Raw genomic sequence first — 258,819 nt, forward strand, 5'->3', positions numbered from 1 at the left:
TTTCCTGCTTCCCCTGTCCAGCAGTAGCCCTTATCCCTTCCTTTTCCCTCCCCACTCTTCAACAGCAGCATTTCTCTTCCCCCTCCCCCATTCCCTCTGTCTCCTCCCAAAAGGGTGCTGCAGCAGCATTCTTCCCCCTCCCCCCCCCTGGTCTCACACAATCATCAGCAGCGCACTATTCAGAACTCGCTGCTCCTGCTTGCTTCGGTGCTTCAGGGGGAAGCTTGAGAATGCTGCAAATTACCGCAGCCTACAGAAAGTATCGACGGTGCTGTAGCGTTACTTGCAGGCTGCCATTGGACTCTGCAGCACGTTCCCTCTGCTGAGGTCCTGCCCCTCCTCTGGATCGCTACAGCACCGGCGATCCTCTCTGCAGGCTGCGGTAATTAGCTGAAACTAAGACCGGGAGGCCAGGGGGGGGGGAAAGCTGGAGGATGCTGCAAAGAGTGGGCAGCACTAGTACAGACCACGGGCCGCAAAATAGTAAGTATGTTTATATAAATCGCTTTGATTGTAACCCAGCAAGGTGATGTATCAAATCACTCCCTTTGGCTTTTTTCTGTTTTTAGAAAGGAAAACTGATATGTTTAGGCCTTTCATTCCAAGGATGCTAATTACTGGGCCACTGTTTGGAGGTACCAGAGAGGTTGGGGGTCTCAGCTCTGTAGCAAAAACGGTCTCTTGGTTTATTTTTTTACAGAAGCTGTACTGCTTCTTTTTCCTAATCTTGCACAGGGTCTGTAATGGACCACCATAAGCCTGCTCGATGGCGAACCCATATACAGGCTATCAAAATCAAGAAACGCACCTGCTGCTAAGTTCCAACTGATTGCCATGGCAGTCCAGTCTGCTCTAGGGGGCAGTTGTTTGCCTGCTAGCAGAGTTAGGCCAACTCCCTGCTTCTTCTTGAGCTTCTCACCGCTGCCTTTTTTGAAACAAACTGTTCAGGATATCTGCCTTATTTCTGGATCAAGTTGCATAATTGTTTTTGGCTATGTGATGTGACTTTTAGACCAATGCTGACTTTCTTGCACTCAGCTCTCCCCTACCCGTTCCCTCTCTTGCCTCTGAAGTTGTGTGTATTTGTTTGGAATTTGCAAAGTTGTCATTTCTTTAATAAGACATTAACTATTTTTTCCTGCGGTCCTCCAAATACCTACAAATCCAAAATGTGGCCCTGCAAAGGGTATGAGTTTGAGACCGCTGCGCTAAGGCCAGTACTGAGCAGACTTGGCGTAGATTGCAATTCAGTTTAGAATGGGCGTGGGGGAGGGGGGTCCTAGGTCAATGCAGCACAACAGTGTCAGTGCGATGAATCCCATTCAGCGTTTGTGGGGGGTGATGCCTCTCCTACCCTCCCTTGTGTTGCCCCCTGGAGCAGCAGGATGAGGCCAGGAAGCGGGTGGTTGGCAGGGAGCTCAGGCCTGGGGGGAGGGAGGAGCTGCCACCAGAGCTTTTAGCTGCTAATCGAAAGTATTGCTGCCAGAAGCCCAGCCTCCCTGCAATAAAACAGCCATGATGAATCGTCCCATTCCAGTGCTTGGGACGGCTTCAGGAGCCCTAGCAATTTAGAACATGAGGTCGGTGCTGGGCACAATTTCACAGTCTGAATCCCACAAAACTTTGAGATGGTTTGGATAAGTGAAGTGAGTTTATTTATCTAAAATATTTATTATCTGTCTAAATCCTAGACGGCTTGCTTCAGAAACTTTTCAAATTCAACCTTACCCTCCTTACTGGGGTGCATAACCAGCCACAAGTTATTTGCAAACTTATGACGTTTCTTGTATCTAAATGTCATCCTACAACCTTCACTGCCATACTCAAGATGTACCACATGTTCAATCCATACCAATAGAAAATGATTTCTAGGACCAAAAAGCGGGAGACAGACTGAATTCTTGCATGTGATCTATTTCTCTTTCCTCTTGCCACTTTCATGTGAGAACAGAGAGTCATCCTATGAGACGGGAGGGAATTCTACAGATTACAAGAGCCAAAAAAGGACTCAGCAGAAGAGGACAACAGTGCCCGGTACAAACAGGGGATGGGTGGATTAGGTGCCACTCCCCCCTCACCCATTGTACAAGACAGAAACCAGTTCATTCTACTGGTTTTTCAAAAAGGAAAAAAAAAAATACCTGACAGATATGTGGAAGTACTCTCAAATTGAAATGTATTACCACCCCCCATCTGTATAGCACATTCCTTGGTTCCTCCTCTGTGGTCCACTTACACATCCTATGATGTATATTAGAAAACACAATTGTCATTTATTCACTACATTCAAGTCTCTGTAAGAGGTGTATTTTAGAAGGATTTGGCAACAGAAACGCATCATAGATAAATATACAGTATATATATGTATTTTTATATATATATATATATATTAAAATATACAATTATAAATACCAACAGGTCTCTTAATATAGGTTCACAGTAACATTGGAATTCAAGGAAAATAAGGTAACATTAGAGTCCTTGCCCTGGGGCTGAGATAGGATAGAGGTAGAGTGCCCTTGAACATTAGATACTGTTGCATATCACCACCTTTCTCTCTGCAACCCCTGTGGGGGTGAGAAGGGGGATAGTAAACAAAGCGGAAGAAAAAGGAACAAAGAATAGTCAGGAGCTCAGTTTGCTTGCCTAACGCCTGCACTTCAGTTGCCTCCCTTAAGTTTCTTTTGATGCGTCTACCATGCGGCCTGCAAAGAATCAGGTGACTAGTCCTCCAAGAATTTGGTCACCAGTACTGGCGCAACTGGATGCCAGTTGTCATTTGCAGCAGACATGGAAGTTTGTCACTAGTGGATGGCGCTCGGCTAGCGGCTAAACTGTTGAAAAGCCCAAAGGCGTCTAAATTTCTCACTTGGTTGATGTGTTAATTGCTCAAAAAAAGTGTTTCTCAACTTAGTCCCGCTGGACTCCTAGAACACCAAGTACATATTTTTCCTGTATCAACCCCACCCAAAGTACACAAACATATTTTGAGCACATTGATCATAGATACAGGACCCCCAAGACCAGACTTGGCACACATTGGAACAATGGAACTTCATAAAGCTAAACTACATAAAGTCCCTGGTTTATCTTCTCTGGCTTTTAACAGAGCTTACCAATTAATTCTCATGCCCTGAGAGAATTCCTGCTCTTCTCCTGTTTCCAGTGACCACAGCACAAAACACATATTTTCCCAGATCAAAATGTTATCCTGCGTTTGTAGTCTGTGGCATATCCAATTGTGAATTTATATAGCCACTCATAAACCTTCTCCTCATTCTTGGATTAAGTCCTTATCAATAAATCCCTAACCAGTAAAATCTTGAGCCATGGTAAGAAAGTGTAGTGGGTAGCTTTTTTTGTTGTTAAAATTTCATGCTTGCCCATTCCACCAGATACCTGTCCATTTTTTTAATAGGCTGCCCCTTCCTCCCCACGGTTCATTTAGGCCAAGAACCACATCAGTCCCCCCCTTTGGATCCTGGTTTGACTACTCAAAGCAGGGTTCACACCTAGGCCTTCAGTGATCTTACCTTGCTCCACTCTGGGGTTGTGTTGGGCATCACCTATCCTATGGATCAGTATAAGGTTGGGAAACACTTTCTGCAAACATGTTCTTCAAATGCCAATTAGACAGGACAAACTACAACACACAACCAGAAAGACAAATGCCAGGCGTAGTAAAATACCCACTGGTCCTTTTTCCCATGATAGATTAGGCATCCATGCAGTTAGCCAATTAAACCAGTCTTTATCCTCTACCTTAAATTGTTCCCAGTTCTGCAACGCTTTGGTCAAAGATGTTATATGTGCTTGTTGGTCAGAGAAGGCATTAGGAATATAAGTACAACACTCCTGCCCAATGATGGCACACGTACCCGCCTTAGGCCGTAAGAAGATAGTCAAGTGCCATCCGATTTTGGACGGCTACAATACGTGTTACTCAATCTCTGATGAAAGCAATAGAGTAACTGCTGTTGTTTCATTACCCATAGTTTCAATAAGGGTGGATAACTGTCTTATAATTTGGATTAATCTACCTACTCCATAAGGATCATACCGAACCATTCCCCTTCAGAAAGGGTAGAAGGTAATTCAGAAAGGATTCGCACAGGGGGTAATAGAAACACGATGTAACAGGTCCCTGACTTTAACTTAACCATTTCAAGATGTTGCCTCTGGAATTTAAAAACCTAAAGTTTTTATAATAATTTTATATGCACATTTCCTATGTAAAGACACATAATCAAACACACAGTCTGGGGCCCCAAACACACCACACTCATATCTATCACATATACAATAAGTACGATTAAGGTACATATATTAAAAAATGTGAAACCCTATATCTCCCCAAGCCAAACTGTGAGGTCTGGCATGAATTAGCTTGCACTAGTCTACGCAGCGAACAGATGTAAAATGTATACATAAGGTAAATATATGATCTATTTAGTTTCCCTAAGTCCAGTTTAACCGGCAAATTGCATAAAGAGTACCCATGGTACGCTTGCTTTCTCAGCTGAGAAATCCTATCCACTGTCCTAGGTAAAGCCTTCTCCAAGTAATTTATGTGAATTTGCTGGCCAAGTAAACCTATACAGGAAATTTCCCCAATTCCTGCCTAAGGTGCCTGGTGTACCAACAGTGTCTGTTCTACCTTCAAGACACAATAGCCAAAGGTCAAGTACCAGAAGAGCAGAACAGAGACTAAATTTGCAGTTTGGGTTTTATTTTGTTTGTTTTTTTTTTTTTAATCGATAGACATACTCTGGACACACTGGCACTCTTGGGGTATAAAGGTCAGGAAAATGCAAAGAAAGACAGTATCACTAATAGAAAAGATTAAAACTCAGATATGTAAGGCGCATCAAAAGCCCTAGATATCCTCAATATTACTAAACTTAGAATAGTTCCCTATAACCAGAAGTATCGGGCATAGTAACCTAGAATTGAATGTACTAAGGTGTAGCATAAATGCAAAGTGTAAACCCTAAGAAACCCAAATATATGCATAAAGGTGATGCGAGCAATGAATGCACACAAGACATATTTTTTTCTTCTCTGAGTGCGATACAAGAACCAAGTTCTCAAAATAAAAGTAAATCGTTAAAACAACTCATGTGTCAGAAAATAATAAAAATGTAAAGCACTGCCACATGTACGACAGGCCTATAACCTACTATATAGCTGTCACAGTACATAAAAATACAGGATAAACAAATAGTTATTTTCAGAGAACAATGCATGAGACAATGATAAAGAAAATACATCAGCTAACAAGATATCATAATAGGCCTATTGGATTATGCCAGAAAGCATAATTTAAGTTCAGAAGTATAATTCAAAGAGGGTAAATGAAGGTATAATGGCAATATATAGAGGATCCTTTGAAGATCTGCAGTGCTACTATAAATAGCTTGCATGGTGTAGGTGTATTTTTTGGGAGAAAAGCAATCATAAATCAAGTGTTTCTAAACCATAATACAGGTTTGTTAAATTATGTAAAAAAAAAAAGGAAAAGCACAACAGTTGCACAATTATGAGAAAAATGTGAAAATCCAGATAACGTTAACACCTAAAGAAAGTAAAATCTCTTAACAATAATGCATCATAAAACATATGACAACCATTGACAATATGAAACCAATGAAAATGTAAAGGAAGGTGTGGACTGGCTGGTAACTTGTGCAAACTCTTCTGACGGTAGATTCGCAAAAGTTTCTCTGCTTCTCAAATTCTCAACCGTAGGAGTGAGCATGATCAAAATTAGGAGTAAACCAAAGTTATCATCTTGACGTCTTGTGAAGCTTTAAAGGTATGTATGTGTCCTTTTGATTGGAGTCATAAAAGGTCAGAGAAATATGACTGTCCATAGATTTCATGTATGCAGTCTGGATCGGTCCCCTGTCTGATTGCCTGATGCAATCTGCAGTCCTCAGCTTCTACCATCTACAACATAATCAGAAGCAAAACCACATTAATACAATTTCCAAGTGACCAAAAGGCAAGGGGCTTCCATCTTCCAGGGGTAATTTAAAATGGAGTCATAGTAATTCTAGGTAATACAGCTGGCACATATTGGTGTCTGATGTTCAGACTCCAATGGTATAAGGTTTATACTAAGCCAGCATTTTTCTTTATTAATCAGTAGTTTGCTCTTCTATCAAATTATCAAAATAAAATTAATATTTTGTGCCCAATCAATGAGGAATCTATTAATTCCTGTAGTAGCATAATTCAGAAATAGCTTACCTTATCTGTAGTTATCTCTGAAGGCATTCCATATCTGGGGACAGTTCATTCAGTGGCATTGTAATCACTTACCCACGTGTTTCTGTAATAATTGTAAATTCACAAATAAAAAACGTGAAATACCACAACTATTAAATTGCAAATTCATTAATATCTAAAGGAGAAAATTAAACTTTCCATTTGAATGAACTACTGTCACTGTAGAAGGTTCCTATCCTAAAGAGCTTACCTGTCAAAAGATAAGTTTAACCTAACACTCTGCTCAGTGTCAGCCCTGCCGTACAGTTGATAATTGTCAAGAAAAGCCTATGGAAGATTACATCCATCTTGGACATACCTAGATTACATCTAAGTTATCAGTATTTAAGAGTAACAAACAAAGGACCTCGGCAGAAGCCTAAGGGTCAGCAGACATGATAAGATGTGCTAAGGTCGGGTGGTTAGAGAAGAAAATGACCCCAGCTACATTGTCAGAGTGAATCTAGAAATTTAACAGTAACTCCAATTTATGAGGGACAATTCACATACCACATCTTATTTACCAGTATTTCAACCAATTTACAGAAAGATATGGGTACATAACATCTATTGTTTATTTTCTAAATCAAGTCTCAAATTTATAAATATAAGAGATTATAAAGATAAGAGGTTAAAATCCTTAGTCTCTCTCTAGAGCAGGGGTGTCAAACTCAATCACATAAGGGGCCAAAATCTAAAACTCAGGCTAAATCGCGGGCCAAATTTTTAAAATTAAGATACTTAGTCATAGTAGAAATATTGATCCTTCCTCACCCTTAGACACCAGTGGCACTGTCAGGCACTTGTGTAGAGCGCCCTGCTCCAACCTAGCTTTTACACTGGGACTGGGTCCTTCTGCCTGTAAACAGGTACTGAGGCAGCATGGTGAGGAGCTTGGAGCGCTGCTGGAAGTAGGGCACTGCGTCCAGGCGTTTGGAGCGCCACTGGGACCAGGGCTGCACAGTCAGGCACTTAGATGCGGCACAGTCACCACAGGCCAAATAAAACGGCCAGGAAGGCCTGATTCAGCCCCCGGATCTTGCGTTTGACACGTGTACTCTAGAGCTTTTGACCATCTCCTCCTTCGCTAAATTCTCTTCAGACCCATCCATCGGTCACACCCAAGAAAAACTCACATTCATGCAGGTAGACAGTCCTTGCTCTCTCACACACAGAAGCAGTCTCTAAATCCACTCTGTATTCATAAAACTCTGCATATTTCTGATGCATTTTTTCTTATAAGCATGGTATCTCTGTTGGAATAAATCTTTTTCTGCAAAAAATATTCTTTCACTGTTAGCTACCATTGACACTGTTTTCACTTCCAAACAAAGACACACCAAGTACCTTCAACAAATCTTTCATATGAACCTTCTCCTCATCTTCTGCCCGATTCCCACTAAAATATCCCTTACAATCAGGTCATAATTCATACGCACATACCTTCGTGACACATGTCTCACAAAACTTTCTGTTTTTTAAACGACTCCTGCTTTCCCATACGTGTACATTCTTTATAAGCGTCCTTACCTGAAAAGCAGGCATTTTCCCACGTCCTGCTCTGAACGGCCAGAAGAACATCATCTCATATCTTTCCTTCATCTTATGCTTCTGCACAATCACCATCGAACAATTTCTAACTCCTGTAGGGTGAACACATCTAGCAGTTCATATCTTTCTTTAACTTTACAGGTATAATCCCTCATTCTCTTACTGTAAAAAATCAACCTCATGTAACATTAAACTCTGTTTCCTATAAAGTCATACAAATTTTGTTCTTATATTTCACCTATCATATTAGGATCTTAATTTCCCAGTATTCAATCTATTGCCTCTTTCTCTCTCCTTAAACTACACGGTCTATTCTTTTCTACAACTTGCCTGCATTCTCTCATTAAAAAATTCACATCATGCACAAATCAACTTCCCTTTCCTTTCTGTGCTATTTTTTATATAATTCTCCATTCTGTTCCCCTCTTCCACCTCTGCTAATCCACAGAAGTAAAATAAAACTTAATCATATAACGCTTATTTAATTCTTTTTCCAAATGCCCTCTATTATTTATCAATATATCAATTTTTTTTTTCTATATTAGGGGTTTGTTTTTTCCTTCTCACTGAAAGAAAGATAAAGGTACTTCTCATTAAATAAATGCAAAAATCAGAAACAAATTTAAAATTAGTAATGGCAACTCCTTTTCTAAAAAAACTACGATGCTGAATCAATCTTAAAATCTACCTGTGTTATCTAATTAGGGTAACTATTTGCATATAACAAACAAAAGTTCTGTTTAACATTACATAGTAACTATGACATTTATCCATCTGGGAGGGAGGGGAGGGACATTTCAAAACAGAAAATCTTTATGTACAGTGGTGGATTGGAAAAGTTTGCTAAGGGGAAGGAAAGAAACAGATCTACTAGTGCCCTGCCCAGCTGGTCCGTGTCATTAAGGAAACCAAAGCGGCCAGTCAACATTGCAAAACCTTCCAGAGGCGATACAGCAATGGTAAAATTAAAAATCATCGGTTATCGGTAGCTGCTGTTGGCTTTTGTTCTTTGCTCTATATTGTACTTCTCACATCGCTCTTCCTCGCAAGCCAGTGGACATCGTCTCCATAATCTTCTGAAAGGAATGGGAGAAGTCCTCCTTCCCCTATTTCTTTGCTCATCATTCTGTAACAGGTTTTCCAAGGGGTTCACACCCATGCCAGTCTTCGAATTAAGGTGTAATTCCGAGGGTTGGCCACAAGGCACAGGCCTTGGACAAGTCAATACTCAAGTTTTTACAGCAAATAGTAGTAGCGGGGGATCAGTCCAGTCAGACTGTCCTACATCTAAATGTAGGTTAATCACTTCCACAGAGCTATTGCTCCCAGTGGGAGGAGTCAGGCTTCCTCCAGGAACCAGGTTCAGAGGGTACACTCCGAGTTGTTATTTTCACCAATGAAGTGAACAAACTTTCATTAAAGTGCAGTGTAAGGCCTAGCTTTTAACACCCAAGGGGGAAGGGGAACTTCAGATCCCTTTGCCTCCGCATGTCTCTGGCTCCCGCCTGCTGGATTGATGTGCTGCAGTCCCAAAGCTGTGCGTTTCAAATCATCATGCAAGAAATGACAGCACAGCTCTCGTCAATTTGATACACACAAAATTTGGCAGGAAGTGTGTGTGTGTAAAAAAAACCCAAACCCATACGATTCAGAGAATGCAGGTTGAGGGGAAGGTATTGCCTAGTCTTTGGTCAATAGATAGGATCTCTTAAAAGGACTTCCCTCCATGTTGTACGTTGGCACTTTTAAAAGAGAAAAGGAGCTAAGTTAAAAACACCCTGGTGCCGCTTCCATCCAAGCAGTACTACTAAATCTACATGCTGTTCTCGAGAAGTTAAAACTTGATTTAAAAAAAGTGACATTAAAGAAAATTATAATCCAAAATGTGTGTTCTAAAAAGAACACAATAAAGAGGTATTCCACTGAGTAGGAGGTTGAAATATGAATGGTCAGAACCGTAGCTAGCAGGCTTTGGCCTGGATGTTCTTAAGTGGACAGACACATTTTTCTTCTCACTGTTGATCTTCAGAAAGCATCCACTCCATCTTAGCCTTCCACGCCACGTTTCCTGCAGAGCTCTGAACATCCCACACTGGGGAGAGTCTATTTCCTCACACGTGAAAAAAAGAACGCAGCTCAGTCTTCCTTAGCTAGGTTGACCCTGCAATATCTGAAAATGTGACCAGTGCAAATTTAGATAGAACAGAAGAAATGGATTTTTCCACTGGGGAGGGGGGCCGAGAGAAGCGCTCACTTTTCCAGTAATGTCCTGGTTGGGCGGATTTGGGTTAGGGGGAATAAGGGAAGCAGGAGCCTGGCCAGGAATCCACAGAAGCAATTTTTCTCAGCCCATTCTGGATTCGGTTCTCCAGTCTCCTAATTATCAGGTCTGCTTCAAAGCTTGTGTGCCAAAATAAAAAAACAGTAGCGATAAATAACATTTGAAATAAAACACAACATGAAAAAACAAATTTCCATTTGGATTTCTAATGATGGCACAGGATGGGGTTTTGGGTAACGAGGGCAGGAAGTAACTGACAGACTTGGAGACTATGGCCAGGATTCACTAAGCAAACCGATCGTGTACCGATCGGTTTGCGAGCCCTTAGCGAGCAGATTTCCCTCCGGCCCGATTGACTAAAGTGTTTAGTGATCCCCTCCCGATCCATGCATGCGAATTTGGGAGGGCAGCGAATCACTAAACACTTTAGCTAACACCGATTGGGCTTGCCCATCAGGAAAGAAGCGACTGCTGAAGTCAAGTCGCTTCTAACCTGGCCGACTCTCCTGCCCTTTAAAACCACGGGCTCGCAATGCTTTTTAGCAGAGCAAGCCCGCGGTTTTAAGTCCACCGCCGCCATCGGGTCCAACATTGCCCACCCGGTCCCTGCATATAAGGCCGGCCGGGCCCACCCCTCCCTGTACTCTTTAAAATTATGGCAAGAGGGTTCCCGCATATCTACAACTACTAACCCCCCCTCCTAACAAATACCCCTAACCCCTCCTCCCTCCCCCAACCCCCAAAAAAATTTGCCCCGCAGCCAGGTCGAAAATAATTATAGCAGGAGGGTTCCCACTCCCTCCTGCCATCGGTCCCACCCAAAAACTACGGTAACGGCAGGAGGGATGCCAATTCCCTGATGCCATCCCCCTCAGATACCCCCTCCCCATCCCCGGTCCCCTCCCCACACCACCCCTCCCCATACCTTTAACGGAGCAGGAGGGGTGCTCAATCCCTCCTACTCCAATGCCTCCCGCGATGAATCTGAGGCCTTAGGCCACGCCCCGGTGCATTATGTGATGCATGGGGTGGAGCCTAAGGCCCTGATTGGTTGAGGCGCCTCGGGCAGGAGAGCAACTCATCATCCGAAGAGTGTAGGGAGTTCTCGTTCTCCTCCCCCATCATGTGGTTCACAATGTGAATGTTGACAAATACCCTAGGACCTTCGTATGGATTCTGCCCTTTCAGGAGCCTGATCTAAGGGAAGAAAAGACAGGGAGACATGAGTTAATGTGAATCAATGTTTTATGTAAACCGTGTGAAATGCATGCACTAAGTGAAAAGGTTTCCGAGCCTGCTTAAAGATGGAAACTTATTACCAAAAAGCACAGTTACTTACCATCGACAGATGTTATCCAGGGACAGCAGGCAGATATTCTTACGTATGGGTGACTTCACCGACGGAGTCCCAGTATGGACCACTTTAAAAGTGCATCGCCACTTTAAGTCTTTAGAAAGTTCACGATAGCCCGAACTGCGCATGCGCGAGTGCCTTCCCGCCCGACGTAGGGCGCGCGGTCCCTCAGTTTCTTAGTTTCCGCGGAGCTAAGATGCGTTTTTTGAACGGCCGTTGAAATCTTTTTTCCACTGTCTTCCCGCTCACGCGGATCTCTTACTTTTTAGTCAGTTTTTGTTTAATTTCATTTGTTTATTCTTTTTTCTAAAAAAGAATAGTAGTAAAAAATTTTAATTTTTTCTCTTTCGTGGGTTCGGCCCTGTTCCACCTCCACAGCCTCGGATTTTGATTTCGCCGAGGCCACGTTCCCTTCAATGTCCCATCCGCAAACAAGTTTTAAAAAGTGCGGACGCTGTGGTCGCCCCATTTCTATCACTGATCCGCACCGCTGGAGTCTCCAGTGCTTGGGGCCTGAGCACCGCTCAGAGACTTGTTCCCGCTGTGCGTCGCTTCAGAAGAGGACACTTAAGAATCGCCTCATCCAGCAGTGACTCCTTTTCGGCGCCGGCATGGAAGAAGAATTGACATTAGTCTCAGTGCCAACGGCGCCGTCTAAGTCGACACCGCAACTATCGACATCGGGAGAGCCATCATTGGTGTTGCATGCAATGGGTAAGCAGCGAAGAAGTCTCAGATTCTAGATTGTAGCACAAACAAAAATGTTTTTGATACAAATTCCACACTTCAAAATAGCAAATTATGTCCAAAGTGGAATGCAAAATTAAGACTATATATTCAGTTCTTGAAGAAAGATAATTTCTTCTAAATTGGTTGCCTTATACTTTAAGTCACCAGTTCTTTTCAAAGAGGAAGGAGAAAAGACCTCAGACAGGTTTTTTATTCCATAGAAATCAACTGAATAAAACCATATTGTAATCATTGGTCTTCCTCCTCCTCCTATACTTTTCTAATGTGCAAAATACAGCAATCCCTAAAATTACTTTATTAAATATATTTGATATATGTGATCCTTGAAAGATGTGGTGACTTAATATTAAAAGTATAAGGCAACCAATTTAGAAACAATTATCTTTCTTCAAGAACTGAATATATAGTCTTAATTTTGCATTCCACTTTGAACATAATTTACTCAGATTATGAGATTTGGAGATGAAGCTGGGAGAAGTATGTTTGGCTGCAGTCTGGACGCCAAGTAACCACCTTCTAGCTCGAAACAAACCAAATGGCTGTTGGGCCCAAATGAATCAAAAAGCCATTTATTTGTTTGGAAACTCTTTACGGTCTACTTTTTTCCCTTTGTCAACATGAGACCTTTGGGAGTAGAGGCTAAAGATGGAGGTGTCCACTGGACCATTATTTGGTCCTTAATCAAGGGACACATACTATGTGGGTCTAATGAGCTCCTCTGGGTCTAATGAGCTCCTCTGGGGTTATATCTCTCACCTTCTGTTGTCTAGAGCAGTGGTATTCAACCCAGTCCTCAGGGACCATCCGGCTAATCGGGTTTTCAGGATATTCACAATGAATATGGATGACAGAGACTTTGAAAACCCGACTGGCCAGGTGGTCCCTGAAAACTGGGTTGAATATCACTGTTCTAGAGGACAATTATTCAATAGCTTGGAGTTTGCTTGGATAGCTCCCATAGCTTCAACTGTAAATCTCCAGCCTCTGCTCAGTAGGGTCACAGATTCATCCCCAGTGAGCCTGACAGCTGGACAGAGCGGAGTCGACTTGGAAGAATCGAGGCCGAAGGTGGTTACTTGGCCTACCAGACTGCAGCCAAATACACTTCTTCCAGCCACACCTCCAAATCTCATAATCGATGTCATCAAGAATCTTAGACCAGCCCTTTTTCTTTGCCCTCTTGGATTTCACAGCGAGAAGCTTGTGTTAGGAAGGTATATGCTTTTGAGATGTAACGGTTCGTGAATCTTTAATATGGCGGAAATGGTGTTCCAAACCTCTTCCCTTTTAAAGTTTTTTTAATCTCGATGTATTTTTGCCACCTCTTGCACCTTCTGTCCCTATGTTGTCAGTCTTATGTCTTGTTACTTCCCCCCCTCACTGAATTATATGATGGGGTTTTCTTTTTCTAGATTCCCTTTTTAATATCTGTTTTTAAATGCATTTTATTGACTGTAAACCATCAAGATACATTTTAATGGATGATATATCAAGAAATTAATAAACTTGGAAACAAGAAATTCATAATAATAAACTTGGACATAACATAACATAAAAATGCATTTCAATACTGCAGTATCATTAAGTTCTATGCAGTTTACAAAACAGAATGAAAATCTGCCCATATACAGTTGAATATAATACATTAATTTCCTAAAAATCTTGCAAACAAATACCTTTTCAATTGTCTCCTAAAATGCTGATAAGAACAAGAAGTCGCTATTAGAGAGTTCAAATCTTTATCCCGTAAATTGCAGCGATCCTTTCTCTGGTTGTTGCTCCCGGGGCCAATTTGGTACTTTTTACATTTCTTTCTTACCTTGATTTCTTGTACTTCTCTCATTCCCTTCATGGAGTCCATCCCAGTTATCTGGGATCAGCATTTTTCTCATACCTTTCACAGGTATTGATCCCTTGTCTCCTTACTAATAGGGTCTCAGTCCACAAGCCCCCCCCCCCTCACCTCTCTCTCCCTCTTAATTCTGATCTTTCTGCTCGGACATTGTCTTCTGCTATTTCCTCTCCACTACCCTCTCCCTTTTTCCTTCTTACTGTTTCATCTCAAATCTCTTCAATTTAAAGTCTCCTCTAGTCTTGGACATTCTTCACTGGAAACCTCACTTACTTCTCTTTCTCATCGAAACCTGGTTCCGGGAAGGGGAAGAACCTTTTCTAACACAATGTTTCTCTCAGAATTATCAAGCATTCTCTTCTCCTACGTCTTATAATTCCAAGGGAGGGGGAGGAGAGGAGGGGAAGAGGATTAGCCATGTTGGCATCTTCTGATATCTCCATCGTCCAAATAAATATCACCTTATCACCTACCCACCTTTTACTGAAGCCATGCTATTTGTATTCCTCTCTGCCTTGTTGCATATCCTCTTGATTTACTTACCCCCTAATCCTTCCACTTCAGCCCACGATTCCTCGCTGCCACACTCTCCTTTCCTTGAATAGTTATTTGTTAGAGATAGATAATAATAATAATAACTTTATTTTTGTATACCGCCATACCCAGAAGAGTTCTAGGCGGTTCACATCAATTAAACAGAGTTACAAGTGGTTTACATCAATTGAGCATGGTTACAAGCGGTTCAATATCAAATTGATCAAAGTTGCCGGGGGGGGGGGGGGCGGTGAGGGAGAAGAGGTAGAGGGGAGAGGGGCTATTTAGTTAGGAAGGGGCTATTTAGTTAGGAAGGGGCATTAGGATCCTGGTCTTGGAAGAGGCGGGTTTTGAGTAGTTTTCTAAAGCCGAGGTAGTTGGGGGCCTTGAGGGCCATTTGGGATAACCATGGGTTTAGCTTGGTAGCTTGGAAGGCAAAGGTTTTGTCGAGGAATTTTTTAGAGTGGCAGAGTTTTAGGGAGGGGTAGGCGAAGAGTTGGATTCTCTGGGAGTCCTTGGTGCTGTGATTCAGGGTGAAGTGAGGGATGATGTAGCTTGGGGATAAACCAAATATTGTTTTATAGATGAGAAACGTGCATGGATAAAGAAACAAATAAAATTAATTCCTCGGAGCTAGAAGCTGACTAATTATTCTTGGTGGGTGTGGCACAGCCTCCATATGATGTCAACATATAATGCTCGTTGAAAATCCTATTATAAGCTCACATATATACCCTCCAATGATAATCTGTGTACTGACCCTACTATATGGCCAAAACCCAAGGTGTAGCAATATTCCATGCTACCAATACAGCGCAAGCAGTGGCTTTGCCCATGTCTTTCTCAATAACAGACTATGGACTTTTCCTCCAGGAACTTGTCCAAACCTTTCATAAAACCAGCTACGCTATCCGCTCTTAACACATCTTCTGGCAATGCGTTCCAGAGCTTAACTATTCTCTGAGATAAAAAAATTTCCTCCTATTGGTTTTAAAAAGTACTTCCGTGTAACTTCATCGAGTGTCCCCTAGCCTTTTGTCATTTTTGATGGAGCGAAAAATCGATTCACTTTGTACCCATTCTACACCACTCCAGGAGTTAGATAGAAATAAAGGTGGTTAAGAAAAATTTGCCCATGTGTCACATTGCATAACTGTGTGTTTAGGGGGTTCCTAAGGAGGTCTTCAGCTACTCTAGCTCATATATTTTATGATAGACAAGAACCATCTGCAGCTATTTGGCAGACTACACAGAACACTTGTAGGGAGGGAGAAGCACGACACCATTCTGCTGACTCAGTTCTAAAAAACATGGTTGCGATTTAAGGATCCGATTTACAAAAAAAAACAAACCATTGTAGCACTTGAATTCCAGTGAGTAATAGCATGTCATAGGCTTGGAAAACTGTGTTTATCAGCTCCCTACTAGCATGACAAAGCTATGCAAATCACAGAGTCTAGACGAGATATTTTTATCATTAAGCACAGGGTAATTATTTCAGTTTATTCATTAGAACAGAATAATATCCAAGAAAAGCAATTAAACTAATCAAGTGGTTCTGTCTAGGTTCTGTACGATATCTTTAGCCTCAAATCACATAAGAATAGCCTTACTGGGTCAGACCAATGGTTCATCAAGCCCAGTTGCTCGTTCTCACGGTGGCCAATCCAGGTCACTAGCATCTGTCCAAAACCCAAGGAGTACCAATATTCCATGCCACCGATTCAGGGCAAACAGTGGCTTGACTATGGTCAAACCTCTCTTAAAACCAGCTATGCTATCTGCTCTTACTTTTCAAGGACAAACACATGCATTCGGTAGCACATGTGATAAGAATATGCTATTTACAGGCATTCCATGAACTGGCTGCCCGCATCGGTGTTGGCTTTCTCTGACATCACTTCTGGGAAGTGACATCAGAGGGAGAGCCAACATGACGCGGGCAGCAAGTTCTTGATGCTGCACGCAGCAGGAAAATTGAAGAGGTACGGGAGAAGGGAAGAGGCGCGCATATGCTATATCTTTTTTGAGATATGGCACACAGTATTCGAGGTGCGGCTGTACCATGGAGCAATCCAAGGGCATTATAACATTTTCCATTCCTTTCCTGATCATTCCTAACCTTCTATTTGCTTTCTGAGCCGCCACCGCCACACACTGAGCTGAGGGTTTCAACATCTCCTCAACAATGACACCTAGATCCTTTTTCCTGGGCAGTGACTCCTAGCACAGAACCCAGCATCACATAGCTAAAGTTCGGGTTCCTCTTTCCCACATGCATCGTTTCAGTAAGGCAAATGCATCCATTGTGACATCACCGATGAGGTTGGCTCTTAGGCACCGGAGGAATGAGGCATTATGACATCACAATACGAGGGGCCGCTGAAAAGTTCTCAGCCCAACCAAGAGAACGATGTGAAGCCATGAAACTTACAGATTATTTAACAGTTTTCTCAACATTTTTTTTATCATTGAAACAAAAAGTGTCCAGAAAAGTGTGGAATAACTTGTAGGTTTCATGGCTTCACATTGTTCTCTTCTTGGTTGGGCCGAGAACTTTTCAGCAGCCCCTCATACTGTGCTGCTACCCTATCACACTGAAAGATTCCCAATCGCCAAGTCAGCTTCTCAAATTGCTGATGCAGCATCTCTTGCATCATTTCCCTGAGTAACCCCGGAAACTGTATACACGCAGAATGAAGTAATAAGCAGAAATTAATACTTGCCCATTTTCAAAGTCTGCTGTTCTGTAACTTGGGAGGGCTGCTGCCTCCTCTTGGCTTTATTTACATTCTCCGACAACCATTAGCAGGATGTCATATGGATCCCATCAACTATTTGTAGGCTGTTGTTTTTAAGACTGAGCGTGCTACTTATGAAATGACTTGTAAAAAGTAGATCCATCCAGTCAATTTAAATGGCTATAAACTGAGCATTTGCGTTTCTCTCCTTCCGAGAGAGAACATTCTAATTTAATCTGACCCTCGTTAGGCCCAGGGAGATGCAGATTCTGGCATTTCATACGCTGCACGCTGTCACTTTTAATTATTAATTATATTTTGTTTCTGCCAGAGTGAATGAGCTATTAGATACATACATTATGAGAAGAATGCCTTATTCTATTGCATTATTCCTTCAATCATTGTTAAAGAAATGAAGCATTCACTGTGCAGTTTCATTGAGAGAGTGCTCACTTTAATAGGGCTGGCTACACTGCTAATTACTACAAACACATCTGGCCTCAGTTCAGAGCCTGTTGGTCCTGCGCCTCACGCTGGGACAGTGAAGAAATGTGGCATACTCCTTCTAATGAGATTAATACAGTCCTACAAAACAGCTGGATGTGAGTCAAGCTAAGTAGTTATGAAGGGCTGAATGTTCATTAAAATAAATCTTATTTCTTTTGCAATGCTTTTTTTTTACTAATACTTTAGTTAAACTAAAAGTATCCCAAAATAAAACACATTAGAACATGGATCAAGGTGCGATTATAAATCCATCTCTATTTTGCATATAATATAGATGGTCTTTACCTTTGTAATCCTGGGTTGGTGTGGTTCTTTAAACTCTGGAATTCATTGTCAGAGAATGTGGTGAATGCAGTTAGCTTAGCAGGGTTTAAAAAAACAGTTCAGCTAATTTCCTAAAAGAAAAGTCTATAAACTATTATTAAGATGGACTTGGGAAAATCCACTGCTTTATTCCTAGGATAAGCAGCATAAAGTAAAATTATGTCCTTACCTGATAATTTTCTTTCCTTTGGTCACAGCAGATGAATCCAGAGACTAGTGGGATTACGCCCATCAACCAGCAGGGGGTAAATAGACAGCACTAAATTGGCCTCAGGTATATCTTGGATACACATCCTCCTGGCCAGTCAGTATAGGTCTTCTCAAAGCAGCTGAAATAAACCATATAAAAGTAAATCACATCACACATATAAGACATAGGACACCTATGGAACTTCTTCCGTCACATGCGCTACCCGAATCATGATATATCAAATCCGAGACTGCAACTTCAGTCTAAAGGCAAGCCCAAACTGCTCCCGAGAGTGACAAACCCCGCATCTGCTGTGACTAAAGTAAAGAAAATTATCAGGTAAGGACATAATTTTACCTTCCTTGTCATCAACAGCAGATGAATCCAGAGATTAGTGGGATGTACAAAATCAATCCAAATGTAGTGAGGGAAATAAAATGAACTGAAAATCCTGCCCTGCAGCACATGTCTTAGGAGATACGATACCCAGAAAGTACGTAGCCTATGAACATACAGAGGGTAACCCAAGTCACAGGAGCATTTCCCATCTGAGGCCTAAACCCCAGGAAATTTTCTTCACTGAGCCCTGAGCCAGATGAAACTCACTCATCTGTGGTCTAAGCCACAGGAAAATCTCACCTCTGAGGTCTAAGGCACAGGAATATTACTCATCAGTGGCCTCAGCCACAAACAGACGTCACCTCTGAGGCCTAGGCCACAGGAATAATTCTCAACTGAGGCCTCAACTGAGCCACAGGAATCTTCCTCTACTGAGGCCCAAGCCAAAGGAACACTTCTCATCTGAGGCCTTAAGCCACAGGAATATTTTTCTTGCTGAGGCCTAAGCTACAGGAATATCTCACCACTGAGGCCTAAGCCACAGGAATATCTCACCACTGAGGTCTAAGCCACAGGAATATCTCACCACTGAGGCCAAAGACATAGGAATATCATACACCTGAGGCCTAAGCCACAAGAATATCCTACCTCTGAGGCCCTAAGCTACCAGATCTCACCACTGAGGCCTAAAACCACAGGAAGATCTCACCTCTGAGGTCTAAAACCACAGGAAGATCTTAACCTCTGAGGCCACAGGAAGGGCTCTCAACTGAGGCCAGCTCCAGAAATTGATTTCCACTAAAGTCTACGCCATAGGGCCATGTCCCTTTGCCACTCACGAGCCCCCTTCCCCACTTCGAGTTCTTCACCACCACTGACATCACTTCTGGGTGCCTCCCATAGGAAGTGATGTCAGAGGGAGAGCCACCAGGGCTCACAAGGAGCAAGTTGAAGTCGTTACTCGCAAAGGTGAACAATTAGAAGTACCGGGGGGGAGGGGGGGGGAGGAGATCAGGGAAGGAGCAGGGTGGAGACAAAGTCGAGGGAGAGACATCTCTCACCCTCGCTACGCTACTGATGCTGAATTCTTTTCAATCTAATGCACCTTGGAGAAAGCGCCCACAGACTGTCTACGGCAGGGGTGGCAAAGTCGTTCCTCGAGGGCCGCGATCCTGCTGGGTTTTCAGGATTTCCCCAATGAATATGTATGAGATCTATTTGCATGCACTGCTTTCATTGTATGCCAATAGATCTCATGCATATTCACTGGGGAAATCCTGAAAAACCGACTGGATTGCGGCCCTCGAGGACTGACTTTGACGCCTGTGGCCTATGGGAATCGGCAACTTTTCCGTAGTTGTACAATACAATCATTTTGTCCATTTTAACTCTCATCTGGAAAAAACTAGCATGTCGTTTCTCCTGAGTGATGAGAGCGATTACTAGTAAAAGGATAAGTACCAGACAGCAGTAAATGTTAAGCAATGGTTAATGGAAAGTGGAACTGTTACTTTTAATACAGTACAGAAAGCAGAGTTCCAGCATCTGGACTCCAAATGCACTTTCCAAATTAAGCCATCACGGTACAGGATGACTTAATTAAAGGGAGTAGCCAGCCTCGGGCTTCTCAAATGCAGGCTTGGTATTTCCATTACAGGAACACTTCCATTAGATGATGCCAACAAAATCTTTATAATCTTTCGACCATCAGAAATTACAAGCACTTTGCACAAGACGTGAGCTGTGAAATGGGACAGTCAGAAGTACTAGGCTCTTGGTAACGCGCCAGATGGGTTCCAGGCTGCTGCCTGCAATTTCCTTCATTATAAAATGCATTGCTTGAATCGGCATTAATCCTTCAATATCCTCCAGCTGAATATGAATAGATAAATGCAGTGTCCTTACACATCTGGAAACCCAACGCAAATGGAAAGAAAATGGGAAACTGTATACCTCTCTCTCACTGCGATTAACTATACACACGCTCATGTGGGTCTATTTGATTTCATTCCCTTTCCTATATCTAAGGATGAGGCCATTTTTAAAGCCGTTGATGTGGGTAACTAGTTCTTACAGGTAAATTAGTTGACTGATCATCGCCTTCTTTAAGGAAGGCATTTGGGGGGGGAAATAGTTTGGAACTTTATACCACCTTCTTGTAGGTATACAACCACACTCAACGAGGTTTACGTATAGGTACGTCAAGCATTTTTCTTATCTGTCCCAGAAACTTACACGCCGGGACTTAGACCAAAGTAAAACAGGTGAGCCGGTTTCAGGGATTCCTGCTGGCTCGGCTGATGAGGATTCCCTCTGCCAGGATCAGCTGAGCCGCAGAGCACTACACCCTTCCCCCTGACATCCCTGGATTTCCCCCCCCAACATCCCTGGACTCTCGCCTTCATCCCCCAACATCCCTCCCACATCCCCAGACCTCCTCTCCTTGTACCTGCTGATGACAGAACGGCAGGAGGGAAGCCCACTCCCTCCTGCCTACAGGGCCGTGTGCTGCGAATAACAGGCCTTCCCTCTCCCAATGCATCTTGGGATGCAGTGGGGGGGGCCTAAGGCCCCGATAGGCTCAAAATCTCAAAATGGTCAAAAAGGATACACATCCTAAGGACCAAAACTTATACATAGGTCATTTTCAAAAATAAAAGATAGACGTCTGGCAATTTTGAAAACTGACTTTTTTTCTGCTGGGTTTGTGGACATCTTGGCCAAAGCATCCAACCTCAGACTTAGACATACTATCAAAAATGCCTCTCCAAGTATGTTAACCCTTATTATGTATGTAAACTTGTAGCCCGTTCTGGGCTCCTTCAGGAGGATGGGCTAAAACATGGAGCAAACAATAAATTATTTCTTATTAATATGTTCTGTAATATTTGTTCTTCTTTACTCTTGATGACGGAGCTCTGTTTGAAGGCATTTTTCCTTGCTTTGTTTTTGGAAAATTTAATGTGGTTACTTTTGTTTCCCTTCTCATAATGGGAAATTTAAATTTGAAAGATGCAAATAAAAATTATACACGTGGATTGCATTTTCAAATCTATGCTCACTATTTCCCTTGCAAAAATCTGGGTATTTGTCCTTATAACAAGCTTCAAAGTGCCTGTTTTGAACTTGGCGCAATGATGGTGGAGAAAAAGTATCCATGAATTTTTCTCCAAAGTAGGCAGCTTGCTATTTCCCAATACTGCAGCCATATTGGTTATAGAACATAAGCAGTGCCTCTGCTGGGTCAGACCAGAGGTCCATCATGCCCAGCAGTCCGCTCACGCGGCAGCCCATCAGGTCCAGGAGCTGTATAGTAATCCTCTATCTATACCCTTCTATCCCTTTTTTCTTCAGGAATTCATCCAATCCCTTCTTGAACCCCAATACCGTACTCTGTTCTATCATGTCCTCTGGGATCACATTCTAGGTGTCCACCATCCTTTGGGTGAAGAAGAACTTCCTAGCACTGGTTCGGAATCTGTCCCCTCTTAATTTTTCCGAATGGCCTCTCGTTCTTGAAGTTTTTGAAAGTTTGAAGAATCTGTCCCTCTCCACTTTCCGGGACATCCCATTACCTTTTACTAGACCAACATAAGAACGGCCATACTGGGTCAGAGCAATGGTCCATCTAGTGGTCAATGCAGGTCACAAGGACCTGGCAGAAACCCCAAAGAGTAGCAACATTCCATTCAGAATCCTAAAGAATAGTAAGATTCCAGAATCCCAAAGAGTAACAAGATTCTAGAACCTCAAGGAGTAGCAACATTCCATGCTACCGATCCAGGACAAGCAGTGGCTTCCCCCATGTCTCTCTCAATAGCATACTATGGACTTTTCCTCCAGGAACCTGTCCAAAACTATACATGCTTTGGTGAGGAACTTAGCGTTAAGGTCTAATTCTAGCTGATGAGTACATTAGCTATAACACAATGGCTTTAATTAAGGAAGAGAAATATGCTTTCAAACATTGGCTTCAATCACCTCAGAATCTATTTCGAGCTGTCTTTCTGGTATCTACATCCAGAATTCTTCTCATCATGAGAGTAGCGTGCTCGTAAGAAGACAGCCACACACTCTTAACCATGTCATTTGCAGTGCACAGTGCTTTCTGCCTGTCCCATCATTATAACTACCGTGTGCCAAAAGCCATGGAAATGTCACTCAGTGGTTATTAGTCGGGGAGCAGACTGTGAGGAATGTCTATCATACTAAGATCGAAAGCAGCAGCTGGAGAACTGAAAGAACTCCTATGGCAGTTTCCGGCAGCCACCCAGCCCTGGCAAGCGCATTCTCACGGATTTTTGCAGCCCTTCAGAGGTCACCACTTCAAGTGCCACAGTGCTTATATGCTGGTCTTTTACTTACAAAGAAAGGTAGTGTGATCTTTTGTCTTTTTTTTTTTTTTTTTTGCAACAGTACATAAGATTAGCAAATTACATGCTCACTTATCAAGGAAAAAACACTAATACATCGGAAAAGAAGTGCTGACAATGATAATATGAGACACTACGGTAATGCATTTTCCTATGTGGCATTTACATTACTCGGTTAGAAGGCTGATATGCACGGACGGAGAGAGAGACCTTGGGGTGATCGTGTCTGAAGATCTAAAGGCGAAAAAAACAGTGTGACAAGGCGGTGGCTGCTGCCAGAAGGATGCTGGGCTGTAGAAAGAGAGGCGTAGCCAATAGAAGGAAGAAGGTGTTGATGCCCCTGTACAGGTCGTTGGCAAGGCCCCACTTGGGAGTATTGTGTTCAGTTTTGGAGACCGTATCTGGCGAAGGACGTAAGAAGACTTGAAGCGGTTCAGGAGGGCGACAAAAACGATAGGAGGTTTGCGCCAGAAGACGTATGAGGAGAGACTGGAAGCCCTGAATATGTAGACCCTAGAGTGTATACCTTTTTACACTCGTGGACCGGCAGAAATAAAAGTATTATTTTGTGGACCGGCAAACTACTAGGACTAAAATTTAAAAACCCTGTTTTCCCCTCATCTCCGCAAGCTCAGTCATCTCAGTAACTATAGAAAAATAGACAAATATAGTGCAAAATATAGACAGCAGATATAAATTCTCAAAACTGACACATTTTGATCGCTAAATTGAAAATAAAATCACTTTTCCTACCTTTGCTGTCTGGTGATTTCATAAGTCTCTGGTTGCTTTTCCTTCTGTGTATCCTTTCTTTCTTTCTGCACTCAGGCCCAAGAATTGTCCCTTTCTATTCCCTCCCTCTTTCCTTCCTATGTCCTTAGTGCCCCCAGTGCCTCCTTCCCATGTCCTTAGTGCCCCCAGTGCCTCCTTCCTATGTCCTTAGTGCCCCCGGTGCCTTCTTCCCATGTCCTTAGTGCCCCTTCCTGTCTTTAGTGCCCCCAGTGCCTCCTTCCCATGTCCTTAGTGCCCCCAGTGCCTCCTTCCCATGTCTTTAGTACCCCCAGTGCCTCCTTCCCATGTCCTTAGTGCCCCTTCCTGTCTTTAGTGCCCCAGTGCCTCCTTCCCATGTCCTTAGTGCCCCTTCCTGTCTTTAGTGCCCCCAGTGCATCCTTCCCATGTTTTTAGTGCCTTTTCCTATGTCCCTCTCACTGTCTTCCACATTTTGTCCCACCCCCACCCCCGAAGCCAGCCTGCCTGCCTGTCTTACTCTCTCCCTCCCTCTCTGGCCAAAGCCAGCCTGCTTGCCTGCCTGCCTACCTCCTTCCCTCCCTGCCGCCCAAAAAAAAAAATAAAAAAGCCTCCCTCCTTCCTTTCCCCGAGTCGGCTGCTATCTTACCGCCCTGCTGCTGCTGCTGCTGCTGCTAAAGCCGACAGGAAGTCTTCTTTCCAATGTCAATTCTAACGTCGGAGAGGATGTTCTGGGCCAGCCAGACAGCGATTGGCTGGCCCAGAACGTCCTCTCCGATGTCAGAATTGAATTCGGAAAGAAGAATTCCTGTCAGCTTTAGCAGCAGCAGCAGGGCGGTAAGATAGCAGCTGACTTGGGGAATCCGGAAGGAGGGAGGCTTTTTTTTTTTTTTTGCGCGACAGGTAGAGACAGGAAATGATTGCCTGTCCTGTTTTTCCCGAGCACAGCAGACTGGCGGTTGAAGAACAGTGCCCTAGAGGAAAGGGGGGACAGGGGAGATATGATTCAGATGTTCAAATACTTGAAGGGTATTAACGTAGAACAAAATCTTTTCCAGGGAAAGGAAAATGGTAAAACCAGAGGACATAATTTGAGATTGAGGGGTGGTAGATTCAAGAGCAATGTTAGGAAATTCTATTTTACGGAGAGGGTGATGGATGCCTGGAATGCGCTTCAGAGAGAGGTGGTGGAGAGGAAAACGGAGTTCAAAGGACGCGTGGGATGAACACAGAGGATCTAAAATCAGAAAATAATAGTAAATAAGGCCAGTACTGGGCAGACTTGCACGGTAGGTGTCTGTATATGCTGTTTGGGGAAGGATGGGCTGGGGAGGGCTTCAATGGCGGGGAAGGTATAGATGGGCTGGAGTAGGTTTTCATGGAGATTTCGGCAGTTGGAACCCAAGCACAGTACGGGTAGAGCTTTGGATTCTTGCCCAGAAATAGCTAAGAAGAAAAAAAAATTTAAATTGAATCAGGTTTGGCAGACTGGATGGACCATTCGGGTCTTTATCTGCTGTCATCTACTATGTTATGTTATGTTACTATATATTCAATGATATTATTTATGTATTGTATACATATCCTAGAAATCTTAGCTAGATAATAATCAATATAGATAATAAAACAAGGCAATAGAAATAACGTTTTAATTAAAAAATCTGCAATTATATCCTTCCTAATAACATAGACCAGGGAACTTATTTTCAAATCATACGGTCATCTCAAAATGGACATCTATATGCTTGAAACGCGCAAATCCTAATCTCACGAAGGCCAAAAAGGGACATCCAGCGCTGCAGTATATCCACATAGCAAAAGGCATCAGCCTGCAGCTGACCCAAAAGGCTTCCCTAGCTTATCTCATTAAATCCTTCCAGTTGTTACAAAATGGAACTGTTAGATTGGTGTCTGGATCCTGACCCTTTACTCACATTGTCTCAAATCTGTTAGGATTTTCTGTTTGAAAAATATGTGAGATAGGTGCTGAGGAGAGGATGTTCAGCATGGACAACCATTTTACAAACTAGAACATCCAATATGAGGCATTATGACATCACCATCTCAGCCCATCGCAATTCATTCTTTGGGTTTCTGCCAAGTTGGGTTAGCCACTGTTGGAAATAGGATACTGGGCTTGATGAATCTTCAATCTTTTCCAGTATAGCAATTCTTATGTTCTTATGTATATGCTGACATTTATAAACGACCTAGAAATTGGCATGACGAGTGAGGTGATTCAATTTGCGGATGATACAAAGTTAATCAGAGTAGTGAGGACACAGAAGGATTGCAAAGACCTACGAAGAGACAAATACGCTCAAGGAATGGGCCACGAAATGGCAAATGAGGTTCAACGTGGATAAGTGCAAGGTGATGCATGTCGGTAACAAAAATCACATGCACGAATACAGGATGTCCGGTGCTATACTCGGAGAGAGCCCCCAGGAAAGAGACTTGGGAGTATTTGTAGACAAGTCAATGAAACCGTCCGCGCAATGCGCGGTGGCAGCGAAAAGGGCAAACAGAATGCTAGGAATGATTAAGAAGGGGATCACAAATAGATCTGAAAAAATTATCATGCCGTTTTACCAGGCCATGGTACGCCCCCCACCTGGAATACTGTGTCCAACACTGGTCGCCGTACATGGAAAAGGACATAGTACTACTCGAAAGGGTCCAGAGAAGAGTGACAAAAATGGTTAAGGGACTGGGAGAGTTGCCATACAACGAGAGGCTAGAGAAACTGGGCCTCTTCTCCCTTGAAAAGAGGAGACTGAGAGGGGACATGATCGAAACATTCAAGATATTGAAGGGAACTGACTTAGTAGAGAAAGAGAGATTGTTCACCCTCTCCAAGGTGAAGAGAATGAGAGGGCCCTCGCTAAAGTTTAAAGGGAATAGATTCCATACAAACGTGAGGAAGTTCTTCTTCACCCAGAGAGTGGTAGAAATCTGGAACGCTCTTCCGGAGGCACCCTACAGGGATTCAAGAAAAGGTTAGATAAGTTCCTACTGGAACAGAACATACAAAAGTAAGGCTGGACTCTAATAGGGCACTGGTCTTTGACCTAAGGGCCGCCGTGTGAGCGGACTGCTGGGCACGATGGACCACTGGTCTGACCCAGCAGCGGCAAATCTTATGTTCTTAAGCCTTTTTCCAATCCTGAATGTGTGAATGCTGCTAATTAAATACAGAGTCCACAATCTTTATTTTCAGTTTGGAGAGGGAAATACTTGAGGGATTCAGGATGATGCCACTTTTAATCTCTCCTGTAAAAGACTGGCCGCACTGAGCATCGATAATAATAATATCCTTAGCCGCACATGAGCGATTGAAACTCCGTGCCTGCGTGCCTCCGCATGCGCAGTAAAATAATCTCACTTTCTGCCCCGATCGCCGACACCGGCTGACTTCCTGCCTTCTGTCGAGTATACGTTGCCAGGACTCCTCTTCTTCTCACCCTCGGACCAGCAGCGGCAGCTCAGTGTGATTTTAATTTAGTCACACAGCTGCCGCTAGCTTTAGTCTCGGGGCCTTTGCTAGGCTGGCCCACTTCGATAATGAGCTGGCCTAGCAAAAGCCCTGACGCTGCCTGATGAAATCGTGGCTAAAGCTAGCGGATGCTGGACAGGGGGAGCAGGGAAGGGGTACTTCTAGACAGGGGGGAGGTAAAAGGAAGGGAGAAGGGCTACTGCTTGACAGGGGGACCATAGAAGGGGCACTGCTGGACAGGAAGGAGATAAAAGGAAGGGAGAAGAGGTACTGCTGGACAGGGGGAGCAGGGAAGGGGTACTGCTGGACAGGGGGAGCAGGGAAGGGGTACTGCTGGACAGAGGGGGAGGTAAAAGGAAGGAGAAGAGGTGCTGCTGGATCTGGCAGAAAGGGAGGGAAAGGAAAGGTGCTAAACAATGGAGGTGAGGGTGAGATGGTGCATGGGGAGAGAGCATGTTAGATTGGGGGGGTGGTAAAGAGGAATACCACTGAGGGAAGAGGCAATGATAGAGAGAGAAAGTGTGTAGGAGGCAGAAAGTGTTGGACGTGGAGAGGGTGAGATGGAATGGGAGGGCAGAAAGGAGGGAAAGAGAAATGTTACACTGGGAAAGGGGGAGAGGGCAGAGAGTGAAAAGTTGGATTCATGGAGGGAGGGAGAGAGAGATGTTGGTTGAGGGAGGGAAGGAGGACCAGAGGAGAAACATGCAGGAGGCCCTGGAAACATAGTTAAAAGCACAGAAAAATAAAGTTACCAGACAACAAAGGAATTGAAAATGATTTTATTTTTCATATAGTGATTGAAATGTGTCAGTTTTGAGAAAGGAAAGATGTTAAACTTTAACTGTGAGGGCCGGAGAAAAAAATAGTTAATGTCTTATTAAAGAAATGACAATTTTGCTAGAGGTTTATAAATCTTTTCTTTAACAATTAAAGGAAAGATTTATAAACTATAAAGAGTTTCACCTCATGCAAAATTGACATCAATAATAATAAAACCTAAGTGATGGTTGATGGAGAAAGGAGAAATGGAGGTGAAGGACAGAGAAAAGGGACAGATTTTTAAGTTGGTGGAAATAGGGAAGGTAACAGGGGAAATGGGAGCCTGAATATGGGGGTAAGACATCAGCTCCCAAGTGGAGCTTCTCTATCCTGGTCCTGTTGGATTGAGGGCCAAGCTACAGCTCTATTCCTTCACGTAATAGTAGGCACAGGGTTGGATAAAACACTTACTTCACACATAGTAACATAGTAGATGACGGCAGGTAAAGACCCGAATGGTCCATCCAGTCTGCCGAACCTGATTCAATTTAAATTTTTTAAAAAATTTTTTCTTCTTAGCTATTTCTGGGCAAGAATCCAAAGCTCTACCCGGTACTGTGCTTGGGTTCCAACTGCTGAAGTCTCCGTCAAGGCTCACTCCAGCCCATCCACACCCTCCCAGCCATTGAAGCCCTCCCTAGGCCATCCTCAACCAAAAGGCCATAGACAGTGATATCAAGAAGATCTTCTTTAATTTCTTGACAATCCTGGAAAGCTACATTTATCATCTGTTGTGTGGAATCTACTTCAGTCTCTAGTCTCTGATGAAGCTTAGGGAAGGTAGGTGGGTATGTGAGGACTTATATCCTGCTATCCATGGCTACAGATTGCTGACAAGAGGGATAAGTTTAACTGCTTCTTTCTTCCTATCAGGCAAGAAAGAAATCAGGGGCCTGGTATATGTAAATGATTCAGTCCACCCCCCCTTTAACATCCAGAAAGGAGAAAATAATGACGAGAATAATTGGGAGGGACAGCTAAACACTTTAACTACTATTCTGAAATCAAAAAAGATCAGCACCAGAAAGCAGATAGTGATGGAAAGGCATATAAGGACGAGTTCTGGGCTAACCAAACTGTGAATCCTCTAAAAAGGAAATGCAAGTTGGAGATGAGGATTGGCCATTGCTGGTTGTTTCTCCTGATGTCCTCTAGATGGAACCATCAGTCTACTAATGAAAACCTGCCGTTGTATGCGGCAGTTGATCCAGTTGTATAAGCCGGTGCAGTCTTTGAGATCTGAAGCAGATAGATGGGTGGTTATGCTAGATTTCTGTAAAGCACAGTTACTTACCGTAACAGTGCTATCCAGGGACAGCAGGCAGATATTCTTAACTGATGGGTGACGGCACCGACGGAGCTCCAGTACGGACAATTTTAGAGTGATTGCACTCTAAGAACTTAGAAAGTTCTAGCTAGGCCGCACCGCGCCTGTGCGAGTGCCTTCCCGTCCGACGGAGGTGCGCGGTCCCCAGTTAGGATAAGCCAGCTAAGAAGCCAACCCGGGGAGGAGGGAGGGACGTAAGAATATCTGCCTGCTGTCCCTGGATAACACCTGTTACGGTAAGTAACTGTGCTTTATCCCAGGACAAGCAGGCAGCATATTCTTAACTGATGGGTGACCTCCAAGCTAACAAAAAGAGGGATGGAGGGAAGGTTGGCCATTAGGAAAATAAATTTTGTAAAACAGATTGGCCGAAGTGTCCATCCCGTCTGGAGAATGCATCCAGACAATAATGAGATGTGAAAGTATGAACTGAGGACCAAGTAGCAGCCTTGCAGATTTCCTCAATAAGAGTTGATCTGAGGAAAGCTACAGACGCTGCCATAGCTCTAACCTTATGGGCCGTGACGGAACCTTCCAGTGGCAGTCCAGTCTGAGCATAACAGAACGAGATACAAGCAGCAAGCCAATTGGATAACGTACGTTTAGAAACAGGATGTCCCAACTTATTTGGATGAAAGGACAGAAAAAGTTGGGGAGACGATCTGTGAGGCTTAGTGCGCTCTAGATAGTAAGCCAAAGCACGCTTACAGTCCAAAGTATGCAAAACCTGTTCTCCAGGATGAGAATGAGGTTTCGGAAAGAATACAGGCAGGACAATGGATTGGTTAAGATAAACGTCAGATACAACCTTAGGGAGAAACTTTGGATGTGTACGGAGAACCATCTTGTCATGGTGAAAGACTGTGAAAGGTGGATCTGCAACTAGTGCATGCAACTCACTGACCCTCCTGGCAGAGGTGAGAGCAATAAGGAAGACCATTTTCCAAGTGAGAAATTTGAAATGAGCTGTGGCCAAAGGTTCAAAAGGAGGCTTCATTAAGGCGGAGAGAACCACATTAAGATCCCAGATCACAGGAAGGGGTTTGAGAGGTGGTTTCAGATTGAAAAGTCCCCGCATGAATCTGGAAACCAAAGGATGAGCAGTAAGAGGTTTTCCATGAATTGGCTCATGAAAAGCAGTAATGACACTGAGGTGGACTCTGATGGAAGGACTTGAAAGGACAGCCGCAATGCGGTCATCCAAAGAAGGCACCGGTATCGCTTTCTTTTTCTGCGGTACCTGCGGTGCTGCTCGACACCCAGAGGATGAGGATGCCGAGGAGGATGCACTCACCTCTATAAGGGCGAAGCGTTTACGGGGGCGCCTCGAGGTTGGCAGGACTGGACTCTCTGCCACAGCGACCGGAGGACGCTCTAGGGAGGAAGGCTTCTTAGCCGGTTTATCTGTAGGGTGCAACGCCGGAGCGGTGTCACACGGTGTCGATGAAGTGGGCACCGGCTGAGAAGGTGTCGATGCCGGTGCCGATGCCGATGGATCAGTCATCGCGGCACCGAAAAGGATTTTTTGTTGAAGCTGCCTGTTTTTTAAAGTGCGCTTCTTTAGAGTAGCACAACGGGTGCAGGTGGAAGCCTTGTGATCCGGACCCAAGCACTGCAAACACCAATTGTGTGGGTCGGTCAAGGAGATGGGCCGCGCACACCGCTGGCACTTCTTGAACCCGGGCTGAGGTCCCCCCAGGACAGGTTTGGGAACCACTGCCATAAGGCATGATGACTTGGGATACAGAAAAATCTGCACACGATGGGATCCCAAACAGCTTACTGATCTTTACAAGCAACAGCATGACCCAATTCCCGAAATGGTATATAGAAGATGCTGCAATACCATTTTTTCCATTCATTTTTCGTATATACACATAATATAATGCGGATAACAGTAGCTTTTGGTAGATATTAAGATGTACTGTTTTAAAATAATTTTGTATGTTGATTGTAAACTGCTTAGTTTTGAAAGCAGTACAGCCAGTCCCCGAGTTAGGGACGCCCAATTTAAGTACAACTCATACTTAAGAACACAGTCATGGCTTCATTTGATTTCACTGAGCAGTATCTCCAGTGGCATAGACTCCTATACTCCCCCTGTAGTAGATTTAGGAATGATGCATGGCCACATTAAGAATAGTGTGGGCATAAATGGGAAGTTCTCAGAATGGGAAAAAGTGACTAGCGTTGTACCCCAGGGCTCGGTACTTGGACCTGGAAGAAGGAACATCCAGTGAAATCATCAAGTTTGCAAACGACACAAAGCTATGCCAGGCAATCAGATCGCAGAAGGACAGCGAAGAACTCCAGAGCGATTTGAATCAATTGGAGAAGTGGGCAGATAAATGGCAGATGAATTTTAATGTGGAAAAATGCAAAGTGATGCATTTAGGCAGAAAAAATAAAGATCACAAGTATAGTATGTCAGGTGTAACTCTGGGAAAGACCGAACAGGAAAAGGACCTGGGTGTACTGATAGATAGGACCCTGAAACCGTTGGCGCAATGTGCGGCAGCAGCAAAGAAAACAAATAGAATGCTAGGCATGATAAAGAAGGGAATTACGAGTAGATCAGAGAAAGTTTTAATACTGCTATACAGAGCCATGGTCAGACCGCACCTGGATTACTGTCTCCATACCTAAAGAAGGATATAAAACTGCTAGAGAGGGTGCAGAGACGAGCAACGAAGCTAGTGAAAGGTATGGAGAACCTGGACTACGAGGAACGACTTAAGAGACTGGGGTTGTTCTCCCTTGAGAAGAGGAGACTGCGAGGGCATCTGATCGAGACTTTCAAAACACTGAAAGGATTCGACAAAATGGAGCAGGGAACGCAGTTATTTACAATGTCCAATGTGACACGGACAAGAGGACATAGACTGAAGCTGAGGGGGGACAGTTCTGTTTCACGCAGCGAGTGGTGGACACCTGGAATGCTCTCCCAGAGGAAGTAATTGCAGAATCCACTGGTTCTAGGATTTAATGGTAAATTAGATGCACATCTCAAGAGTGGCATAGAGTGGGTAAGGGTAAATTAGATGCATGCACATCTCCCTTGAGAAGCATACAGTGATATGGGGACTAAAACTATGCCAGGGTACACCTGACGGGGCCTCCGTGTATGCGGATCACCGGACTTGATGGACCCAGGGTCTGATCCGGAGATGGCAATTCTTATGTTCTTATGTTCTATACCTTAGAGGGAACACTGGTAGGGACAGTTGGCCCTTTTGTCAGCTGGGAGCAGAGGTAAGCAGCAAGAATCTGAAAATCTACAAGTTCTGAGTTACATACAAATGCAACTTAAGAACAGTTTTAAAAACGTAACCCGGAGGACTGCCTGTATATAATTAAAAAAAAATTAAAAAAAATAATCTTATTAACAAAACATAATGGTTAGCCACAAAATTAAACTACACAAAGCACACTGTATGCTTCTCAACCACAACTCCTGGCCTTGATCACGCAGAACACACATAACCCCTATGCAAATACGGGACCACAAACTAAAAGTAATCATATATACAAATGAAACCCTAAGGTTCAAGATTCTGCACGCAGTACCACCCCAGAGAAATAGAAACAAATGCATTTCTTCCTGAAAAGTGCAAAATATAGACACAAATGTAAATTCTCAAATCACATATTTCAATCGCTAAATTGAAAATAAAACCATTTCCCCTACCTTTCTTGTCTGGTGATTTTATTTTTCTAACCATCTTTTCCCAGTCTCGGGCTGCATTTCCTTCTCTCTGTGCTCTTAACTGTGTATCCAGGGCCTTCGTATCCATTTGCTGGGTTTTTTTCCTTCTTCATTTTCTGCCCTACATCCATATCTCACAAATACCTAGGAAAGTTAAGAGAGGCTGATTGAGTAGTCAGGAAAGCAAAGATACAAATGGAAGAAAAAAGAGCTGACACAGTAAAACTGGGAGACAAGACATTTTATAGATATATCAGTGATAGGAAAAAGTGCAAAAGTGGCATTGTGAGATTCAAAAGTGAAGGGGAAGAATATGTAGAAGTTGATAAAGGTTGACTTGCTTAACAAATATTTCTCTTCTGTGTTCAGGCTGAAGATCCAGGAGCGTGACCACAGAAGACAAATGCAAATAGGAATGGTGGAGTAATAGTCCCTGATCGATTTTCTGAGGGTTGTGTTCATGAGGAGCTAGCTAAATTAAAGATAGACAAAGCGATGGTGCCGGATGGTATACATCCGAGGGTTCTGAAGGAACTTAGGGAAGTTCTTTTCAATGCTTGTCTAGAGTCAGGAGTGGTACCGGAGGACTGGAGAAGGGCAGATGTGGTCTCTCTACACAAAAGTGGAAGTAAGGAAGAAGTAGGGAATTACAAGCCGGTAAGTCTTGACTTCTGTGGTAAGCAAATTAATGGAAACACTTTTAAAACAGAGAATGGTGACGTTTCTGGAAACCGGTGGATTACAAGACCAGAGACAACATGGATTCTTTAGAGGTAGGTCTTGTCAGACAAATCTGATTCATTTCTTTGACTGGGTGACCAGAGAATTGTATAGAGGGAATGCGCTAAATGTGGTATATTTAGATTTTAGCAAAGCCCTTGACAGTGTTCCACACAGATGTCTAATAAATCAACTGAGTGCTCTTGGGAAGGGCCCCAAAGTGATGGGTTGGGTCAAGAACTGGTTAAGTTGAAGACGACAGAGGGTAGTGGTCACTGGAGATCGCTCTGAGGAAAGAGATGTTACCAGTGCCACAAGGTTCTTTTCTTGGGCCTGTTCTTTTTAACATTTTTATATGCAATAATGCTGAAGGGCTGTCAGGTAAGATTTACTTCTTTGCAGATACCACCAAAATCTGCAGTAGAGTAGACATCCCAGATAGTGTGAATAACATGAAGAAAGACCTAGTGAAGCTTGAATAATGGTCTGAAATTTGGCAGCTAAAATTTAATGCTAAGAAATGCAAAGTCATGCATTTGAGCTACAAAAACCTGAAGGAATGTTAGAGTTTAAGGGGTGAAGAACTTATGTGCACAACAGAAGAGCAGGACTTGGATGTGATTTTATGTGATGATCTTAAGGTGGCCAAACAGGTTGAAAAGGTGACGGTGAAAGCTAGAAGGATGCTCGGTTGCATAGGGAGAGGTATGGCCAGTAGGAAAAAGGAGGTATTGATGCCCCTGTATAAGACTCTGGTGAGTCCTCATTTAAAATATTGTGTACAATTCTGGAGACCTCACCTTCAAAAAGATATAAAAGGGATGGAGTCGGTCTAGAGGAAGGCTACTAAAATGGTGCATGGTCTTCATCATTAGGCATATGGGGACAAACTTAAAGATCTCAATATGTATACTTTGGAGGAAAGGCAGGAGAGGGGAGATATGATAGAGACGTTTAAATATCTACATGGTGTAAATGCGCATTAAACAAGTCTCTTTCATTTGAAAGGATGCTCCTGAATGAGGGGGCAAAGGATGAAATTAAGAATAATCTAAGGAAATACTTTTTTTTACAGAAAGTGTTGTAGATGTGTGTAACAGTCTCCCGGAAAAGGTGGTGGAAGCAGAGATTATATCTGAATTCAAGAAAACCTGGGATAGGCACGTGGGATCTCTTAGAGTGAAGAAGAGATAATGGTTACTACGGATGGGCAGACTGGATGGGCCATTTGGCTTTATCTGCCATCATGTTTCTATGTTTAGCATTAACCTTTTACATTCAACTTTCTTCCATTTTTCTGCTTTCTTCTCAAAATCTACTTTTCCATGTCTTCCCTTCCCATCTATCCATGTGTACCATCTCCTTCCTCTTTCTTCTCTCCTATTCTCATCTATCTATAATAAACATTTCTTTTTATTTCTTCCCTGTCACACCCATTGCTGTTCACCATCTCCTCCCTCTGTTTCCCCTCCATTCCTGTGCACCATCTCATCCCTCTCTCTCTCATGGTCAGACATCTCTGTCTTCCCACCTTCCCCCTCCTATGGTCTGGCAGCTTTCTCCTCTCCTTCCCACTGCCTGTAATCTCTCTCCTCTCCCAGTGTCTGGCATCTCTCTCTCTTTCCCTCCCTCTTCCTGTGGTCTATCCTCTCTCTCCTCTCCTCCCTGCAGTGTGGCATCTCTCTCCTTCTCACAGTCTGGCATCTCTCTCCACTTCCCATTCCAGAAGTCTGACATCTCTCTCGTCCCTCCTTCCGTCACCCTTCTCCAGAATCTGATATCTCTCCCTTCTTTGAGTCATCTTTCCTCCCTCCCAGTGTAACATTTCTCCCTCCATCCTCCCACCACTATCATGTCCAACAATATTCCCTCTTTTTTCCTTTTCCCATGTATACCATCTCTCTTTCTCTCCCACTGCACACCTATATCCAACAATTCTCTTTTCTTCTTCCCTCACCCACCAGCAGCATCTCTTTTTCCCTCCCTTCCTTACCCCCAGCCCGTGCAGCATCTGTCCTTCCCATCCCCTTCCCAGCCCATGCAGTATCTGTCCTTCCCTGCCTCCCCAAACCCCTTCCAGTCTGTGCAATATCTGTCCTTCTTGCTTCCCACCCCCATCCCCGCAACCCATGCAGTATCTGTCCTTCCCTCAGTCTCAACCCCAGCCACCCCCTCTCAGCTGGATCCTGTGTTATGACTTTTCCCCAGTTCCCGACTCCTCCCACTTACCACCTTCCTGCCGCTGTAATTTAAAATCTTTGGACAACCGGAAACACAATGAAGCGAGCCTCCTGCTGTTGGCCTGTAACAGAAGTGTTCTTTCTGCTGCACTTCCTCTTCCTGCATATGCAGGACACTGCAGAAAGAACACTTCCGGGACAGGCCGACAGCATGAGGCTCGCTTCGTTGTGCTGCTGGCTGCCTGAAGATTTTAAATTACAGCGGTGGGGAGGTGGGGGAGTCAGAAGAGCCATTCTTCCAATTGACAATTTATGGAGAAGCCATGGACCCTGTGGCCTACCCCTTTGCGATGCCTATGGCATCACTGCAACCCAGAGAGCAAAAGACAAAACATGATGAAGAAAAGGAACTGGTGCTCACCTGGCTTCGGGAGCAGTCGAAAAACTTCTTCCCTGCAGGAATGCAAAAGCAAGTTGAACGATACAACAAATGCATCATCTTGAATGGGAACTATGTGGAAAACTGATATATTCAATTGCTTATAGTTACATCTTTTAAAGTCGTTAAATGTATTTTGCCTTTACTTTTTGATTTACCCTTGTACAAATATATCTTAAGCCTGACTATGGCAGCAACAGATTGTGAAGGAGCATAGTCTGAATCCTGAGCCAGTGCCTGTCCTGCTTTCAAACTGCACTCTCTGTATAGAAGTAAGGAAGGAGCAGGGCCTCCATGAGGCTTGGGACAGGAGAATGGGCTGAGGTCAACACTTTCAAAACCTGATTCTATTGTTGTTGTCAGAGTCAGGCCTTGGATGTAATTAATAAACACTAGCATGTGCACACACAGATACACATACACGCAGCCCAGCCATGCAATTCGAATGTAGGTGTTTTTACTACCATTATGCTGTTAACAGAACTGTAAGGTTTATGTTGAACTCTACTTACCACCTTGGGTGAATCTCTTCCTAAAAGTGGTTAATAAATCCAAATAAGCAAATAAAAAATGTCAGTCAGAAGTCAGAGTGGAACCATTCAGTATGTCCCTAGGATACTCTTACCTGACAGACTGATGAGTCTGGGCCTTTGGGATTGATAATTGGCTCGGTACTCCGGAATACTGCTGGGTTCCCTCTGGTTCTGCTTCCTGGTTCTGCTTTCTTGACTTCCGGAAGTCACAGTCCCTCACACAGCTCTCCAACTATCGTCACTCCTGCTGAACAGCTTTCAGTCCACTGGCTCAACAGATGAAAGTCCAAACCCCCCCCCCCCAAAAAAAAAAAAAAAAAAACCAAGAAACACACTACTTCAAACAAAACTCCAATTCCTGGTTTAGTGTTCCTTCTCACAGTCTCCAATAGAAGGCAGTAAAAATTAATCCCAAGAATGACACCAACTTTGTCACTGACAGCCTCAGGGCAATGGGTCCTAGGGCACCAGTGACAAGAGAAACCTCTTGTGAGCCACTGCAGGCTGCACAAGGAAAAAATAGGCAACTAAACGGAAACACCACAGCACCAGGTAAGTATGTTTCTTACAGCCAGGACCTAGTTTATTCACCAAAAAACACATACCAGCCTTTTTGCATAAGAATTTAAACAGTTCAAAAGGCAAAAAACCCCAATAGTGTCAGAATGCTCCAAACTACTCAAAATATGGTCCTTCTACTAGTGTTCAAAAAGAAATGAATTTTCAAACAGTCCCTAGGTTTCTGCTGTCCAATAAAGTTCTTTAAAACCCTTTAGCTTGAGTCTCTCAATACTGGAAACACAAAATAAACCCAAAACCCACAGGTCTGGCTTCTCCAAGCCATCACAGCTTCTCCAGCTTATCTTTAAAGAAGGTACTTGAATTTTTCAAAACAATTTCTTGGGCTGATGTCAGCTAATTCAGCCTGCACTAGTGCTACGGCACTAGGCCCCAGCATATGACTTGCTGGCCAGGTAGTGTGCTCTGTGTAGTCTCAATATTGCAAAAGTTATGCCCTCAAACCTACCTAGAAAAACACAGAGCAGTCCCCATTTCCTGGGCCTACTAACTGCCCTTCCCCCCCCCCCCACTCAGAGGGAAAGAGAGAAAAAAACCCAAAAAATAAAAATAGTTATTTTAAAGTTCTTTCAGGTGTCACCAAGCACCACACCTTTCTCAGGATTACTCAGCCATAAGCATTCAATAAGCTTACCCAAAAATATCCATTTCAAACAATTAGGCAGTTTTGTTCACTTGCCTTTAATGCAGCAGACTTCCATTGGCAGGGCCCCATTAGGCAGTTCAGGATACGGCTCCAACTCCATGACTTGAAAATCCTGGTGCACTGGATTCGGTTGCTCTGAACCAGCCTCCACCAGCTCCATACATTCTGGCTGCTCACTGCCATCCAGAACTCCTGAGCATTCCTGCCTTTCTTGCTGCTTCTTCTTTTCCCTCTGCCTCTTTAGTTGTTCTGCTCTCTGGAGTAAAAGCCTGCAGCCATGCTCCAAACCCTCAGATGCAAAGGCTTTCCAGCTGGTTCTAGTTTCAGCCTGCACGTGACTGTTGGGAACCAAGCTAGAGCTGTGTATGTGATGTGGTGGAACAGGCAAATCTGCTCTCCTGCTCCCTCTAGAGACCAAAGAAGAAAAGTCTTCAAAATGGTCAGTTTGAGGTTTAAAGCGAGCTATTTCTAGTGCATCTGCTTCTGGTTTGTGCACTGCTCTGGGGACAGACTAGCAGGCATAGGCTGTATACCACAAGCAGCTTAATGTCATTGTAGTTTGCACAAACCACCACCAGGTAGAGCTAGTTCACTGTTCTAATGCTCTGTCATAGTGGATCATGTTCTCTATTGATTTTGAGCTAGATTTACTAGATACGAATGTTATCACATCAGTTCTGAGCCCTAAGCTTTGGAACAGTGTTGTAGGGGTGCCGGAACACTATGTTGGTGGGGGTGCCGGAACCTCTATTCCTCTCCGCCCCCTCCCACTCCTCCCCCTTGCCACACGAGCGCGCCCCCCTTCCCTTTACCTCTAGTTAAAACTGTTGATGGCGGCGGTCAACAACATGCTCGCAACCTCGGTGGCTCTCCCGCTAACGTCACTTCTAGGTGCCACGCATAGGAAGTGACATCAGAGGGAGAGCTGATAGAGTCACAAGGAGCACATGGTTGACTGCCGCGAGCAGCAACTTTGACTAGAGGTACGGGGGTTGGGGGAAGGGAAAGTGGGGGGCATGCATGGCAGGGGGGATTGGGAGAGAAGCATGGAGGTGGAGAATAGGACTGGGAGGGGTGCCTCTCACCTTTGCTACACCACTGCTTTGGAATGTATTTAATTTTTTTTTTATTGCATTTATTATTTAACTTATTTCTTTTAGTATTTATTACCTAAATGATTTACATTAAGGTACTCAAGCATTTTTTCCTCTCTGTCTCAGTGGGCTCATACTCTATGTAATTCTCCCCCGGTTAGAGGATGCAAGCTAAAAAAACACCATGAGCATCTTCTCTCACATCAGGCTGCTCTATGGGGTAAAGACCTAGAACAACTCCTATTGCCCACCACTTATGAGGTATTCAGGAAACGCCTCAAAACTCACCTATTCCTGAAATACCTAGACAGCTGACCCACTTCCCTCCTTCCCCTCTCTTGCCCTTTCTCCCCATTGTTCCCACATCCCTTAAGTTAACTCAACTTGTACGTCAACTCAACTTGTACGTCAACTCAACTTGTACGTCAACTCAACTTGTACGTCAACTCAACTTGTACGTCAACTCAACTTGTACGTCAACTCAACTTGTACTCCACTAATCTTCTGTAAACCGCATAGAACTTAACGGTATTGCGGTATATAAACTGTTATTATTATTATTAAGAGACTTGCCCAGGGTCAGAAGGAGCAACATGGGATTTGAGCCCACAACCTCAGGGTGCCGAGGCTGTAGCTCTAACCACTGCACCACATACTCCCATGCCTTTCTAGTGCTAGCTCAAGGTGAGTTACATTCAGGTACAGGAAGTGTGCAAGTGCAAAAGTGTTTTAGCGTGTACTTGCAAAGGGGCAGTACATATGAACATGCCTAACTTCTGGAGCACCAATACAGGTTTACACTAGTATTCTATACCAAATCAGACTTGCCCGACTGTTCTTACAGAATTGACACTAAGGCCCTGATTCTCTATGCGGTGCCGGTATCAACGGTCACCTTATAAGTGGCTCCGATTGCGCCGTATATAGAATCACGCCTCTGGGAACGATAGGCACCGAAAATGTAGGCCAAGGTTTTCCAGATCTATATTTCCGGTGCCTATCTTTGTCATGAATCGCACCTACGGCTTTACGGCATTAGCCATGCCCATCTGGAAGCTCGAGTCCGATGCCTTTTCTTTAGGCATCAGTAGGCGCTTTAAAGTTATGAGTATTTGCCATTTTAAACGGCATTCCCCTATTAACTGAGGTGCCTAAAGGGTGTCTATCTGCCCTTAAGTTATGGCGCCGTTTGTAGAATTTTCCCCCTAAACATACTCCGTTCTGGCACTAGGTTTGTATCTGAGGCAGTGGACGGTTATGTGACTTGTCTGAGGTCACAATGAGGGTCAGTGGGACTCCCACCTGGTCTATTTGGCTGATAGCTCAAAGAAAACAAGCCAATTATTGCTGAAACCAGCCTAAACAAAAGAATCATTTCCTCCTGTGTAAAAATATCATTACAAGGAAAGTCTGATGCACTCATCAATAAGAGCAAAAATGGATTATGAAACATCTGATCTAACCTCTGTGGAAATGTTTTCTTTGGGTAACCCAATTTGAAACCGTGCAATGTGATTTCTTGATGCATTTGCAGTCCACACGGTGATGTTTTAATGCAGAGAAAGAAAGTCCCATTCCTACAATAATTGTGTTTGAGCAATGCTGTTTACACTGATCATTCAATATGATCATAACTGGCTGACTTTAGGGAGGTGGGAAGTCACATGCTTTCATAATGATATCATTTAGATGTAGGTGGTTTGGTGATAGCTCTCTCTGGGGTCCTTGCATTCCAGACAACATTTCTTTGAAAACTAGCCTTCCCTGGCGTTTGCTATTCATCTGCCTCAGGACTGCTGGACACTGTAATTACATTTTGCTTCATTTCCTATATAATTTATGTGAAACTCTTTCAGAGACAGAAAAGTACAAAGCATGGGCTATGAGAACATATAAGATTTAAGGTGATTGTTTAGAGAGAATGACTCAGGCATTTTGAAGGTCACCCACAATGGCTAATGTTGGAAGACACAGCAACTTCAAATCATGACAGCTAGGAAATATTTCACCATATTAATAAACATTGATCTGATGTCATCCTATTGAGAAATAGATTGTATTCCCCAGGCAGAACAAATAGAGTTTATTAGTTTTAGTAAATAATTTTCAGGACTCTTAAGTACTATATAGAATACAGTATAGTTGACTGATGACCAAATATAAGAACATACTGTTCTTTACAACCTCTTTTAATTATAAACTATAAACAGAAACAGCCCAACCTACCTGAACAACCGCCTCATCTAATCTACCTCAACCAGACATAGAAAAACACACACCCCATTCACTCACCCTCCAATCAAAGAAATTAAACGGAAAATAACTATACGATGGCCTCCTGGCCAGTCAAGCAGCAAAACTAGATACCCAAATCTCCAATCTACTGATAACAATCCCAGACTACAAGATGTTCAGAAAAGAAATAAAGACTATACTCTTCAAAGAAATCCCTGAAAAAGTCTTAACACCACAAATACCTTCCTCTTCCGAACTCACCGATACAACCTGATCTACTCTTTACCTTCACTAGAAACGACCAATGATCTTCTTTTGTAACCCATCTTTATAACTCTTTTGTAATCCGCCTTGAACTGCAAGGTAATAGCGGAATAGAAATGTCTAATGTAATGTAATATTGATTTATAATTTGCTTTAAAATCTTGTCATGAACCCCTGACAGAATCAAGATTGAAATGTTTCTAGCTTGCTGAAAACAAATATTGTCAACTCTCAGTAACTTTGACAATGGTTCACCATTGACTCGTTATAGAAATCTGAATTTTATTGCCCAACTGTTTTTGAAATGGGATGTTTCAGCATGGCTGAGATGAAACGGCTGTGATGAATTGTCCCATTGAAGGGAGGCTGGGCATCAGTCAGTACAGACAGAGATGCCCCAGCCCCTTCCCTGGCACCTGCCACGAGCAGCTGAAAGCTCCGGCCGGGCCTCCCTGCCAGCCACCGCCACCCAGTTGTATATGTGATACGTAGCTGAAGGACACAATGCAGCAGCTCTGGTGGCAGCTTTTACCCCCAGAGTCCTGGGCTTCCCACCAGCCACCACCGCCCGCTTCTTGGCTTTGACCTGCAACCTGCTGCTCTGGGGCCGACTCTCACGCAGGCCACTGGAGGACTTGATTGGAGGTCTAATTCTTGGGGAGTTGTGGGAGGCAGTGCAGTATAATTTGGGGGGGGGGTATCATCACAGCCAGTTCACTGCACTGAAATGGCCACAATGAACTGGCCGCAAAGAATCGTCCTAGACCCAATTGTTTTAACTTGATCATGTTAATTTCTATTTATCTTAATGGGTGTTTCTTATTCTGCATTCCTCACAGGCCACCCCAGAAAGAAGCCACAGTCATGAATACAATTTCAGATGCCTGGAACTGATGCTGGGATTTCATCAAGAAATCTACCCGTCTTCTCATTTCTCAAGATCGATATTGTCCTCTCTTTTAAGAATGAGGTTAATGACCCAAATGTCCAATTTGACCCAGTTTCAATGCAGCTTCTATGTTTGTGATTCAAGTCCTAAGTACCTTCCAGAGTTTTCCAGCACATAACAGTCTGGAAGAGCACAGTTGGGGAATTCGATAAATGGCACCCCAAGTTAGACACTTGGGATACAAGATACAAGATGGTGTCCAATTAAGACGTAGGCTATGCTGCCTCCTTCGTTCTGTCTTGTTTTTTGGTTTAATTTGCATCATCTGGCTTTTTGTCTGGTTCTTTTTTTTTTTTTTTTTTATGCTCATTTAATTTGTTTTATGCTTTACTTTGTTTATTTCTAATTTTTACTTGGTTAAGGCAGTAGATTCTGTCTCTTATTAAATTTTCCATTTCCCTGTGATTGACCGTTATAGATCGTTTAACAGCTTAAAGGCCTTTCTATCTGCCTTTGTTTCACTATACCTTGCTGATTCTCCTCTCTTCCCACTGGACGGCTGTCGCTGAGGGGAGTCCATTGCTGGAAAGGACATGTGGAGGACCAGCCGTGGCCAATTCAGCACTTCACCTGGTGTAGTTTGCGACGAGGAGGCTCCGTCTCCATGGCTGTGGCAAACCCAGTCTTCTCTCATCAGGGCGGACCTGGAGGTGTTTCTGGCTCCGTCGGCGGAAGCTGCATCTCATTGTCAGCATCTTGCTGGCACACGGTGGTGCTGTCTTGGCGGCATGGGGTGCCTTTTCCACCAGCTTCCTGCTTATGCCGGAGCCTATGTGTGGAAAAAGAAGACTCGCAACCAAAAACATTGAAGCCTACACACACACACTGCTTTGGTATACAGGGGGCATAACAAGTGGGGGGAGGGGTCAGAGTCAGGAGTGTTATGGGAATTGAGAAATGGACAGTACTGTAGGTGGTATAGCTGAGAAAGCAGTTAAGTAGGAACAGGTAAGACATGTGTCACAGAGGTAGTGATAGAAGTGCACACTGGGGCACTGACAACCGAGAGAAACATGCTTGGGGAATAATGTTAGAGTGCACATCAATATGACAGTTCTTACCAGAATCACAAGAAATGCCTCTGTATGAGATTGTCTCGGGCCTCCTGGCCTCTTCGGTGCTCTTGGACAGGTAGCTCCTCCTGGTGTGGTTCTACATCATCCATATCTTCTGCTGGCTCAGGGGGTTCGGGCATCCTCTGTCTTCTTGCTAAGTTATGCAACATACAACATACTGCAAAGATTTTGCAGACCTTTTCCGGGCTGTAGAGCAACTGACCCTGACTGTTGCAGACATCTGAACTTTGATTTTAGGAGTCCAATTGTCCATTCAATGATATTGCAGCTGGTGTTATGTGCCCTATAGTAATGGAGCTGCTCTGGACTCTGGGCATGCATGATGGGGGTCATCAGCCATTCTCTAAGTGGATAAGCCCCAACACCTGCATTCAGGACAAGAGAGAACAAAACATGTTAGAAAAGGAACATGCATCTTGCAAGTTGTGAGGTTCCAAAGGTGTGTGTTGCATCATCACCAGACATCAAGCTAATGCTGCTCACAGGCCTGTACTAAAAGGAGAGAAATGTGGTTAATGATCAAAAACTTTCTTTGGAGTAGTAATAAGGTACTTACCAAGCAGCCATCCCCCTTGAATCTCTCTCCTCTGGAATCGGTGATAGATTCCAGAGTATGCCAGAACATAGGCATCATGGCATGACCCTGGGAAGTTAGCACACACATCCGTGATCTCCATAGCAGCGTTGCAGACCACCTGCATATTCATGGAATGATAACTTATAATGTGCCATCAGCGACTCCAATAACCGAGGGGAATTGGGCTAGATCATAAAAGCCTAGCATTGACTGCTGCTGCTCTGCCGCATGAACTGGAAAATGTATATATGCTGAGATCTTTCTGAGAAACACATCCAGAAAGCTGGCAATAATACAGCAGGCAGATGGTTGGCTAATGCCAGCTGAAGCGCCCAGAGGTCTCTGGAACGTTCCTGTGGCCAAGAATGCTAGGGCTGTGGCGACATGAACAGGAATGGCCTGTCCCCTGAAAGTCATGGGTTCTAGCTCTTCCTGCACCTCTTCACACAGATGGTCTCCTTATTAAAGCGATAGAGACTCCCCCGATATTCACGGGATTGCGCTCCAGGAACCCCCGCGAATGTCGAAAAACCACAAATACATTTTTTTGCCAGGGAAGACAGGAGAGGGCAGCCGGAGCGCCGGTGAGTGAAGGAAATCACTCGCTGTATGCTCCGACCGCCTCTTCCTGTACTAAAGTCGGGCCTCACCAGTCAGGAGCTGCGTGCCATCTTCTGCCACTCTTAAGGCTGCCTAGAACAGGATAAGACATGAGAGGTTTGTTTCCCAGACTTTACTCAGATGAGTCTTCTGCATTTGTGTTTCATAAGTAACAAATCACCAAGACCAGATGATATTTACCCAAGATTTCTAAAAGCACTCAATTCTGAAAACTACAGACCTTCTTCTACAAAATAAGCAGAACACAACACAAATCGGGAATGCGTTAGCACATTTTCCTTAAATATGAGCAACAGAACCATGTCAAGGTCCATTCCCATGTCTTATGGCATTCACACACATTCATACCTGGAGGCACCTATTCTCCTTCCCTTGCCTTACTTGGCTAGAAGAAAACAGTGGCACCGAAAGTGCCATCTTTACTGAGACACCACTGTGGAAGAAGCAGGTGCTTTCACACTTTTACACACACTTGCACACTCACATGCACACACATTCATACTCAGTCATACAAACAGGCACTCACAAATGCATACTCTAGAGGTGTATTGAGGCCAGCAGGGCCGAAATACAGCTCCGGGTTTATAAAATATGAGAACAATAATACGATTTTTCAAAGTAAAGCACTATGAACATCGATGCTAAAACTCAAGCTGTATTCTCCCTGCTCAAGAGATCATGAAGCAATAGGCCAGAAATTGCCTGAAGATGTCACAAGCAGGGAAGACACAACCTGAACTTTCCAATCCATCTTTCCAATAAGCAACTATTAGAAGAGCAAAAATAAGAATTTCTTCCCAATTAGGTCAGCACAGTGAAGATTGATTCCAATGGTGAGGCTGCATTTTTCTTGCTCAGGAGATCATGAAGCAATGGGCCAGAAGTTGCCTGATGATGTCACAAGCAAGACAACTATAACCTGAACATTTTCATCCATCTTCAATATGCAACCATTGAGAAGGGTAAAGATAAAAATATTTTCTCCCTTAGCTCATGCATTGTGATCATGGATGATGAAGCTAAGGCTGAATTTTCCTGGTTAGGAGAACGTCAGACAATGGTCCAAAAATTGCCTGATGATGTCACAAGGAAAACCACAACCTGAGCTTTCTCATCCTTCTTCAATATGCTGCCACCGAGAATGCAATAATCAAAATATTTGTTCCCGTAGTTTCTGCATCATGAACATGGATGCTGAAGGTCAAGCTGATTTCAAATGGAACAAGCTGCTCCAAAACGGTCTTTTTCCTGTTAAGTTTTAGCTGTAGGATTAATAGATGCAGAGTCCTCCCATAGAACTGTGTAGGGGAACATTTCAGCACAGCAAGACCCCTAAGGGAGAGTGTGGCACAGTGGTTCAAGCTACAGCCTCAGCAACCTGAGGTTATGGGTTCAAACCCACACTGCTCCTTGTGACCCTGGGAAGTCACTTAATCCCTCCGTTGCCCCAGGTACATTAGATAGATTGTGAGCCCACCAGGACAGACAGGGAAAAATGCTCGAGTACTTGAATAAATTCATGTAAACCGTTCGGAGCTCCCTTGGGAGAACGGTATAGAAAATTGAATGAAAAAAATAAATGAATAAATTTAGTTATAGACCTATCCATGAAATGGTATTTATGTACTGTAAACTGTACCCTTTTCCCTCTATAGAGGGAGACACCAATACTTAGCAGATACGCAACTATGTTTATATATAGAAAGGATTTGTGTTTTATCTAAGGTTAATGTCAATGGTTTTTCAACACTTAATTGGATCTTCTTAGCAGCTATCGGTGCAAAACTTACAGTTACTTTATTTCATATACCACAATTACCACAAAAAAGTTAAGCCAAACCAGTTTACAACAATAAAAGCAAAGGTGACATTTCAAAAATCAATATGCACAAACAAGGTAAAGCCATAAAAAATCAAAACAAAACACACAACAGACACAGATTGGCAAGAGGGGAAGGGTCAATTTATAATATACTATAGGGGGAAAAACGTGGAGTAAAACAACAAAAGGTAAGGGGGGCTATAAGAGAGTTAAACCAAATGTCAATTTACAATAATAAGCCTTTAGTTGTGACTTAAAATTTTTGAATGATTTTTCAGCCCTTAAATATAATGGAAGAGAATTCCACAAAGTAGAGGCCATTACCGAAAAGCTAAAGTCCCTATTAACATCCAAAAACAGCTGCCTGAAAGCGGGGACAGGCAACACATTTTGATGAGAAGCGGGAAGATTCCTTTGAGGTGAGAGAGGAATCAATTGACTAGCCAAAAAAGGAAGAACCAAAGTCTGAACTTGAATTGTACTTAAAAGGAATTCTATAAGCAACAGGAAGCAAATGTTCAGAATTAATTAAAGGAGTAATATGATCATATTTCAATCGACAATAAAGCAAACAGATTTTGCAAGTTGAAAACGACGAAGTAGAAGAAATCCTTAATTTTAGAGAACAAAGGTGAATCTACCAATTGAATACGGCAGCTCCCCACAGATTAAATGAAGAATTCGAATGGGGCTCTTTGATCTAACCGTAAATAACTAACAAATGATTTTGTGGGACGGATAGTTGATTAATATTTACCGCACCTTTTAAAGTATATGGGGTTTTTCGTTCAGTATAGTAAGACCTAAATGTCATAGAGAGTAATGGCACTCCGCGCGGTTTGAGTGAGGACGTCATTACTTATTGAATCTGTCCCACTCAGCTGTTCCTCATTGTGAGGTAATATAAAAGGGGAGAAAACAAAACCGCCGCCATCTTGATTCATGGAGAAGTGTGCTCTAGATGGATGGTGTATAACTATTAGGTAACTATGACTAGCTAAGCTTAATGGATAAAGCCTTTAGGTTACATGGATTTGGTTTCACATACCATTGTCTTTACACGGCCTTGAAAAAGCTCTCTTCAGCGAAACATGTTGGCCAAAGGAAGTCCCTAAGAAAGAGAGACCACGAACTAAAAGAGAAGTTAAAATTTAAAAATTAAGTTCATATAATTATATATTTATAAAGATAAACATAGAGTAATAAATGTATTTATAAAATTGGATCCGGTGAAGACAATGCACATTAAGCTTAACGTTATGAAATTGAATTGAACGTGGAGTGGTGCATCTGAGGATCTAGCTGGCAATCTTTATGACCTGTCTCGTAAAGGGAACAAGTTTGATGTATGAATATTGACCAATAATTGTTGAGCAAAATTTATGAAAAAGGTGCAGTTGTATTACAAAAATTATATACATACAATAGCGTAACTAAGAAGGATGGCGCCCAGGGCAGTGCAAGATTCTACTTGAACGCCTGTCCCCGCGTACGTCTTGAAAGATTCACCTAGATAAGCAGCATCATCCCCCTGCTGCTGGAGCCGGCCTCAGCTCCCTTCTGATCTCATCTCCTAGTTCCGTGCCCAGGAAATGATGCCAGAAGGGGGCCGAGGCTGGAGCAAGCAGCAAGTAGAAGATGCTACTTGAACGGCTGTCCACGCGTACCTCCTGAAAGATTCGCCTACATAAGCAGCAGCATCCCCCTGCTGCTGAAGCCGGCCTCAGCTCCCTTCTGACCTCACCTCCTAGTTCCGTGCCCAGGAAATGATGTCAGAATGGGGCCGAGGCTGGCGCAAACAGCGAGTAGAAGATGCTACTTGAACCCATGTCCCCGCGTACGTCTTGAAAGATTTGCCTGCGTAAGGAGCATCATCCCCCTGTTGCTGGAGCCAGCCTCAGCTCCCTTCTGATCTCACCTCCTAGTTCCGTGCCCAGGAAATGATGCCAGAAGGGGGCCGAGATTGGAGCAAGCAGCGAGTAGAAGATGCTACTTGAACGCCTATCCCCGCGTACTTCCTGAAAGATTCGCCTACGTAAGCAGCAGCATCCCCCTGCTGCTGGAGCTGGCCTCAGCTCACCTCTGATCTCACCTCCTAGTTCCGTGCCCAGGAAATGATGCCAGAAAGGGGCCGAGGCTGGCGCAAGCAGCGAGTGGAAGATGCTAATTGAACGCATGTCCCCGCGTACCTCTTGAGAGATTCGCCTTTATAAGCAGCATCATCCCCCTGTTGCTGGAGCTGGCCTCAGCTCTCTTCTGACCTTACCTCCTAGTTCCGTGCCCAGGAAATGATGCCAGAAAGGGGCCGAGACCGGCACAGGCAGCGAGTGGAAGATGCTACTTGAACGCCTGTCCCCGCGTATGTCTTGAAAGATTCGCCTGCGTAAGCAGCATCATCCCCCTTTTGCTGGATCTGGCCTCAGCTCCCTTCTGACCACACCTCCTAGTTCCGTGCCCAGGAAATGATGTCAGAAGGGGGCCGAGGCTGGGGCAAACAGCGAGTAGAAGATGCTACTTGAACGCCTGTCTCCGCGTACCTCTTGAAAGATTTGCCTGCGTAAGCAGTATCATCCCCCTGCTGCTGGAGCCGGCCTCAGCTCACCTCTGATCTCACCTCCTAGTTCCGTGCCCAGGAAATGATGTCAGAAGGGGGCCAAGGCTGGAACAAGCAGCGAGAAGAAGATGCTACTTGAACGCCTGTCTCTGCGTACCTCCTGAAAGATTCGCCTACGAAAGCAGCATCATCCCCCTGCTGCTGAAGCCGGCCTCAGCTCCCTTCTGACCTCACCTCCTAGTTCCGTGCCCAGGAAATAATGTCAGAAGGGGGCCGAGGCTGGCGCAAACAGCGAGTGGAAGATACTACTTGAACGCCTGTCCCCGCGTTCATCTTGAAAGATTTGCCTGCGTAAGCAGCAACATCCCCCTGCTGCTGGAGCTGGCCTCAGCTCCCTTCTGACCTCACCTCCTAGTTCCGTGCCCAGGAAATGATGTCAGAAGGGGGCCGAGGCTGGCGCAAACAGCGAGTAGAAGATGCTACTTGAACCCATGTCCCCGCGTACGTCTTGAAAGATTTGCCTGCGTAAGCAGCATCATCCCCCTGTTGCTGGAGCCAGCCTCAGCTCCCTTCTGATCTCACCTCCTAGTTCCGTGCCCAGGAAATGATGCCAGAAGGGGGCCGAGATTGGAGCAAGCAGCGAGTAGAAGATGCTACTTGAACGCCTATCCCCGCGTACCTCCTGAAAGATTCGCCTACGTAAGCAGCATCATCCCCCTGCTGCTGGAGCTGGCCTCAGCTCCCTTCTGACCTCACCTCCTAGTTCCGTGCCCAGGAAATAATGTCAGAAGGGGGCCGAGGCTGGCGCAACCAGCGAGTGGAAGATGCTACTTGAACGCCTGTCCCCGCGTTCATCTTGAAAGATTCGCCTGCGTAAGGAGCATCATCCCCCTGTTGCTGGAGCCAGCCTCAGCTCCCTTCTGATCTCACCTCCTAGTTCCGTGCCCAGGAAATGATGCCAGAAGGGGGCCGAGACTGGAGCAAGCAGCGAGTAGAAGATGCTACTTGAACGCCTGTCTCTGCGTACCTCCTGAAAGATTCGCCTACGAAAGCAGCATCATCCCCCTGCTGCTGAAGCCGGCCTCAGCTCCCTTCTGACCTCACCTCCTAGTTCCGTGCCCAGGAAATAATGTCAGAAGGGGGCCGAGGCTGGCGCAACCAGCGAGTGGAAGATGCTACTTGAACGCCTGTCCCCGCGTTCATCTTGAAAGATTCGCCTGCGTAAGCAGCATCATCCCCCTGTTGCTGGAGCCAGCCTCAGCTCCCTTCTGATCTCACCTCCTAGTTCCGTGCCCAGGAAATGATGCCAGAAGGGGGCCGAGACTGGAGCAAGCAGCGAGTAGAAGATGCTACTTGAACGGCTGTCCACGCGTACCTCCTGAAAGATTCGCCTACGTAAGCAGCATCATCCCCCTGCTGCTGGAGCCGGCCTCAGCTCCCTTCTGACATCACCTCCTAGTTCCGTGCCCAGGAAATGATGCCAGAAAGGGGCCGAGGCTGGCGCAAGCAGCGAGTGGAAGATGCTACTTGAACGCCTGTCCCCGCGTACCTCTTGAAAGATTCGCCTGCGTAAGCAGTATCATCCCTCTGCTGCTGGAGCCGGCCTCAGCTCACCTCTGATCTCACCTCCTAGTTCCGTGCCCAGGAAATGATGCCAGAAAGGGGCCAAGGCTGGCGCAAGCAGCGAGTGGAAGATGCTAATTGAACGCATGTCCCCGCATAACTCTTGAGAGATTCGCCTTTATAAGCAGCATCATCCCCCTGTTGCTGGAGCTGGCCTCAGCTCTCTTCTGACCTCACCTCCTAGTTCCGTGCCCAGGAAATGATGTCAGAAGGGGGACGAGGCTGGCGCCAACAGCGAGTAGAAGATGCTACTTGAACGCCTGTCCCCACATTCGTCTTGAAAGATTCGCCTGTGTAAGCAGCATCATCCCCCTGCTGCTGGAGCCAGCCTCAGCTCTCTTCTAATCTCACCTCCTAGTTCCGTGCCCAGGAAATGATGTCAGAAGGGGGCCAAGGCTGGAGCAAGCAGCGAGTAGAAGATGCTACTTGAACGCCTGTCTCCGCGTACCTCCTGAAAGATTCGCCTACGAAAGCAGCATCATCCCCCTGCTGCTGAAGCCGGCCTCAGCTCCCTTCTGACCTCACCTCCTAGTTCCGTGCCCAGGAAATGATGTCAGAAGGGGGCCGAGGCTGGCACAAACAGCGAGTAGAAGATACTACTTGAACGCCTGTCCCCGCGTTCGTCTTGAAAGATTCGCCTGCGTAAGCAGCAACATCCCCCTGCTGCTGGAGCTGGCCTCAGCTCCCTTCTGACCTCACCTCCTAGTTCCGTGCCCAGGAAATGATGTCAGAAGGGGGCCAAGGCTGGAGCAAGCAGCGAGTAGAAGATGCTACTTGAACGCCTGTCTCCACGTACCTCCTGAAAGATTCGCCTACGAAAGCAGCATCATCCCCCTGCTGCTGAAGCCGGCCTCAGCTCCCTTCTGACCTCACCTCCTAGTTCCGTGCCCAGGAAATGATGTCAGAAGGGGGCTGAGGCTGGCGCAAACAGTGAGTAGAAGATACTACTTGAACGCCTGTCCCCGCGTTCGTCTTGAAAGATTCGCCTGCGTAAGCAGCAACATCCCCCTGCTGCTGGAGCTGGCCTCAGCTCCCTTCTGACCTCACCTCCTAGTTCCTTGCCCAGGAAATGATGTCAGAAGGGGGCCGAGGCTGGCGCAAACAGCGAGTAGAAGATGCTACTTGAACGGCTGTCCACGCGTACCTCCTGAAAGATTCGCCTACATAAGCAGCATCATCCCCCTGCTGCTGGAGCCGGCCTCAGCTCCCTTCTGACCTCACCTCCTAGTTCCGTGCCCAGGAAATGATGTCAGAAGGGGGCCGAGGCTGGAGCAAGCAGCGAGTAGAAGATGCTACTTGAACGCCTGTCCCCGCGTTCGTCTTGAAAGATTCGCCTGCGTAAGCAGCATCATCCCCCTGCTGCTGGAGCCGGCTTCAGCTCACCTCTGATCTCACCTCCTAGTTCCGTGTCTAGGAAATGATGCCAGAAAGGGGCCGAGGCTGGTGCAAGCAGCGAGTGGAAGATGCTACTTGAATGTTTGGATTTTTCATATTTGAGTTGGTTTTTTTCAGTTATTTCACTCGTTCATTTGTAGTGTTTTTATGTACTTTTTAATGAATGCAAATTGATTGTTTATGCAATAATTGATAGATTTGTATGTTAGTCATTTATTGAATCCCTAAAAAGTGTTAAGATTCCTAAATGAACTGAATGTAGTCCAACAAATGCATATCCCCAGACGCTGCATGTAGAAGAAAAAGTATGAGGATGAATCAAAAATTAAAGGCAATTGTTAAAAGTTATTGGATAACCAGAATAGAGTAGGAAAAATGCAACATATGAACTCGTATATTGCGTTTTGGTTAGGTTGTCCACACATAGTGCAGCACTCAGCCTTTAATCATGTGGCAGCCATGAAGTCAGAAACATGGACAATCCATTGTAAGATTGTACCAACGAAGAACAACATGCAGTAGTGCGCTTTCTTTGGGTAGAGGGAGTGAAACCTTTGGAAATTCACAGTCAGATATTGACCCAGTATGGACATAGCATCCTGAATAAGTGAAAGGTTTAAAGTGGGAAGAACAGGTGTAACTGACAAAGGTCATTGTGGTCACCCATCAACATTGCACACACGAGAGCACACTGATAGGGTCGATGCCTTGATTAGAGAAGACCGACGGGTAACGGTGTCTCAAGTGGCTATAAATTTGGATATTAGCTACGGATCTACATTTGCCATAATGCTTGATGACTTGGAATAGAGGAAAGTCTGCAAATGATGGGTTCCCAAACAGCTTACCGATCAGCATAACCACAAAGTCTTTCCAAATCACCATCAACACATTAGGAATCTTCAGGCTATTGCCTCTTGCACTTTCATAACCCCAAACTCTCCTCTGCTTGAGATATTCTCTATCCTATCAGGTGTATAAAACGCCATCCTTTGCTGACCTGAATCTGCTACATATATTCTTGTGATTAAAATCCCATGCCCCTGCTGTCTTCATACATTCAAAATTCTTGCTGACCTCCTTCCAGTCTTGCTATTGCACTTGCCAAACACCCATTTAACAAACTGCTTGCCCCCAACTCTCACCATTTCTGCCTCCACATACAAGGCCCTATCTCTTTACTTTCTGCCCAGACTATGACTTGAGTACTTCCATAAAATTAACAAATTGATCTTGAGTTCCCTATTAAGTCACTTCAATCTCCCCTTTCCACACATCATTTTTATGCCCTTATCCTTTATCTGTTGCATCTGACTCTTTTGATCATCATCTACTCCTTGTCACATTTGGGTTCTGTCTTGGCTTTCTTCTTATCTTTCCCATCACATGTTTAATTCATGCTCTGATAGATCCTTCTCCACTGCTATCCACCTATCAGTCAGCGTGCATTAGGGCTCTGTTTTGGAATCTCTTCTGTTCTTTCTATACAGTTACAAGATCCTTTATCCAAAATCCTTGGGACCAGTTTTTAGAATTATTTCAATATTAGGCAAACATTAAATACTTCAAGCACTTCAGACACAAACTTGTTCTAAGCTATTGCTAACTTTTACTAAACTGCGTTAAGAGATTTCTTCCAATCACCACCCAAACCACATCCTTTTGCACTGTACATGTAGTAAATATTTACACATGTGGGAAATCCTATTTCATCTGGTCCAGTTTCAAGGAAAGACTCAAAAGGTGAGGGCTCTTCAGCTTGGAAAAGAGAAGGCTGAGGGGAGACAGGATTGAAGTCTACAAAATCCTGAGTGGAGTGGATCGATTTTTCACTCCATCAAAAATTACCAAGACTAGGGGGACACTCGATGAAATTGTAGGGAAATACTTCTAAAATCAATAGGAGGAAATACTTTTTCACTCAGAGAATAGTTACATTCTGGAACGCATTGCCAGAGGTTGTAATAAAGACAGATAACGTAGCTGGTTTTAAGAAAGGTTTGGACAAATTCCTGGAGGAAAAGTCCATAGTCTGATATTAAGACACAGGGGAAGCCTCTGCTTAAAGGGGTCCCCAGACTCTGTATATCTTCATTAGAGGTCCCTGAAAAAATTTCATCAATTTCTGAGATGGTCAAGTGGGGAGCTCTGGACCACTTGACTTGGAATGACCATATGTGACCTATTGAGAGAAAAGGTGGGATATGTTGCTTATTTATACCACAAGATAGAGGGATATCAACTGCATAATTCTGCAAAATTTTGGCCTCAGATACGGACAAATTATGTCTTTTAACACATTTATCGATAAAAAAAGTAATTAAGTACCTTTTAGGCACTTGTGGGGTTTTTAGGCTGGAGAACATGAAAAACATCACAGTTGTGGAAAAAAATTGTATAGTCCCTTTCTACTGATCCTACAATACACAAAACTTTCAAAATGAAAGCCACCCAAATTTACCCCTCCAAACTTTTATAGTCGTTGTCTCTGTTATTTGTTACCCCACTTTGCTAAAATCAGGTTTTACTTGGATATGTAATATACACCTGCAAATTATGAATAGGACTTCTAAAACATGGGCCCAGGAGTGGTTCAAACCTTACTGTTTGTGACATGTTAAGTGCTATTAAACCTTACCTTTAAACTGCACTTTGGTTTGTGTTCATCTGTAGCTCCTTACGTCCCAGTCAGGGTTCCCTGGCGTGCTAGCACTATTCCCACGCCTTTTGTCTGCAATGTTTTGGGGTGCAACCACGAGTGTTGGGGCTGCTTTATCCCTCTCCTGGTGTTTTTCCATGACCGGCACCTCTTTGTATCTCTCGTAGTGGCTTGGAGTCTTCATGTCGGCATTGAGACCCTTTGACCCTCTTTTGCTGCTGTGAGGTCATCATGGCACCCTTGAGTCTTGGAATTCTATTGCCTCTGTGGCAGATGCCTGCCTGCTAACAAGTTAAAAACAATTCAATAAAAATGGACGGAAAGTCCTACCGTTAGGGTGAGCAATTGCTTCCCTCATTGATTTTAATGGACCTGAAGTAAATGAAGGAAGCAAAGTTTCCCAAATCTAAAATCAAATCACAAGGCTGATTGACACATACAGAAACTAAAGTCGGGCCTTACCAATCAGGAGCTGCGTTTCACAGCAGCTCCTGATTGGTGAAGCCGACTTTAGTACAGGAAGAGGATTTCCTTCACTCGCCAGCACTCCGGCTACCCTCTTCTGTCTTTCCAGCTGTCCTCTCCTGGTTGGCGGTTCGCGATCGGAAAATACTGTGAATGACCAGGACCTCCGACCGCAAATTTGCAAAGCAGCACTGTACAAAAAGGGCCTGAATTGACATCAATTAAAAACTTCTCAGCAACAGAGTCAATTGGAAATATTTAGACCATAGTTAATCTCTATTTTGCACATCTTTCACATCCATCCATAATTCAATTACCATTAAAAAAATACATGAAGTAGACTAAGCAGCTCATTGTCAAAAAAGAAACCATCCAAAAAAGAGGCAGATACAGGTGTTTTTCTCACAAACCCCTTCCAAGTGTTTATTTTTGAAACTCATTCTCTAGACAGATTCTATGCTGTTCAGCTGCAGTGTATCTAAATCTCAAGGCATGGTTTGGCTGGGACTAGGACGGGCTTATGATCTGGAGATCTTTCTGCAATAATTGAACATTTTAGAATACGTCCAGGGCACAATTTGGAGCTAGATCTGTTTGAACAACGAATAAGTGCCAGAAAGGTACCCAAACTGGTCAATGACCTTCTCCCACCCACCCCCAAAGCTGTGAATGTGTTCTGCCCTGATATTATGTGAGCATCTGCTCAGTTTCTTGTATAAGAACAAGTGTTTGTAATAGATGTATAAGTTATGTGTGCTCTATCGACTTCAATTCCCTGAGAGCTAGGCTGCTTCCACAGAGCAGTCTGGGAGCAAGCAGTGGCCATATTGCAGAGCACACGGTTAGATGAGAACCTGAGTGTTGTATTCTCCCACCAGGGGAACCCAAGATCAGCCCCTTTTGTAAAAAAAATGCAGTTGGGAAGAGGTAAGATAAGGACACTAGCACTATTTCTCAAGCTGAAAAGGAAACATTTCATGTGTCTCTGCCTTCTGCCTGTGAAATGAAACAAATCACTGTTTATTGATCAAGCGGTTTGTACCTGGGGACAGTCGATGTCTGCATTTCTTCATCGTTTCTGTGCCAACACATCTTGCAATAAGCTGAATGAACTCTTTCTCAGCTGTCTATTTCAATTATCTTTATCCAGCTGCTCCAAAACATACGGCCCAAGCAGAAATCAAAAATTAAAAACCTATTTCCTCTCTGGTTCATTTCTTGTTTATTCCACATGAAAAGAAGCTGCACTGAAGGCTGAGAAGCACCACTTGCTTTAAAGTCACATGGTATTTCATCTTCAGATACAATCTCATTTGTTCATGATCATGTTATTTGATTTCTTCATGGTTAGAATCAGAGAACATTAGGGCTGGAGGTGAATTCATACAAACATCTAGGACCATGAGTCAGCCGGAATGTTCTACTGCAGCATGAAGGAACTATGAAGGACTGAATTGCTCTAGACATGGGAATAAAGGAGGCCCAAAATCAGTGGCGTACTTAGGGTAGGACACCCAGGACCCATCATTTTTTGACACACACATCGCCATGTAAAAAAATATTTTTAGTAATAACCCTTGCCAATTCGATGCGTTACCTTCCATCAAGCTGGAAAAACTTCCGGTCTCAGCAGTGATTCTGCTCCATTGCCCGCAACTCCCCTTCCTACTTTCCCTCTGCCTCTGCCACGATCCACCTGGGAAGAAACAGGAAGCTGCATCATTGGCAGACACGGAAAGCAAGAAGGGGAGCCACAGGCGACGTAGCTGAATCACTGCCGAAGCCGGAAGATTTATCAGCTTGACGGAAGGTAAAGGGACATCGGACCAGACGAGAAGGCTGGGAACATGTTGGGCTATGGGGGCTACCCAGAGCCTTGGGGCTGGGGCATGACTCCAAGGCCAGGAACACCCCACCCCCTCCTCATAGCTGGCACCTGGGTTGGTCCAACTGACCTCCCCCTCCACCCCCCTTGGTACACCACTGCCCAAAATTATATAGGAAGGAAAAGCAGAAAATAATCCAATAAATCACCAAAATACTAATCTCTTCTGATATTCAGGTGGTAATTCCAGATCAGAAGCCCACTCAAACATTTAAGTGGAGAAAAAATACCTCATTAAAGCCCATACAGGCTACGACCATACTGCTAGCACGAACGTACAAGCAAACGCAGTGGTCATATACCAGTCATAGGTCAAAAAAACCCTCCACTTACCAGTACTCATTACATCAGGCAGTGATCCAATCCACTCCAAATAGCAGGAATTGCAGAGTCTAAGGTTTAATTCATAGGGACAAGCAAACACAGTCACAAATAGCAAGAGGCAGGAAGCCTAACTTTACCAAGGGAGCTCTTCTCTCTCAATGAGAGGCTGCTCTTTCCCTGAAAAGGGTGAAAGAGAGGTATCGAGGCAATGGACTGGGCCTGGAGCGTGCCTTGACTCCGCGATCAATAAGTAGCATGGTTTGTTATACACCAGCTAGCTGCGGGTGTTGCATGCAGGGTTTTCATGTGCAAAAATATGAAATTTTGCCGCAGTTTGGTTTGTGGCGTATTATCTTTACATGTTTTTTTATTTGTATGTCATGCCTGATGTCTGCTATATGCTAGGTCGAGGATTTGAAAAACAAAACCAGAGGCCTGCGCCTCCATCATCCGCGCTGGGTTTGTTCCGTAAGGAGAAATCTGGCCAACACCCCAGGTATGCCCTACAGACTTGGGGTGATGTGAATAGCATAAATAGAATTTTTTGCCTTGTTAACTGTTCCTGCATCACTATTTTAAAAAGTTGATTGATTGTTGGCCAATTTTTAGCAGGTCCTTTCTTCATTTAACATATTTGGGTATTCTGGGGTGTTCAGGCGGTGTCTCAGTATCCACAGCACTGTTTTTAAAGAAATGTTCTGGCATGTTATTTTTTTCTCCCATATTCTTTCTGTTCAGATGCAAGCTTGGAGGATCAGAAGGAGGATGAAGAGGAAGAGGAGGAGAAGGATGAAGAGGAAGAGGAGGAGGGTGCAGCGGCTGCTGCTCCTGCCCCACACCACCCCTTTCTGATCCCATGCAGGCGCACCCTTCCACCTTCCCTGCTGGGCCCTCCGTCCCCAACCCCCCCTCTCAGGCTGGTCCATCTAACCTCCCCCACCACGTGAACATCCTTCTGCCACCCAGCCACACCCATCCCCCTCAAGGATCCCACTAAGGAAGCGGCCCCGCCCCAGCCCTGCACCTTCCTTCCCCATGCCATACTTTCGTCCAATGAGAATAAACACCCCCTGGTTCCTCCAAGGGCCCTCCTTCCACCACTGGCCCAATCCTCGAGCGCTTCGAGGGCCTCAATGTTTCAAGTGGTAAGTGTTCCCCAGGCATAAATGTTTATCCAGTTGTTTTACATTGAAAGAGTTGCTAAACAAGGCTCGTTACTCTTCAAACACTGCCGATAGTGCTGAAGGGGGCAGAAAAATGTGTGAGGGAGGCTTAGAAACAACAAAGAAACAAATAAAGGAAGGGAGGCCAAGGACCGCTACATACCTTGATGGACAGCTTCTCTAGGCCCAGTTGCGACCCTGGTTGTTTGACCATATGTGGCAGGAGCATGTCCTAGATGAAGGAAAAAAAAACACAAAAAAAACTAGGTTCCCAAAATCCCCTAAGTCAAAAACCTTTAACAATGCACTAAAGTATCGTAGCCCAAGCTCAAGGATCTCTGGGCATGTGCAAACACATAAAAACAAGAGGTACACAAGATATGAAGTTGGGGAAAATTATTTGGGTAGTCCACACAGAACAACAGTGGTATCCTTATTAGCTGTGTCCCACGCTGAAACTCATTGGAATGGGTGCAACTCTGTGTCCTCAGTGTAGATAGCTGAGAGCGCTGAAGGCAAGAGGAAAAAATAGGCAATAAGGATTGCAAAAACCTATATGAAACTGAAAGCAAGGGAAGCAAATGAGCGCCACTTACCTCGATACACAGCTTCAGCGGGGCAACTAGGCAGGCCTAGTTGGTTGCACAGGTGTCGACATTGTGGTTCCTAGTATATATAATAGACCACATTGAATTAGTGACAGACACTGGGTGGCACCTTCAATATACAAGATAGGACAAATGCAGAAGAAACCCATTAAACTAAAAACTTACCCGCGTATGATGGAGATGACTATCCATGAAATGTGTGCGCTGCCCACCAAGAAGCACTGTTATCTTGGACACCTGCAAAGGAGAAATCACAATTAGAAATGGGGTACACATAAGGTAGGGGGTTGAAGATCTTGCACTTGGAGGTTATTTACTGCGTATGATGGGGCTAGAAGATACCGGATGTGCCATAGTGGAGGACGCAGCTGGGGCCAAACTATATACATGGTTTGAACCTGTGGAGAAAAAGAGGTGTACAGATTAGTATCTCGCACCACAGGAATGGAGAACTAACAATGAAGGAGTGTAGGGGTTTGAACATCTTGCACATGGAGGTTACTTACCACATAGGATAGGACTTGAACATAAGGGATGTGCCATAGTGGTGGACGCATGAGGAGCCATAGGGTTCAAACCTGTGGCTAGAAATCAATGGACAAATTAGTATGTTTCAGACCTTGAAAGGAGAAATTACAATGCAGAATGGTGTACACATATGCTGAAGGGGGGGGGGGTAGGGGGATGCTTAACATCAAACAGGGAGGATACTCACCATGCATGATAGGGCTAGAATAGACTGTAGGTGCCATACAGGGTGCAGCAGGGGGAGCCATAGGGTGTTCCGCTGGATGGGGCCACAGTATACACAAGATGGTTCGAACCTGTGGAGATAAAGCATTGCCCATATTGTTATCGTAGCCTGACCCCTTGACCTAAATATGAAAAATATAAAAAAGTATACCAATTGAATAACATACCTATTGAAGCTTGTGGAGTACAAGTGGGGATCACAATGCGGGACTCCATTAAGGTCTGCAAAGCCTCATTGTGTCTAACGACCTCCTTCATCAGCGCAAGGTTCTGTCTCCGCAGATCATTATTCTCAATGGTGGTTTCATGTTTCTGCCTCTGGAGATCCTTAACAGTTTTATGGAGCAAATGGTTCTGCCTATGGAGATCAAGCATGGCATTAGTGTGTGTCTGCATCGCAGAGGTAAGGCTAGCAATATTCTGAGACATTGCATATGCACCATCACCAATGTTTCTCAACACATTATGCACATCATTGTTCCACCTCTGTTGATCAGCCAAAGCAGACTGCAGGATATGAATAAGTGCGTCCCGAGCTTGCCTGTCCCCATGGGCCTTCACACGCCCTCTCCCTAGGACCTAACTTGCCTTCGAGGGGACACCCGGCAGGGCAGGTCGAGGAGACAAAGGGCATGATTGCTTTGTGAACACTGTTTGTTCCACTGTCTCATCTTCAACATCTTGAATGGTGGGCGGAATTTGACCCACAGGGTAGGTCAATTGAGAACATTCTAAAGGTAAAAAAAATAGGTTAAAAACAAAAAGAAATATTCACCCGACACTCACACCTTGCAAACAAGCATGCAAATTACTCAACCTTCATCTGCATAAAGGTCCGGTGACACACAAGATGATGGTCCCCCGGCCTGACCCTGTAAAGCCACACACGACGTCCCCTCCTGTGTATGCTCTGAAGGAAGAAATAAAGCAGTTATTTTAGATAATAGACTTAAACATGTACTGTACAATAATATATCCCACCCTCCTGAAATCACAACTCACCATCTTCAAGAATCAGATTTGGCGTGGCAGAAACTTGGTCAACCGCTGTACATCTCCTTTTCTGTCCCCTCCTGAGATAGAGAAAGATATTTGAGATGACAGACATATATATGTAATGTACAATAAAACATACCATCCTCCCTAGATCCCAGCTCACCTTCCTCTGCATTCCTAGACATTGAAGGGGCAACAGGCTCAACAGTACACAATTTTCATTTCTGTCCTCTTTTCGTATGGTTCTACAAAAATGCCGTCTTTTCATATGGTTCTGGGTACATATGAAAGTTAAGGCCACGCCCACTAGAAGCGTATGGAAAAGTTGGTGAATAAAAATCTGAATATGGATGTAGCCAAGGCCAGAAAAACACACTACAGATTAATATTAAGGAAAAGCATAATAATATTCTCTGTATGTACATAGGGTTTCATATTTTTGAATACAGATAGTTATATGTATCGTATGAATGCAATATGTGTGTTGGTATGTGTGTGTGGGATCCCACAAATGATTATGTGTGTGATATGTGGTATGAATGATATGTGAGAGAATGATTTGTACTTAATTTCAAATATTTTATATATTTTAAACCTGTAGAAACTTTAAGGAGAAATCCTAAGAGGCAACATCTGGAAATAGTTAGAGCCAGAAACACTGTACCAGTCTTTGAGAGCAGAGCAGGAAGGTCAGCTAATTTGACTTCCAGCATAAGAGGGAGGGGGAGTAGGTCTCCTCCTTCTTCTGTGCTGACAGGGACACAAATTAATCAGCAGATGCTGAAGAGAAATGCAGGCTGACTTTAACACAGACAAACTGTTTGATTTCACCTTTTTAGAGAATGGACATGTAATAATGGGTTTATGCATATTTAGAAAGTAATGTAAACAAAAATATGATTTGTGAAACTTTATTTCGATGTCAAAAGGAAGTTCTTTGTTTAAACCTAAGTACAGCCTCTGTTAGCCGATTGGCTGACAAGTAATGATGTCAGACTGGACAGAAAATATATATTGGTGAGCAACGAATTATCGGGTGGGGATTCTTTGTCAGAAATGCCAGCATTTGGCACCTGTAAAGACTCCAACCGATGACGCAAATAATATTTTGATAAATGTTATGGAAATAAATAAAATTAATACATTTTTTAATACATTTTGCATCATGTGCCATTCTTCATGTACACTTTACACACCTATGAGCAAACCTGGCTGCTCAATGGCTCTTTCCCACATATTAAGGCCATTTTTACTGAAGCAATAAAATAGGTCATTTCCTATTTTGAGAATTAAAGGCTTCTGGTTGCGTCAGAGGAGAAGCTTCCGCCCACACATGCACGCTATGCACGTAGGCTCTGGCGGCTTTAACAAGTACTCTGAAACCTTACAACATGCCGAGAAGGTAAGGGGGAGGGAGGGAGATACACAGACTGTGTGAGGGGTGCCAAAGAGCAGTGAGGTGGTGAGAGGGAAGGGTGGATGCTGCAGGGACGGGGTGGTGAAGGGGACGGCGGGGACGGGGCGGTGAAGGGGACGGAGAAGGGGACGGAGATCCAGTGACGGGGACAGATTTTTTTCCCCCGTGTCATTCTCTAATTGGCGCCTAAAAATGCTAGGTGCCTATTACATGCCAATCACACTTAGACACCCATTACAGAATTGCTCCTAACTTAAAACTTAGGCGCCTATAATATAGAAACTCTCGGTTCCAGAACACAATACCAATATCAGATTTTCTCACAAGGACTAGGGGGCGGTCAATGAAGCTACAAAGTTGTAAATTTAAAACAAATAAGATAAATTTTTCTTCAGTCCATGTTTAAACTCTGAAATTTATTTTCAAAGAATGTTGTAAAAGTGGTTAGCTTGGCAAAGTTTAAAAAAATATATATATATGTATGGACACATTTCTAAAAGAAAAGTCCAATAAACCATTATTAAAATGGACTTGGGGAAATCCTCTGCTTATTCCTGCCTAAATTCTGTTATACTCTTTTGAGATTTTGCCAGGTACTTAGGACCTGGATTAGCCAATGTTGGATATAGGATATCGTGCTTGATGGGCCTTTGGACTGTTCAAAACAGTACAAAATCCTCACTCAGCAGGATAAACCATTCAAAAAAGAAGAACAAACCAACTTGGATCATTCTTCATTTCATCTTTCTTTATTCAAAAATTTTTCTTGCTCCAATGCTCAAATGCCCGATGGGAGGTATTTATTGACTATGTAGCATTTATTGAGAAATGTAATTATGTAATTAATATTAATAATGAAAGTATGTATTGATTTATTAGGAATAAATGAACTTGAATGATTATTATAAGTGATAAACAAATATTTATATAGGATTTTCATTTTTGCACATTCAATATAGATTTATAATTAGTATTTTGGATTATTAATTAAGTTTTACAAGTTAAAATGCAGTTGCTTCAGGATGTTAAATATTAATTCATGATAATATGTGTATTAATTCTTTAATTTATATTATATTGTATAGTGCTCCTTGCTGGAACCCTTGAAAAAGCCAGTTTGGCGAAACGGGTCCCGTCGGGCATTTGAGCAAGAAAAATTTTTGAATAAAGAAAGATGACATGAAGAATGATCCGAGTTGGTTTGTTCTTCTTTTTTGAATGGTTTATCCTGCTGTTCAACTTACCTCACTTCCTATCTTCAAGAACCTCTTTTTAGGGCCTTTGGACTGTCCCAGTTAGGCCATGTTGGTTTTTGGTTTGTTTCCCTGAAATTTTATTTGAATTTTAAAGGAAAAACACAACAGAGAAAGAATCATTCACCTGACCTTTGTCCTAACTTTCAGGTTTGTTCATTTCTTGTTATTTATTTATTCAATTTTCTATACGTTTCTCCCAGGGGAGCTCAGAACGGTTTACATGAATTTATTCAGGTACTCAAGCATTTTCCCTGTCTGTCCTGGTGGGTCTGTTTAATGTACCTGGGGCAATGTGGGGATTAAGTGACTTGCCCAGGGTCACAAGGAGCAGTGTAGGTTTGAACCCACAACCCCAGGGTATTGAGGCTGTAGCTTTAACCACTGCCCCACTCTAAAAATCATAATGTAGTAAAAGTGAGCCAAGTATAGGACAATCAAGCCATTGTGACATCACTGATGAGGTTGGCTCTTAGGCATTGGTGGAATGAGGCATTATGAGGTCACAATACCAGCTCTGGTTATCAGAGGCTGAGAATTTATTCAGGTACCCAAGCATTTTCCCTGTCTGTCCTGGTGGGTCTGTTTAATGTACCTGGGACAATGGGAGATTAAGTGACTTGCCCAGGGTCACAAGGAGCAGTGTAGGCTCCTCTTTTGTTTTCTTCTTCTCGCATTTCCCTCTTCCGCCCCCCCCCCATCCACACACACCCATCCATTTGTTTTTACCTTATTTGTTCTTACCTCTCGATATTGTAAACTTTTCCTGCCCTTGATTGTCATTTTGTGTCTAGTATTTAATTGTACAGTATACATTTCCCTGTTGTATGTTTTTTTTAAAATTATTTCCCTCTGATTTTTATCTATTGTTAACCGCTTTGATTTGACTTTTTTTTTTTTTGTTAATATTGGCGATATATCAAAGAAAATAACTAACTGTAACCCATTAAGAACATAAGAACATAAGCTTCGCCTCTGCCGAGTCAGACCATAGGTCCATCGTGCCCAGCAGTCCGCACCCGCGGTGGCCCCCCAGGTCCATGACCTGTAGTGTTCTTTCACTTAAGACATTTTATCCTTTATAGTACCCCTCTAGCTATACCCCTCAATCCCCTTTTCCTTTAGGAACATGTCCAACCCCTTTTTGAAACTCTGCTCTACCACCTCCCCCGGAAGCGCATGACCTCAGGATGCGGAGGCTGTAGCTTTAACCACTGCGCCACACTCTCCCCTCCTACTCAATGGACAAACCTTTCGAGCCACTTACAAAGAAAAGCTAAGAAAGCATTAACAAAGTAGAAAAAAGGCAAAGTTATAATATAAATTAGAGCGAGAAAACTAAGTATAGCAGAGCCTTACAGAAAACTGCCTCCAGTATGATCCATAAACTGGCCCGATATGTCAACATAAAAGGTTACGCAACTCAAATCATTCCTGGCATCGACTGTCACGCTCGGTGCTGTGTGATTGAAGGCGTAGAAGTTTCCACGCAGGGCGGTGCGTCTTGCTTAGAACAAGTGCGCAAAGCTCGGTACTCAAACAGCCACGTTTACTCTTTCTAGACTGGATGTTGATGGTTTCCACTCCCGCTTCATACTTATTATTTTGGCATGCGGAAATTGTCAGCAGAAGTGTTTAGGCAATGGTATCAATCAAACGGGAGAGAAGCTTCGTGTCACTTTCTTTTCTTCAATACCTGCTAAATGAGCCTTGCACAGAGAGTAGAGCCATCCCTTAACACAGCCGCACACTTCATAACTTAACGGAGACAGACCAGCACAGTGGGTTCACAGTCCAAAGACACTGCAGCACAGGCAAAAGGAAAAACATCCCTGGAGCAAGACACTGCATCTGTCCTACTTTGCAGCAAAATGATGGCAGAGGGGAAAGGAGGACAGGGAGAGGTGGCAGAGGGGGGCAGGAGAGGGACAATAAGATGGATTTGGAGAAGGACAGAGGGAAGAAGTGAGGGAGAGATGGACATGGGCCTTGTCTATCCCGTTCACAAAACAATCATGTGCTTTCTACATATGCAGCACAATTATTTTATTTAAGGATTATTTTATAACTGTATGGATGCATAAAAAATATGGGGCTTCCCGGGGCCAGGACAGCTGACGTCACTAGATCCCACACCTGAAGTAGGCTGGGGCCGAAGCAAACTGGAGACAAAGAGTGACCAGGGGGGGGGGGGATTTTTTTATATTTGCTCCTAAAATGCAGTGATATTTCCACCCACTTTTGGGGGGGGAAGTGTGTCTTATGACGGGAAAAATATGGTAATTCCCTCACGCCTCCTGCCTGTGTCACTTTTCACTAAGGAGGAGTTAAGGTTAAGGCTGATTCAGACATTGTGAGGCAATTATGTAGCAGGGGTAGCATACCTAGCGTACACTTTTTTCCAAATAAGTCCTGGGGTACCCCCATGCCAGTCATGGCATGGCAGTCTGTATCCACAGAAGGGAGGCAGTGTGCGTGGCAGTGGGGGTAGGGTTACCAGACGTCTGCATGGTCTGTCCAGCATTTTCACTGGGATAGAGTGGGCCAGACCCCTTCCATCGCCAGTAAACTGGTCCCACCGCTGGCCCAGCATCTTCACTCCACTGCCACTAGCCATTGTGGAAACAGGAAATTGTCAGAGAGGGCAGGCTGCAGTGGACAGAAGACACCGGGTCAGCGGAAGGGCAGCGCTTCTCTAAGATGTTAAAGGTAGACACCTCACAGGTGGTAGGGAGGAGGGGGGGGGCGCGTTAGAGTGCCCACCAGCAGGCACACAGGCCGGTAGCTAGGTGTTTTCTAGAGAGGGAGGGAACATATGGGACTGGGGGAAGGGAGAGAATTGCACTCAGATGAGGGAAGGAGGGGGGAGATGTGAGAAATGGAGGGAGGGAATGATGTCACATGTGTGGGGACAGAGGTAAATTGGATTTGGTGATGGCAGAGGGGAAAGGAGGACAGGGAGAGGTGGCAGAGGGGAGCGGGAGAGGGACAATAAGATGGATTTGGAGAAGGACATAGGGAAAAAGTGAGGGAGAGATGGACATGAGGGGAAAGCAGAGAAGGAAGAGAAGACATGGCTAGGGAAGGGCTGAGGGATATGGAGTGGGGGCCAGGATAGGTGAGAAATGTTATACTTGGGAACATACCAGGACCTCTTGTCATACTCTGCTGCTGCTGCATGTGGCTTTGCGAAGAAAGAAGTGCAGCTGGAAAGAATGAGGTGGAGACCTACTTGGATGTTTTAGAGCCAGCCAGAACACAGGTACACACTCTTGGGAGGAGGCATGAAATTGGGACATAGGATGGGGGAAATAGATGCTGAGGAGGGGGGAGGGAATAGAAGAGGAGAATTGTTAAGCATGGGTGGAAGTGAGAGGGAAAGAGATGGTGTACATAGGGAAAGGAAGAAAGAGGAGAATTATTGGACATGGCGATGGGAGAGAAATGAGAGATAGGGAGATAATGGTGGAAAGGTCCGGAAAAAGACTGGTGAACTCACAACTTCTTTATTTCTTTCATACTCCATATGTTGACTCGACATGCGCATGTTTCGGCCAAAGAGGGCTGCATCAGGAGTCTCATAAATCTGTATAAGGTACGAAAGACCACATCCAATGTTCATTACACAGTAACGTATATCGTGCTGTAAAGTAACGCTACCATAAGCCAGCTACACACGCCGAAAGTTTTGACACGCAGCTCCTGATTGGTGAGGCCCGACTTTAGTACAGGAAGAGGCGGTCGGAGCATACAGCGAGTGATTTCCTTCACTCGCCGGCTGCCCTCTCCTGTCTCCCCTGCCTAAAAACCGTATTTGTGGGGGTTCCTGGAACAGAACCTCTGCGAATATCGGGGGAGTACTGTACATTGGAGTCTGGAGCTGAGCGAAGGGTGTACTCTGTATGTACTCTGCAATTTATGGAGTGATTAGAATACACTTGGGTTTTTATTATTTTTGTAAGTCTTTGTTATGTTTTGAACGTACAGGTATTTTTGGAAATATGTCAATAAACCTTTATTTCCATTGAGAAAAAGCGTGTGTGTGCATCACTGCTGTAATCGCATGTAGTCATCTTTGGGGTCAGGGAAGGCCTCATGGACTTTGCAGGTTTACATCATCAAACCTGTGCCATCTTAACTGCTGCAAACCTAGTGGTCTTTAGTACTTCTATATTGGTGCACAGTGGGCAGCAGTAAGCAGCCATGTCATCAGTGTAGCCTCTTGCTGTTTCAACATACTGCAAATATTACTTGAGTTTGGTTCCTAGCTTGCATCTACAGAATCCCTCCCCTTCCTGCAAGGGTCGATGCAGCGCACAGGCTGTCCTAGGGGTTGGTCTCCTTTTCTTCCCTCAACTTCCTTCTCAATTTATTTTCTACATCCGTCTGTCTAGATCAGGGTTCTTCAACCTTTTGACACCTATGGACCGGCAGAAATAAAATAATTATTTTGTGGACCAGCATCGGTCTGCGGACCGGCAATTGAAGAACACTGGGCTAAGTCATGGGCCAGACCCCGCCCATCTCCACCCCAGACCCCGCCCCCATAATAGTACTAATTGTAGCACTATTTTTTCCATTCATTTTTCATATATACACACACAATATAATCTTATTAACAACACATAATGGTTAACCACAAAATTAAACTACACAAAGCGCATTGTATGCTTCTCAACATTTATTCCTACCAGAACAAAGATAACCCCTATGCAAATACGGGACCAAAAACTAAAAGTACTAATATATACAAAGGAAACCCTAAGATTCAAGACTCTGCATGCAGTACAACCCCAGAGAAAAAGAAACAAATACATTTCTTCCTGAACAATGCAAAATACAGACAGCAGATGTAAATCAATCACTAAATTCAAAAATAAAATCATTCCCCCTATCTTTGTTGTCTCCCTCCCTCCTTGCTGTGCTTCAATTAGGTGCCTGCTCCCGCCTGGCCATTTTATGCCATCCCCTGGTGTTATCTTCGGGCCGGCTCCCTCTTCCTCACTGCCTCAGTGCACAAAGCCGAGGGCAGCGGCTCCTCATGCGTCCCGCGCCTCATCCGGAAGCATTCCATTTGACGTTGCAACGTCAGAGAGAAGGCTTCTGGTTCAGGCGCAGGAGGTGCGTAGGAGCCACTGCCCGCGGCAGTGAGGAAGAGGGATCCGGCCAAAGATAACGCTGCATCCATCACACTGTGGACCAGTGGTTGAAGATCATTGTCTTGGGCCCAATGCACCTGCCGACCGGCAATAAATTTCTGCGGACCAGCACCGGTCCATGGACCGGTGGTTGAAGAACTCTGCTCTAGATGACGTTTTCTTCATATCCATTCCTCAATGAATCTCTTTTCACTGAGTCTACCCACAGCTTACCATCTCTTTCCCTCACCCCTTCTATTATCTCACTAACTGTAGCCTCTTCCCCCATTCAGAACGTGGACTTTTTTGCTTCTCCCATCCTTCCATCATATATCATCTCCACCCCTTCCAGCCAGCATCTTCTCCTCTGTCCATCCAGCATTTGCCCCATCTTTCTTCCTTCTCCCCATTACCCTGCCTACTCGCCTCCCCAGCACTTCTGTATACTTCTCAAGCAGCAGCAGCAGCAGCAGCAGCAGCTGTAAACTTAAATGCAGCCATCGTGGGATCTTTCTGCACTTCCCTGCTGTTACCGACTCTGCTGTGGTGGAACAAGAAAATTACGCCGGGGGGGGAGGGAGGTGGATCTGCAGACATAGGGACATGCAGGAGGGTACATAATGGATGGCTAAATGGAAAGTTTACTGCTGCTAGTTTGGGAAAGCAGCAGGGTAGGTTGTTTCTGGACGCAGTGGGCCAGCTGTCCAGCCCCCTAGAATCATAGAAACACGATGACAGATAAAGGCCAAATGGCCCATCTGCAGTAACTATTATCTTTTCGTCTCCCTAAGAGATCCCAGGTTTTCTTGAATTCAGACAGTCTCTGTCTCCACTACCTCTTCTGGGAAAGTGTTCCATGCATCTACCACTCCTTCTATATAAAAAAAAAAGTATTTACTTAGATAACTCCTGAGCTGGTTTTAAGAAAGGTTTGGACAAATTCCCGGAGGAAAAGTCCATAGTCTGTTATTAAGACATGGGGAAGTCTCTACTGGATGGGTAGCATGGAATGTTGCTACTCTTTGGGTTTTGGCCAGCTACTAGTGACCTGCATTGGCTATTGTGAGAACGTGCTACTGGCCTTGCTGGACCATTGGTCTGACCCAGTAAGGCAATTCTTATGTCCTCATTTCAGAGCTTCCTTTCAAATGAAAGACTCACCTCGTGCACATCTCCCCTCTCCCACCTTTTCTCCCAAGTATACATATTGTCACCCTCCAGCCGCAGCTGGTCTGAGTGGCACGTGACAGGGGTTAGCATGCGCCTCTAGGGGACGCACAGGTTTTAGGAGACTACCAAGTACTGGTGTTTAACCATTAAGAAACCACGCACCATCTGTAACTGAAATATGAACTATGCTTTATTATAACTCAGTTCAAAAAGGTTTCTGACTTTTCCCAGCTTCAAAAACAATCCAAAAGACAAAAATCAGAATACAGTTCACAGTGTCAGAACGCTCCCAATGTAAAGAAAATTCCAGTATCCGTTCATACTTACAACAACCAAAAGAAAAACGTTTGGAAACAGTTCCTGGGTTTCTCTGTGCCTCTCAGAGTCTTCCCTCCAGGTCCTTATTCAGCTGTTCTTTAAGCCACATGTAGGGCAGGAAGGAAATGCACATAGGTAGAACCTTTGCAAAAGAGTTCTGTTCTCACCCTGAGTTCAAACATATAAATCTCAGTGAGTTAGAGCAGGAAAGAAAAAAAAAAAAACCCCCCCAAAAAAAAACTTCTTTTCAGAGCTGTGCTGGGCTAATCAGCACAGCTCCTGGGCTTCTGCACTAGCCAGTCTCTTACACAATCCCAAAGAAAAAAAAAAACCACAAGAGAAATAAAACTTTCAATGGTTCCTCCTAGAACTTGGGTATCACACAATACTGTATAGCAAAGAGTTCCTTATTGCAAAAATCAAACAAACACTCAAAGTCTCTAGCAAGAGGCAAAACCACTCTACTTTTAAACACGCTCAGCATTTCATAATCATCTCACTTGCCTTAGTTCAAACAGCCCTCTATTGCTTGTTGGTCTGCATTTGCTTCTCTTAGGTCCATGGCTTATGGCAAATCTCCTGTTGCCTGACCCTCAACCTTGGCTTCTCCCTGGCCATGTGGCTTGGCTACTTCCTCAGTCAGGACCGCTCCCTTTTCCTATCCTAGCCACTGGTCTCAAACTCAAACCCTTTGCAGGGCCACATTTTGGATTTGTAGGTACTTGGAGGGCCTCAGAAAAAATACTTAATGTCTTATTAAAGAAATGACAATTTTGCATGAGGTAAAACTCTTTATAGTTTATAAATCTTTCTTTTTGGCTAAGTCTTAATAATAATAGTATAATTTATAGCTAAAGAGACATATGATCAAGAAACTGTTTTATTTTACTTTTGTGACTGTGATAAACATACTGAGGTCCTCCAAATAGTACCTAGCAGGCCAAGAGTTTGAAACCACTGCTCCTAGCAGTGCAGCTAGCATTTAATAGGCAAATGCCCCACCCCCCCCAACCACCAGGTGAAAGAGTTCAGCTTCCTAATTAAAACTGCTTTCAGTTCAATGTGAATTGCACTTCAGACCCTTCTGCTCTCTTGCTCCCTCTGGTGCTTCTGGAGAAAACAACACCAGTTTCAGGATTTTCTGTTTTTCTCAAAGCTGGAATGTATCTAACAACCTCAACCAGCTCTGCTACCTTAAGGACACTCCTAGCAGGCATACCACAATATATTGAGACCTTTTTGAGCCTGTCCCCATAAACCTTAATTTTATAGCATCCTTCTAGCTTTTGCTGTCACCCCACCCTTCAGTACACAGTGCAGTAGTTGAGCTAGTTAGAAGCTGTGCAGGGTATTCCCCAAACTCAGTGGATATTCAGCCACAGTTATAAAGACTGTCCAAATCTTTGCTAATCCACAATGTTGGCACACATTCCAAAACACAGCCTTCAGTTAGCTTTGTAGCTCATATAGATTTTAAAAAGCCCCACTGTCTGTGACACTCAGAAGAACATTGCTACCTACAAACCATAGCCATATGGAAACCCCGCAAAAGGCAGTCATTGCATGTAGTACAACACTATATATGTGGAAAGAGATGCACTTTTCTTCCTCCACTGTGCAAAGTCAAGAGAGGACGTAGTGTTAGGGGTTCCAACTTGCACTATTAACTCTTTTACCCCTGGCCAGAGACATGGTGAAGCCTGGTAGTCAACTTTTGGGGACACTTCTAAAGTGTATTGACCAGCCATGTCTCAAACCAGCTCAAGCAGAATACATGTTCACTATAATGCTATAGTCTATTCCACCTCCTCCCCTCAAAATATCTTGTTTAAGGTCATACATTCTGTGCCTCTAAATTAATTCAGCATTTTCCAACTCTCAGGAAAAAAATCAAAGAGAACACTCACGTTTGCTGTTGGTTCAGCAGAGAAAATGGCCATTTTGGGTCACACTACTCTGACATCATCACGACATCATCAATACGCACCCAGGTGGGACAGGCACAGCAAAAATGGTTTGAGGTGGTTTTGAACACCCTACCTACTGGATGCAAAGCATCAGCTGAACATAGCAATGCCTTAAAGCTGTTGAGCCACACAAATTTGTTGATAGATGCTGTTCAATGATATGTGGTAAGGAAGTAGGAGTGAGCCTACATGAAGCATTAGATATTCAAAAAAGAAACAAAATAGAGCTCAAATTCTGATGTGAATACACAAGGCTCTTAGCTGCTTTATTTGTTCCCCAGGTGGGGAGTTCAATTCCACTTTTTTGTCAACAAGTATCTAACAGTTACAACCTGATAGAAGCAAGTTATAGTGGCTCAACAGCTTAAGGCATTGCTGTGTTGAGTTGATGCCTTGTGCCCAGCAGGAAGGGTGTTCAAAACCACCTCAAACAATGGGTGCATTTTGATGATGTAGTGATGATGTCAGAGTAGTGTGACCCAAAATGGCCATTTTCTCAGCTGAACCAACAGCAAAAGTGAGTGTTCTCTTTGGTTTTATTTGCTAAGAGTTGGAAAATGCTGAATTAATTGAGAGTCACAGAGTTTATGACCTTAAACAAAATATTTTGAGCTTAAGCTGGTGTGAGACATGGCTGGTCAATACATTTCAATGCATATTCATTGGGGAAATCCTGAAAACCTGACTGGATATTTTTCCTGAGAGTTGGAAATGGGGTGTATCATTATTGACACTTCGTTTGCTGTATTCATAACCTTACGCCAAAGCTGAAGTCTCCATCTACAATGCAACATGTGCTCTAGGGGACAGAGCAGTAGAAAAACCTGCAGGTATGTAAAACTCCTTATAAAGAATTGTAAAAGAAAAAATTATGGGAAAAATGTAGCTATAAATCTAGAAATATTGAATTCATAGAAAAATAGAATTTGTAAGCTTAAAAATGAGTTTTTAAAGGGAGAAAATCAAATATTTCATTATCATGGAACACGGCTCGGCGCCTATGCCGGAGACGCTCAACATTTAGGCCAACTTCACCCACGGCTAAATATTACCGCTGAACGGCGGCGATTCTGTAACACGGCACCCAACTCCAAACCACGCCCCCGCCTAGCGTGCATAGCGCTTAAAGTTTTAGATGGCGCCTATATATGTTTTTCAATTTAAACTGGCACCTAGCTGGTTAGGCACCTCCAAACTAGGCACCGTTTATAGAATTCTGCCTTAACGTGACTTGCCCAGGATCACAATGTGGGGCTTGAATCTACAACCCCAGGATGCTAAGGCTGTAGCACTAACCGCTGCACCACACGGTCCTGCAGTATATAAACTGTTATATTATATTATTATAATAATTTATAACACAAATTCAACACAGTGCACTAAAAATTCAAGGCCATCAAAATGATCCCATGATAATCTAATCTGGTCTGATATTTGTGCGTTGCGCAATCCCTATGAAGGCTCCAGGCGACTTACAGTGGGGATAAAAGGGTACCTTGGGGCATAGAGGGGTTTTAAGGGGGGAAGGAAGAGAATTAATAGGAGAAAAGAAGAGAGACCTAGTCATAGTAGACAGAATATTTTTGAAGGTCCATGTAGTGTTCAGTTTTCGAAGAGAAGGGTTTTCTGCAGGTAGAGTAGTGGCTGTTCTGTTAATTGACTTTCAAGATAATAAATAGAGATATCACGAGATTCCTTATTTTATTGGACTAAGAATATATTTGTTAAAAAGCTTTAAAAGGCAGACCCTTAATTTCCCTTTTTTTCTTTCATCTTTATTTATTAATACGCAACTCTACAGAATCACATTTATACAGGATAATGTGATAGATTTGCAACAGATGCTAAATGGCAGGAAGGATTTACAGAAACATACTTTCTGAATAATATTTCAAATAGCTGAAAATGTGTGCCCATTATGGCCCAATCATTTATACCACCTTGTGGCTGGTGTAAATACTTGGCACAGCACCTGGCATACCATTTTTCTGTGCTAATTTCATGCAGTCTACTAGCTAGTAGAAGGCTGAATATTGCTGCCAACTTCTCCATTCAGATTCCGCCCCCAGCCCACTTCTAACCTCTCTGGTCAGGGGTTGGTCATTACGAGGCAGTATTCATATGTGCCTCCGAATCTTGCCCCTTAGTCTGGGAAAAGCCACCTAAATGGCCAGAAGCCTCTCCTTTCCACATCTCCACTGCCTACCACATCTCACACTGGCTCCCAATGTGAGCATGAATATTATTCAAATTGTACTGTCTACTATTCAAAGCCCTAAATGGCGCTGCCCTCACCTACCTGAACGATCGCCTCATCCGGAACAACTCAACCAGGCGAAGAAGAACTCGGACCCCTTTCACTCACACCCCCCCCCCCTCCCCAATCAAAGGATCTCGGTGCAAGAAGATGAACAATGGCCTACTAGCAACTCAGGCAACGAAACTTGACCACTACCTCTCCAATGCCTGACTACAAAACCCTCCTGAAGGGAAATAAAATCCTTGATATTCAGAAAATGTGTCAGGACAAATTACGCAGTACCATAATTTATATCTATTCTTGTAATTATTACCTTACCCTGGAAATGTCCAGCTTACCTCTTTTGCCAACCGCCTAGAACCGCAAGGTTCAGGCAGAATATGTCACTTTGAGTATCTTCTCCTGTGTGTTTGTGTGCTGCATTCATACTCTGCCAAAACTCCACCCCATGCATGTCCTCGGGAAAAGAATACACCATCATGCCATGTGCCACTTTTGAAGGCAATTGTGGCAAAACATGGCCCGTGTCGGGTCAGATAATAAAGTGAAATTCAGATGTCTCGTATTGCAAGGTCCATGGGGGCTGATTCTGTAAAACGGTGCCTAAACCGGCAGGCACCTAAAATCTAGGGGCCAGCCACATGCCAGTCATACTAAGGCACTAGTTACAGAATCGTGGCTACTGATGGCTAATGTCAAAATGTAGGCGCCTGAAATGTAGGCGAGAGTTTTAAAGGCCTACATTTCAGGTGCCTAAGTTTTTGGAGAATTGTGCTTAGTGGCGACTAAGTCATGCTCTGCCCATAAAAATGCCCACTTAAGCGCCATGTCATAGGTGCCTATTGCACTATTACTTTTTTTTCCAATTATTGAGCCTGTTAAGGGTATTTTGGCAATTAACCCCCCACCCTTTTACAAAACTGCAGAAGCAGAACTTAGGTGCCCTTTATAGAATTTCCCTGTTGATGTTTTTCTTCTACTAATGTAAAAAGTTTGTGACACTGTGCAAATAATTTATGATTGATCTTAATGAGGCTTCTGGCATTAAAGCTCATCCCCATTTCTTCCTGACCTGCACATTCACCTTCTTTTTTTCCCCATTAATTTTTGCATTGCTGGACTCTTTTTGCCCCAAACCTAGAAGCAGTAACAAAAGTGAAATAATAGGGAAAATAAGGTCTAGGCTTTGTGAACATCATGCATCATTAGCGAGTGTTTTGTAAGTTTATTTTAATAGAAAGCATTGCCTAAGGGCCTCTTCTATGAAACTGCGCTAGCAGTTTGTAGCGGGGGAGCAGCGCTGAATGGCCCACGCTGCTCCCGACGCTCATAGAGCTCCTATGAGCGTCGGGAGCAGCGCGGGCCATTCAGCGCGGCTCTCTGTGCTAGCGTAGTTTAATGGAAGAAGGGGTAAGGGGCCAGTACTGTAGCATGTTAAAACTATCACAAATATAAAGGCATAGTCTCAGCATTGTTAATGGGTGTTAATTACTTTGGAAATTTTAATACACAACCTAAGCTGGTAAGGCAATGGAGTGCAGAACTAGGCAGAATTATCTATTAACCCAGTATAAAAATGTGCAACGGATTCCTTAATGCAAAAAAAGCTTAAATCCGAATCTGTGAGGTGTAGTTATGTCTTTGCTTTGCTGTCTCTCTATATATATGTGCTGTCTATATACTGTATATATGTTGCTATTTGCAATAAGGAATACCTCATTTGCATCTCATTAACATCACTCATTAATACGCATGATAAACATGCATTAATGGTTGATCTTGGCACATTTTTGTGCATAGCCCCCTACGAGTGAGCTTTCTCAGGGTAGAAATAGGCCCCCTCATGGTATTACGAGGCTCTGTTTTTGGAGGTACTGTCGACACAATAGAACGTGAGTCTTTTGTAGGGATATTAACTGCAACAGTCAGGTTTGATCCCAGTCTGGATGCATAATTTACTCTTCCTATCTTTTCTGCTTGGAAATGCAACTAATCTGCTTTCCGAGAGGAACAAAGAGATCATTACTTGAAAAATTATTCATAAAGTATGTTTCTGTAACCATTTCTATCCTCTAAGGGAGCGGCTTCATGCCATTGAGCATCTGTTGCAAATTTATCGCATTATCCTGTTACAGGATTGCTACGCAGTACAGTATAAATGTGATTCTGTAGAGTTGCGTATTAATAAATAGAAATGAAACAGAAAAAAGGGAAATGAAGGTTCTGCCTTTTAAAGCTTCTCAACAAAAAATATTCTTCGTCCAATATAAAAAAGGAATCGCCTTATTTCTCTTTTGTGATATCACTCCCTGTTGGCGCTGTGCGGCAGCTACCCGAAGACTTAAAATTACAGCGACCAGGAGGAGGTGGGTGGGCAAGTCAGGAGCTAGAGAGAGACGTGCCGCAGGATCTTGCTGGGCGGAGCTCTTGGGGGTCCCCCTGAAACAAAAAGGCATTCCTGCTGCCTATGCAGTAGGAGCTTATTCTTTCTTGGGAACATATGTGCTACTTTTCTTCATAGAATACTATCCTCAGCGGATATATGTGTTTTTAACATGTAGACATAAGCCACACCGCTGATGGAAGTATGAGTGCTTAAGTGCAGTAGAAATCCTGTGTAAGTCGCAGTCTTCTGTAAATTACATGTTACATGTGTACATGGGAACTCCACCCATGCTCTGCCCCTAGCCAATATTTGCTGTGTAAATTAAACATGTATTTGCAAAAAAAAAAAAGCTTAGGTGGCATGCTGACATATAAGCGTGTTATCATATATTATAAATATTTATGTGCATAAAGGCTCTGATTCTATAAACAGTGCCTAAATCTGCCGGCAGCTAGAAAAATGGCACCGGCCATGTGCCGAACACACTTTACAGAATTGTAGCTAGAGGTGCCTATGAAAAACTTAGTTCTAGATTCACAAAGCAAACCGATCGTGTACCGATCGGTTTGTGAGCCCATTGTGACCCGATTCACTAACCTGTGTAGCGATCCCATCCTGATCTGTGCATGCAAATGAGGGGAATCGGCATGCAAAACAGGAAGGAAGCGATTTACTAAAATAAAAAAAAAGCAACACCGACTGGGATGGCCGATCCAAAGTAAGCGACCGCTGAGGACCAGTCGCTGAGGTCCTTTCCGACTGCCCTGCCTTCTGCCACCTTGCTTCTCTGCCCCGATCTGCTCTCTGCCCCGACTCGGCCCTGATCTCCTGCCCTTCCCCGCACTGCGAGCCCATGATTTTAACCCGTGGGTTTAAAGTGGGTTAAAACCACGGGCTCGTTGGGCTGTTTAAAAAAGTAAAAGTTTTAAAAAAGTCACGGCTCTTAGACGCATGCGCAGACCATCTACAGATAGTCTGCACATGCGTCGGGATCGCTCTCTAGCGATCCGTGCGGTGGATGGGGGGGGCGTGTCAATGATCGTCTCCATTTGCATGCAGGCCTTTTGTGAATTCGTCAGCCTGCATGCAATCGGGCACGGATCGGACATGGAATCGGGGGTTAATGAATCTAGCCCTTAGTCATCTGAAATGTAGGCCAGGGTTTTGAAGGCTGAAATTTCAGGCACCTAAGGTTTGGGAGAAATGCACTTAGTGGCATCTAGAAATGTTCACTTAGGCATGACGCAATAGGTGCCTATTTTTTTTATAGAATTGGATAGGCGTCTATAACCCAATTAATTCATTTTTTAAACCAACTATTGAGGCACCCTTTATAGAATCCGTCCCAAATTGTAATGCCTAATTTATAAAATTGTTCTCATTCTGTGCTCCACTTGCATGGGAAGATGCCGGGAATGACCTGACAGTTTACCGGGAAAGTTGTACAGTCATTGTGCATTGATTTTGACAGTTTGGGCCTGTTTTACAAAGCCACGCTACCGGCTGCTGCACGGTAACGGCCCCGAAGCCAATAGAGATTTAGGGCTCCTATTACTAAGCTGCGAAAGCGTTTTTAGCACGCGCAGAATTGCCGTTCGCACTAAACCCGTGCTATGCGGCTAGAACTAACGCCAGCTCAATGCTCACTATCGCAGCTTAGTAAAAGGAGCCCTTAGAGGGCTTTGGGGCTGTTGCCGCACGGCAGTCGCTAACGCAGCTTTGTAAAACAGGCTGTTTATGTGAAGTAACTACAAAACCTTGTCATATTTTAATAATTTATCTCTTATTCTGCATAACATAGGTGGGTTTTTTTTTCTCGTTTCCTCAAAGTAACAAGCTTCAGACCATTAGAAAATCAAAAATGCCAAAGAAGTTCTTTCTAAATTAATAATTACTGGTATTAGGCTTTTATACTTGAGTGGATTTTGTCTCATTCTCAGGTTGATCGCTTCCATCATGTCTGAAAGAACAGCCTGCATAAAACCACATCATACAGGGGTTTGATCAGTTTTGTGCCTGTATGAAGCCACTCTAAGAATCAAGCCTTTTTAGTCTTCACTAAATAATAAGATGTGTCCCATAGTTATTTTCTTGCAATCTCTTTATAAGTTCAGTGCATTGCAGAGGTATAGTGCATGCATGCTGGCCCCTTAAGGCTTTGGCTGCTCCTTCCCTCCCCTCCACCCCCTGCCACCCCACTAACAAGCTGTTCTGCTCTTCTGCTTTCTGAGCACAGAGTTACAATCTGTCCAGTCTCGCAACTGCACAGGAACCCCCTGCATCCAGGAAATTTCTAATAATATCAAATTAGCTGGGAAAGAACCTGAGATTCTGCTAATGACAACAATAAGTAGGTCTAGCACTCTTAGACCTCCCAAATCTAAAAGGTACAAAAGTGTGAAGAGGCATGCCAGTCGAATATATACATCGTACCAAGAGCCACCTCAGAGGTAAGAAATGTTCTCATTTCATTTTTCTACAATTCAAAACACATCTGGGAAACGAGTTTCATTCACAGCTGCTCCAATTGATATTTGAAAGATGTTCGGAAAAGAATGGAAGCCTGTTGTATCTTTCTTTAAAGTTAGATTCATTCTAGACTCATCTGAATGCAGAATGAACGTGATTTCTACCGGAATGTTTTGGTTTTCTGGAAGAGTTCATAGCAAAGAGGTTGCATGTTTCTGGGACAGTTCTGAGTATGTATTTTTATAGATGGTGCTGCTACACTGCTGTCAAAGGGGCATTTGGTATTAGCAAAGAGTAGTACTGTAAATCATGAAATTCAGGACCATGGACAGTAACTTCTATTTCTTGGACTAAGGCAAGGCAGCCTATGAAAACAGATTACTGAACTGAAAGCTACTGAATTTTATTTTTGGAAGACCTGAAGTGCAACAGTTTATCCAGAAAAAAAAAATCCAAGCAGCCTGAAAGGATCCTTGAAATTTCAAGGTGGGATTTTCCTAGGAACTCTCTGCCTGTGTTAGATTCATCACTTTGCCTTGCTGTGAGATCTGGACATGAATACCGCACACTGTTGTTGCAAGCTGATTTATGGGCTATAATGGAATTAAACAGATTAATATAATAATAATACCTGGCTTCAAAATATGCTGTGCAAACACTGTGAAAATCATTTATTAAAGTATATCTTGTTTATTCTAACTCTTCCATCTTCCTGAATTTCAGTAATTCAGATGACGACGACAATGGAGAAGGAAAAGAGGATAATAATGACCCAGAGACAATTTTCCAGAATATCCAGTTTCAAAAGGAGATTGTGGCAGATATTCGCTGTCGACCTTGGCCAATGAGACAGAAGTTAAAGGCACTCAGGTAGGCTACTAATCTGTGCAAGTGAAAATATTTCTTCGTGGACATTTTTGTACAAAGAAAACAGGAATTTCAAAGACCTCTGAAGGAAAAAAAACCCCAAACCAAACCATGAAAATAACAATTGAAAATTACTATAAAGCAGTTTGGATGTCAATCTTAAGACAATGAAGAGCTATGCAACATTATATCCTGCACTTTTTATGGATACAAGTAAGGTGTTGGGCTTTACTTTGTTTGTTTTTATTTCGCTATTGCTCCCTCATACCGTCGGATCACTCGGTTTGGTGGCCGCTTAGAGCAGTGCAGTTTCAGTAATGCAATGGAGCATCCATAAGAGGAACTCATTCTGCAAGCCAGGATCATGCTGTCAATCCTGTACAATTAGCAGTACATGAAATCAGTGCCTGCTGTTGAACAGAGACATTCCACAGTATTGGACAGGGGCCTTTTCACCATCACGCTGCAAATTACAGTTAGCCAATATTGTGTTTCACGTTATAAATATGTCTTTCTTTGCAGACAAGCTAAAGAGATTGTGCTGAAGTATGAAGGAAGGCTGACAAGAACAAGAGGTTATCAAGCAGCTGGTGCAGAGGTACATAAAAAAATGGTTTATTCTTTATTAGATTCTGGATATATTGCTTTTCAGAAGCCAGCAAAGTAGTTTACAATACAATAAAAAAAAAGAAAACTCAATAAAGTACAATGAAAATAGATAACCATAAATAAGCAAACAAACAAAAAAAAAGCTTCATGGCTTCCGGCTCTACGTAGAATAGACACTGCAGGGAATTCTAATCCATAGACGGCTGTATTTCTGTCTAATACTTTAATATAGAAGAACCCAGAACAATCTATATCCGTCTGATATTTGGGCTGTTGATGGAGGCACGAGTAATATTTAAGTTCTCTTGTATTTGCTTCAAGTTAGTTTGGGGATTAGCCCCTACCTATCTTTTGTCTCATTTCGTGCTATAATTTATTTGCCTATCCAAAGATCACTGGTTGTAAATACAGGTCCTTTTTGGATAAGACTTTTATGTTTCAAGCAGGTAAACAGCAGTCCTGGTTAGGTAATTACATCAATGGAGCCAGGCTGACCTATGGCGCATTTCGGGAAAAAATCAAGACTGCATTGTTTGATAGATTAATTTCCTAAAGAGAAGTTATACTAATTACAATCATTTTACTCCGACTATTCTTAAGAACTATGTTGTACTTTTGCTATTTGTATTTTGTATTTCGCTAGTTGTCCAGCTCTGTTCGGTGTAAACCGCCTAGAAACCGTCTGATTGTGGCGGTATAGAAGACTAAAGTTATGTTATATGTTATGAAAAATAAAAATGCACCGTAGCGCCAGTTCCAGAGTGCTGGATTTTGCCACAGGGGATCCAAGTTTAGATTCCCCTTCCACTGGTTCTGATTGGATCTGGGCATGCTGCAAAGGTGCACTCGGATACATGGAGGAAAGGCAGATTACTAGTGTTGGTTCTTGTTGACAATAAGCGTTATGGAAAGTATTAATTAGCAGAGATGCCCCTCCAGACATCAGGGTGGCAAGGGTCTCACAGCCATCTGGGCATGCTGACTGGGTAAAGAGGAACAAAGATGGGGGGCAGAAGGGCAGAAGGGGAGACATTGGGTTTCTTTTTCTTTTTTGCTGTGTGCTACATTTTAATGTCTTTGCACGAATGACTTGAGAATGAAATTGTTTGTAGGCTAATTAGTTATATGAAAAAAAAAAGACCTTGGTATTACAGTGCACTAATTACATTACCAAGACAAAACCATTTATTTTGCATAAGACTTCCCATTTCAAACAGTAGCTCCGGATGAACTCCAGTTACAGATAACATATTTGGAATAATATAGATTATTCTGATTCTTCTTGTGCACAGAGACCAGGGCATTCAGGTATGAGAAAAATCAAAATGCCACAAATCAGAATTTGTCAAATCCCCCTCTTCTACGAAACCGCGCTAGCGTTTTTTTGTAGTGCAGAGAGAGCACAGAGAGCCCCGCTGAATGGCCGCGCTGCTCCCAATGCTCATTGAGTTCCTATGAGCATCGGGAGCAGTGCGGGACATTCAGCGTGGCTAGCGCAGTTTCATAGAAGAGGCGGATTGTGTACATCATACAGCAAGCGACCTCTTATAAAATACCTACCAGCATGATGTAGCATATTTTACTGATAGGCATGTGCCGGGGTGGAGTTTGGCTATGCAGGCACTGGCACTGAATATCTTCCATGCCCACGTAACTTCTGGAACCAGTCTGACTCCACCTCTGCACCACCACAGCTCTGCCCACACTGTTTTGTATCCAGGGAGGTCTGTGTTTTGCCCGTGTGACTGAGGCATGGCATTCTGCTGGTGTTGCTTCTCTAGGGCAGGGTTGTCTAACATCAGTGCTCAAGGGCTACAACCTAGTCAGGTTTTCAGGATATCTATTTGCGCGCACTGCTTCCATTGTATGCAAATCGATCGCATGCACGCAGGTGTCAAAGCCTGAAGTCTTTTAAGAAATCTTTGAAAACTTATCTGTTTGTTAGAGCATTTCTATAGATTTGGCAGGCTTTTCTTTTTTCCCTGTCACTTAACGATCGCATAATTGTAAGAATTGTATGTTTGTGATATAATGATGCTGTGATACTTGGAATTATGTATGCAAATGTTGTAATCCGCTTAGGTTATTAGCGGAATACAAATTTCGAAATAAATAAAATATTCATTTGGTAAATCCTGGCGAGGGATGCCTCTGCTCTAGATTCTGGCTTCTTGGGGGTTTCTGGTCATTGATTTTCTGGTCAGTTGTTTTTATATGTGGTCTTTTTATATGTGTTCTGTGTACTGTACATGTGAGCGGCAGTTTGCTGCAGAAATGTAGTTTCTGCGTAGAGAATCCTGCTTATTCTGTTTCCCCTACTATGAGGTGTGTTGGTGTTCTAGAGGCTGGTGTAATATTTGCAATGCTGCCTTTTTCTATACTCTTTGGGTGGTAACAAGGGTTGCCTCCTAAGGTTGGCACTGTGTGAGTAACTGCGGGAAACCATCCCATGTCATTGGAGGGTCTATCTCAGCCTCACTCCTTCTACATTTTTTAATGCAAGGCTTGAGAGTCACTTGCTAGGCCCATTCATACTGATTCTTCCCTCTCTCCTTAAAGAAGGACACAGGGATGGTTTCCCATGGTTAACCATGGGGACGTGTCATTCTCTAGACCAGTGGTTCCAAACGATGTCCTGGAGGACCACCAGGCCAGTCGGGTTTTTGGGAAAGCCCTAATGAATTTGCATGCCTTTCACCTCCATTATATGCAAATCTCTCTCATGCATATTCATTAGGGCTATCCCAAAAACCCAGCTGGTTTGGTGGTCCTCCAGAACAGGGTTGGGAACCACTGCTCTAGACCAGTGGTTCCCAACCCTGTCCTGGAGGACCACCAGCCACTCAGGTTTTCGGGATAGCCCTAATGAATATGCATTGAGAGTTTGCATGTAATGAAGATGATAGGCATGCAGATCTGCCCCATGCATATTCATTAGGGCTGTCCCGAAAACCTGACTGGCTGGTGGACAGGGTTGGGGGACCACGGCTCTAGACTACCAGCATCTTTTATCATAGAGGAAAAAAAGCACCCAGAATACCCAGTGTATAAGGACAGGGAGACCAGTGTATAAAGGGATTCCCTACGTTGTTTGCCAATCCTGTGTCTATGATGGAAAAGCTCAATACAGGACATCTGGCTCTAAAACCTTATAAGAAAGGTGCACTGGAGACCGTCTTAATGTTCCATTATTCTTTCCTGTGAAGAAAGATCAATTTGGCTGTAATATCCTAATTGTTTTCTGTGCCCAACATTAAAAATGGAAATTTCAAGTCTTTAGTACTCGTATACAGCATCCACAGACTTTCTCATGCCCAGGTGCAAATCGAAATGTCCCTCCGTCCCATTTATCAAGGTGCAACTGTGCCAGGAGGTTCTTATCAGCTCTAGCCCAGGCTTCTTCACCGCGACATCCCTTGGTTATTTATATTCGTACAGCGCAGCCCATGTTGCTTTATGACTCCCTTCCTCAGCATCATCGGCAAGGCTTTTAAATTAAAGAAACAACTTTTTTTTTTTTGTTTTTTGAAAGGCTCTGGTGCAATTTATAGCTTCTGTTAATTCTTTGTTTAATTAAAGCACTACAGTCAGGCACTAAAATCTTAAATGACTCTATAAAAATTAATTAACTTTTACCATGTAGATTGATGAGGCATTTATTAAAATCTCAGCCTGCTGTTGCTTTGGCTTTCAGAAATTTAAGATATTTTCTTTGCCGCTTTGATATCCGATGGTTCAGACCTGACATTCAAATCCCTGTTGAAAACAAAGTACAAAAAGCCTTATCTTAACGTCAACGCAAAGTCGCTCTAATTCACGAGGGTTCTTCGAAAAGTTTCTGCACTGTTATATTTTTGCGGGAAATGGTTGGGGTGGGAGAAGCAGTATGTCGTGGAGTATCAGCCTGTTTTACAAATCCACGCGGCAACAGCCCCGAAGCCCTTTAAATCTCTATGGGCTTCGGGGCCGTTACCGCGCGGCTTTGTAAAACAGGCCCCTTGTGAAAAAGTGATGTCATTTGCTTTTGAGATAGAGTACTCCCCCGAAATTCATGAGGGTTCCGTTCCAGGAACCTCCCGCGAATTTGGAAAAACCGTGAATATGGTTTTTATAGGCAGGAGAGAGGAGCTGGGGCGCCAGCAGGTGCATAATCGCTCGTGATCTGCTTCGACCGCCTCTTCCTGTTGCTAAAGTCAGGCTACACCAATTAGGAGCTGCTTTGACACGCAGTTCCTGATTGGTGTAGCCTGAATTGAGTACAGGAAGAGGCGGTCGCAGAATACCGCACATTAGTGAGTCCGCAATTCGCAAACTGTGAATTCGTGAGGGAACACTGCATTTAATAGTGTTTAAAAAAAATAAAACTGCAGACGCATTTCGAAGATCCCTCATATGTAATTGGTTAGCAAGCACATCGGGGATGATAATCGCCACATAGCAAGCAAATATTGGCAGAATATTCGTGCATAAGAACATAAGCAGTGCCTCCGCTGGATCAGACCAGGGGTCCTTCATGCCCAGCAGTCCGGTCACGAGGCGGCCCATCAGGTCCAGAACCTGTGTAGTAATCCTCTATCCATACCCTTCTATCCCCTTTTCCTTCAGAAAATTGTCCAATCCCTTCTTGAACAACTTGCTAAACATATTCTATAATCGGGATGCAAGTTTTTTTTAATAAAAAAGCTCTGGAGGCAGGCCACCTACATTGGAGGCGCCTCCGGGAGCCTAGGGAGGCCTGCATGCCCACCTAAGGCTAGCCGTGGGCGTGGTTTTCCCAAGAAGTAGCCTTAGGCGAACCTAGGCAGCCGTACGTGTCTTCCTAGTCCAACATTGTAAGTAGACACGGCCGCTAAGCTTATCGCATCAAGGGATCTCCCTGCCACGATAAGCTAAGCAGCCGCGTCTACAATAACCAGATTCTCTAACCGGTGTCTGTAACATGGATGTCAGTTACAGAATCGGGTTTATTTTAGGCGGCCTTAGGCCCGATTCTATATAGGACGCCCGTAGGCTTCTGAGACCAGACGTCCTATACAGAATCTGGCCTTTAAAGTCCTCCAGTGTTCAAGCATCCTATTGTTTCAGTTATAGCATACTTATAAAATGAGGTCATGCCCAAAAGTACACATGACGCCTGCTGGCATATGAAGTGAGTGTGCTCAGGAGTCACGATTTGTTTGTGTACATTATAACCAAAAAACGAAATCCCACAACCCAGAAAGAATCATATTATATTGCAAGTGATAAAACTAAATTCAAAAAATCTCTTATACTTGTGCTTATAGATCAACTGTTTGCAAGAAATAACCATGAAGTTTTTGTTTTTTTTGGTAATACCATAGTTGCATATTTCCTTTCAGACATTTTGTGCTAGTTTATAAATTATTTGCCCTTTTTGTGTTCCAACCCAAAAGATCTTATTACAGTACGTAATGATAGTCTTCTAAAGGTATGCGAAACGAAAAAGAGAGGTTTTCAAAAGGCCTCTACATTTAGTGTAAGAAAGTTCAGTACATAGATCTATAGGAAGAATTCCATAAATATGGCGCAGAAGCAAAAAAGGCAGAATTCCATGTTGAAGTTAGGCTTGAGAAAGACATGGGGTCAGTAGCATGGAATCTTGCTACTCTCTGGGATTCTAGAATCTTACTACTCTTCGAGATTCTGCATGGAATCTTGATACTCTTTGGGGTTCTGGAATGATGCTACTCCTTGAGTTTCGGCCAGGTATTAGGGACTTGGATTGGCCACCGTTCGGCCTCTAAATTTAGTGTAAGAAAGTTCAGTACGCAGATCTATAGGAAGAGAGTTCCATAAATATGACGCAGAAGCAAAAAAACGCAGAATTCCATGTTGAAGTTAGCCTTGAGAAAGATATGGGGTCAGTAGCATGGAATCTTGCTACTCTCTGGGATTCTAGAATCTTACTACTCTTCGAGATTCTGCATGGAATATTGATACTCTTTGGTTATCAATTTGTCTATGCTGCTAGTTCTTTCTATCATTCTTAAATTATCTCTAGTTTATAATCTTTTGTAAACTGCGTAGAACTTATGGTTGCACGGTTAAGAAGCACGATGTTATGTTATGTTTGGGGGTCTGGAATGTTGCTACTCCTTGGGTTTTGGCCAGGTACTAGGGACTTGGATTGGCCACCATGAGAACGGACTGACCCAGTAAGGTGATTCTTATGTTGCTAAGTGTAGTGATAATAGGGACAAATGCTGAGAGCAGGAAGACCGTAGGGTTCTATTGTGCCTTCCCTAATACCCAGTGCCTTTTCTTTCAGCTCTGGAAGAAACTTCTACGACTAGTGTATAACTTTGTGGTTATCTTCATCCCTTGGGAGATGAGAATAAAGAAAATAGAAAGTAAGTACCTGCTCACAAGAGACTGGGCAGTAATGATGAAAAGAATGACAACAACACATGTTTAAACTGAGTAGAACTGATTGTTCCACCATTAGAATGTCATACAAACTGGGACGTTAGGGGTTAACATTCAAAAGACTTTAACCAGTTAAACCCTGCTAAACTGGTCATCTGGAAATATTTGGCAGCACTCAAGCAGACACTGCCCAGTTAGGGCCAGATTCTAATAACGACACCTTGCGTTAGGTGACTTACTAGCTCTGTATGTGGCTTGGTGACATGCCCATAGCCTGACCGTGCTCTTCACATGTCAAAGACCCCCATTGTAGATACACACTAGAACCAGTGGCATAGTAAAGGAGGCTCAGGTGGTGTGGGGGGGTGCGGATGTACGGACCGCCCAAGGTGCCAAGTCGGTGGGGGCACTGGCACCTTTCCGCCCGGCCCTGCCCCCACCATGCCACCCCCGCGCCATCCCTCCTCACACCATGTACCTCCATATTATCTTCACTAGCACGAGCAACTTCTGCCTGTTGTTCGTGCCAACTTGGTTCCCCTCGGAATCACTTCCGGGTCACGGGGCCAGGAAGTGACATCAGAGGGGAGTCCAACACTGGCACGAGGAGTATGCTCTCAGAAGCCACTCGCGTTGGCAAAGATTGCAAGGTACGGGGGGAGAGAGGGAGAGTGCAAGTGTAGAATGGGAGGTGGGCAGGGGGCAGGAAGAATGGGGATGCAGGTGGGGGGCACCATTGCCCAGGGTGCCTCTTACCCGTTCTATGCCAGTGACTAGAACACATATGTGCCAAGTTACAGAAGAGCACCTACCTGCCATTTCAGCCCCATTATGGTGTATAACTGCCACTCTAGTGTGGAAGTTATTTCTCAGATTGGCACCTAACCTTTCGCACACTGTAAGGAACAAAGGAGATAGTGTCTATGGTGCTTTAGATTTGTTGAACTTGAACTAGCTGTGCATCTGCTTTTGACAAAAGTACAAATTTGTTCAGCTAGTCCAACAGTCCCTCAGAAAGCATGTGTTCCCTTTCTACGCCTCTTAATAGCAGTAGCACGTCCAGATTCACAAACACCAACTCCAAACAGATAGGATGGTTTCTGGTTGCTATAGAGCAGTAGGGAAGGACCAGTGATGGGCTATTTAGCTCACGGTATTATGAGGCTGAGTGATCCACCCAACCATTGCCTCGCATTACTGTCCATTTTGTAGCAAGTCAGTCCCATTAAAACTAAAGGGCATGATATTCAAAATGATTTAAGTGGCCAGGAGAGGCTTCTGGCCATTTAAATCACCTGTCTGGGGCTGACCGGGCATTTTCAGTGGAACTTAACTGGATATTGCCGTTGAAAATGTCCACCATCATAATAACTTCTCTGTTTCGAGGTCTGTCCCCTTTAAAAACATGTCATTGCCATCCTCTGACCTTTGACTGAAAGATGATTGAGGTCAGAGAATGGTGACAACATGTTTAGAAGGGGACCGACCTTGAAACAGCTGCTTGGTGAAACATGATTCATGTCGGCAGAGTAGTCCCCTGACCGACCTGGATTTTGATCAGCTAAGTTGAATTTCTAAATATTAGTAACTGAAGACTGAAATGGAAAAATGCTTATGTACAACCCAAACAAACGAAACCAACCAGATCTTGTGCCTCTTTGGCAGCTTTCATTTTGGCTTGTCAAGCCATTCATGTTACTCCACATTTGTTTAAAGTTGCCTATCATTATCTCGGGTCCCTGAGGAAGGCGTGTTTTGCCAAAACACGGCCCGTGTTGGGTCCTTCAGCGACAAATGTGGACATTGTATTTTAAAGGATTTACCGAATAAAAGTAGCATCAAGAACATTGCAGTTTCGTTCGTTTGGATTGTCCTTTTTCTTCTGTGGAGATTTTGGGTCTTCTTTGTTTGTTGTGATAATGCTTATGTACAACTTAAAAAGCATATTTAAAAAAAAATGTTTTGACGATTTGATGAGTAAATCCCAGAAGGTGATGAAAGCTTAAGCTGTCTTTGGTGGCTTCACTGTGATCCGGTGAGTGGATTGATGTATTTGTTCTGAACTGAACTATGACATAGAGCTTCAAATGTAACATTCCACATCGTATGAAGTGCAAAAGTGAGCAGTCATTCAGAGCTTCTCAAACGTGTTAGGGCATGTGGCAGAGTACTACAAGATAACTGACTGTTACCGCTGGCTTCAGGTCACTTTGGGTCAGGTGTGGCGTCCTACTTCATCTTCTTGAGATGGTTATTTGGAATCAACATCGTCCTCACCATCATGACAGGAGCTTTTGTTGTATTGCCAGAGGTAAGATAGCATTTTCTCTACACAGTCAACAGAAAAACACTCTCATCGTGATCTTGAATGATTTTTCTAATCGGCAGCATAGCAAGGGTGTGAGGCGCCAGGGGGAAGTGGCACCCCACTCCCACCCTCGTCTCTGCCCCCTCCCCTGTACCTCTAGTTGTTCTCTCCCGCTGATGTCACTTCCTGGAAATGAAGTCGCGGTCACAAGGAGCACGTTAAAGGTGATGAACAACTAGAGGTTTGAGGGAAGAGGCGGGGCGAAGAGGACGGGTGCCAGTGCCTCCACCAACATGGCGTCCGGGGCAGACCGCCCCTTCCCCTCCCCCCTTTCTACGCCACTGTTTCTAATACAAGAAAAGAGGGACATAGAACTATATAAAAAATGGGAGCAACTTGCAATTTTCTTTCTCATTTAATAAAACTGTTCAGTGTCTTGACTTCTACTGCGGAGCATAACTCCATCAGCAGCATTGCATCCTTCTGCTAAGTTCATTCTGCCTGCAAATCTTGCATAATATACTTCTATGAAACTCAATACGAGTCTACACTTCTCCCTCCATATTCGCGGTTTCAGCAATCATGGTTTCGATTATTTGCGGTTTTTAACTTGCTGGCTCCTCCCCCCCCCCAAAAAAAAAATTACATCAGCTTGCAAAGAGAAATCGCCGATTCCAAGTGTTTACAGAGAAAATCGCCGATTCCCAGCACTTTCATCACTGTGTTTTGCCACTCCTTCAGGAAACGGCCAGGTCTCCCACCATGTTGTTCAAGGTTTCACCATATTCACGATGGTTTTTAATAGAAAACAGCGAATAACATATGGAAAAGTTATTCGCGGGTCTGTTAAACTCCTATCACAGTGAATACGGAGGGAGAAGTGTAAAAGTATACAATTCCAATAACTAGCATAACTTAGAGATTTTATGAAAACCACATTATTCCCTAATTCTATATATAGGCAATCCCTGGGTTAAGAACGAGTTATGTTTTTAAAGCTGTTCTTAAGTTGGCTTTTTAGATTTTAAGATTCTTGTTGCTTACCTCCGCTCCCAGCTGACCAAAGGGCCAACTGTCCCTACTCAGTGTTCCCTCTAAGGTACAGTATCACAACCACACACTGTTCTTAATGTGGCCATGCGTCATTCCTGAATCTGCAGGAGGTGTAGGAGTCTATGCCACTGGAAATACTGCTCAGTGAAATCAAACGAAGCTCCAACCACGTTCTTAAGTATGAGTCATACTTAAGTTGGATGTCTGCACCTCACAGACTGCTTGTATAGTGTTCAAAATGGTGCGTTTAATTTCATTATTTAATGAGCCGAGCATTACCTAAATTTGAGTGCTAACGATCAATTATTGGCACTAAGGCCCAGATTCTCTATATGGCGCCGATATTGGAGGCTGCCTACACAGCGGCCACCGGATCGCGTGTTAGCTACACAATGGCGCCCTATGGAAAATCGTGTCTCCTTGAAAGACAGGTGCTGGAAACTTAGTCCAGGGTTTTCTGGGCCTACATTCTTCTGGTTATTCTTTGGCATGAATCATGCCTATGTAGGTGTTTTAAACCGTCATAGCGCTGCTTCCGGTGTTAGCCTAAAGCACCTATGTAGACACAATTCCACTGTATATTATTTAGACGCCAGTAGGTGCTTTAATGTGACCTTTTATTTTTGACAGACAATATAATAAATACAAGTGGAATACAAAAATACTTTACTTCACCACACAAATATATTCCAACAAAAACTCACTGCCTTCGAGGTATATAGAGATAATTTCCTACCACCAATGGAGAAAAGACCTCAGTTGCTTCCAGGGATCATTTTCACCTGAAAAAACCTCTATGCTAGCTGTGCTAGAAAAACATCCTTGGTCCACAAAAACTCTGTATATTATTGTTATTCAAGTCTCATATAATAAATCAATCTTTTAAAGAAATCAAAGAGGTAGGAAAAAAAACTTATCTTCAACAGTGCTCTGTCCTCTAGGTGTGATCTAAATCTGAGCAGTCCACGCTCTTCTCCCAGTGCCAATGTCACTTTAAATGCACGGGAGGAAAAAAAATCATAGAACTCCTGTTTTGCGATTAATTGCTGCATCAGGGGAAATTATTATATACTCGAGCTGCCGCTTCAATGATTCTCTTCTACCTGAGTACGTTCCGTTGGTGGTAGGAAATTATCTCTATATACCTCTAAAGCAGTGAGTTTTTGTTGGAATATATTTGTCGGGTGAAGTAAACCTTTTTTTTTTTTTTTTTTGCCATTTTAAAAGGCGCTTGTTAATTAACTTGGGCATCGGTAGGGCGCTTACCGGCGCCTACGTTTAAGCGCCATTACAGATTTCCCCCTAATTGTCAATAATTGGAATTTACATGTGCGTCGTTATCTTTCACGCATTATTTCAGTGCCCATCTTTAAGCAACATATACAGAATTGAGTTCTATTTGACATATTACATAAGCATAGCAGTTTAGGCTCCAGTGACATAGTACAAATAGAATTGCTTTGAAGGATTCTGTACTCTTACAAAACTAAGGAGCATTGCCAAATATCATCTATGCCGCTTCTAGGTTCATAGGCGTCAGAACAGGGGTGGCTACAGGGGCTCTGCCCCTGCCCAAACAATTGTCAGTCAGAGGTCGGAAGAGTTATGACTCTTCCAACTCCCCTACCCACCTCCTCCCCAGCCACTGTCAAATTAAATTTTCGAGCAGTCGGCAGCGGGATTGAGTGAGCCTGCTGCTACCATTTGGGTTTTTGCCAGGTACTTGTGACTTGGATTGGCCTCTGCGAAGACAGGATACTGAGCTAGATGGACCATAGGTCTGACCCAGTAAGGCTATTCTTATGCCATTGGCCTGCCCCGGAAGTCTTCATTCTGCAACGTCCCGCCTTCACGGGAACAGGAAGTTGCTGCAGAATGAAGACTTCTGAGGCAGGCCGACGGCAGCAGGCTCACTCGTTGGCGCTGACGGCTGCCCAAAGGTTTAAAATGACAGCAGCCGGGGAGGAGGTAGGTGGGGGAGGCGGGAGACGGAGAGAGAGGTCTAGGGCGGAGCTTATGGGCCCCCCTCAACAAAAAAGCGTTCCGCTGTCTATGTCATGTGTGGATAAGAGTCCGTTTATAATCACAGTAATAATAAACAGTATAAAAAGCACTTATTTATTTAAAGGATCGTTGTTTACTGCATTTTTCAAAATGTCAGAGTGCTTATTCCATGGCTCTCTCATCTCCTGATTCACGAGAACAGCCATGGATAGACTCAGGACGCTCCTGCTTACACAGTTCTCCACGATATCCTAATATACCGTAGAAACTGTCTAAATAACAGTGTTATGGAAACGCAGTCGAAGCAGTGTCACAAAAAAGTATCGTTGCCTCTCTCTTTTTCATTGTATCAGCTTCTTGCCGGAGCGCCATTTGGAAGCACCGTCAGCAAGACCATTCCTGAGAAGGACTTTCCATCAGCACAGGACCTCGACACCATCTGGTCACTTGGGGCAAGAACATCCAACGCTTTTTCTTTTCCAGCACGGACTTTTGCTATTGCCGGAAACCATTTTTCATGACCCAGATTTTATTTCTTTGCAGGGTTACCTCCAGTACTCTGTCCTGTTTTATGGATACTATGGCAGGGACAGGAAGATTGGCAGAGCGGGATATCGACTACCCCTGGCATATTTCCTCGTTGGCATGGCAGTGTTTGCTTACAGCTTCATCATTCTTTTGAGAAAGTAATGTTCTATCTTTTCAATTTACAGTACTTATATAGTAAATATTTATTTATTTCAATTTCAATCCCGTTGTCCTCAAAGAGCTCAGAATGGGTTAAGAACATAAGAACTGCCGCTGCTGGGTCAGACCAGTGGTCCATCGCGCCCAGCAGTCCGCTCACATGGCGGCCCTCTCGTCAAAGATCAGCGCCCTGAGTACCTGAATAAATGCATGTAAACCGTTCTGAGCTTCCCTGGGAGAACGGTATAGAAAATTGAATAAATAAAATAAAAAAAATAGCCCTACCTGAGTACGTTCTGGTTCAGCAGGAACTTGTCTAACTTTGTCTTGAATCCCTGGAGGGTGTTTTGTCTTGATTTCCTGGAGGGTGTTTTGTCTTGAATCCCTGGAGGGTGTTTTGTCTTGAATCCCTGGAGGGTGTTTCCCCCTATGACAGACTCTGGAAGAGCGTTCCAGTTTTCCACCACTCTCTGGGTGAAGAAGAACTTCCTTACGTTCATACAGTTAAAGGTTAAAAATACATATTACATAGGGCTATATTCACTAAGCAAACCAATCGTGTACTGATCGGTTTGCGACCCAATTTTCCTTCGACCCGATTCACTAACCTCTGTCCCAATCATCCTCCGATCTGCGCATGAAATTATAGCAGGCAGCGATTCACATACAAAAACCCTGCAACTCCGATTGGGCTGGCCGATCACAAACAAGCGACTGCCGGGGACCAGTCGTTCACTGCTTTCCGACTGCCATCTCCTGCTCTGCCTGCTGTCTACCCCGACTTTCCAGCTTTCTGCCCCCGATTCTCCTGCTCTCTGTGCCCCGATTTTCTCCTGCCACCCTGCTCTGCCCTGAATCTGCTCTCCTGCTCCTTGCCCCGACTCTCTGCCTTTTTCTCTGCCTTGCCCCGAATCTCCTCTCCTGCTCCTTAAGCCCCGACTCTCTGCCTTTTTCTCTGCCTTGCCCCGAATCTCCTCTCCTGTCGCCCTGCTCTGCCCCGAATCTCCAGCGCAGCTCTCTGTCCCAAGCGCTGCCCAGGCCTTCCCCCATAGTGCGAGTCCGTGGTTTTCACCCGCGGGTTTAAAGCAGGTTAAAACCACAGGCTCGCTGGGCTAGCAAAAGTTTTTTTAAAAAAGTGGCGGGTCTGCGCATGGGTCGAGATCGCTACAGAGTGATCCCGGCGGGCAGTTGGGGGTGTGATTCTGATCGCCCTCATTTGCATGAGGGCGGTTCGTGAATCAGCCCCCCGGACACGGATCAGCTCCCTCACGGATCGGATCCGATCCACGCCCTTTGTGAATCTAGCCCATAACAGATTGGAATTTACACTGGATTTGCCATAATTTCAGTATAAGTTTCCGATACAAGTTTTTTCCTAGCAAGACACATATTAAGGGTCTAATACTAATATGCATAATATACAGTTTAGCGGTTTTAATTTATTCTGGTTATTCTTAGAATGTAAGTTTTATCCTAACTGACACGTGGACAGTTTATAGGTTGAATTTGCCATAGTTATAATACAAAATTTTACCTTATAACAGGGGTAGGGAACTCCGGTCCTCGAGAGCCGTATTCCAGTCAGGTTTTCAGGATTTCCCCAATGAATATGCATTGAAAGCGGTGGATGCAAATAGATCTCATGCAGATTCATTGGGGGAAATCCTGAAAACCCAACTGGAATACGGCTCTCGAGGACCGGAGTTCCCTACCCCTGAGTTAGAGCAGTGGTTCCCAACTCTGTCCTGGAGGACCCCCAGGCCAATCGGGTTTTCAAGATAGCCCTAATGCAGGGGTAGGGAACTCCGGTCCTCGAGAGCCGTATTCCAGTCGGGTTTTCAGGATTTCCCCAATGAATATTTATTGGAAGCAGTGCATGCAAATAGATCTCATGCAAACCAAACTGGATTCCGGCCCTCGAGGACCGGAGCTGCCCATGGCACTCTTTCACTAAGCCACAGTAGAGGTTTTTACCGCGGCCCAGGGCGCTAAATGCTCTGACGCTGTTCTGAGGCTCATAGGGATTCTTGCATTTAGAGCTCCGGGCCGCAGTAGAATCTTCCACCGCCTAAAATCTAATTAAATGTACATTTCATATTCTTTTGGACTTCATTCTTCTTCGAAAACTTTCACCTTGACTTTTCTCAGAATGGCAAAGAACTCAAGACTGAGCCTTGCGAGTGCATCGGACGAGAATTACACATTCTGCTGGAGGGTGTTCTGTGCTTGGGACTATCTGATAGGAAATCCCGAGGCCGCGGAAAGCAAATCTGCTGCTATAGTTAATAGCATCAGGGTGAGCAGCCAGTCACTTGATCTTATGTTATTCCTGGTTTATTGCCTCTTAGCAATAAGAGATCTGCTTATAATAAACAGCTTCAGGTATTATGGGCATTCTGATCAGAATAACCTGCAGATCTGAACAACAGCCTACTGGGTTAATGCAGTAGGCTGTAACCTAGGGGTCTCAAAGTCCCTCCGTGAGGGATGAATCCGGTTGGGTTTTCAGGATTTCCCCAATGAATATGCATGAGATCTATATGCATGCACTGCTTTCAATGCATATTCATTGGGGAAATCCTGAAAACCCGACTGTATTCCGTCCCTTGAGGACTAGAGTTGTCCACCCTTGATCTAGAGCAGGGGTCTCCAAAGTCCCTCCTTGAGGGCCGAATCCAGTCGGGTTTTCAGGATTTCCCCAATGAATATGCATTGAAAGCAGTGCATGCACGTAGATCTCATGCATATTCATTGGGGAAATCCTGTAAACCCGACTGGATTGCGGCCCTCAAGGAGGGACTTTGAGATCCCTGCTCTAGGGCATGGGTAGACAATTCCAGTCCTCGAGAGCCGGAGCCAGGTCAGGTTTTCAGGATTTCCCCAATGAATATGCATGAGATCTACGTGCATGCACTGCTTTCAATGCATATTCATTGGGGAAATCCTGAAAACCCGACTGGATTGCGGCCCTCAAGGAGGGACTTTGAGATCCTTGCTGTAACCCAAGGACCCCCAGTACACATCCCACTTCCACACTTTTTTTTTAATGTGTGCCTTTTAAGAATAGAAAAATATCTATTGTATCTAAATACATAAACCACCTGTAAGCCTGAAGGCTTTTGAAGTGGTCTACATTCAGGTACAGTAACTTTTTTTCTGTTTCTGGAGGGCTCAAAAATACCTGCGAGATGGATGTCCACTTGGGATATTCTGATATGGATGACTCTTTTCTAACATCCTTTTGAAAACACCTGTCTATGTTATCAAAGATACTCTACTAAATTCTTGACTTTTTTTTTTTTTTTCAAGGAAGCAATTTTGGAGGAACAAGAAAAGAAGAAACACACAAATCTGTATGTATTGAAATTTTAACGCTAAGTTCACTAAATTGTATCCTTCCTGTACAAGCCTCCATATATTTCACAGGGACCTTGATTATAGTACTACACTGAATTCACATTATAGCCAGTCCATTCAGCATGTAATTCCTCTCAACCTATGTAATCATCCTTATGGAATGATATCTAGTATTAGCAATATAAAAACATAAATATGGAGTATAATGTATTTGCAGAGTGATTTTCAGTTATCCAACTTACCGGTACCTTGCAGCAGTGGCATACCAAGGGGAAAGGTGGGGGTGGAGAGCAGTACAGCCCATCAATGACTCCTCCAAAGCCGGCGCTGACATCAAGAACTTTTTCCCGACCTCTGCAGCATTCACAATTCGTCGCTCTTTTTGGTGATGGGCCTTTTTCTCTGCCAGGTCCCGCCTACTTCCTGTTTCTGTGAAGGCAGGATCCGACAGAGAGGAAGGTCTGATGCTAGCAAGAGCAGCAAATTGTGAACGTTGCGCTGCTGACTGCAGGGTGACAAAGTGAAGGAGGGGAGGGGGAGAGAAATGCCGCACTCAATTGGAGAGAGGGAGGGAGGGAGAAGGAAGACCAGGGAAGGGAGAGGAGATGAAAGAGAGATGCCAGACCTTGGGGAAAGAAAGGAGGAAGGGAAAGGGAGGAAGGAAGGAAAGAAGATACCAGGCCATGGAGGAAGAAGAAAAGATGGGAAGGGAAGATGACAGAGATGCCAGACCAGGGAGAAAGGAGGGAGGAAAAGGAAAGAGAGAAGATACCAGAGCATGGAGGGGGAGGGAGAAATGGAAGGGAAAGAGAGGAGAGATGCAAGGGCATAGGGGAAGGAGACTGAGATGCCAGACCATCGGGAAGGAAGGGAGGGAGGGAGGAAAAGGAAAGAAAGGAGATGCCTGAGTATGAAGGGAGATATGGGAGGAGAGAGATCCCAGGGCATGGGGGAAGGGAAGCAGATGCTAGACCATGGGGTGAGTTGGAGTGGGAAGGAGGGAAGGAAAGGAGAAGGGAGAGATGCCAGAGCATAGGGGAGGGAGTACAAACAGAATGAGAAAAATGGAAGGGACAGAGAAAGAGGACTGATGCTGGATGGACTGGAAAGTGAAGAGACAATGAGGAAAGCAGAAACCAGAGATGACTAAAGGTAGAAAAATTTTGTTGTTGTTGTTGTTGCTTTAGAATAAAGTATTGTAGCTGTATTGATAAATATTTATAATTAGAAATTGGAAATAAGGTAATCTTTTTATTGGACTAATTTTAATATACTTTTTACTAACTTTTAGAGACCAAAATCCCCTTCCTCAGGCAGTGGTGTGCCAAAGGGGGTGGAGGGAGAAAGCAGAGAGGGGTGTGGGAGAGCGATCTGCCCTGGCTGTAGCTCCTAGGGGATGCTCCTCTAATCCCTTTTTATATTGGGGTGGGGGTGGGGGGGGGGTTAAAAATTATCAGCCCTGGGTATCACCTACCCTAGGTACGCTATTGCCTTACAGCCTACAGGGCTGGTAAGCTCCCAACTGGGTTTAACTTCAAAAATCACCTGGCCACCAGTATAGGGAACTGCAGGCACTAAGATAAGAAGACAGAAGCAGGCACAGAGATTTCAAAATGAAATTATCATGCACACTATAACTACCCTCCTGTTCCCCCCCCCTCCCCGACCTGGATCCCAGCTCCACCTATTTTCCCCACAGAAGGAGTGGGATGATTTTTAAAATGTTTTTCCCCCACAGGTAAACCCATTTACCGGCTGAAATCTCTCTGAAAATGACTCCCTTAATGACTAGCAGAAGTCATACTGATAAGCAATGGGTGGGATTGTCTCAGTGTTAGAAAACGGTGAGAGTGGGAGGTGTGCAAAGAAGTATTTTTAAGTCCATGGGTCTTCCTCAAAATTATTATTCGTGCAAATCTGAACAAAAGGAATAAGGAACCACTGAAATATGTCACTTCTCTCTCACTGTTGTTTTGAGTTTAGGACTATAAACAGCTTTGACTTCTGCTAGATTTGCAGTATAGCAAGATTGGCAATATGCATTAACATAATTGGTTCAACAAAATTCTGTATTTTTTAGGGCAGTGACAATAAGCTTAAGGATTATCGCAAACATTCTTGTTCTCCTTTCACTGGCTGGAAGTATTTACATTATCTATTTTGTGGTGGATCGCTCCCAAAAGTTGGAGCGTACTAAAGTGGAACTGACACTCTGGGAAAAAAACGAGGTAAGTCTGTCGGACTCTGCTGTCACGTACAGGAGTGAATCTCATCTCGTGTATGGAGGGTGTTGAAAGCTACAAAAAGGATCTGCCAACCCAATACATTCCTAAGCTATCAAAGTGCTGTCTGGTCTGCAGCTGAGACACGTGAAAGCAGCAGAGTCAGAAGAAGCGGAGCCTTGATAGAATATGAGACAAATAGCCCTGACGGTAGAGAGCTCAGGTCATTGAGAAAATAAGCTCAGTTTTGGAACCTGTTGTTCCAAGCAATACAACATAGACATGGTGCAATGGAGATAGTTTTATAACAGGGAATCTAGATCTGCAAATGTAGAAAGGACTGATTCGCATGGGCCCTTGTTTTACAAATGTCCCCATGCATAAATAGCAGATTTGGCATGTACAGATGGTCACACGTGTAAAGGTGATTTTAGAAAGCTGCCATTTGTAATAAATCTCTAGGGTGCTGTTAGGGGGCAGTGTTGGGTTTTATTACTGATATATTCTCATGCATTGAGGTGTTGGTTTCTCTCCGTGTTGTGGGCTAGGATATCAGAGTTCATTTTCTTTATTTCTATAATTTTTTTCTCTTTTTCTTTGCTTCAGTGTTGATATTTGCTTATTCCTTTTCATGGATGATATTGAAAAAATTAAATTAAATTAAATAGAAAGCTGGTTTGGGAAGCCACACCATATCTAGATGGCAAGAGAACATGGCTAGGGCATGGAGAGGGTGTGGGCACTATATTTTATAAGGGGAATACAATTCATGTCACTATTTAAATCAGGGGTCCCCAAATCCCTTCTTGAGGGCCGAATCCAGTTGGGTTTTCAGGATTTCCCCAATGAATATGCATGAGATATATGTGCATGCACTGCTTTCAATGCATATTCTTTGGGGAAATCCTGAAAACCCAACTGGATTGCGGCCCTCAAGGAGGGACTTTGGGGACCCCTGATTTAAATAGTATAGATGTTGGGCTTTATACCTGTCCTGAGGCATGAATTAAGGGCTTGCTGGAAAGGCAGGCTTAAAGATCAAAGCCAGTTGCACCAACCAGTTTTCCCCCCTAACTTCAAGAAGCCCCCCTCCCCAACATCTATTTCTATCCAGCATAAAGAATCCTACCCCCAATACCCTTCGGGCAGACCCCACACTACCCTGACTCATGTCAGTATCCCCTGGTCCCTGGTGTCTAGAAGCAGAAGAGATGCCCAGTCACTCCTGCTTTTCCATGTCTTTGGTTTAAAATGGTGCCTGTGATTCCTACCACTAAGGGGTCAAGTTGCCCTCACAGACACCTTTCCTGCGCTTTGATGACTGCCACTTTGTCTGCCGGTTTTCGCTGTCCCCCATTCACGGCAGTGTTCATTCATCCCATGATGAAGACATCTATGGATGCCGAAACTGGGATCCTAGTTGGGACAATCTAGGAGTGCCATAGATTTAGTTACACTTATCTCAAGATGGACATTATACTATAGACTTTGTCTATTTTTATAACAATTTTCATTATTGACTTAATAAAGTATCTCCTTGGTTGATATTTTGACATCTCTTTTGCCTCTTGTTTTTGGTTTTCTGCGCTATTTTTGTGGCAAAATTCTTCTTTCCCTTCCTGTATACATAGAGACCCAACACATCTAGAGAGGCTACAAGCAGCTCATAATTAAAACTTAACCAAATTGAACCAAATACATGTTTAAGATGGTATAGTAAAGGAGGTGGGGTCACTGGCACCACTTCACCCCCCATACCACACTCACACCCTCGCTTCCCTGCTCCCCACCCCACCCCCGTACCTCTAAAATCTTTTCCAGTGCAAGCAACTACTCTAGTCTGCTGTTCACGCAGGCCTGGCTCCCTCTGAAATCACTTCCAGGTTGCGGGGCTAGGAAGTGACATCAGAAGGAAAGCCAATGCCAGCACAAGCGGCAATTGGAAGCTGCTTGCGCTGGTGAAGATTTAAAGAGGCACATGGGTGGAAAGGGAGTGCATGAGTGTGGCATGGGGGCATAGAAGGACCGGGAGCGGTGGAGAGGAAAGCTTGCGGGGTAGCATATGAGGAATGGAAGGGGAAGAGAGGAGGGCATGGGGGGGCCCACTGTCCCGGACACCTCCTACCCTCACAACGCCACTGTTTAAGATACCTTGGCTTTAACCACTAATTTGAATATTCAAATAAGAAAGTGATTGTGTAATGCCCCATTTTGCAGGTGAGTGTTGTCGTTTCACTCATCACGATGCTTGCACCCTCAGCCTTTGAGCTTGTAGCCGCCCTGGAGATGTATCACCCCAGAACAACTCTTCGGTTTCAGCTCGCAAGGTACAGTGCACGGAATATTCAATATGAACAAAGTTCTGCTATAGATACCAGTCTTTAATGGCCAATTTGCTTCCATAATGGGGGTAATCTGCCCACTTGGAGCACTGGTCTCAAACTCAAACCCTTTGCAGGGCCACATTTTGGATTTGAAGGTACTTGGAGGGCCGCAGAAAAAATAGTTAATGTCTTATTAAAGAAATGGCAATTTTGCATGAGGTAAAACTCTTTATAGTTTATAAATCTTTCCTTTTGGCTAAGTCTTAATAATAATATTGTCATTTATAGCTAAAGAGACATATGATCAAGGAACTGTTTTATTTTACTTTTGTGATTATGATAAACATACCGAAGGCCTCAAAATAGTACCTGGCGGGCCACGAATTTGAGACCACTGACTTGGAGTGTCCAAAAAAGCTTCTATATCCTTAACATAACATAGGTACCTACGTGCCTTTATAAAATAGGCTCCTACAATGATTCTCAGCAGCACACAAATTCTCATTTATAAATTATTACTCCTGCTCCATAGAAAGTGAAATGTATACATGTGAACAAACCGGAGAAAAGCACCAAGGGCCTCCAACAATGGATAAACCTTAATGAAGGACCCGACACTGTTGCAGCGTTACGCCTGCATCAGGGGTCAGCCTTTACGCTACATCTTTAGTGCCCTAATTAGGGTAATCACAACACAAGCTTGTAGCCACTTCTCTTGAGTCATAATTGCCCTCATCAAGGCACTGTACAGTATTCGCACAAGGTGTTATGCTGAAACATGGCCTGTGTCAGCAGTGGCCTGGTAAGGTGGGGGCAGGGGGGCGGATTGCCTCAGATGCCATCTTCACGGGGGCGCCAAAACCTCTCCTCCTCTGTGCCCCCCTCCGCACACCTCTTTAAATGTTTGCCAGCATAACCAGCATCTTCCACTTGCTGCTCACGCCGGTGTAGGTTCCCTTCCGACATCACTTCCTGGTCACGGGACCAGGATGTGACATCAGAAGGGAGCCGATGCCATCGCAAGCAGCCAGTGGAAGGTGTTGCTCATGACGGTGAACATTTCTGGACGTACATGGGGGTGGGAGGGTGCTCAAGTGGCGAGAGAGTGGAGGCGGGAGCTAGGCACCAACCTTCCTCACTACTCCACTGTGTGTCAGGTCCTTCATTAAAGGTTTGATGTTCATCCATTCTTGGAAGCTTTTGGTGCATTTATCTGGTTTGTTGATTCTTCTGTGCTGTGGACTCTCTCTTTTCAGATTAAATACACATATCCATCTTAACTCCTCCTCAGACCCACTAAAACTATGCTCCTGGGAATATCTATGTGAACTTTCAGTGTGTCTAGGGTTATCATATTTTACATTAGTAAAATCTGGATCCCTAGACCTGCCCCCAGGCTCACCCAGTTCCACCCATCCCTGCCCCGTTATGCCCCAGCCACGCCCCCAAACCCACCCTAGCCCCGCCCCCCACTGCCTGCCCAATGCGATTTGAAGGGAGCTTTTCAAAACCCAGACATAACCTCGAAAAGGAGGACTTGTCTGGGGACATCTGGTATCCCTAAGTGTGTCCGCACAACTTTTAATAGAACTATATTTCTGCACGCAAGTTCATTTTATAGAGCTTTTTCCACATGTGAAAGAAGGTGTCAGTTTATACGGTGCCCTCACATTTGATGATTGTAATGTGTTCTGTTCTCAGGGTTCTTGTTTTATACCTGGGAAACCTCTACAGCTTAATTATCGCCCTTCTAGACAAAGTAAACAGCATGAGTGTAAGTACCATAAGGCTTCTACAATAAGAGAAATGCTGGCTTTTGTAATCCAGAAATACGCTATAAAGGGCAATCTGTTCTTTCAGAGTCTCAATAATGCAAGTACTGAAGAGTCTGCCCCATTTTTGGCCACAAAAGCATTTACCGTCTTGTCTACAACAATGCCTGATGCCAGAATGCAAAGGAACACCACATTTACTCCGGAACCAGAAGAGAACAATACTAAACCCATTGTGACACTGAATAAGACATCAACTTCATTCAATTACAACATGCAAAGCCAGAAGAATGAGTGCTGGGAAACATATGTTGGCCAGGTAAATAGAATCACATTCCATAATATTCTCTGTTGCTTCTTCAATACTACGGAGATCGCTCTGAGGAAAGGGATTTTACCAGTGGTGTGCCTCAAGGTTCTGTTCTTGGGCCATTTTTATAAATGATTTTTATAAACGACATTTTTATAAACGATATTGCTGAAGGGTTGTTGGGTAAGATTTGCCTCTTTGTGGATGATACCAAAATCTGCAATAGAGTAGACACGCTGGATGGTGTGAATAACATGAAGAAAGACCTGGCGAAGCTTGAAGGATGGTCTGAAATTTGGCAGCTAAAATTTAATGCTAAGAAATGCAAGGTCATGCATTTGGGCTGCAAAAAACAGAGGGAACGGTACAGTTTAGGGGGTGAAGAACGTATGTGCACGACGGAAGAGCGGGACTTGGGTGTGATTGTATGTGATGATCTTAAGGTGGCCAAACAGGTTGAAAAGGTGACGGTGAAAGCTTGAAGGATGCTTGGTTGCATAGGGAGAGGTATGGCTAGTAGGAAAAAGGAGGTATTGATGCCTCTGTATAAGACTCTGGTGAGAACTCATTTAGAATACTGTGTACAATTCTGGAGGCCGCACCTTCAAAAAGATATAAAAAGGATGGAGTCGGTCCAGAGGAAGGCTACTAAAATAGTGTGTGGTCTTCGTGATAAGGCGTATGGGGACAGACTTAAAGATCTCAATCTGTATACAGTGGTACCTTGGATTACGAGCATAATCCGTTCCAGGAGCATGCTCGTAATCCAAAATGTTCGTTTATCAAAGCAAAGTTCCCCATAGAAAATAGTGGCAACAGCAACGATTCATTCCAGAACCCGGGGTCTGTACCTGTCAAGTGCCGGGTGCTGCAGCACCGTCTCCTCCATCCGCCTCCTCCGTCCATCATCCGAAAAAGAACCCCACAGTGCCGCTTCAGAGGGATGCCTCCTCCATCCGCCAGCCAGCCCTCCATGTCGGATGCCCCTCACATGCTGGAGAGCCCCCACCCAAGCCTACGCAGCTGAGCACCACCCCACCCGTACACTGCGCATGACACGCACAACGCCGATGATTGACACTGTGCGCGTCACATGCAATGTGCAGGCAGGGCGGCACTCGGCAGCAGAGGCCCAGACAGAGGTCTTCCAACCTGCGGAAGGCACCCAACGTGGAAGGCTGGCCAGAAGACGGAAGAGAAATCCCCCGAAGCAGCGCTTCCTGGTCTGTAAGTGCCCGTTTATCGGGGCAGTGCTCAGTTTGCGAGTCAAAAGTTTGCTGAGTGTTTTGCTCGTCTTGCAAAACACTCGCAAACCGGGTTACTCGCAAACCGAGGTTCCACTGTACTTTGGAGGAAAGGTGAAAGAGGGGAGATATGATGGAGACGTTTAAATACCTACGTAACATAAATGTGCATGAGCTGAGTCTCTTTCATTTGAAAGGAAACTCTGCAATGAGAGGGGATAGTTAAGAGGTGATAGGCTCCAGAGTAATCTGAGGAAATACTTTTTTATGGAAAGGGTGGTAGATGCGTGGAACAGTCTCCTGGAAGAGATGGTGGAAACGGAGACTGTGTCTGAATTCAAAAGAGCTTGGGATAGGCACGTGGAGCGGACTGCTGGGCACGATGGACCACTGGTCTGACCCAGCAGCGGCTATTCTAAAAAAAAAAAAATAAATAATTTCTTAAGCTGTGAACCACATAGAACTAAATACGGTTATTCGGTATACAAATAATAATGTAATGTAGTAACTGGCATCACCACAGACCTAGTGAAGCGTGAGGCCCTGCTGCAAGGAGATGATAAATAACCTGAATGCCCTCAGGATGGGTTCCAAAATGACGGGCTGGGTGAAGAACTGGTTGAGTGGAAGGCGACAGAGGGTAGTGATCAATGGAGATCGCTCTGAGGAAAGGGATGTTACCAGTGGTGTGTCTCAAGTTCGGTTCTTGGACCTGTTCTTTTTAACATTTTTGTAAGCGACATTGATGTAGGGCTCTCAAGTAAGATTTGCCTCTTTGTGGATGATACCAAAATCTGCAATCTGCAGGCTCTATCCTGACTATCTCATGAAGACATTGAATGTTTGATTATTTGGAACGCCAATGGGAGATTACCACACCAAAGTGTACGTGTTTAGCTATTAACGAAGTACGTTAAATATCTGCTATTTTCCAAAATGTGCAGATATTGAAGGTTCAGTTGACACAATGCCGCTAGAATTTTTGCCTAAAATATCTTTTATCAACGTATCATTGCTGAGTGTGAAAACGTAAAAGCGATGGCTGTAATGCCAAGAAATTTGCTCCATTAAGCACAACTAATAGCTAATTTGAAGCATAAGGGAGCGTTATGTAATCAGTGGCTTTGAGGGGCCCCACTGCGGGTGTGGGTGTGTACGCTGGTGTGTGCGAGAGATGTTGATTATACGTCTCCTTTTCTATGTTTCAGGAAATGCTCAAGCTCTCCATCATCGATATGATTTTCACAGTCGCAAGCATTCTTCTGATTGATTTTTTCCGGGGACTCTTTGTGCGATACTTAAGTGATTGCTGGTGTTGGGATCTGGAAAGCAAGTTTGTAAGTATATTTCATTTAAAGTTATAAGTACAGTGGTGACCAGTGGTATCAACCAAATTGATGTTTACATGACTCTACTACTAATTTCTATAACCCTACTAGATGTACACAGCACTGTATACTTTCTATTCAGGTACTTTTCTCTAGCCCTGATGGGCTCACAATGTTCCGTGCCATTATGTGGACGACTATTTAGGCAAGTTAAGACAGCCTTTCGTTTGGCCCAACTTGCCGGATAGAATATCAGTAGTGCCTGGATAACTCCGGCGTGGGATGAATACAGAGGATGTAGAATCAGAAAATAATAGTAAATATTGAAGAACTAAGGCCAGTACTGGGCAGACTTGCACGGTCTGTGTCTGTATATGGCCTTGTGGTTGAAGATGGGCTGGGGAGGGCTTCAATGGCTGGGAGGGTGTAGATGGACTGGAGTGAGCTTTGACGGAAACTTCAGTAGTTGGAACCTAAGAACAGTACCGGGCAGAGCTTTGGATTCTTGCCCAGAAATAGCTAAGAAGAAGAAGAAAAAAAACCAACAAATTTTTGGATTGAATCAGGTTGGGCAGACTAGACCCATTCGGGTCTTTATCTGCCGTCATCTACTATGTTATTATGTCACTACCTGACCCACGCAGCGCTGTACAACAAACATGCAAGAGATGGTCCTTGCTCAATGAGCTTACAATCTAAATACGACAGACATACAGGACAAAGGTAGTTTATACATCCAACTCAGGTGGGAAAACCCAAAGGAGTTAGAGGTAGGGGAGTAAAGAAAGAATGACCACAGATATGGGTGCTTTTACAAATTGGTAGGGTTGGATATAAATGCAGTTTCAAAAAAGTGGGTTTTAAGTCTGAATTTGACCACCACCAGAGACGGGGCACGATGCACAGAGTCAGGTAGGATGTTCCAGGCATATGGCGAGGCAGAAGGGACAGACTCATGAGTTGGCAGTGGAGGAGAAGAGCATCGACAAGAGAGACTCGCCCGATGAATGGAGTTCCTGGGGCAGAGGGAGAGGCAAAAGAGGAGAGAGGGAGAGGCAAGCGAGGAGAGATACTGCAGAATGAATACACTTGTAGGCGTTTGAACTGGATGCGGAAACAGACAGAGAGCCAGTGAAGCGATTGGAGGAGAGGGGTCATGTGAGCGGAATATGAGGCGGGCAGCAGAATTCTGAACAGGCTATAGTGGAAAACCTGCGAGAAGCACGTTGCAGGAATCCAGCTCTGCCTTAACTCTTTCCCAGAGTACCATGGCGGTCAGTGCTGATATGCAACAGCTCTCTCCAATTAAAGCATTGCTGAATAACAGCACTGGATCCAGTTAGCCTGACACTACCGGATCAGGTCTTGTGGATATTTTCTATACGTATAGAACAGAAAAACAGAAAAATTCAGTGAGCAGAATTATAATTAGCAGAGCAGCGCCCTACATTGACAAAACAGGTCGAGAAGCATAGCATAATCCACTATTTGACCGTATTATATTTTTCATCAAGACATTAATATAAATGGGCACACCGACAATCACACCCCGTCAAATGTGCGGACCGACAAGTGCATGCAGGACAATGGCACCCGGTCAATCGCACTAGTGTAGTGGGTGTACTTTGTAACCCTCAAAAAGACAAAATAGTATCCACTCTATGGGGCGCGATTGATGGGACGCCATTGTCGTGCGCGCATTTGACGGGTCCTGAAATAAATGTATTATTTGACAAACTGCGCGAAGGACTACATTCAATAATGGCACCTGTCTACTATATCCAAAGTGGAACGAAAGGCAACAAACAAACCATATCAAGAAAATCAAGAGTGTCCATGTTTCGCCTACAAGGGCTTTGTCAGGGGCATACGTTCAGCTGGTGTCGAAAACAGCTTCCACCAACAGACCGTACAAGTTTACACGCTCTTTGCAGACCTCTAGGTGTGACCTAATTTTATAAGAATGTTTAATACACAATGCCCCCTTCCCCCCCCCTTTTACAAAACCGCCGTTTTTTGCGCAGGCTGGCACGCTGAATGCTCTGCGCTGCTCCAAACCCTCATAGGACCTCTATGAGTGTCGGAAGCTGCGCAGAGCATTCAGTGCACCAGCCTATGCAAAAAACCCGCTATCGCAGATTTGTAAAAAAAAAAAGGGGGGGGAGGGGAATGGTTCAGGAAATTACCCTTCGCATGTTTTGCCCAATACAACACTCGCATGATTTAAAACATTTGTTACAACAAGAATTAAAATCTCATGAATTGACGGTAATTATCAGCCTCTTTTCGCCATGGTTTCTGTACATTAATTGGACTTGTGTCTTTGTGGAGCTGGGCAGTGTTAACCTGCAATGTTCCCCATCTTGTAGCCTGAATATGGGGAATTCAAAATTGCCGAGAATGTGCTTCATTTGGTCTACAATCAAGGAATGATCTGGTAAGCAGCCCTTAAGCTCACATCATCTCACTCGTTGTATTGCTTCTGTATTAGCCTATCCGTACATGGTACGGATTATCTGTAAACTCATTTGCGCAAAATAAAGCACATAACTTAGGCACGCGTAACGCATCCAACTCTTTCATTACCATATGTCACAGTTAAAATATTGAACTCACAAAATATAAGCTGGCAGAATACTGGCCGAACTTGAATTGAAAACCCAGTTTCATAGCAAATGGTAAACTCTAAAAAATACCCCAAAATTCACAACTTAAAACATCAAACTAATAACTCTAGTTTCTCATCCAGCTAGATGGTATTGAACTAGTTGTTTAAAGTTGCCAAGACCCCAAAACTCATCTCCCTTGAGGCAGTAACGCCCTCAAGGATCCAAAATTCAATTTCATAACATAGCCACCCAGTGCTTTCTTATCCCTTCCATTTCTGCTAAGCTACGAACTGTCCTCAACATCTTTCCCACTGTTCACGCTAAATCCCAAAGCCCTATATACCCTTCCCTCCTAAAACAAAATCCCCCAAACCCCAAGCTCAACATAAACAAATAGAATCCCTCTCCCCCATCTGACAAATCTGCCAATCCCAAGCTCCAAGCTTCTCTCAAACCCAGCCAGCTGATACCACCCTGTATTCCCTTCCACTTTCTTCTCCCAGCAACAGACTAATAGCAAGCAAATTAATCTGTAAGGTGGCTGCGTCCTCGGCCAAGTTAAACCCCTCGTGGTCCACACCATGAGCATCTCTTATAGCAAGAGGGATGCCACAGATATGGAGAACCAGTATCATTTCTTTTGCAAGCGATGCATAGACACGATCTGTAACCGAATTGCTTCCTTTACAGGATGGGAGCCTTTTTTTCACCTTGCCTCCCGGCGTTCAATGTCTTTAAATTAATTGGACTCATGTATTTGAGGAGCTGGGCAGTGTTAACATGCAATGTTCCGCATCAGCAAGTCTTCCGAGCTTCAAGGTCAGTAAAAACAATAAACACAGACTTGCACGGTCTGTGTCTGTATATGGCTGTTTGGTGGAGGATGGGCTGGGGAGGGCTTCAATGGCTGGGAGGGTGTAGATGGGCTGGAGTAAGTCTTAACAGAGATTTTGGCAGTTGGAACTCAAGCACAGTACCGGGTAAAGCTTTGGATTCTCGCCCAGAAATAGCTAAGAAGAAAAAAAAAAAAAAAAAAAAATTTAAATTGAATCAGGTTGGGCAGACTGGATGGACCATTCGGGTCTTTATCTGCCGTCATCTACTATGTTACTATGTTACTATGTCACAGTAACAAATGCAAAGCTGTGATGAAATATTATAGGAACACAATGACAGATTCAGATACGGTTGATTTATACAGTACAGTGGTATCTCGGTTTACGAGTGCACCGGTTTGCGAGTGTTTTGCAAGACGAGCAAAACATCTGCAAAATCGGTGCCTCGGAAACCGAGCATGGCTCGATTTACGAGCGCCCCCCTCGCAATCTGGCACCCTTCCCCCTCGCGATCCGGCCCCCTCCCGACGCGATCCGCCCCCCCCGACGCGATTGGGTACCCCCCGCCACGATCCGGCAACCCCCCCCCCCCGCACTTCTTACCCTCATCTGGGCACCGGCACCGGCATGTCCTGTGCTTGGTGCCGGTGCCCGAAGATCGGCCTCCTCTTCTGCTAGGCCTTGAGCATCTGAGCATGCTCAAGGCCTGCGTATTACTATATCTGCAGCCTACCAGACAAACCCAGTTTCTCATTTATTAGGGTTACCTGATTTTACTTTATTAAAATCCGGACCCCTAGGCCCACCCAGTTCCTGTAAAAGCCTCCCATAGGTTCCTGACATCTATCACACAACCCTGCCCCATTATGCTCCAGTCCCGACCCCAATCCCCCTAGCCCCCCCCCCCCCACCCCACACTGCCTACTCGGGCAGGAGGTCATCTGCGCATGCGTGGATGCGACCCAATAACATCGCACGCACGCGTGAATAGACGTGGCCTCCGCACTTACGCAGATACCCTCCTGCCTGACGCAATTTTGAGGAAGATTTGCAAAAGCCGGAGAAAGAGTCGGGTTTTGAAAAGCTGTCCGGACCCCCAGAGGACATGCTGGTAACCCTAAGTCAATTCTATCATGCTTGGTTGATCAGGTGCTGCAGGGTGCTAGATCCCCGAGTGGCTTCCTTTCCATTCCCTAATCAAGAAACTAGGCACTGGTAATCTATATGAGAGATTATTCCTTATATGTGCATGGTTCATAGCCGCAGCATAACTTACATACAGTTCGGTGTCATCAACTCATGCTCAAGTCCTAGCAACTTCTGAGATTGGTTTTGTGCTAGTCAGGTAGGGTCCTCCGGCGGCGTCCCCATGGTTGTTTTCAACATGTCCAGCCGTCTGATTACGGATCTTACATATACAAGGAATTCAAAAAAGAAAAATTCAAATCCACAAAAAATTAATCATAATTCCTCTCACTCAGTTATTGAGGAACTGCCCGGTTCATTGCTGGGCACCCAGCTCATGCAATCAGTACTTAAGAGTTATCTCTCACAAATGTAACATCTGGCTCTAAGAAGTAAGCCATAAAAGCCACTTCCTATTACTGCTCCCAAGCAATGGGACAACCTCAATACTTATTTTATTTATTCAATTTTCGATACCGTTCTCTCAAGAGAGCTCAGAATGGTTTACATTTGTCCCAGTGGGCTCAAAATCTATCTAATGTACCTGGGACAATGTGTGTGTGTGGGGGGGGGGGGGGGATTAAGTGACTTGCCCAGGGTCACAGGATGCAGTGAGGGTTTGAACCCACAACCTCAGAGTGCTGAGGCTGTAGCTTTAACCACTGCACCACACTCTACCATGGTTTTTCTCTCACATATTCAATATCTTGCTCTGGCTGCAACGGACTACGCGTGGGAATCCTGTCTCTGGACTGGGAACCAGTTTAGGCCCAGTGGCGTAGCAAGGGTGACCGGCGCCCCTCTCCCGCCCCCCCTGCAGCGCATTCCTTTCCCGTACCTTTTTGACTTCAGCGTGGGCAGCGATACACTTGCCTGCGTCAGCTTCGGTGCTCTCTCTGATGTCACTACCTCTCGAAGGGTCGTGGACGGGCGAGGGCAGCAGGGGGAGGAGTGGGAACGGGGGGCAGAGAGGAGGAGGGGGTGCCTAACCCCCCTCGCACCCTCTTTACGATGCCACTGTTTGGGGCCTTCACCCGATCCCTGTTCATCCCGCCACTTAGAAAGCCAATATGGTTGGGGAGGCAGGGAGACTGGCTGAAGCTGATGTCTGCCAGGCTGTGATCTTCTCTCCTCATATAAGCTTCAAACGACTTCTATATTTGAAACAAAATTCAGCTAAAACATCAAGGCAGACAGCGTTTACATCCAACGCAGGCCCGCTTCTCAAGTTTCAAGTTTATTTCAAATTTTTTATACCGCCTAATCAGACTTCTAAGCGGTGTACAAAATCATCAAAAAAAAATACAAACTTAAAATGACAAGGTATCTCTAGGGATGACGTCTACTTTCAAAGACATTAAAACCTTGACAAATTTGAACGGAAGGTAAGAAGGTGAGAGCTACAATATTCAAAGTAAAAGGGAATGCAAAAGGAAAAAACAGTAGGAAGGCTTGAATATATCAGCATGCCGGCGTGATAGTCCACAAACTGCAGAGTGTTTAGACCAGGGCTGCCCAAGTCCGGTCCTCGAGAGCTCCTGGCAGGCCAGGTTTTCAGGATATCCCCAATGAATATGCATGAGAGAGATTTGCCTGCACTGCCTTCTTGGTGTGCAAATCTCTTTCTCATGCATATTCATTGTGGATATCCTGAAAACCTGGCCTGCCAGTAGACCTCGCGGACCGGACTTGGACAGCCCTGGTGTGGACAATGTTATACCTGTCACATTAGCATGCTGTGGATTTACTGTATATCCGTGGCGATGCCTGTGATTCACAGTGAGTAATGTGTGAAATGTCATGCTTTCTTACAGATCAAATAACTTTTACCTGGCTATGCTCTTATTCATGCTGTTTCTGTGCATGCTGCCAACGGTTTTTGCCATTGCGAGATATAAGCCATCCATAAACTGTGGTCCTTTTAGGTAGGTTGCTATATAATTCATTCGACGCTGATTTGATCAGGATTACTGTGGGCGTTTGATACAGACTGGCCAAAATTCCTAGGTGAGCAATATTGCTATGCATTCGGCATCGCTCTCGTGAACTGGAAAACTAGACATTACAATTTCAGCCAATACCTTGGGCTCGCTGCAGAACAGGCCTATGCCTAGGGTTCAAAGTTTATGGGCTGGGCCTTCTCAGATGTGCTCCCGATTAACGATGATCTCCCCCTCCCCCCGTTTACAAAAGTGTAGCGCGGTTTTTAGCGCTGGCTGCGGCAGTAACAGCTATGACATGGTGCCCCATGAACGATTACTCCGGAAACTGAAGAACCATGGGGTGGACGGAGACGAACATAGATGGATCAGAAACTGGTTGGCAGGTAGGAAACAAAGGGTAGGGTTGAAGGGACACTACTTTGACTGGAGGAGGGTCACGAGTGGTGTTCCGCAGGGCTCGGTGCTTGGGCCGCTGTTATTTAATATATTCATAAATGATCTAGAAACAGGGACGAAGTGTGAGATAATAAAATTTGCAGATGACACCAAATTATTTAGGGAAGCTCGGACTAAAGAGGACTGTGAGGAATTGCAAAGGGACTTGAACAAACTAGGAGAATGGGCGACAAAATGGCAAATGAAGTTCAACGTTGAGAAATGTAAAGTATTGCATGTGGGAAGCAGAAACCCGAGGTACAACTATACGATGGGAGGGATGTCATTGAATGAGAGTACCCAAGAGAGGGACTTGGGGGTAATGGTGGACAGGTCAATGAAGCCGACTGCACAGTGCGCAGCGGCCGCTAAGAGAGCGAATAGAATGCTAGGTATAATCAAGAAGGGTATTACAGCCAGGACGAAAGAAGTTATCCTGCCGCTGTATCGGGCGATGGTGCGCCCACACCTGGAATACTGTGTCCAGTTTTGGTCGCCATACCTTAAGAAGGATATGGCGTTACTCGAGAGAGTTCAGAGAGGAGCGACACGTCTGATAAAAGGGATGGAAAACCTTTCATACGCTGAGAGATTGGAGAAACTGGGTCTCTTTTCCCTGGAGAAGAGGAGACTTAGAGGGGATATGATAGAGACTTATAAGATCATGAGGGGCACAGAGAGAGTAGAGAGGGACAGATTCTTCAAACTTTCAAAAAATAAAAGAACAAGAGGCCATTCGGAAAAGTTGAAAGGGGACAGATTCAATACAAATGCCAGGAAGTTCTTTTTTACCCAACGTGTGGTGGACACTTGGAATGCGCTTCCAGAGGACGTTATAGGGCAGAATACAGTACTGGGATTTAAGAGAGGATTGGACATTTTTCTGCTGGAAAAGGGAATAGAAGGGTATAAATAGAGGATTACTGCTCAGGTCCTGGACCTGTTGGGCCGCCGCGTGAGCGGACTGCTGGGCAAGATGGACCTCAGGTCTGACCCAGCAGAGGCATTGCTTATGTTCTTATGACACTCATCGAATTCCTATCAGCATAGGAGCTGTTACCACGGAGGCCGGCGCTAAAAACCGCGTTATGCTTTTGTAAACGGGGAGGGTTTGTTCTTTTCACGTTTGCATTATTCCTCTAATAGACTAAATAATACATTTTTATTTCAGTTACCCCCTTTTAAACTTCAATTTAATTCTTCTTTCACATATGCTGCCATTGTTATTCGGAATGATTTACCTATACAAATAAAGACAGAAGTTAGTTATTGGAAATTTCATAGAATGTTGAAAACATTTTTATATGATAGATTGTAAAGTTAGTACTTTTTAGTTCAAGAATTATCCTAGGAATTATTTTTTCCCATAGAATTATTAAGGCTTCTTTTTGATGTGAATTGCCTTGAACTAAATGGTATTAGAGCAACTCAGAAATTTTGTATTAAATTAGATTAATGTACATACAATATTTTAGGCACCATATACACAGTTTTGGGGAGAGCGTTTACATTTGGAATAAAAGCCCCCCCCAAGACTGTGACAAGCTTTCTAGGGTCCCTTCAAGGTTGTGTCCAGCCCCACCCCCAGCCAAGGAGCAAATCCAGGTTTTTCCTTCTCCGTCAGTCCTGCTTTTCAAAATGACACCAACTGGCCAGAGGTTGACATCATTTTGAATAACTGTTGCACAGTTGCACTCAACTGTCCCTCACTATCTCCCCCTATGATCCCCTCAAGAGCTTCACTCAGCTGGTAAGTCCCTCCTGTACCCTTCTCTTCAACTTCCAGCTCCAGACTTCATCCCTTTTGCCTTGCTGCACCGTATGCTTGGAACAAGCTGCCTGAATCCCTACGGTGGGCTCCGTCTCTGCCAGTGTTCAAAGCCCAGTTAAAAGCCCACCTCTTCGAGAGTGCTTTTGACTCCTAACTCCTCTCATCTTGGGTTCTGCATCCCCAACCCTATATGCCACGTCTGCCTGTCCAAGTTAGATTGTAAGCTCTTCTGAGCAGGGACCGTCTCTAAATGTCAAAATGTACAGTGCTACACACGCCTTTCAGCACTCCATAAGTGATAAGTAGTAGTTGTAGTTATTTGAAATTGCACCAAAACGGTGCCGTCAGCTACAAGTAGATATGGAGAAAATGTTTATTGTAAACCAGAGTCCGGCGTGGTTTATGGTATAGGAAAGTGGCAGAAAGAACCGGATGCATAGAAACCAGCAGGTGCTAAGCACCCCAGCTTTTAAAAAAGCTCCAGGGAAGGAGCTCTGATGCAGGTAATTGGCCAAAGCGCGAGTCACACTGGGTTATGGATTTTAAATAAAATTGCCTCTCTACCTATGGTCAACTGCACTTTTTGGGCATATTGCAACATTGATTCAGGTGTTCTCCTCCGCTGTGTCACTCATTATTATTAGGTCTACTGACATCATTTTGAAAATCAGGACCAGTGAGACAAGAGTTCCTACCCCTGAAGTCTTCATAGAATGGAAGGCAGCTTTTTTTTTTTTTTGGGGGGGGGAGTGGTTATTAAAGAGGACTGGCCACAAGCTTATGACGGGTAATAGGGGGTAAAAACAAAGTGGAATTGTCCAATCAGAATGGTGCACCATTCTGATTGGACAATTCCACTTTGTTTTTGCTCCTTTGAGTTTTGTGGTTTTGTTTCCCCTGTTTATGTGTGGGGTAATAGGGAGTATCCACAAGCCTTGGATGGGGCTTTGCAAAATTTAAAGTAACGGTCTCCAGATGTATAGTTCTTAATTATACTTTTGTTTCTTCATGTATTACTCCATTTTTATTAATTTTTTTTTTTCATTTCTGAATAAACAAAATAAAGTGAAAAACATACAAACACAACATTAAAAAAAAAAAATAAGAAAATGAAAAAAATATTCATGGCATATGTCTACTTAATAACAAAAAATACATGGTATACGTAACAAGTTTGCTATTAAAATGTTTCTAGAAATTAAAATCATCATCAAAGATTATCGATAACCGAACATGTCTGTGGAGAATAATAGTACCGTATGTTCTTATTACTATGATCAAAACCAGTGGTTCTGTCCAACCCATATTGCTTTCTTTCTAAACTGCAGCGGGCAAGAGAAAATCTACGACATTATTTCTGAAACGATTCAGACAGATTTCCCCTTGTGGTTTAACTCGGTAATGACTTACATCAGCAGTCCCGTGGTGGTCCTTCCTGCTTTACTTCTTCTCTTGTAAGTTCTCGTGTTGTGCTATGGGGGTCCAATTTCATACATGCCCAGGAGTTATTGGCTGGATTTCCATGACCGAAAAGAAAAAACCCCCACTGGATATAATGCATACACGTAGAAGACAATACTTTCTTAAGTTTAATCCAATGACTTTGCAATCCAGTCTTCAAAACCAAAAATGAATCCATTGTGGAGGAGAGGAAGAAATGTCAATCGTAGGCTTAATTACATTCGAATGTCTCGTTGCTTTTCAAGAGAAGGAATATGTTTATTGGGATTCGTTGCAGTTAGATGAGGTCATTACAGGTCATGAGATAAAGAACGAACCCCCTTCCTTTACAAAGCCGTGCTAGAATTCCTAGGAGCGTCCGAGCTGTTACCGCCACGGCTGGCGCTAAAAACCCTAGCGCGGCTTTGTAAAGGCGGGGGTAAGCTTATTTGGAGTGTGAAAAATGAATGATCACATGAAAATAAGCATGATTATGTCTGGGTTCCTTCTTGATTTTCTGTAAGTGAGGCAAGATTTCTCTTCCAAGATGTGGGCTTGAAGGCATTTTTATTTGTTGATAGCTGAATGTTTATATATTAGTCCTTTATTTATTTATTCAATTTTCTATACCGTTCTCCCAGGGGAGCTTAGAACGGTTTACATGCATTTATTCAGGTACTCAAGCATTTTTACCTATCTGTCCTGGCAGGCTCGCACTATCAAATGGGCAATGGGGGGATTAAGTGACTTGCCCAAGGTCACAGGGAGCAGTGTGGGTTTGAACCCACAACCTCAGAGTGCTGAGGCTGTAGCGTTAACCACTGCCCCACTCTAGAGATCAAAATGTAGCAAAAGTGAGCCAAGTAGAGGACAGTCAATCCATTGTGACATCACTGATGAGGTTGGCTCTTAGGCATTGGTGGAATGAGGCATTATGATGTCACAATGCCAGCTCTGGTTATCAGGAGGCTAAAACTTTTCATACTATTTATTTATTCCATTTTCTGTACCGTTCTCCCAGGGGAGCACAGAATGCTTTACATGAATTTATTCAGGTACTGAAGCATTTTTCCCTATCTGTCCTGGCAGGCAATGGGGGGATTAAGTGACTTGCCCAGGGTCACAAGGAGCAGTGTGGGTTTGAACCCACAACCTCAGAGTGCTGAGGCTGTAGCTTTAACCACTGCGCCACACTCTCTCTTTAAATTGCTAACTTGTTTCTATGTGCATGTGGAAATATTACAAATGTCTTAAAAATAACATTTTTAAAAAAAGGTTTAATTCTATTCTAATTATTTAAGAAGTGAGCACAAAGTTGTTTCTGATTCTTTTCCTTTCTTTTGGCCTCAGTGCTTTGTTCTCTCTCCTCCTTATCCTGAAAGACCTGTAATCCCGTCCTCCAATATTAGCATATGATTAAATGTACATGTAAAGCAATAATCTGCTAATTTATTCATTCCAACGCATCTCACTTCATTCCCTTGTGCTTAATTACAAAGACTAATGTCTAAAATAAATTCCAGTTCCAGTTTATATTTATGGCCTCGGATACTTCTGAATTACAACGACTAGAGATAGTTTTCCAGATTTATGCCCCGTCTTGCCTTTCTTTTTCAGCATGCTAATTTACTATCTGCAAAGTATTGCGAGATCATTAAAATTCACCAACAATCAACTGAGGATGCAGATCCAAACCGTAAGCACCCGGTGGCAGAGTTTATTCCTTGCTTTTTGCGACTGTGCACCGAGTTGGAGGCTTAAATCTCGGCCTTGTTCATATATGCTTGCTTTGCTGAACGAAGCGATGCCCGAGAACTCGCGCCTTACGTTTCTGATTGTGTTACATTTTAGGAAAGAACAGAAGACAAGAAAAAGGTCTTCCAGATGGCAGTCGGTAGGTCCAGAATGTGGGAAGCTCTCGGGTATTTGCCCGAATTAAGGCTATTTTATAAAGACTGGCCTCCTTTTTAGGACATTAACGCGCAGAATAGGGCACGCTACATTGCCCCGCGCGCTAGACGATAACGCCAGCATTGAGCTGGCATTAGTTATAGCTGCGTAGCGCCGCGGTGTAGCACGTGGTAATATCCTGCGTGTGCTAAAAACGCTAGCGCACCTTAGTCAAAGGAACTCATAGTAGATAACACTGAAGAGGCATTCAAGACGCTCATGGAATGACTACAAAGTTCAAATTGGGGGGAGTATGATAGACAGACCACATATTGTTTGAAATCTGACTTTGGACTTCTTGCGGGAAACATCCAAAGTTGGACTTAGACGTCCTATCAGAAATGCCCCTCTTTGTGTGTTTAAGTGCTTTGAAAATGAGCCCCGTCATCAAACATCATTAGTCAAGAGTCCCAAGCCAGGTCTTCCTGCATTCTGCTGGACTCACTCTTCATGCTTTTTTTTTTTTTTTTAATTAGGAAAATGTATTTTTATCATCTTTAATTGACATAATAATTCAATTACATATTTCTTTTAGGATGTTATAAATCTCTAAACTATTTTGTAGTTGTTCTGTTTCTTGAGAAAGAGGAGACTTAGAGGGGACATGATAGAAACCTTCAAAATCCTTAAGGGCATAGAGAGAGTAAATAAGGACAGATTCTTCAAACTGTGGGGAGCCACAAGCACTAGGGGTCACTCGGAGAAATTGAAAGGGGACAGGTTTAGAACAAATGCTAGAAAATTCTTTTTTACGCAGAGGGTGGTGGACACATGGAACGCGCTTCCGGAGGAAGTGATAGGCCAGAACTCTGTACAGGGGTTCAAGAAGGGTTTGGATAGGTTCCTGGAGGATAAAGGGATAGAGGGGTACAGATAGAACTTGAGGTAGGTTATAGAAGTGGTCAGAAACCACTTCACAGGTCGCAGACCTGATGGGCCGCCGCGGGAGCGGACCGCTGGGCGAGATGGACCTCGGTCTGACCCAGTGGAGGCAACTTCTTATGTTCTTATGTTCTTAGGTGATTTTCTTGTATACTACCAATCTTTTCTTGAACTTCTAGCCAGATTCAAAAACCTCGAAGGCAATGATAAAAGACCCGAGCAGGAGAGTGACATTGCAAGCCAGGAGTCTTCTGCTCGTTCCTCGACACCCAGAAAGAACGGCAGCGTGATAAACTTTGAATCACCAGTCAGCAAAAGCGGCAGGATACAAACCATCTCGCAATCAGCACCTCGGGCCGAAATTGCCAAACCAGTGACTATAACCCCAAGCCCTTCAATTCCTGGTATACAAAAGCACAGACCTGAGCACATTCCAAATAGGTAGGAATGTATTTGATTTAATTAAGCCATAAATTATGCCACTGCTATGTTGAGAGGTTATAGAAATAGCCGACATGGTGGTAGATAAGACCATAAAGGCCACCTAATCTAGCCACGTTATGATATATGCTGTAGATTTCCAGTACTCAAGATCCACAAAACAGATTAGTTTTCAGTATGGCACTTGGGTTTCAATTTGGAGTGAAGTAATTTTCCAAGTATCTTGGGGTCATCTTGGTTTAACATGCAGAATGTTTCAATGGGATTGGCAGTAATATGTGTCTTCTGATGTGTAGCATGGAGCAAGGGCAGGATCTGGAGTCTTGATAAACACAGCCACACAGAGGTTTAAATGTGAAATAAACAATTTATTTATGTGCAGGGAAATGTGTGACCTATTCTCTTCATAAGTCAGAGGGAAATAAACACAAAAATCAGTCCTTGTCCTACAGAGCCACAGCCTGTGCTAGTCTGTTTCTCAAAAGGCAGCACGAACAACTTGTCTGTGGCCTGGAGTCCTAAGAGTTAAAGTTCTGTCTTTCACAGTTCAGCACAACTGGGCCAGGCTTGACTCTGAGATCCCACGTGACAGTTTCAGTAGGGTTCCAAAATAAATTTGGCCTACTTGAGTGGAGTTTCTGTAGCTTGCATGTTGATATGAGGGGCTGCTAAAAAGTTCTCAGTCCAAACAAAGTAAGTTGGAGCAGTCTCCATCGAGGCCTGTACACCTAGTCCAGTGATTTTTTTGCACTTTCTTCATTCAAATACAGAACGAAAAAAGTAGAAAAGTAGCCCTTGATGAAGATTGCCCCAACTTTGTTTGTTGAGCTGAGAAATTTTCAACGGCCCCTCATAGAGGGCTTCTCTTTTCTCCTGTGCTGTGCTGAGGGGTTTTATCCTGCTTCGATTATACCCTCCCTGTTCTGCTCCTACTGAGTCATCATCTCCCTGCTCAGTAGCCCGCCTTTTAAGGCGATTCTGTTACTGCCAGGGAGCGCTGTTAAAAGGGAGCAGTAGCTTCCTAAAGACGTCCTCACATGACGATATCATTTCTGTACATGGAGTTAGAGTTCTGAAATGTTCTATTTCATTTCTTTTGCCATCATGATGCTGTATTCCCACTGCTCTTTTCTGCAGGCATCCAGGTGTCGTACTGGGAAGCACAAACGATACTTGTAGAGCCAAAACCCATACCCCGGTGACTATCAAGAGAAGGGTGGAAGATGTTCACTCTGATCCTCTGTTCAGAAAAGGCATTAAGCAGGTAATTCCTGATGGCCCAGTAGGAGCTCAGAGCTTTGTAGGTCGACGACCACACACAAGGTACTTTCTCATTAATGAGCATGAATCCCGTAAGAAGCTGCTTCGCTCAACCTCCCGTCTACCGCGACATTTTAGGGTGGACGATTCAGCTGATATAGTTGAGCTATATCCAAGGAATGTCCGAAGGTATATAGTGCGAACTCCCCATCGCTCATATTCGCCTCATTATAGCGATGAAGAAGAGGAAGAGGAGGAACTAAGGAGAGATCTTATAAATCGATCCCATCGCCCTCGCTCCCTTTCGGACCTGCGGCCACCACGTTTCTACATTGGCGATCGAGTGGACAGTCACATTTTAACTAGTAGAGATCTAGCAAAAATGCAGTACAAATCATGGGACGACGGCTTTGAGCTGGAATTAGACAGACCACAGGCTCACAAAAGGTCAAACATGAAAAAAGTTGAGCTGGATGATTACTATGCGGAGAAGCATATAAAGCCCAAATCAAAGCACAAGCAGGAGCCATCATTAACCGAGTCAGACTCGGTCTCAGTTGGCTCCAGCAGTGATCAACAAAACAGCAGTACAGATCAGTACATCCAAGTCATTCATTCCAAAGACAAATACGTGAAATCCAATGCGAAGCTCACCAGAAAAAAATCAAAGACCAGTGTGGACCTAAATGTCTCTAATTCCAATGAACTGATCTGCTCAAATGTGTAGGGAAAGTGCTCCATTTTGGGTTGCTAGAAAAGCAATATCCATGTCCGGGTCCAATCCATCTGTTGCAGTGGTTCTCAAACCTATCCTAGGGGGACCCCCCAGCCAGTTGGGTTTTCAAGATATCCCTAATGAATATGCATGAGAGAGATTTGCATATAATGGAGGAGACAGGCATGCAAATATGTCTTATGCATATTCATTAGGGATATTGTGAAAACCCAACTGGCTGGGGGTCCCCTAGGACAGGGTTGTGAACCACTGCTCTGTTGTATCCATCCCGCTTGTTACAACACTTGCCAGCTGATTTGTTTTACTGGATCCAGGTCATCGATTTCCGATACCATTGTGTACATCAAGGTGGAATTGCTCATGCACAGAGGACCAATTGATTTTCATACAGACTGGTACATTTGGGGACTTTGTTACCATTTCCAGCTCTTTATGTTTCTATGAACTCAGTTTTATGATTTTTTTAATGTTATTAATAAACCCGTATGTGTCCAGTTCATCTCCACTGTGTCAGTGTTTTCCTTCCGGTATTTGTTTGCGGTTTGTCTTTTGGGTAGTGGCGTCCTGAGGTTTTCTCGCTAGAAAAGCAATAACCATGTGATTGTAGACACGCAGTTCATCTTGCTCTCCTTTTTGCAAAACCGTACCGCAGTTTTTTGTGACGCTCGTGGGATTCTGTTACTGCTGGGGCTGGCGCTAAAAAACCGCGCTACGGTTTTATAAAATGGGGGTTCGTGAACAAAAAATATCCTGTTGTAATTTTGAATATCTTTTACAGCTTCCTGAAACAACATGTGTGACATTGTCATGGAACAACACAGAGGTCTGGATTCTGCATAGCGCCCGGTCTCAGAAGCCGATGGGCGTCCTATACAGAATTGCGCCTAAGCCCCCCTAAAAAGAACCCTATTCTCTAACCGACGTCCATGCTACAAATGTAAGCTAGAGAATCTAGTTGCCGCTGAGCTTATCGCGGCAAGAGATCTCCCTGCCGCAATAAGGTTAGCGGCAACCAGTCCCCACCCCCTGCGAAGACTACCGGCATGAGGGATTCCCCCTCCCTGAATGACCGCAGTAGGAGGAATGCCCAGTTCCTCCTACCCGGCAACCCCCCTCCCTAACAAACGCGATCGTTCGGTGGGGGGGGGGGGCCGCTAAACTTATCACGGCAGAGAGATCCCTTGCCGTGATAAGCTCAGCGGCTGCATCTACTTACAATGTAGCCAAGCATTTTGCTGGCCTACATTGTACGGGTCTCCCGCTGGCCTAGGGAGATGCTTATGGCCGCCTCAGGATACTTCCGGGCCAAACCACGCCCACGCCTAGATCTTATGCGGGCTTGCGCACCTCCCTAGATTCCTGGAGGCGCCTCCAAAGTAGGCGGCCTGCCTTGGGAGTTGTTGTTGTTTTTTAAACGTGCTTCCCAGTTGGCTGGTTAGACAGCGGTAGGATGCCGTTTATAAAATCCGGGCCACACTGGGTATAATGGGTCCAATTTCATGTAAATGTGTTTATTTTCTAGCTAATTAGGGGTTTGTTGAGGGTACAGAATATTGATGGTTATGTTGTTTTCAAGCTGCAGGTGCTATTTCTGGGTTCCTTTCCTGGCGAAATCAAATGATGTACATTTGTGTCACTCAGGAGGAGTCAGGACAGACAAGGCACAAAAACCGAACAAAGAATACAAGATAAGCCATGAGATGGGTGAGAGTGTATTAGAGGAAGTAGTGTGGGTTTTTTTTAAATCCAATAAACACCTATGTTTTTAAGGGGCCCTTTTACTGCGCTGAGCTGACAAGCAGCCTACGCTGAGGCTCTAAAATGGCCACAGTTTGGCTTTGCCCTAATTTTGAAATGAGCATGTGGCCATTAGCACATGATCGCTTATCGTCACCTATTTTGTAGGCAGTAAGAGCTCTCGCGCTAATCCGAGCCGGTTGGTCAGTAGGCGCCAATACCCATGCGCTCACCGATTAACACAGGGCTTGCCTACTCTCTGCCCCCAAACGTGCCCCTGGCACTAAAGAATAAAATGTATTTTTTTAGCATGTGGGTGAGGCAGGCTGAGCCCACAATTATTGCGTGGCTCCTAAGCGCAGCTTGCTAGCGCCATTTATAGGCGTTGGCAAGCATGTGGTAGTGCTTATAGCGATTAGTAAAAGGGTCCCTTAAATTGGCATTTGTTGGTCAAAACTGAAAATCAGACGCTCGCCACTGGATTATGGCGCCCAAAACTAGACACGATCCAAAATGCGCGCCCATCTAAATTGGCTAATAAGCCGATTAGACCCAATAATTGGATGCTAATCAGTGGTAACTGACACCAATTTGAATTTGGTGCACATCTCGGGTTGACCCAAATCGCATAATGCGCAACCCAAAAGGGGGTGTGGCCTTGGGATGTGCCTACAATTTGTGCATACTGGTATAGAATTATGGGGATGTGGGCCCAAATTGGGCGCCAGAAATTACACCTGATTACGGCAGGAGCAAGTCGTGTCCAAACTTGCAATTCTCTCTATAAGGGTATATTACAGAAAGCGATTTGGCGTCTTCAACTCATTCAAAATACCGCTATTAAGGTTATCACAGGATCTAAGAAATACGACCAAGTCCCTCCATTTTGTTGAATAAGGCACATTGACTCCCTATCTCCCATAGAATAACATATAAACTCACCTTGAAAACATTTAAAACACCTAAAACCAATGAACCAGCATTTATAGATAAATTGATTATCCCACATGAACCGTCTAGAACAATGCAACGTCAGAGGGAAGGCTTCCAGTTGAGGCACGGGACGCGCGCGAAGAGCCGCTTCCCACAGCTTTGTGCAATGCAGCACTCGGGGAGCCGGCCCGAAGACCCTGCATTGATCGCACCATGGACCGGCCTGAAGCTAACACCGGGGGGCAGGCCAGAAGGCAAGGTACATGGAGGGACAGAGACAACAATGGTAGGAGAAATGCTTTTATTTTTTTTGTGTGTGTGATTTTACATCTGCCCTAACTGTCTGTTCAGGGAGAAATGCATTTGATTCTTTTCCTCTGGGGTTGTACTGCTTGCAGAGTCTTGCATCTTAGGGTTTGTTAGTAAATATTAGTACTTTTAGTTTTTGGTCCTGCATTTGCATGGGGGTTATCTGTTTTCTGGTAGGAATGAATGTTGCAAAGCATACAGTGTGTTTTGTGTATTTTTATTTTGTGGTTAACCATTATGTGTTGTTAATACAATTATATTGTGTATAGATGAAAAATGAATGGAAAAAAATGGTGTTACAATTAGTACTATTATGGGGGTGGGGTCTGGGGTGGAGATGGGCACAACTTAGCGCAGTGTTCTTCAACTGCCGGTCCGCGGACCGGTGCCGATCCACAAAATAATTTTTTATTTCCGCCGGTCCATAGGTGTCAAAAGGTTGAAGAACACTGGTCTAGAACACTAAGATCCTCAAACCAACATCTTTTTTTTGTACCCTCATTGAAAATAATCGGCACTCGCCGTCCAACAGTGTTTTCTGTGACTGCTCCCACAATTTGGAATCCTTGACCTTTACATATTAGATCTAAAACTAAACTAAACTAAACCTTAGGTTTGTACACCGCACCATCTCCACAAGCATAGAGCTCGACACGGTTTACAGGGTTAGATTGAAAAGGAGCTACAATGAAGGGTTATAGGAAAGGAGCTAGGAAGATAAAGAGGGACAGGGTACCAAAGAGCGGGAGGTGTTAGATTTTTGAAAAGATCAGAAACTAAGAGAAATTCAAAGGCGCTTTAGAATGTTTTTTTGTTCAAAGATGCCCACGAACACTAGGTACCCGTTTGTGTTTAAAGATGCCTAGGAACACCGGGTACCCTTTCTGAATGTGGTGCTCGCCTTTTAGTTTCTCTTCTTTTAAAAGAAAATACAGCAGCATAATATGTGTCTTCCCATTTCTTGTGTTTGTTCCTTTTATGTTTTCTTTCTTGACTTTCTTGTAGCTCCTCCCCCCCCCCTTCCCACGTATAATCAGTATGGTTTGTCCTTAGTCTGTAGATGTCTTTGTTTTAAATTATGGTAGCCCTTATTTTTTTTATTAATATTTTGAGAGGCGTGGAATTAAATTTTAAATAAACTTTGAAACTATGAATTGCAATGGAATGGGCCTCCTCAAAGGGAGGGAGACTCTTTGGCCAGTCCCTGTTTCTGCCTATTGATACTGGTGCTGCTAATGCATCCAGGGAGGATGGAGAGAAAATGCAAATTGCTCTCCTGGAACTCAGTTACTTGACAGCAAAGCAGCAGGAAAGAAAGGAGGAGAAAAAAGAAGAATGATGGATTATAGAGGGCAGGGGAAGAAGGGGATTGGCCTCCATAGAGGGGGGGGGGAGAGAAGGCTGAGGATGAAGAAAGAAATGGGGGGAAGCATCGTAGGATGGACTGTGACAGAAGGCAAGATCTGCCAGGGCGTGGAGAGAGATGAGGAAGACGGTGGCTTGGACCGGGAAAGTCTGGAAGGCGGGGCTTAGGCTGGTCTATGGGTGAGAAGAAACGCGAGAAGGAGGAGGGCTATAGGGCGGGCTGCAGATGAGGAGAGAGGAGGCGGGGCTTAGCCCGGTCTGTGGGCGCTGAGGGAGCCGGAATGCGGAAGAGGCGAAGACGGAGAGTAGGAGGAGCCGGGGCGGGGCGTGGATGAGACGAAGACGGAAGTAGGAGGAGCCGGGGTGGGGCGTGGATAAGACGAAGATGGGGAGTAGGAGGAGCCTGGGGGGCGTGGATGAGGCGAAGATGGAGAGTAGGAGGAGCCGGGGCGGGGCGTGGATGAGGAAAGAGGCAGAGTAGGAGGAGCCAGGGCGGGGCGCGGATAAGGCGAAGCCGGAGAGTAGGAGGAGCCGGGGCGGGGCGTGGATGAGGAAAGATGCAGAGTAGGAGGAGCCGGGGCGGGGCGTGGATGAGGCGAGGGGCGGAGCGGCTCGGCGCGGCGGGAAGGCTGGTAGCAAAGCATCGGTCCCTGCTCCGCGGGTCATGGATTACTCCGAGCTGGCCCGGGCCGCAGCCGTTAAGGTGCTGAACTACAGCCGGGAGCCGGGCGGCTGGAGGCTGTGCAAGAGCACCGTGAGTAAGGAGGCGGCCGGGCCTCGGCCCCTGCACCAAATGCAATTCCGGGCAGGGGTAAAACACGGATCTCATGGATCCCCGTGCCACTTTCAGGCTCTGGCTCAGACAGATCTCGATGCCACTTGAGCTCTGACGGATCCTAATGCTTTTCCCTCCCTATGTTGAGACTAGCGGCAAAACTTGTGCCCAGAGGTCTGTGCCACTTTTAGTCTCAGCATAGGGAGGGAAAAGCATTAGGATCCGTCAGAGCTCAAGTGGCATCGAGATCTGTCTGAGCCAGAGACTAAAAGTGGCACGGACCTCAGCTTTTTAAGGATGTGCACTTCAGATCGGTGAGGTCAGATGCACTGCAGACCTTTGCACACATCCCCCCCCCCAAAAAAAAAAAAAACACCAAACAACACCCCCAAAACAAAAACCCCAGCTCTTCCAGACATAGGGGAAAACACCCTCCAGGGATTCAAGACAAAGTTAGACAAGTTCCTGCTGAACCGGAACGTACGCAGGTAGGGCTAGTCTCAGGGCGCTGGTCTTTGACCAGAGGGCCGCCATGTGAGCGGACTGCTGGGCGCGATGGACCACTGGTCTGACCCAGCAGCGGCAATTCTTATGTCATATCACGGGGGCTCACAGAATCAGCACGGAGGGACGATTGGGCTAATTGGCAAAAGCCATGGTGCACCTCTTCCCTCCTTAGCCATTAGGGAAGGCACAGCCGGGGGCCGGAGCTGAGCGTGTGGGGAAAGCAGTGGAAGAAGCTAAAAGGCGACTTGTCAAGGCACAGTCCTCAGATGGCAGCACTATAAAACACGCTGCTTCGCGCCCTTCTACTGCCGATGTCCTCTCCCGCGTCTGTCTCCGATGATGTCATCAGAGATGTGGCAGAGGAAATCGGCAGTAGAAGGGCGCGAAGCAGCGTGTTTATAGTGTTGCCTACGCCGCTGGAGCCGGGAGGTTTGTGGAGGGTCAACGGGCGGAGCGGGGCTGCTCTCCACCACTCGGTTGCTGCCACTGCCCCAGAGGGCCGTGAGTGTGTTGTAGTCACACATGCGCACTTCTTCAGGCCACGGACATACGGAACACGCAAGTGGAAGTGCGCATGCGCGGCTTAGGGTTTTTATTTATATATATATATATTAGTATAACAGCAACGTGTGTGTGCGTGTGTATATATATATATACAGTGGTGCCTCGCATAACGGACGCCTCGCACAGCGAACGCTGCGCATAACGAACTTTTTGTCTTGCTCCCTATAACGAACTTTGTTTCACACAACGAAGTCGCCCGAGGGGCCCGGGGGGGGGGGCGGAACTACTCTCGCCGCTTCCTAATGTGAGCCGGGAACAGCAGCACCCTCCTGTCTGAATGCAGTGTTCCATCATCTCCCTCCACCTTACCTTAGATGCCGAGTTTTCCGGCTTTCTTTTTCGGCCAGCCACACACTTTCAAAGAGCAGCACATGCGCGCATGCTCTGTTGTTCAATCTTCTCCTCTGACGCAACCGGAAACCGGAAGTTGCAGGAGAGGAGAACATTGATCAACTCCAGCAGCTGCGCGTGCACAGCTTTTTGAAAGCGTGCGGCTGGGTGAAAAAGAAAGCTGGCAAACTCTGCATATAAGGTGAGGTGGAGGGAGGGAAATGTAGGGCTGCAGAACGAATTATTTTGTTTTACATGTATTCTTATGGGAAAACGCGTTTCACACAACGAACGTTTCACATAACAAACTTGCTCCTGGAACGGATTAAGTTCGTTGTGTGAGGCACCACTGTATATATATATATATATATATATATATATATATATATATATATATATACATACATACACACACACACACACATTGCTGTTATATGCGTTTTTTCCGTGTTCACGGGAATCTCCATGAATAAGGAGGGAGAAGTGTAGGTTTCGGAGACCATTCCTCTTCACTATATCTCAGTAAGAGGATTTTCTAGTGGGATTTGTTTCGTATTTGCGGTCTGTCTCCACCCCCACCCCTAACCCCATCCCTGCAAGCTCTGTTGGGGATGGGACGGGAACAGAGACAGAGCTTGCGGGGATAGCTGGGGATGGGGACAAATTTGTCCTCGTGTCATTTTGCATGCTTATCCCAGCTTAAAATGGCTTACCGCAGGACGCGCTCAGGTGTCCTAGGGTAATTTCCTGATCTACAGGCGCAAAAAATACACGCTACAATGACTTTTTATTTTAACACGGAAGAGGCAAGTCTGGAGACGGAAAGTGGACGTTTACATGCTAATCATAGTTGCATTAACTGATTAGTACATGAACCCTTACTGCCTGCAAAACAGGTTTTGGTAAGTACTCATGCGCTGATTATTTTTTTAAGGGGTATGTGTGGCCACTTTATAATGCAGCTTTAAAAGGACCCCTAACTGAATTCCAGAATAAAATCTCAGTTAGACGCTCTGCAGAATTTCACTGGATAATATGGGAAGAATCAGTGAAGATATATGTTAATTTCATTACTACCACTAGTAATTTTTTGTATAGCGCTACCAGATGCATGCAACGCTGTACAGAGTCGCAACGAAGAAGAAGACAGTCCCTGCTCGAAAGAGCTTACAATCTAAACAGGCAAGATAGGCAAACAGGATGTCATGGATACAGTTAAGGGGAACGGTTAATCTGCTGGCTGGGTTGGAGGGCAGAGGGGAGTACAGGACAATCAAGCTATTGTGACATCACTGATGAGGTTGGCTCTTATTGGTGGAATGAGGCATTATGACATCATAAGCTCAGCTCTGCTTCCCAAAGACAAACGGGATGTCACGGATACAGTTAAGGGGGAACGATTAATCAGTGGGCTGGGTTGGAGGGCAAAGGAGTAGGGTTAAGGATTGAAAGCTGTATCAAAAAGGTGGGTTTTCAGTCTGCTTTTAAACAAGGGAAGGGGCTTGGCGGACAAACGTGGGCAATTTATTCCAGGCATAGAGGGGCAGCTAGATGAAATTGCAATGTTATTTAAATTTAAAAGTAGCTTTATTTTCTCTTTAATAGGATGAAGTGTCTATCTACTGGAGACCATCAACTGAATTTCCTGGAAATGTGTGAGTACCCTATACAGCTTGCCAATGAGCATCTCTAACTTGCGAATGCATTAAACTAAGATTTCTGTAAAAAGCACAGTGCATTGTTGCCGACTTTCTTTAGCCAAACTAATTTTTCACCAAGTTTCATGTGAGCTTTACTTCTTTGTAATACTTGTTCAGCATGCTCCTTGAAGAAATGCGGCCTACCATGCGGTTCTCAATTCGGTTTCAACTTTCAGAAGCAAATTTAGCCGAGTGAAATTTAACCTGATCCTGGTTTGACCAAATTTCCTGCTGTCATCGCCATCCACTGAGAACATGAGGTGAAACGTCAATTTTGGGGTTCATTATAGATTTAACTTCTGATAAGGTTATCATGCCGCTGTATCGGGCCATGGTGCGCCATCACCTGGAGTACTGCATCCAGCACTGGTCGCCGTACATGAAGGAGGACACAGTACTACTCGAAAGGGTCCAGAGAAGAGCGACTAAGATGGTTAAGGGATTGGAGGAGCTGCCGTACAGTGAGAGATTAGAAAAACTGGGCCTCTTCTCCCTTGAAAAGAGGAGACTGAGAGGGGACATGATCGAAACATTCAAGATACTGAAGGGAATAGACTTGGTAGATAAGGACAGGTTGTTCACCCTCTCCAAGGTGGAGAGAACGAGAGGGCACTCTCTAAAAGTTAAAAGGGGATAAAATCCGTACAAACGTAAGGAAGTTCTTCTTTACCCAGAGAGTGGTGGAAAACTGGAACGCTCTTATGGAGGCTGTTATAGGTGAAAACTCCCTCCAGGGATTCAAGACAAAGTTAGACAAGTTCCTGCTGAACCGGAATGTACGCAGGTAGAGCTAGTCTTAGTTAGGGCACTGGTCTTTGACCTAAGGGCCACCGCGGGAGCAGACTGCTGGCACGATGGACCACTGGTCTGACCCAGCAGCGGCAATTCTTATGTTCTTATGGTGAGGATAGAGACTGAACCGCTTTCGGAGTGATCATTATGCAGTCAGTTGGAATATAATGTTGGGTAATCAAGTTGATAAGAATAGTGATCTATGATCATGTAACTCCTTTATATTTGAAATTCCATTGGTTACAAATGGAATTCAGAATGAAATTTAAAATCCTGATGCTGGCACATAGGGCATTGTTTGAGTTACAACCAATCTAGGGTTGTTTTACGCACCTGGTCACTCGTTGAGATCTTTAAATGACAATCGAGGAGCTGTTCCCCATATCTCAAAGGCTCACCTTGCCTCAACCCGAAATGGTGCATTTTTCTACTTGGTTCCAATATTGTGGAACAATTTACCAGTAGAGTTAAGGAAGGAACAATCATTTCAAAATTTTAATTGACATCTAAAAGCCCATTTTTTTTTTTTTTTTTTTTCAAATGGCTCTTCCGAATTGGATAATGGAATGGGAACCGCAGTCTGCCTTCATTTGTACTGATTCGTGTTGATTTGGATTTATTTATTTCATATAACAGTTTTAGTGGATATGTTTTAGAAATGTTCATTTCTATGATGCTCTCAAGCTCTACCAGTGATGGATCTGTGAAGTGTGCTAGGCTGGGAGTTGTATTTGCTATCAAGCCGCTTCAGAGACTTTTCTATCTCTTAAATTTGTTTTATTTTTAATTTCTTTGATTTTTGATCTTGGAAATGTATTCCATATTTTTATTTTAATCAGGTACTTTAGCTAGATTGTGAGTCTTTGGGACAGATAGGGTCGTTTTTCTCAAGTACCTAATTTCATTTTAGTTTGATACTTTGTAAATCGCTTAGGTCCGTAAAATGCAGGAGCGGTAGATCAAATCTTAAATAAACATAAACAAATCGGGGAAAGGGGGGGGGGCGTGCGCATGGCAGGGGGGCAGGGGAGGAGCCTTTCACCCTCGCTACGCCACTGCTTGCGCGCCCGTTTGTAGAGCAGCGCCTAAGTGTTTCCACGTGGCTCTGTAAAGAGGGCTTACAATGGGAAGGACACTGGCAGGTCAGGTGCGTTCCCTTAAGATGCACACATTGTTATAGGATAGTGCGAGCCTACGCTCAAGTTGTGCGTCGGTTGGTGTAAGGCCTTGTGCCCGAGGTCGAGCTATGCCTTCCCCAGAACACCCTTTATAATGGCATTTATCAGAGTCTGTGACGTTGAAAACACCCCACAGCGCTCATCGAGATCTGAAAAAAACAATGCGGGTGTCAATAAATGCCGATAAACTGGAGTGAATCTTTTGGAATAACAAGATTGGACCGTTGAGATCACCGGATCACATTCAACATTTTAAGAAACGCCTGAAAGCATCCCTATTTGGGTAAGCTTTTTTTTAGTTGATGGAAGAGTTTTGATTTTATGTTTGATTGCTTTTATGTTGATTTTATTTGATTTTTATGGACTGATTTTATGTAAATATTATTGTAACCTGCATGTAAAGACTGGTAAATAAGTAAATACCTTTCAGTGCTGTATTTTGAGCACTGGGTACTAGGTGCAGCCCTTTCTGCCAATCTCTTAACCCCTATTGCCAGGCCATACTAAAGTACTTGCGCTTCAGGGTGGCAGCCAGCGGGAAATTGAGATGAAGGACGAACGCCGCACTCCTGTGATGTGTGTCACGTAGCTATACATTTCAAAGCAGCCAGACTTGGGATACAGTACTCCCCCGATATTTGCAGGGGGGGGTTCCATTCCAGGAAACCCCCGAATACACACCTCCTGATTGGTGTAGCCCGACTTTAGTACAGGAAGAGGCGGTCGGAGAATACCGCAAATTTGCGGGGGGAACGCTGTATATTGAAATGCATCTTTATCTTCCTTGAATAATGTAGAGCAGTGGTTCCCATCCCTGTCCTGGAGGACCCCCATGCCAGTTGTGTTTTAAGGTTAGCCCTAATGAATATGCATGGAGCAGATTTGCATTCCTGGCAACCTCCATTCTATGCAGATCTCTCTTATGCATATTCATTAGGGCTAGCCTGAAAACCCGACTGGCCTGGTGGTCCTCCAGGACAGGGTTGGGAACCACTGATGTCGAACATGTGAATCTCTCGCACCCGCTCAAGACGGAGTTGAGTGGTTTTTTGACTGACACACACATGTTTAAAGTGAAGTGTGTGTGGAAAGGCCAAAACCATTTCCTTCTTGTGAAGTTTATGGCCTGTAGGTTTTTCAGCTGGAAAGCTACATTTGGGTTAAGTACATTTATTCTTTAGGGGAGTGGATTGAAGAGTTGGAAGCCTGTAATGCCTGCACTTAGTAGATGCAAAGAACTTGGAGCTGCTTAAATGACTTGGAAAGGTTGCAGAGTTTCTCAGGGACCTGGCTGCGAGCTGCTCAGTGCCGCATATTATAGCTGTTTATCCTAATTTTATTTTCCAGTATAGACACTCAGCTGTGTCATATTAGCCCTCAGGGCTGGGTTCTCTGCAAATTTCCACCATGGCTACAGTAGCCATAAAGTAAATATTTAGCATTGCTGCCAGCAAAGACAATCTCATTTGATTAAATTGGTGCCCAGACCCTTTAGCTAAGTTGTACCTTAATCTTAACGGCCCGAGAACATGCGTTAGCTCTGAAGCATTGCACTCAGTTTGCGAGCAAAATTATGAACCTATAGGGACAAAAAAGCTTTATTCTAAGCTGCCATTAAGGGAGTTGTCATTTTATTCTTGCTCTGTGTTTTCCTGCAGGTATAAAGGGGAAGGGATAGTGAATGAAGCCCCCAAACACCTCTGGGAATATTTAAAGCCAGAACCCGGAGGACTTCGGGTGACATGGGACAAAACGGTCAAAGAATTTGAAGTTATTGAAGCTGTCACCGATGTAAGTTCAGGAAGGTTTTATTGTCCAATGCAAAGTAAGGGATAATGAAATGAGAAATAATTTCAAGGCGCAGCTAGTAAGAGTTTTTTGTTTGTTTTTTTTTAACTACGGGCCCCTAATAGACTGTGTCTTCTCCGTCACAAAGGGCTGAACGCCTCACATTTTCTCGACTCTTTGAGAATGATTACAGCTTCAGAGCGGTGTTTAATGCTTTTGATGCTGATCTTTAAAACAAACCGGGTTGTGTGTTCTGTGAACTTTTAACTGTGGAGCATTAACCGAGAAAGTCGATAAACGAGGGTGGTATTGTAAATTATTTGACATAGCGAAGGTATTAATAATAGATGTTGAGTGTTTGATTGGAGAGATCTTGAGGGGGCATACGGGATCAGAAAAAATATTGTAAAAAAACTAGTGAAAATAAAAAAATAAGACTAACAGGGTGGTTAAACCATAACAGGGAAACAAACTTGACACAAATAGGTCAACATGGGAGGGGAAGGTTACAGTGCAATAATGGAAGGAACATAAGGGGCAGAGGAGGGTTCATTGACTTGCCCAGTGGGAATCAAACCCAGTTCCCCAGGATCACAGGCTATTCCTCCAAGCAAGTTATAACCGACTTTCTAAAAGAGGATTCCTCTCATTAGGTAAGAGATGTTGTGTTGTATTAAGCCAAGAGTCCATTAGGCCCAACATCCTGCCTCCAGACAGCAGCCATTCTGTGAATTTCTGGCAGGTTCCAATAGGAAAGTATGTTCCTAATTGCTTTCTCCCAGAAGTAAAGATGTGGAGACATCCAGTCTGGCTGGCTACTATTTATGGACCAGTCCTCCAGAAATTGTCGAAGCTTTGTTTTAAACTTGGTTATTCTGCTTGCCTAACCCTGTTCTCTTGCAACAAATTCCATAACTGTGTATTCTCTAAAACCCTACTTCGTCACAAACACTCCCCTGAGTGGAGTTGCAAAGTGACAAAAAAATATAATCTGGCTTGTCCCCCTACAACCAGGGGTATTTTTAGGCCTTCTACTTGGCCCTAGGTAACTGCCTAGGCCTGGGAGCAAAGGTTAGTACTGGCTTCAACCAACCAAATACAAAACTCAGGCAGAATCTCTCACAGTCTTTATTCTGACCTCAATGGTCAAAAAGGTATAACAAAGAAAACACATTCAGCTTTTCACAAAAATCAGTTTTCAAAATAAAGTCAAAAGAAAAACATGCTCCTGGCACACAATACCAAGAATGCGAGGAGCATCAAACTCAGCTCTAGTCCACTAGGTCCTTCGTATACAAGCAGGCACCACATACCCTATATCTTCCCAAGTCACTCTTCCGTTCAAATCCATTTTAATTTGAATCATACCCCGGGTAGGTCATTGATGGTAACTCATTGTCAAGTAATAGTTTCCAGCGGGTGATCTATGGACATCTTCAGTGGCCCTGATGCAGAAAGGTTCACGGTAGAACCAAGTGTAGATGTCTGAGCACAAGGTATCTACTTGCAGGCGTAATACTGTGGCATGCAAGACGCTAATTGCGTGCAAATTTTATGTATAGAAAACCTACATCAAACGTGGGGGGAGTATGCCAGACACATGCGCACAAGGTTTCACGGTAAGCATGAGATCTTGCACATCCGAACAAAAAAATGAAAGTGTCGACACATATGAGCATTCATTCTTCTGCACCTAAATATGAGCCTTGCAAAAACTGCTTACACATTACATTTGTATAAGGCTCATATTTTAGGCACAAAAGAACAAGCGCTGATGTGTGCTTTCACTTTTGGTTTGGCGCAGAGGTGAGGGAGGGTTAAAAGCTGCAGCCTCAGCCCCCTTAGGTTGTGGATTCCAACCCACACAGTTCCTTATGACCCTGGGCAAGTCACTTAATCCCCTCATTGCGCAGGTACATTAGATAGATTGTGAGCCCACCGGGACAGACAGGAAAAAATGATCAAGTACCTGAATAAATTCATGTAACTATTCTTAGCTCCCTTGAGAGAATGGTATAGAAAATTGAATGAATAAATAAAGTTTGTTACTTTCCATCTGCTTTTAAAACTTGTAGTGGCTTCCTTCTGCTTGCAAAACAAGACAAAAGCGGCAGTTAAAGCTGAAAGGTTGACCAGAAATCGTCTTCACAAAACCTTCTATGCCATCCTTGACCCTAGTGAAAAGATTATTGTATTGCGCTTAATGGCATAGAAGGGGGGAGGGGGGAACCGCGCTGGGCACCCTCTTCATGAGAGCACTGGTGCCTCTCTTCCTCTCCAACCCACGTACCTCTTTAAATGTTTTCCAGCGTAGGCTGCATCTTCCACCTGCTGCTTGTGCCGGCCTCGGTGCCCTTCTGACATCACTTCCTCAAGGGGTTTGTGCATGGCGCAGCATACATGTTGTTATGACTTGCAGCTGTGTCTTCCAGGTCGGGTACAACCCGGGTAACTAAGCCCACGAATGCTTTCTACTGTGTCTAAGTAGGAAAATGAAGTTGTTCAGTGATTTGTCTCTAGTCACGCCAAATCCTGAAATGAGGAAAAAGTTTGAAAGTTCCCCTTATTAACAAAGCAGAAAAACTTTTGGGTGTAATTGCTCCATCACCTAATATAGATAGAGATGTCTTTTCAAATGTGGAGACATACAAAAGATTTTGAAATGGAGTAATGCTCTTTGGGAGACCCAACTATTGCCTGCCCCGAAATTGGCTTGAGACGTTGGTAGAGCAAAGACTGAAATGTCGTTATTTGTTTTTGGTTTTTTTTAGACCATCTCTGTATGTAGAACAGTGACTCCAGCTGCTGCGATGAAGATCATTTCTCCGAGAGATTTCGTAGACGTGGTACTCGTTAATCAGTATGAGGATGGAACTATAGCATCCAGCGGTAAATCACTTCAATGGCACACATGTTAAGATTTTCTACCAAGAGTCCCTGCTTACATTCAAACCTCTTAATCTCTTCTTAATGGATACCCAAATGTGGGTTGCCACAAGGTTCTCTTTTGTCACCTATTTTATTTAATATCTATATGACGTCTTTAAAAAATTTCTGTCTTTTGCCTGTAGAATCTATTTTTACCTTTGCGGATGTCATTTTTATTTTATTGGAAGTCAACCATGATTTCAGTGACCTGGTTACAGGCATAGATAGCTGTATCTTTAAACTCCAGAGTTAGGCGAATTCCATTCAAATGGAACTGAATGTTTCAAAAACTAAGCTGCTTTGGATTGGACTTAGATTAGTTAATCTCCCTACTAATATTGTAATGAAATCAATTATATTATATTACAACGTGACTTCATTTCTAGAGTTTTGGGTATTATTCTGGATTCCTCTCTCACTTTTAATGACCAGATAAATTCCTTAGTTCGCGCATGCTGAGGAAAGTCAGGGCACTATTTTATCAAGAACATTATTTATTACTGGTACAATCCACTGTGTTGGCCCAGTTGGACTACTGTAATTCTATTTATTTGGGTATTAAACAGGGCAGCTTAGATCGTCTCCAGTTAATACAGAATACAGCGGCCAAACTTATATTTGGAAAGAGAAAGTACGACCATGTTTCCCCATTGCTTAGAAAACTCCATTGGCTTCCGGTCCATCATAGGATCCAGTTCAAGTGTGCTTGTGTGGTTTTCAAACTCCTTTAGGGAATATTTGACTCTTTGATTCCCCTTAGTGGGAATTCCTTTAGATCCTGCTATTCAAGAATTCCAACAATTCACAAATTAGCATTTCCTTCTCTGAAAGGTATTAAAAGCACTGGGAAGCTTAGTAAATCTTTTACTTTTAAATTGGTGAGAATTTGGAATGGACTTCCAGATTCTCTACGACCGATAGATCAATTATTTCAATTTAGAAAAATTTTAAAACCCAGATGTTTTCACAATAGTTAATTTGATTTTAGCTGTCGTATAGTAATTTTAAGCAATTCAACATACTTTTTTCTAACTTTTTCCATCCATCTAATCTAACCAATTTCTGTTTTTATCCCACAGTTTTTACTTGTTACGTTTCATTTTTTAACGAACTGTAAACCGAGTCGAGCTCCTTAGGGAGTAGATTCAGTATATAAAATGAAGATTAGATTAAATTAATAGTTCCAAAATGCTTTATTAGCTTTGCTCATGATACTATGTAAAAAAAAAACAAATCATATGCAAAAAGGAACAACCTGACACAACATCCCAGTTGCAAAACACTTGTATATAGTGTTGGAGGGCCTTCGAGTGTGGGCAGACGTCAAAGCGAGCTCAGAGAAAACGAGGCGAGGTTCGAATGGAGGAGGAGAGGCGCTGCCATCGGAAGCGACACTCGGTATATGTCATGTGTCCTTCAACCCCTGGTGGCACACCCGGAATCTTGCTGCAGCACAGTTTGCAATTCACTGCTATAAATTAGGTGCTTTGCATGGCACACCCGTTTACATCTGCCATAGAACTGGCATAAATACAAGTTGTGCCTATGTTTTGGCCTGCCAAGTCAGGTTTACAGTGGCATCTTAACACAGCAATTCTATTTATTTAAAAAATTTCTCTACCGTTTACAACTAAACGGTTAACAAAATGAACCATACATAATCTTAAAACTGGTGTTCTGAGTGTGGCATTGACCACCTCATTGGAGGTGCCAAGCTCTGTTCAGAAATATTTTATTGAATTAAAAAAAAACCCATTACAAATTCATAAGAACATAAGCAATGCCTCCGCTGGGTCAGACCTGAGGTCCATCATGCCCAGCAGTCCGCTCACGCGGCGGCCCAACAGGTCCAGGACCTGTGCAGTAATCCTCTATTTATACCCCTCTATCCCCTTTTCCAGCAGGAAATTGTCCAATCCTTTCTTGAACCCCAGTACTGTACTCTGCCCTATTACGCCCTCTGGAAGCGCATTCCAGGTGTCCACCACACGTTGGGTAAAGAAGAACTTCCTAGCATTCTAACGCAGATCTAAATACAATACAAATCAATACATATAATACAATAAAACCAAGTCAGTCATAAGAGTGTTGTAACTCATTGCAAGAAAAAAAACATTTACTCCTTCAAATTAAGTAAACCGTTCCATAGCTTTTTAAATTTAATTGCATATCTTTCTCATATTTCTATAAAGACATATGATATTCCACCACATGTTATGATCCAATTTAGAAAAATCCTTCCAATTAGATAAAATTATCATTATTAAATGCTGCAGTAGCTGTATTTTACTAGTTTTTAATGTAGATTTAAGATCATACCCCCCTACCTAGAATAATTATCGACTAAGTTAATAGCTCCGTTAGAGAGAGCAAACGTGAGGTGCCAAGTAGAGAATGACACGGTGGTTGTTACCCGCGGCTAGCAGCGGATAACCCGCCAAAACGGTGACCCCCAAAAAAGGTCACCGCGAGTTCGGGGACAAGGCCATTCACCGCCCCGTGGAGCGGTGAATTGTAGCACGGGGCGGTGAACAAGTAGTGAACGTGCAGTGAACGAGCGTTCGATCCAGCAGCCCACTCTCTCCCGCCGGCCGTCCTTGCATCTCCCTCCCTCCTTTTCCCTTACTTTTTCTTCTTGAAACTGGCGATTTCTATAAGGCTGTATTACAGCCGGAGCCTTGAAGTTGCGTCGCGTTGCCTGCTGGAAAAAGTCTCCTCCGACGCAACTTCCTGTTTCCGGTTGCATCGGAGGAGACTTTTCAAGCAGGCAATCCGACGCGACTTCAAGGCTCCGGCTGTAATACAGCTCGTAGCCTTATAGAACTCGCCAGTTTCAAGAAAAAAAGGTAAGGGAAAAGGAGGGAGGGAGATGCACGGCTGGCCGGCGGGAGGGAGCTGCTGGACCGCGTGAAAGGTGCTGGGGATGGGGGGATGGAGAGGAGAAGACGCTGAAGACGGGGACGGGGCGGTGAAGGGGACGGCAGAGACAGGGACAGGGGGGTGAAAGGACCAGCGGGGATGGGTTGGTGCAGAGGATGGTGGTTCGGGGACGGGACGGTGACGGGGACAGAATTTTTCTCCGTGTCATTCTCTAGTGCCAAGTTCTAGAGTTGCTCCAATGCATATCTCTGTTGCCAGGCGACAGTATTGCCTCTTAATCTCACAAGGGAAGCTTGCAGTTGGATGCTGCTGAGATCTTGCACTAACATATTTCATTCAATTCTTTGTCCTAGCAACCAATGTCCAGCATACATCGTGTCCTCCCCAGCCGGGTTATGTGAGAGGGCTGAACCATCCGTGCGGGTGTCTGTGCGTCCCTGTACCAGGGTAAGAACGAGTCTCATGTCATGTCAGATAGCTGTGACTCCAGATGGAAATGCCAGGCTAGCGGTTCCCACTGTCTTGAACACACAGTATTGCTCTCTTAAGCGTCCATGGCTGGTGTCGCGATTATTGCAGTCGTCTGGGTCTTTGACTTGCACTTATCTGGACAACCGCAACAAACGTTGTTCTGCTGTTTTTACTAACTTTCACTGGATCTGTATGCGTTAGTTTTGTTCACAGGTTTCAGAAGACTTTCTGACGTTGCATTAACCCATGAATACATTTCAGAGAATAGTCTGATCTGTTGCTGTAAGATGGTACTAGGGTGCAGGAATGAATTACTCACTGACTCTGAATCAGCAAACAAACAAAATGTGGTATTAGATGAGGAGAAAAATGGGACCTGCAGTGTACCAGAGACAAATACCAGCGTGTTCATTCAGCTGCCCCTCAATAGCTCTCCTCGCTTCTCTCTCCTTATACATCTCCCAGAGAACTCCGTTCCTCAGATAAGCCGCTCTTAGCGTTACCCTTCTCCTCCACTGCCAATTCCAGACTTTGTTCCTTTCATCTAGCTGCCCCCAATGCCTGGAATAAATTACCTGAGTTTGTCCGTCAAGTCCCTTCCCTTGCTTAAAAGCAGACTGAAAACCCACCTTTTTGATATAGCTTTCAATCCATAACCCTGACTCCCCGCTGCCCTCCAACCCAGCCAGCTGATTCACCGTTCCGCTTAACTGTATCCAAGACATCCTATTTGTCTGTCTTGGCTGTTTAGATTGTAAGCTCTTTTGAGTAGGGACTGTTTCCTCTACTTTGTGACTCTGTAGTAGTAGTAGTATTAATTTCCAAAACCCTCTTAGCAGTGAGATTCCCTGATAGTAAAAATCCTTGAAGTGCCCTTGCCGAGTATCCTTTTTACTCCACAGATGTGCATTTCACTTTCATGGAGCCTAAACCACATTATCTTTTGGTGGTCGACTATACTGGGCAGAGCCGCTTCTGACTTTCTATAGATTCAAAGTTTAGGGGAAGTCACTTGGAGGCAGTATTCTCAAAGACTACCTTTTCTGCAGTTTGTAGGGTTTAGAACAGTGGCCTGACAGCCAGGGAAGCACAGGAGCAAATCCTGCTTGTCCAATGTTCCTTGTAGTCTTGGCCAAGTTCTGTCACCCTCCATTCTCTCAAATACAAACCTTAAGGTTAAAAAAAATATTTGGTCATTTTTAGGAGTTAGAAATTTGGGCCATCGTGGTGAGCCACTCTACAAAGACTAGACGTCCTTGCCGTAAGTTTTAACACATTTATTAACTGCTGTCCTTCCTTGCCCTCTTCCAATGAGTGCCAGCTGATCGTTGGATTTTCATTACTTAGAGAAAGCAGCAAGAAGCTGTGTTCTTCCCTGAAGAGCCACCTCTTCTTTCTCGTGATCATATATAATCTTTGGTACTGTATTTTCCGCCTAATCATATGTAAAACACTGGTCTGACTTAGTCTGGCAAAGCAAGTTGTAAAATCCCATACAGTGCTAAAGTCTCAATATCCCTCTCTTCAGCTGAATGAAAAGTCCCTCACGCACTGCTTTACTTCACTCCAAGTTTGAACAGTAAAAACCTAAGCCAGGAACAGAAGGTCTTTGACCTCATGTTCTGGAGTCCTAGCCAGCAGGCTGTCAGGATGGCCCTGGCCCTTTTATGGCCAAATGGTATAATAAGGGGTCAATGCGGGGAAGTCACATGTCAAATGAGGCGCCAACAAAAATATATGTGTGTGTCTGGGGGAACAGCCAGTTATTTTCTGAGCCATGATAAAGAGAAAAAAAAAATTGGAAGTCAAAACTTCTGCAAGATTTATATCACTGCCAATGAATGAGGTTATCAAAGTAGTAACACATTGGCATATATATTTAAAACTCCCAGACCCTCCCCCATTTCAAATTTACAACAAGAAATCACAGATAAACTCATTCAATAAAAAATTATAAGACTAGCCTTACTGGGTCACACCAATGGTCCAAGCCCAGTAGCCTGTTTTCATGGTGGCCAATCCATGTCACTAGTACCTGACCAAAACCAAAGGTGTTACAATATTCCATGCTACCAATACAGGGCAAGCAGTGGCTTCCCCCATGTCTTTCTCAATAACAGACTCTGGACTTTTCCTCCAGGAACTTGTCCAAACCTTTCTTAAAAGCAGCTACGCTATCTGCTCTTACCACACCCTCTGGTAATGCATTCCAGAGCCTTCCTCCTATTGGTTGTAAGAGTATTTCCCTGTAACTTCATCGAGTGTCCCCTAGTCTTTATCATTTTTGACGGAGCGAAAAATCGATCCACTTGTAACCCGTTTTACTCTACTCAGGGTTTTATAGACTTCAGTCATATCTCCCCTCAGCCGTCTCTTTTCCAAGCTGAAGAGCCCTAACCGTTTTAGTTTTTCCTCATACGAGAGGAGTTTCATCCCCTTTACCACCTTGGTAAAGAGAAACTAAATCTTACAGCAAAAAAACCCAGAATATACTCAGAATGTGTTACATGAAAACGTAAGTGTCTCAAAATCACTCTGCAGATCCTCTTACGAACACACACACGTGCTGACCTCTCAATCCGCCAACCCCCATCCTCAACCGGCATTGCACTTACCAGCACTGAAAAAAACCTGCAAGCGATCCTCCATATTGGGCTGGTGCGGGGCCTTGAGCATCTGCTCCAGAAAAGAGAGGATGGATTGAGACATCTGGGTTTTACTTCCATTGCTTTCAATGGAAGTAAAACCCAGATGTCTCAATCTGTCCTCCTTTTTCTGGAGCCATATGGTAACCTTATTCAAGGTCCCGCACCAGCACAACACAAAGGATCGCTGGTAGCTTTTTCAGTGCCAGTAAGTGCCATGTCATTCAGGGGTAGAGTGTAGAGATGTGTGGGTGCATGACAGCAGCCATAGTCCTCGTGGGGAGAGAGAGGAGTTGGGGAGGGTGAATAACAGTGTGCCGATGGTCAGAGGGGAGGGGAGCAGCTCGCTTATGATCATTGAGGGAGTGGGACAGCATCATGCATTTGTACTAAAGTCGGGCCTCTCCAATCAGGAGCTGCTTTGACACGCAGCTCCTGATTGGTGAGGCCCGACTTTAGTACAGGAAGAGGCAGTCGGAGCATACCGCGAGCGGATTTCCATCACTCGCTGGCGCTCCAGCTGCCCTCTCCTGCCTCCCCAGATGAAAAACCGCATTTGCGGTTTTTCGATATTCGCGGGGGTTCCTGGAACGGAACCCCCGCGAATATCGGGGGAGTACTGTACAGTCGACTCCACTTAAGTGCACGCCCTTTGGACCGGGTCGCCATGTACGCTTAGTAGGAGTGGGGGGGAGGGGAGGAGGAGGCTGTAGTTAAGCCGGCTCAGTTTAAATATGGCGCGTAGGCTGCTGGAGCCTAAAGTACAGGAAAGCTCTGCCCTACAGCTGGAGTGGAAGCGGAGCACTCACTTTCCCAGTGGTCCCAGCGCTTAAGCTGCTGCATGAGGCCTAGCCATTCCCAGTCAGAACGCGATTGCATTTAACCGGAGTCAACGTAACGTGAAAGAATAGAGGTTGGACCTATGACATCAGTGCGCTTAAGTGGATTGTGCACTTCTCCGAATTGCAAATATTCGGACTTTACGTCCATTGACTTTAATGTTAAAAAAATGGGACCGTTGTGGTAGGGTGCGGATAACCGAAGCGTGCGCTTAACCGACGTGCACTTAGGTGAAGTCGACTGTATACAGTAAATCCTGCTCCGGTGCTGTAGCTGTCTGCTTGTGAATACCAGAGAGACTGCACTCGGAAGAGAAATTCGAGGTTTTAGCCACTTTCCAGTGCCAAATACTCAAATAACCGTTTAGCAAGCATCAAATTCCACATGGCCCATACCTATAAAAGGAAAGTTTTGATTTTCTTCAGAGCACTTTCCAAGTTACTGCTGAAATTCTGAGACGGCATTTTGGTCATCTTGATTGACAGCTGCGCTGACCAATCAGCTTATTCCATTGCTGGATGCTTAGAAGCAAGAGTTGGCCATGATAAGAAACAAGATTTGAACTGTACGGTTTGACCTGTTCACAGCACAATCACATGATCTGAATTAGTCTGGACGTTCCTTTTCTCCATGTCTTATGTGGTGCTAAGCACTAGGAAAGCAATTCAAGTTTAAGTTTCTGAGATTGATGATGGTAAAATGATGGCCACTGACCTGGTATTTTGTTGTTTGTTTGGTTTTCCCAGGGATCCAGGTAAGACTCAGCTTGTGAGTGTCTTTCAGACTGATCTCAGTGGCCGTCTTCCTCAATCTGTGGTGGATTCGTTCTTCCCCTACAGCATGGCTCAGTTTTACTCCAACCTTATAAAGGCTGTAAGGACGCAAAATTTATGATGCATAACCTGAATTATTGAATGTAGGTGTCAGTCTCCAAGGAATTAAAAAAAAAACAAAACCATCCTGAGAATGATGAGAAGCATATAGTTAATGCACAATGATGTGACCAGATAGCTTCCTGGCATGAATCTGTGTTGGCTGCCAGCAATATAGTGGGTTAAATTAAAGTACACATCCGGGCTTTCAAAGACGTGAAAGGCTTAGGCTCGCTATACTCTCCAATACTGCGCTTTTAGCTACACTCCCTCTCTCTGAAACCTGATTTTCCAAGACCAAGAAGTATGCCTGTGTTTTTCTGCTGTTCTGGACTGTCGAATAATAGATAGGTGAAGACTGCCTTCTCGTACAAACTTTTTTACTTTCTGATCTGGTTTCCCCTTTGGGTGATAATATTAAAATGGTGATGGTCAGTAATTTTTTTTTTTTTTTTAATGCTGGCTACGGTGGGTTTTCCTATACTTCGATATCCAGTGTTGGGCTATATCCATAAGTGGCAGCCACCGGAGAGCTATCCAGCAAGCTTGGGCATCTATTTTCCAACCAAATAAACTAGAACATAATCTAATTTGTTCAGATAATGTGGGTACCAGCTCTGAATGTCGTTGGTACCCAGATAACTACCAACGCCGTTCTATGGTTTACCCTGACAACACTCAGATGTAGCCAAGGTGGTCAGACATGGTTTTCCGAAGTATCATCTAGACAGTGAGCACTAGTGATGCTGCCTAGATAATTAGCTTGGTGACCTATTGATTTTTTTTGTATTATAACCTGTTCTGAATTATTTTTCATTGTGAATTGTACTGTATTATCTATGTTACTTATTTATTGCGATTTGAACTATGTAACAGATTTATTCTTTTAGTCACTCTGTCGAGGAAAAGCAACCCATAAATAAACAATTGAAGGACGATTTTAGCATGTGTCGACTTTATATGGTATAGAATCTCTCTCTGAAAAAAAATTACAATTTCCCCTGACACGGCCTGTATTGCTGGCGAAACAAGGTTCTAGTTGGCAGATTAGTAAATATGCTGATAATTTGAGCTGCAAGAGTGAAGCTTGTTTGGATAAAACGCAGTTTTTAGTGCAGGCCGGTGCACCGATTGCTCCGTGCTGCTCCCGACACTCATAGTTTTGTAAAGGGGGGTAAGATTTTATTTTTGAGGGGGGGGGGTTGTAGTGTGCACATGAGTGGGATGTTCTTATGTGAGACATGAAAGGTATTTTATGAGTTGAGTATTCACGCCTAGGATAGTATGAAGGCAGCTTGTCACAATGTAAGTGAAATGTGCTGCATGGTGTGTTTTTGAGGCTTTTTCTCCCCTGTTGTTGAAAATACCACATACTCTTCAGGGTTCTCCCACTTTTGGCATAGTAACTTTCAGAATAACTTTGTAATAGAATCTACCCCATGACAGCGATCCCAAAGCTGTAGCGAAAGGTCATACACACAAATGGAAATATCAGTTCTCTTCCCATATACTGCGTCCAACACTGGTCGCCATACATGAAAAAGGACGTAGTACTTCTCGAAAGGGTCCAGAGAAGAGCGACTAAAATGGTTAAGGGGCTGGAGGAGTTGCTGTACAGTGAGAGATTGTCGAAACTGGGCCTCTTCTCCCTTGAAAAGAGGAGCCCGAGAGGGGACATGATCGAAACATTCAAGATAATGAAGGGAATAGACTTAGTAGATAAGAGACAGGTTGTTCACCCTCTCCAAGGTAGGGAGAATGAGAGGGCACTCTCTAAAGTTGTAAGGGGATAGATTCCGTACAAACGTTAAGGAAGTTCTTCTTCACCCAGAGAGCGGTAGAAAGCTGGAACACTCTTCTGGAGTCGGTTATAGGGTAAAGCACCCTTCAGGGATTCAAGACAAGATTGGATAAGTTCCTACTGGAACAGAACATACGCAAGTAAGGCTAGACTAAGGGCTGCTGCGTGAGCGGACTCCTGGGCCCGATGGACTACTGGTCTGACTCAGCAGTGGCAAATCTTATGTTCTTATGCTTGCTCTATTCCCTGTGAGCCGTTGTAAGCCCGATGAGTCGCATATTGTTGAAATATCTTTTATCTAAATTTGCTGACATAGAAAGAGTCTGAGCAAAAAAAGGAGCATGGAATTACTTTTAATAAATATGCTCTTCAAAATTTGATTATTAAAATACCAGCATATATCTTCAAATATTCAATAGTGCCCATAAATATAACATTAAAATTTTTTTTAATTTATAATGTGAAAAGTGCTCGGACGGTGCCGCTAAGAGAACAAGTTTGGGACCATCATAACACTCTTCCGTCCCAATACAAACAAGTTATTACAACGGCTACTTATGGAAATGGAAGAAGGTCGCACTTATCTTATATTGGAAGTAGCTGATCTTGTTCCTTCATCATAACCAAATAGCGGCCCGGCAGGAATTTTTCTTTCCTATTGTGCTTTAAAGCAACTGGTGCATGCTCGTCCTTTAGGAACCTATCTAAACCTTCCTTGAAACCCTGTAGTGCGCTTCCGGAGGTTGTGATAGGCCAGAGCACATTACAGGGTTTCAAGGAAGGTTTAGATAGGTTCCTAAAGGATGAGGGGATTGAGGGTTACAGATAGATGTAGAGGTAGGTTACAGAAATGGTCAGGAACCACTTCACAGGTCACAGACCTGATGGGCCGCCGCGGGAGCGGACCGCTGGGCGTGATGGACCTCTGGTCTGACCCAGTGGTGGCAACTTCTTATGTTCTTATGTAAGGTTTTGCATAAAACGACTGCTCCTCTACTCAGACCTGAGTTTCACTCAAGAGGGCTTCCTCAGGAGGAGATTAATCTCAAATGCACATGTGAATAAATATATGAATAATAAACAAACTTCCCACCACAAAACAAAACACTTAACAACCCACGCTACCGTAGTTGATAAAAGCCTGATGCATCCACACCCCTAAACATAAAATATATATTTTTTTAATGTTATATTTATGGACACTATTGAATATTTGAAGATATATGCTGGTATATAGAAAGAGTCTGAACACCTGGGTCCTTTAAATTCAGACTTTACAGCAATTTTCAAAGAGCGCCGATGGGGGTGTGTGAGGGTGGAACCCCCCCACACACACACTTTACTTAATAGTGTTTGCGCTGCCGTTGGGGGCTGGTGTGGGGGGTGTAACCCACATTATACAGAAAACTTAATTTTTCCCCTAAAAATTAGGGAAAAAGTTAAGTTTCCTCTATAATGGGGGGTTACAACACCCCCAAACCCCCCCCAACTGCAGCATAAACACTATTAAGTAAAGTGTGTGTGTGGGGGGGGTTCCACCCTCACACCCTCCGTCAGAGCTCTTTAAACTAAACTTTTACGGCGGCGCGCTGGACTCTTGCACTCAATTGTCTGCTCTAATGTCGGCACGGCTCTGTCCCGCGCGCTTATGACTCTGAACCGTGTACAACTTATGTAGGTATTCAGTAACACCGCATATACGCTGTCTGCTGCTGAAAATACATGCAGAAGTATAAGAACATAAGAATAGCCATACTGGGTCAGACCAATGGTCCATATGGCCCAGAATCCTGTTTCCACAGTGACCAGTCCAGGTCACAAGGACCTGGCAATGCGCATGCACTATGGGCTGGATTCTGTAAATGGCGCCTGTATCTTCGGTGTCTACAAAAATGGATGCTGGCCGCATGTCAATCGTGCGTAGGCACCGTTAACAGAATCGCAGCTAACGACGCCTAAGAAGAAACTTAGACACCTGAAATGTAGCCCAGCAAGACGCCTTAAGTTCTTTAGTGAATCGTGCGCAAGTCCTGCGCTGCCCCCTAACCACGCCCATTTAGATGGAAGGCGCCACGAGGCGTCCTTCTGGAGATGCCCCCGCGAGACTGCCCCTGGAAGTCTCTGCTGGTGTTTTTGGCGCTGACAGAGCATGGGTAAATAATAACCATGAGGGGGCATTTAGCCAAATTCTTCATTAGTCCGTATAAACTTTTGGTTTTTTAAATACATGCATAGAGTACATGACCACAGTTATAGCATTGGGGGGGGGGGTTCTTGGAGTGGAGAATATGTAATGTAATGTAATTTATTTCTTATATACCGCTACATCCGTTAGGTTCTAAGCGGTTTACAGAAAATATACATTAAGATTAGAAATAAGAAAGGTACTTGAAAAATTCCCTTACTGTCCCGAAGGTTCACAATCTAACTAAAGTACCTGGAGGGTATGTATGCTTCTAGTCAGTAGCGTAGTAAGGGGGGGGGCGGTCTGCCCTGGCGCCATGTTTGGGGGGGCACCGGCACCCCTCCTCCTCTCTGCCCCCTCCCCACCACCTGCGTCTCCCTTCCCTTCCCCCATATCTCTAATTCTCCGCATTGTCTCTTCCACCGACGTCACTTCCAGGTGCCGCACATAGGAAGTGATGTCGGAGGGAGAGCCAACAGGGTCACAAAGAGCATGTTGAAGTTCTTGTTGCTCATAGCGGTGGACAACTAGAGGGGGGAGGGGAGGGAAGGGAAGGGAGGCATGTGTGCGGGGTGGCGTAGGTGAGAGTGGGAGAAGGGCACCACCACCCCGGGCGCCTCTCACCCTTGCTATGCCACTTCTTCTAGTCCCTCTTCTTCAAAGTCAGTCCTCGAGGGCCGCAATCCAATCGGGTTTTCAGGATCTCCCCAATGAATCTGCAGGAGATCTATTTGCATGCACTGCTTTCATTGTATGCTAATAGATCTCAGGCATATTCATTGGGGAAATCCTGAAAACCCGACTGGATTGCGGCCTTCGAGAAGGGACCGACACCTCTGGTCTCCTGCACATAGACCCCTGTTACGAAATTGCCTCCAAGTGCCACAGTACCAAAGCAGAGCTGTTGCTGTCACTGCGCTGAACAGATGTATCTAATAGTGAGTGGAAAAACTCTCTAATGGCCGCTTGGTGAGCTTCATGGAGCTAAACTTTATTGCTGAGTCAGCAGAGTGCTTATTACTTGTCTAGAGCAGACACGCTTAGATCAGCAGATCAGAATCTATTGACCATCCCTTCCATCAAAGAAATCTACTACACCAGGAAAACTAACTTCTCCGTAGTTGCTCCAACTTTATGGAACGCTATGCCACCTCAACTCCGCCTCGAACGTTTCCTCGACAAATTTAAGGCTAAACTAAAAACGTTCTTATTTCAAGATGCATATCATAGCCCTTAAATACTTCCTCTCTAACAGCTAGGAAAAACTTATCATCAACCGCTTTTAAGAAGCGACCCCCCTGCTCCTGATGTCATATCCCCCTCAACCCTGTTCTTTTATTTTGGTTTTAATATGTATTTATCGACACCCCCTTCTCCTCTTTCCCCCTCAAGTCCAAGTTTGTATTTGTAAATTGCCTTTTAATGTTCACTCTCCCCCCACTTATAATTATTTTATTTATTTTAACTTTTTTAGCATTGTAAACCAGCTAGATGCACGTTGATGGTCGGTATATTAAAATTAATAAAACTTGAAACTTGAACTCTGAATTTATTTTTATAAACAATGTACAAGAATCTGGAACCATAAAACGGGTTTCCATTGCTCAGTGTTATACAGTTTTTCTTCTGACATTGACAGAACAAGGAGAGAGAAAAAAATATTTACATGGTTTCATTGCATTCTCCTCTGTAGAGGCTCATTTACAAGTAACTCCTTCGTATGTTTTATAGATGTTTGCTGTCGGTGAAACCTTGTTTGGGGAATGTAGCAGATGGTTCTCTATTACTGCAGCAAATGATTCAACACCTTATAAAATTCGTAAACCAAGTTTCTCTCTGCTATAAAACCAGCCGTAATGTGCGCGCTTGCAAAATGTATATATTCTTGCGGTGACACAAAAGAACAGCTGGTTCCACAAAGATACACATCTTTCTATTCATGCCCTTAAGCTAAATCATGCGATCTTGGCTCCAGTTTGGTTGTACCAAAGCAGATCCACACAGAAGGGAGAAGGCTGTATTTTATCACTGCAGTACAATATTAATTGCCCTGAGACAGTTTTACAATGTGAATCTGCGACAGCTGCTTATGAATATCGGAGTCCAGATTTTATACATAATTATACATTCAACCCTTCTTTGAATTAGGACAATCCAGAGTTTGCTTTTCTGCGAGCTTAAGACCTCCATGTTGGCTGGTAGATTTTCTCTGTGCAGGTTATGGACCGCATTCTATATAAGCAGTGGTGTGCGGTGAGGGCTTTCGGGGGATTTAGTGAATCCCCTGCTCAACCCGTCAAACTGCATCTAACAAAAAATAACACCCCCTCCCCCAAAAGAAAAAAGCAAGGCTTTTGGTTTTTGACCTGGGAATTCTCTGAACCTCCTTAAGGCCCTCTGACAGTGCTGATCGGAATTTGATTGGCTGAGCAGCATCTGGCTGTTGCCTGCTTGGCCAATCAAATTCAGAGCCATGCCCTCAGAGCCTTTAGGGGGGCGGGAAGAATCCCCCGATGGCCCTGACCACACGCCACTGTATATAAGGCACCAAAACATTGGTGCCTCAAAAAATTAGTGCTGAGAACTATTCTATAAACAGCATTCTTGAGTTGGGTGCTACTTACAGACTAGCCTAACTTTTAAATGTGAGCATTTACACCAACAGAAATGGCATAAATCCCCACACCTAAATTAGGTGCAGATCTGCCATATTCTGTAACACTCTGCACAAATCCCTGGAACATCCATAACATACCTATGTCCCTCCCATGAAATGCAGGGAAAAGTCCCTTCTTGAGATGGGTTCAGTTGTCTGTGGGGGTGGCTGCAACCGAATCCAGGCTCTCTCTCTTAACGATGGCCTGGATAGGTCCATCGGGCAGGGACTTGACGACGTTCCAAGCTTCAAAACGTGTGAGCCCGTGCAGGGAGGTCGTATGCAACTGCAGGAGCTCGTCTCCCGGCCGAATAAGAGCACTGTGCTCTGATAAAGCCCCTAAGGGGAGAAAAGGTTAGATTTACTTTGAATCCATATGATTAAAAATCAGGACTGAAAGGTCTATTTATTTAGGACACTAATACCTGATCCTGGTGTATTATTACCCCATTTAGTAAGTTGTAGTAATGTTAACGCTTTAAAACGGATTTAATGTGGATGAATTATTGGAAACTGGTCATTACAATTCTACAATAATCTAATGGGCAGACCGTTCAGGTCTTTATCTGCCGTCAATTACTATGTTACTATGATTTTGCGTCCACTTTCCTTAGCTGCATATTAGGATGAAGACAGATGAGTGATTTGAAATTAAACCTTGACAAAGCTAAAGTCTTAAAGATAGGGGAGTCAGAAGGTGGAGCCACCCCAATACCTCTGGCATCAGCAGGTATCGTTCTCTTTCTGTGTAGTGAATCCAAGGTTCTTGGTATTGTTTTAGGGGTCTCAAAGTCTCTCCTCGAGGGCCACAATCCAGTTGGGTTTTCAGGATTTCCCCAATGAATATGCATGAGATCTATGTGCATGCACTGTTTTCAATGCATATTCATTGGGGAAATCCTGAAAACCCAACTGGATTCCGTCCCTCGAGGACCGGAGTTGCCCACCCTTGATTTAGTCAGACGCCTTAATTGTCGGCCTGTAAATGCCATAAGAAGGTAAGATATATCCCAGTACATACTACTATATCTAACCTGTATTTGATCCTCCGTAGGCTTGTGTCACCTCATGGGTGTTTTGTCATGCATAAGCCATTTCTTCACCGGATCTTTTTGAATGCTGGTTTTTATTTTTAATGTATATTGTAAATTTTTTCATATAAACTTTTCCTTAAGATATACTTAAATAATTAACTTATCTTTTATCAATAACGCTGAAGGAGCGCCTCCACCAACACGATCAGGTTTCAAAACTTTTTCTTCAGGGTCGAGGCTCCCAGCAAATACATTGTCAAGTTCAGTTGATACCACGCACCACTGACTAGAAAATGACAAGGGGACAAATTTTTGTCCCCCGTCCCGGTGGGTTTTCAATATCTCCGTCCCTGCGAGTTTTGACCCTGCCCCATTCCTGCACGCTCTGCCTTAACCAAACAAACCTTGAACACTTATGATTTTAAAGTGTTCGAGGCTTGTGCAAATGAGGACAGAGCTTGCAGGAATGGGACAGGGACAGAGACAGGATAGAGAGATCCCGCAGGGATGTGGAAAATGTGTCCCCTTGTCATTCTCTAGGACCACAGACCCCAGTGCTGTTTGGAATGTGTCAGGGCAGTCGGATCCAATATTCAGTAACAAGGCCAGCGAAGTGCCAGTGAATAACAGACCAAAATAACCTAAAACTTAGCTTTATATACCGGGTCATCAACCAGAGGAAGCTCGACTCAATTAACAATAATTATGAAAGATATGCTAAAATTGCAAGGGGATTAATTTTCCAAAATGTTTAGCAAATAAAAACGTTTTTAATGATTTGCGGAAGAGTTGGAAAGGACTAGGGCATCTCAAAGTTAAAGGGAGTTCATTCCATAATTGAGAAAATTTAAAAGCCAAAGAAAGGCTAAAGTTCTGGACTCCTTTAATTCCTGTCCTGGAAGGAAGGAAAAGTTTAAATTGTCCAATGCCTCTTGCATAGGAAAATCTGTAAACGGTCCACAGCAGAGGAACAAGAGGAATAAAAATACCATATAAAATTGAATCAAGAGATGAACCGGGAGCCAATGAAGGCTCAAAAGCAAGGGAGTCACATGGTCATATTTGCTTTTTCCATAAATCAACTTCGCAGCCGTATTCTGAATCAGTTGTAACCTTTGGAGACAGATCTTTGTGATGCCAAGATAAATAGCATTACAGTAATCGAGCCGAGAGAGTATAATTGATTGAACCAAGACAGAAAAATGGCATTGATGGAAAAGAGATCTAACCTTCCTCAGCATTCGTAAACTGAAAAAGCATTTCTTAAGCAGATAATTTATTTGATCCTTAAAGGTAAGAGAGGAGTTGAAAAGGATTCCCAAAATATTAGACAACTTGATTTGCAGAATCCAGAAGTACAGTGGGCGGAAGGCAGTCCAGTTTTGGGCCTAAACACAAAAGTTTAGTTTTGGCTGCATTTAACTTCATCTGGACATAGCCTAAGCTTGAAGTTTAGAAATACAGCATGGATTAAGCATAGAGAAGCCTCTCCTGCCCATTTCAACCACCCCATGTTTTCATACTGTACCTTTAAATATCTTGTTGATAGTTAGAGGCTTGTCTCCGTGTATAGAGCCTTTCCCTCCTTCTAGACTGAATCCTAACCCAGCAGACGTCTTTTCCAGAATGAGGGCGATAGTGCAAGCCGTGCTTTCATTTGCTGTAAAATGCAGAAAGGGGTGGCACAACTTATGCACAACTCCATCAGTTTGTACAAGTTACTGAAGAACACTAGCAGCCAGTGGTGGCCCCCCCATGCCCTCCTCTCCCCCATCGCTACTTCCGGGCCCCTCACACCACACTCATGCTATCCCTTCCCCCCATGACCCTCAGTAAATCTTCACCAGCATTGAGTGGCTGCTCTAGCATGCCACTCATGCCAGCCTTGGGTTTCCCTCTGACATCACTTCCTGGCCTCGCGACTCGGAAGCGATTCAGAGGGGAACCAGGCTGCCACAAGCAATGGGCAGGAGAAGTTGCTCATGCTGGAGAAGATCTACTGAGGTACAGGTAGGGGAAGGGATGGCGCGAGCATGGCATGGTGTGGCAGGGCAGGACGGAGAGGTTCAGGCACTCCCATTGAAACGGCGCCTGGGGCGGTCCATACCCCCCCTCACCCTTTCTATGTCACTGCTAGCAGCACAGATGGTAGCTCTAACGAAAATGAATTAGATGAATAACATAACATAAAGGAATATACATTGAGCCGATGGGGTGGGCATTTTGCTGACTGCCATAAGATTGTAAGAATAGCCTTACTGGGTCAGGCCCATGGTCCATCAAGCCCAGTAGCCCGTTCTCACAGTGGCCAATCCAGGTCCCTAATACCTGGCCAAAACCCAAGGTGTAGCAATATTCCATGCCACCAATACAGGGCAAGCAATGGCTTCCCCCTTGTCTTTCTCAATAACAGACTATGGACTTTTCCTCCAGGAACTTGTCCAAATCTTTCTTAAAACCAGCTATGCTGGGTGTCTTAATTTTTTCACATGACTATGTCTTTTGTTACCCGCCTAGAATTGTAGGATAAGCGGGATAGAAATTGTTTAAATAAATGTGAGAATCTTTGAAACCCAACTCGGTTGTGGCCCTCGAGGGCTGTGGTTGCCCACTCCTGCTCTAATGGACACCTCATTGTGCTACAACATTCACAGGAGTGAGACGCAGAGGCTTGGCTGAAGTAAGCGGATTCAGAAAAGAAGGAACTGGCAATGTGAGTGTCTCATACTGAGTTTTTGGATTCCTCCGACTTGGCCATGCCTTCCTATACAGCAAATGCGCATGATAACAGAATCTGCACGGGCTCGCTTTGGAGCATAGGTTTCGATTTTTCATAACGATTGGAAGTGCTAAATGCAAATTGCGCCTCCTTGTACCCCTTGCTCAATATTGGGGTGCTAAGCAATGCACCCTGAAAGCTGGCTCCTGTGCTTTGCAATCCCCAAGGCCTGGGTTTGCAATCCAGAATGGCTTTCCTAAGCGTTTTCAATTAATCGTGCTTTCTTTCATGTTATTTTTGGGCAAAAAAAAAAAAAAAAGAAAGCTCCCTGGCGTTAATCATTTCCTCTGTCACAAGCCAAACCCAGTAGACTCACTTTTCCCTTGCCGATTCGGTTTCTGCTCTTTCATCCGAGTGGGGGTTGTGTGGACTGGCACCAGAGTAGCAGAGCTAATAACTTCTGGAGCTGAAAATAACCAGTTGCATTCGCCAGAAATGTTTTATGAAGACCAGCAGCCACAAACTCAGAACTGTGCTGGGAGAGATGGGCAACTTCAAAGTATCGGGTCTGCCTAAGCACTCTTCCAGTTTTGTTTCTTGTTTTCCTTTTAAGCAATCCTATTTTTTGGTCAATTATCGCAGCGTTTTCTATCTGCCTCCGGGAAGCAGAGTTGGAGCTTTCTGTGGAAGGGAAGATGAAAGCCCGAACACTGACTTTGTTTTCATTAATATCACATGAGTGAAAGCTTTGAAGACTGCTGTGACTGCATAACAACTTTTTTTAAAAATCATATTTGTGTATTATTCTGTACTTGGAGGAAAGACTAAAACGGTTAGGGCTCTTCAGCTTGGAAAAGAGACGGATGAGGGGAGGTATGATTGAAGTCTACAAAATCCCGAGTGGAGTAGAACGGGTTAGTGGATCGATTTTTCACTCCGTCAAACATTACAAAGACTAGGGGACACTCGAAGTTACAGGGAAATACTTTTAAAAACCAATAGGAGGAAATTTTTGTTTTTTTCACTCAGAAAATAGTTAAACTCTGGAATGCGTTGCCAGAGGATGAGGTGAGAACGGTTAATGTAACTGGTTTTAAAAAAAGGTTTGGACAAGTTCCTGGAGGAAAAGTCCATAGGCCGCTGTTGAGGCAGATATAGGATAAGCCACTGCTCTCCCAACTTTTTTGCTGGTTGGGGGAAGGGGAGCAAATTGTAAGCTCTTCGGCTCAGTATATCCTTAGCACATCCATAGAAGATACTGCTGGAAGGTCTGGAGGCTTGGATTTTGAGGCTTTGCTTTTGAAACCGTACTACCTTGATTTGTAATTTATCCCCTGTTTTACTAAGGTGCGCTAAGCATTTTAACGTGCGTTTAGACCCAGTTCATCTTCTTTTTTTTTCCAGAAGTCAGCCCGAGTTATCCACCTCCAGAATCTCCAGGATTACCTGACACACCCCTTTGTGATTTAATTCATTATTATGAAAGCTCTTTATATTAGAGGTAGTTGTATTTTTTATCCCTGAATATAACTTTATTTTCAATTCTTCTCTTGTCTTGCTGCCCTCATTTTTATAGATAATAATAATTTTATTTTTGTATACCGCAATACCAGAGCGGTTTACAGAGGAAGAGACTGTTATACAGACAGTGATGTTACAGAAAAGGAGTTTCAAATTATTTTAGCATGCCAAGAGCAGTCAAGATTTGTCCGGAAGCAAGGCAGGAAAGGAGTCAGAGAAATTTATCAAAGAGATAGGTTTTAATTGATTTCCTGAAGGTTTGGTAGGAGGGTGCATTTATTTCATTCGCCTGCTTGGAATGACAGTGATCTATCAAGAAATCTCTTGTAGATACAGCCCTTCAGCGATGGACAAGCAAATAGATAGGCACTACGTGTGCAAGTGGTGCGTGGAAATTCAAAATGGTGAGACAGGTAGATTGGGGATGAACCTGTTATGGTTTTGAAGCAAAGGCAAGCAAACTTGAAAATGACCCTTGCTTCCATCGGCAGCCAGTGTAGTTTTTTGTAATACGGGCTCACATGATCCGATTTCTTGAGACCATAAATGAGACGGACGGCAGCATTCTGAATGACTCTCAGTCGTTTGATGGTTTTCTTAAAGGATCCCAAGTATATAATATTGCACTAATCTAAGATGCTTAAGATCAGAGATCGAACCAGCAATCGCTGGGGTTGATAGAGCATTAACCCCCTCTCTTTTGTGAACACGTCGCATGGGTTTTAGCACCGACAGCGGCGGTAACTACTTTGGCACTCATAGAATTCCTATGAGCGTCGGAGCAGTTACCGCCACTGCCGGCGCTAAAACCCGAGCGATGCATTCGTAAAAGAGAGGGTAACTGAATGACGTATTTATTTTTGCATTTTGTACGTATTTCTTTCAGTACACTGTTTTCTTGATTAATACATTTAAAATTGTATAAATAATATTTAAAACCCATCCAGCAAACGGAAGCTACTAGCAATTCCCTCATAAAAGAATGAAAACTAAAGATTAAGTTGCCCACCCTCTTCTGCATCTGCTCAGCATCACTCCTACCCTGGAACTCACCCTGTCCCTTTCATACTCTCCCAAGACAGAAGCTGCCACTGAGACCTGCTGTGTGGTAAGAATCACTTTGAAAGCAGTCCATACCTCTAAAAATTGCAACAACATCTGATGGTGTACTGTTGCAAAAGATGGGTTAATATAGTCTGCTTCTGGGAACACCTTATTATCAACAGGAATGGGGCAGGAACAGCGACAAAACTCGCGAGGAGGGGACGGGGAAAGTGGTGCAGGCCATGAAAGGAGCTCTCCCTATTCAATCCTATCACATATTGTACCTAATATTATTTCACATGTTTAGAGGACCTCTTTATTAGGCAGAGGCCTGATAATGTTGGGAGAGCATTTCCATTAGCCTGACAGGGGGGGGGGAGTGGGGAGGGAATGTGGTAGTTAGGAATAGGGATAGGAGTGGGTGTGTAAAGGTTAAAGAGTTGGGGAAGGGTAGGTGAGGAATGATAAGGGTTAAAGGGGAAATAGATACTTGGATGATGAGAGGATTAGAGGGTTGGCTGTGAAGAAGGAAAAGGAGAGTAGGAATTGGTGAATTGGGAAATCAAGGGGAGGAAGAAAGTGCCAGGGTTTAGGTGGGAAGGGATGTTTTGGGGGTTGGGGAGGGCTGTCCCGCTTGGCCCGCCCTCGTTATGGTGGGAGGTGGGGAGGGTAGCAACAGTCACAGCGGGTGGAGAAGAAAGGGTTGTGGGGGGAAGGGGATCAGTTACATTATTCACCAAGACATTGAGGTTCACTAGTGGTGTTAAGTTGGGTCTCATGTGCGATACCACCGTGAAACAGAGCATGGCCTTGTAGTACTGCAGGTCACGTGTCTTGGGTGATAATGATTATGGTAACAGCTAGTGTGGTTGTAGGGGGAAGTTATTTGTATTGATTGGTGATCTGCTATGTTACTGTTGTTAAATTTGCATTTTGATGTAATAAAGCTGCGGCCAATGTTTTGCCACTAAATTTGGAGTTATTTGGGAGTGATTGTAGTTATGAGAGGCAATCGGAATTTGCAAGTACCAATGTTAATATCGTGCACAGACACAAACTGGAGTCAATGTTCAGAAGAAGTAGATTTTACAGCGACTCAACACGACCCATGTTTCGGCTACAGTCTGCATCAGGAGTCAACTTACTACATGTTGTTCATCTCTCCCTATTCAATCCTATAACATATTGTAGCTGATATTTGGTTATTTCATATGTTTGTAGAGCACCAATCAGTTACTTCCAGCAGAAGTATTAGCTACTGCTCATGTCTGTCTTGAGCGTACACCCCTTCCTCAGGACTGAATACTCAGGAGAGCAGATAGCGTAACTGGTTTTAAGAAAGGTTTGGACAATTTCCTGGAGGAAAAGCCCATAGTCTGTTATCGAGACAGACATGCTTGCCCTGGATCGGTAGCCTGGAATGTTGCTACTCTTTGGGGTTCCGGAATCTTACTATTCTTTGAGATCCTGCATGAAATCTTGATATTCTTTAGGGTTCTAGAATCTTTTGTTACTCTTTGGGATTCTGGACTGTTGCTACTGTTTGGGTTTCGGCCAGGTACTAGGGACCTGGATTGGCCACCGTGAGAACGGGCTACTGGGCTTGATAGACCATTGGTTTGACCCAATTCTTACATTCTAATGGGGGAAAGCCATTTAGAAAAAGGAAAGATTTCTAATTACAAGGTTTCACAGAGCAACGAAATATGGTATCATTTCAAATAAGTTCCCATGTTCAGAAAGCGTCTGATATTTTTCAATCTCATCTTTTTTGTATAAAGCTTAAAATTGAATTTATACTGTATCACTATTCTACACTTCTAAAAACAGGGCCTTCTTTTAATGCTCTTAATAAATCTGAATATATAAAAGCACAGTAAGAATTAATTAATCACTCACTTGAAACTGTTGAGGCATCAGTCACTGTGGAAGAAGTCGAATCAGTTGAGATGTTGAGGCCTTCTTCGTCATCCTTAACTTTCTTGATGACCACAACGGCTTGCTTTGGATGTCGAGCCTGGCGCAAAATTGCCAATGCGTCCTTATGAGTGGCACCTTTGAGAGACTTCCCATTGATCGATAAGATCTCATCTCCTTTCTGAACTGTTCCTTCCAGAGATGCAAGGCCATTAGGAAACACCCTGTGAACCTGTTCAGTATTTGGGCAAGAATAGTTTGTCGTTACCAGTGCATAAGTTCCAGTTCATCTTTTTGGTGTTCAGGAAATGATACCTGGTGGTCTTTATTCATCAGGAACCCAGATGTATTTGGGCCGATTTACTAAGCATTTAGCCCACCCATACAAAATGAGAAAAAGACCTTCGTAAATCTATCGACGCCATTAATGAACAGTCATAAGAGCCTGGATTCTCTAACTGGCGCCATGGTCGGCAGCTGATCACGTTTCAACCGCACGATGGCGCCAGTTCAAAAATCGCGCCTCCAGCATAGGCAGGCACTGGAAATTAGGCCAAGGTTTTCCAAGGCCTACATTTCCGGCGCCTACCTTTGATGCGAATCGCGCTTTATGGTTAGGGTTACCAGACATCCAGATTTTCCCGGACACGTCCTCGTTTTAGAGGACATGTCTGGGTATCTGCCCGGGTTTTGAAAAGCTTCCACCTCGGGACCGCATCAGGAGGGCATCTGTGTATACACGGAGTCAGCACAGTGGCATCACGCGCGCGCATGCATGCGTATGACATCGTCATGTCACGCAGGGGCAGAAGCCCTCCCGACGTGGCTCCGAGTACGATAACGGGCTGGGGGGGGGGAGCTCGAGGCTGGGGCTGAATGAGGCGTGACCTGGGCCGAACAGGGCAGGGCTGGGTAGGACTGCGTGAGCCTGGGGGCATGGCTATGGGTCCAAATTTTACAACAGTCACATCTGGTAATCCTATTTATGTTGCCTAAGGCCACTTTCAGTGTTAGCCCCACCTCCAGTGGCGTTAAGTGCTGTAAAGCGCCTTCGGAGGCGCGATTCTGGTGCAGATTTTTTTAGCCGCCAGTAGGTGCCGTGAAAATCAGTTTAAAATATAATTTTAAAACGTGTTTTTCACTGAGCTTGGGTGCCTAAAAAAAAACGCCCTGTTTAGAGAATCCGGGCCACAGTCTATTCAAAGTACAACTAGCAGCATTCTCCCTCCCTTCACCATTTCTGCAACCAGATTGATTATTTCAAAAAATTGTATCCCGCCTAATTTCTAAGCAGTTTCCAAGCAGTACACAGTCATAAAAAAATAACTTTCAACCATCTTATCCACATACCCCATACAGGATTTTCTGCAGCCTATAAGAACATAAGAATTGCCGCTGCTGGGTCAGACCAGCGGTCCATCGCGCCCAGAAGTCCGCACACGCGGCGGCCCTCTGGTCAAAGACCAGCACCCTAACTGAGACCAGCCTAACTGCATATGTTCTGGTTCAGAGGAACTTGTGTAACTTTGTCTTGAATCCCTGGAGGGTGTTTTCCGGAAGAGCGTTCCACTTTTCTACCACTCTCTGGGTGAAGAAGAACTTCCTTACGTTCGTACGGAATCTATCCCCTTTCAATTTTAGAGAGTGCCCTCTCGTTCTCCCTACCTACTGCTATGGCTATGATACTAGGTTGCTGTTGCTTTCAAGGGGGAGGGTGTTCCCCCGCAAATTCGCAGTTGGCAGACTCGCTCATTCGCGGTCTGCTCCGACCGCCTCTTCCTGTAGTAAATTCGGGCTACACCAATCAGGAGCTGCGTGCCAAAGTGGCTCCTGATTGGTGTAGGCCGACTTTACTACAGGAAGAGAAGGTCGGAGTAGACCGCAAGTGAATTTTTTCACCCGCCGGCGCTCCAGCTGTCCTCTCCTGCTGCCCCTGCCTTTTGACAGGCGAAAAACCGCATTTGCGGTTTTTCAAAATTCGCAGAGTTCCTGGAACAGAACCACTGTGAATTTCAGAGGAGTATTGTATAATCAGCTGGACAGATAATGTTATATTTTGGAGTTGGTTCCATTATATTACTGTTATTTTAAGTCTCTTTTCTTATGTTCCAGCTGTTATTGTCTTTTATTGTTAACTTTAATAAACAGATTGAAACATTAAAAAAAAAAAAAATACTAAGGAAGTTCTTGGAAAACTCCAGACCAGGCATCCTACAACTGAATATAAACATAAGCCAGAGATTTGCACTTTTGAAGTTAAGTCAAATCCATTACAGTCAAACCTCGTTTTGCGAATGTTTTGCAAGACGAGCAAAACACTGGAGCAAATCATGCCTCGCACACCAAGTGTTGACTTGATTTGCGAGCCCCCCCCCAAGAACCGGCATCGCCCCCTCCCCTCTTGCGAACAGCCTCCCCTGTGAACCAGCATCGCCCGCCTGCCCAAACACAAGCCCTTACCCTGATCTGGCACCGGTATGCAGCACAAACCCACAGGACGTGCTGGAAGAGCCTTCCTTTTGCCACCGATCCCTGCTGGGCTGGGCCTTGAGCATCTGCGCATGCTCAAGGCCTTCTGGCTCCCACTCTCTCCAAGGTTCTAATGAGATTCTCTGAGAGAGCGTGAGCCAGAAAGCCTTGAGCATATGCAGATGCTCAAGGCCCAGCCCAGGCAAGAGACAGGATCTTTAGACACCGGCACGTCCTGTGGGTTGGTGCTGCGTGCCGGTGCCAGATCAGGGTAAGGGCTTGTGTTTGGGCGGGTGGGCGATGCCGGTTCACGGAGGGGGGAGGGCAAAGCCGGTCCTCGGGGAGTGGGTGGAAGTGTGCCAGTGGCCTCGGGGGTAGGAGGTCTTTTTGGAATGTGGTGGAGCGAGGTGGAGCAGCGCTGATAGCCTCAGGGGAGTGGGGGAGGGACCAATCAAGCGAGTTTCCCTTACTTTCTATGGGGAAACTCACTTTGATATACGAGCACTTCGGTTTACGAGCATGCTTCCGGAACGAATTATGCTTGTAAACCAAGGTTCCACTGTATTCCCTACCACCCCCTCACCCCCCGTTTTACAAAACCACGAGAGGTTTTTAGCGCCAGCTGGCACACTGAATGCTATGCGCTGCTCTGATGGTCATAGAGTGCCTATGAGCGTCAGAGCAGCCCCGAGCATTTAGCACGCCGGCGCTAAAAACCTCTTGCGCAGTTTTGTAAAAGGGGGAGTAAATTTTTACTACAAGAAAAAAAAAAATATGCATGCATTACAAGTCCGTAATTGACAAAACTATAAACATTTGTACACATGAAAAAGTTTTTTTACTCCTATCAAAATTTCTTTGGGGTCAACAATTTATCCAAAATGAGCAAATCCTTTTAGGAAAATAATACAACCAACCCCCTATTTGGATAACGGCATGCGCAAATCCAAACCCATCGGTTTCTCCAGAGCCTGGCCAGCACAGGTGCTTACAGTGGTAGCTTTGCTTTCCAGATCGACTCCTCCAGCGAGACTAAATCCAAGTCCGGTTCCTTCTTCTTTATGTAGAATTACCACATGAATGTCATCAAATTGCTGTGCAAATCAACACAAATATGGAGCTTGCATTAAAAAAAAAAATAGTCAAACAATCCTTAGATTAATTAGAATCATCAAACCTATTCTTTTGTCGCATGATAACAGAAAAACTAAATGTTTATTATATGTTTCATCTAGAATGGAATAACTCGGTAGAGTTCTGGTTGACCAATGCATTATTATGAGTTTTGCTAATAGTGCGCTAGAGGCATCAGATCCAAGGGCTAGATTCACTAAAGCCATGGATCGGATCGGATCCGATCCATGGCCGGAGGGCTGATTCACAAAGCGCCCTCATGCAAATGAGGGCGCTTGGAATCACGCCCCCAACTGACCACCTGGATCGCTCTCCAGAGATCCCAACGCATGCGCTGGCCCTCCATGCCCGGCAGAACTTTTTTTTTTTTTTTAACTTTTTTGCGAGCCGGTGGTTTTAAATCGCTTTAAACCCGTGGGTTAAAACTACGGGCTCGCACTGCGGGGAAGGCGATCGGGGCAGAGAGCTGGAAAGTCGGGGGGAGGGGGGAGAGAGAGCAGGAGACAGAAGCAAGGCAGCGATCGGGGCAGAGAACTAGAAAGTCGGGGGGGAGGAGAGAGCAGGAGAGTCGGGGGCAGAAGCAGGGCGGCGGTCGGGGCAGAGAGCCGGAAAGTCGGGGGGAGAGAGCAGGAGTGTTGGGGCAGAAACAAGGTGGCGATCGGGGCAGAGAGCTGGGAAGTCGGGGGGGGGGGGGGGGAGAGATCAGGAGAGTCGGGGCAGACAGAACTGAAAAGTCAGGGGGAGAGAGCAGGAGAGTTGAGGCAGAGAGCAGGAGATGCAGTCGGAAAGACGTGAGCGACTGGTCCTCAGCAGTCGCTTGTGCCCGGTTGGTGTGCCTCATTTTTTTTAGCGAATCGCTGCCTGCCTATATTTGCAGGCCATTCCCTCTCATTTGCATGTGCGGATCGGAGGAAGATCGGGTTGCAAACCGATTAGTACACAATCGGCTTGCTTAGTGAATCTAGCCACAAGTGGTATAAACCAACTTCTGTTGTACCTGATCTGGTCACTGTCCCTAAGCCAGGACTCAACTCTTTTTCCAATATTTACTAGGAATTTGGCTGCTCTCCTCGACAAGAACCTTTAGAATACTTTTCAGTCACTTACTTCCAAATTCTGTATAAGGAGCCTTATGCTGTGCGCAGTGGCGTAGCAAGGGTGAGTGGTGCCCCTTCCCTGCCCCCTCCTACGCACGTACCCCCTTCCCTTTCCTCATACTTTTTTTTAACTTCTCCGGCGGGGGCAGCATCACCACACACTCTAGTTGACAAACCAGCAACAAAAGTGGAAAAACTATCAGTATCAAAAATATCAATACAGCGGTACCTCGGAATCCAAACTTAATCTGTTCCAGACCCCTGTTCGAGTTGCAAAACATTTGAGCTGCAAGACAATTTTTCCCATTGAAAATAATAGAAATTGGATTGATCCGTTCCTTGATCCCACATACTCAGATTTTCAAATAAATTTAACAGTAAACACACTGGATTTGTTTTGGGCTGTGCAGGAACAATGCACTGTGGCATAGACAGCAAGATCGGCTCCCTGGCAGAGAATGCAAGATCGGGCCCCCCAACCGGCATAAACAGTAAGATCGGGCCCCCCAACCGGCATAGACAATAAGATCGGGCCCCCCAACCAGCATAGACAATAAGATCGGGCCCCCCATCCGGCATAGACCGTTAGATCGGGCATCCCAACCGGCATAGACAGCAAGATTGGGCCCCCGCTGGCATAGACAGCAAGATCGGGTCCCCGCCGGCATATTCAGCAAGATTGGCAATGGCAACTGCAAGTGGTGCTCAGCTCAAAGCTTCCCTCTGACGCAAACTGCCTAGGCGGAAACAGGAAGCTGCATCAGAGGGGAAGCTTTGGGCTGAGCAACACTTGCAGTTCCCGTACATTCAGATTCCAAAGCAAGCGTTCGGATTCCAGGGCAAAATTTAATTTAAAAAAATAATTTGGATTCCAAGTTGTTCGAATTCTGGGGCGTTCGGAGTCCGAGGGACCACTGTATTATAAATCAGAAGTAGTTCTGACTGTAAAGGAGAACTTTTTTGACCAATGATTGATATAACCCTACTCATTACGCATGCATTGTACTATATTGCCATAGATGTGCTACTTGCAGTCATAAGGGCTATTGGGATGGGTATAGTAGGTTTTGGGGTGTTTTGGAGGGTTCAGCATAAATTATAAAGGGTATATGGTAAGATGTTTAAGCCTGAACTGTGCTGTTGATATCCATCAGACATTATACATCTTTTGTGTGAAAGAGATTTTTAAAAAATTTATTGGGTTTTTATAATATCCGAGGTTTTTTTGGCAACATTTAATGTGCCTTCTACGGGGCTCCCCTGCTCTGTTAGCATGTCTATGTGGCCAGTCCATTAGAATGGTGGCCCCTCCCACGTCTAAATGGTGCCGATTCGGATGTTTCTAACTGGGATGTTTCTGTGGTCGAAAATGACTAATAAAGTTAGATGTCCTGGCGTTCTAGACATTTTGGCGGCCAAGAAGTTTAAGTAGGTGAGTTTTTTTGGTGGGAAAAACGTGGATGTCCTGTTCAAAAATAGATATTCCTGTGCTTTTTAATGGGAAACATCCAAGTCAGACTTAGATGTCCTTTTCAAAAATGCCTCTCCACATCAACTGTGGCATTCCGGTATTATACATTATTTCATAGCTAAGGCAAAATGATAATAATATACATTTTATAGCAAAGTAATATATTTTGGAAACACTTCATTCCAAGATCTGGGCTCTGAAGAAAGATTCATCTGATGAAAGGCAACCAATCAGTGTTCAGCTGCTTGTCAAGTTGAGGTGGGTGGAGCCACAAGAAAAGGCATCACCTCCACACCAGCAATAATTTTCCAGCAGCCATTGATATGAAGTCAAAATAGCATCCATAGCTTACTCTTCATCCAGCTGAAGAATGGACTACAAATCTCAAAGACTAGACACATATATATATATTCATAAAGTCTAATAATGTATTACTTAACTTGTTCCTTAAATTTGATGGCAGTAATAGTAGAAGTCTCAAGAAATGTTAAACCAGTACCTGTGATCTTGCTCTATATGAATTTTCCAACATTTCTGGTTGCAAATCCTTTTTCATTTTAACAGGAAGATATTAAATATTCAGCACAGGTGCAAGCAGTGTCTCTGGAATTTTTAGGATCTCTATCATATATTTCCTAAACATTTTTTTAAGCAAAATAGCTCCCTTTTATCAAGCCGCGTTAGGGTTTTTTTTATCAACAGTCACTGCGGTAAAAGCTCCGACACTCATAGAATTCTTATGAGCATCAGAGTTTTTACTGCAGCAGCCGGCGATAAAAAAAACCCTAACGCGGCTTGATAAAAGCCAAGGCCTATAGTTTTAACTTTAGGAAAATTAATAGATATGGTGCCTCTATGTTCTTAAGGTAAATTTAGCTAAAGACACATTGGCTTTGATTCTCATAAGGATGCCAAAAGATAGGTGGCAGTAGTCATCCTATCGCCACTTAATTGGTAACAAACAATGCGGTAACTGACCGTGTCATTTAAAACCAATTAAAACTAATTTTTAAAAAATATAGGCGCCTGTGGAGGACTGCATAACAGACCGCTAATGTTCCGTCCATAGAGGCAGCTAACGGTGCGTAAGAACAAAGCGGGCGTCGCTTGCACCAGAAGTGACCCGTCATGCTCGCGTAAAGGAGGCGCCAGAAATGTAGGCCAGTCAAACTCCGGCCTACCTTTCCGGCATCTGCTTTACACCTGGCTGCGATTCTAGGACCGGCGCCGGTTTTGGAGGCGCTGGCCGATACTGGTGCCAGTTGCAAAATCCGGCCCATCATGCCAAAAATACGTGTTACACTCTGACTGAGAAAACGTCACAGATTTACAATGCACTTCATGCAAAGCACATACCTTTAGAGTGTCCTCATCCAGAGCCTTCACTTCTTCAATAAGTTTCTCCAATTCTTCAGGAGGAAGCAGAGCGATAACCGATTGGCCAGATGCACCAGAAGACAGGGATGAAGACTGTTCCCGTGTATCTTCTTCCTTCCCCTCATCTGAAGGGCCTACACTATATTCCCTCAGCTTGGAAAGACTGAAAGAGCAGGAAAGGAGAGTTAGCTACCTGTAAAACATTCCCACTGATGTATGGATTTGCCTATAGCACATACAAGCATATTATTTGCGGCACGAAAGCGCAAAGTAGAACGCAAGTCTCTGGATGTCCAGGAGAAATGATTTCTTCAAAATAATTTAAAAGCAAGAAAAAAGCAACCTCAGAATGTATTTAGGTACATGATGTGTCACTGATGGTGCATGCTCACAAAAGTGAGAGACAGACCTTTCATTTGGAAGGTCGGCTCTGAACACGATTCATCGCCAAAGTTTATCTGAGGTATTAGGTACCATATATTTGTGTCAATCAATTTAGGACCCCTGAGGAAGGCTGATTACTCACCGAAACAGGGACCTTGTAGGGTCTGAGTCTCACTTTTCAGAGCATGAACCATCAGTGACACATTCTGTACCTAAATAAATCCAGAGGTTGCTTTTAAACTATTTTGAATAAATCATTTCTCCTGGCCATCCAGAGACTTGTGTTCTACTTTGCATTATTGTGCTACGATTTTAACGGTGGAACACTGGTCCTTCGTTTTTTGCTTGTGTTTGCCGTCCATATATATTATTTGCACTTTGCAAGGAAAAAGAAAGGAGTCTGATTCACTAAGGCCATCTGTGGATTAGTTAAAATTCCCTCTTTTTCCTGCTCAGTGGTTGCTCCGCTAACATGAATGCTTCAGACAACCATTTTGTAGGCACAGTGGCTCGGATTCTCTATAAGGGGCCGATATCAGTGGCCGCCTAAAAAGCAGCCACCGATCAAGTGTCAATCACGCGATGGCACCATAGAGAGAATCACGCATTCGGGACAGATAGGCACCGGAAATGTAGGCCAGGGTTTCCCAGGCCTACATTTCCAGCAACTATCTATGCTGCGAATCACGCCTAATGCCAGTTCTGGCGTTAGCCATACCCTTGGTGACATTAAGTGCCACAAAACACCTACGCAAGTGCGATTATGGCGCCTTTTATTTAAGCGTTGGTAGGCACTTTATTTTTACCATTTTTTGCCATTTTAAACTTACTTTCTCAATTAACTTAGGCATTGATAGGATGCTTCCGGAAGCCGTTTACAGAATATCTCCCACTGGTGCTAAGCTATAGATGAGGTTTTATCTTGTATACAAAATTTGACTTAACTGCTGAATTAAAGAACTATCACCTATCAGTTATAGCCAAATAAAGAAATGTAACTGAAAGGTTTTGCTTACTATATAAACTCGAATAAAAGCCGAGACAGCCCTTTTCCCCCCAAAAGGAGGAAAACGGATTGACTCGAATATAAGCTGTTAGGTGGATGGGTTAATATTCAATGCTCCTCCCTCTCTCTCCCCTGCCCTGTCAGGTTCTACACTCAACCCCCCCCCCCTTCCTGCCCTGCCACACTCTGCACCCTTTCCCTCCCCTGTACCTCTCCCTCCCCTAACAATGCCTTGCAGGCTTCCACTGAGTCTACCATAAGACCTGGTGGTCCAGTGGTAGGCCGGGACAAGAGAGATCCCTCCTGCTTCCTGTCCCAGCTGACTGTGACAGTTTTTACCTCCCTTCCGCTTCCCCTGTGTACCTTTCTATTCTCTGGTGGTCCAGTGGTAAACTGAGCAGGAGCAATCTTCTGGCACTCCTGCTAGGCAAAGAGCCACCAGCTAAATGACTGCCGCGAGTTCTTGTGAGTCCTGCAAGAACTCGCGGCAGTCATTCAGCACCAAGCATGAACACCGGAAAATCGTTCCTGCTCGGTTCATCACTGGACCACCATGGAACAGAAAGGTACATGGGGGGAGGTGGGAGGGAGGTAAAAAATTGCCACAGTCAGCCAGGACAGGAAGCAAGAGGGATCCCTCCTGTCCCGGCCAACTGGGAGAATGCCAGGGAATTGAAAAGGTATGTGGGAGAGGCGGGAGGGATGTAAAACTTTTCAGAGTTGGCTGGAACAGGAGGTGGGAGGGATCCCTCCTGTCCCGACCAACCGCTGGACCAGAAGGCCCGGCAGAGACCTGCAACAGGTCTGGGAAGGGAGGCAGATGGGCGCTGACCCAAATATTTATTTATTTGTTTATTTTGATTTTTATCCCGTCCTCCCAGTAGCTAAGAACGGGTTCCAAGCCAACATTCACAATGGAAAACATTTTGGACAGTTCAAAGACTATACATCAACTATATAAGCCAAACCCCCATTTTTGGACCATATTTTGGCCCATAAATCTCAGCTTATACATTATTTGAGAAAATTAGCACTGCACAGAATTTTATGGACATTGTATCAAGTGATGCAGGTTTCTCCCACGCTATGTGACCAGACAAGAGATGGTTACATTCATTAATCTTCTAAAGGATCTGTTAAGTCCCATGTTAAAAATGTTGGCCTCTGACCATTTATGATAGCTACATTCACAAGTAAATATTTTAGCTACTGTATGTCAAGCACAGATCTTGATTCTGGATATAGAAACTCTACATGTAGATTTTAGGGAGAAAAATTTTAAAAGCAGACAACGTAAAAGAAAGTAGCATTTGAAAACCCGAGACTAATCATATCAACTGCAGGGCTCTCAAGCACACATCACTAGGGCTACCAGATTTTCCGGAACCAAAATCAGGACCCATGGCCCCACCCCCTCAACCTGTTCACTTGTCAGGAGTGCATCTGTGCATGCGCTGGTGTGATGCGATGACGTCCCACACATGCATGCATGCCCTTGACGTCACTCATAGCTGGAAGCTGGAGGAGTTGCCGTACAGTGAGAGATTAGAGAAACTGGGCCTCTTCTCCCTTGAAAAGAGAAGACTGAGAGGGGACATGATCGAAACGTTCAAGATAATGAAGGCAATTGACTTAGTAGAGAAAGACAGGTTGTACACCCTCTCCAAGGTAGGGAGAATGAGAGGGAACTCTCTAAAGTTGAAAGGGGACAGATTCCGTACAAACGTAAGGAAGTTCTTCACCCAGAGAGTGGTGGAAAACTGAAACGCTCTTCCGCAGGTTGTTATAGAGGAAAGCACCCTCCAGGGATTCAAGACAAGGTTAGATAAGTTCCTACTGGAACAGAACGTACGCAGGTAAGGCTAGACTCAGTTAGGGCACTGGTCTTTGACCTAAGGGCCGCCGTGTGAACGGACTGCTGGGCACGATGGACCACTGGTCTGACCCAGCAGCGGCAATTCTTATGTTCTTATGTAAAACCTGGACAAAGTGCCGGATGCCCAGTCATGTCCTCTATAAGGAGGACATGTCTGAGGAAATCTGGATGTCTAGTAATCCTACACATCATAGCTATATAAATATCATCACGGAAACATAGCCTGGAAATAGTAATGTGCCAAAATACCAACCCAGGACATTTTTTTTTCAACCAACCCATCCCTTTACCTCCCCTTGCACCCTCGACCAGAAGAAGCCCAATGATGGTGCTAATACAGGAAGTCCATGCTGCAGGAGGTGGTGGAAATGTGGCCTTGCAGTAGCTCAGAGGCTTCACACTCTATCTAGTGTACCTGGGGCAATGAGGGGATTAAGTGACTTGCCCGGGGTCACAAGGAGCAGCGAGGGATTTGAACCCACAGCCTCAGGGTGTTGAGGCTGTAGCTTTAACCCCTGCGCCACACACTCTTCTTTGCTTTTTCATTGGCATATTAAATATACAGCGGTAGTAGCAGCACAGCCTTCTGGTGCATGCCACAGGTGATCCTTAGTCTGAATCCTGGTAGCATTCGGCTCACCATAGGGTTACCAGACCACCGGATTTCCCTGGACACGTCTTCCTTTTGAGGACACATCCGGGGGTCTGGACGGCTTTTCCAAAACCCGGCACTTTGTCTGGATTTTGAACAGCCTCCTCATATCGCGTCGGTCAGGGAGGAAGTGTGCGTATGCGCAGATGCCATGCCATGACATCATGCGCACGATCGGCGCATTCGGGGACTTCCACCCTGCCCGACAAGAGCAGGCAGCAGGGGGCGGGGCTAGGGCAGGCCTTGGGTGGGGCTAGGGTGTTACAGGGCGGGGCTGGGTGGAACTTGGCAGGCCTGGGGGGTGGGTCCGGATTTTACAATTGGAAAATCTGGCAAATCTAGTCCACCAGGACATGCCCAAATGCCCAATAGGGCAATATGCTGCTGATAATGTGACCTCCCTGCTCTAAAAGGCGCAATGCCCAATTGACACTGACCTAGTGCTGTTTACTAGTGATCAAGAGTTGTATTTATAAATTATACATCCTGCTTCATGGGTTAAACAACATTACATTCAGGACAAACCCTATGAAAGACCAAAATTGTGCATCTTACTTAAGAGAAAATCCTGTGTCCAAGATTTGTCCTTCCGTAGGGGGAGGATTAGGCGTGGTTTCTTCTTCTGTGAAGGACTCCGATGATTCTACCGAGGTATTCCATGGACTGTTATTGCAATGAGACACCCCAGGAGACTGGGGAAGGGAAAGAAAGGATTTCATTAAAGCAAATGAAACCTGGTTGCTGATGGAATAGATTTTGCTGTACTGTTCCGTATTGGTCTTCATCAGCTCCGTAGACTGAGTGGTGCTCAATGGGAAACTCCTCGCTCGTTGGCTGGGCGCCTTTACGACTGGACGGTCATCTGATTGGGAGTGCAATGAATCTGACGGCAGGTCATCACCTGTGCTACTACTACGCCTCAGAATGGACAAGACATTCTGTTGTAGAGAGGGAGGCAGCTCTGGACACTTTGTGCCCAGGGCCGGAGTAAGGTTTGATTGATGCTGGATATCTTTGGCGTCATGAGATTCATTTTTAACAGTGACCTCACTTAAACAGGCAATTGTTTCTGGTGCTTTTCTACACTTCCAATTTTCTGCTGTGGACACAGATAACTTAGGAGCAAATCTCCTGCTCCCTTTCTCCAGGGCCTGAGATGTGCTGAAAGTTTCAAAGGAACTGATCTTTTGCTTTATTGGTGAAATTTGGGTTGAAGTAGGCAAATCAGAATCCAGTTTTCTGCTTGAACCGGTGCATTGACCAGTTAAGATTCTGGTATTTGTAGGTCCACTTTTCGAACTCTTTAAACTCTGGCGATACCAGTTTGGTTTAGGTGCCACCGGAGGACCCTTTTTCAGGCTGGCGGCATCATCTGAACTATAGGCTTTCGAAAGAAAAACATTGGCTTCCGATTTCTGCCTTTGCACAGATATAGCTGGGCAAGCAGGATTTTGAGTTTGTTCATTTGTGTCAATATTAGATTCCAGAGTCAAATGGTTGCTGCCGTCGTTCATTGTTGGATTGAACAGGCTTTTGATGCAGTCTGAAATTCGCACCCAAGGATCTTCTGCTGTTATGTCGAGACTATAATCAACCTTTGCTTGCCTTCTAAGTAATGGTCTATGAGCTCTTGCAATATGACTTCCTGTATTTGAAAAAAAAAAATCATATTTATAGCACACTGTAAACCAACAGAACGGAGCTGCTCTGTGAGGCAATCTAAATCAAGCCACTTCAGGGTTTTTTTTTTTTTTTTTTTCAAATATGTTTATTACTTATAAAATGTTTATATTTCCCTGATCTAAGAAAACTTATTAGAACTGAAACAGGATTATGCTTGTTTTAGACATCAACCTTTCCTGGTTTGTAAGTATTTTTTAGGCTAATCTTGAGTAAGTGAGAGGGATTTAGGTGGGATGTGGGGTTAATTTCTGGGGCTGTGAAGGGGAAAGGGGGGTATTTTGTTGTGGATTATATTTTAATTTTTATGTTGTACCTGCATGTGAGGGAATCAAGGATTCTCCCTCACGAATGATACTATTATTCCATCAATGGACGGCAGGGGGCTACAGGGACCAGGATGCACTGAGCTCTATAGCTAAGAGCTCAACCTTCATCCAGCAGGTGGCACTGAATTGCATGAACAAGCTACCCTGTTGAGTCATGGGGTGGAACCCAAGCAGGGAGATATTTATATGGCTTTTGGTGGGCTCACACTGTCCGCCATAAATGCAGTAGTTTAGAGTGGATTATGGGCCTGGCTCCTCCTCTCTATGGTTCACTAGCCCACTCACCTGACTACTGCGATGCTCTACTAGGCTTTCCCATATCAAGTGCTGCTGTTATAGAGCCAAATTCTTTGGGGTGGGAGGGGGGTCAATGACCACTGGGGGAGTGTGTAGGGGTCATTACTTAATTCTTCCAGTGGTCATCCGGTCAGTTTGGGTATCCTTTTGGCACTTAGACACTTCTAAATCAGGTCTAGGTGAAAACATCTAAAGGTCCATCCAAGACAGTCAGGGAAAGGTTGATGTCAAAGTCTAAGCCTGCCCAAATCCAGCACATTCCCCGCCTCCCAACACACCCATTTCTACTCTGGATGCACAGAGGGTTAGAAGTCCTGCTAGACATCCAGAAAGTCAACTTTGAGAATGCCCACTTTGACATTTTTGTCTAGTAAGGTGTCCAAGTGCTGGTTTATGCTGTCGCTTTTTTTGAAAATAAGCCCCCTAGGCTCACTCCAACAGGAAAGCTCTATAGACAAGAAGGTTCTGACTGGAGAACAAGGAAAACCAACTTGGCCCACCTTTGCAACATGTGCTTCCAATTTTTGCTTGCCAAGGAAAAAAGCTTCTACAACAGAATCCTTAATTACTAGATTTTACTTTACATGAACTGGGCTGGTCTTTGTATCTTTCTCAATGGCCAGTAACATTTTAGAAGAAATTTGTAATGGAGTGTTAGGGTCCTTTTGAACTCATTTCAGAAGTAATAAACAATAATAAAGCTTCCACGTGCAACTGAACAATATTGACGGCTTACACGGAAAATGTCTAAACTAATTCATATTGCTGCCTACCTGAGTTTGTCACCTGTTGTGTTGTCTCCACGCGCTCTGTAAATGACTCTTCTGGGGGTCTTGATGTTGACAAATTCACAGAGGTATTGTAGGCTACAAGAGTTTTATTTCCTTTCAATAGGGTGTTTCCTGTTTCCTGTTAAACAAACAGGAGGAAGTAGAGGCAAGTTAAAATATCATTACACAAACCACACATGTGAAGAAAGGCACTTTTCACGCTTTTCTTCTAACATAAGCAGAACTGTGCAGCAGGAACCAATCTCTTGAGCTATAGCCTTTCTTGGAAAAAGAATAAGAATGCAGATATAACAAAGCACAAAGTTCAAAAAGTTTTATGTGGGTCCATTTTTGCAAAACAAATTATAACAGATGAAACTGGTGGAGTGATCCTTTCTCAGGGTACTCTGAAACCTTGCTTAAAGCATGTGGCTATAATTTAAAGGGGCTGCACGGCCCTAGTTAGACTTATCCACTTAGGATCTCTCTTTCTCCAATGGCTAGTGAGCCCCTTTCTGTTCTTCCTGCCCCATGGCCCCTGCCGTCCTGCAGCAACCTTAAAGCCGAAAAACCAACTGATCTGGGAGCAAGTCCTGCCCCATTAAAATAAAGTAGCCCAAAGTCCCATTGTCTGACGTATTCCCAAACCCTCTTCATAGCTTATTTCAATGTGAAATTACCCCTACAGGGATAGGAGTCATCCCCAGTTTTCTCCAAAATGACGTCAGTTGACCACTAACGGTTCATTGTTGCTAAGGGTCAGTTGACACCATTTTCCAGGTCAGTTGAAGCCATTTTCCAAGATAACTAATTGGGCAGGATTGGCTGAGGATCACATCTGCCCCCTACAGCTTTAAGCGTAGATTTAGAAGTGAGGGACCATGATGGGGTTTTGGGATCTGCTGCATTTATGGAAATAGGGCTTGTTCCCATGGTAGTTAGTTTGTCAGCTTTTAGGTTGCTGCAAGACAACAGGGCCATGGGGCAGCAGTAGGGTTACCAGATTTTCGGGAACAAAAATCTGGACCCATGGCCCCCGCCCCAGTCCACCTGAGTCACGCCCCATTCCGCTTGAGTCACGCCTTGTTCCGTCCCCAGCCCCGCCTCCATTTCTGCCCAACCCGGTCGCTTATCAGGAGGGCATCTTCGCATGCGCTGGTGTGATACGATGATGTCGCTTGGAACATCCCTCCTCTTCAGGATCACCGAGCTGTGGAACAGCTTTACTGCCCATCTTCGGAGTTCGACCTCCCTCCAACACTTCAGAAAACATCTGAAAACCTGGCTTTTCTCTAAAATGTAACTACCCCCTCCCTCTCCATTATTCTAAGTCCCCTCCTTCCTTCCTGTTTACCAAGCCCTTCTTCCTTCCATTGGAGTTCCTTTCTTTGTTTTTAATTCCTGTAAATCGTGTCGAGCTCCACTTCCGTGGAGATGACGCGGTATATTAGTTTAGTTTAGTTTAGTTTAGTCGCTTGCATCTTTCTTGAGATACTCCAGGTGAGGTCGCACCACTGAGCAATACAGAGGCATTATAACAGTCTTATTGACCATCCCTTTTTTAATTATTCCTAGCATCTTGTTTGCTTTTTAGGTCGCCGCCACACATTGGGCAGAAGGTTTCATTGTATTGTCTACGATGACATCCAGGAAAATACATAACATCTATCAAATGGAAAAAAATAAGTAGAAAACATTTTCAATAAAGTCCATATCCTGGGAGAGAGAAAAATCATTACAAAAAAGAAAATAAAGTATAACTTCTTATTTTTTTCTGTTACATAGAGCATTATGGACCCCTGTTCGGTTACAAAAGTTAGATAGCTTTAAGTCAAATAAAAGTTGGCATTGTCATCTCGAAGTAGGGACTTTAGATCATTTATTGTTCTATTGTCCACTTATTTTGGCCTTTTGGAAATCAATATGGGATCAAATAAATTGTTTATTGGAAAAATCATGTGGCATTATCCTATGATACTGTGCTATTTGGTATATCAATGAGAGCTAAAAGTCAAATATCAGCTAAGAACAACAGGCTTTTATTAATAATGACAGGAGTTGCCATACAACAAATTATGAGCAATTGGAAGAATTGGAAAAGGCTTAACTATAGTTTTTGGTGGAGTTCATTCTGTCATATATATAAAATGGAAAGAACACAGCCATTCAGAGAGGAAATTTAAAAAAATTTCAAGAGACCTGGGAGCCATTAGCAAAATATTGTAACGTCTAATATGGTTTTCCCTTATAAATATGCACAACTGGGAGGGGGGAGGTTGGGGGTCTGATAGGATAATAAATTTGGGTATATTAGATTGAGGGTCAATATAGAAATTATATATGTTGAACATTGTGATTGTTTAGGAGGGAGGGGGGAATTAATTCTGAAATAGATATTAATAGAGTATTAAGTGTGGTACTGAAGAAAATGTATTTTATCGTTACACTTATTGTAAGTTTTGAAAATAATAAAGAATTGGGAAGAAAAAATAAGGATAATACCATCCTATAAAATAATTGCATTTATTATAATGCATCATTATTACATTACATCACATTACTGATTTCTATTCCGCCTCAACCTTGCAGTTCTGGGCGGATTACAAAAGAGACATCTGGACATTTCCAGGATGATTACAAAGAGACTTCTGGACTTTTCCAGAAGAGTTACAAGAAGAAGAACATTTCCAGAGGAGTTACAAGAAGAATGGTGTAGAATAGTTTAGGGAATGGGATACGGCAAGGAGGATTGGGCTATTCCAGTGGATATACAATTTGGGATGCTGTACAGATAGGATATAGTGCCGTTTCAGTATATATGCAGTTAGGGAAGCAGTTGACAAGCTTGGGCTTTGAGGGGAAGGGTAACTGGTGAAGAAGGGAGGATGGGGGATCTATTGTCAAAAGCCCAACTTCCCATTCTGCAGATCATTTGAGAGCACAAATCCATTGCTTAGATGTGAATCATAAGAACATAAGAAGTTGCCTCCACTGGGTCAGACCGAGGTCCATCTCGCCCAGCGGTCCGCTCCCGCGGCGGCCCATCAGGTCTGCGACCTGTGAAGTGGTTTCTGACCACTTCTATAACCTACCTCAAGTTCTATCTGTACCCCTCTATCCCTTTATCCTCCAGGAACCTATCCAAACCCTTCTTGAACCCCTGTACAGAGTTCTGGCCTATCACTTCCTCCGGAAGCGCGTTCCATGTGTCCACCACCCTCTGCGTAAAAAAGAATTTTCTAGCATTTGTTCTAAACCTGTCCCCTTTCAATTTCTCCGAGTGACCCCTAGTGCTTGTGGCTCCCCTCAGTTTGAAGAATCTGTCCTTATTTACTCTCTCTATGCCCTTAAGGATTTTGAAGGTTTCTATCATGTCCCCTCTAAGTCTCCTCTTCTCCAGGGAGAACAGCCCCAGCATTTTTAACCTGTCAGCGTATGAAAAATTTTCCATACCATTTATTAGTTTAGTTGCCCTCCTCTGCACTCCCTCGAGTACCGCCATGTCCTTCTTGAGGTATGGTGACCAGTATTGAACACAGTACTCCAGGTGCGGGCGCACCATTGCGCGATACATGAAAAATAAAGTCTTCCAATTGTGATGGTTTAAAGAATACGTAATTCTTTCCCAGCATAGGTAACCATATGTCTACATGGAAACTTTACCTAGAAATTTCCACCCATTGCCACTAAGCACGTTTTTCGTCTCAGCCGAGTGAATCCTTTGGCCACAGAAGGAAGAACCTTTATATTGGAATTAAGCTTTCATAACTTTACATCACGTCTGACAAATTTAGCACACGCGTGTGTGGATCGCCGGACTAGATGGACCTCGGTCTGATCCGGTGAAGGCATTTCTTATGTTCTGACCACATTAGAATACGCTGATTAGTGCGTGCTAGTGCTTTGATGAATTCTCTCCTCATTTATTGCCATTTAAAGCCAATTGTGTTGTGTGTGCAATTTTGTGCATGGACATTTGCGTGCCGTGTATACAGGGTGGGCCATGGAAAAGTAGCCTGCCTCCAATACCGGGGCTAGAAAGTTGGTGAATAGCGATTGTGGAAGGCAATGTGCGAAGCGGATCGATTAAGGCCTTCGCTGACAAAACCAGCAGCTAAACGTTGTATTCACACCGTGGACGAACTCAAGGAAAACCTCCCAGACGCTATCCGCAGCATCACTGTTGAAGAGGTGCAAGCGGTATCAGCCAACATGATCCGACGTGCCCAAAGGTGCGTAGACGTGTAACGGGGACCAGCTTCACCATCTGTTGTAACTTGTGGGTAAATGAATATAAACAATCCACTTGCCCGTTCATCTTCTCATACTAATGCCGGAGGCGGGCAACTTTTCCGTGGCCCATCCTGTAAAAATCCAGTGGTTTATGTGAGTATATTGTCACATGATAAAATGGCATTATAGACAGTAATTGCCCCTTTAATGCATTCCCTATGTGCATTTAGAAGAACAAGTAAAAGGGGACCAGGCTTGGGGGGGGGGGGGTTTCTCCGATGCTTTAAGCTTCTCCGATGGTTTTTGGCTTCTGTTTCTTGTTTAACAGAATCCTTTTGACCCTGGCAAGAACACTGCATTTTTTCCTCATATTTCACCATAGTTTATTCTAATCGAATTTGGGCCTTACTATGCCTAAATTGGCACAAGGCGACTTACAGTCCAATTTGAGGAGATACAATATAGTGCAGTATAAAGATGCTACAGAAGTTACATTACAATATGGATTGAGAGGTACAAGACAAGAAGAGATGAACAATTTGGCATTTTATTTTAGGAGGGGTGCTGCGAGGTAGAAGGAGGGGGTAACACATTGTTCAAGGTCGGATGGATACCAGTATGCATAGCGTCGTTGAGGTAACAAGGCGATTTGAAGGCTCAAGGGTCATTTCCCAGGTTGACTATGGCGTTGAAGACATAGGCCTTTAATTTCTGGTTCTCAGGGCACACTTAGCCAGGCTTTCAGAACATCCAGAGTGAATATGCACGAGATAGATTTTGCAAAGAAAAGAGGCAGTGCTTGCAAATCCATCTCACGTATATTGCTTGTGGATATTCTGAAAACCCAACTAGCTGAGTGAACCCCAAGGACTGGGCTGGCAGCTACTGCTATAGTTTGTTGTAGGTTTGGTAGAGCTTTCTTATGGTTTGTCTAAGAAAAGGTTAACATTGAAGGCAACATTGATAGAAGTCTGCCTTCAGATTATCTACGGGGATCTTTACTGTCACCGTAAAATACAGTCGCTGCAATCTTGATGCTATTATGCTGCAGTGGCAGAGTTAAGGGCTCTTAAATAGTGCGAAAGGGGGCCAAGCCATATTTTACAACGACAGCTTGAATACTTAAACAGGGTTATTTAAATATCTGAAATGGTTATGCTAATGACCCGTAATGTACACTATGCAGAACCCAACTATTCTCCAGTAAATCTCCCACGACTCCAAAACACATATGCAAGAACGTCTCGGGCACATCTGAGGCTCGCATTTAGCATAATGTCTCCAGAAGGGGATGTTTACATTTAGGCTTTGGTTTATAGTTAGTAGTTAACATGAAGGCAGTTTACAAGGAAGACATAAGAGATGTACGACAATGACCAAGTGCTCAAAAAAAGGCAGAAGGCTAAGGAAGGATGTAAAATGAATTACAATTCCATAAAAAAGCACGGGTTTACATTTGTTCATCTCATCCTAGACGGGCCAATTAACATCTACAATGGCACATGCATATATAACACCAAATTAACTTCAGAAAACAAACAGATCTCGTTATGCATAGGCGCCCGAATAAATCTCTTGGCACGGAAAACAAAGTAGGTCAAATCTGCTCGTAAATTAGGCCACAGAGAGTCCCGTTGAGTTGCAGCCTTGTTCTAGGAAAGCTCGATCAAGATGAAGTCATCCGTTAAGTTTAAGGGCACCTTTTACAAAGCCGCGGTAGCAATGCAGCTGCGGTGAATGAAGCCCTATCAGTTCCTATGGGCTTCAGTGCATTTACCACGGCTTTGTAAAAGGGGCCCTAAATGAATTGATCTCAAAGAACGAGTTGGCGCATATGGAGTCAGATGATTAAACAAGACCTTAAAAATCATTGTTAAGAAACTGAATTGAATTCTTTATTCAACTGGGAGCTAGTGACATCCCTTCAGACCAATCAATAGAGGAAAAACAGTTTTATTAGTTTAGCGTCCTCTTTAATAGTCAGGGCTCAGAGTCCACAGAGGTGGGTCCATAATCAATTTAATGTCTGTGGCCTACAAGATTCGCCTTCCCTCTTTCCATTAAACATGGGTTTTTGCCAGGTACTTGTGACTTAGATTGGCCTCCGCGAAGACGGGATACTGGGCTAGATGGACCATTGGTCTAAGGCTATTCTTATGTCCTTAGGTACACAGACCATAAAGGGTTCCCCTACTAGTTAAAGAGCTTGCTAAGACAATAGTAAAGGGGTAATGACAGAAAAATATCAGGTGCAAGGAGAGTATGAGGGGCCGCTGAAAAGTTCTCCGCCCAACCAACAAAGTTGAGGCTGGCCCAACTTTGTTGGTTGGGCGGAGAACTTTTCAGCAGCCCGTCATATTTGAGACCACAATGCCATCAAAATAAAATGTCCAGTATTTAATTAGTATGAAGAAGATAAGAAAATGTGAACAACAAATTTTCCATCCTTCAACTCGTCCCCAATTGGATTCTACAGATTTTATTGGCTTTAATAAAGGTTTAGACAAGTTCCTGGAGGAAAAGTCCATAGTCTCTTATTGAGACAGACATGGGGGAAGCCACTGCTTGCCCTGGATCGGTAGTATGGAATGTTGCTACTCTTTGGGGTTCCGGAATCTTACTATTCGTTGAGATCTTGCATGGAATCTTGATACTCTTTGGGGTTCTAGACTCTTGTTACTTTTTGGGATTCTGGAATGTTGCTACTCTTTGGGTTTTGGCCAGGTACTAGGGACCTGGATTGGCCACCGTGAGAACGGCCTACTGGGTTTGACGGACCATTGGTCTGACCTAGTAAGGCTATTCTTATGTTTATTGGGTTTTGTTTGTGCCTGGCAGCAGCTTCGATCTTTGCTCTTCGCTAAGGTCTGGGATCCAGTTTCCCCATCATCAGACGTTAGCCTGTAGGTCAGTCTGGGCCTCAGAGGGACAACTGTGGAACAGACCGACTTCTTTGAACTGTTTGATATAAAACAGAAACAATTCAGCATTTTCTTTCAGGCTCCAAGGAACAGCTGAATAACAGACTGGCCGCCCCTCCTCACCATCCCCCCACCCCAGCTAAGCTCTTCGTGGGTTCCATTCCTCACTCACAGCTTCTCCACATTCTTTTTTCATTCTTTATAGCCTGACTGCCTCCCTTGAAATTGGATTTTATACATTCCTCCAAAATTCCTATTTAAATCCTATTGGATCAAGGTCTCTACCTCCTATTATTCTTTTATTGACATCTGATTTCTGGAGCAGGGGGGGCCTGAATGGTCTGTCTGCAAATGCAATGATACAACATTCTGACAGCCTGGCTACTTTAGCAAGTGGGTATTACAAGCTTTTTTTGCGATCTGCTCATTCCCAGTTGATAATCTACGTGGTAGGACAGTTTGGTTGCACCTTTACAGATTTCTGCCAGTATCTTCAGTCAGGCCACTGCCGTCTGGAAAAGCGTAATGCAGGTTTTTATACAGATCAGATTAACACGTTTTTGCATGATGCTTCTGTGCCATTTGATATGAACCGTTTCTGAATTGTGCAGAGAGCCTGTACCAATAACCATTTCCTCTTCAACTCAACCACATCCTCATGTTGCTTCAATGTGCCTGCGCCAACCTGTGTTGGAGTCTCTAAAAGCTACAAAATTACATTTTGAGGATATATATATATACACACACACACACACACACACACACACATATATATATATATATATATATATATATACACACACATACTGTATATATACTGTATACATTACAGTATAATCTCGTTATAACGGACTTCAAGGGACCTGGAAAAACGGTCCGTTATATCCAGAGTCCGTTATATCCAGAGTTGCATTTTTTTTAAACTTTATTTAGGTCAACTTGAAACAACCTACAATCAATTAACAACAGTCACTGCAAAAGCATATCAGCAACATCAAGAACAAAACTCAGCAAAACATTGGTAGGGCACGAAATGATTGCAAACGAGAACACTGTACTGGAAAGAAAAATACTTGGTCATTTTTTTTTTTCTGGCCTGCATTTTGAGACTATATCACCGGCATGCCACGTGCCTTGTAGGCGGAGCCTGCGTGTCCATTATAGCCAAATAAAACTACAGCTAAAAGCAGCTCTGGGGGCCAAAATAGTTGTCCAGTATATCCGAAAGTCCGTTATATGCGAGTCTGCTATATCCGATGATTTTCTTTATGTTTATCATGGCGCTTGGCCGGGACCAACAAACCCCGTCCACTATAGGTGAGGTTCTGTTATAAGTGAGTCTGTTTTTTATTTATATATATATATATATATATATATATATATATATATATATATATATATATATATATATACACACACACACACAAACACACATATATATACACACACGGGTCTGGGAGGTGTCACATACCCTAGGTACGCCCATCAAAAAATGATGGGTGTCACATACCCTAGGTACGCCACAGAACCTGGCTCAACGTGGATTACAGAATGCATGTTAACTCTGTGTGTTATCAATTTGTAAAAACTCAAGCATGTAATGCTTAGTGTTATATTAGTATTTTGCTTTAAGATCAAGGAACTCTTAAAATATTTATCAAAATTATAAGAGCTATAACACACGTTAACATGTCTCATTGTGCATTTTTGGTGAACAGCTCCTCTCGCATAAGAATTTATTTGTAGACCACAATTACCAAAGAGTTCAATGCGGTTTACAAAACATTCGCTCTAATACATAGTTCGAAATAACAGACAAATTCGTTTTTAAGAGCCGAAAAACTTTGAAAACAAGAGCGTTTTCAATTGTTTTCTATAATGAAGATAAGAGATAGACTTCGATAACAGCCGTTTGGAATCTTTATCCCATAATGCAACCTGGAAAGAGAGAGTTCTGTCATGGTATCTTTTATACCTGCAGCCCTTAACTGATGGAAAAACAAAAGAAGCTTTGGTACCACGTGAACAGCGTAGAGCAGAACAACAAAACAGAATAAGAAGGAACCAAACAATAGCGTCTACGACGACACATTAGCGTTCATTCTGTTGATAAATAGACCCCGATATTTGATATGCAAATGAACTGTGCCCTATCCCCCTCATTCTATAGCTTGCATACTTAAGCTATAGAATGCTAGCGCAATCCCAATATTCTATAACACTGCATCTAAAGTTTTAGAACGCCTCTGACCCGCCCACGCCCCTTCTATGGCCATGCCCTTTGGAGTTGCGAATGAGACACTTTGGCACACAGCGTTATAGAATAACGCAAAGAGCAAATCATGCATGAGCCAATTAACATCGATAATTGATTGTTAACAGTTTATCAACTAATTAATATGTGCGCGCATCTTCCCTGTGCACCCAAATTTGGGTGGCCTTTATAGAATCAGGGGGTTACGACACTTTGTTTTTTTTTCGCATTTAACACACAGTGAGGGCAACAGAGCACCTCTTTTAAGGCAGGGGGTAGTAGAATGTCTTTTCGGCTGGAGTAAACAAAGAGATGGGTGGTATAATCAAATGACAAATACATCTGGAAACTTGGAAACAATTTCCAGTGCCGTTCCTTCTAATTACTGATGTCATGTTAGGCAAAATAGCATTAGGGCCAAGGCCTCATTGACCCACTCCATTCTTCTGGCTATGGTTTAAGGCAGTGGTTCCCAAACCTGCCCTGGGGGACCCCCAGCCAGTGAGGTTTTCAAGATATCCCTAATGAATATGCATGAGAGAGATTTGCATATAATGGAAGTGACAGGTATGCAAATCTCTCTCATGCATATTCATTAGGGATATCTTGAAAACCTGACTTTCTGGGGGGTCCTCCAGGACAGGTTTGGGAACCACTGGTTTAAGGGCAAGCAAGGCCTACTTAGACACTCATATATTATAAAGATACATAGGTGCCTATGTATCTTTCTAAAATACTAGAAGATGGAGCAGAAAGTGCACTTATCTTGCAGGCAACGACAGTTACACGTGCTCTTGAGCTAGTGTACAAGGCCACACCTACATTATTCAATTATGCGCATAGATGAGTATATTTTACAATCTATGCATGCAGTGGCGTAGCAAGGATGGGAGGCCCCAGGGGCAGTGGCGCTCCCCCTCCCCCTCTTCTCCACTCTCCCCTCCCCCCAACATGCATGCAGTGGCGTGATGATTCCGAAAAAAAATTTTTGTTGCCTTGTGTTATGAGCGTTACATGTGCTCATGATTCACTCCTAACGGCCTCTTTTACAAAGCCACGCTAGCGGCTGTCATGTGGCAACAGCCCTGAAGCCCTTTAAATCTCTATGGGCTTCGGAGCCATTAGTGCAGCGCAGCCGCTAGCACAGCTTTGTAAAAGAGGCAGTAAATGCATCCATTTGTCATGTCAGATTGTTGGTAAAATTTAAGCATATGTTACATTACAGCTGGCTAAAGAAAATGAAGCTTTCTCTTACTTAAAGTGCCCCATTGATTGAGTGTTTTTTCCTATTGTTCTGTCAGATTGCTCTTACCTGAATACTTATGGTAGAAAGCTTTTGCTCCTCTGGTGAAGTCGTGTCTGCTGCTCTAACATGAACGCTACATGGCTCATTGTCTCTTGAGTCTTCTTTAAAATACTTCCTGGGTGGTGGTTTTGGTTTTGATACCTTAGATTTTTTAACAACTATGCCTGCCATATCTCCATCAGGTATTGTGAGATTCTGGGTTAAACGGCCTGCTTCATTGCCCACGGGGGAATGAGTCTCCAAACTGTTTCGGGAGCATGAAAGCAGCAAATCCGGCTGTCTGGTAACTGGTACATCGACACTACGAACCCTTGAGGTCAAACCAGAGAGTTGGTAAGGGGCAGCTTTACTGTATGAAGATCGGAGGTTGGAACCGCTCTCACTGCTGGAACGAGTCATTGCCTTTGGTGTTCTGTACAAGGCGGCAGCATTCCTTATGGCACAGCTTTCACACCTTCCATGCCAGCAGCTGTCTAACCGTCTAATACCTGTATTTGGAGCAGGAATAAGTATCTTTAAAATACAGTATCTTTATGAAAAATACCCATTCATAGAAACATAATGGTAGATAAAGGCCAAATGGGCCATCCATTCTGCCCAACTGCAGTAACCATTAGCTCTTCCTCTCTCTAAGACAGGGGTGTCAAAGTCCCTCCTCGAACGCCACAATCGTCGGGTTTTCAGAATTTCCCCAATGAATATGCATGAGATCTATTAGCATACAATGAAAGCAATGCATGCAAATAGATATCATGCATATTCATTGGGGAAATCCTGAAAACCCAACTAGATTGCGGCCCTCAAGGAGGGACTTTGACACCCCTGCTCTAAGAGATCCCACTGACTATCCCAGGCTTTCTTGAAATCAGACACAGAATCTGTCTCCACCACCTCTACCGGGAGACTGTTCCACGCATCCACCACCTTTTCTGTAAAAAAGTATTTCCTTAGATTACTCCTGAGCCTATCACTTCTTGACTTCATCTTATGCCTTCTCGTTCCAGAGCTTCCTTTCAAATCAAGTTCAATTACAGGCCTCCATTCATTCAAACTTTTGTGAATGTGAACACCTGAGAGTTTTCAGAAACTATCACGAGACAGAATCCTTAGTGAACAGATGATTCATAAAGCCCAAGGTGACTTAAGATTTAGCAGGACTGGGTTTAGATTTTTGTTTAACCCCTTGCTTGACCCACTGAGCAGGTAGCAAATGCATAAGGCCTTTTCAACCATTCTCAGCATACTAGATCTTTGTACTATATCAAAAGACATGAGACAGACTTAGATGAGTGCTAAAAGAATTTCAGCACCCGTCCAAAGGGAGTTATCATTCCCTGAATTCAGGCCATTTGCAAAGTGACCCATTCCAATTGGAAATGAAGCTTGCCAGTTGGAGAAAAGATTTCATTGTTAACAGTGTCAATCTGCTTTCTATCTTCACGGGCTCTAAATTCGGATGGAAATTTGAAAACAGGGATCACTCAGGGCACGGTATATCCTAGGATAATTTAGAAAATCCTTCCCTTTTGTTACCTTCGATACTCCATTGATGTTGCTCCTTTCCAAATCTACTGCTTTCGGTGGCTTGGGCCACGGCTTCTTTCAGCTGTTGCTCAGAAACCTGGAGAACACACAGAGAGATCCAAAAACGAATCAGAATGAGTCTAAAACAAGTTGCCTGGCATTAGCAAGATAAGTGGTTTTTACCCTTTTGATATTATTTATATATCACCAATGCAAGTTTTTCACAGCATGATTTTTGCACATTAATTAAGGGTGGTAGAGGATGGCCAGTGGTTGAAATTGTTGTCCACATTAGCTGAATGGCCAGTGGCATGTGAAAATGGACACATGATCTGAGGCTTTCCTCCTTCCACAAGAGATAATTGACATTTTTCCAGTCTTACATCTACAGTTTTATGATCAGCTTAGTTCCGTAGTTAAAAACGGTTTCTATAAGTTACATCTCATTAGATCTTTATCCAAAGTCTTAAAACCAGAAGCTCTTAACATTCTAATTCATTTTTTGGTTATTTCTAGGCTGGATTACTGCAACACATTGTATCATGGCATAACTCAGAAAGAAATAAGAAGGCTACGAATTATACAAAATACAGCAATAAAAATGATTACTAACTCCAAAAAATATGATCATGTCACACCTCTTCTACAAAAAGCACACTGGTTACCAATTTCGCACAGAATAATCTATAAAATTGCACTGACAATCTTCAAAATCCAACGCACCAATATTTCTAGATCGTTTCTTGATCCCACACTCTCCAGCCAGGACACTTAGATCAACGGAACAGCATTTGCTGACTATCCCTTCTCTAAAAATAATAGGTACCAGAAGAGCTACAATTTTTTCAGTCATAGCACCCCAGCTTTGGAACAACTTACCAATCTATCTACGTGGAGAAACCTCATTAGAAAAATTTAAAAGCACATTAAAATGCCACCTGTACAAAGACACATTTGAATCATAGATAGGATAATTCTTCTATCATCAATCCCAGGCACAAATACCTAATTTTAACCAGATCTTATGTCACAACCTCCTCTATCCTCTTTTTAGGCTTAGCCAGATTTTTAAAACATTGTTCATTGTCCTCCTGATGATGTTTTTTCCTTAAATGTACTTTTCTCAAAGATTGTAGTTCATCCTCTTCCCTTTTGTATCACTGATTACTCGTGTACGTACATTGTACGTTTGTATGTACAAATTTGTTTTATTTTGTCTCCCAATTTTAAATTGTCATACTCATTGAAGTATTTGATATTGCGTGTACAACAAACTTTTAATAAACTTGAAACTTAGGCGAAGATTAAGAGGTACAGGGGGGGGGAGGGAGAGCACAAGTATGGAATGGGAGGGCAGGAATAATAATAATAACTTTATTTTTCTATACCGCCATAGTCAGGTGACTTCTAGGCGGTTCACACTGTAAGAAGGCTGGACATTCAGCGAATAACAAGGTCACAATACAATACAATAAGTCAACATACAATACAAGACAAAACAATACAATACAATACAATACAATACAATGAGTGTATACAACACAGTACAATATAATACGAGTCTAAATATAATACAATCCAATAAGTCTAAAGACAACACCATACATAAGTCTAATACAGTATCGTACAATGAGTCTAAATATAATACAATAGTGAAGAGGGGAAAGTTACAGATTGGGGTTCAATGGGTAATGAGTAACTGAGTATTTCTTTAGAACTTCCATTTGAATTGGAGTACTATGGATAGCGAATATCTGAGTAGGAAGGAGTTGGGAGGGCGCAGAAGGAGTAGGGGTGTGGAGAGGAGGACACGGGGAGTGGAAGGAGGGTGCCACCACCCCGGGTGCCTGCATCCCTTATGACAACATTGCACTTGATAGATTCATTTTATTTTTACCTGTGGATCTGGATGTCTGCTGATAATGATTTGAACAGGACCAGGAGTGCAGTGACTTAGGATGGCATACACCTCGTTAAGGCTCATATTCTGGACCGATGCCTCATTGATTTCCATGATTTCATCTCCGTACCTGACAAAATGTATACAAGTTGGATGAAACGGGATTTGCATTCTGCCCCTGCCCTCATGCTTGGCCTCACCCTCTCCTATTGATGGTGGCAATACACAATACCTGAGTCTTCCGTCCATGTGAGCCACAGAACCCGGTGAGAGAGTATGGATAAATATCCCAGCAATTCCTCTGCAGTAGGGAATGCTGCACAAGCCTATTCCTAGACCCACACCAGCCTCTGAAAAAATCCAGATAGAGCGAGTAAGACCTTTGACAGTTTCCTGAATTATGTTTTTGATTATAATCATTCTTTGGTTGTTGCTGTTATCCAGGAGTCTCCTCCTGTCTTTTTGTCTTCCAGCTTTATCAGAACGAGGGCCAGACTGACACCGTGAAAGAAGGCAGGATTCACTGCCTCTGGAGAGGAAAGGGAATTATAGATGCCACACAATGGCAACACATGAGGGACAATTCTATAAAGAGGGCACTTAGGCACCATAGAAGTGCGTAAATTATAGAATATCGACATTTACCCACCTAATATATAAATGCTACGTAAACATCTTGTGCATTATTCTATTACTATGAACATAACCCAAGTAGTACAGCAGTGAAAGGTGGGGGTTTACAGGGGCATAATATGGATGGAGCTCCCACAGTTACACGTGTAATTTATAATCTGCTATATTTAGGTGTGAACATTAGCATCAGATCTATGGCTGGTGTAAGTACTCATACCTAAAATATAGGCATGTATCTGACCTGTTACGCTGGTATACTTTTTTACTCTTTTGGGATCTTGGTAGGTACTTGTAACCTAGATTGGCCACTGTTGGAAACAGGATACTGGGTTTGATGGACCTTTGGTTTGTCCCAATATGGCGATGTTTATGTTCTTAGACTCCTACTAGCGCCCCAATGGGTAATCTTTTTAAAAAATTGGCACCTCAATGGCCAATAATTAGAAGATTCTGGAAGAATAAGGTAGGGCATCTCAAAACTGCTTATGGGAGCCGAGCCAGTTAGATTTTTAAGATACTTACTATCAAGACCTTCTTAACCTATGGACCAGGTGAGGCAATGAACCAGTGTGCCAGCGTTAAAGAACATAAGAATAGCCTTACTGGGTCAGACTAGTGGTCCATCAAGCCCACTAGCCCGTTCTCACAGTCCCTAGTACCTGGCCAAAACCCAAGGAGTAGCAACATTCCATGCTACCGATCCAGGGCAAGCAGTGGGTCCCTCCCTCTTCTGAGGCTGCTGCCCTTTCCCACCAGGGTGTGACTTCATAGGTCAGATGCCAGGAGGGGGCAGGGCCAGCATCAGCTTCAGAGGAGAGAAGTGCAGCACTTCCTTCCTCCCTCCTCGGATGCTACTGCTTGACACTGACGCTTGCCTACGAAGTCGCATCTTGCTAGAGGAGGGAACTGGCTGGAGGCAGGGCATGGGCCGGGACACCATAATCTCTTGAGCTGGCCTGCCTTTTCTGAGTATGCATGATAACTCGTATAATAATATTTCAATGAATAGCATACCCAGGGACAATGAAGTATCCTGGAAGTCCTGAGTAACCTACTTCAAGGGCGGCAGAACATCCTTTTGGCTGGAAAGACCAACACACCAGTCTCCAGCCCTGGTCCAAAGCTATGAATTGATGATGCTGTTTGGGCCAAAATACTGGCCTGTTGCCCATTTCTATGGGTCTTGTCCCTTGCTATTGAAAGCCCAGTCCTAAAACACCACTCCTCACTGGTAGGATTGCAGATGGTAGACTCCCATACAGTTTGGAAGGAACGTTGACCACAAGTCCACAAACACTGTGGTGCAAAAGATGAGCATAGAAATGCAAAAGACAACCATAGTATCTGATCTCACAAAGGTTAATAAATACAAATAAAAGAAAAGAGAGTGATACTTTTTTTTGACGAGCTGTAGGAGGTCAAAACCTCTTTTGTCAGTGTGAAAACACTTAAAGGACTTTTCACACTCTCTTCCATTATTGCACACCCTTGAGGAAGCAGTTCAGCTTAGCTGACCTTTGAGCTGGTTAGACTGAAATGTTACATTAAATCTCCCAGTCGATGAGAACATATCACTAAATCACTAAAACTGTTCATCTGTGTCCTAGCACTGGGCTCTTACCCTTGTTCAAAGAAACTTCCATTAGGATCCTGTCATTGGGCTTAGCAGAGCTTAATAAAAATGCAGCGTTCTCCGAGGTGAAAGAGCAGTTTTCCTTCATTGCACAAGTGCTGGAGCTCAGGGAGCGGCTCAGCTGGGAAGGGAAATAGCCTAACGGAGAGTTGGGAGGACTGAGGCCTGTCCGGAGGGTCAGCATAAGAAGGCCTTTTTTTGCTTGCTAGAAGGAGGAAAAGAGAGTCAGTATGCAGCAGCACAGAAGAGCATTTTTATAATTAAACATAAACTAGTTGAGACTAGACCCCTTGGGCCAGCACATAGCATTGAAAAGCAGCTGACTCAAGCCTGTAAGAACTCATGATGAAGTGCAGAAAGGGAGGAAAGGTAGCCTTGCCTGCCACAGTGGTTCATGACAGAAGAAATTTCTCCCTCTCTAGGGTTACCAGACATCCGGATTTCCTTATGAGGACATGTCCGGAGGTCCGGACGGCTTTTCAAAACCCGGCTCTTTGTCCGGGTTTTGAAAAGCCTTCCTCAAAATTGTCGTCGGGCAGGAGGGCAATGCGATGACATCACGCACGTAAGCAGGCAGTAGGTGGCGTGGCTAGGGAGGGCCTGGGGGGTGGGTCTAAGGCAATGGTTCCCAACCCTGTCTTGGAGGACCACCAGGCCAATCGGGTTTTCAGGATCGCACCTAATGAATATGCATGGAGCAGATTTGCATATCTGTCACTTCCATTATATGCAAATCTCTCTCTTGCATATTCATTAGGGCTAACCTGAAAACCCGACCGGCCTGGGGGTCCTCCAGGACAGGTTTGGGAACCACTGGTCTAAGGGATCTGGATTTTCCGAACAGAAAATCTGATAACCCTATCCCTCTGTACTGGAAAAATACATGAGCTACCTGGATAGGCCAGCTGGAGTACACAATTTAAAAGACTGGGAAACGGAGGGGGGAAGAGATAAGAAGTAAGGTGAAGAGCCAACAATGACCTTAAACTTTTGTAAAGCTTCATAATGAGTTAAGCCATACATAGACTCCCCATTCAGCTCCAGAATCTCATCACCTGCAAAGAATCAATAGAACATGTAAAAATCAATGAGGTGAAAACAATGTTTAAAGCACTGCATTGTCTATCAGAGCATTCTGTTGTGAATTAGTAAATGTTAGACCCAGACTTTTGCCTTCCGGGTCTTGTAACAGAAAACACAATGTTAAGCCCAGTGGACATGCAGGAGGTCAGCTGGCTCCATTATGATTGGCACACGGGGGGGATGGGGGAAGGAAGATACCATGTTCTTTCCTCACTTATGGATGGCATTGGATGGCATTGAGTGGAAAATCATCCCAGTGGGTGAGGGGGGTTGGGTGCATTCCTTGGTCCTTTGGGACTTGATAATGAGGAAATGGGGAGTCATGGCCAGAGGGTCTGCAGTATTACTCAAGGGGTAGAAGCCAACTGGGTCTGTTTGGTTTCCAAGTTTATTTTTAATTTGATATACCACCTTATCATATATTTCAAGGTAGTTGTACAATAAAAATTAGGGTAATACAAATAATATACCATAAAAAAAACACATTAATAAAAAAGGACAGAAAAAAAGACGCACGACTGGACAAACAGATACAAAAGGAAAAAAGGGAGAACTACAATAATATTCAAAGAAAAGAAAGGATACCAGGAAAAGGACAAGAGGGCAGGGTTGTGACAAATAGGTCCAACGCAAACGGACTAAGAAAAGTTTAAAAATCCTTATAAGGACAGTTAAACTTGGAAAGTGTCTTTAAAGAGTAATGTCGTAGGAGAGGACTTGAATTTCTTGAGGGTTGTTATCTCTCTTAACGTGTTCGGTACTGAGTTCCAAAGGGTTGGGGCGACTACAGAAAAGATCGTATTTCTCCTAGTATTTATATAGCTCAGGGATGGACTTGCTAATAGATTTTGATCAGAGGATCGAAGAAAACGTGATGAGTTACATGGAATCAAAAGTCTATTGATAAATTCTGGATGGCCAGTGTTTCTTGTTTTAAAAGTCACTAATAATAATAATTTTATTCTTATATACCACCATACCGAAAAAGTTCTAGGCAGAAAGAAGTAATATATAGAACAGATAAAATACATCAAGTTGAATATAAGAAACTTGATTGAAAAATGAAGCAGAATGCATTAAGATACCAGCCTGTCAGAGTTGAGCCTTTAATAATGTTTTATAAGTAACTCGATGATGGATAGGGAGCCAATGGGCTTTTATTACATGGTCAAACTTTTTGGTCCTATAAATAACTTTTATAGCAATGTTCTGGACTATCTGTAGACGTCTTAACTCTTTCTTGGTAATTCCATGGTATAAAGCATTACCGTAGTCCAGACAGGAAATAAGCAATGAATGAATTCAAGTATTTAGAGCAGAATGGTCAAGAAGTTTGGCTAAAGAACGAATCATTGGTGAGGTTATCGTAGCATAAATCAGGGTAGCCCACAGATGTTAATGCCAATGCAATATTCATGGCAGTAAGGCATCGGCATTATCTCCTGCAAAATATCAGGTTAATACCCTTTAGTACATCAAACCTTTAATGCCATATATTCTGGGAGATAACATCCGTGTAAAACCATCCATTAGCATGCATTAACAGACGATTGGACCACCACTTAATATATACTGATCCTTAAATATTTTATGAAAGCTGGAATTGTGCAAAAAAAAAAAAAATAAATAAATATTTTTAACTAGAAGAATGTAACAGGGAGTAATTCTAACACGGTGCCTATATGGTACCAATTCTACACAGAAAAGTTGGTGCATTATGAGGGAGTCTATAGAATGCTGCCCCTCTCCCTTGACAACACTCCCTAAGTACAATAGAGCCACTTTAAAACTCACAGTCTCATCTATGGGGGGAGGGACAGTCAGGAAGGCATGGCCTAAGAAGTATAAAAAGCTTTGGGAAAAGCTAAGTGAGGAGGCCCAGAGGGAAGTAGTGATGCCCAACTGCGATGGGCTTTATCTATGGGTGAACTGCAGCTGCCAGTTCCAACATGGAACCTCACAACGTTGGATTTTTGACCCAAGTAACTACAGGTATGTAAATGTTACATGTGAAGATGCCATGTTAGTATTCAGGTCTATGGCTGGTGCAGGGCACATAGCTACCATTGAGAGAGCTGGCAAATTGCTCAAGGTCACCCAATGGTAGGGGACACCCATAGCTGAAGTCTCCCTTCTCAGCCCACCTGGGGTTGGCATCTCATCTCCTCCATCGTGCAGCCAGCTGCTTAACAACCTGATGGGTCTGTCTGTCTCTCTGGCTGATGGGGCCTTTCCTCTGATGTGTCCCACCACTCTGATGCAAATTCCTGTGGGTGGGACATGACAGGAGGCAAGCCAGCTGGCCAGAGAGGCAGCCTTTAGTGCTAGTAGAGGGCCCATTGAGAGGGTAAGCAGCTGGGTGTTGGGGGAGGGGACATGGAAAGGTGTCAAACTCGGGGAAGGGGCGCACCTTGGTCCTCCCATTCAGCTATGACACTGGGCCGGTGTAACGGTAGGTACCTAAATTTGAGAATGTTACCTCAAATTAGCAACTAATATAACAATTACGTCCTGCACCGAGCCAAGCTCATTTTGGGGAGATGACACGGTATATACTAGCAGAATTTACATTAGACACCTAACTAGCATTATTCTTTGACTTGCATATGCAACTTTGCATGCAACCATCAAATTGTGCACACAGGTTTATAGAATTAGAGAGATAAGGGCAATTCTCTAACAGGGCACCTGATGGAAACCTATTAGCATAAAGGAAAGTAGGCACATAGGACCCGATTCTATAAATGGCACCACTTGGCCTGATTGTCAATCCTGCCTAGTGGTGCCCAGGCAAGCTTAGGTGTTGCTAAGTGTCCTAGAGGTAGGACGGCTAGCGATGCCTACGTCAACTACACCTCGTCTCTTCACCATCCATCCCTACTTTTCAGGTAGGCATTGTTAGGTGTCGGAAGGCACCTCATGGAATTCCATACCTAACTTGTAATATAATCTTTTAGTAATTATTCAACTAACTTCAATGGCATGGTCAACTACCATGCATTTAAGCTAGTTGATTTCATTTAGGCGTGGATTTTAGTTAGGCGTCGCTAGGTGGTGGCCTCAATTACGGCACCTTGCAGCACCTAACGAGGGTGCCGTTTATAGAATCAGACCCATACTTTTCTTTGTAGAACAACAGTCTAACTGGGTATGATTTAGTCATGGGCAGTTAAGCCAGCTAAAGACCTGGTGTAACTGTGGCATCTAAATTCCTGTGCATAGATCATGTATAAGTAGGTATTATTCTTCGGCGTGCCTATCATTTGCATTATAAATCTCATTTTAGGGGCAATTTTATAACTGGGTGCCATGATTTAGGCGCCTGGAAGCAGCACACCGAGCGCTAATTCTGTAACAGGATTTAACATAAGAATGGCCTTACTAGGTCAGACCAATGGTCCATCAAGCCCAGTAGCCCATCCTCATGGTGGTCAATCCAGGTCACTAGTACCTGGCAACAACCCAAGGAGTAGCAATAGTCCAGAATCCCAAAGAGTAACAAAAGATTCTAGAACCCCAAAGAATATCAAGATTCCATGCAGAATCTCAAAGAATATTAAGATTCCAGAACCCCAATTAGTAGCAACATTCCATGCTACTGATCCAGGGCAAGCAGTGGCTTTCCCCAAGTAACATAGTAACAAGTAAATGACAGTAGATAAAGACTCGAATGGTCCATCCAGTCTGCCCAATCGTACACTCTTTAGAAACCCAGTGCTCTGCCCAGTAGTGTGCTATGGACTTTGGACTTTTCCTCCAGGAAATTGTCCAAACCCCTTCTTAAAACCAGCTAGGCTATCCGCTCTTACCACATCCTCTGGCAACTCATTCCAGAGGTTAACTCTTTTCTGAGTGAAAAAATATTTCCTCCTATTGGTTTTATGAGTATTTCCCTGTAACTTCATCGAGTGTCCACTAGTCTTTGTAATTTTTGACAGAGTGAAAAATTGATCCACTTGTACCCGTTCTACTCCACTCAGGATTGTGTAGACTTCAATCCTATCTCCCCTCAGGCGTCTCTTTTCCAAGCTGAAGAGCCCTAACCGTTTTAGTCTTTCCTCATACGAGAGGCGTTCCATCCCTTTTACCATCTTGGTCGCTCTTCTTTGAACCTTTTCTAGTGCTGCTATATCTTTCTTAAGATATGAAGACCAGAATTGAACGCAATACTCCAGGTGAGGTCGCACCATTGCTGCTAAGATTCCATTATGAAATACCAGTATAAGTCAGTATCAGAGCTGGTTAAGGGGATGAAGTGTGTGTGTCTTTTGAAAGCAAGATGTACGTTGTAGACATCCAGGTAACCAATGAAGAAAATTTAACAAGATTTTGGATATTAATCTGAGATAGCAAAAAGAAGGACAGAGTCTGTAAGAAATCCAGAAATATCCTGCAACCCTGTAAATATCAGTGTCTACAAACCACTCTAAGCAGAGCGTGTGATTGGCAAGTGCTCACCTTCCTGCAGTCTCCCATCAGCAGCTGCCGCGCCTCCTGGGAAAATAGTTTTGACATAGATTCCTATAGGTCCATAAATGCTGTCCTTCCCTCCGACAATACTGAATCCCAGTCCCTCATTTATGGAGAAGAAAGAAAATATATTTAAATTCATTTATGTAGCTGAGTGGAGCTGAATATTGAACAATAACATTAAATGTTTTTTTATTTATAATTTACATTCATGTGCCAGCTATTCAGAGGCAGCTCTAAGTGGGCAATCTTCCACCCCATCAAAAATAGTTACACAGTAGCATAAGCAAGAATGGATCAGATGCAGAGTCAGCACTTTCGCTTTATGCACTGTCATCCCGGGGGTGGGGCTATTTCATCAGGCAGTTTCTACATGTAAATTATGTTTTACATATATACACCCCCTCATTGTATAATTTGGTACCTACATGTAAGGACTATTTGCTCACTTAAATTTATAGAAGACTAGCACTTACAGCAGAGTATACTTACCCATGTAAGTGAATGCCCCCTTGCACTTACACACTCTGCCACTTCAACGCACAATTACAGAGTAACCTTGCCACCACTCACACTCTTAAGTGTACACTTACTCATAAAAATGTCAGTGTTCTGTAGAATTATGCACTCAAGTGGTGGGTAACTGCGGGATCCCAGTTATAGAATCACTCTTATTGCCATGTGGTTAATAATTTGGATTTTTTTTTTTTTTTGCAACTTTATGTATGTTTCTACTATGCGAGACACCTGGGGATAGGCTTGGTATACATTTTTTAAACCTAGTATTATATGTGTATATACGTAGGACGATTGATTTGGTATAAACGTGTGCATATAAGTAGGATGATCAATGTGCCAGTAACGTAAGTAGGATGATTGATTTTGGCATAATCATGCCGGTATTAATAACTCTGTATTATTACACCACCACAGAGCTTTGTGTATTTCAGTATAGAGCCCATGTAATGTAACACCTCACAGAAGCTCTTTGTAACTCAGTATAGTAACATCTCTACAGAAGCTCATGTAAACCACTCTGAATTGACTCCCCAGTCATTAGAAACATAGAACCGCGATGGCAGATAAACGCCAAAGGGCCCATCTGCAGTTACCCTCATATTTTCCTCTCTCTAAGAGATCCCACGTGCCTATCTCACACTTTTTTGAATTCAGACATAGTCTCTGTCTCTACCCACCTCTTCTGGGAGACTGTTCCACACATCTACCACCCTTTCTGTAAAAAACGTTTTTCCTTAGATTACTCCTGAGCCTATCACCTCTTAACTTCATCCTGCCAAAAATAGGTGGGAAAAAAAATCTACACCGGGCATTATCCTATAAAGAGTGCTCTAAGCTGAGCGTCTTTCATAGAACAGTGCTTAGTGCCAATTCCCACGCTCAGCTTTGGGCATGAGGACTTCTGCTTGCAGAAATCTGGTGTAAATCTTGGCAGAAGACAAAGGGCAGAAGACAATTCCACCGTGAATCCAGAACGAGCAACAACAACAGCGGAGGAGATGAGGAAAGAAAGCACTTGTTGTTCCTCTATAATAATAATAAATTTATTCTTATATACCGCCCATCTATAAGATTTTGGGCGGTTAACAGAGAAGAAGAACTGTACAGTCAGTGAAATATAAATATATATATATATATATATAATTCAGTAAAAAACATGATCATGAGATAAAAATACATAATTATTTGACAAACTTATTAAACAAATAGGTTTTTAAAAACTTTCTAAAAACATAATAAGAATCCATTTGACAGATCAACGGGCTTAACCAAGAGTTCGTTTTCCCTAATTGAAAAGCAAGAGACCTATTCAAAAATCTCTTGTAACGACAGATCTTAACTGAAGGATAGATAAACATAAAATTATTACAGGTATTTTTCGATGATCTATAAAAAATTAAATTGGGAGGTTAGATAACCCGGAGCTAAGCCATAAAAAGCTTTAAAACAAAGACAGCCAAACTTAAAGAGAATACGTGCCTCAAAAGGCAACCAATACAACTGTTGATAGTAAGGACTGATATGATCACATTTCTTTAAACCAAAAATCAGGCGCACTGCCGTATTCTGTATTAATTGGATACGTCGTAGATTTTTCTTAAGGGATGCAAGATAGATGATATTACAATAGTCAAGGACAGACAGAACCAAAGACTATACCAAGAGTCTAAAAGAAACAAAATCAAAGTATCTCTTGATGGTTTGGGACTTACCTTGCCTTGGCCTTTCATTAAAACCACATTGGAAATGACCGAGGCTTGGGAGCCACTGGATACAGTCATTAGCTGAGCTGTGCTGAGTGATCGAGTGGGTCTGGAAACAGCCTGTACCCAGGAAAGCCAGAATCAGAGTAGACGTTGGCAACTGTGTCATATAATATATAAACATTTTGATCTGGTAACTTCTAACATCACGTTTTCATTCAATCCAAGTATAAGAATAATAAGAGGATAATTCTTTAAGTGGGTACAGTCGATTCCGCTCAAGTGCAAGGCCTCCGGACTGGACCGCCACGTGCGCTTAAGCGGAGTGTACGCTTAATAGGAGTACACTTCTCTCTCCATATTCACATGTGTTATTCGCTGTTTTCTATTAAAAACCATCGTGAAATCGCAAATAACACGGTGGTAGACCTGGCCTGTTCCTGAAGGAGAAGCAAAACATGGTGAAGAAAGTGCTGGGAATCAGCAATTTTCTCTGTAAATGCTCGGAATCAGCGATTTCTCTATACAAGTTGATGTTATTTGGGGGGAGAAGCCAGCAAGCTAAAAAACATGAATAATCAAAACCGCAATTACTGAAACCGTGAATACGGAGGGAGAAGTGTACCACTTTGTAGTCAGGTGGTTGTTTAGCCAGAATCGGCAGCTACCTGGGGTGATGGCAGCAACAGCAAGCAGTGCTGAGAGGAAGGTGCTGGTGAGTGGTCGGCATACTGGCGTAGGTCTCCCGTCTAAAGCTATGTTTCGCCCACACCAGGCTTTATCAAGGAAATCCTCCTTTATATTAACAGACTCATTTTCCCCGCATTAGGCAACTTTTCATCCCCACACTTTTTTACCCCAGAATTTCACCCCCAGGTACGTTTCACCACAGAATATTCACCCCATACCTTTCGCCCCTCCACATTTCATCCCTTGGTACTTTTCACCCCCCACACTTTTCGCTCCCAGCCATTCATTATATTCCAGAATGTATTTTTGTATATAACATAGTGTTAACTAACAGCTCTGTGCTCTGTGACCTGCAGTCAGAATCCCATACTTGAGGGCAAAATATGGGGGGGGGGGGGGCAAAGCTTCCACAAACCATTTTTTAGGGTGCGGCGCATGTCTTGAATTTGTTACTTTGATGAGAAACTCAGAAGAGCTGAAAGGAGGCGGCCGCTGCTGTTCTCCAAATCTCTTCACACCGATCCTGCTGGCCACTGGCCTTCGCTGCAGCAAATTAATGCTCCTCTTAAGCGGTAAGTTCTTGGTCTGGTCTCATTAGTTATTTTATGTTGTGGGGAGGTAAAATGAGACCTAACACAAAGTCGTTGTGCTAGGGAGTGGAGGGGTTGGCAAATCTATTCTACCTGTGCAGTTTGTCAGGGGGACATTTATTGAAAAATATGACCCTACCATCAAAGATTTTTACCGTAAAGATATTGAAGTGGATGCGTCCCTCAAAAAACCCCACAAAAACCTAAGAACATAAGAATGGCTGCTGCTGGGTCAGACCAGTGGTCCATCGTGCCCAGCAGTCCGCTCCCACGGTGGCCCTTTGGTCAAAGACCAGTGCCCTAACTGAGATTAGCCCCATCAGTGTACGTTCTTGTTTAGCAGGAACTTCTCTAACTTTGTCTTGAATCCCTGGAGGGTGTTTCCCCCTATAACAGACTTTGGAAGAGCATTCCAGTTTTCCACCACTCTCTGGGTGAAGAAGAACTTCCTTACTTTTGTACGGAATCTATCCCCTTTCAATTTTAGAGAATGCCCTCTCGTTCTCCCTACCTTGGAGAGGGTGAATAACCTGTCTTTATCTACTAAGTCTAACCCCTTCAGTACCTTGAATGTTTCAATCATGTCCCCCTCTTAATCTCCTCTGTTCGAGGGAGAAGAGGCCCAGTTTCTCTAATCTTTCACTGTAGAGCAGCTCCTCCAACCCCTTAACCATCTTAGTCGCTCTTCTCTGGACCCTTTTGAGTAGTACTGTGTCCTTCTTCATGTATGGCGACCAGAAAATGGGTGAGCTAGTGGGAGAAGGAAGAGGACAGAAGACAATATGGCAGAATTTAGACTATGGGGAAGAAGGGAAGAGATTGGGCAAATGCAGGATATTGGGGGGTGGGGAGAGACAGCGCAGTGCAGACTCTGGAAAGAGGAAAAGATGGGCTAATGCCGGAGATGAAGGGTGCAGACCATGGCGGGTGAGGAGGAAGATGGGGTCATGCAGAATATCGAGTGGGAGCAGATGAAAACAAAGCAATAAGGCGAGACAAGATGATCGAGATGGGGGGAAGAGAGATTGGGCAATGAAGAATGATGGCTTTGCTTTTGTGGTAGTGGTGAAGAGGAGGAGGAGGAGAGACTAGATGGTTAGGATGTGGGGCAGAGAGATAGGACAATGCCGGTGACGGTGTGCGAGTAAAGAGATGGGTGATGCTGGATGGTGACGGGGTGGAGAGAGAAGAGCAATGCTGGTCAGTTAGGGAAAAGAGAAAGGGATGATGCAAGGGAAGAGAGGGACAGATGTTGGAAATTGGGATAGAAGAAAGAAAAAAAACAAAGAAAGAAAATGATGGACAGCAACAGAAAGGAAGAGAGGGGAAATGCACATAAGTGGCAGGAAATGCTGCCTGTGGATGGAGGGAAAAGGAAGAGCTGGAAACTAGATAGATCTGAGAAGGAAGCAGAAAATAGAAGAAAGTTGGATGTGAAGAAGAAAGGAGAGAAAAGAAATAGTGAATGGACAGGAAGCCCTGGAAACAGAGCACCAGAAATAGGGAACAAAATAATTAGAACAATAAAAGACAACAAAGGTAAGAAAAATGGGTTAGTAACGGAAACATGTTAGTTCTGAGAATTTACTTCCGCTCTCTACAAGAGGAAATGTGAGGGGGGGGGGGGCAGTATGCAATTAACCAAATTTTAATTGCACTTAATCGTGCGATTAAAATTTTTAATCGATGTGCAGCTCTAATTTTTTATTAACGGCTACGTGTTAATGATTCCATTAGCCTGCAGCCATTTTCAAATATTGCAGCGGGCACACTTACCGCCACCTATTTCGAAGGCGGTAAGAGGTCCTGAGTTATCCTTGCGCTAAAATGTTGCAATGTAGATGCACTAATTAGCTAGTTCGAGAACACGCACTCTCTGCTCCCGATATGCTTCTCTTAAAAAATACAAAAAATATTTAGCGTGCAGTTAGCAAGCGCAAGTGGCAAAACTAAGGAGTCCTTTTACTAAGGCGCACTAGTGCATCTTAGCGCTTGCTAAATGCTAACGCGTCCATTATAGCCTACAGACGTGTTAGTATTTAGCGAGCGCTAAGACGCACTAGTGCGCCTTAGTAAAAGGACCCCTAATGTGGAATGCTTTACGCATCCTGCTTTAGGCCATTTTTACTGTATTAGGTGCGCGCTAGGGCTTAATGGAAGCAGCGAAACTAGACAGCCACAGCTCCATTTTTACTAATCTCAGCACCAAACTACAAAACCTTCAGGAGGGAAATAAAAACCAGGTCATTCGAGAAATATATCAAGACAAACTCCTGATACAACCAATCGCCTCACTCCATCACCAGACTCCAAATGTTCCAACCGCTAGCCTCCCTGTAATCTTCTGGATATGACCAGAATCTCGTCCTTTTGTACTCCGCCTAGAACCACAAGGTATTAGCGGAATAAAAGAAGCTAATGTAATGTAAAGGGAACCCCAAGATATTTCAAATGCATTTGCATCTATCTTTGGGGATATCTTGAAAACCAGACCAGTTTGAGATCCCACGATCCGCTTGCTAAGAAGTTGTAATTCCTTTATGAAGCACGCAGAATTCAGTTATTCCCTATTTAAGTAACACACAACTAAGCGCACCCCGTAAAAAGACCAGAAAACTATCAACAACTTCATTTAAAATCTAGTGCCAAGGAGCAGCGACTATGGGTACCTTGGCATCGGATCCCTTCACGCTTCCTTGGACTCCATAATAGCCCTTTTCAGCGTTGATTCCGCATCAGCAAACATGGTTTGTTTTACTCAGCAGCTAAGAATGATTTAGTGATGCAGAATACTGAAAGCCTCATTAAGTCTCATTGAACCGTTACTGTAAAATCTCTTTTCAGCTATGCGATATGTTATGACCCTTCTCTACAGAAGTGAACGCACCGAAATAGGCAAGGTAGAAACCGTATATCATATTTATTACAGGCTTCCAATTTGGTATAAATCTGGGTATGTAACAGACAGAAACTAATGGGAAAAAAATTCTTAGCTCTTGCTCTGATCAAGCTGCAGCATTTGCTAGCAAAGATAATAATAAGGAGAAAAAACACACAAGTCGAGACGCAATAGATGTATATAAATCTGTTTGACAAATATGACCCTACATGAAGGATGTCTTTATGTAATCAGAAGCTGAATGAGAATACTAGATGGTCTATATGATAAATTTCTCTTTCCATCTGAGGAATATGTTTATTCTAAAACTTGCTATACCACATTTTCTGGGCTCAGGTCAATGTGGTTTACAATAATTTAAAAGTCTCCGAAATCGGAAAGGAAATACTAAATAAAACAGGAAAGACACAAAGCATTCATACGTAGCATTACATTTACGAGCATCAAATTTCGCACTACCCAAGAAGGGGGAAAGCTCTGGATAGGTCTCTGCTAGCCACAAACAAGATCCGTTGACATCCCAAATGGCAACCTGCTCATGACCGAAAGAGGATAGAAAATAGAAAGCTTTTAATTGGCATTTAAATTTCTGAAAAGAGGATTATGATCAGATATAGGGAGGTGCTGTGTTCCATAATTTTGGCTCCTGGAAAAATAAAGCCAAGTTATCTGTCATCTCGTAATGGGCTTTCATTGGCGTAGGAGTGAAAGGCGACCACCATCCAGGGATCATAATAAACTTCATGGAGTATATTGTACAATCATGGACCAAAAATATGCAGGGGAACCAAACTGATAGACCTAGAATTTGGCCTCATTTTAGTGCCCCAGTGCTGTGTATTCAGTACCAACTCAAAAACAGCATCTTGATGTCAAGATTCCATGACAGAATGCTAAGTGCTCATGTTTAGGTGTGCCTTCATACACTTCAGTTTCTTCCCTCACTGAGGAGAATTATAATCTACTGCGTCCAAGGATCCCCACTGATCCATATCTCCATAGAGTTCAACTCTTCTGCTCTAATCATCCCCAAAAATCTAATTGACATCACTCACGTTTAACTACAGGTGATCACATTCATACATTCCTCAAAATCATAGGCGCCAGCTCTGTGGGTGCTCGAGGACCCTCAGTATCGAACCAAGTCCCTGACGGTGTCCATGGTGCAATCGATGCGGCGTTGTCTTCAGGCCAGCTCCCTCTTCCTCAGTGCTGCAGTGCACAAAGCCAGGGGCAGAGGCTCCTACGTGCGTCTTGTGCCTGAACCAGAAGCCTTCTGACATCGCGATGTCATAGGGAAAAGCTTCCAGACAAGGCATGGGATGCGCGAGGAGCCACTGCCTATGGCTTTGTGATTGATTTACATCTGCTGTCTGTATTTTGCACTGTTCAGGAAGAAATGCATTTGTTTCTTTTCCTCTAGGGTTGTACTGCTCGCAGAGTCTTGCATCTTAGGGTTTGTCTGTATATATTAGTACTTTTAGTTTTCGGTCTCCTAATTGCATGGAGTTTTCTGTGTTCTGGTAGGAATGACTATTGAGAAGCATACAGCGTGCTTTGTGTAGTTTAATTTTGTGGTTAACCATTATGTGTTGTTAATTCAACTATATTGTGTGTGTGTGTATACATATGAAAAATGAATGGAAAAAATGGTGTTGCAATTAGTACTATTATGGGGCGGGGTCTGGGACGGAGATTGGGTGGAGATGGGCGGGGTCTGGCCCACGACTTAGCCCAGTGTTCTTCAACTGCCGGTCCACAGACCGGTGCCGGTCCACAAAATAATTATTTTATTTCTGCCAGTCCACAGGTATCAAAAGGTTGTCTGGGTTTTGGAAGGCCCCGAGTTCGGGGCCGCTTCTGGAGAGCTTCCAAGCATACCTGGATGCGACGCAATGATGTCACACACATGCACGTGATGTCATCGCATTGCATCTGTGCATGCTAAGAGGCCCTCCAAACACAACCCCAAGCTCAGGGATGTAGAGACAAGATCTGTGGGTGGGGTGGCGGAGCTGTGGGCATAATGGGGGTGTGACCGAGGGCAGAACAGGGCAGGGTAACATGTCTTCTTTTTTTTTTAGCGAAGAACTCTGGTAACCTTAATCTAGAGAGGTTCAAGGCCTAAATGAATACAGGAGCCTTTCCCTGCATTTTAACTGCACTTCCACAGTTGCCGCCAGCATAGAAATACCAACGGATCGCCTTGACACTCACAGCTAAGTTGAAGTTTAGTTTTGTTTTCACTTTTGTTCAGCGTCACTATTTTCTCTACATTGGCGGTCGGGACAGTAAAGCTGCTTTGATGGTCTTAGTGGCAACTCTGGTTTAGTTATATACTATTCCACAAGGTTGCAGGTCTGACAAGTATTTATTGAATATATATAAGTACATATACACCAGGGATTTCAAAGTCCTTCCTTGAGGGCCGCAATCCAGTCGGGTTTTCAGGATTTCCCCAATGAATATACATTGAAAGCAGTGCATGCACATAGATCTCATGCATATTCATTAGGGAAATCTTGAAAACCCGACTGGATTGTGGCCCTCAAGGAGGGACTTTGAGACCCCTGATATATACTGTGATTTCTTGTATGGTTGATGATTATCGCAGTGATTGAATCTGAAACTCCCTAGAATTGATATTAATAACCTTAATCTAGGCCAGGGGTGTCAAAGTCCTTCCTGGAGGGCCACAATCCAGTCAGGTTTTCAGGATTTCCCCCAATGAATATGCATGAGATCTATTTGCATGCACTGCTTTCATTGTATTACATTACATTAGAGATTTCTATTCCGCCATTGCCTTGCGGTTCAAGGCGGATTGCAAAAAAATGACAAAAAACATATTAGGAAAGGCCTAAAAACATATCTGTTCCTAAAGTACTTGGGCAACTAACCTCATCCCTCAATAACTGATCCCTAGAGCTGTTAATCACTAGCTTTTAAGTTTGTTAAATCCACTCAATCTGTAACATCTTTTAATTAATGTAAACCGCATAGAACTTCACGGTCCTGCGGTATATAAACTGTTATATTGTTATTATAACTGGTTAGCATGGCCATAACTCAGGAGCCCTTAGCACCTCTTAAATCAGGGGTGTCCAATGTCGGTCCTCGTGGGCCGCAATCCAGTCGGGTTTTCAGGATTTCCCCAATGAATATGCATTGAAAGCAGTGCATGCACACAGATTTCATGCATATTCATTGGGGAAATCCTGAAAACCCGACTGGATTGCGGCCCTCGAGGACCGACATTGGACACCCCTGTCTTAAATAGAAAGTGGCAAGAGCTCCGGTCTTAATTTTTTAAAAATGGTGGCAACCTAATGCTAGCATTAATGCAAGGTCAGACATGCGACAAATACATTATTGACAGCTATGCTAGAAATGTGCTTAGTGTGTGGGAAAAGCTCACATAACAATGCTCTAAGCCAGTGGTCTCAAACTCGCGGCCCGCCAAGTCCTATTTTGAGGCCCTCAGTATGTTTATCATAATCACAAAAGTAAAATAAAACCGTTTCTCGATCATATGTCAATATTATTATTAAGTCTTGGCCAAAAGGAAAGATTTATCCTCTATAATAAAATCCTAAGCGCACATGCGCACTTAGGTCGGCGTGTTTCCTGACCGTGCGCTGTGTCCCTCCATGTCGCATTCCACTTTCGAACATGGAGGCAGGAAACACGCCGGCGACTCCCCCCTCCTGCCCTCACTCACTGCCAGAGAAGCCTCCATAGGCGTCGGAACCAGGGGGTGGGGTTCACAGGCACCCCTGCCGGCATCTACTGCTCCCCTTTGCCTGCTCACCCGCCCGCCGCATTTAACTTCAAAGAAAAGCGCTGCGCCGTGCTGCCGCTGGCCTCGCCGTCTTCTCTCCATTGCAGCCCGCCCTCTGACAACTTCCCATTTCCGCTAGGGCTGGCCGCAGTGGACAGAAGACGCCGAGGCCAGCAACAGCACGGCGCTGCGCTTTTCTTTGAAGTTAAACACGGGGCGGGGTGGGTGGAACAGTTTTGAACTGGTTTTGCTCCTTCCTGATGAAAAGATGGGAGAAGGGGGCTGGGGGTGGGGTAAAAATGGGTTTGGAGCTGGGGCTGAAAATAGGGGACATGTGAGGGAAGGAGGCTTTACTAGCACCCATTAATGTAACGGGCTTAAACACTAGTAAACTATAATGACAGATTACAAGAAAGACTTCCTGCCTTTAATGTTGCACAATACCTGCACATCCCCTCCAGAGCTAGCCAGTTGTTGAGACAGGGATTTCCGCGCGCCGTGAAGACCATGTGCTTGCCTGTCTCTGCATAGGGTTGGCTTCTTTGCCAAGGGAGAACCAATTTCACTTATCCAGTACGGATTAACACCTGGAATACAAATGGATACAAAATGTGCTAAATTACTTTTCTACAATACTTCTGTAGCTGGACTTTCATTTCATTCATTCCACTCCTTGCTCACAGCTCGTCTAAATGCATTTAACAAGGTGCATTCACAGTAGTTTCATGATGGTTCTATGAAGGGCATTAACTTCTGCTTAGGGCTGGCGGGAGAAGCATTGTACAGTGCAGAAATCAGTCTAGTAGCGTTATAGAAATGATTAGCGGTAGGATACTGAGACAAGAAGACAGACTTACTTGTTGAATTGCTTCGAGTCCTTAGACAGGTGGCTTTGGGATGGAAAGCATTTGGGCTCTGGGCTTCTAGCTTGCTTGTTCTGTCCTTAAAAGCAGCTGCACTAACATCCTGTAAAAACATTACATTTTCAGTACAAAGTTATCCATATGCTGAAAATTGCTTGTTCTAAAATTGTTACCGCTTATCAAACATATTTCACTGAACTGGAAAGGAACAGGATTCTTGTGTAATTGGAACAAGATGAAAAATGTCTTCATATACACTCCATGTTGTACAGTGTGTTTCTGATTGCAGAAAACTAGGGACTTGTATCCTGCCTTTTTGTGGCTTTGGCATTTCAAAGCTGACATTCAAAGTGGTGGGCACTAGAGGATTAACTAACCTTTCCGTGCCCGATCCTTGCAGACCTGACCAATTCACAACATAAAAAAATTAAAATGAGGGCGATCGGAGGAATACCCCCTTCCGCCCGCACAGATCACTAGTATGCGGTCCTGATGCATGCACAAACCATCTGCTTTCCCTGCAGATGATTTGTGTATGCGTTTTGTGTCTGTTTTTTAAGGGTGGTTGTTTTTTTTTTTCAGGCCCCAACTCTCCTGCTCTCCCAGGGAATTGAGATCCCCAGCGGTAGCAGCTTCTTCCCCTTCGCCGACATTGCCATTCACTGCCCCAGCTAGATTCACTAGCTCTACTCTCTGCCCCTTCCAGCCGAGCCCTGCTCTTGTCGCCCCGACTCTCCTGCTCTTCCCCGCAGTGCAGCCCCGCTTTAAAACCATGAACTCGCACTGCGGAGAAGGGCGGCAGAGTGCAGAAGAGTTGGGACGACAAGAGCAGGGCTTGGCTGGAAGAGGCAGAGAGCAGAGAGGCATCTGCAAAGATCAGAAGGAAAGACGTTAAAGCCATCTGACAACTCTGTAGACAGCATAACATGTGGTTCTGTTCTAAAAACACCTGACTTGTGGAGCCATTTCCAGACCTACAGCCTAATCTAAAACTTTAGGATAAACCAGCCACAGTTTCAATCCAAAATTCACAACTGGCTGCCCAAGAGGGATTTCAGGCCGAGGACAGTGGGAAAGGACATTTACGACTGGTCCCCACCAGTCGCTTTTTGTGTTGATTGGCCAGCTCAGTCGGATTCAAAGATTTCTTTAGTTAATCGTGTCCCTGCCTACTTTTCATGCCGTTCTCCTCATTTGCATGCATGGAACGGAATCAGATCGGCACAAAGCTAAGTGAATCGGGCCGGAGTAAAATCGAGCACCAGAGGAGTCGCAAACCGATTGGTACACGATCGGTTTGCTTTGTGAATCCAGCCCTAAGTGACTTGCCCGAGATCACAAGGAGCAGCACTGGGATTTGACCTCACAACCTCTGGATGCAGAGGAGGCTCAGCCAATGAGCCACAGATTGCCAGATTTTCAAAAAATGTGGGTCTGGTCTTGGCTTTACTTCAGTGAATGTAGGGACTTGTAATTCTTATTCCTCGATTGTACTGTTCCTGAAAATCCTGATTGTACTGTTCCTGAACATCTGAAGCCAGTCAGTAACCCAGAAGAACCAAGAGAAGTCTCCGTAGATACCAAAAAGATGAAAGAGGAATGGTGATGTCGAAAGGAGGAGAGGGAGGTAGGGAGAACGAGAGGGCACTCTCTAAAGTTGAAAGGGGAGAGATTCCGTACGAACGTAAGGAAGTTCTTCTTCACCCAGAGAGCGGTAGAAAACTGGAATGCTTTTCCGGAGGCTGTTATAGGGGAAAACACCCTCCAGGGATTCAAGACAAAGTCAGACATGTTCCTGCTGAACCAGAACGTAAGCAGGTAAGGCTAGACTCAGTTAGGGCGCTGGTCTTTGACCAGAGGGCTGCCGTGTGAGTGGACTGCCGGGCACGATGGACCACTGGTCTGACCCAGCAGCGGCAATTCTTATGTTCTTATGTTATGTTCTAAAATACTCAGGGGTCCACCAAGGTATCAATTGATCATATTTTGTATTGATTGATGTGCTTCACTTTGAGAATTTGTGGAATCAAAAGTGAGAAATCAAATTGAATAATAACCTAAACTAAACCTTCTACATATAATTGTTTCATATAATATTCTGCCTACACTCTGCATTCAATCTGGTACATATAGGTTGTACGCATGGAGAGATATTTTTGATCAGACATCTAAGTCTAACTTTGGACATTTCCTGCAAGACGCCCAAATATCGGATTGAAGAAATGGCCATTTTCGAACCTGCAAGATGTCTAACTTTTTTTTTTTTAATGACCTGCTGGACATCTTAGCCTAGCAAAATATCTATCTATCTTGGCCATTTTTGAAAAATAGCATGTCCAAAAGAAAGACGTCCAAAGCAAACCATCTGCATGTAGGCAGAACCAGCATTTTTAAGGGACGACACACAGACACGCCAGCAGAGCAGTGGGGCACCTTAGAGAGCAGTGCTGTGAACTTCACATAAAGGGTGCCAGGTATACATCTCACCATAACTCCCTTATAATGTATGGTGAGCCTTCCAAAACTGCTACCTGTCTACCACTCCAATAGCCTTGCAGGCTGCAGGTGTCACCTATATGTCAGTACAGTAGGATTTTGGTAAATTTTGGTGGGATCACATTGTCCACCATAAATGTAGTGGTTAGAGTGGGATAGGGGCCTGCTTCTCCCCTCTCTACACTGCTCACCAGGCTACTCCAGACTCCTGCTTACTGCTAGGATTTCCCATATCATGTGCTGCTGCTATAGACACAGGTATGCACTGTTTCATTCAGATCTTTGGGGGATGGGAAAGAGATTTCCGCTGCCCCTTAATCAAGAGTAAGTGGGAGTGTGTGGGAGCCATATTTTCATCCCGCCAACGTAGGGTTACCAGATTTTCCATTTGGGAAAATCCAGACCCATGGCCACGTCCTCAAGACCGCCCTATTGTGCCCCCCAGCCCTGCCCCCAGTCGGCATGCGTGGAAACGGTACAATTACATCACATGAACCTTCTGTTATTTACTTGGATGTGATCAGCTGTTAAGCATATTAAGTAAAAACAAAACAGAGAGACAAAGATCCAGTAAGAACTGTGAGGGGAAAAAGAAAGTACATATTTTCTTAAAGATTTATTGAGTAATAACTCTCTTTAACTGACTTAATAACTTTCTTTAACTTTTATTGAGTAATTTGTGTTAAATTCAGGTCATTGATCCAGGCTGATCTTGCACAATCTTTAATATTTCGCTCTTGCTTGTTAGCGAGACGTCTGAGCCTGCATTTCATCCACCAGCTTTGTGAAGTTCTCCCATCCCTGGTGGACATACTCAAAATTAGGACAGAAATAGCCCCCCCCCCCTTTTCCTGGATGTGTACGAAAATAAACAAAAACTGACTCATAATCAAAGACCTACTATAGTGAAGTAATATATGATGTCAACGGCCCCCAAACCAACTTAAATAAATTACTGTGCCCCAAACTATCGGCATTCATTTTTTCATATCTATAGCTGGAGCACAAACTTGCCCACCAGAAAGGAAAATTTAGGCGGTCGTAGTTCTTCCAATTTCGGGTTACCTTCTGCATGGTTATCCCATCATGACAAGAAAAAGACGGCATTTATAACGATCCATAGGGGGTTTAACATGTAATAACATTCCATATATGACCGCCTCATACATCCATGGAATTGATGATTCCAATATGTTGTCAATGAGTAATTTTTACTGATAGCAACTGCAGTTTCTGTAATGTCCACTTCTACTTTGAATGGGTATGACAAGTACTCCACAACTGTTGCAATTTGGGGGGAAGAATCTATTGTTGAATTCCTAGATAACAGAAAAGATTTCTGAAAAACAAAATTTGGATATTGTCCCAGATGGTCCTGCGTATTAGGAAAATGATCAAAAGTGTTGTTTGCAAGGTCAGTCATCATTAGCTCAAATTTGTTCTTGTAGGATGAAACTGTGCTCATCATCTCGCCAATGCATTTGTTTTTATCTTGTAGTTCAAGGTTCATATCACTTAGTTCGCCTGTAAAGTCAGCGAGAAATGCCGGGTCACATAACCACTCTTCATCTTCCAACTCTGCTTGGTCATCTCCCCTCTCCTTCAAAAAAAACTTATTTCATTCAGCAAATCACGAAATCTTTGCAGAAATTTGTGCCTACTTAGTCACCTTACAGCTGTGTGCAAAATGATTTCCGCTGCCCCTTCATCAACAGTAAGATTGAAAAGCCGTCTTTGAAGTGATCAACCACAAACTGAATTTACAATTTTGAAAGGGATGTCCACAGTCTTTGTATTGAGTCTCTTGCTTGCCAAAACTTGCTGGTGAATGATGCAGTGGTAGGAAAGGAAATCTGGGGAGTCGAATGGATATCGCCCGGTATATAACACACTTCTAAGGGGTGTTGGGGGCGGGGCAGGAATGGGTGATTCTGAGAGGCAGGAGATCAGGTATGATGTCGGGCCTGTAGTGTATTGGCACGAAAACAACAAACGCCCTCAATACACCCGCAGGCAAGATTCCCGCAGGCAGGGAGAAAAGACAGGCAAAGGATCAGCAGCGGCGACAATCCCTCGGCATATGACCTGCTGGCACAAACTCTCTCCTAGTGACAGGGCAAGCTGCTGGAGAGATGGAGCCAAGTGGGGCTGGCGGTCTACCTCTGACCCTTCCGTGATCTACAGGATACAAGATTTAGATGCACTGGAGACAAAATGACCAGAAAGACTTCAGTTTCGAAAATGCTCACTTGGATGTTTTGACTAGGAAGACGTCCAAGAGCCGATTTATGCCATCTTTTGAACATCTAGCTTGTTTGAAAATGAGCCCCATAATGTCTAAATATTACTATTATGGGGGCAATTCTATAACAGGTACCTCCACTTAGCTGCCCCAATGCAGTGAAGGGAGAGTCTTTTCTGCAACGGCACCTTGAGTCTGTTCTGGAGTACTAGCTTAAACCTTAAAATTAGGTACAACCATTCATGTTGGGTTTATTGTTAGTATAAATGGGAGCGCCTGAGAGCATTCGGCAATGCGCATAGCTTATAGCATTCTATATGTTGCATGCATAAATTGGAGACTCTGCCCATGTGTATGCTCCCTTGAATTTAGACATAAAAAGCATAATTCTATAAAGTGGTGCCTAGAGGTACATCAAAAGTGCCATTGAATAGACACTTAATTGCCTATGTGCATTAGTCACTGTTCTACAAGATAGTTCCTAATTGCCAGGGACTGTTTTCTTCTTCTTTGTGACTCTATGCAGCACTGCGTGGATCTGGGAGACAAATCTAAGTACAGTGATACCTCGGAATCTGAACTTAATCCGTTCGAGAACCCCGTTCGCGTTCCAAGCCAATTTTTCCCATTGAAAATAATAGAAACTGGATTAATCTGTTCCTTGGTCCCACAAGATCGGGACCCCCTGGCAGAGACAGCAAGATTGGGCCCCAACCGGCATAGACATCAAGATCTGTCACCCCAACCAGCATAGATAGCAAGATTGGGCCCCCTGGCATAGACAGCAAGATCGGGCATCCCAACCAGCATAGATAGCAAGATTGGGCCATCCCAACCGGCATAGACAGCAAGATCTGTCACCCCAACCAGCATGCACAGCAAGATTGGGCCCCCCCCCTGGCATAAACAGCAAGATCGTCAACGGCAACTGCAAGCGGTGCTCAGCCCAAAGCTTCCCTCTGACGCGAACCGCCCAGGCGGAAACAGGAAGCTGCGTCAGAGGGGAAGCTTTGGGCTGAGCCACGCTTGCAGTTCCCGTACGTTCGGATTCCAAAGCAGCATTCGGATTCCGGGGCAAAATTTAATTTAAAAAATAGTTCGGATTTCAAGTTGTTCGAGTTCCGGGGCGTGGCGTTCGGATTCCGAGGTACCACTGTATATCCAATCTCGAATGCATCTCGGAAAAGAAAACTCGTGAGGGAGCTTTTAAATCTGTCTAACGTTGTTTATTCTCTGATAAGGACTGGAAAATGATTCCATATTTGAGGGGCAGTGAGAGAAAAGATTTCGGTGCATCTTGTATTAATAGTTTTTAAAGAGGGTAATGACAGTGTTCTGGAGGGAGCATAAGGGATAAGAAGTTTATCCAGAAATATAGGTTGATTTGACTGACGAATTTTGAAAGTTAAGAGAGCTAACTTGTAGGTAATTTTGTGAGGGACTCGAAGCCAGTGAGCATTTTTTTGTTCCTATCAAATTTAATAAACATCACTGAAATACTGTAAATTCTCTGCTTGCCTTTCAACAAATACTTCAGGTCTGCAATAAATTAAACCAAGGCAAATGATTCACAAAATGCAAATCCTGCTCATTTCAGTCTTCCTAAAATGCTACTGGATCTACAAATCACCTCACCATGTACCTCATCGTTCCATGGATGAGTAGCACAATTGTTGCTTCAAGCACTGTGACATGCCTGCGGCCTACTTGCAGGCTGACCTCGCATTCTAAAATCTAAAATCAATAGTCCAACCGGGATTGAAACCAGATGCACACAGAAGGTTTTTCAGATCGTAAGACAGGAGGCAGGAAATTACATTTTCCTGAACTTTTAACTGAGGAACAGTACTGACGCCCTGAAAATAGATGTGCAAGCAAAGCGCCTTGCATATTCCTTTTCAATTAAAATTTCTTTTTCTCATTAAAAACTAACTAACCTTCCTTTGGCTTTTAAAAAGTAAGTTTACATCACCAGGCTGCAGAAGTTTATGTCACACAGAACTGATTATAAAAAGGTTAGGCACGGTCTGACTCTGGCCAGTCTAGGCACGCTCCTAGAGAATACATATTAGCCACAATTGTCAAAGGGAAGGGGACATATGTAGGGTTACCAGACTAACCTGGGCATGCCCTCCTTTTCGAGGACATGTCTGGGGATCTGGACGGCTTTTCAAAACCTGGCACTTTTGTCTGGGTTTTGAAAAGCTTCCTCAAAATCGCCATCGGGGCTGAGGCGGAGCTGGGGGCGGGATTGGCGTATAATAGGGAAGGGAGGGTTGGAACTGGGCGGACCTGGGGGGCGGGTCTAAGGGTCTGAATTTTACTACAGTGAAATCTGGTAACCCTAGCCATATGCTCACATGTAAAACAAGCCCTCACTCATCCCTCTGCAGCAGGGCTACTCAATTCCAATCTTTGAGGTCCACAGGCAAGCCAAATTTTCAGGATATCCACAATGAATATGCATGAGAAAGATTTGCATACCAAGGAGGCGGTGCTTGCAAATTTCTCTCATCCTTATTGATTGGGGATATCCTGAAAACCTGGCCTGCCTGTAGACCAAATCCAACCAACGCAGAGGAGGACTAAAACAGAGGTTAATCCTTGCTGGTTATAATACCGCTCTCAGAAACCTATGCTGTCCTCACACTACAGTGTTCGGAACCATATTCACAGGTAAAGGATATCTTTCAGCCATATAATGAACAACTAAGAACTACAAGCCAGCTCTTTATAAGATAAGTGCAAAAAGTTTTTTGATATCTATTTTTAAAGTCATTTATTTATTGCACTCAGCACTTTATACGAGCTTGCGTGATTATGGTTCTTGCATAAAAAATACCGACTCAATGAAAGATATCCTTTACCTGTGAATATGGTTCCGAACACTGTAGTGTGAGGACAGCATAGGTTTCTGAGAGCGGTATTATAACCAGCAAGGATTGACCTCTGTTTTAGTCCTCCTCTGCGTTGGTTGGATTTGGTTTTCACATGAGGACTTGTTTGCCTAATATAGTGGTTGAGTATATTACTACTGCCTGTAGACCCCCAAGAACCAGAAATGCATAGCCCTGCTCTGCAACCTAACAGGGTCACAGCTGCAAAACGTGACGCATGCCATGTGTCTCATCTCCTAAAAGGCACACATAATAGAAAGCGCTAAACCATTTTGTGAATTCAGGCCCTTGGAACTTACCTTCACAGCAACAGTTAAGTCAACCAGGCCTCTTGCAGACTGAACGAGCGATTCAGCTTCTTTACTTGGAAGTTCCTTCAGGGATTGGCCATTCAGCGCAAGCAGCTCATCACCCAGGGCCAAGCGCCCATCTCTGCAAAGAGAAAACTTGCAGGAGAGTCCCAGAATCAAGTTGCATGAGATGCTGTTGTACAATATACACAGTACAAACTTCTCTCACCTTCCTCTTGATTCTTCAAATGATGGATGCCTTATTGACATGGCTCTCAAGTTGCAAGCTTAGGACTTTAAGGGCCGGATTCTGCAAACGGTACCCACATCGACGGCCGCCTTTAAAAATAACGCTGCCGATGGTGTGTCTATCACACTATGGTGCCATTCGTAGAATTTTGGCTACAATTAAACATAGGTGTCGGTAATGTGGGCCTACTTTACCGGTGCCTATGTCTGATGTGAATCACGTCTTCAGAGGCAGCGCGTAAATCACACCTACTTTGACCTAAAGCACAGTGAGGTGCCTCTGTAGACACAATTCTATTGGTGCTTTTGGGGGGGGATGCACATTTTTTTTAAATGGTTTAAATGACACGGTCAATTACTGCGCCAATTAAACAACTGAGTTAGGCAGTGGCCGTGCTTTCTTACAATTACAGGCAGACGGCCCTGAGGGTTTATAAACACCCTTAACGAAGGAAAAAACCTGAAATCGGTACCAAACTGTAATTTTATCCTATTCTGTAAATTTATCATCATTGCAAAGAAAAGAAAATATCTCTTATGACAAGTTTCATAGTTCTTTACCCAGGTAAATAGAAATTTAAATTTGCGCATTGGTTATCTAAAAATTATCTTCCATCTATATGGCTATAATAAGACACGTTGCTCTACTTTTCGGAAAGGCCTTCCCGAGATGTTTCTAATCAGACAATAACACATTTGGCACGGTTATAAAGCATTTTCTGCATGGGAGACTCGTTTTACAAGTGGAAAATGACTCAGAATATCGCACAGATATATCACGTGTAAGTAGAAATCGGGGTCTATTACAAACGATTAGCACACGCGATGCGCAGCGGGGCTCATAGGAATAAAAGTGCTGGGATAGATGGCATACACTAACCTTTAGTAAATGCGCCCTGACAATTCCGCGCAAGTCAAATGCACGCACTGAATGGGAGGTGACCCGTCAAATACACCCCGACAGTGGATACTATTTTTTTTCGAGGGTTACAAAGTAACCCTCTTTTATGAGGGGGGGGGGTTAACCCCTCCTCCCACTACACTTAAAACATTCACTTGTCATCTAGTGTTAGGGCAAGGTGTACGTCATGATTATGGGAACCCTTTACGGAACTGGATATCTGAAAGGTCCCGATTTGCTCAGACTCCTCAGGCCCCTTCCATTGGGACCCTGAGGAGTCTGAGCAAATCAGAGCCTTCCTGATATCCAGTTAGGGTAGATTCAGTCGTGGAGTGCAATTGACGGGCCGCAGTTGTCATGCACGCACTTGTCCGTGTGCGCAATTGTCCTGCGCATATTTGCTGGTGTATCTTAGGAACTAGGATTACCACATTTGTTCATGCCCCAGCCCTGTTCCCCACACCATCCTGGTCTCGCCTTCCCTGAGTTCGGGACACGTCTGGAGGGCCTCCGAGTATACATTCATGTGACGCAGTGACGCAAACACATTCGCAAGGGCATGTGATATCATTACGTCGCATCTGTGCATGCTCGGTGGCTCTCTAAATGTGTCCCCGAGCTCGGGGGTCTTCCAAAACCTGGCCAAACTGGCAGGCTTTGGAAATCTGTCCGGACACCTAGACAGTTTTCTAAGAAGAGGACATGTCCAGGTTTCCCCAGACATCTGGTAACCCTATTAGTAAAAGACCCCCATACTGACAGTAGCACACATACTTTAATGCAGGTAGCAAATAGGTAAGAACATAAGAATTGCCGCTGTGGGTCAGACCAGTGGTCCATCGTGCCCAGCAATCCACTCCCGTGGCGGCCCTTAGGTCAAAGGTCAGTGCCCTGAGTCTAGCCTTACCTGCGTACGTTCTGGTTTAGCAGGAACTTGTCTAACTTTGTCTTGAATCCCTGGAGTGTGTTTTCCCCTATAACAGCCTCCGGAAGAGGGTTCCAGATTCCTACCGCTCTTTGGGTGAAGAAGAACTTTCTTATGTTTATACGGAAACTATCCCCTTTTAACTTTAGAGAGTGCCCTCTCGTTCTCTTCACCTCTTCTAGGGAGAAGAGGCCCAGTTTCTCTAATCCAACCTTTGGCTTCCCTGGGCCGCATTGTCCGAAAAAAAAGTTTCTGGGGCTGCGCAAATGCTGCGGCAAGACAGAGGAGGGAGCCGGCAAGATGGTAAACACCCAGTGGTAGCAGAGGAAAACACTGCATCACCCTCGACCAAGGCCGCACAAAATATTTAACTGGGCCGTAGGTTGGACACCCCTGCTCTAATCTCTCATTGTACGGCAACTCCTCCAGCCCCTTAACTATTTTAGTCGCTCTTCTCTAGACCCTTTCGAGTAGTACCGTGTCCTTCTTCATGTACGGTGACCAGTGTTGGATGCAGTATTCCAGGTGAGGTCCCCACCTGGAATACTGCGTCCAGCACTGGTCGCTGTACATGAAGGACACGGTACTACTCGAGAGGGTCCAGAGCAGAGCGACTAAAATGGTTAAGGGGCTGGAGGAGTTGCCATACAGTGAAAGACTAGAAAAACTGGGCCTCTTCTTCCTTGAATAAAGGAGACTGAGAAGGGACATGATCGAAACATTCAAGATAATGACGGGAAAAGTCTTAGTAGATAAAGACAGGTTGTTCACCCTCTCCAAGGTGAAGACAACGAGAGGGCACTCTCTAAAGTTAAAAGGGGATAGATTTCGTACAAACATAAGAAAGTTCTTCTTCACCCAGAGAGCGGTAGAAATCTGGAACCCTCTTCCGGAGGCTGTTATAGGGGAAAACACCCTCCAGGGATTCAAGACAAAGTTAGACAAGTTCCTGCTAAACCAGGATGTACGCTGGTTAGGTTAGACTCAGTTAGGTCACTGGTCTTTGACCTAAGGGCCGCCGCATGAGTAGACTGCTGGGCACGATGGACCACTGGTCTGACCCAGCAGCGCCAATTCTTATGTCCTTAAACTTGCACACAGGACTAGGCAGCTAACCAAAGTTGGGGTTTTTTTTAAAACCTTTTTTTTTTAATTGGGTAGAATTTCAGACTTAGTTGTATTTAATTTGTATCCTGATACTTTTGCATACCGGTTTATCACTTGCATAAGCTGTGATATAGAATTTGGAGTGACATATAGTAGAATATCGTCTGCGTATGGAGACAGCTTGATTTCTCCATCACCCTATTTGAAACCTTGAATATCTGGAGACTTTCTAATAGACGCTAGTAATGGTTCTAGAGCTACATTAAAAAGCAATGGAGATAAAGGACATCCTTGTCGAGTGCCTCTGGTGGGTCTAAATGAATCTGAAAACTGACCGTTGATGAAGAGTCTAGTTTGAGGATTAGAATATAGAAGGGATATCATGCATATAAATTGCTCAGCTATTGCAAATTTACAGAGAAAAGCAAATATGAAAGACCACTCCACTCTATCAAATTCCTTTTCAGCATCAAGGTCAATTATAGCAAGTTTACAAGATGCCGCTTGAGTGGTCGCTATTATATTTAAAAGCGTGCGAGTGGTGTTGTTTGAATGACGTCCATTTATACATCCCACTTGATCTGATGAAATTAAAGCTGGTATAATCTGTTGCAGTCTGTTCGCTATTATTTTGGCAAACATTTTTGCATCTACATTAATCATAGATAACGGTCTGTAATTAGTAACGAGCTGAGGATCTTTCCCTGGTTTAGGGATAACGATAAGCGTTGCCTCTGTGAATGTTCCTGAAGCATTGCCTTGCGATATCATATGTGCAAATCATTGCTGCATGTATGGTGCTAGCACTCCTTTAAATTTTTGATAAAATTCAGCCGTTATTTCATCAGGTCCCGGTGATTTATTTTTTTGCCATATCTTGGATAACCTCTATGATCTCATTAGATGTAATAGGTTTAATCAGTTGGTCGTGATCCAATTTTCAAGTTTTATTAGGATTTTATATACCACCTATCAAGGTTATCTAAGTGGTTTTACAATCAAGTACCGTATTTTCGCGGATATAACGTGCACCATTGTAAAACGCGCACAGGGGTATAGCGCGCAGAAATCACGATGATATGTACAAAAACTTTTCTATACCGCGCTCAGGCATATAACGCGCATGCTGCCCGACTCTCCTCTGGCCACCCCGACTCTCCTTTCGCCCTCCCCGACTCTCATCTGGTTGCCCCGACTCACCCTGACTTTCGGTGCACTGCCCCGACTCTCCTCTGGTTGCCCCGACTCACCCTGACTTTCGGTGCACTGCCCCGACTCTCCTCTGGTTGCCCCGACTCACCGTTCACCCGCCCTGACTTTCGGTGCACCGCCCCGCCTCTCCGTGCCTGTCCCCCTTGAAGTCCTGTCCCCCCTTGAAGGTCTGCCTGTCCCCCCTTGAAGGTCTGCCTGTCCCCCCTTGAAGTCCTGTCCCCCTTGAAGGTCTGCCTGTCCCCCTTGAAGATCTGCCTGTCCCCCCTTGAAGTCCTGTCCCCATCCTGAAAGCCTGATGCCCCCCCTCGACGTCTGATTCTTCTCCCCCCTCGGCAGGACCACTCGCACCCCCACCCCGAAGGACCGCCGACTCCCCGACAATATTGGGCCAGGAGGGAGCCCAAATCCTCCTGGCCACGGCGACCCCCTAACCCCACCCCGCACTACATTACGGGCAGGAGGGATCCCAGGCCCTCCTGCCCTCGACGCAAACCCCCTCCCCCCAACGACCGCCCCCCCCCAAGAACCTCCGCCCGTCCCCCAGCCGACCCGCGACCCCCCTGGCCGACCCCCACGACACCCCCACCCGCCTTCCCCGTACTTTGTGTAGTTGGGCCAGAAGGGAGCCCAAACCCTCCTGGCCACGGCGACCCCCTAACCCCACCCCGCACTACATTACGGGCAGGAGGGATCCCAGGCCCTCCTGCCCTCGACGCAAACCCCCCTCCCTCCAACGACCGCCCCCCCCCAAGAACCTCCGACCGACCCGCGACCCCCCTGGCCGACCCCCCCACCCCCCTTCCCCGTACCTTTGGAAGTTGGCCGGACAGACGGGAGCCAAACCCGCCTGTCCGGCAGGCAGCCAACGAAGGAATGAGGCCGGATTGGCCCATCCGTCCTAAAGCTCCGCCTACTGGTGGGGCCTAAGGCGCGTGGGCCAATCAGAATAGGCCCTGGAGCCTTAGGTCCCACCTGGGGGCGCGGCCTGAGACACATGGTCGGGTTTGGCCCATGTGCCTCAGGCCGCGCCCCCAGGTGGGACCTAAGGCTCCAGGGCCTATTCTGATTGGCCCACGCGCCTTAGGCCCCACCAGTAGGCGGAGCTTTAGGACGGATGGGCCAATCCGGCCTCATTCCTTCGTTGGCTGCCTGCCGGACAGGCGGGTTTGGCTCCCGTCTGTCCGGCCAACTTCCAAAGGTACGGGGAAGGGGGGTGGGGGGTCGGCCAGGGGGGTCGCGGGTCGGTCGGAGGTTCTTGGGGGGGGACGGTCGTTGGAGGGAGGGGGGTTTGCGTCGAGGGCAGGAGGGCCTGGGATCCCTCCTGCCCGTAATGTAGTGCGGGGTGGGGTTAGGGGGTCGCCGTGGCCAGGAGGGTTTGGGCTCCCTTCTGGCCCAACTACACAAAGTACGGGGAAGGCGGGTGGGGGTGTCGTGGGGGTCGGCCAGGGGGGTCGCGGGTCGGCTGAGGGACGGGCGGAGGTTCTTGGGGGGGGCGGTCGTTGGGGGGAGGGGGTTTGCGTCGAGGGCAGGAGGGCCTGGGATCCCTCCTGCCCGTAATGTAGTGCGGGGTGGGGTTAGGGGGTCGCCGTGGCCAGGAGGGTTTGGGCTCCCTCCTGGCCCGATATTGTTGGGGAGTCGGCGGTCCTTCGGGGTGAGGGTGCGAGTGGTCCTGCCGGGGGGGGGATGTATCGGACGTCGGGGAGTCGGCCGGGCAAGAGGGCTTGGGCTCCCTCTTGCTCCGATCGTGGATGCGGGTGCGGGTGGGAGCGCGTGCGAGCGGTCGTTCGGGGTGGGGGTGCGAGCGGTCCTGCTGGGGGGGTGAATCGGGCGTCGGGCGGGGTGGGAACTATGTTTAAAAACTTTTGTATACCGCGCTCAGGCATATAACGCGCGAGGGGTATGCGCGGTACGTAAAATCACGTATAACGCGCGCGTTATATCCGCGAAAATACGGTACTCATGCATTTTCCCTATCTGTCCCAACATAGGAAGAGATGGCAAATTTGTCCCAAGAAGGCAAAGCATAGTTTTCAAAAGTTTTCAGTCTGCTTAACTTTCCATATTAGAGACTCTGCAAAGGGAAATAAGAGATCTAGCTGGTGGTCTTGGTTGGCTGGTTTAAGCCTGTTGAAAGACCTCTGTACGCCCTTTGTCAGGTTTCTAACGAACGCTGCCAATATGTGGTAGCTCTTCAGACCGATTTTCAATATTGGCATTTCTATAGTAAATTAACCATAAGCAAAGCACGTACCTGTGGGCAGCCCCTCCGTTAATCAGATAGCTGATGGTGAAGCTTTTTTCGAAAGAGGTACAATTGGTGTTTCTTGAAATCTGGATGCCCAAACCTTCATTCCCTGCAGGAATACACAGTCTCCAGATATTGTTATCCTGTGGCAAAGAGATGCAACAACAGGTAACACAGTGTTCAGAATTCACACATCCCGGTGCTTAATTACATTACCTTACACTGATGTCTTCTATCCCGCCACTACCTTTCAGTTCTAGGCGGTTTACAATAAGAAATTAGCCTGGGCATTCCCAGGAAGATTACAAGGTTGATAGCTATAGTATGCGTCGGGATCTGGGAAGGGTCGATATGGTTTGGTTAGATCATTTGCACAGTTTTGTACAAGGGGGGGGAGGGTAAGTTAGGCTTCTACTTGGCATCCTGATCTAGGCACCTACCGGTAGGCATAGTTTATACAATCAGGGCCTTTATGAAGAAAGAACCAGTTTTGTTTTGTTTCTGCGATTAATAATGAATTATGTGATTATAGCAGCTGCAGAGCATCTAGAAATACATCACAATACATTTCACTGTACAAGAAAGATTTCTGCAAATGGTACAATTCCTATTGCTTAACTCTTTATGGAACAGATTCTCTATTCCCTTACCTTGAGCGAATACTTTCCTCTTGAATTTCTGCTGCAGCCACCCGGAGTAGCCTTAGACTGGAATGTCACCGAGGGCATCATGGGATGAGGAATCTTCTTCTCTAACCCCGACGCGAGAACAAGTTGCACCGTAGGGCACCGCCAAGCTATTTCCCCAGCACAGTCACTGGCATAGTCGGTAGAATCGGAATACTCCTCCAGGCTGGAGCCATCGTCGCTGTTCTTGGCATGACAAAGCATAAGGGACCTTGAAATGGAGCGTAACTTTTTGGATGTCTGGCTCTTTCTCCCCGCACTGCTTTGCCGGTCCACTTTTAACGAAGAGGGTCTCAGGCTGCCCTTTTTCTTCTCCTGATAATATTTAGCTGACATATCTTTGCGAGATCTCTCTTCTTTCCTCAATCTCTAAACATCTTCCTCTTGAAATAAAAATAGCAAAGACAATTAGTGTAACTCTCTCTATATTTTGTATATACTGTGAGATAAAAACCTATAATGATCAACAAAGAACCTACAATGTTTTCTTTATAAGCACATGAGGCCTTATGACTAGTTAAAGCAAGGGTGTTAAAGTCCCTCCTCGAGGGCGCAGTCCAGTCGGGTTTTCAGGATTTCCCCCAATGAATATGCATGAGATCTATTTGCATGCACTGCTTTCATTGTATGCTAATAGATCTCATGCATATTCATTGAGGAAATCCTGAAAACCCGACTGGATTGCGGCCCTCGAGGAGGGACTTTGACACCCCTGAGTTAAAGGAACTAATAATATGGCTATATACAGTATAATTTTAAAATTTCCTTACAATAAATATTCAACTCCAATATAAATCTATGATTAATTTAGAAATACTTCAACATTTCAAATCTGATGACCGGGGAGGGAATTCATCAAAGGGCATTATCGCTTTATCATGCATTAGCGTGCTCTAGAGAGTTGGACGGGGACAGAAATCCCGCCCGTCCCCACCAGTATCCCACCTGTTCCCGCCCGCCCCCACCAGAATCCCCTCCATCCTCGCCCATTCCCGTGAGGAATCCCCTCCGTCCCTGCCCGTCTCTGCCCCCGCCTGTCCACCCATAAAAGTTACCTGTCCCCTTAAAAAGCAGCAATTACTTCTGACAGTTTTGATTTTTTTTTAAAGTCTTAATTTATTTAAACCAACAATAAAATACAATATAAACAAACAACAATGAACAGAAATAAGAGATGCATACATCACCGGAATGAATTAGAATAGACATTAGGTCATGTGACTGTAGGGTCGACCATTTCTTGTTAAAAGAAAAAAAATTGGATTTTTTTGTCAATATAAAGCTCATATCTGCAGAGCAAACAAATCTGGTTCCCACCATCTGACATAGGTAACTTGTGAGAGGTGCTTCCAAGATCCACAAATGTTTTTTAATGCAGCAATGAGTAAAGAATCGAACAATATAGCATCAAAATCATCTAAAGCAGAATTGAGAGAAGCACTTTTCAGGACAATGGCTGCATAAGAAAAATGTACCAAAACTGAACTGGAAACCCCACAACAAACTCAGCAAGTACTTCATTTTGTACTAAACACAATTGGTGGCATAACCACTTTGAGCTTAACCCCCCTCAAATGACCATCTCCCTTGCTGTAGTTGGTGGGACATTTTGGTTTTCCATCATCTTGGTCCCTGTTTCTGCTTTTGTCTGTCTTCTACTAATTCTCTTTCCAGGCATCGGGAACCCTGGTTTCATCCCCGTGGGAGTCCCGTCAGCCTGGGAGGGATCCCCGTGGGAGTCCTGTAGACCTGGGAGGTTAATCCTGTGGGAGTCCCGTAGACCTGGGGGGGATCCCTATGAGAATCTTGTAGACCTTTTATTGGATTATCAGCACTAGTAAACACTTTGGTTTAAGCACATGTCCCATATCAAGAGAGATCCAGGGATGTTTCACAAATAAATACCCGTTTAGGTTATCTAAGTACTACTCTAGCTTAGGGGTCATGTCTCCGTTAAGAGTTGTGAAAATTGAGGACTCTCTTATCACAAAAAAAATTACTAGCATTGTGTTTTTTGGCACAATAATGGCATAGTGAAGGCATCGTTTTTTGAATTTTCCGATAATTGATTAAGGTACTATTTGGTTGGATACTCCAATATTTCTACTTTCTTCCACTATTGGAAGAATTTTGGGGTTATTACATAGATTGAGAGACATTGCTCAGAGAATGGTGCTTTAAGTTACGTCAAACACAACAACAACAAAAATAATCCAACCAATCTGCAGTAAAGAAGTGAAACGACAAAAGAAAAATACTGCAGAACTGGTGTACGAGGATAAAAGTCTTATCTTTATTAAAGAAGATGCAATGTAGCTTTCCAAACAAATGATCCTCTTGTGTGAGTACTCGGAACTAGAGAGTTGCGCGAGGACAGAAATCCCACCCATCCCCGCCCGTCCCCATCAGGATCCTTTCCGTCCCCGCTAGGATCCTCTCCGTCCCCACCCATCCCCGCAAGGAATTACCTCCATCCCTGCCCGTCCCCATAAAAAGCAGCAATTACTTCTGACAGGATCATCAATTCCACAGTTTCTTTTGCTGTTTTCCTTGTGGAATCTCTTTGGTGGAACCCTTTTTTTGTTTTCTGTTCAGGTAATTAACTTATAAGCCCCTTCTTTTACTAAGGCCGACGTGTCCATTATATTATATGGATGAACCCTGCTTCCAAAGCCTTCCATCCCCGTGGGAGTCCCGTTGGCTAGAGGGGGGTCCCCGTGGGAGTCCTGTGGGTTATGAGGGGATTCCCGCGATCCCCGTTCCCGTGCAGACCTCTACTCGGAATCCAACACGGTTCATGTTTCGGAAAACACTGTGTCGTCAGGGGTCCAAAATGTAGAGGGACATCAATGCAGATGACGTTTGTGCATACCGCTGCTCGTGGGTACGCAGGAACTAAAAGTGTTGGGTCCCGTGTACTCACACAAGAGGACCATTTGTTTGGAAAGCTACATTGCATCTTCTTTAATAAAGATAAGACTTTTATCCTCGTACACCAGTTCTGCAGTATTTTTATTTTCTTTTGCCTTAAGTTATAAGCCAGTAGCCGCCCTACTGGTAGCTAAGTACAAAACGCCGTTTTAAAGAGGTCTTAAAAGAAAATTCAAGGCGCCTACTGGCACCTAAAAAACAGCACCAGAATTGCGCCCACGGAGGTGCTTTATTACATCTAATGCAGCTGTAGGCGTGGCTAATGTCGGAAGTGGCAGTAGACGTCAAAGCACCTCCTTAGGCACAATTCATGTAGAAGGTAGGCGTTGGGAAATGCAGGCCTTGAAAATCCTGGCCTACCTTTCCCAAAGGCGCAGTTCTATAAACGGCACCGTTGCACAATTGGCGGCCATCATCGGTGCCATTTATGGAATCCGGGCAATAGCACTAAGATTCCGTTATAAATTACAAGAATAAGTCAGCAATGGTTATACCAAGTCAGTGGCAGCTGTAACTGTTGATATCTAAGGTGCTCCTTTTACTAAAAGATGGCTTCTGAGAGCATCAGGCCACATGTTAGCAGCCTGGGTAGGAAAAATACAGCCAGCTTTGAGCTGGTGTTACGTTTTTTTTAGGAATAACACAGCTCTTGGTGTTCAATACAAGCTGTACTATTAGAGTTGTGTTTTAATGACGTGCTTTGCATTTCTTTGTTACGCACCCTTTGGTAGCTTCTAATTAACATGGATCATAAATAAGGTATTATTTTGCTATTTAATGGCATTAAAGGAAAAACTCATGCCTTATTCCCTTAATGCATGCCCCCTCTTAGTTATTTTAGATACACAAATTAACTTCCCCTACTCACTTTTTCCATAAAATCAACACACTTTTAAGATTAAAGTTTTTGAGACCAAATGTCAGTCTCCTTGTGGAACTTGAAGGTCTGTGGCTACTTGTACTATTAGAAAACAGAGCTATCTAAAAAGTGGCAAAAATAATTAGATAAACGGCATAAAACCTCCCATCAATCAAATGAAAGCAAGAAAACATGAAAAAAACCAAACCCCTGCATATCCCAGTAAATTCAGATCTTAATCTAGTGTTGCAGCAGCTTGGACATATTAAAAAAGCCTGCTGACAAGTTCTATACTCCAAGGCACTCTAAGCTGTTGAAACAAAATCTTCTCAAAGTAAGGTTTCTCAGAATGAGACAATCAATTAAACAATGTTCTACAGTGCTATAAACTGTAACTCCTCTACTAGAAGAATGTGCCCAGGGATGCTCAGTTAAGAAACCATGAAGTGCAGTCATGTAAAGCGATTACTTTTAACAAATATCAATTCAATGCATTGACGTGTATTAATTAAAAAAATTAAATAGAACTGTTGCATTTAACTACGTCTAGCAAATTGACTATGTTAATATGTAAAACAAGAAGGTATATGATACCTGGTCTTAATGAAAAGTTCGCTTGCACCAGCATTTTCTTTCTGGGCTTAGGGTCCATTGCAGTGTGGACTTAAGACATCGGTTGTTTACTTTTTGATCTGGTGGGCTCTCGTTACTGTAAAGAAACCAGACAGGACAAAATGCTCAGGACTCACGGCCGGGAAAGTGAAAGCCTGGATTCAAGAAGAAATCTGGCTTTGATTAGGCATGAAAGAGTGCAGAATTGAAAACACACCCACCCGCTCACATGATGTGCCTTCAATAATCCCATTCAGTACATTGTCGTGTGCCTGTTGTACTGTACGAGGGGCTGCTGAAAAGTTCTCAGTCCAACCAAGAAGAGAATGACAATGATATGGTTCAATCAATTATCTGAAGCCATGTCAAAAAACATAGAATTTCGTTTCTGCTAATTGACACCTAACGAAATAAGATAGCACTCTTTTCAGCTACAGTGGCAAAATAACACTCAGAATTTAGGAAGTTGGTTTGGCTAAGAACTCGTAATTAAGCTCACATAAAAAACAGTCTAGTTTTTGAGTCATCATGTAGCTACAGTTTCCAATCAGAACCTTTAGTTTGCTAAATTTATGGACCCCTACAATGGATAGCAAAGGGTAGGGATTAATCAATTGCAGGATTTGGGTCATGAATGTTGTCACACCTCTTACACTTTCAGGCCAAATCTTGGCTGTCCCTTTAAATTCTACACCTACAGGAGAGTTTTAGACTTTCCTTTAAGTAGCAACATCAGAGACATTCATGTCTCATCTCCTCAACACTAACTGTAATAGGATGAAAGGATCAAGATCTCCTGTTAGATACACATATAGATATACTGTACCATGTCTATATAAATATTACATTACATTAGAGAGATTTCTATTCCGCCATTACCTTGCAGTTCCTTGCAGATTACAAAAGAGTTATAGAAGGAGGGTTACAAAAGAAGATCACTGGTCATTTCTAGTGAAGGTAAAGAGTAGATCAGGTAGTATTGGTAAGTCAGGAAGAAAATGGAAAGAAGGAACCAACAGGATGCGAGCTTGGCACATGGATACCTATAGCTATAGATATGTATAAATGACAGTTTTCAAAATTGTTAGTAGGGCTTTACCTGTGTAACCTTGGGCATTATTACATGGATAGAATCAACTAAAAAAAAAAAAAAAAAAGTAATCCCCACTTAATAGATGCAAATTATGCGTGTACTCCCAATGTGCATTCCTTAAAAATATTTTTAGTTTTTATTTTATTTTCTACATTTCTATTCCACACTATCCAAAGTTCTAGGCGGATTACAACAGACATACACAGCATTAAATGAACCAATAAGACAATAGACAGTTAATGATAACTAACAAAAACATTGAACCAAGATGGTTAGACATTGGGGTGCACTCATGAAGGCCCCTTAGGTATGAAGGCAAAGAATACTCGAGCTTTTTCTGGAAAAATCCAAAGTTAGACAACATATGGAGAGTTGAAGGTATAGCATTCCAAAGTTTAGTCCCATGACACTGAAGAGAGATCTTCTATAAATTTCTAGTTGGACCAATCAAAGGATGGGAGCTACCAGAAGATCACCAGAGGAACATAGCATCCTGGTAGGCTGGTAATACTACAACTATATGGAGGGGGGGGGGGGGCTAATCTATGAAGAGCTTTGTAAATTAGGCAGAGATGCTTAAAGATTGGAAACCAGTGAAGTGAGATTAAAGATGGAGTTATATGGCCAGATTTCCCAGTACTAGTTATGATTCTAGCTGTGGCATTTTGAGCAACTTGTGGGGCTCTCCAATGCTTCTTTGAGGTTTCCCCTGATACCTGGAGGAATCTAGAACAAGGGAGAAAACTACATGTATATATTGGATTTTGCAATATAAGGGTATAATATATCCCATGTAATTCAAAGCAAAGAATTTTAATTTCAATTAACATTTGTGTTCCAAGCACACGCTACATCGGGAACTTAGAGGTATTACATCAACAAGTCAGGGACAAAATATTTTTCAAACTCACAGAAATTTAAGAAGAAAAGTGAACAAAATTACATCAAAAGTTAACATCTGGTGCTTGATAATCTGCTGCAAGTATGAGGGTTAAAAGTACTTGTGGATTTTATGCACTGACTCCCCCTCTTCTACTAACGCATAGCATGGGTTTTAGCAGCGGCGACAACAGCTCTGACACTCATAGAATTCCTATAACGCATTATAGAAACTCTATGATCTTCGGAGCTCTTAAAACCCACGCTATGCGTTATAGGAATTCTATGAGGAACGGAGCAGTTGGCTTCACTGCTAAATCCCGGGCTATGCGTTATAGGAATTGTATGAGCATCGGAGCTGTTGGTGTCATTACTAAAACCCGCGCTATGCATTATAGGAATTCTATAAACGTGGGAGCTCTTGGCGTCACTGCTAAAACCCACGCTATGCGTTATAGGAATTCTATGAGCCTCGGAGCTGTTGGCGTCGCTGCTAAAACCGGCACTATGCGTTATAGGAATTCATTCAGCGTCGATGCTGTTGGCGTTCCTGTTAAAACCCGCGCTTCACTTTATAGGAATTCTATGAGATTCGGAGCTGTTGGCATCGCTCTTAAAACCTGGGCTATGCGTTAAATGAAATTCTTTGAGGATCGGAGCTGTTGCCGTCGCTGCTAAAACCCCCGCTATGCATTATAGGAATTCTATGAGCCTTGGAGCTGTTGGCGTCGCTGCTAAAACCGGCGCTATGCGTTATATGAATTCTATTAGTGTCATAGCTGTTGGCGTCACTGCTAAAACCCGCGCTATGCTTTATAGGAATTCATTTAGTGTTGGTGCTGTTAGCATCGCTGCTGAAAGCTGCGCTATGCGTTATAGTAAGTGGTTCCCAAACCTGTCCTGGGGGACCCCCAGCCAGTCAGGTTTTCAAGATATCCCTAATGAATATGCATGAGAGAGATTTGCATATTATGGAAGTGACAGGGATATCTTGAAAACCTGACTGGCTGGGGGGTCCCCCAGGACAGGTTTGGGAACCACTGCGTTATAGGAATTCTAGGAGCGTCGGAGCTGTTAGTGTCGCTGATAAAACCAGTGCAATGCATTATAGGTATTCTATGAGCATCGGAGCTGTTGGCGTCGCTGCGAAAACCCAGGCTATGCGTTATAGGAATTCTATGAACATGGGAGCTGTTGCCGTCGCTGCTAAAGCCGGCAAGTGGTAAAACAGGAACCTCACTGACCTGACGGACCTCACGTATCTAAACCCGCACGTCCTTAAAAATCTGAGGTCCGTGCCACTTGTAGTCAGTTTCTGGCTCCGACAGACCTCGATGACAATTTAGCGCTGACGGATCCGTCTCAGCATAGGGAGGGAAAAGTATTAAGATCCGTCAGCGCTAAAATGTCATTGAGGTCTGTCAGAGCCAGAGACTAGTGCTCTATAACGATCCTGACCGTCTGTAGATGGCCTGCACGTACTTAAAGAGCGACCTCTTTTTTTGTTGCTGTTTTTACTCTCCATGCCCGGCAGAGCACTACTTTGTTTTTTCTTTGCAAGTCTGTCATTTTATTCAGTGAATCGTTGCCTGCCTACATTTGCATGCCGCTCCCCCTCATTTGCATGCGCGGATCGGAGGATGATCAGTACAGAGGTTAGTGAATCAGGGCGGAGAGAAATCGGGTCGCAAAGGAGTCGCTAAGGGGTCGGAAGTTAATCGGTGGGCTTAGTGAATCTAGCCCTTACTACCTAATAAAACAGGTATTGGTAAGTGATCACATGGTAATTTTCTTTATTATTTAAATGACTGCACAATCATCCATTTGACTGCTGTGGTAAAAAATGGCCCATATTCTCTAAATGGTACCTTAACTGAGGTGCCGGTAAGCACCCTACCGGCGCCTAACTTAAGTTGAAAACGTTGTTTAAAAAAAATAAAAAAAGCACTTTAAAATGAAAAATGTAGGCCCCTACCTGCCCCTTCAAAATGGCACCTGCTTCGCACCTACGTTGTGATGCCGAACACCACTGTAGACGTGGCTAAGACCGGACATGACATTAGATGTCATAAAGTGCCTCCGTAAGCGCGAGTCGCATGAAAGTTAAGTGCCAAAAACATAGGCCTTGAAATTCCTGGTCTACATTTCTAAGGCCTACATTTTCTGAAGCCCTGACTCTACAAACGGTGTCGTCGCGCGATTGGCAGATGATCGGTGGCCGTTTTTAAGGTGGTCACCTACAACAGCCACCGTTTATAGAATCTGGGCCTTAGTTTATGGGAAAATCCATCCCCTTTATTAACTTTGCTTCATTTCACACATTCATGTTAATAAAGGCTCCCTTTTTACTAAACATAAGAACAATACTGGGACAGACCGAAGGTCCGTGAAGCCCAGTATCCTGTTTTCAAAAGTGACCAAGCCAGGTCCCAGGTACCTGGTAGAAACTCAAAGAGCAGCAACATTCCAGAGCTGATATTGTGATGTCATAATGCCCTATTCCACCAATGGCTAAGAGCCAACTTCATCAGTGATGTCACAATGGCTTGACTGTCCTATACTTAAGAACATAAGAATTGCCATACTGGGACAGACCAAAAGGTCTATGAATCCCAGTATCCTGTTTCCAACAGTGGCCAACCCAGGCACCAAGTAGATCCCACGTAGCAAATATTATTGACCTGTTATACAGTAGAATGGCCTCCTTTAAGAAGCTTGATCGCCTTGACCATTTTTGTAATTGTGCGATCTATTAAAATCCTATAATATAATATAATATAAGCGGTTTTTAACACCGGCCAGTGTGCAGAATGCTCTGTGCTACTCCAACGCTTATAGACCTCTATGACCATCAGAGCAGCGCAGAGCGTTCAGCGTGTCGGCCGATGATAAAAACATTTTATGCAGTTTTGTAAAAGAGGGAGGGGGGTTAAAATGTATTTATTTATTTTTTAAAATTTACATACCGTCTACAACTAAACGGTTTCCATAAAAACACAAAGAATAAAACAAATCAAACATAAAAACTGGATATCATTCTCCATCCGAGTCAGTTTTCTGTTCATGACTTTAGTACAGAAACATTACTTACCATTTCAATTATCAGTATATCAACAGTTTTCATTATTCTTGAGCACCGCAGTAACCTCCTGGGACCTCCCGGCCAGTTCTGTCAGGCACCACGCCACGCCAATATTGGCATAACCCTATGGGGCTGATGGCGAAGCAACAGCTTTAGAAAGTCTCTCCTCTTTGCTGAAAATTTTTGGGCAGAAAATCACGAGTGCCCCAGCATGGATACTCCAATTGCTGCCGTGCTCGTAAACTCCGCCAGCAAGAGCAAACTGTCTCCTTGCACCACGAGCTGAAATCTCAAGCTTTCCTCTTTCAGCTTTTTTTTCCCTAACTTGTACCACAGAAAGCAAAGCCGAGCTGCCCCACACTCTCCAACAGGATATGGAAAATATGCAAAGATGTTTAGATCATCTCCGAGGCTTAAATTCCAAACAGCTATTGGTTCACTGGCTCCTTAAGTTTATAATTTCAGGCAGCAGAACAGTTACCTCAATTATCTGCTTCAGTTGAAATGATTCATTCAGTACTATATATATTTTTTTTATACCAAAGTGGAAACACCTTTCATTGAGTCTGCAAGAGTTCTGGGAGAGATCTTTCTGTGAATACAGTCTATGTGGTGAATACTGCTTATTCTAGGGGAAAAAAAAAAAAATTAACCCAAAGCAGACAAAGCAAGAATTCAGACCTTCCACTGGACATGAAAAAATATACAGATTATATAGCATGATGATGACTGGCTGCTAAGTGAAAAATTTCATGAAGAGTTCAGTTTATTAATATGTAGTTCAAATCTAGTGGGGGGGGGGGGGAAATCATTTTTAAGTTCCCTTACTGAAGCTGAAGAGATGTCAGCTCTGCAGTGTGTTGCCCAAAATGCTTCTCAGTTTGGGCTTCAGAACTGTGTGAACGGAGCCAGTAACCAGTACTGTGTCTCCGAGCGCCCTCATAAAGTCCAAAGCCCAGATTAAATGACACACACCACATCCACAGATGGATTTCCTGGTCTGCTCACTGAATAGCACATAGGTTGAACATTTACAAACATTACAAGTATATAAGTATTGACCATACAAAACTTTTTTTAAACATTACTTTTTTTTCTTTTCTTATATATTAAAAAAAAAATATGTAGGAGGAAAAGACTTCAGACTGTCACTTAACTGGCTTAAAATTTCATCAGTAAACATAGAGATTCAGAGCTACCGTCAGTCAGAAAAACCTCCTCAATTCCATAAATGAATGAGAATTCACAAAAATGAAAAGTGACTACTTAACTGACATGGCAAATGCTCCACGAAGCCCTCCATCTCACAATACAGCTTCCTCAGGAGAAACCATCCGGGAAACTTTCCCAATGCCACAGCTAGGCTCTCAAAACATCCATTGCTTTCCCTCCTGTTTCTAGAACACCACGTCAGATATCTTTTTCAGAGCTGCAAGATTCCCAGGTCCAGAAGGAAGATTTTGAGCCGGTCCTCATGTACTATGCACCTTGCAGCACTGATTTCAATATGTAGAATTAGGGACAGCCGTTACCACACTACTTTGGGATGTAACATATTACACACATCTCCCTTCCAGGAGCTGAGTAACTCGACAGTTCCACACTTCCGTTTCTAATATAGTCAGCAGAAATTAATTTATCTTCTTATACCAGTCAATATGGAAAGGGGTCTGAGGAAAGACAGACCATCTTGAGATCATCGCTGCATAGGGTATACAGAACAGGAGAGAATGTGGCAATTCATTACTTTACATACATTAGAACTTCTAAAGCAGGGATTCTTAACCTTTTATGAGTCACGGACCCCTTTAAGAATCTGATGTAAGCTATGGCCCCGCTTCCCCAGAAATATTCACATTAACACAACTTTGCATGCAAAGAATATAATGTGCTTTATTTATTGAGATTTGGTTGTCTCGTACATATATGACATTGGTCTCAAACCCTTTGCAGGGCCACATTTTGGATTTGTAGGTACTTGGAGAGCCTCAGAAAAAAAAATAGTTAATGTCTTATTAAAGAAATGACAATTTAGCATGAGGTACAACTCTTTATAGTTTATAAATCTTTCCTTTTGGCTAAGTCTTAATAATAATATTGTCATTTATAGCTAGAGCGACATATGATAAGAAACTGTTTTATTTTACTTTTGTGATTATGATAAAAACATACCGAGGGCCTCAAAATAGTACCTGGCATGTGGCCCCCGGGCCGCAAGTTTGAGACCACCGATATATGACATACACAAAGTATTATTAAACTTTAAACAATCTAAAAAAAACCACTCTTTTTATGCAAAAAGTAATGGCCACTCATTTTAATTATGAAATTCAATCCTCTTGTGCAAATTAAAACAGATCTATTACAACTTCACCTACTCTCTCGTCATCTGCGAGAAAAATCAACAGTATCGGGCTATAGAGTGAATATAAATGATCATTTTTATCTGACCCTCAAGGACCCCCTGAAACCCATCCGTGGACCTCTAGGGATCCACGGACTCCAGGTTAAGAGCCCCTGTTCTAAAGTAACCAATGGTTCTATGTGTTAAGAAAACGTAGAACCAGTTCTGTCTTTGCCCTCCATTGCAGGCATGGACTTTTATTTCCAGTGCAATAGGTAAAACATTCTAGACAGGTGACTGGTGTCCCCCATGGCCGCATGCCATCTGAATCCAGTTCGGATTTTTCTCTTGCCTCTTCTGTACTTCACCGAGCTCCTTAGCTCCACCTACAATTTATCCCTTCCGCACACATGCCTGCAGGAGTGTGTTCATTCTGCTCTCCACAAATTATTTTATCCAGTGTTTTTAGTCCTTTTTTTCTTTGTGATTCTTGTACTCAGTGCGTTTCGTTCACTTTGCCTGCATTGAGAACACAAACTTCTGTCTGTAGCCGACAGACCAATCCCAATGGGTACCTATTAGCCAGCCTGCTTAGTTTCTTTGGAATTCAGGGTCATCTCTGAAGTTGTCTCACCTGCTGTTAAGCAGGGGTCGAGCACATGCTGTTAGGTGCCCTTAGGAGGCTTGACAATGTTTCGCAGGGTGCCAGTTGCATCTTCTTGCCTCTGCCCGTCTGGTTGCGCATTTGTCGGTTCGCAGGGGTGGAGGTGCAGTCAGACACAGGGTCTGTCTGGCAGCCCAAAGATCAGCTTTGCAGAGCCATTCCCAGCATGAGGCAGTGATTCTCTGATCCAGCTACTGTTAGAGAACTGAGGCAGGCTGCAGCACAGATCCACAAACAGGTCACAGTGAATATAGGCTGTTACAGCCTGTGGGATGGATCAGGGGAGGTCTGAAAAGTGGGGTTCTGAAAAATCCTAAAATCACCATTTTTTTAAAACTTTGCTAAGTGACGGCCATCTTGGATTTTTAGCAATCTTTTTTCCAAAAGCTCCCTGCTTCTCCAAAACTGCAATTTTTGCCTCAGATCATGTTGGGATGTTGTCCTTAAGGCCTCCTAATGTGAATTCTTGCTAGGATTGTGCAAATTAGGTGCTTCAGGAATGATCTGGCACAGCTTAGCCTCTCCCCTGATCAAGTAGGTGACAAAATGCTCAACTAGCCCGGTGGGGCAGCCTTCTTTCTTTTTGGGGCTTGGCACAGCTGCGGTCCTTCCGCAGCCTCTGAAACACATGGTTAAGTCATCGGAGGGTGCCTATGTGCCCCAGGAGCCGGAGACTTTGAGTTTCTGAAACAGTTGTAATTTTTAAAAAACACACCTTTTCAAAGCAGACATTCCTCCCCTGCACAATGCCACTCTGCATCTGCTGCATCACCCTGTGGCATTGCTTCTCCGGGTATGTTCTTGTCTCAGTCAGCCATTGTTCCTGATTTGCCAGATCCTGTTCTTTATACCGATCCCTTATTTCAAGGTGCAGTGCTTCCAATGACAGGGGACCAGGGACTGGATGTGACCATATGTGTCTGTTCCACTGGCTGCAGGACACCTTTTTGGTTGGAGGGTTCCATGCAAACCAGCCTCTGGCCCTGATCCTAGGCTATCTAAATCCTGATGCACTACTAGGCAAAATATGAATAGTGCCACAGCCCCTGTGTGGCCATTCTACTTCCTATGGTCTGTTTATTCATATTGATCTTTGTGAGAAGTAAAACAAATGAAAGGCAAAGCTGATGTCGCAAGGGATTTTATTGAAAGTTCCTATGGGAAGTCCCAGTTAGGATCCTGGTTTCAGCAGAACATTGCCTTCCTCAGGGGACATACCAAACTAAAATAAATATAATAAACAAAATATATTAAAATGGTAAGACATACAGAATATGATAAACAAATCATAAAAAAGATTAACACGAACAAAATATTTTAAAAACATTTAAAGTACAGAACCATAATTAGTATACTTAAGGAAATCATTAGTATACATTAAAAAAAAGTGGTAAATATCATATATCATGGTCAAAGGAGGTCTTAAAAAATATTTAAACAAGGATAACATACCTGATAACAGGACATAACAGTGGTATCTCTATTTCAGGTAGTCTTGAAAAAGACCTAAATAAAGATAAGATCATCCTGAAACCATATACAGTACTCAGATAAACTTATAATCTAAAAACAAGAGTGAGGGGTGATGGAGTTTTTTGTGGGAGCTCATGGGGCTAGATTCAAGAAGCAAACTGATCGTTAACTCCTGAGCTATGCAAAATGTAGAGATGCATATTCCCAAAGCTGCCATATTCCAAATCACTAAACCGAAAATAAAATGTTTATATACAAGGGTTCTTGAAAAGCTTTTTAACGCTTTCATATTTTTGCGCTCAACCAAAAACATTCTTTTCCGATGTCATTAAGAAGTCAGTAGGACGCTGGGAAAAATGTATCACAAAACAGGGTGATTATGTGGAAAAGTGATGTAATTTGCTTTTGAGTTATTTAATAAATAGTGTTTTAAAAAAACGTGGCTAGACATTTTATTTTTCTATTTGCATCAGTTCTGTTCTCTTTATTTCACTTTCTTCTTGTTGGTCTTCTAAGAAGTCTCCTTTTCCTTCTTTCTTCCTGTTTTTTCCACTTCCCTCTCGGACATTGATCTTTTTCTTTCATGTACAAAAACTAGGAGACACTCGACAAAGTTAGAGGGAAATACTCTTAACACCAATAGGAGGAAATTTTTTTTCACTCAGAGAATAGTTGCCAGAGGATTCGGTAAGAGCGGACAGCGTAGCTGGCTTTAAGAAAGGTTTGGACAAGTTCCTGGAGGAAAAGTCCATAGTCTGTTATTGAGACAGACATGGCGAAAGACACTGCTTGCCCTAAATCGGTAGCATGGAATAATGCTACATCTTGGGTTTTGGCCAGTGTACTAGTGACCTGGATTGGCCACCGTGAGAACGGACTACTTGGCTTGATGGACCATTGGTCTGACCCAGTAAGGCGATTCTTATGTTCTTATGTAATTAGCCTAATTACTCATAGGTTAGGTTAGTTTATTTATATCCCATATTTCCCAAGGCGGGTAACAAAAAGATACAAACATAATCAAAAATCACATACATTTCAACAATATCAACCATCATAACACATCAACCCCCCTTGTAACATCATCATATACCAGAACTTGTAAAATGTTAACCCTAACCCTACACACAAACTGTTGGTACTATTATTAATGATGACATTATCAGATGCACACTGTTATTCTCTTCAATTCGTTGTATGTACAGCTCTATTCATTGTATCTACAGCTATTATTTATTGTATTTACAGTTTCTATTTAATGTAAACCGCCTAGAAGTCGCAAGATTGCTGGCGGTATATAAGAATAAAGTTATTATTATTATTATATAAATAATATAAAATCCCATGAAAATCACAAAGAGGCTACCAGTGCCTCCCCTAGACACATACCAGTTTAGGTTCCATATTTCATCCTACAGAAAAGATGTTTTTTCAGCATTTTTTTTTTAAATTGCTCAAATTTGTTTGCTGTCGTATGTACCCTGAAGGCCCACACATGAAAACATACTAACTCTAGACACGGGACAATCGCAGTGATTTCACTGCTGGAATAACTAGATCAGCGTTGAAAAAGACACTCTAAGCCAGGGGTGCCTGGCTGGGCGGAACTTCCTCTCCGATGGCAGAATTGACGTCGGGGAGAGGAAGATTGATCGGCCCGAAGCAGAGAGAGCATGGGGCAGCGTCGGCTTCGGCTTTGGGGCCTGTTATCCGTTGGTGGCGTTTGGGTCCTGTTCCCCGATGGCAACGGCAGTGGCAGTGGTTTGGGGAAGGGCAGGAAGAAAGAAAGAAAGGGGGCAGGCAAGGAGACAGAAGGAAAGAAGAGAAACAGAAAAAAAGAAAGGGGGCATGAAGAGAGAAAGAAAGGGCAGGGAGAGAAGAAGAAAAAGTTGGGGGAGGGAATGAGGGTTGGAGGAGAGGAAGCATACAGGCTGAAAGAAAGATTGGAGGCACAGTCAGAAGAAGAAAGTGCAACCAGAGACTCATGAAATCACCAGACAAGGAAGGAAAAATGATTTTATTTTAAATTTAGCGATCAAAATGTGTCTGAATTTATATCTGCTGTCTATATTTTACAATATGGTCCCCTTTTACTAAACCACAATAGTGGTTTTTAGCGCAGGGAGCCTATGAGCGTCGAGAGCAGCGCTTGGCATTCAGCGCAGCTCCCTGCGCTAAAAACTGCTATCGTGGTTTAGTAAAAAGGGAGGGGGTGGGTATTTGTCTATTTTTGTATGGTTGTTACTGAGGTGATAGTGCTTAGAGTCATCTGCTTTGACCTCTTTGAAAAAACCCCGGAATAGGAATGATAATTAATAATTCTATGCGTACAGTGTGCGTTGTGTTTTTTTAAAATTTTATTGTTGGTAGATCATTTTGACTTGGTCATTTTAAAAGTAGCTCACGAGTCAAAAAAGTGTGGGCACCCCTGCTCTAAGCAACCGTCTATTTCGGTGTTTAGATTGCTTTCACTGTTAAAAGCCAAGTAACATGCTGAAGAGTTTGCTTTTGCTGCAAATTAATCTGGCACAGGATGGGAAAAACTCGTGCGTGAGAGAGGACCGAATTTCACACTCTTGGAGGCTTTTAAACTTGTCCTGCCAGCTCCAGATTCATAAGTTGCAGCACTGTGGGCTGTCGGAGAACTAAAGAAGCTGTTGTATTACGTCGGCCGATATAGTGTTTCATTTCTCAATGTAAACAACTCCGTGTTAGGTCAGAGAACTGATATTATGGGCAAATTAGCTTTCCCTGGACTCCGTCGCTGTAATGAATGCCTGCTGTGTTCTACAAAATAATTGCTAGAAGGGAAAAAGTTACAGATCTAGTGAACGTAAAAAAAGGGCTGGTCCCTTGTAGGCCCATTTTAGGCGAAGCTCGAACGAGTGCTGGGATTTTCAGACGTTTCTGCAATTCTCTGTTCCGCAAGGACATTCAGCTCCCTCAAACGTGCCAGGTTTTTATCACATGATACAGAAAGTTAGTCGTGCGCGGGCGGACTGCGCCTAGTGGGCGTCACAGCAGTCAATAAACAAAGAAGCTATTTTAATAGTCACAGGACTTAGATTTATGGAATCAGCGTTTCAAAGACATATTTGAATTATTCCAGTTATTTTTCCCACACAAAATACCTCAAAAATAAAGTGCATTGAGGCCAGTATTTGATCGCAACGATCCTTGTCATGTCTGGAACATAAGAATAGCTTTACTGGGTCAGACCAATGGCCCATCAAGCCCAGAAGCCCGTTCTCAGCGTGGCCAATCCAGGCCACTAGTACCTGGTCAAAACCCAAGGAGTAGCAACATTCCATGCTACCGATCCAGGGCAGGGCAGGGCAGTTCTGAAAAAATAAGAACAAAACTGAAAGCTATGCAAAAGATGAAATAGGCAGGTCGAGGAACCTTTCCCAGAACCCTCTTCTGGTACAGTTTCTGGGAAGGAGATCTTAGGCCACTCTTTAATATATTTTCATTAATGGTACTTAGTAGAGAATGACACGGTGACAAAATTCATCACCGTTCCCGTCCCCGCGGATAACCGCGGGAAATAATCCCATGTCATTTTCTAGTGTCTATTTCAACCTCGGTCCTTCTACACCAGCATTCTTCAAAGCAAAGCTTGTGGGTCAGTGGTTGTGGCTATTCATACTCTGATTCTTATGGGAGCCAAGGATAATGAAGCCATTGTGACATCACTGATGTGATTGGCTCTTAGGCACTGGTGGAAAGAGGCATTATGACATCACAATATCTGCTCTGGATACCAGAGACTGTCATTCTGTAGTGTCTGTCTCAACCTCAGTCCTTCTACACCAGCATTCTTCAAAGCAAAGCTTGAGGGTCAGTGGTTTTGGCCATTCATACTCTGATTCTTCCCTCTCTCCTTAAAGAATGACATGAAGATGGTTTCCCGCGGTTATCCGCGGGGATGGGAACGGTGATGAATTTTGTCATCATGTCATTCTCTTGTACTTAGCAAACAGCTGCAGATCATCAAAGCATGGTGATCTAGTCTTCGTTTTACCCATAATTGTGTGTCCCCAAAAAGTAAAAACCAATTAAATTGATCAGCTAATACTACAGCCATCTGGAAAGCCTAAACTAATACAAGTAATGCTCAGAGGGAGTGCTCTTGGTAAATGGCTCTAGATTTGAAATTTTATGGAAATAGTGTCCCCCAGTCTCTCCAAAACACAGTCCACCCGATATTCAATGCTGTAAAACCAGACAGAAACAGCTCCTGATTGGTTAAATAGCGTTTGGCCGGCTATCTGCTATTTTGGAACAGGAATAAGCTAGAGCAGTGGTCTCAAACTCAAACCCTTTGCAGGGCCACATTTTGGATTTGTAGGTCCTTGGAGGGCCTCAGAAAAAATAGTTAATGTCTTATTAAAGAAATGACAATTTTGCATGAGGTAAAACTCTTTATAGGTTATAAATCTTTTCTTCTAGCTACGTCTTAATAATATTGTAATTTATAGCTAAAGAGACATATGATCAAGAAACTGTTTTATTTTACTTTTGCGATTGTGATACACATACCAAAGGCCTCAAAATAGTACCAGGTGGGCCGCATGTGGCCCCCGGGCTGCGAGTTTGAGACAACTAAGCTACAGTAAAGTAATCTTGCCTTAATGAACAAGATTAATCTAATAGCTCAAAACTGAAAAAAAAAAAATGGACCGAGTTTTGGAAAAGTGCTCTTCCATTCTACTCCACTTGGGATTTTGTAGACCTCTGTCATATCCCCCTTAAGCCATCTCTTCTCCAAGCTGAAGAGCTCTAACCTCTTAAAGCCTTTCCTCATGAGAGGAATTCCAGTCCCTTAATCATTTTGATCACCCTTCTTTGAACCGTTTCTAATTCTGCTAAATCTTTTTTGAGATACAGTGACCAGAATTACACACAACACTCAAGGTTAGGTCGTACCATGGAGCGATACAGAGGTATTCTAATATTCCTTGTCTTATTTTCTATTCCCTAATAATTCCTAGAATTTTGTTTGCTTTTTTTGGCCACCAGTGCTCACTGAGGAGATTTCAACACATTATCTATGATGACATCTTTTTCTTGGGTGTTGACTCGTAAAGTGGAACCTAATATCAAGTAACTATGATTTGGCTTATTTTTCAATGCAAGAAGTAGGGATGAACAAAGGAAGTCCAACAGAACAAGGAAGCACCCAAGGTAAAAAAAAAATCCCGATTTATTACATTAGTGCATAGAAAATATGCAGGCACCATGTTTCAGCAACAATATGCCTGCCTCAAGGGTCATCAAGATATATAATGGAACATTAAAACAATATATACTTACTAAAATAAACTATATCAAATATATGAAAAAATATCAAATGAAACCATGTTTAAAAGTTACATATGTTGGTGTTTTTCCTACCTTCTTAGCACGTTCGCTAGCTCTGATTCAGAGGTGAGCTCTCCATTTTCTTTTTCAACTTTTTTGGGTTAAACTTTGCAAATCCTACAATTGAGTTTACAACAGAATGTTTCTTTAATGCATTTTTATCAATAGATCGAAGCATAATTTTTGTTGATTAAGGTCTTTCTACGCCAGTGTCCGTTTTTCGCACATTGTATAGAATCCAATTGTGTATCCAATTAACCTTATGATACAGCTTAATTATATTCAGTGGCATAGTAAGGGAGGGGAGCGAGGGGGCGGTCCACCCCAAGTGCCGTGTTGTGGGGGTGCCAGCACCCTTCCTCCTCTCTGCTCCCCCTCCGCCTCTTCCCATTCCTCCCCTTCTCGTACGCGCCTCCTTCCCTTCACCCATTCCTCTAAGTTAGAGTTGTTGTTTGCGGCAGTCAACAAACATGCTCTTCACCCATTGGCTCTCCCGCTGATGTCACTTCCGGTTCCTGCACATTGTTGAGTGCCGCGAGCAACAACTTCAACTAGATACACAGGGGGAAGGAGCGGGAGGGAGTGGAGATGAGGGCAGGGGTGCCACCTCTCACCTCACTACGCCACTGGTTATATTATTTGCACATAATTTCTTTGTTAAGCCCCTCTTGTTCCTTGGTATGTTGCAGTTACTTGAAGGCAGCACATGTATTGTAACTACACTGATACCTGTGGTTGTTCACCACCTTAACATTGCGGTATGTTACACTGAGCTGATATGTTTAAGTCTTTTGCATTTAACCCCCCCCCCCCAAAAAAAAAAAAAAAAATTTGCTTTGCTTTACGATGCAGTTGTTTCTATATACAAGAGGATGCTGAAAAGTTCTGACCCAACCATCCAACTAATTAAATTCTGTAGCCGAAAAGAGTTTTATCTGATTTCGTTAAGTGCTAACTTGCCGAAACGAAATTCTCTGTTTTGACATTGGTTCTATCACCAATTGAACCATATCCACGTCATTCTCTTCCTGGCTGGGCTGAGAACTTTTCAGCACCCCCTGGTAGTATGGAGACTTCCAGTTTCTGGTAACCAGAGCTGAGATTGTGATGTCATATTGCCTCATTCCACCATTAAGAACCAACCTCATCAGTGATGTCACAAGGGCTCGATTACATACAAGGGGGTGCTGAAAAGTTCTGAGCCCAACCATCCAACTTCTTTCATTCTGAGCGTTATTTTTTCACTGTAGCTGAAAAGGTGTTATTTTATGTCGTTAAGTGCCAATTTAAAGAAACAAAATTCTATGTTTTGACATTGTTTCAGATCCATTGATTGAAAAATATCCGTCATTCTCTTTTCAGCACCCCCTCATATGCAACTCCTATTTTGATTAATCCCCTACTTTACAAAACCGCGCTAGCGTTTTTAGCGCCGGACCACGGCAGTAAAAGACATACAAACATTAAAAACATTCAAACTTGCTTTTGGTGTGTAAAGCAAAAAGCAATTTCATAAAACACTGCATATAAGTATACTAGATACATAAATAGAACAAAAAAAATAGCATCCTATGTTTCACCTTTTTTCATTTTGTCCCTCCAGGGATTCAAGACAAAATTAGATAACTTCCTGTTGAACTGGAACGTATGCAGGTAAGGCTAGACTCAGTTGGGGCACTGATCTTTGACTTAGGGGCCGCCGCGGGAATGGACTGCTGCGGCAATTCTTATGTTCTTAGCTGTAGTAATTAAAAAAAAATAATGCTTTAAGAAATACAATTCATACAGCGCACACACTGCTTCTTAAAATGAGTCTTAGAGAAATGACAATTTGCCTGTTAGCTAGAATTTAAAATAAATAAAAATCAAGTTTTAAAGTTCAAGTTTTATTAAAATTTTGATGTATCGCAATATCATAAATTCAAAGCGATTTACAATTAAAAACGGGGTCTCGGTTATTAACTACCACAAACACACAGACATTTCGGACTTCTACATAGGGGAAGAAGCATAGTAAACATGAAAGATAAGTACAATGGGAAGGTAAACATTTTAAAAGTGCAATAAAAGGAAAAAGGAAACCCAAAATTTTGTAGTTTCTCAAGGCCTTGGGGCAAAGGAAACAAAAGTTTCGGCAATGAACGGGGTCAAAAAAGAAGCCGGCGAGGATTATGTCTTATATTTACTTAGAGATTTTCTTTCTTGATAAATGCTGGTAGAGTTCCTTATTCTGGGCGCGATAACAGCAAAGATCGTATCTTGTCTGGTATTTATTATTCTAAGCATTAAGATTCACTCCTATGCTGATGACCTTCAACTATTGCTCCCCCTAGGTGACGATCGGCCAACCCAACTCACTAACCTCCTACACTGCCTCTCTGATATGAAAAACGGGATGACAGCCAATAAACTCCAGCTGAATGCCTCAAAGACTGAACTACTCTGGATCAGGAAAAAGAACACTACTTTCATCCGTCCGACACTATCCTGGGAATCCACCCCCTTAACAGCAAAAGACCAGGTTCAAAATCTTGGAATTATACTGGATGGCTACCTGTCCATCTCCGCCCACGTCTCACAGGTAGTTTCCACATTTTTTTACTATCTACGCCAACTGCGAAAGATCAAACCCTATCTCCCAGAAACAGACTTAGCCCAACTGCTATATGCCTACGTACTCTCTAGACCAGACTACTGCAACTCCCTATTCAATGGCATAGCTGCACGAGATCTAAGACTCCTCCAAAAAGTCCAGAACTCTGCAATTCGACTCCTATACAATCTCAGCTACCATGACCCCATTACTCCAGGGCTCTATGCAGCTCACTGGTTACCAGTCATAAAGCGATGCATCTTCAAAGCCCTGGTCATGACACACAAGAGATTCTACAAAAAAAACCCCAGCCTACATAGCATCCAAGCTACGCCTATACACCCCTAACCGCCCCCACCGCTCCAAAAGCAGAACAAAGATTCAGCATTCCCACAGGGAGATCCCTCCAAATGAGTACGGCGTACAAACGATCCTACAGCCATTTCAGCTATGGAACTGACTACCCACACAGATCAGGTCGCTAGACTCACTAATGACCTTCTGCAGAGCAGTAAAGACATTCCTCTTCTGCCAGTCGGGCCATTAAAAACTGCCTCCTCAATATACTTCTCCTAGTACTCTTTGCTATGACCAGTCTGGTCTCTAGAATAAGCTCCGTTATTATCTATTGTAACCTATTTGTTGTCATGACTAGTCTGTCTTCAAACGATTGTGAATGTCTACTTGTAACCCGTTCTGACCTTGGAAGAACGGGATAGAATTCTAAATAAATAAGCGATGGAATTTACTAGAAGGTTTTTGTCCTCTGATCTCTAACTTCTAGTAGGAGTATATGGAATAATATACCTTTCTAGAAATGATGGGGCTTTAGTTGTTACTATTTTGAATGTTAATAATGCTATTTTAAAGGAGATTCTGTGGGCAATTGGCAACCAATGAGCTTCTTTGAGGCGTTGCAGTTTTGATTGCAGTATTTTGAATTAATTGTAATCGACGGTGGATAATTTGTAAGACCATATATGGCCAAAGACTAGCAAATGAGCAACAGTCAAGTGCTGACATCTAGTGGCTACTTCAAACATCACAATCTTTAGTTTCTTCCAGCAGGCCAATAATATATTATGAAAACCAGTCTCAAAGGTCATTGCTTTTTCCGATATATGTATTTACTATGCTGATATTAGTGTGTTCCACCTCTTGTCTTATTATCTCTCTTCAAGAGTTCATGTTTAGAGACCCATTCTTTCTGCTTTTATTGTTTTAAGGCAAAATACTTCCAGTCTAGAAATTGTAGCCATTTTGTGCTCACTTTTCCCTTATTGACATCCACAGTGGCCTTACAGAAATGTGAACTTTTTAAGCTATTCAGGTACCTGTTTACCAAAGATAAATTCTACATGGCTTTGTTGTTTCAGGATCTCCCTGTGTTTGGCTTTCAGGTCTTCAACTTCCTGAGCCAGAGCTAGGGAATGCCATAGAAACAGTGTTCACATCCCCTTGTGTGGGCAGCAGGAAGTCAGAACCACTGCACAATGACATCTAATGGCCCAGTCTAGCCCCCAGTGTGCAGTATTCCAGAAGAAGTTCTGATGCATTGTTCCAAATAAGGACTGTCACTAGAGCGACTGGGCAAACAGTAAGCTGAGAGGTGATATAATAAACAAGCCCAGGGAAATTGTAAATGAAGATGCACGAGTATTATGTGAAATTCTAGTCACTATCTCAAAAAAGGTATAGCCGAATTAGAAAAGGTTCAAAGGAGGACAGCCAAGATGATTAAGGGGATGGAACTTCTTTCATATGAGGGGAGGCTTTAGGGCTGTTCAGCTTAGAAGAGAGAGGGCTGCTGGGAGATATGATCGAGGTCTACAAATCCTGAGTGATGTAGAATGAGTACAAGTGAATTGTTTATTCTTAAAAAAAACAACCAAAAGCTAAGACTAGGTAATACATGGCAATATTTTTAAAACAAATAGGAGAAAATATTTTTTCACTCAACGAATAGTTAAGCTCTGGAACTTGTTGCCAGAGAATGTAGTTGCAGCAGTTAGCATCTCTGGGTTTAAAACGGTTTGGACAAGTTCCTGGAGGAAAAGTTCACAATCCGCTATTAAGATAGATATGGGAAAAGCTACTACTTTTCCCCAAGATTGGTAAAATGGCATCTTTCTACTCTATGGGACTCTTCCAGGTACTTGTGACCTGGGTCAGCCACTATTGGAAGCAGGATCCCGGGCTATATGGACCATCGGTCTGACCCAGTATGGCTATTTTTATGTGAGGGGCTGTTGAAAAGTTCTCTGCCCGACCGGCAAAGTTGGGGCAGTTTCCATCGAGGGCTGTACACTTAGTCCAGTGATTTGCCACTTTTTTCTTTCTGTCGGAAAAATATGGAATGAAAAAAGTGGAAAAATCGCTGGACTAAGTGTATAGCCCTCGATGGAGACTGCCACAATTTTGTTGGTTGAGCTGAGAACTCTTCAGAGGCCCCTCGTAAGACGAGCCATGCAACGTCAAACCCTTATACTGTGTCCATTTAACCCAGCACCCTGCATCTAACAGTGGCCAGTCCAGGTTGCAAGTATCGTCCTAGTAGCTCCCAGGTCTAGCTCTGAATTAGAAGTTCAACCATACTATACCACCCCCCTAGAAAATTAATGACTTAGAAAGAGATAATGCAATGATGATGTCTAAAGCAGACTCCAATGTTTACAATACAGTCCAGTCTTTCTATAGTGCTCTGTCAGGATCCTGCAACAGGAGAATATTGTCTGTTCCTTTTAATTGGAAATTAATGGCATGGTGAACCTCCAAACCGCATCAAATGGGCCACGACAAAAAACTTTTAATTACGTCTATGTCAACTTGTTTACAGGTAATATAATTGTGCGTCTTCAAAGGCAACTCTGTAATAATACCCAGTGTAACTTATTAATACTTTTTTGTACCACCTGGCTTAAAAACACTTGTTTTATAATAAGGCCCAGTGTGATTTAGCTCAATAATTAACAAGAGTCAGGGTGTTAGTCTTGGCTTTACATGGGTCCGTTAAAAGTTAGACTGCCAAGTTCTTCCAAACAACTTTCAAAGTTTTCTCTTTCAAAACACGGCACTTCACTTCTCTGTTGAAATTTCAAGGGCCCTCAGGGATACTAACAACGGGATGTGGGCCTCTCTTGGCATTAACCTGCTAGGGAGCAGTCCCATCCAACAGGCAGGGAGCTGTGTTACTTATTTACTTGTTGATTTTCTCTCTTTGTCTAATCTGCAGCTCTTTGAAACCTAATGCGCAAAAGCAGTCCTTTCTGCTCTTGGAAGACCCTATGCTTTCGAGGCATTTAGCCGTGAAGCAGAAAAATACAAGATCTGAAAGATTTGATGTAAAGATTTGGCTTTTGACTTGGCTAAAAAAAAGTGGAATTTTGTTTAAATGGTATTTATTACATATTGTGTTACACGAATACCGGAGATTCTATCTCCTCAAGGTAGATCATAAGGGGCGACCTGTGATGCTCAATCTGTTTATTCACTGTTAAGACCAGACACGTGTTTCAGCCATAAGACCTGTCTCAGGGGTCTTGTTTCAAATGAAGTGCAACTTATCGCATATGTATCTTATCTAAAAAGCCAATCAATGGTAACTAAGACACTGTTAGAAGCCTGATCATTATACTGGCAACAATCTCACACATCCACTCAGTCTTAAGGCCGAAACATGTACGTGTCGGATCTTAGCAGTGAGTAAACAGATTGAGCATTACATATTGTGTACCAAAGTGTTATTGGAAAGCACCTGGTGTCCCTTATAGTTGTTATTAACTTACTAAGGAGTATCTCGAATGCATGGACTGGGAAGCCTTCTTACCCCGTCCCTCTACGTGCAGTCAACTTTGTTCAATGAAACTTCTCCCTCCCCAAACTTAACCCCCTCCTTTTTATTCACTTAACTCAAGTTTATTTTAAAAAATTTGATGAAATTGCTGTTTCAGAATTTCAATAAAATGGGGAAGACAGATAAATTATTTAGGAGACAGTGACCTGAACACAGACAAAGGTAGCCCGACCACATAGTAGATGATGGCAGTTAAAGACCATCAAAAAGGCAAGGGAGGCGTCTTCTCAACCAATGATCGAGTCTTTATTCCAATCAAGTAGTCCCAACAAGGATCCCAGTTTCGGCGTATGGTAGACGCCTTCCTCAGGGGACGCTTGGCTGACGGATGCCGAGTCCAAAACGCATTTGTGAGAAAAAAAAACGGCAGCGCTCTGAGCAGTGCAAAGCAAAAAGACGCCTCTCTTGCCTTTTTGATGATATCCCAAGGTGAGGTGTTCTTCTGTTTGCCTTTTGGCAGTTAAAGACAATAGAAAAAGTCACTCCCCTGTGAAACATTCAAGTATTTTCATAGTAATGATTATATATTTTTCTGTTCATCAAAAAACATATGCTTAGAGACTTGAAGGCAAAATCAAGGGGTGAACCCCAAGAATTTCGCCTCACCATCCAGGCATTGCATGTTTAAACCATATTGAAAAACTGGGTGGTGAGGCGATATTCTTGGGGTTCACCTCTTGATTTTGCCTTCAAGTCTCTAAGCATATATTTTTTTTAAATATATTTTTTGATGAAAAGATAAATATATAATCATTACTATGAAAATACTTCAATGATTCACAGGGGAGTGACTTTTCCTGCTGTGGTCCTTTGCTATTTTGTTCACCCTCATCTAACATTTGGCCAATTATTTGACACCCCGTTGATTAACTAAGGCAGATAAATACCAGCATGGTCCATTAAACTGCTTAGCAGGGGGTACAGTTGTACCTGCCACTCTATACAGGTTACATCTCTCTGCGCCCTTATTTGAAGTTGTACCTGGAGCTCTGTGCAGGTTACATTCTTCTAAACTTTGTTTAAGGCGTTTCCATTTTGCTTCGACTCCATCCTCTTGCTGTATTTCTGTGTTTATCCCATGTGTTTTGGAATTCCGTCAATGCTCCTGTCCCCACTATCTCATTCAGTGCTGCCCTGCAATGGCGGAAGAAAATAAGTCCACTTATGCTCACAAATACACTCCCCCCCCCTTTTTAAAAAATAAAACTGCGCAAGCGGTTTTTAGCACCAACTGGCGTGCTGAATGCTCTACGCTGTTCCGACGCTCATAGAGCCTTCAGAATCCCAGTATTTCAGAGGCAAAAGGCAGTAAGTTAATTGAACAGATACCAAGCAAAGCATGTTGGATTTTTTTTTCCCGATTTTCCCACAAATCAGCCAGAATGGACTTACCTTAATCTGCAGCTGCAGGGGACTCCGGGAATTTACCGTCCTTTCTGCAAATGTTGTTTGAACAGATCCAGCTTGGCTCACCAGTCTTGAGAGTGGGAGTATTAATGCCACTTTTTCGGCAAATGCTTTTGTTAGAATATTTAAATCTATATCCTGTATGAGCAATATTATCAAATTTTAAAGAAACCTGAAAATATAGGCTTATAGGATTCTACCTTCATATTATCCCTGCCCAGCTTTGGCAAAACTGCTATCAATGCTTTATTGGTCTCCCAGGGAATATTTTTCAAGGCATTTCAATAAATGATTAAACTCTCCAGAAAAAAAATATCGGAGCCTGCTCCCTTATTGTTTCAAACTATGAACTGTGTTGCTAACCTCATCCCCCTCCTTTTCTGATAGCCGAGGATCGTGGGATGTGGTCAGCCTTTTACCTCCTAACGCAGAGGATTTCAGGATAGCCCTAATGAATATGCATGGAGCAGATTTGTATGCCTGGCACCTCCATTATATGCAGATCTCGCTCATGTATATTCATTAGGGTTATCCTGAAAACTCGACTGGCCTGGTGATCTTGTTCCTCAAATAAGCCGCTCTTAACTTTACCTTTCTCCTCCACTGCCAATCCCAGACTTTGTTCATTTCATCTAGCTGCCTCCTATGCCTGGAATAAATTACCCGAGTTTGTCCGCCACATCCCTTCCCTTGTTTAAAAGCAGACGAAAACCCACCTTTTTTATATAGCCTTCAATCCTTAACCCTACTCCTCTGCCTCCAACTCAGCCAGCTGATTAACCGTTCCCCTTAACTGTATCCATGACATCCTGTTTGTCTGTTTAGATTATAAGCTCTTTCAAACAGGGACTGTCTTCTTTGTGACTCTGTACAGCGCTGCGTGCGTCAGGTAACGCTGACTGTGATGTCATAATGCCTCATTCCACCAATAAAAGCCAACCTCATCAGTGATGTCACAATAGCTTGATTGTCCTGTACTCCCCTCTGCCCTCCAACCCAGCCTGCTGCTTAACCATTCCCCTTAACTGTATCCATGACATCCTGTTTATCTGTCTTGCCTGTAGATATTGTAAGCTCTTTTGAGCAGGAACTTTTTCTTGCTCTTTATGACTCTGTGCAGTGCTGCGTGCGTCTGGTAGCGCTATTGAAATACTGTAATTAATAGTAATAGCAGTTTTGAAACAGGGAGATCATTCCAAATGAAAGGAGCCAGATACAAAAAGGATGGCTTCCATGGAACAAATGATCTAATTGTCTTTGGTGAGGGAAATATGAAGCTAGAATTGCTTCCATACAATATGACCTGGTCTTTCTGCTAGTAATGAAATCAATTCCACTAAATAATATGGCATCTGGCCATATAGAATATTAAAAATTGTTAATACAAAGCTTCAAATAAATCCTTGCATTTACTGGCAACCAATGTAATTTAATGAAATATGGTGTAATTCTATCATATTCAGAGATGGAAAAACTTACCCTCACGGAAGGATTCTGCACAGTTTGTAATCTTTTCAACAATCCTTTAGTACATCCTAAATTAAACAATATTACAGTGGTGTATCTGGGAAAGAATAAACGATTGAAGCACAAGTGCAAAAACTGACTTATCAAAATATTTCCAAACTACCCGTGATTTCAATAAATTACCTAATTTTAACGGACCAAATCCCTAACGCCGTAACGTTACCCCCTCTCCACCTTAAAAAACTGATGAAACCCCTCCTTTGCAACAGACCTATCCCTTAGCCCCCCCTTCCCCCATCTAAACCCTCCTCTTCCCTCTCCCCCCCTTACTTTCCCACCCCCCCTCCAAGTTGGTTGCCCCCCCCCCCTGTTTCCAACTAACATGCTCTTATCTAATTTCCTCTTAAACTCTATTGTATCCTACTGCAGCACTCTGTATGTATCCCGTATTGTATCCTAATGCAGCACACTGTATGTATCCCGTATTTAGCCCTTCCCCCTCCTAAATCGTCTATGTAAACGAGTTCGTCCCCACGATTGCCTTGTTATGTTCTTCTTTTTTTCGAATCGCACTGTATGTAATTCATCTACCTGTTGTGAACCGCCTTGAACTCCCTGGGTATGGCGGTATACAAAATAAAATATTATTATTATTATTATTATTAATTGTGGTGGACACCTGGAATGCGCTTCCAGAGAGCGTAATAGGGCAGAGTACGGTACCGGGGTTCAAGAAAGGATTGGACAATTTCCTGCTGGAAAAGGGGATAGAGGGGTATAGATAGAGGATTACTGCACAGGTCCTGGACCTGTGAGGCCGCCGCGTGAGCGGACTGTTGGGCATGATGGACCTCAGATCTGACCCAGCGGAGGCATTGCTTATGTTCTTATGTCCAACACTTTAGTTTGCATATCAAAAGTGTAATCCCTTTGGCCAATGTAAAATAAAAGATCCGATCTAGCCAGATCCTGTGGACCTAGCCAAAGAAACTTAGTTGTGTCTATATTTATCTTCAAATTAAGGGCTGTAACCCATTTCTCTACAGTATCAAGGACCAACTTTAATGCAGACCAATCAGAGTTCTCATTATTAGAAGGCAAGAAAATACTGATGTCGTCTACATACATGTGCTCGTAACGGAATACATTACGGTTTTCAAGTGCCTTATTCAAAGATTGCATCATCACATTAAACAATACTGGGGACAAGGGAGAGCCTGGTGGCACCCCACAACTCATTTTCCAGCTAGTATTTATTTAAAAATTTATAGCCTGCATATCCACCAATTCTATGCGGGTAAAAATATAACATACATAATATGAGATACAGATAACATACAATCAACGACACAAAACAGCAGAAAACAAATTGCATAATATCAACAGTCTAAAAAGACTATTGATACTGTATCCATACCCTTCTACAATTAAAAACACAGAAAAATAATAATTACTACAATTGGGAAAGGGAAAAAAAAAAAAAACTCGTTAAAACTTCTTTATAGAATCAAAAACAGCCTCTGCCTCTACAAATCGAGACCATTCATTTTCACTCTGTATAATTGTTGGGATAAAAACCCATCTGTCCAATTAAAAACTTTGCCCTCTACACCCCAATTTTGTAATACTCGCTTTAGAAGCTAAGAATCGACAAAGTTGAATGCACTTGTGTAAGTGTGGCATTCTGACCCCGACCCAAAATGGATCTACCTTTAGCCACTAAAAAACAGAGCAGGGTCTCTGTATTGTAACCTGCTCTAAACCCTGATTGATTTGGGTGTCAAATCTACCTTAAATCTTCTCAGGAGGCTTGGCTGCCTAGAGATTGGCATAACCAGCAGAAAGAAAGAGGGGACAATGCCCCTGTACAATTCACTCTTCAGACCACACTTGGTAAAATGGTATGAGGTCTCCACCAGAAGACACCCAAGAAGAGACTTGAAGACTGATGACCAGTATACCCTAGAAAGAGTTGCCCGACAAGGAGAAGAGAGGAAACGATCTGGCACAGGAATATAGGAAAGAACTGCGAGGTGGTGCTGAAAAGTTCTCAGCCCCACCGACCAACTTCCTGAGCTTTATTTCGCCAGTGAAGCTGAAAAGAGAGTTATCTTATTTTGTCACGTGCCAAATTGCAGAAACATAATGCTGGTTTTTGACCTTGTTTCAGGTCATTGATTGAACCGTATCCATGCCCCTCTCTTCTTGGATGGGCTGAGAACTTTTCAGCACCCGCTCAAACATGTGAAATCCCCTGCATTTCACGTAACAATGTGAAAACCGTCTGGCCCTGTTTTCAACATTAATAGCTATTTTCATACCAAGAAAAGTATGTTAAAAAACAAAACAAAACCAAGAGCATACACACACAATCAAAACTAAGTATATTAGTTCACGCTTGACCTTGCTTTAATTGTTGGTTCTGTTTTAATTATGTGATAAGGGAGATGATCCCTAAGGCACCAAAAAGTTAGTAAATTGGGCCTGTCTTAGATTTTTGACTAGGCATATTGAAGTACCTTGGGGGCCACAGAGTTTCCTGTGATATGTTAAATATTCTTCTGGATCCTTTGGAGTCAATACAAAAGTGGTTTTCTGCCGTACAGCGAAGATCGGGCAAGTTTGGCTCTGTGAGAGTCAGAATTTCTTTGGTTGCAAAGAATTGTTTCTATATTTCAAAGCAAGCCAGCGTTCCTTTAGCTTTGCTGATCTTTATAATGTGCTCTGGTCGTCTAGACTTCTTCGATTTCATGGACGTGATAAGATGAATAGAAACCTTTAAATGTTAATAAGCATAGGACTGTAGTTTTTTTTTCACAATTTGTATACGACAAAACGTTGAGAATCTCATTAGTTTCAGTTATTTATATTTTTCAACAATAATGAAGTGATGAACATCCAAAAATTAACATTAATTGCAACCACTTTATCTTCAAGATCTACTGACTCCCTTTTCAGTATAAGACGACAACAATGGAGACAAGTAAGTTTTAACTTGCATTGATACCATATTATTTCTATCACGTTACTGTAGTCATGTATCAAATTGGAAATTATTATTCAGAGCGGATGGAGAAAAAGCAATAGAAATGTTGCATTAATAGAAAGGAAGGGACCTATAGGATACCTTATGTATCCCAGGCTGAATGGAGATCAGGCAGAGCACATAACATATCATCCAGCTTATATACCGCCGGACCGTCAAGTTCTATGCGTTTACAAAAAGTAGGATGTATAATGGTTCATAGACAACGGCGCGAAAGACAAAAGCGCGTGCTGACAATTGAGCGCAGCGCAGAGGTGTGCGCCGCACAAAATTACAGTTTTTAGGGGCTCCGACGGGGGGTTTTGTTGGGGAACCCCCCCAGTTTACTTAATAGACATCGCGCCGGCGTTATGGGGGGTTTGGGGGGTTGTAACCCTCCACACTTTACTGTAAACTGAACTTTTTCCCTAAAAACAGGGAATAAGTGAAGTTTTCAGTAAAATGTGGGGGGTTACAACCTCCCACATCCCTCACAACGCCCCCACAACGCGGCGCGATGTCTATTAAGTAAAGTGGGGGGGTTCCCCCCCACGCCCCCATCGGAGCCCTAAAAACAGTAATTTAGAGTGGCGCGCGCCTCCGCGCTGCGCTCAATTGTCTGGGCGCGCCTTTGTCGCGGCGCGCTTTTGACCTGACACCATGTATAATTAGTTGGAAAAGTAAGTTACCCAAATATTTGACAAATAAGCATGTTTTTAAATGCCTCCTAAATTCCAGGTAAGAATTGGGAGGACATGATCAAACGATCCAAATCCTTGCCCCATAAAAGCGCCTGGTACGACAAAAGATGCTGGTGATTTTTTTTTAAAGTTTACAACCTTTTACGGGCTAAAAGACAAAATTCAAATGCAAACTTCTCCTGTGTTTATTAGCTGCAAAAGAGAAGAGGTCGGTTAAATATTTAGGGGTAAGATCAAACAAAACCCTGAAACAAAGCAACCAAACTTAAACTTAACCCGCGCCTCCACCAGCAACCAATATAATTCCTGAAAAAAAGGTTTTATAAGGTCATATTTCTTCAGCCCAAAAATCAATCTAACCACTGCGTTTTGAATTATGCGTATATCTCTGAGATACTGCCAAATAAGCACTAGTGCAGTAACCAAGTTGACTTGAGTATAAGGGATTGCACCAAAAGTCTAAACGATGAAACATCAAAATAAGCCCTAATGGTCTGAAAGTAGCACGTTATCTGAATACATCACTTTGACCATATCCATTGTCCAAGAGAATGAAAAGGAATAACAGAATTCGTACCTAAACTAAACAAAACTAAATCTTGGGTTTATATACCGCACCATCTCCATGTTTGTGGAGCTCGGCGCGGTTTACAGGAATTGTAATGAGAAAGGAACTCCAAGGAAGGGTTAGATGAAGATCGGGGAAAGAAGAATATTAGAGGGCAAGGATGTCAGAAGAGGAGGGAGTGTTAGGTTTTTGAGAAGAGCCAGGTTTTCACATTCAGTATGGCAAAGAAGCTCGTTTTGTACAGGGCCAAAAATACACATATTTCATTATTTCAAACAGCAATGCAAGCCTATGATCTCAAACATCAATGCTGGATTTACAGGTGCTCCCAGGGACATTTCGGTTTTTATAATGGAACGCGTTTTGGGATGTGCTCTGCAGGTGGGATTAGAGGATGTTACCCACTTATTCTACCAATGCTTTTTACCATCTAGAGGAGAGTGTGGTGTACTGGTTAGAACTTCAGCCTCAACTCTCTGAGGTTGTGGGTTCAAACCCCGCACTGCTCCCTGTGACCCTGGTCAAGTCATTTAATCCTCCACTACTCCAGGTACTTTAGATAGATCGTGAGCCCACCAGGACAGATAGGGAAAATACTTGAAGCGCTTTGAGTGTGGTTGTATTACTATAAAAAGGCGGTATTCAAGTCCTAATCTCTTTCCCCATCGCAAAATCAATAATGCTACATGATTGCAGGCTCTATACTTAATTGGAGAAACATAGATATGTAGATTTCCAAAAAGACAGATTATATACATCTAAGGGTCAGTATCTAAAATACCAATAAGAGGCAGTTAAGACATACGCGTTCCCTGGACTGATGTTTTAGACATCAACAACTTCAAAATGGAAGCCATTTGCGGTCAGCACATATTCAGTGCAACCAATACGGTCCATAGACAAAAGCGTGCGAGACAAAAACGCGCCGACAATGCCACCCAGACAATTGCACGCAGGACATTTGCGTGCTGGATTTATTTACTTAGAACTGTTGGCGCTCCTATTGGGGAGGGGTGTTGGGAGGGAACACCCCATTATAGAGGAAACAGCCTTTTCCCCTCTTTTTTAGGGAAAAATTACAGTTTCCTCTGTAATGGGGAGGGTGGTGTTTCTCCCCCACCCTCCAAAGGGAATGCCAACAGTTGTAAGTAAAGTTGGGGGGTTCCCCACACCCCCCCCTCGAAGCACTTTAAAAGTGTTTAAATCTAGTGCGCAAATGTCCTGCGAGCAATTGTCTGGGCGCCATTGTCGGTGCATCTTTTGACCTATCACCCATTCAAACAGGAGATCCTACCTTATCAAGGCAGAGATAGAAAGAAAACAGAAAGGGAGACTTACGGCTCCTTATACTAAGGTGTGCTAGCGTTTTTGAAGCACGCACAAAATTACCGCACGGTACGCTTCTAGAATAACGCCAGCTCAATGCTGGCGTTAAGGTCTAGCGTGCATTATTCCACGCGTTAAGGCCCTAACAAACTTAGTAAAAGGAGCCCCTAGAGTCTTCATTATAATAAGAAAATTAAGCACCAAAGGTCGCCTTTTCTGTTTTCTTCACAGCTCATATACACTCATTCCTGCATGTATCGTGCAAAAGGCTCACTGTCAACATATCCTTTCCTTAAACACTACTAGAATTTGACAGCTCCTGACCTGGACAGCTCCATCTCGATTTCTACTTTCTGTCTAAATTCTGCCTTCACGTCTCTTAAGCACTAAAACCACTTAGTATGTGAAAACAATTTATTGGGTACCTAAGCCTGAGCATTAAATGAAACAACAGTTTGGTGGTTTTGTCTCATTTTTGGGATGGGAATTGAAACAAAACAATATTGTAGGCCAGTTCTGCCTTATAGAAAAGAGTAAGAGCTGGATGAAGGGTCATGATCCTCTAGACCGGTCTTTCAAACTTTTTTAGCTCCGGCACACCAAAAGGAGCAAACGTTTTTCGCAGCACATTTATAATTGAAATTATAAAATTGAAAAACCAACATAAAAATTTTATTTGAGAGTTACTTATTTAAAGTTCTTATAAGCTATGTATGGGCCATTGTAACAACAGTGAAACTAAAGTAGATAGAATAGGATAATAATAACATTTTATATATCGCAGGACCATGACGTTCTCTGCGGTTTACAATGATTAAAAGATGCTATAGATTGAGTAGAATTAACAAAGTTAAGAACTAGTGATAAACAGCTCTAGAGATCAGATATTGTGGGCTAAGATGGTACAGGTCAGTTACCTAAATATTTCAGGAACAGATATGTTTTTAGATTTTTCCTAAATTCCCCATAAGTAGTAGGCATAAGCAGTTGTTCCAGGTCTTTACCTCATAATGCTGCCTGATGTGCGAGAATTGCTAATCAATGCGATGATTGTGCTTGTTTTTCAAAACACGGCTCGATAGTCAACAAGCAAACACACATTTCATCATCCACCGCCATTCTCTTTTTATTCAATCTAATTTCTGTCAGAGCTGAAAATCCAAGTTCGAAAAGATTAACCCCCCCCCCCAACAACAAAAAAAAAAGCATGGGATAAATATAGAGGATCTCTAATTAGAAAACAAAGGATGTAAATTAAAGAGTTAAGGTCGATACTGGACAAACTTGCACGGTCTGTGTTCCATATGTGATGATTTAATATAGGATGGGCTGGGGAGGGCATCAACGGGAACTCCACTAACTTGGATGTTACAGCCAGACTTTATGGTCGATATCCTGCAAACAGCATGGTTGGATAGGCTGGAGTGAGCTTGGACGGCAACTTCAGCATTTGGAACCTAGGACAATACCAGATGGACTTTACAGTCTACAACCCAGGAATATCAAAGAAGAGACAAGTTAACTTAATCATATATTTTTAATGGATAAAGCTAATGAGCAGACTAGGTCTTTTTTTCTGCCATCATTTCCTATGTTACTTAAAATTTGAGCCCAAAAGCAATTACTACTGAGGGAATTGACTAAAGATCCCAGTGAAATCCCACGTATTGGATTCTAATTCCAAAACAGGAGGCAGCCGATTCCACAGGTCTCTAAAATATTTTATTATTCTTGGGATTTAGAAGCTAAATGTATGAGTGAAGATAATATTATGAAAGTTTATATGAGACTTAACCCAAAATGCCTATCAATAGGAAGTTATTGTAAGTTTACAGGAAAGGGATCATCTTGTCACAATTGTCTCCTCTGGGTAACTAGATTGGCTACCAAATTTTGAATTCACTGAAACATCCCCTATATTTTGGGGCTAAACCTACATACAGATAATTACAAAAATGAAGGCTGTTGATAACCACTGACTGCATTATCATTTTGAAATGTTGGAGATTAGGTGGTAACTTTAGTAAGTGCTACAGTGCCAATTGAAACTAGACCTATTGGACTACAGCAGAAATCTCTGTGGTCAGAAAAGAATAGTGGGGGACACTCAAAGTGACAGGGAAATACTTTTAAAACCAATAGGAGAAATATTTTTTCACTCAGAGAATAGTTAAGCTCTGGAACGCATTGCCAGAGCTTGAGATAAGAGTGGATAACGTAGCTGGTTTTAAGAAAGGTTTGGACAATTTCCTGGAGGAAAAGTCCATAGTCTGTTATTGACAAAGACATGGGGGAAGCCACTGTTTGTCCTGGATCGGTAGCATGGAATGTTGCTACTCCTTGGGTTTTTGTCAGGTACTGATGACCTGGGGTGGCCACAGTGAGAATGGGCTACTGGGCTTGATGGACCTTTGGGTCTGATCCAGTAAGGCTATTCTTATGTTACCTAAGATCACTCAGACTGTAAACTTCTAGCTGAAGGACAATAAAAGCATTCACCAAAGCACTTCAGTTTTATCCATATTAAATTGCAGGTCTAGGTTCTCAGATACATTCTCAACTAAACAAAGAAAGATTGGAATATCATCAACCTAGATATAAGGTTGAAGATCAAATTACCTTAATCAATGAAGC

General features: G+C 43.8%; 3 protein-coding genes and 1 long non-coding RNA gene across 6 annotated transcripts; 2 read left to right on the forward strand and 2 right to left on the reverse strand.

Annotated features, from left to right (window-relative positions):
- Positions 1-5,150: 5,150 nt before the first annotated feature.
- On the reverse strand, positions 5,151-8,573 carry LOC117348286. Its single transcript, XR_004536945.1, has 3 exons — positions 7,801-8,573; positions 6,253-6,334; positions 5,151-5,949 (listed from the first exon to the last, which is right to left on the reverse strand). It is a non-coding gene; the product is annotated as an uncharacterized LOC117348286 (long non-coding RNA).
- Positions 8,574-62,712: 54,139 nt separating this feature from the next.
- On the forward strand, positions 62,713-121,733 carry TMC3 (transmembrane channel like 3). Its single transcript, XM_033920777.1, has 22 exons — positions 62,713-62,723; positions 80,423-80,569; positions 81,089-81,164; positions 87,465-87,546; positions 89,767-89,873; positions 93,281-93,379; positions 93,471-93,613; positions 95,763-95,910; positions 96,924-96,967; positions 99,052-99,199; positions 101,411-101,520; positions 103,219-103,291; positions 103,378-103,608; positions 106,052-106,180; positions 108,541-108,608; positions 109,471-109,599; positions 112,616-112,726; positions 116,279-116,404; positions 118,008-118,086; positions 118,242-118,284; positions 119,402-119,663; positions 120,801-121,733. Exons 1-22 carry the CDS (start codon positions 62,713-62,715, stop codon positions 121,648-121,650), a joined length of 3,216 nt encoding a protein of 1,071 aa, XP_033776668.1. The 3' UTR covers positions 121,651-121,733.
- Positions 121,734-126,608: 4,875 nt separating this feature from the next.
- Positions 126,609-145,209, forward strand: STARD5 (StAR related lipid transfer domain containing 5). The gene is made up of 6 exons (XM_033920197.1): positions 126,609-126,757; positions 129,785-129,834; positions 133,508-133,640; positions 136,409-136,526; positions 139,799-139,892; positions 144,148-145,209. The coding sequence occupies exons 1-6, from the start codon at positions 126,668-126,670 to the stop codon at positions 144,293-144,295; spliced, it is 633 nt and encodes a 210-aa protein (XP_033776088.1). The 5' UTR covers positions 126,609-126,667; the 3' UTR covers positions 144,296-145,209.
- Positions 145,210-149,795: 4,586 nt separating this feature from the next.
- On the reverse strand, positions 149,796-242,875 carry IL16 (interleukin 16). Of its 3 annotated transcripts, XM_033920192.1 has the most exons (23): positions 242,826-242,875; positions 241,279-241,362; positions 226,329-226,443; positions 221,909-222,327; positions 221,265-221,401; positions 214,629-214,761; positions 206,689-206,797; positions 206,276-206,418; positions 197,881-197,991; positions 195,638-195,752; positions 191,078-191,151; positions 190,085-190,301; positions 188,063-188,180; positions 187,828-187,960; positions 185,940-186,027; positions 184,413-184,894; positions 173,696-173,831; positions 171,172-172,261; positions 166,678-166,861; positions 162,612-162,713; positions 159,133-159,382; positions 153,478-153,609; positions 149,796-151,254 (listed from the first exon to the last, which is right to left on the reverse strand). In XM_033920192.1, the coding sequence occupies exons 4-23, from the start codon at positions 222,278-222,280 to the stop codon at positions 151,064-151,066; spliced, it is 4,317 nt and encodes a 1,438-aa protein (XP_033776083.1). In that variant the 5' UTR covers positions 222,281-222,327; positions 226,329-226,443; positions 241,279-241,362; positions 242,826-242,875; the 3' UTR covers positions 149,796-151,063. The 3 variants fall into 3 exon arrangements, with proteins under 3 accessions (XP_033776083.1, XP_033776084.1, XP_033776082.1); XM_033920193.1 differs by lacking the exons at positions 241,279-241,362; positions 242,826-242,875 and adding an exon at positions 231,410-231,694; XM_033920191.1 differs by lacking the exons at positions 241,279-241,362; positions 242,826-242,875 and adding an exon at positions 226,568-226,694.
- Between the last annotated feature and the right edge of the window lie 15,944 nt (positions 242,876-258,819).

The sequence above is a fragment of the Geotrypetes seraphini genome, chromosome 14 (assembly GCF_902459505.1).
Source record: "Geotrypetes seraphini chromosome 14, aGeoSer1.1, whole genome shotgun sequence".
Classification (NCBI taxonomy): domain Eukaryota; kingdom Metazoa; phylum Chordata; class Amphibia; order Gymnophiona; family Dermophiidae; genus Geotrypetes; species Geotrypetes seraphini.

Excerpts from the sequence above, each read along its gene's own strand:
- TMC3 (XM_033920777.1), top strand. Across the intron at positions 103,609-106,051 it reads GGGAAACATATGTTGGCCAG|GAAATGCTCAAGCTCTCCAT; the intron begins GTAAATAGAATC and ends TCTATGTTTCAG. Across the intron at positions 116,405-118,007 it reads CCTGCTTTACTTCTTCTCTT|CATGCTAATTTACTATCTGC; the intron begins GTAAGTTCTCGT and ends TTTCTTTTTCAG.
- IL16 (XM_033920192.1), bottom strand. The coding sequence starts at position 222,280 with ATGTCAGCTAAATATTATCAGGAGAAGAAAAAGGGCAGCCTGAGACCC. Across the intron at positions 195,753-197,880 it reads TAATGAAAGGCCAAGGCAAG|GGACTGGGATTCAGTATTGT; the intron begins GTAAGTCCCAAA and ends TCCATAAATGAG. Across the intron at positions 159,383-162,611 it reads TGGAAAGCAAAGCTACCACT|GTTCACAGGGTGTTTCCTAA; the intron begins GTAAGCACCTGT and ends AATACTGAACAG.
- STARD5 (XM_033920197.1), top strand. The coding sequence starts at position 126,668 with ATGGATTACTCCGAGCTGGCCCGGGCCGCAGCCGTTAAGGTGCTGAAC. Across the intron at positions 126,758-129,784 it reads GGAGGCTGTGCAAGAGCACC|GATGAAGTGTCTATCTACTG; the intron begins GTGAGTAAGGAG and ends TCTCTTTAATAG. Across the intron at positions 129,835-133,507 it reads ACTGAATTTCCTGGAAATGT|GTATAAAGGGGAAGGGATAG; the intron begins GTGAGTACCCTA and ends GTTTTCCTGCAG.